At 36.9% G+C, this 205,862-nt stretch overlaps 12 protein-coding genes across 30 annotated transcripts; 7 read left to right on the top strand and 5 right to left on the bottom strand.

Moving 5' to 3' along the window:
* Positions 1–19,228: 19,228 nt before the first annotated feature.
* On the bottom strand, positions 19,229–22,240 carry LOC132112086 (prolactin-releasing peptide receptor-like). Its single transcript, XM_059519676.1, has 2 exons — positions 22,045–22,240; positions 19,229–20,608 (listed from the first exon to the last, which is right to left on the bottom strand). The coding sequence occupies exon 2, from the start codon at positions 20,582–20,584 to the stop codon at positions 19,469–19,471; it is 1,116 nt and encodes a 371-aa protein (XP_059375659.1). The 5' UTR covers positions 20,585–20,608; positions 22,045–22,240; the 3' UTR covers positions 19,229–19,468.
* Positions 22,241–24,123: 1,883 nt separating this feature from the next.
* LOC132112085 (coiled-coil domain-containing protein 32-like) lies at positions 24,124–26,321 on the bottom strand. Its single transcript, XM_059519675.1, has 4 exons — positions 26,164–26,321; positions 25,661–25,884; positions 25,432–25,585; positions 24,124–24,474 (listed from the first exon to the last, which is right to left on the bottom strand). The coding sequence occupies exons 2-4, from the start codon at positions 25,875–25,877 to the stop codon at positions 24,309–24,311; spliced, it is 537 nt and encodes a 178-aa protein (XP_059375658.1). The 5' UTR covers positions 25,878–25,884; positions 26,164–26,321; the 3' UTR covers positions 24,124–24,308.
* Positions 26,322–26,934: 613 nt separating this feature from the next.
* On the top strand, positions 26,935–29,572 carry LOC132111626 (protein-L-isoaspartate(D-aspartate) O-methyltransferase-like). Its single transcript, XM_059519114.1, has 8 exons — positions 26,935–27,246; positions 27,359–27,463; positions 27,595–27,626; positions 27,703–27,807; positions 28,229–28,349; positions 28,498–28,583; positions 28,661–28,830; positions 28,931–29,572. The coding sequence occupies exons 1-8, from the start codon at positions 27,168–27,170 to the stop codon at positions 28,941–28,943; spliced, it is 711 nt and encodes a 236-aa protein (XP_059375097.1). The 5' UTR covers positions 26,935–27,167; the 3' UTR covers positions 28,944–29,572.
* Positions 29,573–29,722: 150 nt separating this feature from the next.
* On the top strand, positions 29,723–33,305 carry LOC132111924 (pseudouridylate synthase RPUSD2-like). Its single transcript, XM_059519540.1, is given in 5 exon segments — positions 29,723–29,753; positions 30,060–30,224; positions 30,227–30,717; positions 30,797–31,093; positions 31,626–33,305. Coding segments are annotated over 5 exon segments (1,806 nt in total). The 3' UTR covers positions 32,448–33,305.
* Positions 32,919–45,674, bottom strand: LOC132111624 (protein dispatched homolog 2-like). 3 transcript variants are annotated; one of them, XM_059519111.1, is made up of 9 exons: positions 45,134–45,674; positions 39,614–39,968; positions 39,484–39,516; positions 39,275–39,398; positions 38,627–38,751; positions 38,389–38,486; positions 38,208–38,305; positions 34,032–37,675; positions 32,919–34,001 (listed from the first exon to the last, which is right to left on the bottom strand). In XM_059519111.1, the coding sequence occupies exons 1-8, from the start codon at positions 45,219–45,221 to the stop codon at positions 34,190–34,192; spliced, it is 4,407 nt and encodes a 1,468-aa protein (XP_059375094.1). In that variant the 5' UTR covers positions 45,222–45,674; the 3' UTR covers positions 32,919–34,001; positions 34,032–34,189. The 3 variants fall into 3 exon arrangements, with proteins under 3 accessions (XP_059375094.1, XP_059375092.1, XP_059375093.1); XM_059519109.1 differs by having other exon boundaries at positions 39,614–40,000; positions 45,134–45,673; XM_059519110.1 differs by having other exon boundaries at positions 39,484–39,513; positions 39,614–40,000; positions 45,134–45,672.
* Positions 45,675–45,805: 131 nt separating this feature from the next.
* On the top strand, positions 45,806–53,421 carry LOC132111625 (extracellular tyrosine-protein kinase PKDCC-like). 2 transcript variants are annotated; one of them, XM_059519113.1, is made up of 8 exons: positions 45,806–45,920; positions 48,433–48,938; positions 49,096–49,212; positions 50,380–50,651; positions 50,893–50,972; positions 51,068–51,175; positions 51,785–51,961; positions 52,753–53,421. In XM_059519113.1, the coding sequence occupies exons 1-8, from the start codon at positions 45,905–45,907 to the stop codon at positions 52,854–52,856; spliced, it is 1,380 nt and encodes a 459-aa protein (XP_059375096.1). In that variant the 5' UTR covers positions 45,806–45,904; the 3' UTR covers positions 52,857–53,421. The 2 variants fall into 2 exon arrangements, with proteins under 2 accessions (XP_059375096.1, XP_059375095.1); XM_059519112.1 differs by lacking the exon at positions 45,806–45,920 and having other exon boundaries at positions 48,223–48,938.
* Positions 53,422–60,392: 6,971 nt separating this feature from the next.
* On the top strand, positions 60,393–113,191 carry LOC132111622 (echinoderm microtubule-associated protein-like 1). 8 transcript variants are annotated; one of them, XM_059519096.1, is made up of 24 exons: positions 60,393–60,525; positions 87,931–88,113; positions 91,259–91,388; positions 92,475–92,516; positions 93,954–94,088; positions 94,211–94,239; positions 95,446–95,472; positions 101,107–101,236; positions 101,796–101,945; positions 103,279–103,348; positions 103,528–103,641; positions 103,861–103,956; positions 104,096–104,230; positions 105,258–105,357; positions 105,687–105,838; positions 105,959–106,084; positions 107,305–107,436; positions 107,632–107,699; positions 107,910–107,998; positions 108,122–108,219; positions 109,664–109,751; positions 110,347–110,442; positions 111,883–112,013; positions 112,118–113,191. In XM_059519096.1, the coding sequence occupies exons 1-24, from the start codon at positions 60,498–60,500 to the stop codon at positions 112,241–112,243; spliced, it is 2,475 nt and encodes an 824-aa protein (XP_059375079.1). In that variant the 5' UTR covers positions 60,393–60,497; the 3' UTR covers positions 112,244–113,191. The 8 variants fall into 8 exon arrangements, with proteins under 8 accessions (XP_059375079.1, XP_059375076.1, XP_059375075.1 ...); XM_059519093.1 differs by lacking the exon at positions 60,393–60,525 and adding an exon at positions 69,950–70,361 and having other exon boundaries at positions 103,531–103,641; XM_059519092.1 differs by lacking the exon at positions 60,393–60,525 and adding an exon at positions 69,950–70,361.
* Positions 113,192–113,622: 431 nt separating this feature from the next.
* Positions 113,623–140,026, top strand: LOC132111623 (ena/VASP-like protein). Of its 7 annotated transcripts, none has more exons than XM_059519104.1 (14): positions 113,623–114,082; positions 127,879–128,047; positions 128,339–128,516; positions 133,781–133,838; positions 134,548–134,603; positions 135,549–136,352; positions 137,421–137,683; positions 137,797–137,900; positions 138,005–138,041; positions 138,126–138,171; positions 138,625–138,685; positions 139,237–139,297; positions 139,406–139,463; positions 139,547–140,026. In XM_059519104.1, exons 1-14 carry the CDS (start codon positions 114,078–114,080, stop codon positions 139,582–139,584), a joined length of 1,938 nt encoding a protein of 645 aa, XP_059375087.1. In that variant the 5' UTR covers positions 113,623–114,077; the 3' UTR covers positions 139,585–140,026. The 7 variants fall into 7 exon arrangements, with proteins under 7 accessions (XP_059375087.1, XP_059375086.1, XP_059375085.1 ...); XM_059519103.1 differs by lacking the exon at positions 113,623–114,082 and adding an exon at positions 116,905–117,164; XM_059519102.1 differs by lacking the exon at positions 113,623–114,082 and adding an exon at positions 120,758–121,122 and having other exon boundaries at positions 137,424–137,683.
* Positions 140,027–142,312: 2,286 nt separating this feature from the next.
* LOC132111621 (sphingolipid delta(4)-desaturase/C4-monooxygenase DES2-like) lies at positions 142,313–148,333 on the bottom strand. Of its 2 annotated transcripts, XM_059519091.1 has the most exons (4): positions 148,012–148,333; positions 143,867–144,609; positions 142,676–142,857; positions 142,313–142,351 (listed from the first exon to the last, which is right to left on the bottom strand). In XM_059519091.1, exons 1-3 carry the CDS (start codon positions 148,091–148,093, stop codon positions 142,714–142,716), a joined length of 969 nt encoding a protein of 322 aa, XP_059375074.1. In that variant the 5' UTR covers positions 148,094–148,333; the 3' UTR covers positions 142,313–142,351; positions 142,676–142,713. The 2 variants fall into 2 exon arrangements, with proteins under 2 accessions (XP_059375074.1, XP_059375073.1); XM_059519090.1 differs by having other exon boundaries at positions 142,319–142,857.
* A 2,056-nt stretch (positions 148,334–150,389) lies between these two features.
* LOC132111620 (transcriptional repressor protein YY1-like) lies at positions 150,390–154,271 on the top strand. The gene is made up of 5 exons (XM_059519089.1): positions 150,390–151,025; positions 152,339–152,501; positions 152,808–152,868; positions 153,049–153,207; positions 153,323–154,271. The coding sequence occupies exons 1-5, from the start codon at positions 150,518–150,520 to the stop codon at positions 153,503–153,505; spliced, it is 1,074 nt and encodes a 357-aa protein (XP_059375072.1). The 5' UTR covers positions 150,390–150,517; the 3' UTR covers positions 153,506–154,271.
* A 569-nt stretch (positions 154,272–154,840) lies between these two features.
* On the bottom strand, positions 154,841–160,428 carry LOC132111619 (tripeptidyl-peptidase 1). Of its 2 annotated transcripts, none has more exons than XM_059519086.1 (13): positions 160,342–160,428; positions 159,977–160,048; positions 159,735–159,874; positions 159,507–159,657; positions 159,299–159,420; positions 158,669–158,847; positions 158,376–158,574; positions 157,940–158,128; positions 157,704–157,776; positions 157,493–157,613; positions 157,153–157,311; positions 156,420–156,545; positions 154,841–156,040 (listed from the first exon to the last, which is right to left on the bottom strand). In XM_059519086.1, exons 1-13 carry the CDS (start codon positions 160,344–160,346, stop codon positions 155,903–155,905), a joined length of 1,674 nt encoding a protein of 557 aa, XP_059375069.1. In that variant the 5' UTR covers positions 160,347–160,428; the 3' UTR covers positions 154,841–155,902. The 2 variants fall into 2 exon arrangements, with proteins under 2 accessions (XP_059375069.1, XP_059375070.1); XM_059519087.1 differs by having other exon boundaries at positions 158,669–158,817.
* Positions 160,429–164,806: 4,378 nt separating this feature from the next.
* On the top strand, positions 164,807–170,045 carry LOC132112084 (growth/differentiation factor 6-A-like). Its single transcript, XM_059519674.1, has 2 exons — positions 164,807–165,123; positions 168,102–170,045. The coding sequence occupies exons 1-2, from the start codon at positions 164,817–164,819 to the stop codon at positions 169,067–169,069; spliced, it is 1,275 nt and encodes a 424-aa protein (XP_059375657.1). The 5' UTR covers positions 164,807–164,816; the 3' UTR covers positions 169,070–170,045.
* Positions 170,046–205,862: the final 35,817 nt, after the last annotated feature.

Below are 205,862 nucleotides of genomic sequence, written 5' to 3'. Positions count from 1 at the left end.
TATCATGCCCAACTTCAGTAGTGTTGACCAAAATGTACAAAAAAGCAGAAGTGAAATAATCTCGTCCTGATCTTCCATTACGTTCTGTTTTTTGTTTTGTTTTTTCTCAGTTATCGCAGTAAATGTCACCTCCTACCATCAGATGTGCCAGTTTAGACGTGTTAATGCCATAGTGGTTTCGCGGAACATTTAAGCAGAGCTCGTTTGGCTTTGGTTGGCGGTGTGGTTGAGTAGACTCCTTAGTGGTTGCTGTTAGTGTGAAAATCATGTATTTTTGAAATGTATACTTCTCTAGCAGAATGTTCTGGATGGCAAATGTGTACCAAAATGAGGAAAGAGGGAGAGGATTGTGTTCATTTCTCTGTATACAAAACTGACCATGAATTCCAGGCTCTTTGCTCCTTTGACGAACGGCTGTTTGTGTGTATGTGGGTGAGCGTGTCTATACAAATATATATATTTCAGTGCAGCATGGAAGTACTGGGCATTCTTTGACATAATAGATCTAGCACAGCGCATTTGTATTATTTAAGATAGAAATGTATATTATAAGAGGAAAATATTTAAAAGGAATAAATAATATATGAGCATCAAGTTCTTTGTCTCGTTTCTTTAGTTCCTTTGCTTTATGATGTTTAACCGTCAATTCAAATGAAGCATAAAGCACATAATTACACATTTAACACTGGTTGTGAGATATTAACAGCTTCTCAAAGCCATCCTGAGGCATTGTCAAAAAGCTTGATAAAAAAATCCATCTTACATAATGAAAGTTGAAGGCTGCGTTTTACTGTAATCTACATTAAATCAATGTTCAATTAATATTATGGTGTGAATTAAAAGACCTAATTACTAATAGTATATTAGACAAATATATATATATATATAATTTTTTTTTTTTTTTATAAATGTATTAAAAAAATGATGAAGAACAGCTCCTTTTCAATTTTTAGTTGACAATGAGTGTCATTTTGGTGTTTTTAGAACACAAGCTGCACTGGAGCGGTGTTACCACAGGGTGTCATGCTGAACCTACCTTGACCCTCTTTTGCCCGACAGCACTAACTCAGTCTTATGAGAGAAATGAGGCAACGATAGCTGAACAGTGAAACATCCACCATTTCCATGTCCTCTTTTAATGCAAATCAACAAAAACTTTTGTTTTTGTCGTATTTAACTGCCATGCATTTTATTTACAATTGATTGGGTGTAGGGTGTATTTACATTTATGCATTTGGCCTTTATCAAGAGTGGTTTGTTTGCAGTACATTCCTGGTTTGCATTTATGTTCTCTTGGAATTTTGGATTCAGGAAAACATCGCTTCACTATAACATCCACTGTTTTAGAGACATCTGTTTTTAAAGTAATAGTTCACCAAAAAAATAATAATAATAGTATTTGATGAAAATGTACACCCACCCAGGCCATCTAAATTGTAAAGGAGTTTGTTTCTTTATCAGAACAGATTTGGAGAAATATAGGATTACATCACTTGCTCACCAGTGAATCCTTTGCAGTTAATGGGTGCCGTCAGAATGAGAGTTCAAACAACAATACACCACAATAATCCACAAATAATCCACATGATTCCAGTTGCTTAATGTCTTCTGAAATGAAAAGCTGCATATTTGTAGGAAACAAATCCTTCAAGACATTTTTAACTAGTCACATCTAGCCAAGTCCATAATCCATAATTAGGAGTGAAAAGGTCCATCCCCTGTTGTCCTCTCACATCAAAATCCACCAACATATTTGTTTAGAGCCTTTTTGGACTAACTGATTCAGAGGGGATGACGTCTTTCTCTGGAAAAAAAGCAATGTTATGAGGACTCGTTTGAAGCTTTTCGCTTCACAAGACATTAATTGATGGACTAGAGTCATTTGGATTTATGTTTCCATCAGCTGTTTGAACACATTCTGACGGCACCCATTCACTGCATAGGATCCATTGATGAGCAAGTGATGTAATACTAAATTTCATAGAATCTTTTCAGATGAAGAAACAAACTGCTCTACATCTTGGATGGCCTGAAGGCGAGTAAATTGACTGAGTTTTTGACTAAGCTATTTCTTCAGAGGTCATCTTAGTAGCTTACTGAAGCTGTCCATTTTATGACTTCTGAAAATGAAGTTTCCTCCTTGACCTGCTCAAACTCTCAGTGCCCTTCAAGCATAACCAATCCCACAACCAAAGTAGGATCCATTTGCGGATTTATTTTGCTACCTGGATACTTCAATCCTCATGGAGACCAGTTTAGGAAGTACTTTCAAGCAGATGGAAAAATCTGCTAGCTGTTTTATATTTCTTTCTTTATTCCGGTTTCAGGCCAGGAAGGCATTTGTTCTCAATGCTTTGTTTTTCAGGTGCATCTTATATGATGCCCAGCACACATTTTACTAAATCAAATTTCCATGAAGCTGACATTACAGAGATATGGATTTGACAAGTCTTATATGGCATTTGATACGCATTTTGTGTACATTTGGTGAATTCTGTATTTTTTTTGTCCATTAATGTACAGTACCTGCATCAGACAGCTTGAATGAAGTTCACACCACGAGCTAAATTAGATTCTTCTGCAGTCTTTTGTTTGCATTATTAATGATCCATGTGAAAAATTATGTGGTGTCTCGGAAGCAATAATGATGTTCTCGGTTTTCAGTTACACTAATGTTGTAAGATAAGCACATTTTGATGTAGCCATGATGCCATCTTTCCAGTGAGCAAGTGCTTTCATTGGTTCTTACAGAAGAATTGCAGTTTGTTTCCCTAAAGCAACAACTGCTCTATATTAATCATTTCATTTTGTCTGTTTACTTTGATCTGAAATCATATAGACATGCTAATTCTATTTGGAGGGAGATGCAGAAAAATGTTTAACACACCTCAGCAATAAAATGTTTTTAGGCATATGAGTAAATCTGGTAAATATACCTGGCCTGACTTACAAATTAATATTTCAAATCTGTTCATTGCAGGAAAACAAATCATTATAAAATGCAAATGTTTGACAGGCAGAACTAGCAAGGATTTATTATTTATTCCCAGTCCAGTGCATAAACAAACCCATGACATATTTACAAACAATTTCAGAGCTGTAATCAAATCATAGGTAATGAAAGAATAAGAAAGGAAGAAAAATCTAATTTTGCAACTCCTTTGAATAGAGATTCAAAATGTTTCCATGGCATTCAAATCTGTAAGTTAATTGAGCAGGAAAGCAGCCTTATAAATATTCACAAGGCATCAGATTTATTTGCATATCAGTTCTTGTATTTCATCTTGCCTATCGCTGTGACGGACTTGAATAATACACCTTTTGCTCAGTCCCCTCAAATAAGATCAGTGAAAAAAAAAAAAAAGAGGCTCTGGATATGAGAAGCGAGAAATATCTCCATTGCTCACATCAGCAGCTTTACAAATGGGTGAGAGAGTAAATGTGTTCCAGTGTTACCTCTGTTCTTCTTTACAGGCTGTTTACGGTGATGCATAAAATACATTTATGTGCATTTCCATCATTGCCTTCTTGATCTTAAAGAAAGAAGGTCAGTTAAAGTAATATATTACACAAAATAATTCCGAGACAACAACAGATGCTTTAGGGCAAAAGTGCTTTTTCTTTTTGTGTGCTTATTCCTCTAAACAAAATGCATTTTAGCTGTAATTCTATTAACTGTAATATATTCTATCTACAATGTAATTTATTCTATTAATATATATTAAAATATATTTTAAATAATGAAAAACAGTTTTTATGTAACGGTTCAATAAACAGGAAGTTAATACTAAGTAAATCATGTTTTACACTCACTACAATATTTTGTCTATTTTTGCTCTGTCAACAGTCAAAAAAGAATCAAGCATTTTGTCTCCTAGCGACTCACAGTATGGCGTTTGGTTCTGGCTGAAGTGGTGTTTGGAGTGAATCAGCTGAACATGTTCAGTCGTTCAAAAACAAATACAGACCAGCACCAAGAGACACCAACTGGGTTAACACACTTACCTGACAACCTGACGAACATGTCTTTGTCTGCATTTGTCAGTGCAGTGTGTAGTTCTGTTTTATTTCTGAATGAATAAGTGTTTTTGAATGAATGATTCAAGGACTCACTCATAAAGAAAAGCACTTGTCACAACCCGTTTGTTAAAAATGTAACCTGCAGGAAGACAAAACCATCCTGATAGGTTGGGTAGAATGTGCGAATATGGTCAATAAGACATTCTTCCTGCCCACGTTTTGTCTTTTGAAATACAGTTGTGTAACCCAAGAGATACGATTTCTAATGTTGAAGTTTCTTCACTTCCCTCTTTTTACACAGTTTTTTGGACATCTGTCCTGCAACGTGCCAAATCACCAAAAATAATGTTTTCAAATTCTGTTTAATGCAAAATGTCCAATGTCATTGGTATAATAATAGTGTATGGTTTTATAGTAACTAGCCACATATATGCAACAGGAAAAATTAGGTTTTAATTTCGCCATATAGAAGTACTAAATCTTTCATTGCTCATTAATGTTCAGAAAGCGGGGAAGAACACTAAGTGGGCAAAATCAGTATGCTTCTGATAGCTTGAGAGCTTGAGATTGAACGTTATGATGGATGTTGCCAGGGAGGAAATGACTTGCAGCTGTTTAACTCTGGATATACTGCACCTGTCTTAGTTTTAAAGCGTGATGCATGAAAGCCATACTAATGACTAATAGTGAGATAAAACTGGAAGTGGCCCACTATTCATCTGAACACATAAAATATGATGTACTGTAAATATGTATATAATTACTAGATATACACCCACATACACTGTAAAAAAAATTTTTTTGAAACATTTTGGAAACTGACAATTAAATATTGGCTCAACAAATTGCTTTCAAATAATTATTCCCAAACAAAAAGATGCATTGGGGTAATTTTAGCTTATGGTCTAAAGGTAAAATAAAAAAAAATAGATTCACTGAACATATTAAATTGTGTTCAGCCAATTCATCAAGTAAAAGTGAAATATCTGTGTTGGCCGAACATTGCGGAGAAAAAAAAACGCATGCGCATGCCAGACAGGCGCATGCACCTGAGAGAAACCGTTGTAGTGGATTCAAATGTATCTGCGCGGGAGAGTGAGGAGTCGATGCTGAAGTACGACGACAGAAGTTCAGACATCATTTCCAAACAGATTTTCTTCATTGAAGTTATGGTGAGTACTGAAATATGTATTTATTAATCTTGTTTACGTTAAACCGAGTGCAGGTCTCAATGGTTCAGCATAAAACCGTAAAAAAATGGGCATTCAGAGGATGGGTTACACACTACCGCGGCCATTACACTAGCATTGGGTAAGGTTAAACGAATTAACGACTCTCCGAATGTTTTACTTGAGGACATAGTATATTGTAATGTCTGAAAAGGCAGAAAAGGGAAGCTCTATTTCCGAACTTTTAATCGTAACGAAGACACTGTCCCCTTATATTAATAAGGTGTGAGGCTTTATTAACATGTACACCTACCCCAACCCTAAACCTACCCTTACAGTATGATAAATACAGTGTTGGTAGCATAATCTGATAGGTAGCATTATTTGTCAGAACACCGGCCCTCCGAACTATGCTCTGAGCTTACTTTGTTAACCCCATCACTGCCGGTTTAAAACAAACAGCAATTTCACAACTATGAAGAGTCTGTGCGCTACAATATTTTCCATAGCCTACATAACATTGTATTTTGCAGAATAACAGTGAATTCACGTCTTGGTTTCATGATAGCCTTTTATAAACTAATTTAGCCCGATACTAATATCTCATTTACTATTTATTGAACTAAATAATTTTGTCAAACTATATTGTGATTATGTTAAATGTATAACACACTAGGTATTAGTTATATGTTTCTGTTATAACTTTTTTTTTCTCTCAATGTAGCCAAACGGTCAAATACACACAAAATTGTCTAAACGCCTGTATTGGTGAGTGGTCAGTTAAGCAGTCAGTTTTGGAATGTAAATGGTTGTGAAAGATAATGCATGTTGTGTAACTGTATATTGGATCCGTGCATAAGCTCTTAAAGAGACAGCAGTCTAATAAGCCCGCTGCTGTCTGTCATGTTAATCAAAGAGCAAAAGACAAAATAAAAAAATCAAATCACTCTACTCTTGACTGAATAAATTTTGTAAGTGTAAGCATTCATCTGTATTTAATTTTTACAATGAAGGCTAACATGTGTTATTTTACATCAGATTACTTTGATTTAAGTAGTATTTTTTTCTTATTACTGACTTTTTTTTATGAAAATGAAATTTTGCAATTTATTTTTTGTACATTCTGTCAATTATATTTCTTAGAAGTCTGTATCAGCCAGTCACAATATATATTTTAAAGTGGGAACTTTTCAATATTTTATTAAATAGCGAGAATATGGGGAATGAAGATGTTCTGTATTGTTCTGGATTTATTCACTATCAGTATTAATATTGCTATTTTATACTTTTTACAGAGTTCAGAGGCATTGGAGCATCACAAAGTTGGAATGAAAATGGGAATTCTTGAAGTGGTGAGCAGCAACAGTTCCACTTCAAGATCCCTCTCCAATGTGGTAAATGTTGCAATTGTCCTTGAAGAGGAAGTTGTCCTGGAAAACATGGGAGACTTTGTGAGTGCGTTCATTGTCCTCTTTGGCATGCTCTACGCACTTAACTTGGAGTACAACAAGGACTTAAGATATACTTTTGAATTCATTCAGAAGGTCTTTTTGAACATGGAAACTGAGTGCAGCAAAAAAGTGCAAACTCTGATGAGCAAATTATTGGAAAACGAAGTGAAATTTCACTTAACCCCTACGGGAGAAGTACCCTTAAGCTGAGAATGTTTTTTGCTGCTTTCTATATATCTGTAAATGTGATTACATGCTTTATATTTGATGATTAAGATGCAGTTTCATGAGCTCATATTAAGATGAAATTACACTGAACACAACCCTGAAGTAATTTCAGACTTTTGCAGCATTTCAAATAGTTGTAAATGTTTTACAAAAATTCAAGTAAATTTACACTGAATATTTAAAGTAACCCTCTCCTGTTACTTGCATTTTATGTTGTGTTGACTTTTTTGCACTTTAGCAAATATTAGTACCTAAATACCAAAATGTCAGTGAAATTTCTCTAAACACTGATAATACATGTTTTTAAAATAATTGTGGTTTTGTTAATGTAAGATCTAAGGTCTAATGAGTTTTGTGTATCTTGGAATCATGAATTGAAATGCATGATTTTTATCTACTAAGGTCTACTGTGCAGAAATGTTCAATGTAATTTTACTATTTAAGGTATTTTCACAATACTGTTGTAGATTTAATAAAATGTATTAAATAAAATGTGGCAGTATGGCTTGAGTGTTTAATATATATATTTTTTTCTTTTGGGGCAACAGGGAATAAACAATACAGTGAAGTTGCTTTACTAATATAAATTTACCAAAATATATTTTTAGTTTAGGTAAAACTAAAAAGGAATGCTAATTTAAAATGTATAATTGGGCCAATAACATGAGTTGGTAAACTAATTTCTTTCCAATTGTTTTAATGAATTATTTCTCATTGAGCCAATGTTAACAGACTATTGCTACAATTGATAAAATTACATTTACAGAATTTCACTTGGGCTAATTGAAAATTTTAGATGTGACCAGTCACTAGAAAATTTTGAGTTGGGAAGATTATACATTTTTTACAGTGTACTTAGACTTACAGGGGGGAGAAGAGCACCCAGGAGCAGTTCTTGAGTTTCAAATGATAGTTTTTCTCTGTGAAAAATAAGTTTGAAGCCTTTCTCCCAGCTGGCTGCCTCTTAACTCATCCAATGCAGCTGAGAGTGACCAGAGTGTTTGTAAACCAGACACTGTTTTCTGGTGCTGCATGGAAATGAGATCTCCATCTATAGCAACTCTAGCTTGAATATGAGCTTCTAGCACTGGAGGTCACTGAACTCTTATGCATCACACATTTGCATAGTAATGAAATACTAACAGGCCTTTTTTATTTCATTTTACTTTACCCCGCTGTTGATCAGAGAGAGGGGACAATACCTTATCCATCAATGCTCTCAATGCTACTTAACCACTGCTGTGTCATAGATGCTCGGTTGAGCTCCATTTGTGCATTTAGATTAAAATTTCTGTTAATGCTTGTATAATAGTCTCCATCATTCTCTGATTTCATGGTTCAGTGTTTTAAACACTGCCATATTTTAGTCAAGGTTTTAATTTTTTTTTCTGAAATGACATATGATTAGACTATTCCATTGTGACTTATATGCAACTTAAATCACATAATACACGTTTGGATTCTTGCTGAATGAGAGAGCTTTGTCAGCCCAAGTTTATTTGTATAGCACACAAGTCCTTCTGGCAAGTTTATATTTGACTTGGAAAGTCATAATGATTTTTGAGTCATTTGGTTAAAACGGGATGGTGATGTATTTTTTCTATGAAAAAAAATTAATGCTTCTACAAAATGATGAATAAAGAGTGTTTTTGCTTAAAGTGAATCATATATGTTCTATCGCACTTGTACAATACTGTATTTTGTACGTGCAACTTAAGTATTTTACCATCAACACAATTGCATTCAACATATTTTCTCGTTGACGTGCCCCAATCATGCAGGAAAGACTGTATACAACTTGAACACACATAAACAAAACGAGTGGGAAACTCTGAACTTTCTTTATGCCCTAAGTGTCAGTATGAAAACATGTTGAATGCACTGGATGCAGCGTCTGTATTGATGGTGAATTTGCTGAAATTTAATTAATTTAGATTTATTTACTGTAGAACTATCCAAGGTTTATGTACAATATGGTGATGGTGGTGGTGATGACGTGTAGCCAAGGATGGGGTCTCTTGCTCTAAATTGTGCTCTGAATTTCACTCATCCAAGTGCACATACACCGCAGTGAGCACTGAACACACACACCGTAAACACACACCCAGAGCAGTGAGCAGCTGTTGCTGCTGTGCCCGGGGAGCAGTTGGAGTTTGTCATCTTGCTCAAGGGCAACCCAGTAATGAGGGTGGAAGTGTGTTCTGTACCAAGAATCGAACCCACAACCTTCAGGTCCAACTCTTTAACTATTATGCCACAACTGCCCATATATAATATAGGAACAGTTCAATTTATAGCACCACCTTTAACTGAATAAAAACATTTAAAAAAGTTTAAAAACCTTTCTAATTTTTATTTATTTATTTTTTAATAGAAAAGGTATATTGCAATCTTGCTCTGACCAGAGTGACTCGAATGCACATGATATTGTAATTACAACTTCCCAAATTGTAAATACAAACTTCCCAGAATGCACTTAAACTTGAACACACCATTAAAGGGAGTTTAGAGTTTTTACTCTCGTAATCATGACTTTGTGGTGGTGGTCATGTTTAACTCATAAATATGATCTTTCCAAAAATGAATTGAACACACCATAAAATACGTTTATAGTTTTTCAAATGTTTGTGAACATCTTGAATGTAATAATAAAAAGTGACTTATCGATCCAGCTTTTTTTCTCTCTCAACAATTACATGGTGGAGCTCGTGGCATTGCATGCTTTTAAGTATCACCTCTGACATTCTGCTAGTGACTAATTTAAATAAGTGTTGATTGTCACCTTCTCGTTCTCTCAGCCAACTCTAGGCTAGTCATTAGAGCAGCCTCCAGCCATCTGCGATAACAAGTCGGAATAAATGGGTTAGCCACTGAAGCTCGGCCACTCATTGCTTTTCCTAGAGATCAGGTCTTAATCTGAAGCCATTATGGAGACATTTTCTTGAATCGGAGGGACTGACTGCCAAGCAGAATCATTGTAATTGGTATGAGAAGTGATTCATCAAGACTAAAGCCTGTCTAGCAGAAACGAAACATGTTAATAAAAGCTGCTTGACACTGCAGACAAAACAGGGCTGGTCAGAAATGGAGGTTGAAATGACTTTCTGAAGTGCACTGATGGCTTCATTTGCATATGGGAATTTTCAGGGAGTGGCCTCTGTCTCTCAAGTGGACAAAAAAGAAAGACAGTAATGCATTTTGTCTAGCAGAGTGTAACATTTATCTGACGTGAGAATGGATTGAATCTGTTAGATTCAGTGCTCTAAGAGCTCAAGGGTCATTATGTAGCCACCTACTTTTTGAACTTAAAAAATGCATATGTTTATGTTTGTAAAGAGGATTTCTTTAAAAGGGTATAACAGGCTTAAAAAATATATTCTCCGGTCAAACTCAGGCATGCAAACTTTGTGATTAAAATTAATGTGTATTTGAAGTGATTTTATTTTACAAAAGATACTTTAACTTTGCCCCCATTTTTGCCCCAGCTGAACTCAAAGACTTTTTCAATGTACACAAAAGGCCTATTTCTCTCAAATATTGTTCACAAATCTGTATTATGAGCACTACTCCTTTGCCGAGATAATCCATCCACCTCACAGGTGTGGCATATCAAGATGCTGATTAGACAGCATGATTATTGCAAAGGTGTGCCTTAGGCTGGCCACAATAAAAAGCTACTCTAAAATGTGCAATTTTACTGTATTGTATTGTGGGGTGGGGGGTCTAAAAACCAGTCAGTATCTGGTGTGACCACCATTTGCCTCATGCTCTGCAACACATCTCCTTCACATATGATCAGGTTGCTGATTGTGGCCTGTGGAAAGTTGTTCCACTCCTCTTCAATGACTGTGTGAAGCTGCTGGATATTGGCTGGAACTGGAACACGCTGTCGTATACGCTGATCCAGAGCATCCCAAACGTGGTCAGTGGGTGACATGTCCGGTGAGTACTCTTAACCAGAGATAGGGAAACAGCTGAACTGAGTTAGTTCAATCCACTCGGAGTAGGTAGTAGATTTTTCGCAGCAAGCCTCCTTCTCAACAGGATTCAGTATAAAAGGACATGCCGTTTTTGTCATGTTCACAGTGTCTATATGATGAAAATATGTGCAATGAATGAATGTACCAGCACTGCAAAAAAATTTATATTCTTCGTATTTTTGTCTTGTTGGTTTCAGACAAAATATCTAAAGATTCTTAAATCAAGATGTATTTTCTGCATAAGAAAAATTATATAAGGTTTTTAGTCTTTTAAGCGTATAGTTATTTGCCAATGGGGTAAAAAAAAAAATATTGTTTACATTTGCATTTTTTTCTTGTTTTAAGTAAAATGCACAATTTACATTCCAAAATAATCAGTAAGAAAAGCATTTTTGCCGCGTGAATGAATTAATATGCTATTTAAACATTGCTTACTCTTTTTAAAAGGGGCAGGAGACCAAAAGAAACTCTGGGTTTAACAAAGAAAACCTTCTCCCAACCAGGTTAGGTTCACAGGGTAAGTTACCATGGTGTCTGACTAAGCTTGACTGCTTTGTGTTTGACATACAGTACCTCCCATTCTGAAACGGAAAAACCCAGAGTTTCCCTCATTTCAGGGTCAACATACTAAGTGTTTTCACCAACGTTCTGAAATGGGCCTCCATTCTACTTGCAGCGCGTTTCTGTGTTTGCTTGTGTTGTGAGTATTTGCATTGCATGTGTTGGTCAAATGATGTTATCTTAATTTGCTGGTGCTTTTTCTATTTGCATGTGTTTTCTTGAGCTCTCTCGACCACCACACATCCAGCCATTGAGTGACCACATTCTGCTATGTGTCTTGTCAGGGAGGAGAGCATATTACGGTGTCTGACACCATACTTGCAATTTCACATCTCTTTAATGTTGTTGTTGTTGTTATTACTGATCTCTGACTGGCAAAGGTGAACATCATTAGTGCTTACGTGAATAACAATCTTGCTGAAATTACGTTTTGCATTAGCCAGCACTTTTAAATTTGCCATGATGTCCGGTGCTCTGGCTCTTGGTAAACAGTGGACTATGGTGGCTGGTCTCTGTTTTCATGTTCTGTACAATAGAATGGCCAATAACTAGGGCTCTTTCATCATAGGAGAACTTATTTAATGTTTTGATCGGAACAGAGAAGCGGTGTTTTGACCATCAACTATGCTGAGGGTCACACTACAAGTGACATGCATTGACAAAGTGTTATGATCCCATTCATTTAATTGGTGAGCTGGCAGTTTCTGGCGACGCAAGCAACCATTGGTGACTGGATGGGGCATGTCCAGCGCTGCAACAAAGTTTAGAATCCTTCAACTTAATGCAAATGAAGAGCAACTTTCGGGAGCAACAGCCAATAGGAAAGAAGACGGTAGTGCTCATGTGATCATGCTCCGGTAGTGACTGAATGTGTGTTTGTCATAGATAAATATACGAAAAAGACGGGCTCTGTTTATCATTCATTTTTGTTTTTATGTATGGATTCAATTTACATTATATATTGCCTCCAATATGTTTGAAGGCCTATTTAACAGCAAGAAAACTGATTCGCCAACAACGATGTTACACTGAGCTTCAGTTGCAAACCCTCTAAAATTAATAAACCATAGCAGTAGTTTAATGTTTTTATTTTATTTGATCTTTTTATTTATTTATTTATTTATTTTTTGCATGAACAAACAAGCAAATAGCTGTTTTAGCTTGCACTGATTAAGGCAAAGTTGGCATCCATGAATCTTTGATTGCTTGAATGTACTACAATTACTATTTATCCAATTATCTAAATTTTACTCAGTTCTGTCAAATCCAGGGCATTGAAAATATACTTCAAGTCCATGATTCAGAAGTTCAGAGAAGGAATATAAAAAGATTTGGAGTTCAGCCCTTTTGCACTTTCAACTATTGTTAAAATAAAACCTGTGCAGATCGCTATATAGTCACAATGTTGACACTAGCAATGTAGCATGGCTTATGCTGCAAAAGACCTAGTATTAGTATGTGTAGGACAAGCTCCTGATTCACGTTGCAGCAGATCAAGAGAGAGGAAACTTGGAGGTGAAGAGAGGGAGCACTTTAGATGGACCATAGTTGATGCCCTTTGGTGGTGAGCATCTGTGTTGAGAGCCTTGTTCTTCACTTTGTCAGATGCCAATTTACTTTTCATCTTTTAAACCCGCCAGGCTCCACAAAAAGCCCACAAGGACCTCCTCTGTTTTCTTGTAATTAGCTTTGAATTTTTTTTTTCTCCGCACTCAATATTCAGCCCACACTACCTTTTGAATATTCATCCATAAACGTGCTATTCTATAAGAAGTTCTATTCTATAAGTTCGGTTTGCATTTCTTCAGAAGCGTACACAGGAGATTTTTGGGTGATTATTTACTCACCCTCATGTCTTTTTTGTGAAACATTGAAGATGTTCATACTGCTCTCTTCACTGCTCTTATTTAATGGTGACCAGCTGCCAGGATCCAAGAATGACTAAAAGCACCATGATAGATGGATGGACAGACGGACGGATAGACAGATATACGATAGGTAGATAGACGTACGATAGATGGAGAGAAAGAGAGGGACAGACAGACAGACAGATGAGTGTTTTTTTTATGGATGATTAAAGTTCACTGAGATTGAAACAACAATGTGGGTGAGTAAACTCCATTTTAAGGCAACTTTCAGTCAAGTGAAAAAACACCGTGTTGCTCGCTAGTTGGACAGCATGACTAGGAACTCTGGGCAAACGGTCAATGAAATGGAACTGAAATCAATAAGTCTTAAACATCCTTTATCATAATTACAAATCTATTTCTATACCTTAAAACAAGAGACATTATCAAATCCCAGAGTTAATTTTTATAAGGAAAATATTTAATAGCTTGGTGTCCATGAGTGATTTCTTCATCTGTGGCTGTTTTTGCACCTGCTTGTCAAATTAATGTTGTGTGCTTCCATTTTTATGATTTATTTTTTTATATTTTTCATCAATGAACTTGGCATTAATAGAGCATAAATCTTTGTACAGTATGTACTTTTATGTTCAACTCAATTAAAGCAACTTTACAGAAAATTAAGTTTCTACAATAATTACTAGTAGCTTATCAGTAGTGACTCAGTTTATGTACATATGGTATGTACATATGGAAAAATCAATTAAAGACGTAATCAAACAGACGACGAACACTATTAACAGCAATTATTATAGCAAACTAATAGCAAAATGTGGTAGTTCTGTATGCTGTTTCAGGGTTGGCATCATCTGAGGTCTGTGGCATCAGGTGTTCTGGATCCAGACTGAAGCTTGTGTACATCCTTACGCAAAACAGAGAAACAAAATAGAGACATAATTATAGTTGCTGCTGTTCAAACCAAATGAAATTAATTTGTTTAACCCAAGCTAAAGAATAATAATGTGCATATGATCAGATATAACTGCAGTACAAGATTATGAGGTGAATTATTTGAATGCTTGGCCAAAGAGATGTTTTTAATCTAGATTTAAAGAGAGAGTGTGTGAGTTTGGGAGCCAAATGCGAAAAACTCTACCTCCTTTAGTGGACTTTGCTATCCTAGGTAGTACCAAAAGTCCAGTATTTTGTGTATTTTGTATCTGATATAGAACTTAATAGGTAGCCAGTGCAGAGACTGTAAAATAGGGGTAATATGATCATATTTAATTGTCCTGGTTAGGACCCTATCTGCTGGATTTTGGACTACCTGTAGCTTGTTTATTGAAGATGCTGGACACCTACCAGTGCATTATAATAGTCCAGTCTAGAGATCATGAATGCATGAACTAGCTTTTCTGCATCAGAAACAGGTAACAGGTTACGTAGCTTGCAATGTTTCTAAGATATGTAATGTTGAGTGCTTTACAATGCATTTTTAAACGTTGAGGGATTGAGAGTTGTTTAAGATAAATGCAAATATTGAGACCATGTACTTTTGTGTTATTAGAGAATGAATGCAATGAATATGTTATGAAACACCTGTCTAACAGTGATTTAATTATCTCTTGATTGCTGTCTGATTTGGCAAAGCTGAAGTATGTACTTGGCAGAAGGAATCTGAATGATCTCTCATCTTGTTAATGTGTGGCATTTATTAGTCCTTAGACTCCTGTAGTTTGCTTGACCCAGTACAAAGAAAAAAAATCATTCATAGGATTCTGAATAAGAAAGCAATCAGAAAGTTTGAGAAAAGTCTAAAGTGTAAATGCACTTTTAAGACTTGAATGTATAAAATGAATGTGTGATTAAGATTTCAGACTTCAAATGCTTATTGTACAGGATTGTTCAAATCCATTATTATTGTTGTTATACATCCATTATAATCCATTATTTATATATTGTTATAATCCATTATTTATCTGACTGTTGCAGTAACAGGATTTACCTCCTATACTGTAAACACAAATGAAACCATTCACAGTATTTTACTGCTGTTTTTGGTTGCAAAATGAATACATTTATGAGGGCACAGTTAAACCGACTACTGAAAGGAAAATTAAAATAAAACCACTAGATACTAGAAAACCCATCAGTAGTCTAACACTTATGCTTCATCTGTTTTCTTATGGATAACTATATGAAAGCAGCCAAGTGACTAAAACAAAAAAAATGAACAGAAGGTGCAGCAGATGAAAGCACTTTCATAATACAGTAATAGAGAGTCCGTGGCCTTTTATGCGGCCTGACAGTGTTTTGTGCTTTTCCTTTGAAGCTGGTGAGTAATAATGTCTAAAAACTCTGCAGTGTACAAAGCGCAAAATACACTCACATTCACTAGACTACTTGTGTAACTCCATGCTCAATAAATCTAAGGTGAGTTACAATATTATATGTTTACTCTTGCTTTTGGTTTAAGTTTAAGAAGTTAAATTGCATTCATTAGAATTTACCGTAATCTAAGTGGTTTATGCGAGCTCATGAAGTCTGGTGTATGATTTGTGCTTTTAAATTTAACTGTTTGTTACAGTAATGTGCCCCATGATCCTTTTAAGTTCAGGATGTTTATTGGGTAATTTGTATTTGGCTCATTTACCATCTGCAGACCCAAAGCCAAATGAAGATACAACAGAAGAAAATGAAGAAGAAAAAAAAAGGGTAACCTGAATTTTTTAATAAATTATATGAGGAGATTAAATATACAAAAATCTCTATATATTTAAATATATTTTAAATACATTTAATGCAGTCTCATACAAGCATGTCTGTTATTGGCTGGTGTGTCTTAGATGGCCACCAGAGTTCACAGTGACTTTTTGTTGAGCACATGGCTTATTGTTTGTTGTTGCCATGTGCTCTCCTGTCTGTTGTCTGACCCCACCCTTCTTGTTAATCTGTTACTCCACCTGTATCTCCCTCGTTACCCTCCTAGTTTGTCTCCCTATTTATTATTTTACTAAGCCCATTCATCCTGCATTTGAGTTCTCGCCTCATTTCTCTTCCAGTCTCTTGACAGTGTGCAGCCTGATATTCGTGAAAAGTGTTAGCCATTTTATACTACATCTCAATAAAGAAAAAGATCATTTTGAGCAAACTTATATTTTAGGCATTTTTGCCAGTTTTGTTATTTTTGTCTGTTTTGCTCTACCAATGCAAATAGTTCCACAGAGTCACCACAGAGCCTTGAAAGCAACACAATGGTGTTTCATTTCTGAAATGGTTTATTTGAATAAATCGTTGAATAAATACATAACTTCTCACAATTAATGTAACCTGCAGAAATAATAACTGAAAATACCACACTACTAATACAAAGACAGAGACCTTGCCTATAAAAAATTGTTTTTTTTTTTAGAATTATTATATGCAATGTTTTGGTAGCTCTTTAAAATAAGGTCCCATTAGTTAACACTATTATTTTAGATTTAGTCCGAGAGCTTTCTGTCCCTCCATTGAAAATCTATGTACGGTATACTGTCCATGTCCAGAAAGGTAAAAAAAAAAAACATCATCAACGTAGTACATGTGACATCAGAGGGTCAGTTAGAATTTTTTGAAGCATCGAAAATACATTTTGGTCCAAAAATAGCAAAAACTACGACTTTATTCAGCATTGTCTTCTCTTCCGGGTCTGTTGTGAGCGCGTTCACAGCACTAAAGTTTAGTGATATCCGGTTCGCGAACAAATCATTCGATTTAACCGGTTCTTCTTGAACCAGTTCACCAAATCGAACTGAATCGTTTTAAACGGTTCGCGTCTCCAATACGCATTTATCCACAAATGACTTAAGCTGTTAACTTTTTTAATGTGGCTGACATTCCCTCTGAGTTCAAACAAACCAATATCCCGGAGTAATTCATTTACTCAAACAGTACACTGACTGAACTGCTGTGAAGAGAGAACTGAAGATGAACACCGAGCCGAGCCAGATAACGAACAAAAGATTGACTCATTCTCGAGTCAAGATCCAGTTGCATCGGTTGTCGGATCACCAGTAGTGATGGGAAGTTCGGTTCTTCCGGACAGTTCGATTCAATATACTGGTTGAAGAAAACGGTTCACCGGTTCTTTTGCGCTCGACGTAATGGCGTCATTGGCGATGACTGCAAGCCTTCGGTTTACCTGGGCTCATAACATTAGCACAGAATCAGTTCAGAATCAATCACCAAAAGAATCAGTTCGGTTCAGACGCTCTGTGTGTCGGTTTGCTTCACGCTGAATCACACATGCGCAGTATCATCAGCTCCTCGGTTCTCATATCGGACGCGTCTGACAGAAACGCTTCTTGACTCGTGAACGAGTCATTATCTGGCTCTGCTCGGTGTTCATCTTCAGTTCTCTCTTCACAGCAGTTCAGTCAGTGTACTGTTTGAGTAAATGAATTACTCCGGGATATTGGTTTGTTTGAACTCAGAGGGAGTGTCAGCCACATTAAAAAAGTTAACATCTTAAGGCATTTGTGGATTAATGCGTATTGGAGATGCGAACCGTTTCAAACGATTCAGTTCGATTTGGTGAACTGAATGATTCATTCGCGAACCGGATATGACAAACTGCTTTGTTTTGAACTGTCTTAGAACAAACACGGAAGAGAAGACAATGCTGAATAAAGTCGTAGTTTTTGCTAATTTTGGACCAAAATGTATTTTCGATGCTTCAACAAATTCTAACTGACCCTCTGATGTCACATGGACTACTTTGATGATGTTTTTCTTACCTTTCTGGACATGGACAGTAGACCGTACACACAGTTTCAATGGAGGCACAGAACGCTCTCGGACTAAATCTAAAATATCTTAAACTGTGTTCCGAAGATTTATGTCATTTTAGCCCCGCTACATTAAATAACAACAGCAACTTTTGATTTTGTAATGTATTTGTAAATGTTGAAATTAACATTAATTAAGATTTAATAAATGCTTTAGAAGTATTTTTTATGTTAGTTTATATTAACTAATGCAATGAACTAATGTTAACAAATGGAACCTTACTGTAAAGTGTTAACAGTATTTATATTTAATATTTAAACACTGAGCATTCTCAAATAGGATACTTTAGAATGTATACTGTGCTTGCTACACCTTTATTGTGATTAATTTATTATGTGATGTATTACATTGTATAACAGAGTGTTTTATGTTTTAAGTAAACCTCTAATGGACACTTGAGTGCAGTATTTATCATCAAACAGATGGACATACATAATACATTTTCTTAATGCTGCTAAATGAATAAATTAACAAAATGAGTGAAAAATAGCTTTTTTTCATTTATACCACCCGTGTGTATTCAAAGCTAGAATAAAACCTTATACAATCACTTTAGACATAACATCATTTTCACAGTGAGAAAAACAGGCAAACACATTAAGGACCAATTCTCACTATTAACTTGTTGCTTATTAGCAAGCATTTTACTAGAATATTGGCTGTTATTACCTTGCTGAAAAAAAACAACATGTTTTGAAGCATGGCAGCTGGTTTGATCTGGACCTTACTTGTTCCTGAGCTGGTTATAAGCTGGTGCGCTGGTTTAAGCTGGTCCTAAGCAACTAGCTCCTGCTCAGGACCAACTCAAAATAGCTGCTATGCTTCAAAACATACCTAACCAGCATATGCTGTTTTTTTTCAACAGGGTAGTACTTACAAAGCACATATTAATGTCTTATTCAGCATTACCATATTTTAGATTCCTTAATCCACCACATGCCTAAACTTAACAACTACCTTACTATCTATTAATAAGGAGCGAATTAGGAGTTTTAGGCAACAGTGATAGTTAATTGATAGCGAGAATTGGTCCCTAGACTAAAGTGTGACCAACAAGATTTTTGAACAATTTTGAACATGCTTAATTTACACAAAAAAAATACTGTCAAACAAGTTTGTGCAAACAAATTTGACAAAGAGCATGGCAAAATGGATGAGGCTATATTTTTGCAACACTTTGGAATATTCCGGCAAAACGTTTACATATCGACACAAGCATGACCTGAGGGTACATGAGTAGTTTTGGCACAGCGCATTCAGTGAAGTACATATAGCTTTAAGAACAGAGTCATTGGTTTCACAAATCAGTGTTGATTATGGTACAGAATTTGTTGGTTCAGTTCTACAACATAAAAAAGCAATATTTGTGTGCTTTGTGAAATGATTCAGTCTTGTGAAATCTTGCTAATGGCCATGGGAATGTCAGCTAGAGTGCTAGAAGTATTCAAACTGAGCATTCGGCTGGAGGTTGTGAGGCTACTCTGAATATGATGAGGTTTTCTTCTTTGAAATATGTTCTGGCATAGATATGACAGGAACTTGTTGTGAAGAGAAGCATAAATGAAGGGGTTGTAGCAAGCTGAGCTCATGGCTAACAAGTGGCACGACACCTGGATCACATTGACGTGATTCTTGGTCAGTATGGCAAAGTCGGTGTCCAAGTCACGTATGAGGTTGACCACCTGCAAGGGGAGCCAGGTGAATGCGAATGACAGGACAGACACCAGTAGGAGGCGAAATGTCTTGGACCTCTTGCGCCCCCACTTTTCCTGGTTGGAAGGTGTAGCGGCCATGAGCCGAGGCGTAGCTCTGTGTTGCAGGTGACATGAGATTGCACAGTAGGATATGGAAACAGCTGCTAGAGGAAAAAAATAAGAAAGGAGCAAGAAGAAACATGAATATATTAGACGACTGAGCTCCTGCCCATGCCAGAACTCCTCACAAACCACCATTTCATGACCTGTTGCACTAAGATCCAGGTAGACTGTGTGCAGAGCAGTTGGGGTGGACATTGCTAATGCACAGAGCCATATGCTGACCACCAACCACATGCAGAAAGAACGACCTCCGCGACGCCGAATTGGGTATGCGACCACCACGTATCGGTCCACCGCAATGGCGGTTAATGACAGAACTGCAGCAAACACAGTCGCGGTCTGCATCAGAGTAACAAAATGACACATGAACGGGCCAAAAACCCATCCGCGCTCATCAAAGGCATAAAATACAGTCAGGGGAACACAGAACAAGCACATAACCAAGTCAACCAGGGCCAGGTTTCCAATGAGGAAGTTTGTAGTGCTGTGAAGTTTCTTGTTCAGTCCGATGAAGATGAGGAGGAGGAGATTTCCAGAACACGCTACCAGGACGAGCATGGCATACAAAGGGATGAAGAGTGGCTTCAGGTCAATCAGGAGATGCAGGCCACTGAATGAAGAGGCAGATGCATCTAAAGTCATGTTTTTCCATGATTCGTTATGGAGATAGTACATGTCCATCATGGTATGAAGATAAAACACTGACACCTGTTTGTAAAAAAGGGACATGTAAATAGAAGAAACAATTATATTGTACTGTTCAAAAATTATGAATATTAATTTTGTATATTAGTTGTATATTTGTATATTGGCAATATGATTAGAAATATATAGGAAATTTAACAAAATAGTAATATAAAAATGTCAATGGTTGTTGGTTGCTATTAGTAGCTAAAAAATGAAAAAAAATGATATGTATTGCTGGAACATTTTTGCCTGAAACAAATTCAGCACTTTGTTGGCTCTAAATGACCTCGGTGATATCAGCACAGATCTACACCGGCCCAGATTGGATGTCCAATCGCATTATTTTTGTGTGATTTAAAGTGGAGAGGTCTTGTACTTTTTGTCCATGGATCAAAAAGGCCATTCCTAATCTATATAAAGGAAAGACTTAAAATAAAGAGCAAAGTAATCTACACCTGGTATACAAACTGATTAAATGGACATACTACAAGATAACATAGCAAATCTGTGTTCTCTGCTCTCACATAAGAGAAGAGATGTACAAATGACCTCTTAAAATGATTCTTAGTCAGGACTACAGTATGATAAATGCAAGATTACAAGCAATAGCAAAACACTCTTTCTTCAGTTTCTGAAAGCTACAGTGCTTTAATGTACAGTAGTTCAGTGTTCACTGTAAAAGATGAATGGAATAAGGAAAAGTATAACAAAAAATATATATTTTTTAGCAATTTGCATGAAAAGCAATTGTGATTTAATGTCAGTTTCAGTTGTGACAACATGCCCCTTACTGGGAATATTAATATAAAGCATAGGACAGTTCTAATAAAACATCTGAATAAACAAACACAAGTGAAGTGTGGCCAAGTATGGTGATCCATACTCCAAATTTGTGCTCTGCATTTAACCCATCCAAGTGCACACACACCGTTAACAGCCATATTGCTCCTGCATCTGATAAGCAGTCAGACAATGGACAAAAGATAAATGGCCTGTGCTGATTAGTTCACCTAATGCATTCATACTACTTATGTAAGTGTATTTCCATTATTAATGGACAGTTATGGCCACTCTGGACATGCAGAGAACACTGTGAGACTGAAAATCCTGTTTGTTACTTTCTGTCAAACAGCCTACAATATGATCTTTTCTGAACAAGATGCTACTGCTTCCCACCAGACCGTATGAACAGCAGCTCAAGTCTAAATGAAGAAGACCGCAGTTACATTACTCAGATCATTCTCTCCTTAGCTCTAGAGAGGTCATTTAACAGTTGTTATGGGGGAGCCAGTCCCCACAAACCTAAAAGATGGATTTGGTTCAATAATGAGAGCTTATCCTGAGTCTGACTTAGCATCTTCTGGTAATAAATGAGGAGTTTAGATGAAAAAAAAAACTCTTGATGATGTTTTTGATATATATATATATAAATAATAAATAAAAGAACCTTTTCTCACCTTAGTCCTTTGATCACTTCTTCAGTGGATGCTGCATGATCCAAGAGCACTTATTTTAAAGATACAGGTAAGACCTCTTCCCAGACTGGGTATTAAATACAACCCACGTAAATGTCCTCCTCAAAACGTTCGCAAGTCGTGTATATTGAGCGCTCAGATCGCTCAGATGACTGGAGATTTCCCTCGACACGTCAATGCGCACAGTGTGAGGACCCTTAACGACCAGCCTACTTGCATTGTTCCAACATTTCACAGACCTTCCCTTCGGCTAAATGGATAATGCAATCAGATAATTAAAACGAATTAAATGTAATTAAATAAATAAAAACAATCCAATTCAATAAAAAACTAACAAAACAAAAAATTATTTAATTATAAAAACAAACGCATTAATTTAAGAACAATGTCAAATAAAAATCGAGCACTGCATCATTCTTTCCGATTAGTCATATTTCTTGTATTATTTAAATATTATTTCTATTAGTAATGAACCACTCTTACAAAATAAATGAGACACCTAATAAACGAGACATTACCTTTTTTTCTGGTTCAGTATACTATGCTTAATTAATTATTATAGCTTAATATGTATCACGGGCTGAAAGGAAAACTACTGAACTTGATCAATATATATTGTACACAACAACTTAGGATGTTGAGGAAGAACCTGGAAACTGAATACTAAAACGTCAAAGTAAATAAAGCACTCATGTTATAATAAAATAAAAAATGTACTCGAATAATATGAATCATTTGATATATAATAAACATATTGACCTGTAGAATAAAGCAATGATGCTTTAACAGTGTAATGACGGGAATACCCTGGAGTGCTGCTTCATTCATATTTAACAATAGTGACATCTGTTGGTTAGTGCTGGGCAAAAATATCAGCGTGCATCACTACAAAGGTCACACAAGAATCTCATTATGGCTCCTTCATAGCTTTTATTGTCTTTTCAGAATAAAGTGTAGTTACTAACATGTTTAGAGACAATAGGCACATTACACTTAACATTCTCTACTAATGTTTAATTTAGTGGTAATCTTTTCCACTGCACTGACCTACATGTTTGAATTCAGAGGAATGTTCACATATATGACATATGTTTTAATTAGTGTATGACAATAGTACAGGAAAGTAGCAAAAAAAATATTAATTTAAATTCAATAGTAAATAATTAAATTCATTTGAAAATACATGTTGAATTATCCATGATAACATGTAGTCAAGTTTGGACTGGGTTTAGATTATGCTTGTACTTCTCTTAACAAATCAGATTTCTGCTTTTGCAGAGCATGCTACTTGGCAAGTAAAATTCCTTTCTTTTTTTTTTATTCACATTTCTTTCAGTTATGAAAATATGAGGATACAAAAATGAATCAAGAGTTGAAACCAGATTGAGAGGCATACCAAACACAACCAAAGAAACCTTGATTTAAATGTGTATCAAATGTTCCCATTAAAGGATTACTTCACTTCCAGAATAAATAAAAAAAACCTGATAATTTACTCACCGCCATGTCATCGAAGATGTCCGTTTCTTCACTCACAAAGAAATAAAGGCTTTTGAGGAAAACATTCCAGTATTTTTTTCCATAAAATGTACTTCAATGGAGGCCGACGGGCTTAAGGTCTAAATTGCAGTCTCAAACAGCTCTACACGATCCCAGCTGAGGAATAAGGGTCTTATCATTTTCTCCTCCAACTTCGAAGTCATAAGACATTGTTGTTTTACCTTTTTTTTTGTAAAGAGCATTTGACTTTTTTTGCATGTTTGCTTTGTAAACACTGGGTTGGTACAACCACCTACGACACACGTAACTTTTCCAGTGTGACTACATAATGCGTGAAGTCAAGCAAGTGCAAAGTATAAATTATTACTTTGTTAATTTTCTTAATCTTTTTGCTAGATAATAGCCCTATTCCTTGGCTGGGATCATGTAGAGCCCTTTGAAGCTGCACTGAAACTGCAATTTAGATCTTCAGCCCGTCGGCCACCATTGAAGTCCATTTTATGGAGAAAAATCCTGGAATGTTTTCCTCAAAAACTTTAATTTCTTTGTGACTAAACCAGAAAGAAATAAACATCTTGGATGACATGGGAGGGGAGTAAATTATCAGGAATTTTTTATACTGGAAGTGAACTAATCCTTTTAATAGATCAAAATATTTAGTTGCGGTCCACAACAAGACCCCATATACTCTTAATTCCCCTAGCACTGCTGGTCAGCACAGCAAACAGGTTATTGCTGTGATAAGGTTATTTCTCTGGGTTTGGGCACTCATGCTCCTCACTTGGCTTGTCAGTTTGGGTTGAGCTGGCAGGAGCCTCGCTGTTCTGTGTGCGTAAGAGAAGGTACTCCAGCTCTTCTGCATTGATGGCCACCCTTGCAGGAGACAGCCAGCGCTTGAACTGCTCCAGAGCACTGCAGGATACACAAGACTGAATAATTACACGCAAACCCAAGAGCTAAATGACCATAGAAATGAATGTTTTTTTTTTTTATTTCATCAGCAAAGAGAAAAAATAATCTTCTGAAATCATCTGGATTTCTGAATAATAGCCTAATCAAGGTCATTCATGGAAAAAATATCTTTACGATAATAATATTTCTAATTAAAATTTTGCATCTTCAGAGGACCTCAGGACCAATTACAGCTGTATCATCACCATTCCCTACCTGCACCAGAGTGGGCTTCTTATCTAGGTAAGAAGGTGTTAGCATACTTGCCATGGGTGATGTTGGCAGAAGCAATCCAAGAGTAAGACAACAACAGCGTGGTCCAAGAAGAATAAATTAAGTATTTTAGATTGGCCAAATTCAGAGTCCTGACCTTCCTCTGACATGTTATTGTGTAATCTGAAGTAGATCATTCTAGTGAGAAATTGTAGAAAATATATATGCTAAGACAGTCTGGTGTGTGGGCAGAATGGTCCTAAAAAAAGTGTCAGCATTTTCAGAGTAGAAAGATTCATATTCATATTCATATTCACATTCACATTTTGAAATATTATTACAATTTACAGTAACAGTTTACTATTTGAGTATATTTAAAAATGTAATTTATTGCTGTGATGGCAAAGCTGAATTTTCAGCCATTACTTCGGTCTTGAGTGTCACATGATCATTTAGAAAGCATCCTTAAATGCTGATTTGCTGCTCAAGAAACATTTATTATTATCAATGTGGAAAACCATTGTGCTGCTTAATATTTTATGGAAGTAGTTATAATTTTTTTTCAGGATTCTTGGATGAATAGAAAGTTCAAAAGAACAGCATTTATTAAAAGTTGAAGTGTTATAATATGTGTAGACATTCATCCCATCTGCAAAAGTAATTGTTCAAGATGCCTGAGAGCAACAGAGCTCCTCCGTACAGTACCTCTGATCGAAGCTCCCTTCCTGGAACAGTTCTGAGGTTTGGGCATCATGAAGGAATCTATCCCAGCATTCCTTTTTAGCCTGTGACAAGGAACGGAGCATTTCCCTTGATGTTATGTCATTCGACTGTCCCTTGATCCTCTTTAATCGATTTTCTGTAGCAAAATAATATGCTCTTAGAAACCAGATCAACAGGCCGAATTAAATAAATGGAATTTCCTGTAATTTACCTAAACTGGCAATGTAAACCTCAGAGTCAGCCATTGGTTCCCATGGGCTGAAAGAAGCTCTGGGAGAGTTTGTCTGAGGGTTTCCTGGAGAGGAAGGCTCAAATGAGTCTGTAAATAGTCCCACATCCTGTTCCTGAGGCTCTGGCAGACTGGAGCAGATCTCAGTCCACAGATCTCCACTAGATCGGACCGCATGGGTTTCGAAGTCGTCAATCATCACGTTTCTAGCGATTAAAGCACATTTGAATGAAGTATCAGTTATAAACAATCTGCAGCGACATGCGTGTTGTAAACACAATGGATATCAACATTAATGGTTTAAAAATTAAAAGACATGCCTGTCAGTTTTCGATAAAGGAAAAATGACTAAGTATGAACAGCGACCGTTGTTTACATAACAATGTATCAAAAGATTGTTGACATTACGTTACTAGGTCTCAAGCAAACCCATATAATGGAGCATAGAAAATTATCAGTCATAAAATTAACAAAGTGGTGCTTACCTTAAAGTACAATGGTCTCAATGCACCTCAGACCTAAAAAGATATATTTAAAGGAGAAAAACATGCAAGCATTAGCATTTAAGAACCATCCTTATCTCTTGCTTTGCCTTCGCTGCTGCTGTGCTGAGCAGCAAGTAACTGAAGGATTTACCCGCCGATTTTGATTGGCCGTTACACCTGTCCGTCAATAACTCCGTGAATGTGATTGGTCGTAAAGATGTGTTTGGAAACGCTACTTCCGCTTACCTCTTCAACACGTTGACATCGGGTAGAAATTAACGAGTAAGACTTTTGTTTTGTTTTGATAGTTATGTACTTGTCATTTATATACACCTATTTAGTCTCTGTTACCATTTTAAAACAATCGTAAGCTAACATGTAATGGAGACGCTATAGCTCAGTGATAGTTTTGGTAGTCCGTTAAACTGCGTACAACATTTTTAAAGCCCAGTTTTGTTGCGAATATAATAATACTTTTAGTTTTTTATTGTGTACTTGATGTCCGGCGTACGAAATTAAGGTCAGGTCAGATTTTCACGCTTGTTGACCTGCAATCAAGGACGCATTTTGGATGCATCAGTGCTCTGAGGTCCAAAGACAGACAGGTAACGTTAGATCCATATCAAAGCTATTAAAATTAATGAACAAACGATATTGCATGCATCACAAATTCACTTACTTTTTTTTTTGGTTTTGATTAGTCTACACAAAATTAAATGCATATACGTTTTTACATCTGTTGGGGGGAAGAAACATCTTAAACCAGCTTAGGTTTGCTGCTTTTAGTTAGTCTCCCAGCTTGTTAAGGCTAGTTGGATTTGAAGGGGTTTTAGGAACTTTGAAGACCAGCTTGACTTGACAAAGTGTAAGTGGTTTAAGTTGGTAATCTTTTTCAGCAGGATAAGTCTCTGTACGTCAGAGTGAGTTTACAGACTGTCCGAACTTGGGAGTTGTTGAAATCCAAACATCATTTGCTGCAGACAGTGCTTGTTAAGCAATGCCCTATGGGTTTGCTGCTTTCCAGAACCATGGCATGGATCTCTAGTGGCAAAACACATATAGAACTCATCACTCACTTAAGAGGTTAGTAAAGAGATAATGATATAAAAACAAAGATTAGATGTTATTGTACATCTCAATACACAAATGTTATTTAATGGACAGTAAATAGCTTAATGTTTTCCTTCTGTGACAGATCATGAAGTTATTCGCAGTGACAGAGTGTTTAATGCCATGCTTGCCACTGATAGAGGGATTTATTCCAGAGACCACCCTTATGCTGACTCTCCACAGTCCATAGGTGACTTTTATAAATCAGCAGGCATATTATATTGGTTTGAATTTGTGAAGCAAGCTAGAAAGAAAAATGCAGTGCCGGTTTTCACTCACACTGGTTTATTTATTTTTTTTTGTTTTTTTTTTTTTACAAAGGATACAAGGCTACAATCAGTGCCCCTCATATGGTAGGTCTGGCAAACACTTCTAAAATAGTTGTTACTGTTATATTTAATATGCAATAATGAATGACATGAAATGTAGCATGCACATGCTCTGGAGGTCCTCAGTGACAAGTTAACAGAAGGAGCTTCAGCCTTGGATGTGGGTTCAGGAAGTGGATATCTCACTGCATGCTTTGCCAGAATGGTGAGTGCTATTTTTTTCAGGATGTCATGCAAGTTTTTAATATATAATATTTTTGTGTTTGAATGTTTTTTTTTTCTTGACATTTTTTCATTAAGAAATATAATGCCTGGCACACCCAATTCATCAGTGCTTGGGATGAAAGTACAAGATAAACTAAAAAAAAAACTTGCATTATATTTTCTTCTAATTATTTGCAATATGAATATATATGTCATGTTGAAAATAATTATAAGAAAATAAAATTCTACACCAACATGAACAATCATTACACAAATCTATATAACAAAATTATATACTATAAATTCTGAAACATCTTTTATCATATTTTTTGCATTTTTTAAATTATTTTACATAATTATTTGATTGAATTAGATATAAAGATTGCTGTTTTACATTATATTTTGCTATGTTTATTATACAGGTAAGACCCTCTGGAAAAGTAGTGGGAATTGACCACATAGATGAGCTGGTGCAAGCCTCTGTGAGAAATGTCCAGGCGGATGATCCAAAATTGCTTGCCTCTGGACTAATTAAATTAGTGGGTGAGGGATTCAAATAATATGCTTTCTTGTATGTTGAAGCACAAACATTCTCAATGGTCGTGTTTATGTCATTGCTAGTGACATTTCAAGAATGCTTTAAAAAAACTTGTTTTGGTAAAATGCTTTTATTTATTTTTTTGCCTCATAGTGGGTGATGGACGGTTGGGTTATCCTGATGAAGCCCCCTATGATGCTATTCATGTTGGAGCAGCTTCTCCTACACTCCCTAAAGCTGTATGCACATAATGAATTAGACTTAATTGTTGTTCACGTAGCCTGCAGTAGTCTTATTTAAACATATGCATCAACAGCTCCTGGAACAGTTGAAACCAGGTGGGAGACTTATTATGCCTGTGGGCCCAGAGGGTGGAAACCAAGTTCTGGAGCAGTATGACCGTCAAAGCGATAGTACTTTCCTCAGGAAAGCACTGATGGGTGTGATTTACGTCCCACTGACAGACAAACACCACCAGTGGCCAAGGTATGCATCCAGTCCTTATAAGATGAAGCAGAATAGAGTGATTTATATTGTACTGTAGCTCATCACATCTGTGTGGCTGTTGATTTGTTTCTCTTCCCAGTGATGGGCTGTGATTGCAGTATAGATGCCCCTGCAGGAGATGGCGCTGGTGCTGTGGTTCAGAAAGCCCTTAGGGCTGAGGGACTGCGCTCATCCCATCTCCATCTGCTGCCTAGCAACATACTCTTCTAGATCATTCTGATTCTTGACTTAAAACTGAAGTTCAAATGAAGTAACTGTTAGAGGACTGAGGTGTCTCTTCACTTAAACTGTGTAAGCAAGAACTTCCATATCTAAGGCTTGTAAACTCTGAATGCTTCATAAGAGGGCGTGCTATGCTTTAACATACTATACAGCAAGAAGCAACCACAATAGAGTACAGTTATATGTGGAAATGTAACTGCTACCATGCTAACTTTTGATGAATTATATTGATGTGACATTACTAAGCTAATGCCAAGGCTTAAATAAATTGGAAACAAAAATACTTTTAGCGGTTGAAATTAAAAATGAGTTAAAATAAAAGCTTATTCTCTTTCTTTTGTAATCTGTGCAATATAAAAATAAGTTGCTGTTGTCTAATCAATTGTGTGATTTTAAATTTGATTTTAATGAATCTACTTGTTAAATGTACACAATTAAATGTAAACATAATATAACGCCTTGTTTTTTTCTCAGATTAATAAAGTTCAGTATACTATGATTTATGAACTACCATCAACTATTTTTTATCTTTGCCAAGAAGTGTAAGAATACATAGAACTGCATTAAAAGAAGAAGAAAACATAAAAGTAAATGAACATATACCTTGTGAAGAGATATGAGATTAATGGCCAGTGTCATTAGGAAAAATATGACCACCTTTTGCCCCCCAAAAAAGGAAGGTAAAGATTAATTCACTTGTGTAAAGTTTATATATGTCTTAAACAATAGCTGTTAATTGATTTACATATATTTAAAAAAATCGTAAAATGTGCTCATGAAAATAATAATAAAAACAAAATAAGAGTTCATACAAAAAAAGGAAGAAACAAAAATATGTATAAATACAAATATTTATATAATACTTTTTTAGGCCTACGAAAGAGTAGATTTAAAGTAGATACAAATTTTTACACCACAAATAATTCGTAAACAAATGACGTCACATGATGTCATCAAACCAAGACGGAAATAATTCTGTCTTTGAGTCGCTGGATGGCATGCTCACGTGTGCGAAAGGGAAGGTAACTTAGCAGGTTTAAATGCATTACTTTGCTTTGGAAAAAAAATAGAAAACAATAATAATCTGAGACACTTGTATCGGAATAAAAACGTGAGTGTTAAAACTCTGGGAACGCTACGGACAGCGCTAAATCAAGTCTTGACTTTGCAAAACATCAGTTCTATACTAAAGTACACGTTATGGAGAATAAAGAAGCCACCGCTGAAGAAGACAGCTGTGATACGGACAGCACTGATAGAACAAATCGCGGTAAACGTAAAAACGAGGAGACGGATGAGGCATCAAAACAAGGCAGCCGTAAGAAGCAGAAGAGGAGCGGGAAACAGCTGCGTGCCGGTGAGCGGTACGTGCCTCCGCCGCAGAAACGCAACCCTGGCGTGAGTTTCAGCCAAGAACATTTTGCCGAAACCTCCTACTATTTTGATAGCGGTCTTCGCAAAGTGTATCCTTATTATTTTGATTTTACGACTTACTGTAAGGGACGCTGGATTGGTAAAACATTACTAGAGGTTTTTAATAGTGAATTCCGGGCGGAGTCTCTGGATTACTACAGAAAGGCTGTCAAAGAGGGGCGTATTAAATTGAATGAAACACCTGTGGATGACCTGAATATAATACTGAAGGTAAGAGATCACGTGGCAACATGTCTCTTTATATGTGCAGGTTTTTTTTAATTGTTTTGTACCTCTTTTGTTTCTCTAGAATAATGACTTTATGAGGAACACAGTGCACCGTCATGAGCCCCCTGTGAGTGGGGAGCCCTTGGAGGTTCTGGTGGATGATGGGGAGGTTGTGGTGGTGGATAAACCCGCCTCACTTCCTGTGCATCCCTGTGGCCGCTACCGTCACAACACTGTCATTTTCATTCTGGGAAAGGAGAAGGGCCTTAGTGGCCTCCACACAGTACATCGACTGGACCGCCTCACTTCAGGTGTGCTGCTGTTTGCTCGTACACTTGAGGTCTCCAAAAAACTGGGTGCGATGGTTCGTGAGAGACAGGTAGGACAACATTTCTGAATGGCATATTTGGTATTAGGTCTTAAAAATTTTGCATTCTGTCAGTCACAGTTGGTTGAAATTGTAGATATTGAATATTTGAATATTAGTTGTTAATGTGTTTTGTTACAATTGTATATCATTCTTTACATGAATAAAAATTTTATCTGTGTGTATATTTGAAAAGTTAATAATTAATGTATTATTTTGATGTTACATGAAACTACATTTTTAAACTTGAATGAAATAAATGGAAGAAAAATTGGATATTGTCACCACAAATTAAGAATCTGCTCCCAAAACATAATTTATGGCCATGTTTTGTTAAACCTTTTTTATTAATATTAATAAAAACAATTCTTGCATGTCGTATGCAGGTCTCCTTACTAAAATATTAGTTAGTAATTAGTTTATGCAATCTCTAAAAGTCTGGAATTGTCAGGCAAAGGTCTATAACATGCATTTATAAAAATAGATGAGGTGAATTTTCATTTCATGCAGATTTAAACTATACTTCCTTTTCTTTTTTTCACAGTTAGAGAAGGAGTATGTGTGTCGTGTGGAAGGGGAGTTTCCAGAGATTGAGGTGGTGTGTGAAGAACCCATCCTGGTAGTGTCCTTCCGCGTGGGCTTCTGTAGGGTGGATCCGAAAGGCAAAGAATCCCGCACAGTTTTCCAGAGACTGAGCTATAATGGGCACTCTAGTGTGGTCCGCTGTCTGCCTCTCACAGGACGTACTCACCAAATTCGTGTTCATCTTCAGTTTCTTGGCTTTCCCATCCTCAACGATCCCATCTATGGGTCTTCTGCATGGGGTCCAAACAGAGCCAAAGGAGGGCTAGTGGGTATGAGTAATGAAGAGCTTCTAGAAGCTCTTATAAAAGACCATAGTTCAAAGGAGAGTCTGCACTTGTTGGATTTGCCTGATGAAGAAGTCATAGGAAAGCAAGGGCCGGAGACAGAATGTAGTGATGGTGCTCAAGAACACAATGATCAAATAATTGCACCTGCATCCAGTGGTGTTGTGTGTGATGACAGTTCATGTAAACTAACAGAGGAGGAAGGAAAGGCAGAAGGTAGTCAAGAATTTCACAAGAGCCAATCTGAAGCCGAGACTGCGGACAAGATGGATAGTGCTCATAGAGAAAAGGATTCAGTATCAGATGAAGCCTTCAGAACTGCAAAATCAAATGCTTTTGTGAGAGATCATTTATGTGGTGAGTGTAAAATAGTGCGACCTGACCCAACGAAGAAGGATTTGATTATGTACCTACATGCATTACGATACAAAGGACCTGACTTTGAATACACTACACAAATGCCTGAATGGGCCAAAGAAGACTGGCTTCAGGACTAAAATAAAATCAGATGTATTCATGCATCTTTTGTTACCTTATATATCAGCGTGTTTACAAAGATTGTTTTTTTTTTAATCCCTTTGATTACTGAATATATTCTGACTCAATTCAAAACTACTTTTTACATTTCATTTAGGATTCGTGGATTTATTAGTCAGTTACATTTCCATTTCATCAATTTATTTATATTTAAGAAGGACAACATCCCATCTGACATGAGCGTACAGCGATAAGAGCTTTTCTTTTTTCTTTTTGTGGGAATGAAAATAAAGCATGTTATTTAATATAATTTTCTTCTGCCCCTTCAGTAATAGCAGGTGAGAGTAATTTTAATTAAAACATGTAATGCAAAATATCGTGTTATGCATAGAATTGAAGCTGAGATTTTTTTATTTTCTTATGTTGTCCAGTTTCAACCTGCCTTTGAACTCAAAACCACCAAAGAAAGTCATGGCAGTGTAATCTCAATTAAAAATATTTTTATTTTTAATGAACTACGATCATAGTTTATCTTCAGACAACTTCAAATCTGACTTTACGCAGAGGCTATCAACAACAGTAGTTCCACACCAGCAGGTTTTATAATACAGCTGCATAATTTCAGGAAAAACAAAAAAAAAACTTTTGGCACAAATCATTATTACATTTTGGCACTTTGTATTTTAAGATGCTTTGACAATGTCGAGAACACATCTGCTGGCCTTAATGAAGTAATGTTAAATTAATCTGGGTATAAAAAGAAGGACGTTCTTTCTAGAAATACATCATTTTGCAGTATAACTAACATTTGCTAAGATTCCAGTTTCATAAAGGATTGACATCTTTGTTCACAAAAAACACTACTTTTCACATACAAACTTTTGCATTCTAAACTATGTGTATCTTTCAAATACATACTGAACATTGATTTAACACTCAAAGTCTTGTGTAGGGTTCAAATATATTGCAGTTTTTCATAAATCAGGGATATTAGTGAAACATGTCCACACACTGAAGCATTCTGACTAAAGAACGTTGTAATTGGCCTATATTCTGATGGGCAGTCATTGTCTTTTTTAAAAGAGGTACTTCTATGGCTCTGGCAATAACAAAATGTTTTTCTTACAGCTTTTATGAAAAGTTCAGGTTTAAAAATGTATTATATCATAACAGGCAATAAAATGTATTCATGAATAAAACGGTTATAGCAACAGTAGCAAGCACATCTATGCCAAGTGTTCCTGGCATAAGGTAAGTGTAAAATTGCTGTAGTGGGTTATTTCAGTGCTTTTCTAGTGTATAATAATTGAAAAGAATTTGGAGGGGAAAAAAAACAGTAAATTTATATTGATTGTGATCTTTGCAAAATTAATGTAAAAACAATTAAAATTATGGAGTTTAAAAAGCTCATGGATCGGTTGTTTAAAAGATCAGGCACAATTGTTCTTTAAGTGTTGGTAAGTTTGCAGTTCAAGGCCCCTGAAGAAAAGCTTTTTCAAAGGCTATTGTGAGTGCACATTCAGTGTACATTTACATGACATGCAAGGAATCATGCTAAAAAAAAAATCTGTCCTCTTAAAAAAATGTATAAGCACTGTGTGTACTTCCAAAAAATTAACTAGTCTTTGTTATCTGGTATGCATTTTCAGACAGATTGAAAAACGTAATAATATGCGGCTGAGTACAAAAGTTAAGCCCACCATATAAAGTACTGGCCATGCTGCGGTTGTTTAGATTTGCTCAGTGTTGTCGTCAATATTGATTAGCTGCCACCTTCAGCTTTTCCCTCCCTTTTTATCCAAACATCGGGCATATCAGGTTTGCTGTTGGGCAGTATCACTGGCACCTCACTTTGGGTTGTCCTTACCCTACTGGACGCCGGGGAAGCAAGGTCATATACAGTCTCCATCAAGGACAGATGTAAAGTGTCCCTCTTGCCATTAAGGTGGCCAGGTTGTAACTCTTCCTCAAACTTTACAGCTTCAGAGACTAAGATAGCAGGTTCTACCTCACTTAAGCAGGTCTCATTGGAGTCTACAAGTCCCTCCATGGAGCTATGAGACTGACAAGACAAAAGCCGTTTGTGTAGATGACAGCTAGTGGCTTCATCCACTGAGAGTGACCTTTCATTGACAGTATCTGTAGTCTGGGTGATCATGATTTCTTCCATGCTAGAGGAAGACGATAAAGACACATTCCAAAGTTTGAGCCCACCGCTCGAATGGCCGCGGCATTTCTTGCACAAAACCTTCTCTTTAGATCCATCTTGTGGAGGAGCAACCACAGGATGCAACATGTTCTCTTTGTATGGGGATGAGGTCTGGAGCGCTGGAGGTGGGTTGCAACCCTTAAGGTGCCTGCTACGCATTTCTGCGCTTTCATCCTCAATGCTGACTCGATCATAGTCTTGCCTTGGACTAAGGCCACAAAACTGAATGTCATCAGAAAGGACAGAAGGCCTGTTGGACAGCTTGCTGGTGCAAGTGCTATTCTCGAAGCTGTCGCTCAACTGGCAAGCAAGTGGCTGCAGTTCGTACTGTTCCAGCTCCCTTCCACCGACTGCTTGCCGCCTTTTATGGTGTTGCTGATTGGGACAAAGAAAGCCTTCGCTTTCTTTATTAAAAGCTTTTCGAACCAGAGAACCTGTGCCACAGCTGAATGCCCCATTAGCTGCGGGATTGGTGGTCCCGGGTTCTGTAGCCGAACAGGACGACAGTATATTTTCAGTGGCTTGCTTTGTAACACAGGGTAGGGTTATTCTCCCACAGTTCTTCTGGGGTCCAAAGAAGCAGCACAACGACTGGAAGAAGAAAGTAGCGAAACCACATGCAAGACACTTCACAATTAGGAGGAAGATCCCAAGTTTTCTGAAAAGCAATGCAGTTGCAGGTAACATAATAATGCCCACACAGAAATATGCCCCAGCACCTATAGCTACAGGGCAACCCATTCTCTTCAGGGAATGTGCAACCCTGCCCAGTCTGTCATTGTGTGGGGCCAGGCTGTATGAAATGCAATAATTGGCCACAAAGTCAACAGAGAGACCTGCAGCTACTGAAATTAAGAGTGCTTCCACACCATTTAACTGCCATTCTAAAAGCACAAGGAGGCCAACAGTAGCAAACACACTTCCTCCCACTGCAAGGGACACAAATACACTTAATGGAATATTCCATGTTGTTAGTAAGAGCAGTGCAAATGTAAGTGCTACTGAAAAGCCTGCCACCTCCAATGTCTCTGAGCTCAAGCAATGCTGGAGGTCATATAAGCCTAGTTGGCTTACAAACCATCCTTTCTGCAGTCCTACTGGAGCCTTGGACATTTCCCCATTAAACCATGATAAGATCTCTTGGTAGAACAGAGACATTCTGCTGAAGTCGAAGCTGTAAAGTTGTACAGTCTTGAATATTACAATAAGGGCAGTGATTCGACCGTCCAAATCAAACCTCAGGCCTCCGGCACTGGGTGGGTGTCCCTCTGCATGCTGCTCTGCTACCATCATGCTAAGGCACTGCTCGAAAACACTTGGTGGGTAAGGAAAGGGAATATTATTGCAGCAGAAGCTAAACGCATCCTCCGTTTCAGAACAGCGACGTATAGAAACCCAGTGAATCAATTGTTCCACAAAACACACATTGTCTTCTGCTGTTTCTTGGTCAGCTGATAATGGAGAATAGAAGGTCTGGTTTTGAATTTTTCCACACAGATCCCGCAACCACAGTTGGGCTTGGGGACTGCTTATATTGAACCCTGGATCAAGATCTAAAGATCCATTACTTTTTGGATCGAAGTGGTCACCGTCATCTGATGGAATTACGCCCCAAATTAGAGTTAGTGTCATGGGTTCATCTTCACCCTGTTTCATTCGCTCAAACATGAACTGGTGGCGATATTCAGCATCGTACCTCTCAAAGGGATGGCTGGAGCGGAATAGCTGAGTTGTTCTGCTGTCTGAAGTTGGCAGTTTCATGCCAGGGTCTACGCATGATATGTACGTTCCACCGACGGCAAGGACTGCAAACCAACCGATCCATATGTATCGGAATTTCACAACTCCACAAGGCAGGATCTTTAAAAAAAGCAGGTTTGATGTGTCCGAAAACCCTCGCCCTAATGTCCGAAGCTTCTGTCTCAAAGTAAACAGACAGCGCTTTCTTGAACTTGTCTCCCAGAATCCACCCGTATTTTTGGAGCAGCAAGGCTTCCAAGCTACCTTCACGACAGGGTTTGAAGACAGCACAGCATAGCGTTCTTGCAAAATGAGGGTGCACGGAAGCCAAACAAGAGCAAATAATGTGTTGATTAATGAGGCACTGCCAAGATATACAGCATAACATCTCACAGCGGTGATGCTGCTTATGTAGCCTGAGTAAAATGTAATGCTAGACGTCAGACCTGACACTAATATCAAGTATCCTATTTCCTGTAAAACCCGGTTCATTCTCTTCTCAGGGACAGCTGGAGGGTTGTGGCTTAGCTGTAGTTTCCAGAAATCAACAAAAGTCAGGGCTTGATTTAGACAGCTTCCCAAAAGCACAAGGACTGATGCAAGATTGAGGAGTGGAAAAAATGTCAAGCGAAATGCAACTTTGTAGAAAAAATATGAGGTGGAAATTGATAATATGACAGCAACCAGTGACATTGCTGCAATAAATAGTGATTTGAGATATAGTCCCATTGTGAACAAAAGTGCAAGAGATGCAAGAATGGGATAGACAGAGTCCCGTGCCAAATAATACTTGAAAAGTTTTTGTTTAATTCCCAAATCCATTCCTGTTATGGTGGTGTTATTGTATGTAAGGTCGTGACCCTCTAAATAGTCCAAATAAATTTTCATAAGTGGATCTCCTTTTTCTACTGGAAGAAATACAGTGCTATATTTTAGGGATGGGACCTTGTATTCAACAGTCTGTGGCCCCAGAAAGTCTTTGTCCACAAGGTAATGGAGAATCTGGAAGATGCTTGACAGTTTACAGCGTTCTGGAACGGATGCACAGCGACCAAATTTACTCCTCTCAGAACATGATGCAACCAGTCTTCCATCATGATAGTAAGGGGCACAGAATCTGAGCAGACCAAGGCTTTCGGAAACCTGCTGTGCTGTCAGACTAAAGCAGGAGGAAACGTTGTTAAGAACAGCCAAGTAATTCCCCAAAGACCAACTTGGGCAGCACTCATTCTTCACCATGGAGCTGGATAACTCTGATCTGACCTGGCAAAGTTGAGCAAACTGGGTCCCGGAATGGATCTAAAATGAATAATAATAAATTACTTTAATTTCTCAGCAAAAATATCACAAATGTAAAAAGGTGTATTGCTTTAAGTTATCATGCTTTTTCATCTCATTAGTATTCATACATTCAGTTTGCATGTAGTTGCTGAAAAGTACTGACTGCATCTAAAATCTACAGGACCAATAAAAAAATAAACTTTACAAATCTTTTATATTTATATTAGAATTTTTTTTTATAGATTATTTATGTACGTCTCAAAGTTGTTCTTACGCAAAATGCTTTTAGAGGTGTTTTAGATGCTGTCAGTGCATTAATGATGTTCTAGTGTGTTTTTCAATGCAGACAAATAGTATGTGTGCCAAACCAAACTTTATGTGCAGATAACTACAGTATGCTTACTAATGAGATCACACTGAATTCTCTAATATCTGAATCTGATTATTAACACACAATGAATAGATTCATCATATCATATATCCACCACACTGCATTTAACAACTTCTTAAGAATATTATGCCCTTTTAGGAAAATATATCCTTGGTTTACCTGTGCCTGTTCCATTTCACACATGGAGTAAATTGCCTTTAGACTCCAGAGACTGGCAGAGTTTCCAGAGCGGAAGACCAGCTGAGCATAGCGCTCTCCTGCAGAACCACAGATTGGGTGATAGAAAACATTACTGATTTATTAGATTTGGAAATACCTGATAACGGGAGTAAAATCTCACCTGGTGCGTTACAAAAAAAGTTGTGCTCAGTGTAATCTCTGTGTAACATTCTCCGTGAACGTTCTCTAGATTGGGGTTCAGATCGAAATGTCTTCTCTCTGTAAGACAAACATGATTTTTTCAATACAAACATAGCATACAATCCTTTAGTAATAAAAGCAACAGTCTGAATTAGATAAATGGTCAGTGGTAAATTATATTAAAAGTATTTTAGTATCATATGATGACGAAGAAATACCCTGAGATTCTCTCTGTGAGTTGCCATGGAAAGGGGGACAGTGATTTTCCAGGTCCAGTGTTTTGCTGTAACCTCATCCACGTTGCTAGCCGGATACTTATGTCTGTTCCACGAGGTTCAAATCCCTGGGAGGTCAAAGACATGTGAATGGAAAGTAGAAACACTTTGAAGTCATTATAAATATGAATATAAGTCATTTGAGAGGCAAATGTATAATTCTAATGATGAAAGGACACTGATGGTAAGTTTATCTTCAGAAATGTATTTATAGACACAAGCCAATTTCTGCCTCAGAGAAAAAAAACCTCACAATTTTAGCTTTAGTTTGTGTAAAAAAATCTTAGGAGCAACTTCAGGAAAAAAGTGTCTGCCACAAAAAAGAAAGAAAAAACTCTTTTTCTCAGAACTGAGTTTACACCTCACAATTCTGATTTTCACACAACTGTAACTTTTTTTATCTCACGTGGCTCCATCTTTTTTTTTACTTTATCTCCTTAATCATACAATTACTTTTTTTTCCACTTATTTTTTGTCACTTTTAGTATGTGATCCATTTACTTTTGTTTGAATTTACTAATGTACTTGCATTACCATGAATCAGTAAAAATCATTATTACTTCCATATGTTACAGAGGTGCAGATACTCACCAGCAAAGGGTCTGAGAAGTCTGGCAGAGGACCAATCAAAACCCCAGCGAGGGAACAGGCAAACAAAACCAACGTACATGAAATGAGCACAGTCATCGGGTACTCCACTATGACCTGGGAATAGCTGTAAAAATCAAACTTAATCTTAATCATGTGATGTTATTATAAACATACATCTTTTATCATAATTTGCTACAAAAGTATCCCACCTCCTTGGTATCCTATGCAAGCCATCATTCCTACTGAGCAGACAGACATAGTGATTAACAGATTTAAATGTTTACAATCAACTAGATGTACGTCCATTGCAATGACATTATAGTAGAAAAGAGTCCGGACCTCACTGTCACCATGTGACGCTGTGCAGGCTTGTGGTCACTGCCTTCATGAGATTCATGAAGCCAATGGCACTGCGATTTATTTTGACATGAAGGCAGGCTTGATGGACTGCGGCCATGGACAGTCTTAACAGGACTCGCTGAAAAGTCTGCTTGACCTGGACAGACATTGCTTTGATTCGACTGCTGGTGGCCACAGCAGGGGCATCTTTTGCATTTTGGTGAATGATAGCCAGAGCCCTGCGATACTTGATGGTGGAGCTGAGTAGAGGAGTGTGACCTGAAAGGACTGTTGCTGTCGGCTTGGTTCTCCACAATTTTGACCGGACACGTCTGAGATTCAATGCGGTCACTGTCTGGAAGACACAGCGAAACCTCAGGGATCTCACTGCAAATAAAAGAATCGCATGACATCAATCATAAAATGTTCTGTTGCAGCTTTCACACTACTACATTTTAGAAAAAAGCAAGTGATATTAATTGTTATGTTGAAGTAAAGAAATCAAGACCGGTCAATGAACCAGTGGAACCGTTTCAAGAATTGCCTTGAATAATTGAACTATTGTAATGGGCTCCTCACCGGCCTTCCCAAAAAGACCATTAGACAGCTGTAGCTCATCCAGAACGCTGCTGCCAGGATTCTGACTAGAACCAGAAAATCTGAGCATATCACACCAGTCCTCAGGTCCTTTCACTGGCTTCCAGTTACATTTAGGATTGATTTTAAAGTACTTTTACTCGTATATAAGTCACTAAATGACCTAGGACCGAAATATATTGCAGATATGCTCACTGAATATAAACCTAACAGAGCACTCAGATCATTAGGATCGAGTCAGTTAGAAATACCAAGGGTTCACACAAAACAAGGGGAGTCCTTCTTTAGTTACTATGCGGCCCAGAGTTGGAATCAGCTTCCAGAAGAGATCAGATGTGCGAAAACATTAGTCACATTTAAATCTAGACTTAAAACTCATCTGTTTAGCTGTGCATTTATTGAATGAGCACTGTGTAATGTCCGAACTGATTGCAATATATATTTTGACTGTTTTTTTTTTTATTTAATTTTATGTAAAATCATTTTTTAACTATTTTAAATTCATTTTAAATAAGTACAGTTTTAATAATTTTAAAAGTTTTAAAATTGCTTGTTTTATTCTTGTTATTATTTTTCTTCATTACTATTTTACTTTCTTTTATGTAAAGCACTTTGAATTACCATTGTGTACGAAATGTGCTATATAAATAAACTTGCCTTGCCTTGCCTTGAATAAAACATAATTTGGACTGATCCAATTGCAATCATTGATTCAACGATCTGGTTGAGTCACTTTGGGGATTAATTATTTTCACTTCTCCGAATATCAGTGCATAACTTGTTTGAACTGGCTTACAAATGAACTGACAGATGACAGAATTAGTCATTACTGGTTTAAATTATCAAAGAATATAAGATTTATGATCCTTAGAGCTTGAGTGTGTGGAGAATTTGACTGTTAAGGCGAAAAGTTACTATAATTCATATTTTGGTATAGTACATTTTACATGGAAATCATATTTAGGTTATGATTGACTGCAAGTTGTTCATGTGTTAACTGCTAAACATGTAAAAGGGTTGTTTTTTTTAATTGCTCATTGTGTCTACGCGTATAGTCACACAGACGCAGTTAATTTGCTGTTGATTTCACTTGTTTGCACACACACATAACTAATCTTTTAGATCTTTTAATCTTTTCTCGTCATGCAGTGATTGTCTAAATCTTACTGGATCATACTGACCGACAAATAAAAATTGTTTTATTTTTTTGTAATATAAAATAATCTTGAAAGTTCCATTTTGAAATGCTTCTGCACAACAATATGGTTGTTTTGTTTTGTCTGAACAATATGACTCTAAAACATATAGCTTATTTCTGTCAGGAAATTGCCTATAGAGAATGTATGAGTGCACATCTGAGTTGCTGGCAACATACTGTATATTAGATTAGCAATGATGTCTAAAAAATGTATCAGTGAACTGCTTGAATGCCCAATTACGCCAAGAGGGAGGGACTCCATCAGTTTACTCCGTCAACCTCATAAAAAGCCTTTTCAGATGAGAGAAAAAAGCTCACTGCTCAGGAAGTAAATATGAGAGTGTGGCTCTGCTTAAAATGTACTGCTGAATAATGAAGATCACCTTGAAGAACCACCAGTGATTATCCACAATACTAAACAGAACCGCTCTTCATAAGATACCTTTTTTTAGATCTTACTCTGCTGAATTGTTGGTAACAGTATGGTATTAGCTTATTATACTTTTTCATAAACTACTTTTCTGTTTACCACACTTCAACTATAAATTTGTCAGATTTGGTGTAAGAGAACATTTCAACTTTAACAGTCCTTAATAAGAACGAAACTTTAAGCATTTAACTGGCTTGTTTTTACACTGACTCTTTACCAAGGTGACAAGCTATGCAAACACTGGAACACGTGACTGCTGGTCAAGTGTGTAAATGTGTAAGAAACAAATAAGCTCACTTTTTAGATTCTTTAGATACGCAAAGTAAATTGGGCAGATAACAGTATGCAAGACTGATCCCATTTAGCTGTTGATGACATAAACTACTGGGATAAATAATCTGCAAGGAAATTAAAAGAGCTATTTCAGCAGGATTAAACAAACCACTTGCTCCTAACCCTCAGACATTTTATCTCGCATTACTGAGCTTCTTGGTTGGCTTAAATGCTTAAAATGATTCTTGATTCTTGAGAGTTGTGGGCTTGCTCCCATTACAAGGCTTTCTGAAGAATTTCTACAAAATTGTGTTCAATTTCTAGCACTATGTGCTATCAAAAGGCTCAGGAAAACAGGCATTTTTTTCAAACAATGACCCTTCAGCATCTGATGGAGCTCATGGGTTTCGGTTGTGTGCATGCTGCAGAAGTTTTGATGGTTATCAAAAGGAACAAAGGCTCAATTTGATTTGTTGCCATTGCCAGAACTCAGAGGTGATTGTTGTGGCCTGTCAGACTGTAAGGGTGAAATCAGTTTATCTTTTCAGCATCACACAAGGAAAAACACCACTTTTTCTGACGAGACCTCATCCTGAACCCAGCAATGACCCGAATACTGGGAAACCTGAGCTTAATGTACATGATGACTGTAATTCCCAAAGCGGATTTGCTCATAAAATACCCTATTTAACAACAGTGAGCTTAAATATTACTAGAGCAAGCATAAATATTTACTAAATACTTCCCTTTACTTCATTCACATCAATTTGTATGTGCATATAAAAAATATTCTGCAGTAACATCCCTCAGTTTGTATTCACATATCCCCTAAGCTTTATACTCAGTGGATCTTGTATGGTAGGAATCATGATCTGGAATAAATGCCTGAAATGTAACAGAAACTGAATTGATTGAATAGATGCCCTCACAGCATTTTTAGTGGATTTCAGCCATGTTGGCTGGAAAAACACTGACTAACATCATGTAGTATAATGGAAACTTACACTGCATGAGGTTTACTTCAGGCCACTGATACCAATGGTGACTCAGTCTAGATTCACAAGGGTGAATCAAGTGACACTGCTCATAGGCACATCTTATTGCACCAAATTGCAATTATATTATTAATTATAACATTTTAAAATCAACTATATTTTTCATAAATTATACATACATAGTTTTTTTTTTACCTGATTTATCCCCATAATTTTTTTGGTTGATTAAGTGATGCTAAATACTTTATAATATTTTTATTTTAATAAAATCAGTTAATTTATATATTTTAGGTTACCATTTGTTTCAGTGCATGAACACATGCAGACTGAATGTAACTTGATTTGAGTAACATGTCATTCATACATAAATAATGAATTGCCATCTCAATAGTGTAACTCTTAACCAAAAGATTTAGAATAAAATCATTGCATTGCCACCAGACTATAACATTTCCCAGGCTTGTTTGTGATAGTTTTGGGAGATGAAGCTCTTGCTTTTGTGTGTAGGATATGTGCAGCCATTTTAAGTAACATAAACAACAGATAATAACAAGGAACAAAACCTTTGATTAACAAATCAAAGGCTGGTAAGAGGTGCCCACGTGTGAGCATCGCACTGGAATATAAAGACAAGGCTTCTCCTGAGAGGGTCATATACTCAAATATGAGTCACTGCAGCTTCAGCTGGATCTTCTCCTCCAGAGAAGGCATCTCACCATCTGCTCAGCATTACTTTGATATAGACAGATTTCGTCATTAGAGATAATTATTGTCGATACAGAACAGGGAATCTGCACGTAGTTATGCTGAAGCAAAATGTCTCAGTCAGAGTAACAGATGAGCCCTGTGATTAACATTCAGAGTCAATCATCTAACACCTCCATTAAGAGTCCTACATCCCTGTGTAGTTCATTATTAGAATAACTGATTTGGCATTCAGTAAAAGAACTAGAATATTTCTCATGTGTCAGTTTTGCCCTAAAAATGTAATCACTGATATTAATAATAATAAATATTGATTTGAAAATATTTATTTAACTGCATCCAAAAACATCAAGATTATCTTCGGATCAGAGGTCACATTAGTTTACACATAAAAAGCAATGAAAAAAAAAATAGTATAGTAATATCTCACTTTAAAACATTCCATTCTGTTGGATACAATTAAAGATATTGATATGATACCGTGAAATTTATTTACAAAAATAATAATAATAATTACCTTCAAGTTGACATCATGTCAGTCCCAAACTAAGCAACTTCGGCTTATCATTACCATCTTTTTAAGCATACTGTAAATGTTCTCTCAATTATTATAATAATAAAGCTATGAAGTTAAGATGACCAGAGCATATTTATTGGTGTACCCTTTTATAAAAACTTAATTTTACTACAAACATTCATTTTTATCAAATTACAGAGCTCAAAATGTACTGCATAACAGGAATTATTTATCTTATTATATTATAATGTGTAACAAAATAAAGAATCCCTCAAGTAAAGTGCTTCTTATATTTTTACGTTTTTAATGTCCATAGGGCAGCATGTGCTGCAGAATAATATTTTGTCGGTATTTAGAGGATATTTTCCATGTGTCCTTTTGAGTGTCAGGTGTGTAATATCAATTAACATGGAGTGTGCCTTAAAAATGAACTCATAGTGGCTTTCGTGACCAAAAAACATAAACTGTATCATCACAGATCAGCGGTCATGGATAACATAAGGGCAAACCCGACAAATGATTGAATTCAGTAGTAGCCTATTTACTTACTCGTGATCTCCTTGTACTTTAAACATAGCCTACAGTTCGGTTGTTATTGTAACCCTCGGAGAATAGTATTTTTCGTTTGTAAACAAAAGCCAAGTCGGTCTGTTAGAGAGACACCTTAAAAAGCGACACGTTCGTTATTTCTGCATATTCACACAAACCACCACTTAAATGACTTGCGTTCGTTCACAAACACACTTGCCTCCAACAATTAGCCTTATAAGCCCCGCTATATCCACATACAGTCGCAGATTTGTACCTTTGAGGTGCTTCCTGAGAAGGTCCCTCTGTCGTGGATGAATCTGTGATTTCAGCATCATCGCGGTCTCTAGAAATGGACACGGCATCCATGCTTTAATGTCTGTGATATCCGACTGTCAATTTCAGATGTGTAATTCTGTGCAGAATGCAATCGAAGCAGGTTGTGGTCGCGCTGTGGAAGGCAAAGCCTGCGTTAGTGAGTGTACGGAGGCTGCTTCGTCGTGGCGCTGTGATCTGAGGTGTTGACAGATCGAGGGTGGTGCTGGAGAACAAAACCGCTTCGCTTTAACCCTGCAAGGGTGTGTAGCCAAAGCATAGCATAGCAAATTGGAAATTATATTATACTATTTTCCACAGGCGTACGTCCTGCTCATTCAAACCTAGGGTGCACGTGCCCCCTCAGATTTTCTAGCCAAGTAGATTTGGAATGCAGCTTCCAAAAGACAAAAATATACGAAAAATATTTTTGATACTTGATACAACCACACGGGTGTGATGTGCAGCACATCACTTAACGTTAGCTGCTAAATAAAAAATCTGCGTTCACGCTTTGGCTGGTGATGAGCCGAAGACAGACGCGTTTTTACAGCGCTGCGCATTATAACCAATGACACATTATTCTGTTGAGTTTATGAATGCAATAAGCCAATCAGAGGCGTTCAGATGAGTTATCGCTGAAACACCGGAGTTTTGTTCACTGCGCGCGTCGTTGACTGAATTCTGCTCACTGGAGAATTAACTCTCTCATCAGAAACAACGAAGTGCAGATATGCGTACGATTTACTGTAAGTGAGGTATACTTTTCACTGTATAAACAGCTTGATTAGTGATTATAATAGGTGTTCTCAAAATTAATAAGTGCATAACGCCCCTGTTCTTTTCCATAGTCAAATGACTAAGAAGTTGCAATGATTTGCTACATACAATGCAATACCATCGTGACAGGTCTTATTTGGTTATTTTAACTGGCTAAGGCAGAGGTCTCCAGCCCTGCTCCTTGGAGACTTACCGTCCTGCAGATTTCAGCTCCAACCCCAATCAAACACACCTGAGCTAATCAAGGTGTTCAGGGCTAATTGATAATTACAGAAGTGTGTTAGAGCAGGGTTGGATCTGAAGTCTGCAGGATGGTATAGCTCTCCAGGAGCAGGGAGATATGACAGATAACTGACTGGGACTAGTTGTAACATGCATGGGCTTAATTTCATTAACTCTTGAGTTATAGATCAATCACACAAATTTACATCTTGGAGAAGCCTACTTATGTTTTTTTCTTTTCTTTTTTAATGATCTATGTCGGTTTCCATATATACATATATATATCCAAAGTTGACATCATGTATGTATATATATATATATATATATATATATATATATATTTATATATATATATATATATATATATATATATATATATATATATTGGGAAACACATTATAGCATACATTCGACAAGAATAATAAAGTTAGATTTCCTGAAAGCTGTTCTCAGGAGAAGGGCTTTTTTACTTTTTTACAAATGACCTTGTTTGCAAAGAGTGATTGGGCCAGCAGATCCAGATAAATAACAGATACAGATATGTCATCCAACTGTGAGAAAAACATTATTTACAGTTATGTGCTTTATGTTTGAAAGTAGTTGGGTAGTAGAGGAGGACATTCATACAAATGAGCTGTGATATGACTATAATGAAATTCATATTTATTAATTATCATTATGAATCACTATTCGCTACAGACAGTGTACCAGAAAAATATGTCTTAACTCAAAGAACTTTTACATGATATTATGTGTAAAGCATAGTGCAGTTGTCTCTGTAATTCATTTGAGCATGTTTACTTCAGATCATGGGTGTTTCTGTATTGCCACTTTCTAGTTTTTTTTAGAATGAAAAAACTTTTTTCTCATGATGAACAACAATTAATCAACCAATCACTTCTGAAAGTATAACCTAAGAAGTATGGTAACTGAGGTGTAAAACAGTCTAATGATATATATTTGCTCATATGAAGTGCATTTTCACCATTTATGGTATAATTAAAATAACAAACAGCATCATAATATTGTATTTTATAATCAACATTCCCGTAAGCTATACAAAACTTAATAAATAGTAATATTTGGGATTTATGTTAAATATAAAAAGAAGGTTTACATGGTAGGCCTACATATGCTTTGCTAAGCGGTGAGCTCATCTTGCAGATTTAATTAAACTGAACACATTAACCCTCTGTTCCAACATTATCTCTGTGTAAAAGATAATTTCCTTCATTTTGCAAGAACTTTCACATTTGTTAGTACAAATATTTTAAAACCTTTACAGGCAAATAAATTATGTTTATTTCACAAGGAATTGCTTAACTATGTTGTCACTTTAAAACATGTTTTTATTTGGATTTCAAATTTTTTGGGGTTTGAGATTTTGAGAATTTATTTGGCATTATCTATTATTAAAGTATTTACATACTTTTCAGTATTAACATTTTATTTAGGTAAGGTTATTATATTATGCTATCACGTAGCATGTATAATTTAGTGTGAACTTGCTAATTGTAGACCTATATGTCTGGGTTATATATATATATATGCAGTATATATATATATATATATATATAACTTCCATTGCCTCCATACAACATAAAAAATAGGTCCTTACTAAAAAAAATTTCTTAAGTTACACGACGCTATTTAATAATTACGGTAGCTAATTCTTAATAGCCTACTTACGAGGGTTACGTGTGATCCTTTTTCTAGCAAGATATAGCTCTTTGGCGCCGTCTTGCGACTGTAATAAAACTACCCTGGAAAGACATTGTTTATTTTAACTTACACGTGGTTAAAGAAAGAAAAACAAAATATCGCTCAGAACAACGAACCGGTAATAGGCATAAGATGATAGAGAGAACCAAAAACAGAAGTTTATAGTCGTTAATTAAATTAGAAAGTCACAGTAAACATTAGTACAAAACAAACAACAAACAAAAGTACATTTTTCAAGAGTTAAATGATTTGATAAAATCACATTGAGCCTCTTTTGTTGAAGTTGCATTGTGTGGGAGGTGATTATTTGGCCATGAGGATTAAGACACGCCCAAGGGGCGTTAGTAAAGCTCACACTTACTACACTAAATTACAGTGCGCACGTTCTGTGCGTGTCAGAGGAGTACGACGGAAGAGAACGTGTCGGAGTTTGACAGTAAAAACACATAAAGGACCTGCTTGGGCACACCATGATTTTCTCAAGGAATCCCTTTTGCGCTTTTTTATTTTTTGCTTTGTTGTTTTTGTTTTTAACAGTTATTTTAAAAAAATGGCACTTTGGTCTCCAGGAGAACAAACCTTTTGGTGATGCTGCCCGTCCAGATGGTTTAACTCCAGAGAGTGACATATTGCTCCAACAACTTCAGGAAAGACAACAAGAACTTGAGCTCCTGCACATCACATTTAATAACATACAAAGCTTTGTGGATCCAAATTTATCCACCAATGACAGTGCAAACTATATCAATGGGAAATTAAGTTTGGACAACCCAGTAACTGCTAAAACCGATATTGGCTGTGAAGAACTTAGTGGCATCAAAGCTGTTGACTTTCTTGGTTCAGGTTACACTAAAACAGTGTTAAAAGCAGCGTTGCCGCAAGGATTATTTGTGGCATTAAAATCTGTAAACCATCAAGGTACTGACATGAGATTGTGCATGGAGGATTTTCAAGATTCCCAAGGCTGTCTTGAGCTTGTATCTTTCAAACTGAGGAAGGAGATTGTATTACTGCAGACACTGCAGCACCCCAATATTGTAGAGGTAAGAAAAACACCCTTATGCAATAACTTTTACTCACTCTCCAGATTGTGCCATTGTTATGTAATTTATTAGATATGCAAAGGTTTAAAGGATGAATAAGTGCCATGCATTGCATTTTGCACCAGTTTATCCACTAAACTTTTTGTGTTCATTCCAGCTGAAAGGTCAGTGTCAGGACAGGACTCTGGTTGGTGGCATCACAGCAGTCCTGGAGCAGGGGATGCCTCTTCAGATGATACAGCTCTTGCAGAGCCCCTGGGAAGAGCGCTTTCGGGTAAGAGCACCACCCCCAGGCCTCCTGTGGAGTGTTAATCAGAGATTCCCCACCCACAATCCCCCCACAGGGCATACCTGAGGTGGGGGGTTAACTGGAGCTCCATCTCCATACCAGCTGAGCCTGATCAAATAGTACAGAGGGACAGATGTCTGTCTCAGATGTCCATGCTTTTACTTTTTTTACCCTGATAATTTCTCGGCACCGTTTGAGGGAGCCTGCGATACCTTGTTTAACGAGATGAGAGTATTTTCTTTCACATTCTCTTTTGTGTACAAGAAGCAGGTGCTGACACCCTTTGATTTTTAATAGGTTCTGATGATGACAAATGCGTTTAAGCTAAAGGGCTGTAATCGAGTGACTCGTCTCGTTGACATTCTTGCCTTCCCTGATACACGTGGTCGAGAGTTATTCAAAAGGTGTTTGGTTTCATCCACCTGTTTTTGAAGAGCTGTGGCTATGCTGTCTTCAGGGTTTTATTCGAAGCTGACTTAATACCATTGCTGTGCTCTCTAGTGTTACAGTATTATATACAAAAGTTAGAAAAAACAATACATTTGAACTAGTTAGTAGACTAGATTTTACATTTACAAATGTACATAATTTAGGTTGTGCATATAAGAATCAGCTTACTTTATTGATGCTGGAGGGGACAATTTGGGTGTAAACCAATGCATCAAATGTAAGCGTATGAGATAAATACTATTTACTCCAAGTATAAAATAGTTACAAACCATTGAAAAATTCTGCCAGTGCAGTGAGACAAAATGCATTATATATTGTGTCGTTTCACAAGTAAATTTATTTTGTTTTGAGGGATTTTAGATATTTTTAATGGTAAACATGTCAGAAAGTCAGCAGAATGATTATATAAAAAATAAAATGAATAATATATAATTAAATAATATAAATATATAATTAAATATTTATATTATGTCATATTAGTATAGTATATAATTGAATAAATTAGAATAAACAGATACATATACTGTATTAAAAGTGAAGTAACATTGAAATACATTTTAATTGTTTTATTAATAAATAAAATTGGTAACACTGGAATGGATCGGCATTCACAAATTAATATATATATATTTTTTTTTTTACAATTTGTGCTTTTGCTAGTGTTATGGTTTGCTAGTAACTATTGACCGTGTTTGTGCACAGGTCTGTCTTGGTTTAGTGAGGCTTCTTCATTATCTGTCTCACTCATCGCTGGGTTCGGTGGCTCTGCTGGATTTCCAGCCTCGACAGTTTGTTATGGTGTCAGGAGAACTCAAGTTAACAGACTTGGATGATGCAAGTATTCAAGAACCGGCCTGTCAAGAGGACTCAGACTGCCAGCTGCAGTTTCCCCTTCGCAGTTTCACCCTCCTATGCTCCCCCTCTAGAATCTGCGAAGGCTTGAACGAGATGAGGAACCTCTACAATGCCTACAGGTGAGCACTTCCCACATTCCATCCTTTATCGTCTGAGCCAGATAATAAAAAAGTCTGGCATGGTGTGTGTGGGAGTTTCATGACAGCTTCTCCCCTCCTGTGCCTGTTATGATTAATTATCCACCCCACTGAGTGTCAGGGCATCATTTGTTGCATATTGATCTCACAGCGTGAATCGCCTCTCTGCTATTCTTGGCTGAGTTTCGAATGAATTATATGAGTTCGTTATTTTCTTCCCCAGGTATTTTTTCACCTACCTACTGCCTCATCAAGCTCCCCCACTGCTGAAACCTCTTATTCACCAAATAATGAACTCCACAGGTGAGTTTTACTGCGAAATTCATCTTGATGAAGAGCCTGGCTATCACAACAAAAGTGGCTCTATAATGGAAACTTAATTTATGTGCTTGTCACAGGAGATTTGAAGCAAAGCATTAATGAAACCCTGGTCGCCTTCGAAGAGGTTTTGCATATGTACAAATCTGGGCTGCACCTGGAGAATTTGCCACCATCAGTCACCAGAGGTAATGCGTTGATTTTAATGACAAATTATACTTCTCAACAGTTTTCAGTTCCCATTACATACATATTCAATCATAACTCCGGCGAAAAGCATTCTAGATGTATGCAGTGCTCTCAGCATGATGTGTCTCCGACTGCTCCGTTAAGTAGATGTACTTCAGTCATAAAACCTGTGTAACTCAATCCATCTTCCAGGGCAAGTTTTGTAGCCCATAAGACTCTCTCTCTCCCTCCCTTTGAGCTTTGACGTCAATAAATCAATCACACGGCCACAATAAAGCTGCACAGAGGCATTAAAACAGCCAAGCATTGTCAAAGAATATCCAGAATGTCCAAACGTGTTCACAACAACTCTCGTAAAAAGTTTCCACACATTCCCCTATGTTTTTAGATTCTGGCAGAGCCACCACTGCAGTATGCATGTCTTTTGTTGTACTCAGATGTTCGCACATACATTTAGTAACATAAGATTCTGCCACCTCTACTGTGAGGGTCTCTTTTCTCTTAAAGTCTTTGAAAATGGTAATATTTTACAGATGGGTGTTACAACAGTGTTGACTGGATCCTGGAATGATTTTGATGCATTTTTTTCATCTTTTTCATCTGTGCAGATTATGCTGTCTTGAAAGGAATGAGGAGTGTTGCAAATATGGAATACATCTGCTGGCCGTCGTACAAGCAGCAGGGCTGCGTGCTGTCTGTGCACAGTGCCAGAGAGGCCGCGCTCATCTGCAGTTCTCATCCACAGTGCACGAGCTTCTCTCTCAACAGTGAAAAAACATGGACAGGTCAGTGTTTTCTTTAGACTGACTGATCGTACTTACATCATTAGCTGTTGTAAACAGCTTTGACAGACTAACCAAGTTTTATTCTTTGGTGTAAAAAAGTGACACAAAAAACGTATAAGTCTTTTTTTCTATGATTTTAAAGGTAAATTACAGCTATATGTAAAACCAACTCAAAACAGATCCAAACCATGGAAGAAAAATAAATCACTATTGTATTTTGATCTTGTCTTTCAGTAAAATATCCCAAAATACTTAAAACAAGATATATATTTTGTGAACCATTTTTGCGAGTTTGTGTATAATGTTTTAATTGTTTCATATTTTGCATATTTTCCTTAGCCTTTTGGGAATTTTCTTTTTGTTCTATGAATAAATTTCATTAAATGTTTAAAGCAATGTGTTTAAGTTTTTTTTTTAACAATTAAAAAAAAAAATAGAGAAATAATACTTAAAAAAATGTTAAAGCATGATTCTTACCAATTTTGTTAGATTTATGCCTAAACAACACAACACAATCTAAATAAGAAAACTGACCAGTTTCATTTAAACATATATTCTGAAAGCAATTCTTAATGTCTTTTCAATATTCTTTTTAAGTAAACCCAAAAATACAGACTAAAGTAATGATTTCCATGGTGGATTATTTGAGAAAGAATGTGTTTTATATGGAAAATGAATAATAAAGTGGCTACTACCTCTGTTCAACATTATAAATCATCTGAACACACGACTGTTGTGTCTGTTTGTCTGTGTCTAACGCAATGGCTCTCTTTGCCTTTACTTGTCTGCAGGTCGACTTCTTGCCTCTTTCAGAAGTGGCTTCAGCCATCTGGTTCCAGATGTGAACTCAGCAGTGTACATGAGGAGGGTTAAAGCCTCGGGAGCAGTGCTTTGAGAAAAAGAACTGTGGGGGAAGGGGAACATTTTGAGACAAATGAATGTGTTATATTTATAGGCATCTTACTCAATGGCTGTTTGATCTTCGTGCCAATCCTACACGCTGCCAAGGAGTGTTTAAAAGGATTTTCCTTCAGGTATAATTAACCTGAAGAAAAAAAAGCAGTAAGAAAAATAGGGCTTTCTAACTTTTCCTCCTGTATTACGTTCACATGGGCACGGTCCACAGCTCTTTCACAGATTTACTTTGATGTTAATGAGGCCTGAAGTTTGCAGCCTTTTGCTGGATGCCAGTGTTTGTCGAGAACTGTGTCAATAGGTGGAAAATTGCTGAAACCACAAAAGCGCAGGAATGTTTGGTGGGCGCCATTGTCCTTCCTGCATAAACTGATATTTATCTAGATTTATCAAAAGTTCGTCATACTTCATCCTGTGGGTGTATCTGATTTCTTGTTCTTTCAGAGAAAGAGATATTATTATTATTTGTGTGCATATGCTCATTCTGTATTTTGTTTCAATGCGTTTTTTAATACAAACTAAGTAATAAAATAATTTTTTTCACAGTTTGTATTTGTGTTTCATTACTAAGGACAGTTTATTTAGCACTTCAGTGTGTTTCTGATCACATTAACGGAAATCTTTTTGCATTAACTACATTGAATTACCATTTGAATGTTATCAGGGCTTTCTGTTAATTCACTTTTCAGGTGTGAAATCAACTGTCAGACTTTCAATTCTCATTTGCTTGCAATTTTCTTTAACTATTTCTGAGAAGAGATCCAAGCACAAAGTTAACACAAAACCTTTCCACCGCATGCCGATAAATCACTTGCAGGGTCATTATAGTTTAATTGTTACATGTAAATGCAGCTTGCCTGAGGGCCCTTTCTCATGGAGGAGCTCAAAAACAAAGGGGCATTAAGAACAATTAAAGTAAATCTGCTGTTAGCACATGAATGGGGCTTCCATCTGCACTAGTTAGGGCTTTCCATTCAGGACTACATAGATATGCACAGATAAGCTATGGTTTCGGGGGCAGGGAATGTTTAGGTGGGAGTCATTTTCAATCTTGCATTGCCCTGGAGCTCCTGGGATTGACCACTGATACAATCTAATGCAATTATTTTACATTTTATCTGAAACATTTGACATGAGAATGACTTAATGTAGAGTAAATCAGCGGTGATGAAATTATCCAAAAATTATTACTCACCACGCAAACTGTTGGTGGAAAAATGTTTTTAATTAGCACATTAAAATTAATTTTGGGGGACATAAAAATGTCACGGTGATGCATTCCTGGTGTCATAAAGTAGATAAAAAAAGAGTCATTAAATTACCGAATTAATAATAATAATAAAAAAGTAATTTGACATTATCTTTTATAATTTTAATTAGTTAATTAAAGATGTGGTGTGACCAATGTACAAAAAAACATAAAACATGAAATGATATCATAGACAGGACCCTGGAGACCTTCGTCACTGTTTGTCAAGGTCAATAAATCTTGGATAATTAAAAATTTTGACCTTTTTATGACAAGTCATGGTAATTTAGTGTGTAAACGCACACACACACACACACACACACACACACACACACACACACACACACACACACACACACACACACACACACACACACACACACACACACACACACACATATACTTAATATATATATATATATACTTAAATTGATTAAGATACACTCAGATGTATAAACATGCTTTTTCAGTTCATCACAAAACAGCCACTGAATGTAAACCTTATATAAAAAATCATGAACAAAAGGAGAACATTTCTTAAAACTAGACACGTGTTTTAAACTAGATTTTTTGACACTTACAATGGTGCTGCTACACCCATTTTATGGCTTCCAGTGTGTTTTTAAAGTACAATAAAAATAAATAAATAAATACAACGATCATCAAATGGGGTTTGCAACCGTTCATCCCACGATTAAATTTCTGGATTCTGCTGGGTTTTTCTTGGCTTGTATGTTGGCACAGTAATGGCAGACATGACTTGTAGCTGTTTTTGGCCAAACTCACAAAACCATGCATCACAGCACACAGATGAAAACACTACAGTCTTTAAAACACACTCTAGGCTTTTTGAAAAGCTTTATATATGCTTTACAATGTCAAGAATGAAAGAACATTTTCATTCTTTTTTCATTTTCTCTTTTTTCCCTCTCTGTTTGTGTTGTCTCTTGAAACCGCAGTCTGAATCACAGTTGCATCGTCCACACTGCAGCATAAGTTAGAGAACTTAAAGTACATTTCTGCTGTTTGTTTTAAGGGTAAGGATGCATAAAGATTCATGTCGTCCTTACCTCCCAGTGTCTCATATTGGGGCTCTGTGTTTCTGAAGTTTTAACTGACAGCCAGACAGCCTGCCATTTTGTTCCTTTCGTTTCCAGTTTCACTCAACTTATTTCTATCACTCTTATTCATGACCTCCATCTGGAAATGATATGTAGCCCAAAAGCAAGCCAGAGCTTGTGGTTTAGAAATATGTTGCATTTGTATTTGTAAAGCCGTGAGGAACTTCAAGCGATTTCTGTGAAGGATTCAGTTCTCTCCTCTGACTTGAGTGTAGATTGACTCTGCTAATACAGGATGAGCTTCACGAGTCCCAGTTTTGAGAGCAAAATCCAAGTCCTTTTAAAGCAGTCAACTCTACCATTTTGGCTTAGCCTCTGGGAAGCTATTTTCTAGGTAATAGGTGTACAAGCACAGCTCCTGTCTACATGAATGAGGAAAGTCTGAATGGTCAATATCATGTTTTAATAACATTTGAATCTGAAGTAAACAATAAAATCTGACATCAATGATATAACCTACCCTTGTCAAAATTAAGCGTACTTGAATGTGTTCTTGTAGTGTACTTCCAATCTTAAAAGAAGCCCTATATATTTTTTTTAAGGATAATGTAGTATTACTGTAATACAATTAAAGGCAAAGTGGTTAGAATCCTTAAAATATTTAAGACCCCTTTTAAAAAATATATTTTGCTGTTCTTGTACACTTATTTTGATGTGTTGACTAACATACTAAAGCACATGTGTCCTCCCCACAGGAAAGGTTCTCAGAACTTTGGCTGACTTTATTTATACATTGCTCTTGGAACATTTAATTGGATGTTCTTATCGTATTGGACTTTTCTTTTTAAATCCCACTACTTTTTTCAAAAAAAAGAAAGAAAAAAAAAGAGAGAACATTTAAAATGATTGTTTCCGTAATGTTTGCAAGTGACAAAATGGAATATTCCCTTAATGCTTTTATAAATAAAAAAAATTGTTGAACTTTCAAGGAACATTAAGAAATAATGTTTTATTTGTTTTGGAACATTATTATCAGAACATATTTTATTAGCAGTGATAGTAATTCTAACTGTAGTGTGCTTTTTTGAAATATCATTTCAATTAAGTTTAGAAATGACATTAAATTAGTTTACCATAGATGCTTGTCAGTGCATTCGGCAGTACACTTCAAACATATGCAACTAAAGACAATAGAATTATGAAGTTAAACATAAAAATGGACTTAATTCCCATTTAAGTGAAGTTCAGCTAATTGCATTAAGTATTCATTTTAACTATAATACATTTTAATTTAATTGGAAATAACATGCAATGTTCATATACACTGTTAGAAGGTTACCCCTCTCTCATTCAAGTTTAAGATTTATGCTTTTCACATTCAGAAACATGGCAAAATCTTGAGATATCTGTTTGTACTCCCACATGAACTCCTTAATGTGCTTTGTGTTTGAAGCTAACTCCCCCTCCTCCCCCTTCTCTCTGTCCTCCTGAAATGCCTTTGAGTCACAGTTAAGGGTCACTCTTCTTTCCACTGTTGTGGACTGACACAGCTTGTGTAAATCGTTCTCGGTCTGCCTGGCCTGAGCGCTCGTGGCTGGAGGCTCTGCTTCTGGTGCTGGTCCAGCTGGTGGAGAAATCAAAACTTGTAAGCCTTTTGTTTCTGAGGGCCTTCTAACCTCATGCCTGTTTTACAGTTTCTCAGGGGACTTAGAACCTGTTTACTTGATGTCTTTGACATCTACAGTGATTTATTGTAGATAAATAAAACTGTATATCTGAGAAAACTACTACATTACATTTTATTATTCATATTTATTATTGATTATGGTTTGTTAATACTGGCTCTTGTTTAGTTTCTTTAGTCTTAAATGTAAATTTTGAAGTTCAATAGCAGTTATTGTGAATAAAGATTCATTTTTAATAAAGCATTTTAATAAAGGTTTTATCTGAATCAAAAAGGTCAGTAGGAGACAAAATAAAGATCTTCAAATAAAATATTTTAATAAAGATTAATAAGATTTTACCCAAATCAAATAGTTCAGTAGCAGCTATGACAAAATGCATATTTATTCTTAAAATAAAGAATAAAGTGAATTGAACTTAAAATTCAGTGGCAGCCATGACAAAATAAATGTTTTTTTTTTAATTAAATATTTTTAAAGATTAAGTTTTAACCAAATAAAGTACAGTATAAGAAAAAATATGACTTTTTAATACATATCATGTTTTAACCAAAACAGGAAGTTCAGTAGCAACCATGACAAAATAAAGAATTTAAAAAAAAATAAAGATTAATAAAGTTTTACCCAAATAACTCAATATCAGCCATGAAAAAAAGATTCATTCTTAAAAAAAAAAATCAGTAAAGATGAATAAAGTTGTGATTCAGATAGCACCATGAACAAAATGAAGATGAAAAAAAAGCTTTAAAATAAAGGTGAACACAATTTCATCAGAATCAAAAAGTTGATCAGCCATGACAATTATATATATATGATTTAATATTTACATTTATTTATAAATTACATTCCAGCTCTACGTAATCAAACTGTAACTGATTTACATCTAGCTATCAAATCAAATACAAGAGTTGTTGTTTATTTACTTTGACTATGAGTAACAGAGTTCCCATGCAGTTTATTCAATAATCTTATTATCACAATTATTATCAGACTTTCAGATGTTGATACAATGTGTTAAGTCTCTATTGTAATTAGCAGATTGCCCCAATATCCATAAAACAGTTAAGGACTCAGTCAGGAGACCGTTATATCTGGCATCATTAGGAGTTCATTAGTCAACATCATTACAATAAAGCCAGTACATGTCTTTCAGGAATATTAATTAAATGCAAATCACAGCCAAATGGACTAATGAGTCACGAAGCTGGCTTTCTGTCATTCCTGTTAGAGAGGTTCTGGCAGTGGCTGCCCATACGACGCCCTCCAATTTAAAGCTCGGCTGAGGTGAAATGTCCTTCTTTTTAAACGACACTTCATCTGTAAAGACATTAGTCTTTTGGTGTTGTAAAATCTGTCATGTGTACAAGGGCATCTTTAAACACAATTTAGCATGACTCGCAGACTTTTTATGATCAATTTGTGATAATGGGAACCAATTTTGTGTCTTTCGGGAGTACATTAGGGCAGTAAAAGTAATTTTCAGCGATTACTGAGAAAACAAGCAGGACTGATCCAAACTCTGTGTGGCTGGATGGGATGCTGTTGGAGGTGGGGGTTGAGGTTGAGGTTATGTGTGGAGGTTGATTTTGACATGGGGGGGTGAAGTTACGTTCGGAAAGAGTGAGCCATGTGGAGGTCTCAAAGGGTCTACAGAAGTCAAGCAGAGAGCCAAAGACAGTTGATTCAGAGCCAAGTGAATGACTTTTCTACAGGTTCCTGACAGTATCCACAGCCTAAACAATACAGAAAGAACTGAAATCTGGCAACTCTGAAAAAGCCCAGATGAAAACTTACCAAGGTGCTGCTTGGGGACCAAAGATTGACCTTCAGTGTTTTCAGAGGGCCTACCCCAAACAAACATATTTTTGAAAGTCAAATAATTGACATAATGTAACCTACCATGGACTTTCTAAAATTTAAACTACATGATGAGTTAGAGGCAAATCTAAAAATATCAAAACACCTATTAAAAAATTCCAAATTGTAAATTCAACATTGCATTATGTCAATTAATTCGGTCTAAACAGAGGTCCACATGCACCAGGGGGGACTAAAGCAGGTTCCAAGAAATACTTGGAAAGATTTAGCTTTTGCTTTGTTAATTATAATTTTTTTCAAACATGCAATGGGTGCAAGTTTTATAAATGTGCATTGTGAATCAGTTTTTCACTCACAGTGTTATATTTTAATTGACATGCTAAGTGATGTCAAGAAAGGAACACATCTCAGTTTGTGTCAATGAAGGAGTATGTTGATGAAGTTGTGGTGGTACTACATTAGGCGAAAATGGCTGGGAAATACAAAATTAATTAACTTTTTGCACTTAATGTTAGTTAAAACATATAGAAAAGCCTATTACTCCGTTCTATTAAAAAACAAACAAACAAAAAAAAACATATATATATATAAATCAAGAGAGATCAAATTTAACTTTGCTACAACACTGTCATCTTGTGGTGTGCTTGCAAACTGTCCCAGTACACCCACTGTATAAAGTGGGGTATCATAATTTGTCTTATGCAAACCACCAAAATCTGTCAAATAAAATTTTTCTTTTTTTCTTTCTTAAATTATAAAGGGGTTTAAGGGACCCATGAAAATATGAAGTTTGAAGTTAATGGCTACTGTCAACTGTTTGTTTACCAACATTACTCAAAATACTTTTTGTGTGTGTGTGCTTAACAGAAGAAAGAAATGTTTCCATTTTGGAACAACTTGAGGGTAAGTGAGTGATCAGAAATGAGAGAATTTTCATTTTTGATTGAACCATTTCTTTAAGATTATTTTTAAATTCAGTACTTAATGATACGTACCTGACAGTGATGAGTACCACAACTGACAACAACTTTATAAATAATCTGCTCCATCATGAAACTCTTTCTGAAAAACACACAATAATGGAAACAATAATAATTATAATAATGGATATTAATATTATTATTATTATATAAAATAATAATAATACAAAACAACAATGATGACGATGATGATGATGATGATGATGATGATGATGATGATGCTAGTTGTGGTGATGATGATTATGACGATGATAACGGCTTAAATTGTATAATTTAAACAACATTTAAACTATAACACTTAAATAGTGAAATATCCCTATATGATTTAAGATATAGATTTTCAGAATTTATCAATTCTGAACTTGATACACATGTGACATTGATACATTGATACAACAATACAGGCATTACATTAACAATTCTCTTTTTCTTTGTTTCTTTTCTGATTTTGAACAAGCAATTAAATTTCAAAGTTGTGTCACTCATTTGTAGCCACTGGTAAATTTAGGGTTGGATGGGTTCATCTGGCTTCAAAATAGCTCGAGTGACAGCATTTGTATCTGGTAATGGAGCCTCTCGGTGTAGCAGATTTAACAGATTGCCTCCAGAGGAAAGAGGGAGGGTGTAAACATATTTATCATCCAATAGTGGCCAATAGGGCCATGAGTGCTTGATATGCATTCTTTGCATCCCATGGTTCTCAGCTGGCCAGCGAGGGCAGAAGCAGGGAGGTCAGATGGTGTACGCAATCTCAAAGAGCTGTTTGTTTCATCGTCAGAGTTTTGTTTTGGACACTATCCATTCAGACAGCGTTTTCCACTTTATTCCATAATGTCAGACTGTGAGGGGCTTCCTATGGGTGAGTATCTAGTGTCAGGGAATTTTAGATTTATCCTATTTTTGGCCTGACTCCATGCTGACATCTCATCCTGCAAATATGTTCTCTTATTCTTTTTGATGAGAGTGCAAAGGTTTCAGCCATATATGGCTGCTCTCAGACGGACCATCTTTCTCATAGAACATCTAAAGAGAGAGAGAGAGAGAGAGAGAGAGAGACATTATTTTACAAATGCGCTTCAGTTCTATGTGTGTATCTGTTTCAAAGTATGTGTTATAGCTTCCACAAATAATTTATCTGAATCATACATCACAGCTGAACTCCGCTGCTGCATTAACAGTGCCGTGTTGATATGCACTTCTCGCATGGGTGTCTTCATGGCAGTAAATTTATAACATATAAACATAAGAAATGCTTGAAGGGATCATTTCCCTCACATAGAGCAGAGTCTAGGAAAGTCTGAATGTTGGCTGGCTGTCTGCACAGTGAAAACAATCAGATATAAATAGACCTTCTCCCTCCTGGTGTGAAGAGCAATACTGTTTACCAGGCATTTTACCTGCTCAAGCATAATACCAACCCAGGTAACACTGCAGTCTAAAGATGGCTGAAAAAAATGGCTGTGTTCTGTCCTGTTATATAGTAAGCTCATATTTAAAAAGCATAGTAATACTATATTGCCAGTAAATTGCAATGAAGTGGTTTGCGACCTTCTGATGTTCCACAAATGCCTCCAGGTATGAAGATTATCATGTCAGAATGTTTAATATTTGAAGGTTTTTTATGAGAATGAAGTCAATGCATTTTCTTCCAAATTTATATGGGTGTTATCAGTTGTCCCATGTAATAATGTTGCTGTTATGTGTTTGCCAAGGCCAATTCTATCTGTTGTTATCTGTTTAATCTGGCATGCATATTTGGATGCAGAGTTTGAAATCATAGGTTTAGAGTGTCTAAACACCATCCGGTCAGTGTGCTGCTAGATTGTTAAATTAGTAATCTACTACAGAATGCTAGAAAAAAACTATATATATATATATATATATATATATATATATATATATATATATATATATATATATATATATAAAATTTAAAAAAAAAGGATCTGTGATTTAAAGTCTGCACTTATTTATAGTCTCAGTAAAGCTGTTTCTGAACCATTTAAATTATTTGCATCTTCACATGCATGCTACCTTGTTCAGAAAATTAAGATGAGTGAGTTAAAAAAATATAATAACAATAATGTCACAATAAGGTAGGTTGTATTTCTCAGTTTTGTTAATTACTAGTCATGAGACACCACACAAACAAATAAATTTGAGCTGCTTACAGAACTAATTAATTAGGCTGCACTTCGAATCCCTTTTATAATTCTGAAGAATGTCTTTGTTTAATGAAGCTCTGAGTTTAATGAACCCACTTTGTATTATTATTGGGCTTCTGTGTAACAGGAGGCCAATTGTTTTCCACTGACTGAATCTTAAAATGTCCCATATTAACTGCAGGCCTTGCACTAAATAAATAATGTGATTTGGACACACACACACACACACACATTGGGTTTTTACGTCATTGGGTTTTTACGCCATTTCTAAAATTTTTTTTTTTTTTTTTACCTAATTACCAAATTTTTCCCCATTGAAAGTGTCACAGAAAGGCATGCCTCGGATAAAAGATATCTTATATATAAAACAGGGCATGTGTGTAAATAAAAATAGAACAATTAAGGGAAATATTTATTTTATTTTATTATGTTTCATTTCCATTCAAGGAGCAATTATGTTTAATTAAACTCCAATAATATTTGTAATGCTATATACAACATTTTTTAATGCGGTATGCCAATTATTTCGGAGAAATACAATGATAGCAAGTTGACTAGCAAGGCATAGCTTTGTTTTAGCGAATGTCATTTCCACCACAGGATGCTGTCAAACATATAACGAGGTGGATGTGTTGATGGTGTATGAAAAATTACAGAATTCCTCCGTTTATAGGTACCGTATATTAATTGTTGATCATTTTAGTAGGCTACACAGACATAGCGACAGTGTGTGTTTTAAGAAAGATGGTTTGTCGTTTACAAGGACAAAGGTGCCCATAGTTAAAGTAACACAGATGATTTGTTTATTTACAACAGTATAGTTTATCTCAAACAAATAATGGTTGGACTAAGTGTAAATTAAACCACAAGGTGTCACTGTACAGCCATTTAAAATAGCGATAGTACACACAGTACGTTCACCCGCTGAAAGGTCAGATCATTCACAAAAATGGAGATTTGTATTGTGGCAGAATGACATTTAGTCGTGTTTAGATTAACTGCGTGTCGTAGCTACTGATGCATGACATATAGGTACTTTCTGTGAAGGACACGACCATGGTCTCTGGTCATCTGATCTCATTGCAAAAGCAAGGCTTAGGCCTTAAGAGCACATTTACACTATTAGTGATGTATAATATCCTTTATGAGTGCTGACAGTTGTGGAGGTGTGACAAACAGCCAGTAGGCTTCATTTATTTGTATTTTTGCAAGTGAGTGAAGAGGCATCTTCCATTGTTTTACTGCCCCAACCTGGTTTCTCTTGTCATAAGGGTTGAGAAAAAAACCCCATCTCAGACATGGACAGTTCCCTAGTAGTGTCATAATTTACACTGCAAACATCTGTCATGGTATCCTCCGTGTTTGTCTTGTTGAAATGTTGAAAAGCATGCTGTATTTTCCATTGCAAGGGTATTTTTATATAATGACTCCACTCATCTGGTCCGGTCTTTGGAGGAGCATCTCTATCAATAATGCAATTTCAGGCTCTTAGCACTGGCGGGCAGAGTTATTTAAGATAGTATATTGATCGACCAGAGTAATCCTGACAATCTGAGGCTGGCAATGTGAAGTCCTAGTAAATGCAAGCGGCAAGTTTACACTGCGGAGAAAATCACTCCTACATTTGGTCTATCCCATTAAGATTCCATTAGAGCAATATGATGTATGAGCCCTGAATTTTGAATGGCCTACTAATTGGTTTGACCAGTGAACTAGTCATGTTATTGGCTTTAGATATTCTGTAACATTATGCTACTAAGGTACATAGTCTATACGACTATATAATTTAGCCTCTTTCCAAAATAGCATGATATATCATATTTTGGCAATGCATGGGTTATCTTTTTTGTTGTTTTTGTTGTTGTTGTTGAAATCAGCCAGTTTGTAGTAGATATTTATTAGTACATACACATTGTACATATAAATTACCTTTGCAATCATCTAATGCTGAGTGAGTTACATTTTAAAACAACTGATTTTAGTGTTTTATTATTAACTTACAATGAGAGCATCTTGTATGTCCTTCCTTATATAGTAACTGGGGGATGGGGGAGCAATTCCATGTATCCAGCAGCAGAAGTCAGATATGATTAATGTTTTCCCTGCTTCACAGGATACAGAGGTGTGTAAGCAGGAGAACATTCTCTTATATAATCATCACAGATGAAAGAACATTTGAATGTGTCATACAACCCACATAGATTGAATGCTTTTTCAGTAAGAACATCCACTATTCATTTATATGTGTAGCTCACTTCTGGATATTTAAGACATGGCTGTCTGGAATATATGATTTTGTTTGGTCATATAATTCAGCATAAAATATTTAATATTTAGGGATTGCATCTTATTTAGTGCGTTTTAAACATGCTAGCTGGATGCTTGAGTAAGTTTATGAGCGCTGATGTAATGGGAACAGTAGGGGGTGTCAGACACACTCACATTGTTCAGAGCCCCTGCTCCCAAGGGCCATGGAAGCATGGCTTGGACCAGGTGGTGGTCTGAGGTTTGTGGAAGAATAATGCCTCAGGGGAAGCCGTATGGCTGGCTGCCCTGGTCCACATCCAGACTAGCTGTGTCAAGGGTCCGTACGGCCCAGAAGTGGATGGAAAGCTTGTGGAAATGCAGATCACGCAACTGAATGTTGATCATCTGACCTTGTGCTGGTTTGTTGCGAGTATGTGGATTTGTGAAAGTATTTATACTGAAAATGTATTAAATGTATAAAATGTTCAAAAGTTATGGGGAAAAAATTTTGGCTTCGCTTTTAATGGTACTGGGAAGCTGATTTTATTTGGCTAAACAAAACTTTCCTTTTTGCTAATTCTGCTGATCTTTTTCTTTCCACTAATCTGGTACTCTTTCATTGGTCAAATTAACCACAGTTTTGTATGATGTAATTTTAATGATGTCACCGTGGTGGCTTGACCAACATTGTTTGACTCATGATGTTAACTGATTAGCTTTAGAGCAGTGGTGAGTTTCACTTATATTGATCACACTGTCTGTCTGCAATCCTGTAATTTGATTAAGTCTGGATTCTCCGTTAACTCTGGATCTGAACTGTTTTCACAACCCAGAGGATCATGAGTGCTATTTCCTAAAACCAGATGATCCCTGTTCAGGGACAGAAACCAGTAGGAATTTAAAGAAACAATGAATATGAGAAAGAGAGAGTCACATAAAAAATTATGAATATGAGAGAGAATTGTCAGGATAATTATGTATTTGATAGGCTGAACAAGAATCACAGATCCATTGAAGTGCTTTGTTGTTGCACAGTAAAAAACACAAAACATAAAAAAACATATATACATATACACACACACACACACACACACACAGACACACACACACACACACACACACACACACACACACACACACACACACACATTTTTTTTTTGCTTACCTATTTCAGTGCCAATCAAGCCATCTAATGGTCTGTTACACATAATGTAAGAAAGTTGGTTAATGAAGTATTAATGCAAGTTATTATAAATCATTATCTAATTTTATTGCATGTGATATAATATTTAAAGAGTAACTAAACCCTAAACCAACTTTATTTAGTTAATGATCTGTAAGAATGGGGCTTTATTAGTGCTGTCAACTTTTTTGACATTTGAGTATAAAGTGTTTTAATTCTACAATATATGGTGTAAAAACGCCTGAGTGCTGCCCTCTTCAGGTTGAACGGTGGCTACTGCAGTTGATTTTTCCTATTGGATGTTGCGGTGGCAGGTGACGTAAGCAGTTTCCAGCTCACCACGCCCCTTGGTACGAGCTACCACGCCCTTGGCAGTATAAAACCATCTTGTTCCATCAAAATCACCGTAGTGAGTCAGGAGTTGGAATTGCTAGTATTGAAAACGACCAGGATAGACTATTATAGCATCTATTTAGCATAGCATTTATATAGTTATTAATAATTATTTTGTGTAGCCTATGTAGTTAATTAGCATAGTTGTTAGTGTAACGTTAGTATTGTTAGATGCATAGTTAGTTAGTAGCATAGTATTGCATCAGTTAGGATAGCTTCAAGTTAGCGTAGATTTATTTACAGTGGTCAGGATGGTACGTAGGTGTAGTGTTGCTGGTTGCGACAGCACTGCTGGACTGCATAGTTTTCCAGCAGACTTTAAAATTAAGCGCCAATGGTTGCATGCACTTGGCCTGGAAGGCCGCGCGTTCCAGCCTAGAGCAGGAGTGTGCAAACTGCATTTTACACAGGATTGCTTCCCCAATGCAATGGAGGTGGAAATAGGCTTCACATCCCCTCTATCTCCGCTGTGCTCTGCCCACTTTTCAGGATTTTTCAAATATTGCCAGTGGGTGGAGTCAGGCTCTGACCAGGGGTGTAGTTACCCTTTAATGTCAGAAGTATGTCTATTTTTGTGTTAAATGTTCAAACTGATGGCTGTGTGAGGGCTGTGGGGTCATAATAATCATGGCTAACCTAACATCAGATTATCCAGTATCTATCCAGAGGTAGCACAGCTCAGGGTTTTGTTTCAAACACTAAGAATAGAGAAATTCAGAAAGCTTCCGCTTCATTAGCCCAATTTTTTTAATTGACCTGTACAGAGATTTCAGTGTCTCTACGGATTATGTCTTCTCTTCATAAAGAGCCATTATTCATTCACAATATGCATGATACTAAGTTGTTATATAATAAGAAGCTTGCACATGTAAGATCTTTTAATGAGCTGGTTGAGTCTGCGCTTCATGTTAATGTTAATTCACTAGGCATTGGAGCAGAGAAAGGTGCAGATGCTATTTTAGTCTAAACCTCACTGGCACTGGCATGGTCTGTTACCCTGAGATTATCAACACAACCTCCTGACATTGCTTATGACATGCAATTGATGCAGTTGTAGCTCTACTGGAGGAGGAAAAATGACAGCTGATTGCAAACATGAATGCCATTTATATTTACTGTAGTCAGATTTTTGTGTACTATTGCATAATTATTTAACAATAGCTAAAAGCCGGTTCCTGCATAAATCTGTAAAGCCATTTAGTTTTGCATATAGGTTACTTGACAAATTATTTTCTAGATTTTAGCATAAAATTTAAACAAAAATGAAATACAAAAATAATACAAAATAGAATAAATGTATTTCATTTTTAATAGCAGGTGGATAGATCACTATTCCTTGGAGTCATAACTCTTTGACTCACTGTCGTTGCTTATAGGCCTTGGTTCCTTAATTATAAAGTACTGTGAATTTAAGCATATGTGGATGTGCAGGAATGTTACTATAGTAGTCTTTGGATTGTACCATATAATTTCCCTTACAAAAGACCAGTGGAATTCTGTCAGGTGCCGACTTAAACTGATCCCCAACAAGCTCCTTTTTTGTGTATGTTGTGTGTCACTTTGTGTTTGTGTAAGTGTGTGCATATGTGTTTGAGTGAGAAATGTGCAGCCAGTATAATTGGAGAACAATGGGAGGGTGTAGCACTGTTTGGCTGCCACCCGAGGGATCCCCAGACTTACGTGGAGATGATGAAGTGCTTCTGCCAGCCTCTCTCCCTTCCCCCAGCTGGTGTCTCTCTCCAGGGGTCTGTGCACTCTCTAATCTCACAGCACCACCACTGGACTATATTTTCTTCTTTTTGCCCTGGTCCTCGATTAACATGCAGACCGTCAATGCCAAAAAATCATCAAAAAGTGCTTGTGCTATTCTATAACAAAATTATATAATTTCACCAGTAAAAATTTAATTGGAAATTTAAATCTCAAATTTGGGAATCATAAAATCTCCATTTGAATAGAGTAGTTCAGTTTCCAATTTTCTTCTATACTGCTAATGTTTTCACTATTCATTTTAAATGTGAGGCATGTCAGTACATAAGTTTCCATTGTATATATTTTTTTTTACCACATCAGTTGTGCTTTGGCATCTGATGATTTGACACTGACAGCTCAGAATATAAATCACTATTGTTATTTTATTTTATTTTATTATTTATACAGTTTTGTACTTGAATAAAAACAGGCTTGCTACATGAAGCAAAGTTTTTAGGTATAAAATAAAATAAATGCAAGTTGGAAATGACTTAAACACACAAAGGTGAATGACAGAAGCTTGAAATTTCTCAAACCAGACCATTAATGTAAACTTAAAAAATTATTGTAGGCTTGCCATCATGATTCAGGACAAGACAAAATAAAAATTTAGCACTTCATATTTTTATGCACTGGCCCAGAAAACCTTCATGAACATGCTAAACATTGCTTGTATTTATTTATGTTATAAAATAACAACTAGGCTAAGTATTAAATTAAATAAAATTGCAAATGGAATATGAAAACAATTAGCTGATAAAAGGTCCCTTTTTTTAAGTTTTCAGAGAAAGAGACATGTAAATAATGCAGGAAATATGGATGGCTGCCCTCTGGGGCTAACCCTCGATTTGATCTTTAGTGGGACAGACAGAAGTGTTATTGTCAGCACTGTTATGGGGCGTAAGAATAAACACTATGATGCCAGATTCAAGAAGCACTGCTGGCCTCGGGTCAAGAGAGAGAAAGAGAGACACCAGTGGGACATGAAAATGTCGCATCATCCACCTCGGATCATTTACTTTTTTTAGGCTTCTGAGGAAAAGCCATGGCCAAATTAGACACAGAACCCCTAGAAATCCAATTTAACACACAGCTTTCTTCCACTTGCCATTATTTGATGTTGGGGGATGGGGTCAAGAGGATGAGCTTTAAAAAGGCTCTTGCCGCTTTTCTGTTCTTTTCTTCTTTTTTTCATTTGACTGTGTTTTGTCTGTTTGAAGACACGTAAATATAGGCCATGTTGTAATCTGTTTGCATATGACACCGAATGTGCCTGCCTCTTGAATATTTTAAAAAGGTTTTCTCTTGTGACGACCCACTGTCAAAACTGAGATACACTCTCGTTCTCTTTCTTCCAACCTTGGTTTCTCTTTGATGGTCTTCCAGACTGCTTTGTCTGTCTGAAGGCAGATAAGGCTTGAACAGTCAGTGTTTAGCTCAGATTTTTACTCCAAAAAGCTTGTTTGGATTATGGAATAAGGGGTGGAAAGTGAGGTCATGTATTCTGTCTCATATGTGGAAAAGTCCCCAAAAGCCTTCCTCCTCATGTGGGAAGCAATGCTTTATTTCTTTACTGTCTGCTATGCTTGGGTAACTAACTACAAGTTTTAAGTAATGTGACAGCAGCTTTCTTAAAGTATTTCAAAAGTTTAGGGTCAGTATGATTTCTTTTATAGTAATACTTTAGACATGTTAAAATATTTTTCTTCAAATAAATTCTTTTCTTTCTATTTATCCTAGTATCCTGAAAAAAAGTATCACAGTTTACACAAAACATTAAGCAGTACACAATTTGTTTTCAACATTTCTAATAATTAGAAATGTTTCTTGAGCTCTAAATCAGCATATTAGAATGATTTCTGAAGGATCACATGACACTGAAGACTGGAGTAATTATGCTGAAAATTCAGCTTTGCCATTTCAGGAATTTTTATTTTTTTATATGTATTCATATAAATAACATACATTTTAAATTGTAATAATATTTTACAGTACTACTATTTTTACTGTATTTTTAATCAAATAAATACAGCCTTGCTGACCATAAGACACTTATTTCAAAAACATTTCATAAAATCTTACTGACCCCAAACTTTTGAATGATATGGTTGGTTTTGTTTATGATTGTTTTGTTTAAAATGTGTTACACAGTACAACGTCTTTCCTGCTTCTGTGAAACGTGGAAGCTTAGATTTAGCCTCACCCACCCACAAACAACAGTCATAATCCTCTTTACTCCAGTTTAAGTACAACATCTCTAAATCAGTGAGTGAAAACAAACACAAATACTCTAAATCAATAATAACCCTTTGCCAACTCTAAATATCGATTCACACCAACTTGTTTCTATTTTAAGACAACTCTAATGCATCAAAGTCATGTTTTCTAGCTTATTTTCTCCAGCAGTGTTTCCTACAGCATCAGAGTGGAGTCAGCTGGAGGGGGAGGGTTTATGTTTTGAGAGAGGCTCCGCCCCTTGTATGCTGATTGGTCCGTTCTTCACTGTAAGATCAGGACTCGCTGACAAGCTCAGCGGAGTGTCCTCGACATCACACAAACACTCGCACACACTCCTCCTCTGAGAGCTCGAGCCCTGTCCTGGCTTATTTCTCTTTTGGAGGTCTCACACAGGAAAACAGCAAAGAAAGAAAAAGTGCACAAGAAGACCTGCATTTTAGAACTTCAGAACTATTTCTTTCTTTTTTTTGGCGTCCTATTCAAGGAGAGCGTCTAAGTTAGCGTGACTTGGTGAATGGGTTGTCATGGTGAATGACACTGGCAGGCTGACCCTTGAAGAAGACTGGATGTTGAATGGACAGAGAGCTGCAGTGGACAGCCAGTGAAAGAAACAGGGAGTTTTCGGAGAAAGGGAAGAAGTGAGGAAGAGAATGGAGGACGGCTTCTCCTGCTACAGCAGTCTCTATGACACCTCCTCACTGCTGCAGTTCTGCAACGGTAAACTCATCATGTTTTCTGTCTTTAGTCTAAGAGCTTGTCCTTCTTATGATCTACATCTCCTCATGTTCAGGTAAACATGTTGCCTCAGCTGGACGATGGCACCTCAGGTGCTGCACTTAACCTCTATGACCTTTTTCAGTCCCTTAACTTTGACAAAGTTTTTAACTCCTCTTGGCTGGGATGGATCAATTTGAAACGAATGATAGTAATTGACAGTTTTCTTACAGGCTTCTCGCTGATATTCTCTCGAAGCAAGTATATCTAGAAGGACATCTCTCACGTTATGTTATTCCGGTTCTTAAAGTGTTTAGGTACCTGACGCATATTTGTCATGTTTTCAGACTGACGTGTTCGTTTTGAACAAAACAATGCAGGGAAAAATCTCTTACACCTTTATTACATCAGACCATTTTTTCACTGAAAATGAAACTCAAGACCTTTCCGACAAGCTAAAGAATGAGGATGTCAGTTTTGATTGGTTGGGTTGTTGTCCTTTTTCAGGGCGTTTTTTGTTGTTTTGCCATCCTGATTGCGATCTGTAGTCATGTGTGTGTATGCTGGCTGGTGCTTCAAGGCTTTTGGGTGAGGGCTGATGATAAAAGAGGAAAAGAAGAGAGGAGGATGAGGTGGTTATCAAGGGATTTCCTTGTTCCAGGATGAATAAATGTGCGTGTCACTGTTCTGTCAAACACCATTAATCTCTTGCATTAAGAAACCTCATATGACGTCTGAAGATCTCCCTGCTCTTTTGTACAATGTGATGCTGTGCTTTTGCATGAGTTTCTACAGTACATGTTTTATTGAACTGTAGTTTAACCCTTTATTAGTGAGGGTTTATTTCAATCTACACTGAAAAAAATGTAGAAAATGTTTTTGTACAGGAATGACTAGTAAATTTCACAATTAATTACAAAGAAGTGACAAGTAACATTAAAATAATGACAACATCTTGTAGTAGAAAGAATGAAATAAATAGTATAGTCTACTCTTCTACTCTAAATCAACATTCTCTCTTTTATAATTATGTTTGTTCTAGACATGCACAGTATATTTGTATTGTATTATAATTTATAATTTAGATTTTATAATTTATCAGTGGATACAATATGCACGTATGAAATTACAAATTTAATTGCATGCTTATATATTTATAATGAATCATTTTATTGTAATGTTTTCATATAACAATAATAATAATAATTATTATTATTGAATATTAATTTTATAGTAATAATGTCATATTTAGCAAATCTTAAAATAATATCCATGTTTCATATTGTAAATCTGTATGTTTTGATGCCTAAATTCACTTTCAAATGCATTTAAAAAGATTGGTTTCAGTCTTTAGTATTTTGTTTTTCACAAAACAGTATTTAATTTGAATGCTGACCATTTATCTGTTATCAGCCAAAACATGAACATAACTATCAGCTTATCAGTATCGGCCAGAGTTTTAATATCGGTCTGTATCCCTAGTTTGTTCACTCATTAATCTCCTTTAATGTTCATATTGCGATTTGAAAATACAACATTAGAGTCATATTTGTTTCTGGGGTCATGTGACATAGCTGTATATCTACCATGTGAGCGCTTGGGTGGCTAATGTGTTCATAAGAGCTTTCTGACTTGTGTTTACACTGAAGTTATGATATCATTGTGCGGTTGTGGCGACACCACAAAACACTGTGTGATCTTCTCTTTCGTCATCTTGGCAGACATGTAGCCTATTCGAAGTCTTCCATTCAGCATTTAAGAGCCCTTTAATCTGCTTAAGGCCTCATTCATCAGTTACACTTCTAAACATCTTGTTTTACAAGTTCTTAAATGTAAAAAGACAATCTCTTTTCTTTTCTGCATTCACTCTGTTCGGCTGAGTGAGTATGAGAGCTGCTGTGATGGCTGGCCTGTATTCTGGCTTGTTAGGCCAGCATAGGACTGTGGGTAATTGAATGAGGATGTGCTGGAGAGCGCTGTGGTGAGGTCATCTGGCAGTACAGTGCTCAGCCAAAGCTCTGGATCTGCTATGAAGTCATTTTTTTCTTAAATGCTTCACGAGTTACTGATCAGCCAATCACACTAAGGTAGGGATACTGGGTCAGCAAACCAATTTCCTAGGCAGATTCAATAGGCCTTATACCTTCATTTAAAGTATTGCCAACCTCAGACTCATCTGCTTGTAGTTTTCTTAAGAAAAGATAGACTCTTAAAGGGATAGTTCAGCCAAAAATTAATATTATAAAGGCCTGAGGTTATTATTGCCTCCAGAAAACGATGATGGTAATGTTTTGCTGAATGAAAAGAGTCATTTAAAGGTCGATCTTAAAGGCTTAGTTCACTCAAAAAATGAAAGTTCATATTCTGTTCACTATGGCATTCCATAAAAGATATTTAAAAAAAATCTTTATTAGTCAGTGCGGGTTCTATATTGTTTTCAGTCCACTTTAGCTTTGTATCAACAAAAACTGTTGAAACATTCAAAATATCTTTGTGCTCCACAAAAGAAATAAAGTCATACAAGTTTGGAACAACATGAAGGTGAATAAATGATGAATTTTTATTTTTGATTGAAGTAATCCTTTAAAACTGACCTTTAAATAATCTCATGCCCTCAGATTAAGACATTTAATCAAACAAACAATAAGAAAAATATAAAATAAAACATAAAAATGTTCATACAATAAAAGCCAGTGGAATCTAATATTGTTTTGGCCCCCTACCTTCATTGTATTGACAAACACTGGAAACATTTAAAATATCTTCTTTTGTGCTCCAGTTTTGGAAAGACATGAGGGTAAGTGACGTGAAGAGATTTCATTTTTGAGTGATTGACTGTTACATGATTGTTTTCATTCAGCCAAAATGTGACCATCATCTTGATAATTTACTGAAGAGAAAATATCCTCATGTCTTTACTCAAATTAAACATTGGCAGTGAGTTCTGGCAAAGGGAGTAATGGGTTATCTGGTGTTGTGGCATCTAAACGTCTACCAGACGTCTCAATCTTTCTGACTGCTGTTGTCTCATGCAGCTGCCAGGGAAGTGTTCTTGGCACGCGGCTCTCACTTCTTATTGGCTGTCCTTTGAGCCACTGATGGATGCATGTGCAACAGGATTAGGATTAAAGACCTGCTCACGTTACTGACTAAACCAGACAAGAAAACTGAAAGTGAGTGAGAATGAAAGTCATGAACAAAAGCTTCCACTTGACTCTAAACTTGACCTCTCCACAACCTTAGCAGCAAAAGGTTGCAATTCATAAGAGCCAATTGGAAGACATCATTTATTCATAATCTTCTCAATGACCGTACAATGCTGTCACTTAAAAATTTGGAGGTAAATATTGATATACAGAATATAACTCTTCCAGGATTTGTTCAAAGCTAGACATCGATTTCATTTAGTATTATGGATCTTGTGCTGTTATTTATTGATCTGGCTCTCATAAAAAAAAATTTGCATACTGAGGGATAAATCTTGTCTACCGTTAAATGGGTGATATTGACATGGATGTTGTTTGTCTGTTATGTGGCAGACCCCAGATGACTTGCATTGGCTCTTTATCAGGCACTCTGTCCCATTACGTTACTGATAACAATTCTGAAACCATCATCTGCACTGGCCTTCTATTTGAGAAGACCAAAGCTATTAGTGCTACATGTTCTCTCTCTCTCTCTCTCTCTCTCTCTCTCTATAACATGATACATTTTTCTACAGTTATTTTGATGAATAGAAAGTTCAGAAGAAGAGCATTTATTTGAAGTGAATTTTGTAACATTGTATAAGGCCTTAAAGGGTTAGTTCGCCCAATTTGCTAAATTATGTCATTAATAACTCACCCTCATGTTGTTCCAAACCCGTAAGACCTCCGTTTATTTTTGGAACACAGTTTAAGATATTTTAGATTTAGTCCAAGAGCTCTTAGTCCCTCCATTGAAACTGTGTGTACGGTCTACTGTCCATGTCTAGAAAGGTAAGAAAAACATCATCACGCGAACCGTTTAAAACGATTCAGTTCGATTTGGTGAACTGGTTCAAAAAGATCCGGTTACATCGAATGATTCGTTCGCGAACCGGATATGACAAACTGCTTTGTTTTGAACTGTCTTACAACAGAAACGGAAGAGAAGACAATGCTGAATAAAGTCGTAGTTTTTGCTATTTTTGGACCAAAATTGATTTTCGATGCTTCAAAAAAATTCTAACTGACCCTCTGATGTCACATGGATTACTTTGATGATGTTTTTCTTACCTTTCTGGACATGGACAGTAGACCGTACACACAGCATCAATGGAGGGACTGAGAGCTCTTGGACTAGATCTAAAATATCTTAAACTGTGTTCCAAAAATAAACAGAGGTCTTACGGGTTTTGAACGACATGAGGGTGAGTTATTAATGACATAATTTTGCAAATTGGGCGAACTAAAGCTTTAATGTCACTTTTGATTGATCTAATGCTCATGTTTTTTGCTAATGCTTTTCATAATAGTTACTTGTAAATTGTGATGATCTTACCACAAAATGTGACTATTTTTAATTTTTATATCACATGCTTCCACAATTTCCAGAATAACAGATTAACACTCATGAAACTTTATTGTGATTTACCAAAAGGTGTTTTTCCTGGACATACTGCATTTTGCCTTTTAGTCATAAGCAGTGCAGCGTTCAAGGTGTCAGTGGCATATCTGAAGCACACGTCCTGCTGAAGGCATAGTATTGTGCTATTTTAGTACATTATGGAGGTTTTTGGAATATTCCACTCGCTCATTCACTCTCAAGGGCTTCCAAAACAAAGAGGCTTTTGTGGTGGTGTCAAGCAGACAGGATTATTCAAATTTTGCTTCAAAATATGCTAATGCTTTGCAATGGTAAAACATGGTGCATGTCTTTGATATGTGTTGTGTGGACCAGAATAAGTCCAACCAAAAGGCTTTCTGGGATTTTATATTTGAATTTTTCAGTATTGTTTGAGCATCCATTATCCAATGGAAATTTTTTTTGTACCACTGTGAAATCACAAGTGAGAGTCATGGCAAGCCTTTCCCCATGTTCTTTTGTTCAGAACCGATTATGCATGGAGGCAGAAGCATGTAAATACTCACAATGGAGAGTTATTATAGTATTTTTATATACTATTATAGTATTTATAAGCGCTTTTATTTTTTTATATTCTGTTTGTTTTAGTAATTTTAGCCTATGTGTTTGTCATTTTTATTACTTTTTGTTTTTTTATATTTCTATTTAGCTTTATTTTATTTCAGTATGTCAGCTTTTATTTTGTATTGTATTTTGGGTATTTTTTCATCTAAAAACTATGTTTTATTTCAATTCAAGTAAGGAAACAAACTATTACAGTGTATATAGTATAGTAAATTTGATATACTGTTATAGTATTTATTAATATTTTGAAGTAGCTTTTATTTTTATCTTTTCAGTTTTTATTTTAGTTTGTTTTATTAATTTAGTTTTTTTTTAAATATATAGAAAGCTTTTTTTTATTTAGTTTTTAGAAATATTAGTACGTTTTTCATTAAGTTGCTAAGGCAACATTTCTAGTTTTTAATTTATCATCTAAAATATATTGTTTCAATTAAGGAAATAGATTTAATAGTTGAGTTTAGTAAGAGTTTTAGTTGACAATAGCAACACTGACACGCTTGCTCTTTTCCATCAGCTCAGTTGTGCTGCACAGTGGCTTGACATATGATTTTCCGTATGTAACATCCAGTGTCGTTACCGCACAGCATCGGCAAACCCACCCAAAGAACAACACTTCAGTTTATTTAAACCACCCACCCACCCACTGTTCTGGGCCATTTGTTTAGTGTACACAATGCCCTGGGTTCTGAAGGAGAAGAAAGCCCAGGCTTTCACACACGCTGAAAAGAGCATTGTGTCAGGAGCAGGAAAGCAGAGCCAGCCATGAGTTAATGTTGCCCTACTTTTTTCCTGCTCTGTGAGTCAGACCCTCTGCGACTCCTTCAAAATCCTCAGTCTCCACTCCTCCTTCCCTGCCTCGTTTGCCACCAGAGCTCCACGCCGCTTGTGCCATTTCTCAGGAGAGCATGAGTCAGCACAACCCGCAGTTTCTGCTGTACTCCAGCGTGCCTTTTCCAGGTCGGTTTTGTCTTCTCATCTCTATGGTGACTGTGCTGGACTGAGAGGGTCTGCCATAAAGGGTGGGTCCCATGAACAGAGGCCCTGGCTGATTAAACATGGAGATAAGTGTTTTGTTGTTTAGAGAGTTGTGTGTGCCGTTTTTCACTGTGGTTGACCTGTGACTGAACGAGTGAGCTTTTTTGATTAGTCTGTCGAAGTGGAGTTCGAGGAGCATGTGGGTGGGGTGAGTAGCATGACATGATGTGTAGCTTCACTTTTGCAGCACTGAGTCCTTTAGAGCGTTCTTTAAATTGTCTATAAGTGCGTTTTGTTGTCTGGAAAGGTGCCATTAGCAGCAAGGCTCTCTTGACATGCTAAAATGCACAATATTAGTTTAAAGCACTTTTGAAATGACAATTTGTGTTTTTAAAAGAATAATTTACCCTATCTCTTTAATCATTTTTTTTGTTTACTTTACAGTTATCTCTTTTAAATTATTAAAAGGAAATTGTTTAATTAATATTATTTACTCATCCTTGTCATTCCAAACTTTTATGATTATTTTATTTTTGCTTCTGTAAAACATAAATGGAGACATTTCCAAGAATGCTCCTGCTGCTCTTGAAAGTGAGTAGTGACCAAGGGATGCTAAGCTCAAAAATGACAAAAATAAAATTAAAGCAATCCATATGATTTATACACTATATTCCAAGTCTTCTGAAGCCATACAGTAAATGTCAGTGAATTGAGGGAGAACTGTCCTTTTAATAAAAAGTTACAATATAGCTCAATACTTCAGCACGGATGCACTAAGTTGATCAAAAGTGACAGTAAACAGAACTTTTATGATACAAAAAGATTTCTATTTCATATAAATGCTGTTCTTTTGAACTTTTTATTAATTAAAGAATCCTGAAAAAAATTATCAAAGTTTATATCATATAACACGGAAGATGGGAGTAATGGCTGCTTTGACATCACAGGAATAAATTAGATTTTAAAATATATTCAAATAGAAAATACTTATTTTGAATTGTAACACAATTTTTACAATATTATTATATTACTGTATTGTTGCTCAAATAAATGCAGCCTTGTTGAGCAGAAGGCACCCTCCTCCAAAAACACCTAACGTTTGAACAGTTTTATATATTAGACTGTGAAAATAATCAGTTCATTCATGAAATTTAAATAGAAATAATTCATTCTTAAAAATATCTCTATTTGGCCAAGATCTCATTTGGTCAAGAAAGATCCTACTGACAACTTTGCTTAGTGACTTTTTACATTTATATATATATATATATATATATATATATTAGTTATTTCTGCTTGTTTTGCTCATATTTCTTGAATAATACATTTAAACCTTTATAATATTATTGCTAGCAAACAATTAAAACATTGAACTGCTAAACAACATCTCTGGCCAGCAACTCATTTGTAGGACAAAAACATTTGCCAGTTTTGATCCCAAAACAACACAACAGGCTCTGTTTTCAGTAGTCTCATGAGCCCATATATCAGAGCGTGTTAGGCCTGTGCACTTTCTCCCAGAGCACAGGGGATAACTGCTGATCTGGATCGGCTCAGTTTCCCTTTAATCCTCTCTTAGCCCGACCACTTCCTGTATCCTAACAGCGAGGCTTGGGGCTAGAGCACTGTTGTCCCTAAAATACCCCTCTTGTTGTTTTCTTGCCAGTGAGCAGGGTGGTGGGGGTGGAAAACACCCTCCTCTGCGGTTCATATAAAGTTGTTTTCTCTGCCTCCCTGGCTGCCTGGAGGAGATTAACAGGGAACAACGGGCATCTCCGCATCACTTGTCACTGACTGGTGTCTCTCTGTGGGGATGGAGGCTGGTGTGATTAATGAACACACACGTAAACACACATATAGCTTCTGCTGCCTGTCTTACACATGCAGCATGCTAACAACTTTTTTATAGTAAGGAGTGCATGAGAGGGAAGGAGAAAGATAAGATGTACACTAATATCCCATCAAGCAGTTTGGCAAACCCTCTCCTCTATGTCCTCATTTTATAATTCCATCGTCCTTTCATTAGTGGTGCTTGCTAAGGGGCTGTTCGCACAGGATATGTTCTTTGATCTGTCTTTGATCTGTCTGTCTTTTTAAATTCACAATGTGATGGAAGTAGCGACAGAAGGAAAGTTTGTGATGTGCATCCAAGTGAATTGGATTATCAGGAAAGAAAGAAAAATATGTAGGGCTGGATTTGAAAGTCCATCAGTTGTTGATTGAAAGGAGGAAGGTCTCATTATGAACTTGCAGTCATATATATATAGTACAAAATTATAAATTATTATTATTATTTTAGTAAATTGTTAATAAATTCTTCAGTTCTTGATCTTCAGTTTCTTCAATTTAAACAATATCAATTAAAAAAGAAACATGCATTGTTGAATCATTCACTATAAATTCAACAAATTTAATTTAGAAAATGGTTTGAATTTTCATTTGATGCCTTTAAATATGCATTAGATGGTGATCTTCAACCATTGTGATGTGTCTCTATTTTTTAACATCTTGCGCCATGAGTAACGCTTTTTTAAAGCTTGACTTTCAATACAACTGGAGCCTGTTTTGTTTTTCTGTGCTGTGTCTAGCTGTTTCTGAATGCAAGAACCAGAATGACTAAGCAACCACATAACAACATGTAAAAAACACTTATACCAGTAACTGCATAGCAACATACTCAGAACATCCTACCAACCACATAGCAACACACTAACAACATCCTAGCAACGGCATAGCAACAAGTTCAAAACATTCAGAACACCGTAGCAACACCATGGCAATTGCATAACACACTCATAATACCCTAGCAACCGCATGGCAACATAGTAACAACTGCAACACTATAAACATTAAGAACATCTTAGCAGCTGCATATTAAGACTTTAAAAAGCACTCAAAATCCTAGAAACTGCCTAGCAAAGCTCTAAAACACTCTCTAGAACACTGTAGCAACTACACAGCAGCACAAAAGAAACACTCAGAATACCCTAGCAACACACTAACAACGTACTAGCAACTGCATATCAACACTCTTTAAACATTAACAACATTGTAGCAGCTGCATATTAACATAAAAAACACTCTAGCAACCATATAGCAACACATTAAAAACACTTAAGGTGATGATACACAGGGAAACTTTTTTAACAATGTTGCCATCAACAGGCAACCAGAGCCCACCACTGACCTAAAGTATCCAGACCGGTGTATCATCACCTGTATCTTAACAACAGTATGCTAAAAACACTCACAAAACTTTACGAACCACATAGCTTCTAGCTGGCAGCCACCCACAACACCCTAGATTTGTTGTGATAAGGCTAAGTGACTAAACTCCACCGGCATTTACTATTCAGAAAATGTAAAAATCAAGTCAATATTGTTAACTTGTAAAGATTAAGCCTCAATTATAAAACACAGGATTTTAAATCAGAATTGTAGAAGACATCTGCTTTAATAGGTTGATTACAGCTTGACCTGAAGGTAGATTTTGCTGATGTAAGTTGGATTGAAATTCTGGCTCTCTCATTGGGACAGTTTGGCACTGCTCATCACCTCTTCCCTGCTTTCTCTCTTTCTCCTGCTCTTTTCATGCCAGAGGTCACAGGTGAGGTCTTTGGGATGATCTCATGCGTCTATTTTTACCTCCTAAGTCCTGTTTGCTAAAGGCCATCTTTTTTCCTTATTATATACTTGTAATATTGCAAATAGCTTGGCATCATACTGTTCTCTTGCTTCATTCGGGGCTCTGCTGGATTTTATAACAGTCCAGCCACTTTCTCTGAATCACTTACACCGTGAGACAGAGCACCGTTTTACTATTGCCGGAGTTTCCAGATGGGTGCTCAACGAACTGACCTTGGATCTGTGAACTCAGGTGGTTGGGAAAAACAAAGTGGTTGGGAAAACAGGCGGTTGTAATCCTCTTAAAGAACAAACTCTCTTTCTCTCAAAGATCCTCCCTGTGTCTCTCAGCATGAACTCTTTATGTAAGAGGCCAGTCTCAGTGGCCAGTTTGCCGATGAGTATCGTTTGTGAAAAGCTCTAGGAGGATTCACTTTGAGGAATTTTCACTAGAAGGATGCATTTTGTTTACACAATAGCACTGTCACAAAAACTGGTGAGCTGCCCCACATGGCAAAAATATACAGGTCCTTCTCAAAAAATTTGCATATTGTGATAAAGTTCATTATTTTCCATAATGTAATGATAAAAATTAAACTTTCATATATTTTAGATTCATTGCACACCAACTGAAATATTTCAGGTCTTTTATTGTTTTAATACTGATGATTTTGGCATACAGCTCATGAAAGCCCAAAATGCCTGTCTCAAAAAATTAGCATATTTCATCCGACCAATAAAAGAAAAGTGTTTTTAATACAAAAAAAGTCAACCTTCAAATAATTATGTTCAGTTATGCACTCAATACTTGGTCGGGAATCCTTTTGCAGAAATGACTGCTTCAATGCGGCGTGGCATGGAGGCAATCAGCCTGTGGCACTGCTGAGGTGTTATGGAGGCCCAGGATGCTTCGATAGCGGCCTTAAGCTCATCCAGAGTGTTGGGTCTTGCGTCTCTCAACTTTCTCTTCACAATATCCCACAGATTCTCTATGGGGTTCAGGTCAGGAGAGTTGGCAGGCCAATTGAGCACAGTAATACCATGGTCAGTAAACCATTTACCAGTGGTTTTGGCACTGTGAGCAGGTGCCAGGTCGTGCTGAAAAATGAAATCTTCATCTCCATAAAGCTTTTCAGCAGATGGAAGCATGAAGTGCTCCAAAATCTCCTGATAGCTAGCTGCATTGACCCTGCCCTTGATAAAACACAGTGGACCAACACCAGCAGCTGACATGGCACCCCAGACCATCACTGACTTTGGGTACTTGACACTGGACTTCAGGTATTTTGGCATTTCCTTCTCCCCAGTCTTCCTCCAGACTCTGGCACCTTGATTCCCGAATGACATGCAAAATTTGTCCAAAAGTCCAGTGCTGCTTCTCTGTAGCCCAGGTCAGGTGCTTCTGCCGCTGTTTCTGGTTCAAAAGTGGCTTGACCTGGGGAATGCGGCACCTGTAGCCCATTTCCTGCACACGCCTGTGCACGGTGGCTCTGGATGTTTCTACTCCAGACTCAGTCCACTGCTTCTGCAGGTCCCCCAAGGTCTGGAATCGGTCCTTCTCCACAATCTTCCTCAGGGTCCGGTCACCTCTTCTCGTTGTGCAGCGTTTTTTGCCACACTTTTTCCTTCCCACAGACTTCCCACTGAGGTGCCTTGATACAGCACTCTGGGAACAGCCTGTTCGTTCAGAAATTTCTTTCTGTGTCTTACCCTCTCGCTTGAGGGTGTCAATGATGGCCTTCTGGACAGCAGTCAGGTCGGCAGTCTTACCCATGATTGCGGTTTTGAGTAATGAACCAGGCTGGGAGTTTTTAAAAGCCTCAGGAATCTTTTGCAGGTGTTTAGAGTTAATTAGTTGATTCAGATGATTAGGTTAATAGCTCGTTTAGAGAACCTTTTCATGATATGCTAATTTTTTGAGATAGGAATTTTGGGTTTTATGAGCTGTATGCCAAAATCATCAGTATTAAAACAATAAAAGACCTGAAATATTTCAGTTGGTGTGCAATGAATCTAAAATATATGAAAGTTTAATTTTATCATTACATTATGGAAAATAATGAACTTTATCACAATATGCTAATTTTTTGAGAAGGACCTGTATATATTTTAATATTTCAATATATTTCCAAAAACACAATATGCAGTGTTGTTTATATTTTATTTACGTCATATTTTGCATTAGCAAATTTTGGAAGACAAAAAAAGTCCACTGTCAATAGTGTAATAATGCATGAAGCATTGCTAAAAGAAGTCACTTTCAAACTATGCAGCTTTCTGTTGGTGAACACAGTGAATTTGTGTGACCAACTTGAATCCGTTGTGAAATCAGCATGGTAAAATCTTTCTACCTCATGTGAAATTCCAGTTGTTAAGATTCCTATGGAAATGACTTAGGCCACAGAAAAAATTGTGTAACAACAGAAAATGTACCCGAACCTTTAGAAATGTGCAATGTAATTTGCATTGTACAGCAGCTCTATTAAGCATGAAATGGGATAGTTTAAATTTGCCTTCATTTTATGGGTAGACAAGCCTCCAAAGTGAAGGAACATGATCACATTTACTGTTAGCGTAATGATAATCCTTACAAACCTTAGCACCCTGCTCCTGTTGAGACTCATTTATGGGGCAGATACAGGGTTTGAGTGAATCAGCTAGTAGGTTCAGACTCCGAGAGAGACCAGAGATGCATTATTAATCAGCCTCAGTGCTTTGAGGGAGATATTAAAGAGAGTCTGTAACGATACAACCTTTCATATTCATCCGGAAGAAGGAGGCGGGAACCGGCGGACAATCAAATAACATTTAATTATTCAAAATAAACACAAAACAGCGCACCAGCCCCTCACGGACGACTGGTGCGCACAAAATAAAACCAAAACACAACTAAAAGCCCAGGCCTGGTCCTCTCTCGTCCTTCACTGTCGTCGCTCCAGTTTTATATCCTTCCATCTCCTCCGTGGGCCTCGAGACCGGTGGGTCGAACAGGTGTAGCTCATCTCCAATCACTCCACCGGCCTCGCTCCCATGTCCCTCGGCCCCGCCCCACTCGCCACAGAGTCCATTTTACTTTGATAATCCATCCACTGACACTTTCTACCCTGCCCTGCCTTTATGTAGTTTTTATCATTATTCAAGGATTTAAACTATTATTAGTATAATTTTTTGAATATCTGATAATATATTGATGAGTACCATTACAGTTAGTAGACTAAATTGTAAATGTATATTTTTAGGTTGTAATTCAGTTTTTATTTTAGGAACTATTATTATTTTTAATCAAAGTGTTGTTAACATTAATGAATTTTTTTTTGACCTGTTAAATGTATGTTTTTTTTTTTTAACACATTTGCTTAATTTCTAATTTAATAATTTAATACAACTGTTTCATTCTTTTATGTTTAATTTCATGAAGACCAATAAATAGCTGGTGAGGTGAACATTATAAACATTATTTTTAGTAAGCATTAAACATTTTTTTGATAATACACCTGATATGTTTATATTTATTCAATACGAAGCATTTAGAGTTTGTGTAACACTGGTTGTTTCTAAGATTTACATATCTTGCAGATAAGTTTGCACTTCCAGGACTTTCTCTGAGTAGCATGGATTCAACATTGAAATTCTTTGCAGTGGTTTTAAAACAGCGAATTAATGTCTGTGCTTCGTCAGGCCAGTAGGTCAGGAATTGGACTTCAGTTTCAATCTTATTTTGTGTGCAGTCTGTCTTTTGGTGGACAAGTCTGTCTGTGTGAGATCAGTTCTGTCACTCTTTCTTGGGAGGATGGGGAAAAAAATTCAGTGTTATTAAGATGGACAGATATTACATTTAACTTCAATTCATGCACCAAACTGTCTTAAGCAAAATGGGATTGAGCCTCTCCTAGAGACGGTTATCTGAAACAAATAAACTCTGGTTTGTAAAACTGTTCAACTGTTTTACTCTGCTGGGGTGGGGGGTGTAGATTTTCAGTGCACTGTTCAGTTTTTGGTTCAATCTTCTGTCTAATCACCAGATAATAGTTATGAAAGAGCTGTTCAGTGTTGGGAAGTTAACTAACAGAAGCTAGAAAAAGATTAGTTAGGATTGCGATGTGCTATCTAACAAACAGTAATTTCCTTTACTACATGAAAGCTAGAGATGGGCTGACGTCCAATTCAATCACAGTGAAACTGAACGAGATTGAATTCAGAGGGAAATGGCAGAAAGGCAGAGATAGAGAGAGACAATGGCAAGGGAAGTGCATCCTTGGTCTGAGCGGTTGATTTCTGAAACATATTAGATTAGAAGATATGGACGGCTGCCAATGCGTCTGTTTTAACATAGCGAACAGCAACAAGAATTGCAAGTTGTATCAGTTCATGCTGCACTGATATATTCCCAATAATGTTTTTAATGTGGTTGAAGTGCCCGCTCCCTGATACTCACCTGCAGTCATGTGTAGCTGAGAAGTTCAATGGTGCAATGTCCAGGCACTCGGCCCAAGGAAGGGATCCGCCGCTGGATGAAGGTTTCCTGCGTGTTCTGTCTTTCAGCACGTAGAGTTATTTAATTTAGGTTAAACTCAAATCTGACTCCATTTTAGTATGACCTCGAATTTAGGTTGAAAGGCAAATTGGTTGTTTGCCGGTGTCTAATTATTATTGTTATTCTTCTGACATTTGATTATTCTAATTTAACTCTTTATTTTACTCGTTCATTAGGAATCTATGTCGCTCAGGGTGCCCCACGACGGCCGTTCTTCTACGTGTGCCCCACGATCACAAACTCGCCAGTCTAAACAGTAGACAGAGGTTATGACTAGGAGTCCCCCTCAGTTACCCATGTACAACTTAATTAAAGCTGAGGCAATAACCAGCGGTTATGACCAGTAGTTTGACTAGCCCCCCATAGTTAATGCAACTGAGTACAACTTAACTAAAGTCAAGCGGTTAGTCAGAAATCTAAAATCTCACCTGATGTGCCCTATGCTCCATCTAGCCTGAGTTTTAGTATGCACTTAACCCTGGACGCAGACATAGCCTTCACTTAATCTACTTGAGAAAATAATTTCAGAGTAAGTCAGAGTAAATCAAATGTAACAATTTATTATCAGTCAGGTAAAGATTATGCCAATTACATAGCCAATTCATAGATATCAAATCAATACAAGACATCAAATTCTCAAAGATGAATCTAAGAGTAAAAGATGCATACCAGACTTTTAGAAAAATAATGCATTGACATTTTCATGTTATAATTTTGAGCTGATTGAGTTGAAGGAAGCATGGGTGAAGGGATTTAAAATGAAACAAATGGCCAGAAGGGAAGGAGGTCTCCTGCACCTCCACTCTGTGGGGTGTCTCGAAGATGCCCGTGCATGTTTGTATTGTCTGTTTCTCATGAGATCAAAGTATCTCAGGTTCTTTCATCCTTACAATGGAGAGCATTAGCGTTTTAGAAGGAATATAATTAAATATGTGTTTAAGCGTGTGTTTACATGCTCTATCACATGCACTTTTGTAGAGTGCGGTTTCATTTTGTGCATTTGCCAAATGAGCGGGAAGCACTTTTAGGCTATTGAGCAAATGTAGTCATTTATTGTGCTGGTTATTAGCATTACGCCACCAGCGGCTTCAGAATGGTTGAAAACTATGTTTGTGCTTGGAGAAAAGAGAATAATCTCCCCATGGAGCTTTTGAAAAGATGAATCCGTGGGACGGCCTCAATCAATGATTAATATCATCTATCAAAGAGGCAATTTCTATGCAAACAGCATGATTTGCGGCTCTAATTATTAGTAGTCATTTTTTATTAGGTTTTGTCTTTTGTTGAAGTGCGTGCGTGTATGTAGGGATTCACAGTGTATGTTCCTTTGTTCATAATGCACTCATGAAAAGCCTTAGCGTAGCGTAGTCAAAACCTTCAGTGATCCAGTAGCAGAAACCTTTATCAATGCTGGGATATCTGGATGGTTTTTCCCAATACAGAGGGCTGAAGTGTGCCGGTCCGTGCAGGTAAATATATATCTAAGGGTTATCTGAATATCTTGACCGAGTGAAATAGTGTTGCATTAAGAGGCTTATCTTCAAGAGGCGATTAATCACCGCTGAACATTAAAGATTATGATCGTTTTTGCAGGGCAAGCAAATTAATTTTAAGTGGAATGGCTGGAGGCCCATTAAATGTGCTGAGCTGATGTGTGTGTGTGTGTGTGTCTAATTATACAGCTCAGCAGAGGTATGGAAACATTGAATGATTGAATGTTTGCAGTGGAAGGTACTTATCTAAATTTCACTTTCAAAACTATCCATTTTTTATTTTGCCTGAAGCTTCCCATCTGCCAATTATTCAAGCTGATGGGACTCATAGTTGGCATTATTCTAATTCAGGTCACACTCGCTATGAATTCATATTTTAAATGGTATTACTGAATGTCAGTTAACTGAGACTTATTATTGTTAGTTCATGATATCTAATGACAAATATTAATGAAATTAACCTTATTGTAAAGTGTTTAAATATATGATACCAGTCTGACCTTAAACAATATAAAAAAAATAATCTGCAATGAATAAGATCTCATAGAGTCATGACACACCCAGCTAACTGAATGACTTCCTTATAAATCTTTAACAGTTTTTTTATTATTATTGCTTTAATTACCAGCTGCTTCCTCTCAGTGTATAATTAATGAAGACGTTATTCTCAGAGAAGGGTTGAAAGCATTAGTTTCATTAATGTTTCATATCACTCATTTAACAAAGCAGTCTAATCACCTAGCAAACAGTTAACTGTTCTTTTATATGTGTGTTGGTTGTGTGTTTGAGTGCGAGAGAGGGTAAAAGGGTTTCTCAGGGTCAGCAGCTGTTAGGGAAGGGTGCCGCAAAAACCATCAGCATGTTTATATGAAACGAAGAAGGACATGTTAGGCCGCCCCTCTCTGATTTTCAAACGCACCCTGCTGGACGAGACTTTTGGCTTAAATTCGATGGTCACTGAAAAGTAAATGTTTCGATAGTAAAAAATTTTTTACAACATATATGCAATATTTCATTAACAGATGAATTAACATAAAGATAATGTTAATACACCAACTGAAGTACTAAAATCTTTTTTTCTGCCATAATATTCTGCTTTGTGCCTTTATAATATATAAGCCACATGTAATCAAAGCTCATCACAAGTAGCTGTGGTTAATACTAATATATGGAAAGAGAACACAAGATGACTTGTTCTTTTTCACATCCAAAAACATTATTTTGACATTATTGTTGGCATAAATGTAGCATTATTTTACTGTATAATTACTTGAAATGCCACATTAGATTTATTATTTTCACAAAGTAAGCTTACTGTAAACTATTTAACAAGTTGACTGTATCGTTTTTAGTCTTTTATCATTAAAATTATTATTTTGAAAAAAAAAAAGTTTTACAGGTAAATCAGGAGAATTATTACAATTCTTTTATTTTATTGACAGACATAGTTTTATGGTATCTAAAATGAATTTAAGTGGTGAGTTACATTCAAAATAGAATGTAACAGTAAGTAAATATTTTCCACATTCAGACACATCTGTAATATTTTATGAACCATTATTAATATATTAATACATTTACTCATAATTTAGTAATGGTTCTTTAAGGCACTTATGGAGAACCCTATTTTAAACAGTGGTACTTACTAACAACTGTTATGAATTTAGTGAAAAAGATACTGTTATATAATGGATAAAATCTTGAGTTCTAAAATTTTGCAGCATTATTTCAGCATTAGTTTTCCATATACTTGAGTTTTTTTGTGTGTGTGTTATAGATGACAGTGCCTCGGTGGCGAGCAGTATGGAGGTGACAGACCGGATCGCCTCTCTGGAGCAGCGGGTTCAGATGCAGGAGGATGAGATTCAGCTGCTCAAGTCGGCCCTGGCTGATGTGGTGAGGAGACTGAACATCTCAGAGGAGCAGCAGGCCATGCTCAGCAGGAAAGGACCAACCAAAGGTACCACACAGTCCCTCGGTCACCTCATTTGGTTTCCAGATCACGTTATTTAAATCAGCATTGCATTCTATCTCAGCTGCTTTACTGCATCATGTTCAGTGATTTTTTTTTTCTTTGAGCCTCACTGAAATTTCTACAGAACCACCTGTGTGCCATTTCTTACTTTTACATCTTCTTCCCATCCATGCTCCAGCAGCAGTTTTCTCTCCTATTGCTATTCATTTCCTTTCTTCTCTACTCTCCCATCCTCCTATTCCCTTCCCTCAACTGTTTTCTCATACTGTGAGTATGTTTAGAAGCAGCAGTGAGGAGAGACTCACTTGTCAAGAGCTACACACTAATATAAAGAGCACAGTTTAGTCACGTCACTGGATCTGACATCAGAAATGCATGGACACTGAGGACTGAGTTTTATGAGTTATATTTCACTTAGTGATGCACTGATATGGAAATGGTTGCTGATATGTATAATCCACGATCAGTGGATTCCATTTTAAATGTTAATCAGATTTGGTATTTGCTTGATATACTGATTGTTTATTAATATGCAAAATGGATATGGTAATTTTCAACCCTATGTTTATTTACATGATGTTATATACTTGTAGGTGTTTTAGGGACTCCGTTTGTTATTAAAAGTTCAATATCTCTTGCAGAAATCATGAGTTATGTATCAGAAGTTCGTAGAAAGGTTAATGCTTAATCTACTGGGTTTAATTGAGAGATTATGAATTAATCTGACTTTTATTTCTCATGCTTAATCTTATTCTAAATTCTTAATTCATTTACCCTCATGTTGTTTCAAAACTTCAATGTCTTTCTGCTGTGGAACATTAAAGAATATTTTTTATATAGAATGTTGTTAAAACTAACAGATTTGATTCCCATTGACTTCACTGAATGGACAAAAAAATACTATAAAATGCAGTGGGAACTGACTGTTGGTTATCATCATTCTTCAGAATATCTTCTTTTTTGTTTCGCAGAAAAGTTAGACAGGCTTGTAACAACATGAGGGTGAGTAAATTTGAGTAAATGAATTAACTTTCACACGATTGAAATCATTAATAAAATCATCAAAATGTACATAAAGAAAAATTATTATATATATATATATATATATATATATATATATATATATATATATATAATTTGTTTTTACTTAGCTGAGGAAAAGAGTGGAACTTAATTATTTCAATGTCAACCTAATCAGACACATAATAAATTTAAAAAACACACACGCACACAAATATTGGCTGATACTCTTATGATCATTTATGTGTTGTGCATCTCTAATTTCACCCCAGTATGTGTGACGTATAGTCCTGTCTCACATATGTCTAGTTATTTTGAGATTGGTGAGATTAACATTATAAGATGCTTGTTAGTGTGCTTAACAAACACTCTGGTCCTAATTACACTTAAAGCTAGACTGACAAACTAGCACAAAAAACAAGAGACATTGGAAAAACCTCAAGAATGATGATAATTTTGGTCTAACAGACATGGCAAGTGGCATGTCACCTAAAATATCTATATTTTTTGGTAATTGTTTAACAAAGCTTTACTAAATCCACATAATCATTTGAACTGTAGGATAAAGTGGATAATTAGAGTCACATTTCTTTACCGTCTCAAAGGTTTGAAACACACTTGCTGCTTTGATGTCAGACACTAATTAGCCAGACTGGATGAATGTGTGCTACCAAATGTCAACCTGGTGTCCAAGACTCCTCAAACCAATAAAGAAATGTTTATTTTTGGTGTACTTTGGTTGCTCATGTTCACTTCATCCATTCCCCCGTCTGTTTGAAGTGTGTGCAAGATGAGTCATGCTTTCCTTTTTCATAATCCTTGACGCTCTGTGAAGGCGAATCTCTTTGAAACAAGAGAAAACTCCTTATGCACTTTTGCCTTATTCTTTCTTTTAAATTTTTCTACTGTATTTTTGTCCCACTGCTTACACATTCATAACACAGTCAAGCAGCTCTGCTGTGATGAATATTTAATAATGCAAATGCATAGGGTAATGTAAATAAAGGCTCTCAAAAATCTTTGGCATCAGCAGTTAGACTGCAGGTGTGGATGCACTATTTAGTACTTGAATTGCACAAAGGCATATTATTCACCAACCTAGACTTTTGTGAACCACAATTGTATTTTAATGTAGTCAATTCGTGGCTCAACCTATTGCAGGACAGTCTGAGGAAGCAAGAATAACATATATTCTGGAATTCTGTGGTCACTGCTCTGTTCCATTTCTTTGCATTTGGAAATGTTTACTGTATGATGCATTAAGTATATACACCACTGTTAGAGTTTGGGGGTCACTGAGGTTTATTTTATTTGTTTGAAAGAAGTTAATAGTTTTATTCATTATGGATGCATTCAACTGATCAAAAGTAACAGTAAATTAATGTATTATATTACAAAATATTTCTATTTCAAACAAATGCCGTTCTTTTAAACTTTCTAATCATCAAAGAATCCTAAAAAATGTTTCCTGGTTCAACAAATATATTAAGCAGCACAACAATATAATAATAAGAAATGTTTCTTCTCTGAGTCAAAAAAAATTACAAAAATGACTAACCCCAAACTTTTGAATGATAGTGTATATAAAATTAAAATGAGAGTTTTGTGGCTTTTGTCCATGTGTGTTAGCTTTGAGTTCATATGTTAATATACCATAAAGAAAATTAACTTTTATGTGTATTTAAAATTCAGTATGTTTCTCTTTTTGGACAATGATTCAAGAATATTGATGACTCAACCTGCACTTCACAGATTTTTGTCCAGTCAGATGATCTCTAGAATTACAGTATTACTCCCCTAAAACCACATTCAACTAACTATAAGTATCAAATGATTGTTCATAGGTATGGCATAACAAACCATTTAGAACAAAAGGCATGAGTCCCTTCTATATGTACCATTCAAACTTCATTTTCAATAGGAATTAAATGAAATCAGGAAAAAAAGCTGTGCTTGTCAAATGATTTCATAGGGCCTTTGAGAATGTAAAGTTAACTGTTAAAAGTTTGACGTAGTTGATCTAGTTTACAAAAAGAATGGAAATCATAGATAATAAATGCCTGACTGCAGTGCTGTGTGTAATTCTGCCCTTGTTCCTTCCATATTTCAGCTAGACCAATGATTGCAGCTTTGCCCTTGAGATCCACAGTCAACAACGGTACTGTCCTGCCTAAGAAGGGTGGCACACTGCCATCCCCCTCTGGCTCCAAGAAGGACAACAACTCACCAGCAACCAAAAGGTAAGAGAAATTGAGTAATGTATGATGGGCACAGGCAACAATTATTTTAGCTTCAGACTTCGAAAACAAATATTTGGAGCTGATTTTACAATATAAATGTTTGCATTTGTCACGTGTCTCTTAGCAACAAGGTTTATATTTTTGTGTAAGTTTGATGTATACGAAAAATTTCACAACTTGAAAGTGTGTTAGTGTGAGACCCTCCTTCCTTTAATGTATGATGCCTAGTGTAAAAATCAATTCAGATTTTAAAGGTCGTCTTGTATTCCTAAATCCATAATTGACTGAAATCTTAGTACTTTTCATTTTATAAATAAAGATGAAATTGTTCAAACCATTCTCTATAATAGATATCCATCCAGCGCATGTACGCAAGATAAACAGTGTAAGGTTTTGTCTCATAAAGGTCAGCTCAGGTTTTTATTGGTTCATGATAAGAAATGCTAAACCTAAAAGTCACAGGTTCAAGTGAGTCAACTATGAGACAGGAAGCAATGCAGTACAGTACACAAAGGTTTTAGATGACAGAGAACATGCCTTTTGCATTAGGTTGCAGATAAACTTTATATTTCTTAATTACTTAATTACTTGTAATAACTTAATTTCTCACAATTGGCATTTTATTCCTCATTATTGCATCTTTACACACTACAGTTTAAAGGTTTGGGGTCATTAAGATTTTAATGTCTTTGTTAAAAAAGAAAATCTTACTGACCCAAAACTTTTGAAGGGTGTATCTCACAATCTGACTTTATGTGTCACATTCTGACTATATACCATATTATTCAGAAACAACATTCTTTTTTCTTCAGTGTAATGTTTTAGAATGACACCAGGAAGCTATGAATAATAATGAGAAAAAACTGCACAGCACCAATGTGTCTTTGTTTAATAAATGGCCAGATCATGCAGACGAATTAATGAATAAACAGAGCTTTATGATTATAAGACACAAACCAAGCTGAAGACCCCTGCTTTCCCCCTAAGTGTCTTTGTTTGTGAGTGTCAACTGTCTGTCACATGTATTTGTCATCCTGTGAGACCTCTCTGTCCCCTTCCCTTCTTCCTATCCGTTACATGTTCTAGTCTGTCCCATCTGCCCAGGTTTCTTCAAAGGCCACCTTACAGGTGAGAGTTTTTCTACATGCAGGATCTGCAATCTTCTAAAAAAAGATGTGTGCTACTGATATTTTTTAATAAAAAAATATTTAAGGGTTTGTTTTTAAACCATTATTTAAGAACTGCTTAAAACCTTAGCAAACAGTTTACAGTTCGACCATATTCGGTGGAGGCTGTTTAGGGATCCCACAGGAAGTACCTCTGCAATGGGAGATAAGCTTTGCTTTGATTCGTGTGAAACTGGGCACTCTTTGGTTTGGAATTATTTTTTTCTTTTATTTAGCTTTTCTTCAGGCACTCTTACATTGCAGCCTGTAAGGCTTATTTTCCCATCATGCCTTGAAGTGAGAGCCCTGTGCAGTCTATAGACTAACTCTATACCCGCTTGCTTGGATGCCTGAAGTGCCATTATTGGCAAAAAGCCTCACAAAGCATGGAGATCCTGCAGCCTATTTAACATGGGATAACACCATCCGCCGGTGGCTGGGCCAAATGAGCTTCAGCTCTACAGTCTGGATTAGACTTGAGCCTGGCAACCAGTAGACTGCTGATGGGGTCTTTTCTTTTGTTGACAAGTTTTAAAGGGCACCCAGTCTCAATTCTCCCCTTTCTAGTGCACAAAGGCACAGCAAATCATGAACATGTCTCGGAGAAAAAAAAAACACATAAAACACATTTTCTGGAATATGTAATGGTTGTTTGCCATGTATGTGTTTCCTGTGTCTCTTTGGGGAAGGCCGATGCTGAGTGTCTATTTTAATTGGCTGTCACCAGTATTATCTCTACATTGCCATTTCCTTTTTTCTGTGCGAATGTTTACATTTATGCTTCCTGTTTGAGGACTATAGTAGGAAAATTAATGAAAGTTAACTTGGAACTTATTTGGAGACAGATACATTATTGCAAGCGAACACAAATATGCAAACATTTTGTCACTCAATTCTGTTAAACTATATACATGTACATACGTACATAATGCAGTTTTAAGGTTTTTTTTTTAAAGGAAATTAATAATTTCATTCCAAAACACATTACATTTGTTTAAAAGTGACAGTAAAGGCATTTATAATGTTACACATTCTATTTTAAATTTGTTTTTTATTTTGGAAAAAAAAAGTATGGTTTCCACGAACATATTAAGCACCATAACTGATTTCAATATTGATAATAAGAAGAAATATATCTTGATCATGAAAATCTGCATATTAGAATGATATCTAAAGAATCATGTGACACTGAAGACTGTTCTTCACTGAAGAAAATTTTAGTAATTCAAGCAGTATATTTTATTCATCTAATATTGTGCGTATCATATTCAAAAAGCAAATGTCATATTTTCTCATTTGCTGTGTTTTGACAAGGAATGTTTTATCGTTGAGGAGTAGCTGTCTTGTTGTGCCTTTTGATATGAAATTATATTAAAATCTTGCCTTTTATCATTCATAGCAATGTGAAGAGAACAAGTTCATCTGAGCAAGTTGGCCCTAACAACAGGAAAGACAGTGGTGTGGACTCCAGAAGCAATCGCACACGCGCTGGTTCCACAGGGAGCAACTCCAGTGGCAAGAAAGCCACAGAAAAGTATGTAAATCAATATGCATATATGCTTTTACGCCCATGCGATTGACTGAATAAGAGCAACTCGTACACTCACGTTACAGAAGCTCATTTGGATGACTTTCTTCCTTTCTCACCCCCTTCAGCAAACAAAGGGAGCCTGTTTTCAGCGCAGGTAAGAGTCCGGTGTCCTGTACCCATGTGATAGAGTATGTGTCTCTGAACCAAGACTGGATCAGTCACAAGCAATGGTTATACTGTCATTGCTCTTTTTGACCGGAATTCCCAGAAATGATAAACTCTGCTTACTCTCGCCAGATACATGTCCTCAAAATAAATGGCTGACCACCCACATGTCCTTTTGATTAGCAACAGTGCAGATCAATTAGAAGGTGGACAGATGTTACAATGGGACTGTGATGAATTAAGGGAAACTCATTTAAGAAAAGAAAGATTTTAAAGATTTCTGCTTGTGTCTCCAGTCATGGCTCATGGAGGTCACTGTCACTGTATTGGTGTACTGTATATTGTACTGTACAATCTTTGTTTCAGTTCATCTCACCATTCAATTACCAGCTATTCTTTTGTCAGTAACACATAATCTCTTACCAAAAATGTTTCCTCTTTTCATTTGTGAGTTTATTTTATTTGACTTATTTTCTCTTTAAATTTAGATTTTTTTATGCATTTGGTCACAAAGCAGATAAATTCCGGTAGTAGAAAATAATGAGAATTAATATTTACTATTATATAAGTATAGTTATTATGCATAGAAATGGCAGAATTATGCTAATAACCTTCTCAGTGCAGAGAACAAGGTCTTTCAAAGAAAAGAAAAAAAAGCTTTAAATTTGAAAGCTTGACAAAAAAAGTTCAATAGGCATTTGTAGTCATTGTGTTTATCTATTATGCATCAGTTCTGGTCAGAAGCTCTGAAGCTTTTTTTTTTTAAAGAGATAGAAAGGAATTCAGGAGCAGTTCTTGGGAATGTCAGAACAAATTTGATTTGCTGTCAGTGTAATAGCAGAGTGTTCAGTGTGTGCAGCCGCATGAGGTGGAATAAAACAAGCTGTTCTGCCTGAAGGCGACATTTGCATGTTCCTTACTGTATATGTGACCCAGTTACTATATTTAACTGTGTTGAAAACTCAGATTAATTGAGGTCATTAAGACAGCAATTCCAGATGTTAAATATACAGTACACAAAATTAAGCAGTGGAGATTTGTTAAATAGAGCACTTGGCGAATGAAAGGACTATCCCGGAGGAGCTTGTAGGGTAATTACCCAGACATGGCGAGCTGGGATCGAAGAAACGGGGATCTGTCTTTCCATGAGCTGTTTTCTGCCATCTTACGTGATTGTCTCTGTACGTTCACTAAGGGATGCCAAGTGTGACGCACTGCAAAGGTAGGCACTGTTTGTTAACCTCCCCATGCATGAGCAGCTCTGTGGACACAGCTTGATTCCTACAGCCAGAGGGAAGTGAACATTTACAGATTAAGGGCAATTGTGACCCCTTGCTAAAAAATGCAACTGGTAGCTTTGAGAATCATTATTTGTGAACTGTCAGATATTGTGTGAAGCCACTTTTCTTAAGACCCCATGAAGTCGATTTTTTTATTATTATTTTTATTTTTTACATATTTTTGTATTTGGGGCATATTTGATATAACAGGAAATTACATCATAGAGGGGACCCCTGTAGAATCTCATGACTGTAAGTCAAGATTAATAAATTCCTTAAAATATCAGATCATTTGACCTTTATATGACAAGGCAAGGTTAGCTCGATGTTATTGTCATGTTGTGTGACTCTATAAAAAAATATATAATATTTAAACTTGAAAATAATAAAGATTTTTACACCAGGGTTAGTATAGTTAAACATTTTCATAGTTAAACATACACATTTTCATTTATTTTAACTTATTAAAACAAATAAAATGTGCAAAAAAAAATATTATTATTACTACAGAAATGTAATATATATTAAATTAAATTACAATTAAAATTAAATTTATGCATTTAGCAGTTGCTTTTATCCAAAGCGACTTACAGTGCATTCAGGCCATACATTTTTACCTATCATGTGTTCCCAGGGAATCGAACTCCCAACCTTGAGCTTGATAGAGCAATGCTCTACCAATTGAGCTACAGGATATATATATATATACATACAACAAAATAAAGTTACAACTAAAATGAAAATTAAAACAGAAACTTCTCAAAAAAACTAATTCATAAAAGCTATAATAGTATGTCATATACTAAAATAATGCTGGTATACACACACATATACAGTGTAAGGAAAATATTGATTTTATTTAATTTGATTTATTACTGTTAATATTTTAAACTTGATGTTTTAGAGTCATTAAATGTAAACATTTGTTTTTTTTAAATGATATAGATATTTTTTTTAACCATGTGCAACTATTATGAATAGAGTGCATTTCTAAGAATTTTTGCCACCAAACTTTGATATTATTGGGTCTTAAGAGATTTCTTATTCCATTTCATTTTGGTTCTTTTAATTGTGATGATTTTGGCTCACATTTAACAAAAACCCACTAATATCTCAACAAATTAGAATACTTCATTAGACCAATAAAAAAAAATATTTTTAGTGAATTGTTGGCCTTCTGGAAAGTATGTTCATTTACTGTACATGTACTCAATACTTGGTAGGGGCTCTTTTTGCTTTAAGTACTGCCTTAATTCGGCATGGCATGGAGGTGATCAGTTTGTGGCACTGCTGAGGTGGTATGGAAGTCCAGGTTTCTTTGACAGTGGCCTTCAGCTCATATGCATTTTTCGGTCTCTTGTTTCTCATTTTACTCTTGACAATCCCCTATAGATTCTCTATGGGGTTCAGGTCTGGTGAGTTTGCTGGCCAGTCGAGCACACCAAAAATTGGTGCTTTTGGCGGTGTGGGCAGGTGCCAAATCCTGCTGGAAAATGAAATCAGCATCTTCAAAAAGCTGGTCAGCAGAAGGAAGCAAAGAGTGCTCCAAAATTTATTGGTAAACGGGTGCAGTGACTTTAGTTTTCAAAAAACACAATGGACCAACACCAGCAGATGACAATACACCCCAAATCATCACAGACTGTGAAAACTTAACACTGGACTTCAAGCAACTTGGGCTATGAGTTTCTTTACCCTTCCTCCAGACTCCAGGACCTTGGTTTCCAAATGAAATGCAAAACTTGCTCTTTGGACCACTGGGCAACAGTCCAGTTCTTCTTCTCCTTAGCCCAGGTAAGACGCCTCTGATGTTGTCTTTGGTTCAGGAGTGGCTTAACAAGAGGAATACTACAACTGTTGCCAAATTCCTTGACATGTCTGTGTGTGTGTGTGGCTCTTGATGCCTTGACCCCAGCCTCAGTCCATTCCTTGTGAAGTTCACTCAAATTCTTGAATCGATTTTGCTTGCCAATCCTCATAAGGCTGTGGTTCTCTCGGTTGGTTGTGCATCTTTTTCTTCCACACTTTTTCCTTCCACTCAACATTCTGTTAACATGCTTGGATACAGCACTCTGTGAACAGCCAGCTTCTCTGGCAATGAATGTTTGTGGCTGACCCTCCTTGTGAAGGGTGTCAATGATTGTCTGGACAACTGTCAGATCAGCAGTCTTCCCCATGATTGTGCAGCCTAGTGAACCAAACTAAGAGACCATTTTGAAGGCTCAGGAAACCTTTGCAGGTGTTTTGAGTTGATTAGCTGATTGGCATGTCACCATATTCTTATTTGTTGAGATAGTGAATTGGTGGGTTTTTGTGAGCCAAACTCATCACAATTAAAAGAACCAAAGACTTCAACTACTTCAGTCTGTGTGCATTGAATTTATTTAATACACAAGTTTCACAATGTCAGTTGAATTACTGAAATAAATGAACTTTTTGATGACATTCTAATTTATTAAGATGCACCTGTTCAGTTTGAACAGCTATTCTAGTAATTCCAGATAGGACAGTAATCTAGCAGACTTCATATTATGGCAGAATCAGCATACACAGAGCTGTCTTGCGTAAGGGTTTGGGTTGATTAGACAATTGCGTCTGTGATAGAAGTACCCACTCTTCCTCCAGATATGCCACCCTTCCCAGTAAACTATTGAGCACTCTCTGTAACACCCTTCTGAGTGATGCAGTGGTGCTAAAACACAAGCTGTTAATTCTTGAGAGATGCTGCTCTGACAGCTCCTGGGTGTTTTGCTCACTGCTCATGGCACTTGTTTTTCAAACGCACCATGGGAACCCAACACTCTCCTGCAGTCACACAGCAGCACACTGAAAAGCTTTTATTCCAATAGTTTATAGCTGCTTTTTGCCCCATGTGTTTGTTCTTTCAGTCCCGTGAAGGGCATTTATCATCTTGCGTCAACCAGCATTTCAGTTTTTTCTCTGGAACTGGAATTTGGTGTTTATTCATAAATCTGAAGATAAGTGTCGCGCTGGTTTGTGTATGGTTAGTAAAAGTTATTTTTCCCAAACTGTAGTCTTTAATGTTGATGCAACAGTCGATGAATTACTCACTATGCCCACTGCATTTTATAGTCACAAAATACTTGTAAGGCAAATAAATTAAAAAACCAAACATCACTTAGGAGGTTGGAGTAATGTTTCTTTAGAATACATTTTATCAGTTTATTTCAAGTATTCCTCATTTTCCTCGGTCAGGATAACATTCAGATTCCCATGTGCCTCCCCTGCTCATCAGCACTGCACAAATCTTATTCTTAAGCAGCATTTTTGGCTTTTTGGCAGAAAAAAAAATTTAATCTATTTAAAAAATGAATTAATAAAAATGAACAATTAGGGCCCTATCATACACCCTGCGCATTCCAAATATAAAAATTAAAGGATTGCAAAGCATAATAATTTTTTGTAGGCTAATTAAATATATATATATATATATATATATATAGCGTGTAAATAGCAAATCCGTCATTGCACGAGCGCAACTGGCTCTTAAAGGGAATGGAACATGAGATTCTGATTACGCACACTACGCCCAAAAAACACCCATTACTCATTAAGGGAATAGGGACAACCTGTTTAGACCATGCGCCTGGGCGCGCCGTTTTTCTGTCGTTAAAATAGCAAAAGTGGATTTGGACACGCACTGAGTGCACCTGCGCCGTGCGCTTTACACTTTGCGTTTAGATTGTTAAAACAGGGCCCTTAATGTCTTCTTTTTTTGGGCAAGATATTTAATTTTATATATATATATATATATATTACTTTTAGTGTATTTTTGTAAATTCATTTTTTTCCTCATTATTTTTTGCATAAATGTCTCCTAAATCATTTTAATTATTTTTGCTTAAAACTAGAAGGAGAGAAAAAAAATCTATTTGCCAGAATAGTAAGAAACTTTATTTCCAGATATATTTTTAGAAAATGTTCCTACGTGTATTTTCTTCTCAAGTAAATTGTTGTTGCTTTAATGATATGTTAATGCAAAACAAGAAAAATACTAATTGAGAAAAAGATTATGTGCAGTGCAGTTTCTTAGCCTTGTGGACGCCTTGTTTTCTTGTTATTATGGTGGTATCAAAAGCTATTGGACTATGTCTGATCATTATTATACTTCATCCCGCCTCTCCACCCTGTCCTGCATCTGCCCCATCCAATTTGACCACTTTACCTAGTTACCGTGCAGATCTACCTGCACCGACCGTCAAAAAGAACTGGATCCTCTGAGCCCCCCAAATCCACATCAGCCGTGCCCTTTCAGTCCACCAACACCCCATCAGAGGCCAAGGTTTTGTCTGACAGAGTGGTCCGGCTCGGAAGCCAAAAGGTCGCCCCATTTACCCTTCCTCTGAGGAAGTGTTCTTCTCAGTTAGTCCACTCGCTCCTAGAAGTGCCCTCTTACAGAAGTCCAATCAAATCTCCCAGACAGTATTTTCAAATCTGTTACTAATCAAAAGAGCTGTAATATTTAACGTAGTCAGGTGGTTTCTTTGAGTCTTTTGTTCTGTTTTGTTCTTTTTGTTTTGACTGTGTCTCTTTGACCTAGTGTCATTTCTTGTGTATATGTTACACTGCATGTTCACACTTTTGTCTTTTTGCTTTTAAATAGGTTTTTTTTTTTTTCAAGTGTGCATTTTATAAACTGTACATTTACTTTTCCATTGTGTTTGCATGCATGCCTACCTGTGATTTTATTTTGTGTCTGTTACTAATTTACCAACCCATGAAACTGATAAATTCACATGCTTCTGCATTTGATTTTGCTTTCCTTCACTTTTAAAATGAATGTATTTCAAATACTGTACGGAATAAAATTTATCAAAGCATTTCCTTTAAATCTCACTGACCCACTGAATTATTTACAAACCATAATATATATTCTTCTAAACACTGTTGAAATTCCTTCTTATCCTCCTTTCGGATTAAATCATTTCATTTTGTCTTGGATTAACATTTAATTAAATTTTAAAATAAACTAATATTAAAAAATTGGGGGTCAGTAATTAAGTCTCTTATGTTTACCAAGGCTGCATTTATTTAAATTTGAATTTAAATGATTTAAAATACGGTGAGAATATTATTACTGTGAAATATTATCACAATATAAATTAACTATTCTGATATATTTTAAAATGTCATGTATTCATGTGATTGCATAGCAATAAAAAGAGTTTTCAGCATCATTACTCCAGTCTTCAGTGTCAGATGATCCTTCAGAAATCATTCTAATCTGCTGATTTGCTGCTTAGAAAACATTTTTACTTATTGTCTGTGCTGTTAACAGTTGCACTAAATATGTTTGTCTTTGATAAATAGCCAGTTCAGAAGTACAGCATTTATTTGAAATAGATTTTTGTCATTTTTTTTATCAGTTTAATAAATCCTCGCTGAATAAAATAATTGATTTCACAAACAGGTAAAACAAGTAAAGATTGTACTGACCAGATAAATTTGATCTGTCTTCATCATTGTTTTAATCAAAATCGGATAACATTAACCCAAGCAATCCTTCTCAGACCCATGCATTTTCTTGCTCTAAAAATCTGTGTTGCTTTTTCTAGATGAAGGGTATGTCAAAATGTATTTGAAGGGAAGACTCATCACCATGTACATGCCCAGAGACCTGGTGGACACATACTGCCTGGAAGCAAAGGCTGACTTGCCTCCTAAAAAACTGAAGCTAGACTGGGTGTATCCTTTGTAAAATCAAAATGGAGTTGCATTTGGATTGATTCTTGTATTCAACGCTCATTGCTGTACGATTGAATTAACTTTTTATTTATTATTACACAGAAAATGAGCATGTAAAAATGTCATGAGCTAAATGATGGGTATGGTATATAGGTCAGAGTTAATATTATTTTGCATAATGTACAAATTCTGAAACCTGGACTTCAAAAATGATTATTCATTGTAATGCCCTAGTTCCATATTAGCATTCCAAGTTGCTGAATTTTGAAGCATGAAGGATGTCTAATCATATACCCTGGTGTTCTCTCTGGTTCTGCTGAGCACTGCAGTCTGTCAGAGTGGGATATTTTCTGCATGTCTTACCCATAATGTATTTGGTACATTACATGAAAAGAACTTTGTAGACAGGCAATATCTAAAGCCAAACAAAACAAAATATTAGCTGGTCAAATAGCACTTTTCCAGAAATAAAAATGTAAAGATGTTCCTCTTTCACAGAAAAAGCCCTGTTACAAGTTTAGTTTATCAGCAGTAGTTTTTGCTCTTGACTATGACCCAGCTATGGTTACCGGGGCCGTGACTGTCGATCCAACCTGTACCTGCTCCCGACGGGGGAAACGGTTTACTTCATCGCATCTGTGGTTGTGCTCTATAATGTGGACGAGCAACTACAAAGACACTACACTGGACATACTGATGATATCAAGTGGTAAGACTTCTATTTCTGTTCACCTGATATCATTGTCTGTCTGTCATCACCTGCAGTATTTTATTAAACTGCCATATCTAAAGAAGATACTACAGCTTAAATCATTATTCAGATACTCTGCAGCATCATTTTTCAAAACTATGCTGAATAAACGATTACTGAGCAGTGTTTCATTTTTTTGCTTTGATGTGCAATTTTACAGAACATTTATCATTAGTCGTGTCACTGAAGTTCATTATTCATTCCAGTGTCATCCCTCAGTCTGTATTTTGCCTCTGTGTTACACTACATTGCTCTTTTTGGGGTATAAGAGTTTAGAATTATAATGAATGCATTATCTTTTATGCATAAAATGTTATTAAATTGATGTTATGCTTTACCTTGAAGTGTCAGATTTATATTTATGAGTTTTCCTGTTTGAATATCTGATTACCTTTCTCTTAATAACACTATTTAATCTCCATGAAAAATGTTACATTTTTTAAAGTAATACTTTTATTCAGTAAGGGTGCATTAAAATTGTTCAGAAGAGATAATAAAGACATTATATTACAAAAGATTTATATTTCAAGTAAATACTGTTCTTTTAAGATATCCATTCATCAAAGAATCCTGAAAAATATCACAAATGCACAACCGTTTTCAACATTGCTAATAATAAGAAATGGATTTTGAGCAGTGTGTTTCTGAAGGATCATGTGACACTGAAGACTGGAGTTATGGCTCCAGAAAAGTCAGCTTTGCCATCACAGGAATAAATTACGTTTTGAAATTTATTGAAATAGAAAACAGTTCTTTACAATTGAAATCCTATTTACCAATATTACTTATTTGAAAGTATTTTAGGTTAAATGAATGCAGCCTTGGTGAGCATAAGAGGCATCTTTCAAACACATTTTTATAAATCCAATGACCACAAACTTTTGAGTTGTAGTTATATCAATGGCCCCTTAACTTAAAAAAGTCAAGCCATCAGAATATAGACAAAGTAAAAGGATCTAGACTGGATCTGATCTTCAGTCTCCAGTTAAGACAGGTACAGCACAAATCATCATGTATGGCTGTGTTCTAATGGAGTAAAATCTAATATTTCTTCGTCTGTATAGAAATTTGCTAAATGTCAAAGCTGTTCATTGTAAGTCAAAGGCCTTGAGCAAGAAAACCAATAGCCTGTGATTAAGACTTTCATGATCAGTTTCCTGTGTTTATGATCAGTCCTGTGACTCATGACGCTCAAGGTCCTAAATGTGCCATGTCCTCTCACTGCTGTGTCATCGGCTCTTCAACAGTCCCAGCTGCCCACATCTTTCACCTCTTTTCTCTTCCCATACAGCCTCACTGTCCATCCTGATAAAATCACCATAGCAACCGGACAAGTGGCTGGCACATCCTCAGATGGAAAAGTAAGATCACTTATTCAGTTCAGATATTTAAACTGGTATCAATCATAGACATTAATAGCTTATTACTACTGTAATAGGCTTGATCCAGCCAAAATAAATCTAATTATTACATGTGCCTCAAGAGTCTGTCATAACTAATGTGGAGGATCAAGATCTAGAAATAGTCTGTCTGTGTCTAGCAGCAGTTGGCTCCTCACGTGCGAGTGTGGGACTCTGTGAGTTTGAACACGTTGCACATCCTTGGAACAAGTTTCTTTGATCGAGCTCTGGTTTGCCTCTCCTTCTCAAAGTCGGTAAGAGCAAGTCACTCCAACACAAACACAAACACAAACATTCTCACGTGAAACCGCCAAATATAGCTTATAGTTCTTTGAATAATCAAACAAAACTTTCTTTATTGTGAAATAAAAAGTACTGGTTTCTATTTTTTTGTAACCTGGTCAGCTTAAAGGGATAGCTCACCCAAAAATGAACATTTTGTCATCATTAACTCTGTATTTTGAAACATTCAGAACGGAGGAAGCTGGTTGTGTGTTGTGGACGACTCCAGTGACCACGTTCTCTCTGTGTGGGACTGGCAGAGGGAGGAAAGACTTGCTGAAGTCAAGGTGAGTGACAGTCAGGATTAATATAGCCCGATAGCAATGTATGCTTTTGTGATAGTGTACCTTATATGTCAAAAAGAGAAAAAGAAAACCGATTCCTTTTTTGTGCATCTTTATGACTTTTCTTTCTCTGCCCTCACAGTGCTCCAATGAGTCAGTGTTTGCTGCTGATTTCCACCCGACAGATGCTAATATAATTGTTACCTGTGGGAAGTCACACTTTTATTTCTGGTCATTAGAAAAGGGATCTCTTGTGAAAAAACAGGGACTTTTTGAGGTAATCTCTCTTAAGCCTTTGTGGTCATATTCAGTGAAGTTTTCACTTTTTATTCAACCAAATTCCATTTTTTGATAGATGATAGTATGTCGCATGTTCAGATATGGTCAAACTTGCGCATGCACATCATGTACACAAGCAGTCGAAGGTTTAGACACATCTACTCATTCTTTATTATTACCGTGTTATACTTTTAATAATAATAGAAAAGTCATCAAAACTACAAAATAACAAACGGAAGTATGTGAATTATATTATGTAGTAAAAAAAAATACAATTCAAAAGGATTTAGTTTCTTCTGGTGCATTATGGGATTAATTTAAAAATGAACAAGAATGCTACTTTTGTATAGAAATGTATAAATTGTGATTTTATGTTTTTGAAAGAAGTCTCTTATGCTCAACAAAGCTGCATTTATTTGATTACAAATTATAGTAAAAACTGAGAACAATGTGAGATATTATTGAAATTTAAAATAGCAGTTTTTTATTTGAATATACTTTCACATATTTTATGATATTAATGATTTAAAATATTAATATCAAAATGAAATGTATTCACGTGATGGCAAAGCTCAATTTTCAGGAGCCATTACTCTAGTCTTCAGTCTCATGATATTTCTTATTATTATAAATGTAGAACACAGTTGTACTGCTTAATATTTCTGTGAAAACCTTGATGCATTTTTCAGGATTAAAGTTTTAAAGAACAGCATTTATTTAAAGTAGAAATGATTTGTAACATTATAAATGTCTGCACTATAATGTATTACTTTTAGTCAATTGAGTGCTTCCATGCTAAAGTATTCATTTCTTTCTAAATAAGTTTATATGTGTCTACAAAACTCATTTCCAAATCCAAAGGCTCTCAAGATCCCAGGAAACCTAAGTTCTGTTAGATGTGTCTAAACATTTTACTGCTAGTGTAGTTGTAGACTTTATGAAAAACATGTCATCTCTGTATTTTGTGTGATAACATCTATTGCATTTCTGTTTTAAAAATAAAGTCATATTTATATTTCTTGCAGAAACAAGAGAAGCCCAAGTTTGTATTGTCTGTGACTTTTTCAGAAAATGGCGACACCATCACTGGAGACTCGAGTGGAAATATACTTGTGTGGGGCAAAGGTAAAAGATTAAAACGTTTATTATTATTGAGTTATTTATTGATGTATTTGAATGTTTTGCAAAAAACCTGTGTAAAATATCTGCATGTAATACAATTATGAATGCTGTACAGCATGACAGATGTGTGTTATCTAAGGGTGACCCTGCTGCCAACAAAAGATTCTTTATTAGTGTTAATAAAAGAGAGACTGTGCTCCTTTTTACACAAATCAATAAGACTCTTTTCATGTAGGCTGTGAACAGCTTTGATTTTCTGATGTACTGAGGATTGTTTCCAGTTTTGCAACAGTTGGTTTATGTAATGCTTGTTTTCTGGTCATGGTTCACAGGATCTAATCGTATTAGCTTGGCTATTCAGGGAGCACATGAGGCAAGCGTCTTTGCACTTTGCATGTTGAGAAATGGTACGCTGCTCTCAGGTGGGAAAGACCGTAAACTCATCTCCTGGGATGAAAATTATCAAAAGATTCAAACGGTGGAGGTAAGTCGTCTACATAAGTATCATTTTGCAGTATGCATTTGTATTTGTATGCTTGATTTTTTGTACTGATCAAACAGATGGCCATAATTTCCCAGCATGTTTTTTTTATGTTGCTCTCAGATTTCTGAGTTATATGGCCCTATACGTACTGTGGCTGAAGGACGGGGAGAAACGGTTCTTATTGGCACTACCAAAAACTATGTCCTGCAAGGCAGTCTGGATGGGGAGTTCATACCCATCACCCAGGTAAGTTAACCAGTACACACAATACACATGAGTTACCAGTGTCGTCTGTTGAGAAGTATTTAATATACATGTTAACAATCTAGAATTATCTTTAACTTAATAAATTATAGCATGATTATTTACTACTTCCTAATGTCAGTAAATAATTTCTCTGTTCTGGTTGATATTGTGTATATATATATATATATATATATATATATATATATATTGGATATTGATTATACTCATTTCTAATTATTTTTACACTTAGATGAGACCTTTCTTATCATCTAATGCTCAGAGTTAGTCTTTATAATATTAGATTTATAATAGAACAATAATAATGATAATTATTTTATAATTGTGTTTTTTATCATTTAAAATAAAAATAATAATTTAAATATTTTAGTATATAATATTTAGTAAATAATGAATATTTAAGATAAAATATGTAATAATATAATATAATATATATACATTATTAAATCAATAATATTTTAATTATTAATATATTTAAATAAATAATTTGAAACACTGTTACATTTTTGAATCTTTTGGATATTTTAAAATGAATGTCCATTTTTTATACTTAACATTTTAATGTAGTGATTCATTTATTTTCCAGCATTTTTAATTAAATATATATTTTTTAAGTTTTAATTTTATTATTTAGAAAGTAATTATTGATCTGTATTAGTCAATATTTGATATATTAGATATTTATTATGATCCTTTCTCTTTAATCTAAATGAAGCTTTAAAAACTAAAATAATTGAAATAATTTATATTAAACATTATAAATAAATAATAATAATGTTAAACACCTACTTTGCAAACCTTGTGATGCCTAAATTTAAAACTTCATCATTAAAACATAAATTTTAGGTTTTATTTTTAAAATATTTAGACAAAGTATACGATAAAATACAGATGAAATAATTAATATGAAATAAATAATTGCGTTAATATTAGTGCATCACTAGTAGTGTTGGTTAATATTTTTGATGAAAGGTTCATGTGTTGCCAAGAAAAACACAGAGTGGGGGCCCACTAAACACTGAAAAAATGTCTGTTGTAGAACAAGGTTTATTCTCTTCTGTGTTGAAACAAAATCCATCTTTTTAGGGTAAAAGTGTAATTCAGTTTGTGGTTCTAAAACAGAATATAGTTGATGTTTTAGACTTCAATTGAACCCAGATTGATGCCTCCCAAACTGATGTTTAATTCTATTTGACTGTCAGGGCCACACAGATGAGTTATGGGGCCTGACTGTACATCCGCTGAAGCATCAGTTTCTCACCTGTGGCCATGACAAGCATGTCTGCATGTGGGACTCTGCCTCTCATCAGCCCATCTGGACCAAAACACTGGAGGTGAGCAGCCCACCTCGGTAGGTCTCCCTAGTGTCACCTCAAAGCTCGCACATCAGTTTCTTGTTATTGAAACTCTTGTCACTACTGCATCTGTAATGAAATGAGCACCGCTGTTCCTTAGCCTGAGACGTAACCGTATTTGTGTTGACAGGATGTTTGATTGAGCATGTATGTGTGTGTTTTCCTCACGGACAGGACGCCGCTCAGTCGGCCGGCTTCCACCCTTCTGGGACAACGGTTGCTTTAGGAACGCAGACGGGCAGGTGAGGCCATTTCATTTCATCAGTGGGGTCCCTGACACATCATTACAATTCAGAAAAGGGTTCTAATAGTGTGTTACATTTATCCTAAGAATACTTATAATGGCTTTGGATGAAGATCTCGTCTAAGAGTCTAAAATTTGTTATGTTACAGGTTTTTTTTTAGACCTGTGTGTTTAACATTGTCCTTTCACTCATTATCAATCTGTGCAGATGGCTTGTGCTCGATACCGAATCGAAGGATCTGGTCACGGTGCACACGGACGGAAACGAACAGCTGTCGGTTATGCGCTTTTCTCCAGGTTAGAGTTCATTCTCCCAGCACTTTTTTTCACTGCTTGCTGGGAGAACACTAGGATGACAGCTAGCAATCATTAAAGTCTCTGTAACTGTTTAAGTTGAAAACCTTTGGTTATTCATTCCAGACGGTCATTTCCTAGCAATCGGGTCACATGACAACTACATCTACATTTATGCTGTGGCAGAAAATGGCAAGAAATACAGTAGAGTTGGAAAGTGCTCAGTAAGTACAGTATGTGAAAAATATGACTTATTTGGTATAATAAACATGTTTAATAGATTATCATAGCCCACACGAGATTATAGACCAGCTGATTCTAACACAGTGTTATTTAAGTATTTATATGTATTAGGGATGTCCCGATCAGGTTTTTTTGTCCTCGAGTCCGAGTCATTTGATTTTGAGTATCTGCCGATACCGAGTCCCGATCCGATACTTCTATAATACATAAAAAAAGAATAAAGAAGAGCGAAAAAACAGATCCAGGATCTTCAATAAATTACATTTTGAAATATATTCAAATATAAAACAGCTATTTTAAATAGGCTAGTAAAAATATTTCAAAATCTTACTGTTTTGCTGTACTTTGGATCAAATAAATGCAGGCTTGGTGAATAGAAGGGACTTCTTAAAAAAAAAAAAAAAAAAAAAAAACCTTAACAAGCTTACTGTTCAAAAACTTCTGACTGGTAGTATAGGCAACTTTATTTTTTCTCTAATTTCTAGCTTTTATTGGCTTAGAAATCTATAAATGCTGGACAATAACAAATAATAATGATTTGTTTATATACTACAAACACTGTTTATCACATAATAATGCAGAATAGTTTCTATACTGTAATAAATACTATGTCAATCAGCACTGCATTGTTCATACTTTATTTATCACCTGCTGGAGATGACTTGAATAATAATTTATTGTCGTGATCGTATATTAATGTCTTCGTGTTTGCACAAGTTTCTGTTTTCCTGTGCGCACCACAGCATAGCTGGACGCTTTTGTCCATATTAGGAATATCCTGATATCAGCGCGAGAGCGCGCTCCGGCTTCGAGTATGAATGAAACACACACTGCATGAGAGTTTAGCGCTCTGTGATGTTCATCTCGCTTTATCCTGGGTCCGAATGAAATATCAGGTCATGCGCAAACTATCATGTCTCTTTGAGTTTGAGTCTATATTTATTCACACCAGCTCTTGAAAACAAAGTGATGTCATGCCGCACGCGTTGCTGTTTCTGTGTGGAGTCAAAAGGGTCTCTCTGTGCCACCGCATAACAAATGATGTGTTAAAAATTAATGAGAATATATATATATATCCGAGTCCTGATCGGGAGGTAACGTACGATTCCGATCGAGTCTGAAACCACGCGATCGGGCCCGATTTCCGATCACGTGATCGGATCTGGACATCCCTAAAATGTATATACTAATATGGTATTTATTAATATCTTGAATTTGCTTTCGTTTTTATATTTACAGTTTTACTTTTAATTTGTAGTTTTTTTGTCTTTTAAAAATATTTTTTATTTATATTTCAGCTTTATTTGGATTATTTACAATGATTTTCTGTCGTTTTAGTTAACAACAATATACACAAACACACACCTGCCTCCTCAAATGATGTTGTTTTTTATGTTTGTATCCACTGTCTGTTATTGCTCACAGGGTCATTCTAGTTTCATTACCCATCTGGATTGGTCTGTGGATTCTCAGTACTTAGTATCCAACTCAGGGGACTATGAGATCCTTTACTGTGAGTATCTAGAAGTATCTTAATTAAATTCTCTCCCCATTGTGCAATACTACTTACCGTATATTTATTGGATACCACCCATCTAAGTCCATCCCTACATCTTATTCCATCTATAGCACACCTGTACTTCAAATTTTTGTCCATCCTTCAGGGATCACGATGAAAAAATAATTACTTTCCATTTCTAAGCTTCAAAAAATTTTAGTTTATAAAAATGTGTACTTGTTATGTAAATATTTGTTATGAAATATATAAAACGATGTATAAAAGTGTTATAAAAATGTGTATGCCATTTTAAGATTTTATTACATATTTTCCTAGGTCTAGAAACTGAACTTTTAAAGTCAGGCTTTCTTATACATCCATGTTTTCCAAGACTGTGGGAACCCTGAAAAAAAAAAAAACACTGGTGTTGAGGGGCGTGAATTTAAATAAGTAATATCATTAGCCTTAGCTTATTTTAATGATTTTTTATTTTTTCAGGTCATCTTGAGGCTAGGGGGAGTGGACCCAGCCTCCTGTCTGAGAACCACTGAGTTAAATCCATTCGTTCATACTATAAATTCAGGAACTGATACACATTATTGTCTTTCAGGGATCCCTTCTGTGTGCAAGCAAGTGGTGAGTGTGGAGACCACCCGGGATATTGAATGGGCCACTTTCACCTGTATTCTGGGCTTCCATGTTTTTGGTAAGGTTAATGTTTTATGACATAGATAGCAGTGTGAAATACTAATAAATAATACTAAATAATTCTTTAAAACCAGCCTTATGTTTAAAGATAGTAATAAATATAGCTACACTGAACAAATCACAGTCTTCCCCATATATCCATAACTTGGGTATCTTTTACCTTAAAATATATTTTATAAATGTAAGTGTCCAGCCATAAATCCATATGGAAGTGACATATATATATATACAGGTCAATTTAAAAAAAAAATAGCATATTGTGATAAAGTTCATTATTTTCCATAATGTAATGAAACAAAAATTAAACTTTCATATATTTTAGATTCATTGCACACCAACTGAAATATTTCAGGTCTTTTATTGTTTTAATACTGATGATTTTGGCATACAGCTCATGAAAACCCAAAATTCCTATCTCAAAAAATTAGCATATCATGAAAAGGTTCTCTAAACGAGCTATTAACCTAATCATCTGAATCAACTAATTAACTCTAAACACTTGCAAAAGATTCCTGAGGCTTTTAAAAACTCCCAGCCTGGTTCATTACTCAAAACCGCAATCATGGGTAAGACTGCCGACCTGACTGCTGTCCAGAAAGCCATCATTGACACCCTCAAGCAAGAGGGTAAGACACAGAAAGAAATTTCTGAACGAACAGGCTGTTCCCAGAGTGCTGTATCAAGGCACCTCAGTGGGAAGTCTGTGGGAAGGAAAAAGTGTGGCAAAAAACGCTGCACAACGAGAAGAGGTGACCGGACCCTGAGGAAGATTGTGGAGAAGGACCGATTCCAGACCTTGGGGGACCTGCGGAAGCAGTGGACTGAGTCTGGAGTAGAAACATCCAGAGCCACCGTGCACAGGCGTGTGCAGGAAATGGGCTACAGAGAAGCAGCACTGGACTGTTGCTCAGTGGACCAAAGTACTTTTTTCGGATGAAAGCAAAGTTTACTGACCATGGTATTACTGTGCTCAATTGGCCTGCCAACTCTCCTGACCTGAACCCCATAGAGAATCTGTGGGATATTGTGAAGAGAAAGTTGAGAGACGCAAGACCCAACACTCTGGATGAGCTTAAGGCCGCTATCGAAGCATCCTGGGCCTCCATAACACCTCAGCAGTGCCACAGGCTGATTGCCTCCATGCCACGCCGCATTGAAGCAGTCATTTCTGCAAAAGGATTCCCGACCAAGTATTGAGTGCATAACTGAACATAATTATTTGAAGGTTGACTTTTTTTGTATTAAAAACACTTTTCTTTTATTGGTCGGATGAAATATGCTAATTTTTTGAGACAGGCATTTTGGGTTTTCATGAGCTGTATGCCAAAATCATCAGTATTAAAACAATAAAAGACCTGAAATATTTCAGTTGGTGTGCAATGAATATGCTAATTTTTTGAGAAGGACCTGTATATATGCTGTCTGTGTTCCTCTCCAGGACTGTGGCCGGATGGCTCAGATGGTACTGACATCAATGCTGGGTGCAGTTCAAACGCAAAGAAACTGCTTGCAACCGGAGACGACTTTGGCAAACTTCACCTCTTCTCATTCCCTTGCTCTCAGTCCAGAGTAAGAAACAGCACTAAATATGAAATATCTGAGAGATCTAGTTTTCATTTTAGTACTGAATAATGCTAATATATGGTATTATTTCTCTCTATCTACCCCTGCAGGCTCCTAGTCACATTTACGGTGGACACAGCAGCCACGTGACCAATGTTGATTTCTTAAATGACGACAGCCAGTTAATCTCTACAGGAGGGAAGGACATGAGCATAATGCAGTGGCGTGTGGTGTAAAACAACCACTGTCACGCCGAACTTCCTTATTTTTCTAGTATCAAGTGGCTGTGGAAACCAAAAGTGGGGCCATCGGCTACAGAGTAAAGTGGAGTCTCAATTTTATTTGCCTTTAAATTTGATCTCAGGACACCAATATTTGAAGCGTCTCTGTTTTGACTGTCTCACATGTTCCCTAGACTATGAAAGAGATGTTTCGTGATGGAAACCCATCTCTTTAGCTTTGAATAACAAACTAAAGGATCTGCTCTACAGGACAAAGTTAAATGTGATGCCAAAGCACATGGGGAATCATCCTAACACTTAAATCCTAACACTTTCCTAACGTCTGAGGTGTCATTTAGAGTCTTAAAAATGTTATACTCTATCACACTAGACTGTTTTGATAAATTGCGCGTAAACCATAATTTTATACAAAAATTTGCCTCCATAATTATTTTTTAACTTTTGCTGCCACCTTATGGTACGTTGCGGTATTGCAGCCACCTTCCCACCGCTGAATTAATTTCCTCATCTGCTGTAGTCAACTATTTTTTTTTTTTAAATATTCAATTAGCCATCAAATTCATCTCAAAGATAAAAAAAAACATGATTTTGAGAAACAAAGTGACTGTACAGCAAAATGATTAAGGCCTTCAATGACTTTCACTTGCTAAATCACTACAGCCATCAATCGCTGATTTAGTTAAATCCTCAGTCTGACATCAAATCTGTTTTGTGCATCAGCTATCTCAACTAAACTTCATCATGTAGTGCACATTTACATTAGAGCTCCATTTTCATAACCTCCGCTTGAGAAACAAGATTAAACGGTTACAGTCAAATGCCTGTTGTATTAATAATAAAACTAAGCATGCCCAAGCTTGTTTGTAACTGTCTAACCTATTTGACCATATCCATTGTCAGGTATATGCCATACCCATGAAAATAAAGGAAAACATGTTAGTACGTCTGTGAAATATGACAAAGCTTTGTTTTTGACCAAATAGGTTTTTTGGATCAAGATTGGAGTGATAATTTGAAGGATAATGTCAGCAACCGCATGACAATATTACATTATATGAATGTATAATAAAATGGGGAAAATCAGTTGTTTCACCTTAAAAAAAAAAAAAAAAAAAAAAGTTTGTAATAAAGTCTTCCAAACAGCAACACAATTTCAGAAACATTATGAATATGAAAACACATCTGCTGGTTTCTCCACCCTTTTACACTCAACACTGTGATGCCCTGATATATTCATAAACATAGTTTATCATCAAACAAAAGTAATTTGTTTATGCCTGTTTATACAACAGAACCAAATGAGCATGAATAACAGGAAGAGGAGGAATAAAAGTAATCCAATGAGGCCAAGCAGGCAGGGCTCAGAGGACGTTGCAATGCGGCATATTGGCCACCAGGGGTCTCTGTTCTGCGTGTTTGTTTTTACACTCTCCCGATTAGCTCCTTTCTCATTGTCATAACACGGTGGAGGAAAATGGCAACTCCAGTGCACGTTTGCAGTCCGCAATACAGATCGATGTTGTAGGCGCGACCATGAGCTAAACATGGGATATGTTTTATTCCGCTGTGGTGACAGAGAGCGATATGCTGTAGATCTTTCGAGACATCTGCATTGCTTTTGATCCGAGGACTGACTGTGCATCGCTGGATGGGCAAATACATTCAAGCTGACCATTGTTTTATGGAATAATACACGTGCTGTATTTATACTCATTAAAATACATATTTATGCGCCGATAGCTTTACATACATAGGCTTGGCTAAGTTTCTTTTTTCACCTTTTAAATTATTTATTGCATCCATATATTCGTTGGGATATCATCAGAAAATGAGGTAAGCAGCCCAATGTGTTGACACAGCATGTATTCATTTATACATCAAAATGCATTGGTTATATATATATATATATATATATATATATATATGTGTGTGTGTGTGTGTGTGTGTGTGTGTGTGTGTGTGTGTGTGTGTGTGTGTGTGTGTGTGTGTATTTTATAGCACTTGACACTGTTAATCACAGACATTGGGTGTGTTTCAAACCTTGCGAGCTCCCTACCTTGACAGCATTTTGGGTGGCCACTTTGCGATGGGGATTTTGATTCTTTTCAGTGACTTGAATCTTTTGAATCAGTTCATTGAAAAGATTCATTCACTCATTCGTTCAGTGACTCTTTGTGGAAGTTTCACCGTTACGCCAGTAGGCGGCGACAAGCGAATGACCTTTTAATGTGAATCATGAAATTATTCACTTAACATGTCTTGTTAGCCTTCAATACAATTTACAAATCTAACAATTAAAACTCCAGAAATAGTGTTCACATAATGAAGGAAAACTATAACGGTACATATATTAGCATCCACACTAATAAGGCAAACTAAATTCTCACACTCTTTGAAGGCGGTTGGAAAAATCGTTCTGAAAGTAATTCCAACTATATCGTTTTTCGTTATGGTTATAGATGTTGTGATGAGTTATACAGCTATCGTTATTGTTTTTGTTGTATACGTGGATTAATTGTGGTAAGTGTTCTCTTTACAAATGAAAGCAGATCGATCCGATGGCCGATCCTACAAACTTTAGTCTAGGTTAGATCCAAATAGTGAATGATTTAATGAAAAATTAGCTAGGAAAAATAAAACTAGAAAAATATTCATATTCCTTAAGAAAGCCCAAACAAAAAAGCTTATTTACAGTCTGCACTAAATGCGTTGTGCCTTGGCCTATTTGTATTTGAAAATATGAATCCGTTAATGGATGAGAACTGGAAAGATTCATCAACTTAAAAGATTCATGTGAATCATTTATTCATTCACACGTTCGTTAGGACACGCCTAGAAACGGATCCTCTGGAAAGCTCGAGCTGAGGTCTTTAATGAGTGAGCAGATTCTTCAGCGGTTTTGTGTTGACGCCAGCGGATAGAGACGTGTTTGGGGTGTGTAACGCTTGTGAGCTGAGATGCAGTGCTTTGAAGTCGATGTACGTGACAACTTTAACTAAACTGTCCTCGGAAGTCAACGTGTCCACACACAGTATTTTGTTCTAAAGTGAATGGAGCAGAACACGCGCAAGTCTCCACCGTGCAGTATTTTCACTGGGTGTGTTCAGACTCCGAGTCAGTCTGGTAATGACTGTTCTTGGTTTGGCAACAAATACATCTACTGTATCTCAAATGCAAATCACAGTAACAGTGAACACGACATTAATCACTTCAAAATGAAGAAAATTTATATATAAAAAAGGTTTATGTTTATAGTTTTAGTTATCAATGAAATGCATTGTGCTAATTGTTGATTGGCTTATGAAAATCATCAAAACAGTTTCTTTATTTCTTTTAATTAGAGAGTATTATCAATTGCACTCAAGTGCAATTCCTCAGTTGATTTTAATCCCTTATTATGGATTTTTGAAATCACTATCTTGTGTACATAAAGGCTATTAAACACTTTGAGCTCCATGTAAGAGACTATATCAACATCAATATATACATAGGTTTGTGTATTAATTCCAGCCTCTCTGAAGTCTTCTGCATGTGTCTGCTTTTGCTTTTCTTTATTCTCTCTCTGTCTGGACTAGAAAAGTCTGCACTTTAAAGTCTTAAAGTGTGCTGGACCGGGTTGCATTCTTGCCAGCAGGAAACTGAGCAACTGGTTCAGTGGAATGATTTATTCAACCCTTGATTCCCTATGCAAAAGTCTTTACTTCACAATGTAGGCTATTTTTAGCAGTAATGCTTCAATATGGTAAGGTTAAAGCATTCACTCCCATGTTGGAAGGAAACAGTGAGTATATGAAATGATAGGTATGAGAACAGTTGATTAATCGTATTGTGTATGAGTTCATTTGTCAACAGAATATAAAAGATACTGTTTTTGTGTAAACATCTGAATGCTACACACAGCATTAGTCTCTTCAGGTGGAAACACTTCAGTCAGACTTAGTTGTCAGTTTAGCTTGATTTATCTGTGAGGATGTTTTGTCATTTTTTGACTTGTCGAGCTAAAGCAAATGTATTTTCTTGTAGTGTTTCCTCTTGCGTAATTTATCTGAGACCCCGAAGATGTATCAAATCCAGCTGTCACGATTCATTCCCTCGTTTTCCATGAACAAAGAGCCTCATCTGCCAGCACAAACACATTTCTACTACAGCATGGCACTACATTTCATTGAGCCAAAGTATATATATGTAGTATGTATGTGTGTGGGGTGGGGGGATATTATAAAATGGCCATGATTTATATAAATAAAGGAACAAATTAATTAATTAATCAAACATCACTGCACAATTTAACCAAAACTTGGGAACTGATTACCGGTAATAAAAAATAAATCTCATAGAGTTTTAGTCTGAATCGTTTTAATGAATCATTGCCACAGCAAGTCTGACTCAATCACTCTGAATGCAGCCTTCTTGTTTCTTCTGGAAAGCTGCATGAATGAGAGAGTGTGTGTGTGTGTGTGTGTGTGTGTGTGTGTGTGTGTGTGTGTGTGTGTGTGTAAGGATCATGTGGCTGTGTCTCCGCTGTATTTCTGTTGTGGAGAGAGACTCCTTTAAGGCACAGACCGCCTTCCAATCCTTTGAGTGGATAAGAATGGATGTGAGCAGGACAAGGTGACTGGTCCATATCTGTCACATGCTTCCCTTGCTCTCTCTCTCATTCTCTCGACTTCTTTTCCTTCCCTCCTTCACCCTCTTTTCTCTCTCACACACTCCCTGTTCTTGCATTATTATATCTCAGAAATGAGTGTGCTCTGTTATTTACCTAGCTGAGAGGATGAGGGATGATGTAGGCACAGTCTTTTTTCCCCCCTATTCCCTGTTTTCTTTTTGTTTCATCCGGCTGTAAGGAATTTTCTTTCTCCTTGGTGTCTACGGAGCTTCACCTTCCCGATATGTATTCTTTTGATGACTATGGGTAAGAAGCTGTCCTGTGTTTGTTATTACCCTGTTTTCCGAGTTCCTCTGAGGATTACCGGATATTTCACTTTGAATAATAAAGCCTGTGTTTGCTTAATCATGGTTTCAAACAATACGAGTGGCTTTTAGTGTGTTAACTTTGCCATTTTTTCCCCCACCAGCTGTTCCCTCAGTGGAATGAGTTTATTAATCTACAAAAACATGCTTGGGTTCAATAACTACATAGCAGGAGTCCCAGACCCACTCCATGTTTTACTGTTGAGTCATTCAGCATTTTGAAAAAAACATGGGTTTGAATAAGAAACCAGGACACTGGGTTGGAGTTTTCAGTCTGCATTTATAGCACTGTTTCCTGCAGACAGTTTTAGGGCAAGATGATGTTTTACCAGTGTACAGTGCTCAATTTTTGTAGGAGTAAATTTGGATATTGTGGATGTGCATGGAGAAGAGATGTTTGTTGAAACGTGAGCCGGAATATTTTGAGATTTCTTGGCTTAACCAATAATTCAAACCAGAAAAGAAATAGGTTAGGCAAGATAGTTAAAAGGAAATAAGAATGTGATGTTCCAGAACTGGGGAGCGCTGCAGGCAGTCGACACCAGCTGGAGCAGTGTGCCATGTAGGGAAAAAAGTGTGGTTGAGCCTGAATTTGGGATGTCTTGCATTTGATTCAAAGCAGAGCCAAACTTGTGGTACAACTCTTTCATTAAAGCTCTTTATTTTGAGACAAGTTGAAAAGTATTTACAGTGACAACAAGTCACTCGTGGTGTTAGATGCTGTAAACATGGTAACCTATTAGGAACCGGTGACGGCAAAGCAATCCTTAAATATTTGTTGTAACCAGACTGACTACACAGGTCTTTCTTCTTTCTTTCTGCCTCTGGTTGTTTTCTTTCTATATTTGTCTCGAGGTTTAACCTAGTACAGGCCTATTTTGGCTACCGATTTCTGGCGCGCTGCTGCTAATTCAAAGTATATTCCTTTAAGGATAAGGATTAGTTAAGAGTGTCCAGCACCTGGTGTAAAGTGACCAGGATGTAGGGGAAGGGTTCAGGCCGTTTGTCCACTCATCATCACCAAAGAAACTGCTTTCTAGCTCAAAATTCAGATCTAATGTCTAGGCTTATTCTACTGAACTGCACGTCTCTCTATTGCGTAAGATGTTTCGCCTGCTCTTAGAAGTTGTCAGTTGTAATAAAAGCCTGGGGCTGTATTCACCAAAATCTTAAGGCTAATCTTAAGTTGCTCCTAACATGGAAATTTAGCAGCAGCTCTTAAAATTTACTAGTGTGTTCCTCCTAATTTCAGGACTTGTCATTTTTTTTTTATTTATTTAAGAGTAATTCATCAAACTTTTTAACAATAAAAGTAGCTCTAATTTAGCATTTATCAATTATAAAATAAAAAAAAATCAATAGATTCCAATGTCTACAACTTTGAAATGATATTTTGATTGAGTATAACATAAGGTGTGTAAATTTGTTTTATGTTCCATAGTGTTTGGATCGTTCACAGTTACCAGTCCATAATTTATCTTTCCATTATGGCCGTTTCCATTTTTTCTTCTGGGTTAATAGAATACAGCACTTTCCATATCTTATATATCTCATATTTCTGTATCTCATATGATCTCAGATGATTTGTGTCCTCCATTTAAAGTGAACGAGTTTCTAGTGCTGAACCCTCTCATTTTATCAGTTCTTTGAAAGCCATGCTTGAGTGAAGAATTGCTGACCTATGGGTAGTGTGTGCTCAGGTTTCTCTTTAAATGTGTGTCTGTCACAGCCTTGCTGACCGTCCTTTTTCTGACCTGCCACATACATTTCTAATAAGAAGTAAATGTAAAGCTGTCATTCCTATCTCTTCAGATTCTTTTGCTGTGTGTGAACTTTCTGGGCAGCTTTTATTAATGATTTACGTAATACATTTAAAAAAAAAAAAAATATATATATATATACAGTACAGACCAAAAGTTTGGAAACATTAATATTTTTAATGTTTTTGAGAGAAGTTTCTTCTGCTCATCAAGCCTGCATTTATTTGATCAAAAATACAGAAAAAATGTAATATTGTGATATATTACTACAATTTAAAATAATTGTTTTTAAATTTATTATACTTTAAATTATAATATATTTCTGTGATGCAAAGCTGAATTTTTAGGATCATTATCACATGATCCTTTAGAAATCATTCTAATATGATGATTCATTATCAAAGTTGGAAACAGTTCTGCTGCTTAATATTTTTTCAGAACGTGATACTTTTTTAGGATACTTTGATGAATAAAAAGTAAAAAAAATAAAATAAAATAAGCTATGTTTTTAAAATATAAATAATTTGTAATAACAATATACACTACTGGTCAGTAATTTGGGGTCAGGAATTTTTTTTTTTTTTTAAATAAAATCAATACTTTTATTCAGCAAGGATGTGTTAAATTGATAAAAAGTGATAGTAAAGAAAATATATTATTAGAATATATATTATAAGAATTTTTTTTTTTTTAATAAATGCAGTTCTTTTTAACCTTTTATTCATCAAATATATTAGACAGCAGAACTGTTTCCAACACTCATAATAAATCAGAATATTAGAATGACTTCTAAATGATCATGTGATAGACTGGATGTTACATGTGACACTGAAGGCTGGAGTAATGATGCTGAAAATTCAGCTTTGCATCACAGGAATAAATTATTTTTTTTAAAGTATATTCAAATAGAAAACTATTATTTTAAGTTGAAATAATATTTCACAATATTACTGTTTTTTCTGTATTTTTGATCAAATAAATGCAGGCTTGATGAGCAGAAGAAACTTCTTTCAAAAACATTAAAAATAGTAATGTTTCCAAACTTTTGGTCTGTACTGTATATTACGATATATACGGTATATATATACGGTATATATATATACGGTATATATATATATATATATATATATATACATACATTTTTTTTACTGAAAGCTAATTTTGTTTTCATTTAGTTTAAGATGATTTAATAATCAATTAACTAATTAAATTAATTTAATAATCAACACTCAAATAAGTCATATAACTATAATAGTCTGCAATAGTCTTATAAACACAAAAGAAGATATTTTGAAAAATGTAGATAACCAAACAGTTGACCATAACCATTGACTTCCATAGTATTTTTTCTCCATATATTATAGAAGCCAACTGCTACTGTTTGGTTTGCTAAATTATTTTGTTTTCAACAGAAGAAAGAAACTCACACAGGTTTGGAACAAAAAGAAAAAAAAAAGTCATAGTTTCAGTCAGTGATTTCGACCCTCAAAAAAATGATCCAAAATATTTTGGTCAATCATTTTGGCCACATGAGTGTTTAAATGTATGCCGTCTTTGCTACAAAATAGTAAATGAAATGTGTGTGTGTGTGTGTGTGTTTGGAAGCAATGTCTTGTTTTCAATTCCTCTGTCACAGCAGGGTTGGGGGGTTGGGTGTCATAAAGTAATCCCCCTCAAGGTAAGACAAAAAAACACACATCCACAGTCAGGCCGTCCCGTTACGTCCCATTGTGAGACCCAGGTTGGGGCCCTATGTTGACCACTCACTCACTATTGAACCTGTTTCTGTTCCTTGCTTTTACTTTCTCTTCACTTTTTAACAACAGTAGAGATTATCACTTGTGGTTTTTTGAGGATATGATGGGATTATTGAAAATGCTTATTTAATCTTGGAACAGCTCCCAGATGATTTAAAGCTTGTTTGAATGAAAGTCCACATCTGTTGTGCTGTACTCCATCAGGTCTATTTTACGTACTTGTTTGAGATGAATTAAAGCAGGTTTGGTTAGAGATCCAGTAGTGTAGCAGCATAGATCTGTTTTGTGGACGTGTTGGAGAGATGGATGCTCATTCTGTCCCGTTCTGCCTACCACAGAGCCACAGTGACTCTGGGCTTCATATGACTGGATGCAAAATCAGGTCAGTGTGATATTCTGTTCACATCAGCAACCTAATGCAAGGTTTAAATGCATTTAATGTTTGAAGAACATGTCTGAAGACGTTTCTTTTGGCGTGAATCTCATCATTTGGATACTGCTTGCTTATGTTTAGATGCTAGCATGAATCTGGAATGAACTGAATGAAACTGTTGTATATACAGACTATGCTTATGCCACATACAGTATCTAGACCAGTGGATCTGAACTGGTTTTGCTTCAGGACATTAAGTGGTGAACCAAAACAGTATCAAAATTTTATCACACTGAAGTACAAAAATAAGTCCTTAAGACCAGACATTAAATTGATTAATATTAAATATCATATCATATAATATTCAGTTGGCCTAATGTTAATCTCCATTAAATAATCATATTGTAGTCGGCACAAATTGTGTATATCCTTGTATCCATATTTAATGTAGTCTGTCATATTTTATTTTATCTTGTGTCGTTTTGTTTGTTTTTCAAGTTTAATTTGACTAGCTTAAACTAAATAACAGATGAATTCACAAAATACTGTTGTGTTTGATTGGACGCATGTCAACAGAACAGATATGGGATGCATTTTCTTCCACCTTTTAAAAGTTGATAATCCTATTTATTTTCCTGTCATAAATATACACTTAATTGTCTGAAATAGTTGTCTAAATTTATTTGACTTTATATACATATTTGAAATTTCTATCATATTATTATTTATTAGTGTTTAGAATTTATAAACTTATTTTAGAACAAACCTGCAATTAATTTTGGGTTGCCTGCCATCAGTCTGGAAAAAGTGTGAACTTTCAAGTGATTGCAGAACTAGTGATGCACACTGATAAATTATTATGAATGGTTGGCTTATATTGAAACTCTGTGAAGATGTTGAGGGCCCATTTTTAATTTATGTTGTTATTAAAGAAAGAGATGCTTTAGGGGACATGTTCGCTCTCGGTCCAGTGGTTCTCTTGAAACGATGTGGTGAGTGTTTCTGTAGTACCTTTATCAGTAAAACACAAGACATGCATCTGCTCTCAGCCTATAGCCTTATACAGCTTTATTGAGAACATTCAAAACCTCAAAAACTATATGTGAAATTAGCAAGATTTAACCGATTATATCCCTTTGAGAATGGCTCAGTGTGAGCATTTAAAAAAAATGTGCAGCATAGAGAATGACAGATAGACAGTCAACGTTTAGGATAAATTAAAGTGATGTGACTAGTGGTCGACCGCTATATCGGCCGATATTATTCAATACATTTTTCAGATATCGCCATCGGCCAATAAGTTTTTCTGCTAAGCTGATGTGTTTGAGGCAGGACTTTTATTTTGACAGCGCACACAGTGCTCACACTCTCTCTCTTGTTCGGCGTCATTGTTAACAGTTCTGTCTAACACGTATAGAAGTCTGTCTAATAAACAGATAGAATGGTTAAACAAAGAAATTAATGTATACAGAAAGTATTATAACGATTAATACAGATACATATATGATAGCAGATATTATAACAGATACAAGTCTGACTCTCTAACCATTGGACCACGACTGCCACTGCAGTATAAACCTAGCAGCCCTGACTGAAAAATTTAGCAGAGCACTCAAGCACATTAATTCATAGGCAAAAATAAAGACCATTAGGCCTTCAGCACTGCTTTCTATTGTATCTGTAGCGGAGGATGTGTGTGTATGGATGTGGATTTTGGGGGATGGTAAATTCGCCATACAATATTGAAGTTAAGTGATGTGCTTTAGGAGCTGACGCACATTTGTATTGGTAGTGTGTGGACACCAAGCCAATGCTGCCATTATTTTGCATTATGTCACTGAATAAATCACATTCAAAGTCTTACTTGCATTTAACAGTATTATCATTATGGACCAGCAGCAGTTTTTATACTAGGATAATCATCATAATTTATTATGATAATCAGTTCTATATTTATTCATATTTTTATAATAATGTTTAATATTGTGAAAAAAACACTGAACAATACACAAAGAATTACTACATTAAGATAATATTTACATTAGCATAAATTGTGGCATTAATTGCTTATTCTAGTAAGAGTAGATTGGTATGCTATTATGGAACCTCATCTTGAAATATACAAAACTTGGTACGATGCATTCTTGGATTGCTGCATTCAGCAGCATTGATTATAATAAGAAATGTTACTTGAGCACCGAATCAGCATAATACTTTGCTCAGTTTTGCCATCAGAGGATTACATTTTAAAACATTTTCATGTAGTGTAATTTGGGTCTCTTATTGTTATCATTAATGTATGCCAGTACATGTCAGGACATGAATTAATTTGATTATGCAGAGGCCAATTTTGCTCCTGGCTAAATTCTCCTCAGTGCTCTGTGACAATCACTTCCTCGATGTTGAGATTACGGTGTTGCAGGCGACGCTAAATCCTTGGTAATTTAGATTGTGGCCTTGAAGGAAGTCTTTCTGGAAGTCAGCCTGTAGTCCAGCTTCTTAGGCCTCAGAAGCTCCCTGTGAGTGGGAAGTGTCTCTCATAGGCAGAGATTTAGTTTGTTTCCTACCCTTCCTAAAATGTTTACTGGGTTACAAGCTAAAAAAAAATGCCTCCCCACTTCCTTACAAACTCTCTTTCAATTCAGCTCAATCCTCCCACACTTTAATAACAGGGGACTTCCATATTTTACTTGCTTTAGAAACATTTACAGGGCTCACTTTGTGTAGCATTTTAGCTATAAGCTAAAAATAACCCCAACTATAATTTTTAAGTTTGTGCTGCTGTTGAGTCTCAGGGTTTCATTCCCTTTAAGATGTCTCACAGTAAATAGTTTTGAATCCAATATTTGCTATCCAGGTGCTACGTGTGCTGAAAGTAGTGCAAACGTCTTGAGTATTCAAATTAATCATTGTCATCTGTGTAAAATTCAACTTATTTCTATGTAAAGGGCTTATTATAGATTGTGCCAAACATAATTTGCTTTGCAATGCTGCTGTTACCACTTTAAAAGAAAGGTTTATGTACATCTATTACTAATCATGGCAACAGTTTGTCAACAAATTATGATCAAATGATGGTGAAGAGTGTTACAACCAGGCATATATCCAGATGCAGTAGACTCTGTCAGCTTAGAGCCAATTATTTCCACTGAAATCAGGCCAAAGAGGCAGTGAAGATCTTGTGATCAGACATAAGCAGAGTTAGACCTTGTGTTTGGCCTTGAGCTTAGACTAAATGTTTTTTAATATGAGATTAAAGGAGCCTAACCCTTTCAATCTCTCTCGCTCTCTCTCTTTTTATCTCTCAGTTATTGAGACAGAGTTTGGGTGAGTGGAGACCAAGTTCACTGAGGTAGTGAAGCCAAATGGGAAATGCCAGGCTTTTCACAGCTTTTATTAATTATGGCGGCTTATCAACTGGGAGTCTCTGGCCGATAACTGCTTTCCTTGCCCTTCTCTTTTACCATCTTGAAAGAACTCAAAGGATCCTGGCTTGCTATTTTCAACATTTACTAGTTGATGAGTTTCCTGAATTCTAGTAGACTGATGATTGATCTTAAAGGAATAGTTCACCCAAAAATGAAAAATCATCCATCCATCCTTCTATTTATATGTTAAATTTGTATTTTACTGTATTCTAAAATAAAACAAACAAACAGATAAAAAAAGTTAATTAATAAAAACATGTATAGTAAATTTGATTTAATAGGAAAAAAAAATCTAGTTAAATTAGTTGACCTCTTATAGTCCAGCGATTCTGTGAGGTTTCACTTCAGCGGAATTATTCGTTTTTGCAGTTTTCTGTTAAAATATTTGATTAAAATATGTAGATTGAATAACCAACATGTGTGTATGTGTATGTATATTTACATAAAAAAACATTGCCCATTTGTTACTCTCATATTTTTCACATATAATTAAAAGTGCTTAGATTTGCACAGGTGTGCAGAACAGTTTAGAGCTCAACAAACAATTTCATTATAAAAGGCAAATAATACTCATTATTCAACAAAGTGCTGTGCGATGGACAAATGGTGTAGAATGGCCTGTTCCAGCACGTTCAGCAGAATGGATCACACCAATCTGCCAGGCAACAATAGCTTTGACCATGCCATCGCTTAGCAACACTCATCTCTGCCAAACTCTGCGAGCCATCAGAAAACATTCTTACATTATATTGTGCCTGCGACGTGTGAGAACTACGTATGCATTCAACAGGAATTCCCATACCAATCATGTATTGTCCTTACGAGATCAGGTGCATTTGGCCCACTCCATCACACATACGCTGAAAAATATACATGTTTACTCACTCCCATTCACATTAGAGAGCATTCGGCTAATGGGGTCATAGCTGGAAGGCCCAGGAGATTCCTGTCCCATAGTGGTGCTTTATGGAGTAAAAGCATTAGATCTGTGGAGCATTCAGACTCTCAGCGTGTCCTCCTTTCAGCCACTTGCCCGTCAGGCACTGTAGCAGATTTACTCAAAGTGCAAAATGTAAAGTTTAGTGACGTTTTGAAGCAAAACTGTTCAAACTATGTTGAAATATCTATCCTTTTGGCTAGGTTTTTGTTGTGTCTAATGAAGTAAGACACTTTGTTAGAGTGAAGCAAAGCAGCACTAGACAGGGAAGAAGCTGCCGTGCCACCCTTTAACCCCAGATGGATGCCAGAAATAGGCACTGTTGTAAGGCAAGCATGAAAGACCAGCGAATGAAGAACTGAGTGACAAATACATTTTTAATTTGTATGTTTTGTAAATATTTCATGCAGTTAATACAAGCTCATTAAAAAGTGCTTGAATCATGCAAAATGCAGTTTAAATGGAGAATGTACCGGTATATTCCAGAAGTACTTCATGTCATTTATCCACTGAGTAAAATATATTTAAATACATTTACATACATTTTACATATACACAATATACATTTTAAAAATCAGCCATGTGCAGATATAAAAGCATATATATATTTGAGCGGAGTTGTAACTCACTTCTCATAAAAGGTTGTTGCTTTATGATGATTTTTTTTTTCTTCGGTATTCCAGCCCCCACTAAACTAAACCACTTTTCATATGGTCCATTTATGCATCGTTTTTCGCTGAGTTCAGAGTGTGAAGTTTCTGTTTTGGCATAATGTCACAGAGCCGTTGAGTCTTATTCATTCATTCAGGTGTATTGTTTCAAATGGCCTTATCTTATGAATTGTTTTTTTGTTTTATGTCGAGTTAGGTCATGTACTGCTGCTCTTCCAGTTATACAGGCGGGTGTAAGGAGTGTATGTGGCTGGATTTGGGTGTTTCTGTGGGAGTTGAGTGTGGTGGTGGTGGTCAGAGTGGAAATCTGCCTAGCTTAAGTTAGCACACCAACAGGAAACCAAATCTTCTTTGTGTGAACCAGTCAGTGCTCGAGTCTTTTACTTCATCTCAGTGAACATCTGCAAACTCTTGAGATGTTTGGAGTGTGTGAAAGGCTTGAATATAAGTTGAGTCGTACTGATCACGATGCTTCAGTCCAGTGTGCACAAAATGCAAAAAAATAAATTAAATAAAGACAGTCACAAGTTTGAACTAGTCTATTGGATCCTTCACTGAATGAACTGACTGAATCAGTCTGAAATGATCAGTCTTAATCTGACTCACAGAGTAAACCACAAGTCTTTACTTAAAATTAAACAAGAACTGATTTTGTGTACTTAGGATTTGTGAAACTTCAGAATCAGAAAAATACTTTAATGACAATTATTTATAAAACAATACAGTGTTGTTAAAAATATGCAATACTTTCAGATTAATAAAAACATAAAAAAGCATTAAACAACTATTTAACTATACAAATAATTAAATCTTTAAATATATAAATATAATTATTTTTATATGAATAGGCTTGTTATATATGGGATAATGGTAACACTTTACAATAGTCTCATTTATTAAGTTAACTAACAGTGAACAATATGTTTTAACAGCATTTATTAGCCTTCGTTATTGTTAGTTAATAAATATATTTATGTTAGTTCACAGTGTATTTAGTAATCTTAAAAGATACAACTTTTGATTTTAAACAATAACTTAACAAAACAAATCTATATATAACAAATATACATTATATTAATAAACAATTATACATTATGCAAAATTATTTAATACACCTGTTTTAATCTATTTAATTAGAAACATAAAGGAACAAAAGCTAGCAAGCTATGTTAATGCTGATCATACAGGACACAATTTCTGCTCTCGTTTTATGTTAATTGTTCCTCCTGACAACAGAAGTTTTTTTTATTTAAAAAGCAGAGAACCTCATGTCTTTAATTAAACCATGGCCTCATATCAAACAGTTCCTGTCTCACTCTTAGCTGCCTATCACACTATTAGTACAGATGACAAACCCGCACCTTGCTAAGTGTCTTCAAACAAATACAGCGCAGCTATTACTGTGCCGTAATACCACAGTAATGGCCAAAGGCGTTATTGGAGAGTTGGCTGTTTTAGTCTTCTTGGAATAAACAATGGTAACTAACTGACAGGAGTCGTAACTAATGTCACCGACCATTTAAGAGCATCTTTCACCGTATATGCACAGCTAAATATTACTCTCAAATACACACGTGCACAGAAAATGTTGCAGAATCAAGTTGCAGCATTATTTTTGTTGGTAAGAGTGTGACATCTGTTTTTCATTGTCCTATGTCGTAATTTATCGTCGTGGTTTTTGTTGTTGAACAGTGAATCTTTAACTAGCATTCCTGTTTCTTCCTCATAGTGAACAGAGCATATGTCAAGCCCGAGCCTCTGTGATGATCTATGATGACGCTAGCAAAAAATGGGTTCCAGTCAAACCGGGCCAGCAGGGCTTCAGCCGCATCAACATCTACCACAACACTGTCAACAACAGCTTCCGTGTGGTGGGAGTCAAACTACAGGACCAGCAGGTGAGATACTAACATGGTACAACAAAACAGAGAAGACACTGTGTGATATGATCTTACTGTACACAGTGTGTGCCTCAGTTGCACAGTCCCATCCACATTTACATATGTACATTTTGTGTTATTGTATTTCTTAAAATCTGAAATGGGTTCTGTTTCATGGTTTTCAAAGATGCCATTTATGTATAATTGGCCTGAGAAAGGTTTTCCCTTGAAGAGCATTTGAAATGGTTTGATTACAGGGAAAAAATGTCACAGATGCAGGTCCATAACCACATGTCGCCACTCTTCTAGGTCGTTATAAACTACTCTATTGTGAAAGGTCTGAAATATAACCAGGCCACGCCAACTTTCCACCAATGGCGTGATGCGCGGCAAGTTTACGGGCTGAACTTTGCCAGCAAAGAGGAGGCCACCACCTTCTCCACTGCCATGCTGTTTGCGCTCAATGTCCTGAGCTCTCAGGATGCAGGTAATTTACAAAACCTTGTATTTTTGACCTCTGTGCCGCCCCACTATGAAGTGTTTGGTTAGGTGTTACTTGGAATATTTCTGTAATTTATTAGCATTTTTAGAACTTTGTTTAATGTAAGAAGTTATATTTCAAATTTATTACACTGTGACCATAGGTTTGGAAGGCATTCGAAGTAAGAATTTTGGAATAATTAATTGTGATGACAGTTTGTATGAATCTACTTCTGTTTTACCCATGGTTTCATGGGTAAAGCACTGCCAGGGTTTTAGTTTTCTTTTTTCTTTTTTATGTTTAAAAAAAAAACTAAATACATTTATAATGTTTATCTATCAAGTAAATGCTGTTCTTTTGAACTCTTCATCAAAGAAGCCTGAAAGAAATTAAATGTATCACGATTTTCACAAACATATTAAGCAGCACAACTCTTTTCAATATTGATAACAATAATAAATGTTTCTTAAGCACAAATCAGTATATTAAAATGATCTCTGGGAGAAAAAAAACTGGAGTTATGATGCTGCAAATTCAGCTTTGCATCACAGCAATAAATTACATTAAAAATATATTAAAATAGAAAGTTTTTTTATATTGTAATAACATTTCACAAATTGTTGTTTTGCTGTATTTTTGATTAAATAAATGCAGCCTCGGTGAGCATAGGATAGTGTAGGACTTACCAATAAATAAAGAATAAAAAGAAAAATAACTTTCATGTAAGGGATGCCAACTAGTAGTCAGGAATATTGTTGTTTGGGTCTTATACATTGGACAGTTAAGTGTAGTGTAACTCTTATTTAAGAACAGCACACAGGCCTCTCTGGTTTCAGGCTGCTGCTACTTATAAGATGTTTGGGGGCGGGGGGGCTTCTACCATTGGTGCTCAGCCCTGGTTAAAATATCCACGGAGCCAAACAGTCTCAGGCCATGGGTGTTGCATGTTACTTGCTTTTTGGGGTGGTTAAATTAGAGAGGTTGTTAGAAGTGCTGCTCGCACCTCAGTATGCAGAAAAGAGAGAAGCTGCTGTGTACCTGCCTGAACTCACCTGTACGGAGTCCTGCCTGTTATTACCGGTTCCCACCTGGTAGTGGAGCTCAAACTGCACCATTATAAATATCTGTAAAGGCACCTGAGAGGGCCGTGGAGCCATGCTTGGACCAGAGTTTTCCCCAGGGCCAATCCGCCGGATCAGCTCCACAGTAATACAACTCAGCTGTAAGTAGTGTTGAGGGCTGGGGATTCAGTCGCATGTTTTAATAATGTGATGTGATGCCTCGGATGGGCCGTTGTGGTGTCTTTGATGGAGGATGTGGTTGTGGAAGCTACTGTCAGAAGCTGGTGATGAGGCGTGTGCAGGTCTTAAGGTGGAAATACTTGCCACATTGTCTCGCTTCACCAGTGGAGCAAATAGCATTTATGCATTACCCAGAATGCTCAGCAGGGTTTGGATTAATGGTTTATGGTCTTCAAATTGACATTTCAAAAAATGATGGTGAGTTCTATTGAATTTCTATTGGAATTTTTTTTCCCTTGCTATTTTTAGCCCGATCATAAGAATACAAAGTTCTTATTGAACTGATAGCCTCTCATGCTTTAAGACCACACATATCTGTTTTTATTCTAAGGAAGGTTGATCTTGCGATTTTTATGCTGTTGGTCTGTTAACCGTGGTCCTGTGTTGACTGATTTATCTATATGTGTAGTATGAAATCTATGTGATGTTTCTTTTAGATATTTCAAGAGTTTTAGCAGTATGGTGTCTGTTATAATAGGGACAGATGATATGGGACCATTTGCTGCAGACAGGACCTCAGGTGGATTGCATGTTTGCGACACTGTGAGAAATGCTGCTTTTACGTGACGTATGAACATGTTCCCATTCCTGTTGCTTGAGGGACTTGATATTCAGCCCTGCTGAAGATTGTTTTTGTGCCAATGACAATCTGTTTTCACACTTAGATGTTGAAATAGAATGAGTGCGTACTGTAAAAAGTACTTGTACTTGTAAATAGGCCTAGTCATTAACAGTATTTTAGGATGTGACGCTGCACACTGGCATTAAATTCAGTGAGACTGCCACTCCCATAATCAACTTGAGGACACGGATCATTTAATCATTAAATGTGGAAGCAGAGTTCCACCTGTCATCTGCTTTATTTGCATCTTGTGTCATTTTTCATGCTTTTTTTTCTCAATCTGCAATAACTGTTTAAAGAAACCACATACAACCCGAATTCCGGAAAAGTTGGGACGTTTTTTAAATTTTAATAAAATGAAAACTAAAGGAATTTCAAATCACATGAGCCAATATTTTATTCACAATAGAACATAGATAACATAGCAAATGTTTAAACTGAGAAATTTTACACTTTTATGCACTTAATTAGCTCATTTAAAATTTAATGCCTGCTACAGGTCTCAAAAAAGTTGGCACGGGGGCAACAAATGGCTAAAAAAGCAAGCAGTTTTGAAAAGATTCAGCTGGGAGAACATCTAGTGATTAATTAAGTTAATTGATATCAGGTCTGTAACATGATTAGCTATAAAAGCTTTGTCTTAGAGAAGCAGAGTCTCTCAGAAGTAAAGATGGGCAGAGGCTCTCCAATCTGTGAAAGACTGCATAAAAAAATTGTGGAAAACTTTAAAAACAATGTTCCTCAACGTCAAATTGCAAAGGCTTTGCAAATCTCATCTCATCTACAGTGCATAACATCATCAAAAGATTCAGAGAAACTGGAGAAATCTCTGTGCGTAAGGGACAAGGCCGGAGACCTTTATTGGATGCCCGTGGTCTTCGGGCTCTCAGACGACACTGCATCACTCATCGGCATGATTGTGTCAATGACATTACTAAATGGGCCCAGGAATACTTTCAGAAACCACTGTCGGTAAACACAATGCGCCGTGCCATCAGCAGATGCCAACTAAAGCTCTATCATGCAAAAAGGAAGCCATATGTGAACATGGTCCAGAAGCGCCATCGTGTCCTGTGGGCCAAGGCTCATTTAAAATGGACTATTTCAAAGTGGAATAGTGTTTTATGGTCAGACGAGTCCAAATTTGACATTCTTGTTGGAAATCACGGACGCCGTGTCCTCCGGGCTAAAGAGGAGGGAGACCTTCCAGCATGTTATCAGCGTTCAGTTCAAAAGCCAGCATCTCTGATGGTATGGGGGTGCATAAGTGCATACGGTATGGGCAGCTTGCATGTTTTGGAAGGCTCTGTGAATGCTGAAAGGTATATAAAGGTTTTAGAGCAACATATGCTTCCCTCCAAACAACGTCTATTTCAGGGAAGGCCTTGTGTATTTCAGCAGGACAATGCAAAACCACATACTGCAGCTATAACAACAGCATGGCTTCGTCGTAGAAGAGTCCGGGTGCTAACCTGGCCTGCCTGCAGTCCAGATCTTTCACCTATAGAGAACATTTGGCGCATCATTAAACGAAAAATACGTCAAAGACGACCACGAACTCTTCAGCAGCTGGAAATCTATATAAGGCAAGAATGGGACCAAATTCCAACAGCAAAACTCCAGCAACTCATAGCCTCAATGCCCAGACGTCTTCAAACTGTTTTGAAAAGAAAAGGAGATGCTACACCATGGTAAACATGCCCCGTCCCAACTATTTTGAGACATGTAGCAGAAATCAAAATTGAAATGAGCTCATTTTGTGCATAAAATTGTAAACTTTCTCAGTTTAAACATTTGCTATGTTATCTATGTTCTATTGTGAATAAAATATTGGCTCATGTGATTTGAAAGTCTTTTAGTTTTCATTTTATTAAAATTTAAAAAACGTCCCAACTTTTCCGGAATTCGGGTTGTACATTACTTCCTCAATTATTAATAAACAGAACTTTATTTAATACTTATAATATAATAATAACTTACAATGTTTAGTAGTTTGTGCTGTTTATGATACTCTGTCTGCAGCGCTGCCTGAGGTTTCCTGTTTAAATGACTTTCTTCTTTTAAAGTCTCATCAGGTCCAGTATAAAAAATTTAAAGTGCCACTATGATCAGTGTGTTTTGTGTTATTTCAGGACATCCGCTGCTGCTGTTTGCTTTGTCTCAGCCAGCAGATGATCGACCTTCAACATTGAAATGTGGTCGAAATAGTGTCCGTTGTTGTTTCAGTGATGCAGTAACATTGAGATAGCATGTCTAATGCTAAATGGTTCTAAAACGGTTAACAAAATACTTAGAAATCAGTGTTGAGATTTTAAGATCTTTACAAAAATGAAGACACTAGGACAACGTTGCGATATCGTTGTGGATTCAGTCTGCAAAAATGAAACTTGAGTATTTTCTGAGAAGCATAATTAAGAAATGCATAACATTATTGTGGCAAAAGTAGTCACTGAATTGATAAACTTTCAAAAAGTGGCTTTAAGGGCTATCCACACGCTTTCAGAGCTCAGGCTCTTTAAAGGTTGATTCTGATTGGCTGTCAGTATAATTTTGAAAGTTGATGATGGTTATTACAACTATAACTATAAACATTTTATGGTTTTAGTCATTGTCCTTGGTTTTAGTCACACTTTTTACAGTGTTTAGATTTTGCTGGGCTAAACTCAATTATGTTTGATGGTACCTATCAACCAAAGATTATCAAGCACATTAGATATGTCCACACTAAGGGTCGTTCTCTGAACAGAAGGGCCTTCCTTCCTCCCTTGAGCTATCATGCCCCATTCCGAGTCCCTGAATGTCATATGACGTAAATAGTCATCATCTTTGTAACCTGAGAGGCGTTTACATTATTAGCAGAGCTCCTTCACACCCTATAACAAGTTCAACAGAAAGGTGATGATGGCTTGCGAATGACTGTGTTAAGTCTAAAAGTAATGAGGTGTCGGAGATTGTGAATTTACAATATTGGCAAAATATGTTTGGACTATAATATGCTAATATGTTGTTGTTTTCAAAGATCATATGTCTAACTAAACCAATTCGCCTGTCAATTTAGTAGTCAGATTGGACAGATGAACAGGTTTTTGTGGCCTGATTTGTGAAAATCACAAGCAAATTTCTGTGAGGTAAAAGAAAAGCATGAACCATACTGTATTAAATATAGATTCAGTATTAAATGATACTATATAACAAAGAAGAGTACAACAAATGTCACATGACATAAACAAGTCTGCCTTGAGGTGCCAGAAAATATTAAAGCAATCACACACACATTTTACCATTCCAGAGGGACAATTTAATTAAATATTTAAATTATGAGGTGCAATTATTTTCTTTTTCTTCAGGGCCAGGAGCACATCGTCAGAATGGATCGGTGACAGATGATGCCGAGGCTCAGAGAAGGTGCGGGCCGTCTCTAATGACACTTACTTTTTCTGAGACATCTGTCAGATGTTAATCAAGCTTTTAAACATTGGACACATTGGCCTGAATTATACCATATGCTCTCGTTTTAAAGTGAAGTGTGTGATGATTTTTTTTTCTTCTGATTCCCCTGAAAGGTGTTAACACTTTTTCTCTATGGTACCTTCAGAATAGTCCTGTTTAAGCATCCCACAGCAAGAGTGACTCAATCAAAGGCCTATCTGTTTGCTCAACCAATAGCAGATGGTGTTTGGGAAACCAATTCAAAAACGAAATTTCACCAGTAGAGACACACTTAATTTTTAACATTACCGGTCTGAAAGTGTAGAGTTCAGTCAATTACCATTGTGGAAAATTACTAATTAGATAATAATAATAATAAATAAAAATTCTCACTATTTTTTAGTCACTTCAAATATTTGTTGTCAGGAGGATTGAGACTACTTCTTAACTGCTGTTTAGATTGGATTCTGCCCTCCGGTGGACAGATGAAAAGCTGCACTCTGTTGATGCACTTTGCAGCCTAGCATTTATAAAACCTACCGAGCTGAACTGAACAATGTATGAACACACATGATTGTTTACTCTCTAATGGAGCTTGTCTTTGTGTCAGTTTCATACAGTGGATTGAGAGTGTTTAGATGTCTCTTAGCCCAACATCATTAAGTGACTTAACATTTGTTCCTAGGCAAATGATGGACCAGATACAGATGGAAAGGGAACGACGAACATCTGGCTCTGCAGGTAGACTAAAGATGCCACACCTCTATGGAATATGATATGAGACTGCACTGTGCAATTAAAAGATACACAAACACACACTCATTAAACCACCCACAGAGTAACCCTTCAGTCTGCTTGGAGAAGAGTTAATGCTAAGGAATATCAAATTCCCTGGCCACAGAACAGATCCACAGTCCAAACAGCACATTCTGTCCATCCTCTGTCATACACTCACTTTCTCTTTCTGTTTCCGCCCCTGCTTCAGCATCAGTTCAGCCAAGACAGTCACCTTTCATAACGCCATTAACAGCATTTGTGAGTTCTGTTTTGGTGAATCTCATGAAACATGTCAAGAACATGTTGAAATCTCATTTCATCCCAAACTAAAATAAAGAAAAAAGAAAAAATGTTTTACTGAAAATCAATAGATAAATAAATTAAATAATCAGGTTTTAAGGACAATTATCATATATCTATACGTGACAACTAACTAAAATGTATTGATTACATTTTGTTTATTTATTTAGAAATGCATATCATGCATTTGTTCTATTAACATTTATATTTAAAAAATGATTTCTGAATACTTTTATCACTTTTAGTCATTTTTGTAATGAGAATCACCATTGAGAACAAGCAACATTGTTTTAAAACATCTCAAAAGTAAAACATCTGGATACATTATCATAAGAGAATTTGGGAGGGCGTTGTTTTATTGTCAATTAAAATAGTGTTACTATGAAACAAAATGTTGGTCATCAACTGTAATTTTTCGGAAATCTGATCTACATGCTTTTGTGAGATTCACCTGTTTGCAAGGCATACAGAATCCTTTCAACATCGTATATTTTGCTCACATTTCATCTTTTTAATTTTTTTTTGTACAGTTTGATGCTTGATTTTCATCACTGTCATATTTCTCTCTTTTCGTTTGTCATTTGTGTTGTCTTTTTCTCTGTTTCTCAGTCTCCACCCTTCAGTTTAAAGTATCAGCATCCGCCTCTCAGTCCGAAAACACTCTGCATGACCTCAGACAGTATCGGGCTAACACTCTTCCCCCTTCCTATGCTCACTTTAACCCCACGCAACCTTCCTTCCACACCTCCTCTTCATCCCAGGAACGAGAGAGTGGCTACCGTACAGTGGACTCCCCTAGAAAAAAGGCACAGCAGCTTTGCCAGCTTTCCACCTCTCTGGCTTCTGCTTTCTCCCCCGTGCAGCCAGGTATCACCCCTCCACCTCGCAATGTCAAGCAAATCCCTCTTTCCCCTCCAATGACCCACCAGGACCCCAAACATGCCACATGGTCCTCCACCCACATGTACACTCCATTACCCACAGCATCGCCACCTGTTATAATGGCAGTGCCAGCCAAACAACCTGCTCTGCCTGTTGCTCTCCCCTTGCCACCCCTAAACAACGGCCCATCCTGTGGCTCCAAAGCTCCTGCTAACACATCCCACTTGGAGCCTGTAACACACCACCAACAGTCTTCCAGTGGCCCGGCAGAGGAGTACTGCCCGTATCAAAACCCTCCTTTGCTGGCCACCTCTGGAGCTCTGTCGCACCCACACTATCCCATACTAGAATCGCCCCCCCTGCCCCCTCTCATTGGCCAGCCTGTCCAAGGCCCTGCCCTCCACCAGCAGCAGCTATACCAGGCCACACCCCCATTCAACACCACAGCCACCTCTCACACTACTCTGTGCGAGGGGGCAACACCCAAGATGTCTCCCTCTCCTGTTTATCACAACGCCACAGCGTCCAGCAGTAAGTATTTCAGACCCCCATCAGCTACCCCTTCTGTAGTTTATTGCCCACCACCAAAAGTCTTCCCACACTTGTTCCGGGGGAGCTGGGCTGTTGACGTGTTGATCTCAAAAACTGTCTCAAAAAGTGAACAGTATGTTTTTTTTTTTTTTTTTTACTGAAACCATATGCAAATTCTGGCCCACCAGTATTAAGGATGGTCTGCTGACCCAGGGCTAGTGTGAGAGTGTTTGGGCCACTTGACAGACCAGTGTCACTTGTCCTTTTCGTTGCTCCACTGAACGTGCATTGAACTTGTACATATACGTTGCAAATTTAAACATTTGGTTTTCTATGATGTATTATGCAAATTCTGCTGATTTGTCTCCAAGATAATATTATCTAGCTGGCTGACATGGATGAGGTTTTGTCAAATTTGCAAATACACCTCGGAGGCTGCATTAATTTAATCAAACACAGTTCTGCTGCATTTTAGTGGAAACTGTAATACTTTTTTTTCAGGATTCTTTGATCAATAGAAAGTTCAGCATTTATTTTAAGTCTTTTGTAGATTAAAAAATGTCTTTACAATGACTTCTCAATTTAATGCGTCCCCTCAGAATAAAAGTATTACTGAGCCCTCACTTTTGAATTTGTTTTTCATTTTCCCCATTTGCAATTCTGCTTTCTACAATTTAGCTAGTGATGCACAACAAACACAACACAAATGCATTGAAGCTTGTTTCTACTACAGAACAAAAAAAAATAAAATAAAAACATTTTATCTATTTTTTTTTCTTATTAAGTTATAAAATCAGAATTGCAGAAAATTATACTTGCAAGGTATATCACAGAATTCTGAGGGGGAAAAAAAGAATTGCAAGATTGTAAAATGGCAATTGTGGGAAAAAAAATTAAGAATTGTGAGATTGTAAACTTAATTCAGAATTCTGAGATGAGTCACAAATACCTTTTTTCTTTTTTATTCAGTGGTGGAAACAAGCTTCCATACAAATATTCCCCATTGCAGTGTATTTGTAATTAGGCACTCAGTGTAGAATACAACAGTGATACTTTCCTTTCTTCCAGCAGGTCCTCCTGTTCCACCGGGTCATCCTTCCATGCTCTCATCCACCCCTCCTACTCACCCCCCTACCTCAGCATCCATGGCGGGTCCACCAGCCCCTCCGCCCCCTCCTGGGCCTCCCCCACCTGGGCCGCCTCCACCCGGGCCTCCACCACCCTCCATAGGGCCCCCTCCTGCCCCTCCTCCACTGCCGGCTGGTGGAGGTTTTGCTCCGTCAGGTCTGGCTGCAGCTATAGCTGGTGCCAAGCTGCGAAAAGTTCAGCGGGTGAGCACTTATCTTTCTCAAACCTCAACATGTTTCACATATTTAATTTTTTATGCAAAAAGTTTAATAATAGTATCTTGCTGCCTAATTATTTCATGTTTAATCTTTTGTAGACAGAGGAAAGCAGTAACAAGAACGATGCCAATCGCTCCAGTGGAGGCAGTGGAGGAGGTGGAGAGGGTCTCATGCAGGAGATGAATGCCCTTTTAGCACGGAGGTCAGAACGCCTCCATTTATATGTCCTATTTTTTTCCCCCATAACTAATGATACATGACTTGTGGCAGTACACATATTGATTGTTAAATATGGTCATTCTGCAGGAGGAAGGCCTCAGAGAAACCAGAAGACAGTCAAAATGTATGACTTTTGTACACTATTTGTCTAAACGCACACTGATTGTGTTCTGTTCAATTCCATTCATTGTATATTTTCTAACATCAGGAGGAGTCTAATGGATCGCCTTCATCTTCTCGTGGACAAAATTCAGGTTGTGTTTTTAAATTAATAATTATATATTTTTTTGTTAATTTAGCAATTTATACTGTATATACAGTACCACTCAAAAATTTGAGGTTGGTAATTGTTTTTATATTTCTAAAATAAGTCTCTAATGCTAATCAATGCTACATTTCTGATCAAATATACAGTAAAAACTAACCTTGTGAAATAATATTAAAATAATTGTTTATAATTGATTTTTCAGCAGCCATCACTCCAGTGTTCAGTGTCACGTGTTCCTTCAGAAATCATTATATTATGCTGATCTGATCAAGATACATTTATTATTTTTGAGAACAAGTGTATTTTTGTGGAAACGAATTATATAGGATATTCAGAAAGCTAAAAACCTTTTGGTAAAAATATATATTTTTTTGGTAAATTATGAGCTGTATTTGGGTTTGGTGAGCAAAAACAAAATGTTTTTGAATATTTTTCTCAGATCCTGTGAAGAAGCCATGGGAACGAGCCAACTCTGCAGACAAGTCTTCTGCTGTGTCAAGGTATTTTTTAACAGATTTACTGTTAAGTAAACATTTCATTTCTCACTCTGTTCTGTGAGTTCTTTGTCTCTTGACTTCTTGTTATTTTAAAACATTTGGTTCCTTTAAAATTGATATTGGCTGAGGCATTCCACGCTGGATTGCACCAGAGCAGTGAAATGAATGATTTTATCAAGCTTAGAGTTTGCATGTGTGAGTAAATGTCTGTTGCTCGGTTGCCAGTACAAATGGTCATGTTAAGGAAGTAAAGCTCTGGGCAACACGAGTCTGGAATGACCTAAATGCAAACAAAGCCGGTTCTGCTTGCTTTCTGACAACCACAAAATGTAGGTTTTTTTGTTTCGTGTAAGCTTGCATTGATTGTTTGTGTAAACACATGGAAAATGACCTCTTTGAACTCTGAAAATGAACCGGTTATAAAAACTGAGACTGCAACAAAAAGCAATATTAATATTTAACATATCTACACTTTTTTTTCAGCAAACATGACTTGCAGGTAATTTTTTGATCGTTCAAATTGCATTTAAATATTTATGATGAACATTGTACAGGGCAAAACCAATCGGAAGCACCAGTGATGCTGAGTCATTCGACTTTGACAGAATGAAACAGGTTAGTTCAGAATATTTTTCAAAAAGGCATCTTATTGTGATGTGTATTGTGCAAAAAATGAGGATAGACTGGCCTGCTAACAATGATCCAATCTGTTGTGTTCAAAAGGAGATCTTGGAGGAGGTTGTGCGGGAATTGCAGAAAGTAAAAGAAGAAATCATTGATGGTAAGTTTTAGGATGCATTGTTTTAATTATATGAATCTTTTCAGTTCTTGAGAATGATATACATTTTTCTCTTTTTCGTTTAGCCATTAGAAGGGAACTGCTGAGGATTGGCTCCACGTAGTCTTAAGAAATGTCAATGACTACGACAAACAACAACTGAAGGTTCGGGGAAGTACAGGAAAGCGCACATGAAAATGTTTTCTCGCAGCATATCTGCAATGCTATGGAAAATTCAGTTGTAGAAATGTTGTGCAGATACAAAAAGGACAAGGGAAAGCTGAGGAACAGAAGGAATTGGAGCGAGTGATTGTGTGTAGGGATGAGTGCATGAACGAGCAAATGGAAATATAGACCTTCACACTGAATTTTCTATTTCCTCCAGTATGAACGTTGAGACAGTCCACTGTGCAGCTTGCTGCTCTCGCTCTTTCAAGTCTTAAAGTCAACTCATTGGAAATTGATGAAGATATTTTTGTTTTCTAAGTTTTTATCGTTTCATTGGTCATTGTTATTATTGTTAAGAATTGTATTATATTAAATGAGAGAGATACAAAGTTGGACAACAGCCTTTTATATTTTATATTAATGCTCTTAATCTTTGGTTTTAAGTACAAACTGCACACATTTGTGCTAAACTGTCAGCAAACTACCATAGTTGAAACGGTTTAAGACATTTTGTTTGTTTTTTGGCCAATGCAGAAGTTCAGTAGAACTTTGTTTTAACTGATTTTTAGGTATGAGGTTAAACATGGATGCTCTTTCAATGAGCTCAAGAGATGGACATATATATGTGTGTGTGTGTGTCTGTGTGTGTATATATATATATATATATATATATATATACAGTCATGTCCATAAATTATGACACCCTTGGTAAATATGATCAAAGAGGGCTGTGAAAATTCATCTGCATTGTTAATCCTTTTGATCTTTTATTTAAAAAAATTCACAGAAATGTATCCTTTTATTGGATAATAAGAATTTTAAATGGGGGGGAACTTTCATTATGAAATAAATGTTTTTCTCAAATACTCATTGGCCACAATTAACAGCACCCTTTTTGTCAATACTTTTTGAAACCTCTATTTGTCAACAGGTCTAAATTTTCTCCTATAATGCCTGATTAGGTTAGAGAACACCTGACAAGAGATCAGAGACCATTCCTTCATCCAGAATCACTTCAGACCCTTTAGATTCCCAGCTCCATGTTGGTGCTTCTTCTCTTCAGTTCACTCCTCTCATGTTCTATAGGGTTCAGGTCAGGGAACTGGAATGGCTATAGCAGAAGCTTGGTTTTCTGCTCCGTGACCAATTTCTGTGTTGTTTTTGAGGTCGTTTGTATTTGTATTATTGTATGGTTGGAAGATCCAAATATGTCCCATTATAAGATTTCTAACAGAGTCAGTTACTTACTGATTTTTTATCTGTTGGTATTTGATAGAATCCATGATGACATGTGTCTAAACAAGACATATAGGACCACAAAATGAAAAATACAGCAGTATATCTCATTGTACACATGGGGTACTTTTTATCTTTGTGTTCACCAAACCCATCTTGAGTGTTTGCTGCTAAACAGCTCATTTTTTTGTTTAATCTCACCATAGAAGCCAGTGTCATTTGAAGTTCCAGTCATGTCTGATAACTGAATATGCTGGAGTTTTGTTTTTGGATGAGCTAGGAGAATTTTTCTTGAAACCCTCCCAAACAACATGTGGTGATGTAGGTTCTGTTTAACAATTATTTTTAAGGTTTGAACCTGAGACTCAACTATTTTCTGCAGTTCTCCAGCTGTGATCCTTGGAGAGTCTTTAGCAACTCAAACTGACCTCCTCACCGTGCATTAGGACGATATAGACACACGTCCTCTTTCAGGCAGATCCGTAACATTTTATGTTGATTGGAAATTCTTATTGCCCTGATAGTGGAAATGGGGATTGTCACTGCTCTAGCTCTTTTCTTAAAAGAGCTAGATTTCACTAATTTGTGAAGATCAATTATATTTTGCTGCACATCAGAAATATATTCTTTTGTTTTTCCCATTTTTATGGATGATTAAGGGAATTTGGGCTTTGTTTTCCCTCCTCTTTATATTTCTGTGAAACAGGAAGCCATGACTCGATAATTTCATGTTTATAATCACGCTGGATTGCTCAAAATTGTGAATATGAATGGGAATATACTTCAGAGATATTTTACTCGTAAGAATTTCTAGGGGTGCCAATAATTGTCCAACGAGTATTTGAGAAAAACCTTTATTTCATAAGGATATTTGCGCCCATTTTAAATTCTTATCCAGTGAAAGGATAATTTTTTTTTTTTAATAAAAGTTCGAAAAGATTAACAATGCAGATTAATTTTCACAGCCTTATTTGATCATATTTACCAAGGGTGTCAAAATATTAAATATTAGGTGAATTGTTTGAATGTACAAGGTATTCTGGTTTAATTAGGTTGATCCTGATTTTAAAAGTTGATATTGAACAGACATTACAGTTAAATTAAACATGTTGAGAGTGAGATTGATGGAATTAAAATAATTTTAAAAGCTTTTCTTCCTTTTAAACAGTCTTGCCTCATGCTTCCGTTTAAAACAAATGTCTCATTCTCATTGAACATTAAAAAAAGAACCCCTTACAAAATCTCTTTGGCATTATTCAGATTCATCATGCAAGAAGGAAATTTATTGAAATACATTGGGCTGAACAAATCTATTCCACAACAATATGGTGTTCATAGTTATACAGTCAAATCGCAAACAACAGAATGTATTAAACAAAATATTTAAAGACTTCTAGTTACACAACATTGCATAAAATATTAAATATTCCGTCTTCAAAAAAGCCTCCGAGGTACATATTAGCTGGCATCTCAGTAGTTGGATTTAGCTGAGAAGGTGTAAAAAGGTGATAACTGCACTGATATCAAACATGAATACCATAAGAACAACATCTAAACTAAATTTCATGTTTTAATTAGGAATGAGTATATGGAAAGAATTTGAGAAGATTAGCTGGGCTTTGATACACCCAAACAGTAAACCACAAATCATAACCGTTATTGTGCAAACATTGGATACAGATGGATCTATATGATGAAATTCTGTGACAGAATGAAAAGGGTATGCAGGTTCACACGTGAAAGGGTTTGTTCCTTTTTAACTGAACGCCTGCAAGTGCCTCACAGATTTGTATAGAACTTTGTGTAAATACCTTGTATGTTTGGTTAGATCAGTAGTCTAATACACAATTCATTCCTTTTTATCAAGTTTGTATTGTCTCTTGATTCTGGCGTAGGGGCCGATGGCATCATCAAATACAAAGTCCCAGAGCACTCTCATCCAGGAAGTGTGTTGAGGGAGTGAGTCATAGTACTCTGCTGCAATTCTCTTGACCTGCAAAACGGGAAAGATCCATAAATAATCAAACGTTTCAGTTTATATACTTTGAGATACAGTATGTGAACCAAAGAATGCGAACAAAATACTATGCAGCTACACCATGGGTGAAGCGATGGTCAGTTTTCTGTCAATAATTATACTTTACGGTTTAAATATTCAGATACAATGCACTGCATGAGTATTTAATCAGTTTATAGACATGCCTGGGAGATCTTTCGCACTGAATGTGTGATGTCTGTAAGCTATAAATGCAATTAAAATTGCCTTATGGACATTGATGAAATATGAAAGTTTAGCAAATATTAGTCTTTCTAGTTAGTCTCACACATTCTTCCTCTTAATCAGTAACCGTGTCAAAATCAATAGAGGGTTTTACATTCCCATGACACTTCCACTTGAGCGCTAGCCTGAAAAGTACAAAACTTCTGGGGCCAGATTCACTAAATAAAATCATCTTAAAGAAGTTATTTAGTTTCTTAAGAAAAAAAATGTTTGAGAAATCCAATGTTTTTGATTTGAACTTATGAACTTCTTGGAATTTATCTTAATAATAAAAGTACAGGCTTTGGGGTTAGCTGATTGTTTGGCAACTTTAAACTTACTTTTTATTAAAAGAAAAGAAACTGCAACAGAGATGTACAATATATCAGTTATTAGTCAATAATCATGATTATTTAATTGTATTAGTCAGTATTGGATTTTTTGGATATATGTATTCCTGCATGCTCATTTCATTTAATTTTACATTTAGATTACCTTTGCGGTCATCAAACCTTCATTTCGAAAACATGTTCACTGAATATTCATTTTCATACTATATAATATATTATGATGCCTAAATTCACTTGCAATGGGTAAAAGCAAATTATTTCATTTGAGTTTTATTTCGTTTTAACAAAAAGAGTATAATTTTAATATCTGCCACAATCACGGTTTTATTGTTTTGGCCAGAATTTTAAAACCGTATATTCCTAAAAACACAAAAATATAGCCCAACTCATACCTCGGGTAATTTGCTGCCAGGAATGCTGGGGAAGTCATGGTGCTCCATATGGTATCCCACATTGAAGGTTATTAAGTTGAGAGGGCCGTAATAAGAGTAGGTTTCATGACCTTTCATAAACATGTAGTGCTCAGCGATGAAGTGTCCAGAGATTGGATGCAGGCCCATACACAGTATAGAGCCAGAGATGAGGTAGACTATGGGCTTGAGACCCCAAAAATAGTAGATGATAATGTCTACCACAAACTGCACGACTGCATTCAGCATCTCTAACCTGGTCACGGGCTTGGGGTTTACCACCAACGGACGGAGCGCATAGAACAAAGGCTGGAGAAAGAGCCAGACCACCTTTCTGGCTGGGGTACAGAAGAACCAGCCCTCAAGGTCAGTAGGAATGTCTACGTCCAATCCATCACCTCCAAGATAACGATGGTGGTCGATGTGGTACTTCTTGAAGGATGCTGAATAAGGCAAGCCAATTGGGAGATTGGCGAACATGGCGAACCAGCGGTTCCAGAGTGCCCTTTTGGTGCCGAAGGCCACATTGTGTGAAATGTCATGGATGGCTAGGGTCAAAGAGTGGTTGATGCAGCCACCGAACGCATACGCCCAAAACAACACCCACTTCCAGGAGAGCTCATGGACCATGTAACATGCCAGGAGCTGCGTGAGAACCATCCCTGACACGACCCACTTCAGCTGGGGATCATGACCCATTAGAGACTTGATTTCAGGATACTTTGCTGAAGAGAGAGAACAATGTTAAGAACATAAGATGATATCTTTAAATATTAATAACATTTAAAAATATACATGTATATACACATAGAGGCTTTAAGATTTTAATGCTTTTGAAAATAGTATCTTATGCTCACCAAAACATTTGTCATACTTCCGTTAAAGACAGACTGTACTTGAAATTAAGCCTTCACATCCCATTTAAAATTACAAATATTTATTGAGATTACTACTTTATTTCTGTTATTAGTGGTAACCTATTAAACATGCTAAGGCACTATTGTGTAGGTAGTCAACCACTTACTAATTCTCCAGAAGGGACAGACACACCCTATGATGGTGTGCCTTTTAATTAGCAGAAATGTTTGCACAGCTAATGTTCTGTTTATGCACCATTCACTGCTGCAGAATCCCTTTATACAAGTTCCACAAAAGTTCTCTCTCAAAGTGCTCACCTTCACCTGTACAATTACAGGTGACCTGCATGCAAACATCTGCCATGAGACTTTTTCATGCAATTTGCATAATGTCTGTATGCAAACTGTTTATATTGCCACATTTTCTACTGGTTTATGTTTAAGTGTATGGTTACATGTGTATCATATATGGCCTTTTGCCATCTGGCCGGCGCCTCAGAGCCGCAAATACAAGAACAGCAAGGCACAAGAATAGTTTCTTCCCCCAGGCAATCTACCTCATGAACAGTTAAATGTTTCCCACTTAAACTTATGCTTATGCAAAAATGTGCAATATCCTTATATTTATTTGTTACCCCTCCATCCTAGAACATTCCTGCATCTCACTCAATCCTATTCCATTATCATTTATAGCACAATTGTTTATACACTTATTTATTTGCCAATTTGTAATTCTCCCGTAAATTTTTTTTTTTTTTTTTTTTTTTTTTTCTGTGTGTTGTTGTGTGTCTGTTTACTGGAAGCTTATGTCACTAAAACAAATTCCTTGTATGCGCAAGCATACTTGGCAATAAAGCTCTTTCTGATTCTGATTCTGATATATATATATATATATATACAGTACAGACCAAAAGTTTGGACACACCTTCTCATTCAAAGAGTTTTCTTTATTTTCATGACTATGAAAATTGTAGAGTCACACTGAAGGCATCAAGGGCTATTTGACCAAGAAGGAGAGTGATGGGGTGCTGCGCCAGATGACCTGGCCTCCACAGTCACCGGACCTAAACCCAATCGAGATGGTTTAGGGGTGAGCTGGACCGCAGACAGAAGGCAAAAGGGCAAACAAGTGCTAAGCATCTCTTGGGGAACTCCTTCAAGACTGTTGGAAGACCATTTCAGGTGACTACCTCTTGAAGCTCATCAAGAGAATGCCAAGAGTGTGCAAAGCAGTAATCAAAGCAAAAGGTGGCTACTCTGAAGAACCTAGAATATGACATATTTTCAGTTGTTTCACACTTTTTGTTATGTATAGAATTCCAAATGTGTTAATTCATAGTTTTGATGCCTTCAGTGTGAATCTACAATTTTCACAGTCATGAAAATAAAGAAAACTCTTTGAATGAGAAGGTGTGTCCAAACTGTTGGTCTGTACTTTGGCACCTCAGTCATCATTGAGCAGGGAAATGCTCCTGGTTCAGTTCCATATGTTAAATGATCTGTGTATTTGTTTGACCTTTACATTCTACATATCGGTCAAACAAATAGCCCTCACAAAACAAGCACAGCGGTGGCTGCCGGCAATACTAAAGGGCTTCAAATGATGAAGAATGACAAGTAATGTTCTTGTACACATGTAGGTATTCTTGGATTCTTGGATGCGCCTTTTCCTGCCCCTTGAACCTCCTCTTCTCTGAACAAGATCACACCTGTCATAGGCTTAATGTCACGGAAACACACAAACAGGTTTATTTTGAACAAAGTGTTTGTGTTTAAGCTTCTGGAAGTCACATTTAAGCCTAAAATAATACAACATGCATGCAGTGTTTCTGAACATTGACAAGTTCACCCGTTTAATGAGTAACAAAATGTCCTAAATTGTGTAAATAAAATTACCACAAACTCCCAGAATCCACTCAGATGGCAGTACAACCTAAAGTAATGCTTGGGGTTGTACTAAATACACACACACAAAACAATCCTATATTGGTCTATGATAAGACCATTATTTTTTGGGGGAATGCAATGACACCATTCAATTTAACACCAGGTTTTCTGCATTACTTATAAATGATTTATGCAATATATTTAGTAGGTTTTGTATATAATATTATACAAAATATATATTTTATATACATTTTACTTATGATTTTCTCATATCAACTTTAAATATTGGCCTACAACAGTTTGTAAATAATAATGGTGCCCTAATCCTTTCTGCAATAGTCTGAAGATGATAGAAGTACACATTATTAATATTTAAAAAGCTTGAGATGTAAAACTACCCATGCAACTTCACAATATCATATCAATATTAAAATGTGTTTTAAGGGTCTGTTGATGTATAATTACTGTAAAGGGGCAGTTCTTATAGTTCAATGTGATCTGTCAAAAGAGTGTAAGCTTTTTAATTCCTTTTTTCTGTACACAAAAGAAGAAGAAGGGAAAAAAATGACCTTCCATCTTGTGATATGCTGAAATCTCCAAGTTGCTCTTAAAATGTGTTTTATGAGTAGGCTAATTGAACTCGTGACATGATATCTTTACAGTTATGGCCGTAATACTAGAATGTTGTTGCCAAGCAAGACCCACTGCTATTGTGCCAATAACGCATGGAATCAGTTTACACAATTATCATCCCCTGCAGCCATTGTCTGATAGATGTGAGTCAAAACACATCTATGTTTCATCTGTATACACTCGTTAACTATATTAGGCTAACCTATGGAAAAGTACGTTTGATTTCAATTACAAGCAGGATGAGATGAGTTAATGTTTAGTATGTATAACACACGACTACAGAGTAGGCTAGGTGTAATTAATAAAAAAAAAAACTTGTGCACACGCCCTCTTCACATATACAAGCATACGTACGCAGGCACGCGCACACTCTTCCAGAGAAAGTTGTCAGTAGAACTAATAATCTATAGTGAATAACCTTTTTGAATTTTAAATTAGTTCGGTAAGATATGCACTATGAATAAATGTCATCTTAACTGTTCGAATACCTTTATTATCAGAGATAGGCTATGCCGTGACATCAAGCACTGGTAATTAGATAAAGTGCTTCTTGCACACACCTGAGTTATATAGGCTATATATATTTTTTTATCAACACAAAATAAACAACCAGAAAACAAAATCTAACACGCTCCTAAATGCTTAAATTGATATTTAAATTCAATTCAAGTCGAAAATCATACCACGTCTTAAGTTTTAGCGAATTCTGCTGACGTTCAAGTGTCTTTCTGTTACTTCATTTAAACTTACCTAATATTTCTTTTCTTCTCCATGTGTGCGGCTGCTCGTTATAGACCCACTCAAAGTCCCAGCGTCCGACAGCTTTGCCCATTTTGACACCTGTGTGCTGCTGGTGTGATGAGCTCAGGTGATCCCTCGCTTACTAGACTCGTTTCGGACACGCCCTCTTAGATAAGAACAGCAGAAGGTGTGCCTGAGTGTGAGTCTATACCTGTTTTTATACAGTCTATGGTCTATACCAACGGTAACTAACTTCAGCCGAAACCCTAACGAAGTAACGAGATCAAGTTGGTCAGAGAGAAGCCCAGCCCTCGTCCCGCTAAGGAAACGGCACCTTGCCTCGGATAACCGTTGACTGTGAAACGTTTGCTAATTATATTTGAATTTTACACCCGGCAGTAGACTATACAGTAAAGACTGATTTAATTTAATTTATTTATTTTTTCCAATAATTTACTTTTTGTGCAATTTTCTGTCATATTCCTGTATTTCTGGTCTATACAGGTTTGCTTCGCCTTACCGCGAGAGGGCGTTTTTTGTTGTTATTGTAGGCCTACAGTTATGTTGTGTGATTCACGACACACGACTCACCCAGGAATAGACTTCTGTCTTCTGTAGAGGACATTTTATTTTAGTGAATTTCTCTGAGACCACACATGCCACTGTTTTAAGTCTGAATGTCCTGTACAGGGCACAATCAGGGCTTTTTAGAGATATCAAATGTGGAGGTTTGATCATAAACACTCCCTCTCCTTGGTCTTTAAATATGACTGATATTGACAGGGTGATCACATTTTACCACTCTTAGGGAAATATGATAGTGTTTTGTTATTCTAATTTAAATATGGCTAATTTTCAAATTCTTCGTGGAAAAAACTAAATAAATAAATACCTCCGAAAAAATGTAATCGGAATATGACTGTTTGTTACCAAACGGGGCATCATTTTTATGTCTTCTGTAGAGGACACCAGGACAAACATCATGTTGATCAGGCATTTTGGGGAGACACAAGTCAAAAGGAAAATAATTTACAGATAAAGGTTCCTACGAAATATTGCCAAGTTATTACTCCCAATATTACACTTTTTATTATGGTTTGCCCCAAGAACACCTTAATATGCATTAAATGCCCGTATAGATACATTGTATAGAAGGGGAATAATTTATGCACCAAAGATAGTCCAGCCAGGACTGAAAAGTTTGCTTTTTTTTGTATGTGTGTGCAGTCAATTTTCTGTTCATGCACTTTAGATTTTGTTGTAAATCTTCAGGAATAAACAACTATTCCAATGACCTTTAACTTTGCTCTTTGTTTGGTGTGTGAATTTTTTTTGCCTTGGATTTTTGTATTTTCCTCCAATTCCAATTTTTATACATTTAAGTACAGTAGTATATCAAAATATTGTGTTATAGCTTGGTTGTAAATCATCTTTGTACAAAGTTTGGCAAAAACAATAGTATGAAACCTAAAAACCTAAAACCAAAAATTTTTATATATAACAATTATATATATATATATATAATTTGTTTTTATTTGAATAACTTAGTCCTCACATCCTCTATTTGGAAATAGAATAAAATATGTATCAAATATTTTTTTTTTTCAAAATAGTTTTTCTCAATTTGTTTCTTCAGCTCCATCAAATGTAATGACATAAAAAAATAAAAATAAAAAAATAGATTTTTTCTTCTGGTTTTCAGGAGGATATCATGCCTATTGAGATAAATGAATATAAAAAAGCAAAAAAGAGATACACACATATATAATAATTAAAAATGAATAACTGGTTAAGTAATTTAAGCAAAAATAGACATAAAATCATTATGCCACAAATGCCAGAGTATAAAACAAACATTCTGAAAAATTCTGCCATTTTATTTATTAATGTATTCATTTATTTATTAGTAGCTACATAACCTAATAACATCACGTTCTAATCACATTTTCTGAGTTTACATTGCACATTCAAAACATTACAGCATTGTTTAAAGATAAGAGAAAATACTTTGAAGTATATTCAACAGACCTAAGGAACTTATACAGTATCACTTCCCCAGTTGTAAATCTATCTAGTGTCCTCTAAAAGACCAGATGGTGGATCAGCACCGAGAGACAACCATGTCAGCAGAGACCATGTCAACTAGATACGACCTAAAGACAGATCCCCTGCGAAGACCTCGTCACCTCGCGACCATCAGGACAAGACAAGTCCTCTGCACAATCTGACCTGTGTTACAGTCTGGAATTAAACCACACGTCTGGCTAGAGGAGAACTGCCCCCCTCGTTGGTGGATCATTTGCAAAAGTTTAATGGTGAGAATGAGGTCAAACGTAGACCAAGATCTCGCGAGATTTCGCATGTCTGATGCTCAGGCAGAGTCCGTGAACGGAGTCAGTCAATGTGGGACGGAGTTTTGCCTGTTTGTTAGTGGAGTAGGAGGCGGAGAACGAGAACGAGCCGTTGACTTGACACGGGTTGCTTGAAATAATTTCGGAGCGCAAGAAAGCCAAGAATGGCGTCGGGTGAGACACTGTACATTGAAACCGACGGCTCGGAGATGCCGACAGAGATCGTTGAGCTGCACGAAATCGAAGTTGAGACCATCGAGACGACCGTGGTCGGCGGAGACGACGACGAGCACCAGCAGATGATCGCGCTCCAGCCACTGGTCACAGACGACCCGAACCACGTCAACCATCAGGAGGTGATTCTGGTCCAAACTCGCGAGGAGGTCGTGGGCTGCGATGATTCAGACCTCCACGCAGACGACAGCTTCGAGGACCAGATCCTCATCCCCGTGCCTGTCCCCGTGGCAGAGGAGGAATACATCGAGCAGACTTTAGTGACCGTGTCTGGCAAGAACCCGTCGGGAAGGATGAAGAAAGGGGGAGGCAGCGGGAAAAGAGTGGTCAAAAAGAGCTTCCTAAACTCCGCAGAGGCGAGCGGACGCAAATGGGAGCAGAAGCAAGTGCAGATCAAAACACTGGAGGGGGAGTTTTCCGTCACTATGTGGGCATCGGGTAAGTTTTGACATCGCATCAAGTGCTTTGTTCTCGCGCAGGCCTCGCGTGGGCCTTCTTCCTCTCGAGCACGTTATAAAGCTGCCGGATATCGCAGTGTCAGAAACGATTATCGGACCCGAAAAGCCACTTAGGAGGATAGCTCCGGTCTAAATGTTTTTGTTTTGATGGGAAGCCATGTTTTAAGTGTGGATGGGCGCCGCCATATTCCTCCAGACCAGTATGGCGGCAGCCCCGAAACATGGCGGTTGTGTGAGCGGGGAAAGATGGCGGCGCGAGCGGAGAGAGGCGCAGTGAGTCCGCGCGCTGCTGCAGGCCGCGATGGCGCAGCTCCGTTTGGAGAAGGGGAGGGACCTAGACACACGAGCTGCTGCTTGTCTGCTAACCGTCGATCTCACGACGCTCCAAACACTCGCTATACAAATGTTACCGCGCATTTAAATCTCGTAACAGAGGAATTGAGATACATTTAGAAGATTCCTGTGCCGCAGGGCGATTTTTCTCAGTTTAGTTAGGCGTGTTTACCGTTTGTACAGTGACCAGACAAACGCATTTTACGCAGGGATTCTATTAATGCTTAACATAATACGTGTTTTTATATCAATACATATGCAGATGTTTATATTGGAAGGCGGTCTTTGGTAAAATATAGAAATGTTTATTAACGTTATAGCCTTTGCGGTCTTGAAATGTCGGTGTGAAAAGATGTCAATCACTTCGAACCGGGAATTTTACAGTCAAAATACAGTTTGGAATTGTCCACGTCTTTTTAGGTAAATATTAACTTACAAGGTGGATGAATGTTTTAAACGCTGAACCGTAACGTTATACAGATGTTTAAACTACGCCATCGTCCAGAGCTCTGCTAGATGATGTATTATACATGATATTAATTATATTTGTAGTTATTGTGCATTAGCAAAATATTTTGTAACTATCCACTTTTATTTAAGAGCCTGGCTTGTAACGACCAAAATGTTTACCATTTCTTGAATATTAAAATTCACGTGAACGCGGAGGCCGTTTTAAATTCTCCGTAAAGCCCCACAGACTGCGCATGCGTGTCAGAGGCGTTCACGTTTTTTTTTATTACTAATTGCTTATGCATTGCTTGTTTGAGACAATAGATATAATTGTTTTATTCTGAAGATGAATCACTCATCACTGTGTTGCTTCATCAGTCATCAGTTCATTTAGTTTTTGTTTGCTTTATTTGCCCTTAAAACGTTTAGCTCTTTGTGAATACTGTGAGTGAGTGAGTGTGTGATTTGATTAAGTACTCCGTTAAACATTTAATCTTGTGTTTTGTACAGATGACAAGAAAGATGTTGATCATGACACTGAGGTGGAGGAGCAGATTATTGGGGAAAACTCTCCTCCTGACTATTCTGAGTATATGACAGGCAAGAAACTGCCTCCTGGTGGCATTCCTGGCATTGACCTGTCAGACCCCAAACAGCTGGCGGAGTTTGCAAGGCGAGTATTTGTCCAAAAAGCTTGAAACTTACAGCATTTATTGATTTCTCTGGGGTAGAGTTTTATAGTAGGCCCTAAGCATGAGATTTTCTGATTTTATTAGAATCACAGATCGTTTGAAATATTTTAAATGTCAAACTAATGGAGTCACATGTATATAGATGGTTTACAAGTCAAAGTCATTTAGCATTTTTCAGTATTCAAAAGCAATGCATTCGATTTGCTTCATGTATTTTATTCATTACCAAACTCCTAGAATAAGCAGCATGCACACACCTCTTATCCTGATCGTTTTTCACAATACAGAATGAAGCCCAGAAAAATAAAGGAAGATGACTCTCCAAGGACGATAGCATGTCCTCACAAAGTGAGTGACTGTTTTTTTTTTTTTTTATCGTGCATGATAATTATGTAAAATGTCTGTATTTAAAGTGCTTATTTATGATATTGTTCGTCTTCAAAAAATTAATTACAAATTAATCCAGTCATCTAAATTTTTTTATGAATTTATCAGGATTTTTAACATTTTAGTTGTGTGTTATCATAGGGTTGCACAAAAATGTTTCGGGACAACTCTGCTATGAGAAAGCACTTGCACACCCATGGGCCGCGGGTTCATGTCTGCGCTGAATGTGGGAAAGCGTTTGTGGAAAGTTCCAAGCTGAAACGGCATCAGTTGGTTCATACTGGTGAAAAACCTTTCCAGGTAATTTTTTTTTTGTTTCTTTGTATTAATGTTATCATTCAAATGTTATATTATTATAAAACTAGAATATGTTAAATATAAATGATATATGTGCTTTTTTTACCTTTTCCTCCAGTGTACATTTGAGGGATGTGGAAAGCGCTTTTCTTTGGACTTTAACTTGCGCACACACGTGCGGATTCACACTGGAGACAGACCGTACGTTTGCCCATTCGATGGCTGCAACAAGAAATTTGCTCAGTCCACCAACCTGAAGTCTCACATTTTAACACACGCAAAAGCTAAAAACAATCAGTGAGATCGCTCGCTGAGGAAAGTTCCCTTAAAGACTCCGCTTCCTGCTCCAAAACCCACTTTGTATGTCGTTTCTAGAACCATTCTTTTCTAAGAGAATCTCAGCGCACATTTTCATGGGAATTGAAATATGAATGAGGACCTGACACCAAACTATCCCAACAACCTTCTCATGGTATAGACCTGAGTTCAATAACTTCCCGAGTTATGAGAGTTTCTTCTTTTGAAGATATGATTGATTTTGTGGACCCTCATTCACATACAGGATGCTCATTATCCTGAGCCCAAAGAAGCAAATTGCCCATTGGTGTGTCTGTACCAGTTTGTAAAGACAAAGACTGCTTTTTAGATGTCTTCAAAGTGTGCATATTGTACACTTAGAGCATAGAGCTGTCATAATATGTGTGAGTGTGTGTGTTGTCCCTGAGACTTAAAACCTGTGAATGCTTTTCTTCAAGGAGAATGAGATGCTGTTCAGCTTTTTTTCAATGTAAATATAGCCTTTCTTTGTGAGGTATCCTGTGCAGGTATCCCATTTTGTATACCTGTCCTGTACAAATGTTTTGAAATCATGTAGATAATAGAGATGTTGATTAGATTGTTTAACCAAATTAAAACAGTTTTATCCAGCTTCAGGAAGTACCGCTACATACACATGCCTTCTTTTGTAACACAATAACAATCTACTCAGTATGTGAAAGAGACACTTTTCCTTCAAATTCTCTAATTTATTTAATGATATGGAATAAAGCTAAACTCCCCTGTGCAGATCCCAAGAGCCTGAAGTTCATCATTCTGTTCAGTAAGCTGAATGTCCTACAGCGATTGATTTTAAAAGCAAGGATTCGTTGAACTTGAAACCATATGATATGGGTCTGGATAAAGGTAAAATTGTCACATAAAGAGTCATATTTCCTGTAGTAGACCACATTAACAAACAGCAGTGAGCATAAAACTCTCTAGTTTAATCAAACGTATAACTTACTGTAACATTATATAAAGGTTTAAAATGGCAAGTGTTGCAATAAGATAATTTAGTTACAGTTTCACATGCTATTTTAAAAATTACACTGACATTGCATTAATTGCAGCTAATATTGTTAACAGAATCCTAACTGCATATGCACAATATTCAGTTATAAATTGTAAATTACATTGTTCATGCTGTTTAAAGATATTTATATATTAAAAGTTCCTATTAGAGCTTGCTCTTTCTGACGCCTCATGTATTGAGACTTGAACTATATTAGCTTTCATATCATGTACATCCTATAACTGACTTTCGTTTGAATTTAAATGTAAAGAAACAAAACTTATTTGAATTTCAAATTTTTTTCCCCCCATTCATGTTTTGTGAGCCTCTTTAAACTGATCTGATCCATGCACCAATATCACATCCTTGTTTGCTATTGTAAATATGTTCTGCCACCTCCAAATGACCGTTCAACAAATTGCAATTCCTTCTCAAAAATGTATACGTTTTGTATGTTTCTGGATAGTATTAAAAATTGAATTAAATCCAACACTGTAAGCTCACAAAGGCATTTATTTCAATATAAAAACTTTAATTTGTATTTTTCAAGCAAAGAAATTAAACACCAGTCATCAAAATATTAATGAACCTTTCAGAGAGAATACTGAAGGCTTTGCAGCTTTCAAAAAAAACAAAAAACAAGTTGGACCTGTTGCTCAAATAACATTCAGTGCACCAGACATCTAATAGAAAAAAAAAAACAATTCTCAATCTTACCACCAACCTAGTAGTTCCAGGCCAACAAATCCATGCATTATTTAATTCCCTGAGGACCTCTTCACAAAGTCCGTCAAATCAACCAAGTTAAAAATGTCAAAAACAGGCCATTGGTTTATACAGCTCTCAAGTATGTTTAATAATTAGTCTGGGTTCAGCACATGTTTCATCTAAACCTTGGAACATCCTAACATTTATGATAAAAGGATCTAGTTTAATTGCCTATTTAAAAAGGAACTGAAATTTATCATTAGGGAATATTGCACTTTATTGAACTTGGTCTCCTAAAAATATATATATATATATACGTGTGTGTGAAGTAGATCAAATTCATAGATATTTTCTGTCACATCAAAGACACTTGTAAAACCCTGATCCTTTACATTGGGACAAATCACCCTTATCTACAGTTGCACAACCTGTTAAGCGGGGAGAACTGTGGGTGGGTTAAGCAGCTAGTCAAAGGTTCATTTTACACTGAAAGAACATTCTTTTGTGAAAATAATTCTTAAATGATTGGCAACATGATATCTTGATATGATTATACAATGAGTCAGCAAAATTTTTTAAAAACTATATCTTTCAGAGTAAAAAAAAAAAAGTGCAAAAGGGTGGGCCTTTCTTTTGCAATCTGACTAAACAAGCAGCAGCTCAGTTCATAAGAGCTTTAAGAAGAGCAGGATAATTGGGTGTTCCCCATCCTGTTACTGGATCCCATGAAGGGGAGGCACAGAAACCCTTCCCTTCAACTTTATCATCCAGACAACTCAGGTGACATCCCTCTGTTACCTAAGGGTATGAGGAGAAAGCAAATTGATTTAACAGTGTTAAGAGTATATGGTTACTTGAACAGGTTTTAACTGTCACTCTTAAGCTTCTAGTTACACAAGCACGATTTCACACATATCTGCGTTCTGAGATGTGTGTGTGTGTGTGTGTGTGTGTGTGTGCGCACTGCATGTAGTTGCCACAAGGGACACTACAGCAAGTATTTACATATACTGCCTTTTATGATAATTTTATACATGCAATTCTTTTAGGACAGCATTACAATTTAGAACGTCCTGAAATTTTAAATATAGATTTTGTAGATGTTTAATAGTTCTAAACACAGGGAAAATGACAAAAGAGTAGCTAAATGTTAAAAAAGAATTTTTTAAACGCTTACATCAAAAAGACCTTTGCCTTGCAGTTTGTAAAGGCGAGGGTTGATGAATCCTAATGAGGGAAGTCCTTTCAGGAACCGCTGGTCGTTTATGAGGGAGAGAATCCCGCCCACTACTGGAGTTGATGCCTTGGAAAAAAACATTCAGATTACGAAATAACAGACATTATTGGGTAATGTATTGTAACCTAACCTGTATGCAATATTGTACATTGTTATTGCATTTTCTAGTGCACAGAACAGTTCAAAAGTTTGGGGTCAATCTTTTGTAAAAAATGTAAATCTTCTGCTTACGAAGATTTACATTTATTTGATCAAAAATACTATAAAAACAGTAATATTGTGAAATATTACAATTTCATCGGAAATCATTTATTAATAATGTTGAAAACCGTTTTGCTACTTATTTTTGTGGAAACCGTGATACATTTTTCAGAATTCTTCAATGAATATGAAGTTATAAAAATAGATAGTATTTGTAAATTTTAGTCATTTTTGATCAATTTAATATATCCTGAATAAAAGTTATTTAAAAAAAAAAATAAAAACCTAAACTTGACTTTTTATTATCAGAAAATCTTAGTATTACACACCTGCAGTGTACACGTTTCTTCTATTTTGCATTTCTACATCAATTCTAGTATATTCTATCACGTACACAATTATGAATACGATCAACCTGTAATACAAGTTTACTAGAAAACAAAAACCTATTCTTTTTGTATTATTTACTAACCGATGTTCCAGAGACCCATGGTACAGGTATCCGGTTGGAAACGACCCAGTAGTTGTCAGAAAGCGCAGCTAGATCTGGATAGGCTCTTCCAGTGATGTTGAAATATGTCTGAGGAGGTAGAGGCTGAACACTCTTCATATACGCGTCAACAGCACCAGCCTACAGAAAACAACACACAACAGCCTTGTTTGTCAGAGTCTTCAGAAATGAGACACTATAATTGAAAACCTGACTTCAGCTACTTTAATAGAAGTGGAGGGACATTCAGCAGTTTTCATTAAGCGGTAAGATAGCATTTCATTCAAAACACAGCAAAGGATTCAGACTCCTGGAGCTTTACCTGATAACCTGGCCTTGCAAACACGTTACTGAAGCCACCTCCACTGATGTAATCGGTGACCTCATAGGTAAGTTTGAAGGGGTTCTTGAAAGAAGTCCCCCCCACAGTGGTCACATAGGGACTAGAAAGAGAAGAGATCCATTTTACAGATTAACTGTTTTTCAGTACAGAAGGTATCCGTGTTACAAAGAATATTTAGAGAAGTGTCTACCTGGATGCAGGAAAACTCGGTCTAAAAGTATTTCTTTCCTTGGTCAAGTGTCTACAACCTGCTCCACTATCACCTGCATAAAAAAAAAAAAAAAAGTGCGGCTTTCTTTGAGATCTTAGACCAAAAGAGGTAAAAATAAAGACCAGGTATATGCAACACGCAGTTAATGGATTTTCTAAATAAAATGCACCAAATAAAAAGCTTTTGTTCCTGCAACATGACTTTCATCATCTTACCAGAAGCAAAGAGCATGGAAATCCCTCTGAGGCCAGCTTTCATGAACTCGGTGTTGATGCGGTTCATATAGGCATCAGAAAGACTGTCCTCATCATCTCCATAGCTGACAGTGTGGACCCAAGGCACTGCAGACATGTTGCTGAGCAGCAGCATCCACTGAAGGAACGGCTCCTGAGACTCATGACGACCTGTAACCAAGACCAAGGAAAAACTTCACAATGCTTTCACAAATCACAAATCTTTACAATGCATGAAAAAAAAGAACCTATTCGGAAACAGACCCAACTGATGCACTAAAATTTCAAAGCTCATTTGAAAGGAAAATAAAATAAAAATGAAAACAAAATTACTAAAACTTAACAGAACTTAAAAATAAAAATTCAAAATAATAAAATCTATTAGTATACTAAAATACTGCTGCCATGGAGCACATACCTGGATTTGTGAAGACCCAAGTAGAAATGTTTGCTCCACTGCTCATGATGTACTCCACATCCAGACTGGCCTCAATGCCGGCTTTCCCACCACCCTGAGTGCCCACGACCCGCTCTACAGCTGACATGTGTGTGAATCTTCCAGCAAACAGACTCATAAACTCAGACAAGTCAGCGGGGTGGTAGTACTGCTCCAAGAACTAGGTAGTGGAGATATTTGGCACAACCATGAATTACACTTCAGAAATCTCTTCATATGAATAAATCAATGCACAGTAAATATGAGAGGTTTACCTGTGCCACTGCCTGACTGTTGTTAGTGGCAGTGCCCACATCTTTTGCTGTGAGGTTGTAGCGACTCCTAAGGACTGAGGGGGTGACGCCCAGGTGAAAGCCTAATGCAGATTGTCTTGCTCCTTCCCAGCCTTTACTGATACCCTTTCCTTTTGGTGGAAAACGGTGAACACCACCCACTAAAAAGATTTTTTTTAAAAGACTTCGTCATATTAAGTTTTGTATCATTAGGGTTTTAAGGCCCATATAGTAAGAATATGAACTTCGTACTCTAGGAAAAAAAGCCTCAGTTTAAGGCCAGTAAAGTGGAGCAAAACATGCAAAAATTCTGATAGCCCATACTGTAAACTTTGTAACTGTATAACAGAATGCTTCCATAAATTACATATACATATCAGTGGTCCAATAATATAGACAACCTTCCAACAATATGTTTTAGTAAGATGACATTTAAATGCTTAGTATTATGATCAAAGCTCTACAGTTTTATGCTCAAGTTTTTGGAGGGCAAATCAAATAATGCAATGCAATGCAATGCAACACAATGATGACTAAGTGAGATTTAGAAATGTATATTAAATATGACACCATAGGCTTATAAGACAGAAGCTGATGGTGTCAACTGCTCACCAAAGTCTAGATGCTGATGCACATCTTCATGAACGGAGTACAGAGATGTTGATCTCAACAGAGTGTGTGAATCTCTCCTGTAACGGTGAAATTTTGTGCCAGGGAGCAATTTTTCAGCCACCCTAAAAAGAACAGATTGAAGATGAGAAACTGATCTAATTTTTGTGGTCTACTGATACTATAAAATTCCCTCAAAAACTGTCCTTACTGCACAGTCATGACACATTGAAGGAAGTCCTGTGTAACAACCGTGTGACAGTTTTTGACCCCATGACTCTGGAGCCAATTCTGCACTACTTTCTCGGTCAGCTGAGATGGCCGAACAAGAGCAGCGACTTCTTCCAAACTCAGATACTTCCCTAAAACATAAATGAGAAAAGAAGAACTAATTTCTTTATTTGATCATTTGGATGACCACAAATGAGTGTCTCAATACCATATTGATGTGAATCCGGGTCTGACACTAGTTTCAGTAACTCCTCCATCTGGTTAACATTCTGCTGCTTCAATGCAAATGTAAGTTCCACTTCCTCCGAAGATCCCACACGTCCCACCAGAATCCAGTCCTCAGGCACACTAAAACATTGAGAATAACATTGTTCAAGGGCTGATTCTACTGTAGTGTAAATTAAATCAGAAGTGAGCAATATAGTTCATAATTTGGGCTCTTGGTCTTACGAAGCATCTTGATCAGCCTCAAGCAGCTCCCCACTGACAATCCAAATAAAGCTCAGAACAAAAACAGCAATCCTGTAAAGATAAACAGTGTCACTTTAAGGGCCCACTTTAATGCAAATTGAATTATTTTTATGGTCAACGCAAAAAAACACTTTTGTCATTTGAACTAAAAAAAAAATCGACTTAAATAGTTAACATGCTAGAACAATACACAAGGGAACAGGTTTATGTGAACTTTGTCCTGATCATCTGACCTCGAGGTGAACCGCTGTCTCGGAGACTTACAAACAGTTCTTTAACAGCAAACTTGATCTTTAAACTATGATTAGCGTAAGATAACTCTGTGCAAACAACAACATACTCACCTCATTGTTTTCGCGTTCGTTTAGCCTGATCTAATACACAACACCGATGCCTGTGTCCTAATATACTGATCATGTGATAGTCACGTGACCATCAGCTGATCTTTTAACGTGCATGTGTCTGCGAATTAAAACTTGCAAGAAAAGCAGAGAAAGTCGTAGTTTTCATAACGGTCTTATAAAACAGGTAACATAGTGCACATAAATTATTATCATCATTCGCATTTTTTAAGGCATTCATTCAACAGAAATATACATATAAAGGCTGAGATTACACTCAATTTTCATATCATATACTACATACCACATAATACATAATACATTTAAGATATAAAATAAATATATTGGAGAGAGAGAGAGAGGGAGAGAGAGAGAGAGAGAGAGAGAGAGAAAACATACCCTAAAAAAGAAAGAGTAGGGGAGAAGGAGGCTATAAATCCGAAATCCTCTAATAAAAAATACAAATAGCCTACCTTGCTTTGGGACATTTCACCCCTCTTAATGTATCCAAATATTCTACAACCACTAATCATTGAGGAATTTTGAAAAATGTACATTTATGAATGTGTTATGTTATATGTTATATGTTATACCGTACTTTCATAGAGGGTCAAATGAGTAAATTTAATAATAATTTAAATTAATATCTTTAATGGGTAACACAGAGATTTGTGGCACATAACGTATGTATATTTACATTTGTGTGACACACACACACACACACACACACACACACACACACACACACACACACACACACACGCACACGCACACACATACACACGTAGCCAATGTACAGGTGCTGGTCATATAATTAAATATCATCAAAAAGTTGATTTATTACACTAATGTGAATTAGTGAAATAATGTGAATTTTGAATTATTCCATTGAAAAAGTGAAACTTGTATATTATATTCATTCATTACACACAGACTGATATATTTCAAATGTTTATTTCTTTTAATTTTGATGTTTATAACTGACAACTAAGGAAAATCCCAAATTCAGTATCTCAGAAAATTAGAATATTGTGAAAAGGTTCAATATTGAAGACACCTGGTGCCACACTCCAATCAGATAATTAACTCAAAACACCTGCAAAGCCTTTAAATGGTCTCTCATTCTAGTTCTGTAGGCTACACAATCATGGGGAAGACTGCTGACTTGACAGTTGTACAAAAGACGAGCATTGACACCTTGCACAAGGAGGGCAAGACACAAAGGTCATTGCAAAAGAGGCTGGCTGTTCACAGAACTCTGTGTCCAAGCACATTAATAGAGAGGCGAAGAGAAGGAAAAGATGTGGTAGAAAAAAATTGTACAAGCAATAGGGATAACCGCATCCTGGAGAGGATTGTGAAACAAAACCCATTCAAAAATGTGGGGGAGATTTACAAAGAGTGGACTGCAGCTGGAGTCAGTGCTTCAAGATCCGCTACACACAGACGAATGCAAGACATGGGTTTCAGCTGTCACATTCCTTGTGTCAAGCCACTCTTGAACAACAGACAGCGTCAGAAGCGTCTCACTTCAAAAAGGACTGGACTGCTGCTGAGTAGTCCAAAGTTATTTTTTCTGATGAAAGTAAATTTTGCATTTCCTTTGGAAATCAGGGTCCCAGAGTCTGGAGGAAGAGAGGAGAGACACACAATCCACGTTGCTTGAGGTCCAGTGTAAAGTTTCCACAGTCAGTGATGGTTTGCGGTCCCATGTTATCTGCTGGTGTTGGTCCACTGTGTTTTCTGATACTATAAAATTCCCTCAAAAACTGTCCTTACTGCACAGTCATGACACATTGAAGGAAGTCCTGTGTTACAACCGTGTGACAGTTTTTGACCCCATGACTCTGGAGCCAATTCTGCACTACTTTCTCGGTCAGCTGAGATGGCCGAACAAGAGCAGCGACTTCTTCCAAACTCAGATACTTCCCTAAAACATAAATGAGAAAAGAACTCATTTCTTTATTTGATCATTTGGATGACCACAAATGAGTTTCTCAATACCATATTGATGTGAATCCGGGTCTGACACTAGTTTCAGTAACTCCTCCATCTGGTTAACATTCTGCTGCTTCAATGCAAATGTAAGTTCCACTTCCTCCGAAGATCCCACACGTCCCACCAGAATCCAGTCCTCAGGCACACTAAAACATTGAGAATAACATTGTTCAAGGGCTGATTCTGCTGTAGTGTAAATTAAATCAGAAGTGAGCAATATAGTTCATAATTTGGTCTCTTGGTCTTACGAAGCATCTTGATCAGCCTCAAGCACTGTGTTTTCTGAGGTCCAAGGTCAACGCAGCCGTATACCAGGAAGTTTTAGAGCACTTCATGCTTCCTGCTGCTGACCAACTTTATGGAGATGCAGATTTCATTTTCCAACAGGACTTGGCACCTGCACACAGTGCCAAAGCTTTCAGTACCTGGTTTAAGGACCATGGTATCCCTGTTCTTAATTGAACAGCAAACTCGCCTGACCTTAACCCCATAGAAAATCTATGGGGTATTGTGAAGAGGAAGATGCGATTTGTCAGACCCAACAATGCAGAAGAGCTGAAGGCCACTATCAGAGCAACCTGGGCTCTCATAACACCTGAGCAGTGCCACAGACTTATCGACTCCACGCCACGCCGCACTGCTGCAGTAATTCAGGCAAAAGGAGCCCCAACTAAGTATTGAGTGCTGCAGATGCTCATACTTTTCATTTTCATACTTTTTAGTTGGCCAAGATTTCTAAAAATCATTTCTTTGTATTGGTCTTAAGTTATATTCTAATTTTCTGAGATACTGAATTTAAGATTTTCCTTAGTTGTCAGTTATAATCATCAAAATTAAAAGAAATAAACTTTTGAAATTCATCAGTCTGTGTGTAATGTATGAATATTATATACAAGTTTAACATTTCGAATGGAATTAGTGAAATAAATCAACTTTTTCATGATATTCTAATTATATGACCAACACCTGTATACTGAGCAGGAATTATAATACTGGTAGTTTTTGATCTTGTGGGGACATTTATTTTTTAGTCAACATGAGTAAAACAGCTTATAAATCATACTACATTATGAGGGGAAGTTTGTGAAATCATTAACTATATGGAATTTCCCCATAAAACATAGAAACCCAACATCTGTGTGTGCGTGTGGTCAGGAGATGAGGTCAGGAGAGGAAGCAAAAGAATTGTACTTCCTGGCCTCCAGAGTTTAACCTGATACCCCATATATATTACAGCAAAGTGTTGTTTAATCCAGACAGCAAATCAACACACAATCAGCTGCAGGTTGACATGGATGAGCTACAGTATTTTAGGCCCAGTACAGTAGTGTAACATTATATAAATTAAGTGTGCAGGTAGTAACATTGAAAATATGCTTTACTTCAACACTGTGATCCAAGGTTAAATCTCTGTGGTACCATATTTTCAGCTGGACATTTTCAGCTTTAGAACTTGAGCATAGCTGTAATGAAATAATGGATTGCTATGCTCCTTCTTTGATTCCAGTAAGTGACAAGTGAAAAGAAGCATATTTTTACATGATTATGCTTATGACAGTCTTTATTTTTTTGTTACTTGACAAGATGTAAATTAGTAAAAAAAAAATGGATAGCATGAAGAAAGAATCAGATCTAAATCCCTGCCATTCATCTATGAATGCCTTTACTAATGGCTTGCAAAACAGAGGGAATATCATATAACATAGTGAATGCCTTTAGTAGCTTTATAGTCATTTTTTCGTATGTTGTATTTTTAGCCACACCATTGATTTGATGTTTATACAGAAACTGACTTTCCAAAAGAAAACTACACTGAGAAATATTAACTGGAGTAAGAAGTGTAACAAATTATGCCCCCTTTAAAGCACATGTATAAGAAAGGCAGTATTTGTATCTAAAAGCATGGACTAGCTACTATTACTTCATTAAAAACGGATTTTACTGTAAGCGTTTTTGTAATTCAACTGACATAATATTTGCATGTGTATTAAGTGTTGTCAACGGTAGATGGCAGTGTGCGCACAGTAAACGGGGGACGATTGCGCAAACGTTGGTAGAGCATGAAAAGCAACATTTCCGAATCAAAATATTGACTTCCAATACGCTTATTTCCATTATTAGATTTTTTTTTAAGAAAAATGTTTGTCAGTGTCTCATAAAAAAACAGTACAGTTGTACTAAGAAAATTCCCAGTAAAGCAGAATAAGTCATTTCATTCTTTATTTTAAGTTCATTCTGTTTAGCATAATTTTATTTATTCTTAAAGTGAAATAATTGGCAATAATATCAATCCTCTCTAAGAATTCGGATTTAAACCGCTTCAAACATATTTCCAATTGGGGGCGCTCTTTGAATACTGAGCACCAGGCATTCAGTGTTACTCACGTTCAAGATATTAACACTATCTAAAGAGCAAAGGGGAGTTTCCAAAGTCATCAAGTCCATCCAACTTTGCCATTTTCGGCCAGAGACCACTGAAAATGACTCCCAAGAAGACTGCCGCTCCCTTCCTATGGTTCTCTTTTTGCTTTGGGAATGTTCTTGAGGCAGTGGTGCTGGGATCGGTTCAGTACCCCGATAACGGGCTCCATTCACATCTGGATGCGCGCGGTCCTGCAGAAGCCAGCGCGAGCTCACGGAACGACTCCACATCTGTTCATGTTCCATCTTACATGATCTCTCTGTACAGGACTCTATCGGAACTGGACCGACGCGCAAGCAACGGCAGCCAGACGCGCTCCAGGAGATATGCCAATACAGTGACCAGCTTCATGGACCTGGGACCAGGTGAGTGAGACAGGCAGAGAGATAGATGGGCTGTAAGATGATCTCCTCCTTGAGGCCATCGCTGCAGATTTCATACCTTCAGATTGAGCCTGATCTTATTATAATACTTGGCACATCAAATCATCAGTTGTAATGAATGGCATAAGGTAAACGCTGCAGTAATAAATCACTTCAAAACATGCTTGTATTATGTCAGCTGACACTGAAACATGATCGATATCGGTGTGACAGATATAATATGATTTAAAATGTATATACATGACGACAGTAGGGTATATTTCATCCATTATATATAGAAATGTTCTGATGCCTAGATATTATTATTATAATCGAATAATATCATTTGTTGCAGACGACAACAAAACTGTTATTAATATAAAAAATATATCCAGAAGAAAATGGCAATACAATGTTGGTTTGTACATAAATGAGAGAATTGCGTGGTCCTGCTTGAATTAGAATTACGCGAATATTTCCTTTCCCCATTCAACTTGTAAAGAACCATAATAATTAATAATTAGGCTACTCTGCCTCAGCGATTCTGTATGAGTTGGATTGCTGTAATATAAATGCGTGATGTGTTTATGAACATGCATAGCTCAGGGATAATTTTGTTTAGGATTATCTACTTCTCAATAATATTTTCGAAATAGGATACGTACAATTCCAAAAAAGAAATATGAAGTCAAATGTCTCAAATTTCCAACATCTGTGACAAATAATCTTCAGCAGCACCTTGAGCTAAAATATCTAAAACGAAGCACGCGTTCTCCCCTCCAGGTGTTGCTCATAAAGACAGAGAAACATTTAATTTAAAACTTATGTTAAAATAAAGATTGTCACGTAAACAGAATTGTGAAATGAATGTCAACTTTCCTCCCGACCAAATATATGGAGATATGCGTGGAAAACACTTTTTTTTTTTTGTATGAAATCAGAGACTCTTCTGTTCTTCAATGTTCGATAGATTGAAAGGACATTCATATATTGACAGGCCTGCTATAACATTTGAGGGCACAGCCTTGAATAATAAAAAGTGCACAATGCCACATTTGTTTAAGCGTACTAAGGGTAATAATTCCCGGCATTATATTTCCACTCATATTTTCCCAGATTTTGTTAAGAGTGAAGAGTCATGCATTTTGATTCGAGATGATCTCTATTAGCCTAGTTCTTGTGAAGTAAATATAAAACCATTGGCATCACAATGGGAAATAAATAAATAAAATAAACAAATACTACTAATAAAACAATAATAAAATTGGCCACAGTATGACGTCAAGATATGGCGAATGCATAGTTCATGAATATTAATTGAGCAATGTATAAAAGCCATTTTAATCAACAATTTCAATAGCATTTTTTTAAAACTAAGTTAGACAATTATATGAGGTAGCAATCATTCTTGCTGACCAGTTCAAGTGCTAAAATGACTTGACACATTTAAATATTTAAGTGTACACCTTCATCTTATGCTTTGGGTCTAGAATTTTGTTGTTGTGTAAAGACCAGTTCTAATCATTAATCATAATTTGTTGATTTAGTAGTAATGTGTTTGCTTTAAATATAAGGTGTTTCTGGTTCAAATCTGGCCTGGAAATGCAGCATGCCTTTGTGTGAAGATTGTCCCACCTGTCCCCATCATATATTATGCCAATGTAAAAAAAAAAAAAAAAAACCAACCCTAAAACTAAACAACACACATACCATAGTTTGGTGACCACACTGACTGTGAATTGTCTGAAGACAAAAAAAGAGCAAAAACTATGACACTATGTAGGCCCATGGTACAAGAACCTGAGTCCCTGACTGCCTCGGCTCATTTTCAAGGTTATGTCATTGTTTAGTCTGGCAAGCGGATATTAGCTTAGAGGAGGATGTTTTACTCTACACCTCTTCCAACTGTTCACCTTTCATTTTTATAGCATTCCTTTGTCTCAGAAAGGAGATAAATATATGGTGCTTTTCTTTCAAAACCCCACTTTCGGATGCTCTTTCTCATGTATTACTGTAGGACAGGTACAGCATTTGTGACCAAACCCCAAGAATCTGGTAGCTTCAAACAGTTTGCAATTACTATTATTCTCAAGGTTCTCTCTCTCATAATGTAACGTCAATATGTGTCCGGATCTGGCCTTGGGTTTTTGTGCAGCCAGCTCATATTGGAAAAATCCTCTTCATGTTTAACCCATGAAACTGTGGTCTCTGTATCAGGTTGCATAGTACTCTGGGTTCCAGTTTTTGAACTGGATGTCAAGATGTCAACATCGAAGCTTGTTTTACTCTGAGCGCAAAGTCTGGTCTCTCTTAGCAAAGGTTGGTTCTGCATCATCTCAGTCACGGATGAGACTGAGTATTGGATGTGTTCTTTTAGCCAATTTCTTTCTCCAGACAAAGAAAGGAGAGGACAACATCTTGCAGACAGAGATTTTGTACCCCGCAGTGATTTCAAGTTAGCTGTGCAAATAATGAAAGACCAGTTCAAAGTCCAGTTCATGGTGGCCACAGAAAACTGAGGTCCACCTCAGCTTGAAATGTTACCTAACATTTAATTACACCCTTAAGCCACCCACCTTTCAAATTTACTGTATCCTCCTGAGGACATATAGGGGAAGGAGGAGAGCTTCTCGGAGAGCTGAGCATTTCCAATGTCCTGCCAAACCTTCTTCTCACTCAGTCAGTGTAATTAGGAGATGCTGCCAAAGGCCGACACAGTCTGACAGGTCAGCCAAATGCTCTCCACCTGGTCTCCGTGAGCATGCTGCACCTCGTGTTTGGAGAAATCATTCAGGCCCTTGAATGTTATTCTCATTGAGTAGAAGGACTGACAATTTGTGTATGCCATTTTCATAAAAGCCATATGTAAGACTGTTCAGAAACGCATTAGTGTCTGCTTCGTGTAAGCTTGCTGCATTAATTCTTAAAATTCTTATGTTTCTTATTTCAATGCTAATCCATCCTTTTTCTTATACCTTCAGAGGAGCCTTCCCTAAAGTTCCACCAGCAGTACACATTCGACGTGTCTGGTCTCTCACGACTAGATCAACTGATGGAGGTGGAGCTGCGGGTTCTGAGGAGGCCATCACCTGATGTTTTCAGTTTACTCTCCAGCGGTGGAAACCTGTACCGAATACTCCTTCACACCTGCTCCCTCCCGGGATCCTCTAACCAACCTCTGCTCCTCACCTCCAGGACCATTGATCTTCTAGATACTGCTTCAGCCACTTGGGATGTGTTTGATGTTGGTGCAAGCGTGAAGACCCACCTCAAGTTCTTCAGGACAATGGAAGGCAGCAGGCCGTTGTGCTTCAGTATATCAGCCATTTCTGATTCAAATAATGAGGTTGTGCATCCCGGCATGCTGGGTCTGAGCCACGAGGATCAGCAGACCCATGAAAGAGCTTTACTGGTGACCTTTACTCAAGCTCGGAGGAAGGAGAACCTCTTTAGGGAGATCCGTGAGAAGATAAAGGCCATTAAAAGTCATACATTTCCTAATCCTGCTCCGGAGCATGGTATTAAAGGTCATCCAAGACATCGGCGGAGGAGGCGGACTGCACTAGCAGGTCGTTCTGGTTTAGGACCCGTTACAGGGGGTGCCGGTGGAGGAAAGGGTGGTGGCAGGCGGAGAACACGTTGCAGCCGGAAGCCGCTTCATGTGAACTTTAAAGAACTGGGTTGGGACGACTGGATTATTGCACCGCTAGATTACGAAGCTTATCACTGTGAGGGTTTGTGTGACTTCCCTTTACGGTCACACCTGGAACCAACCAACCATGCCATCATCCAGACTCTCATGAACTCCATGGACCCAGAGTCCACCCCTCCCAGTTGTTGCGTTCCTACTAAGCTCAGTCCCATAAGCATCCTGTACATTGACTCTGGGAATAACGTGGTTTATAAACAGTACGAGGACATGGTGGTGGAGAGTTGTGGGTGCAGGTAGCAATGTGAGTGAGGGGTGACCTACCCCTGGACATTATTCGAAAGCTGCTGCTGCTGCCTCACACGCAGAGGACAAGTTCAGCATTGTGGGCAAGATGAAGTAGTCAGAGCTGGTGAGATGGACAGTGTGTAAATGTGTGACAGTGAGCATGTGTGTATGTTCAAACGGAGATAAGACATTGAGTTGTGTTTAAGAAGTGAGTGGAGGACATGTGTGCCGAACACTCCAAATTCCCTTACAAAACCAAATAAACAACTCCTCAACAGAAAAAGAGTGAAAACTTAGGCTTTCCAGAAATTATTTTACATCCATTTATAATATAAACTTAATGATAGAGTGTTGAAGTATCCTTGCAGCAGTGGTAGAAATGTTGGCCCCGTTAAGACTCTGTCAGAGTCTGAGAATCTGTCAGCGGTAGCACGCAACTATAACGTGTATAACAGCTAAAGGTGCTTTGCATGACAGTCAGCTTATATTCAAGATGAAATAGCTCTGAAGAATTTGATAGTGCCTCTGAAAATGTTTCTCTGTGGAGTCTGGTGGCCTTAATTAAATATGACATTGACTGAGTGAAAGTTAACATTTACTGAGTGAAAGTTTGACTCCTTTCTAAATCGAAGGGGTCAAAGTTCAGCTGGTTAGCATGGCCTCATTAGCTCATTAGATGTTGTAACTACACCGCGTGGTTGCAAAAACATCTTTATCAACTGACACCCATTCAAGAGAGCTGTATTATATCTAAACCACATCTTTAGGTGTTTTACAAGTACACAAAGCTTTCTTAAACATATCAAAATTGACATTTTTACCCTATATTTTGTCAGGATACTCAGGGAACTCAGGATATTCACTTTTAAAGGGTTGGGGGCTGTGCATGTGCGGTGTCATCAGCCAATCAGCATTGTCATGACATCATTTTCCTTCAGATTTAGAGTAATTAGTCATATGCCATTTATGGCTCAAGTGATTGGCTTGAAAAAAGAAGCTGCATAGCTGAGTTTTCATGACCAAAATTGAATTGCATACTTCCGAGAGTCCTGTGTCATACTAACTGATAGCTTAATATAAGAGCCTGATGAAAAATTCAGACGGCTTTTGCATCTGGACATCTCAATAAATATATATGACAGTTCTGATTTTTATATCAAGGTAACCCAGCATTTGATGGTCAAAAGTTGAAATCAGGTTTCTTTTTTTCTCAGCACTAGCTCGCATAAAAAAAGAATAAACCATAAAATTGTTTATTTATATCATTCCATCATCTTAAAATAACACACTCAATGCTAAACCTAAAATTAAGCTGTTTAATGAGAAGGATTTGGCTTCGGTCGGACGATAGAGCTGCAGTATAGTACATGATGTGTGCAATATGTGCAAGATAAATGACTTCATTGCATTGAGCGACCTCAGACCTCAGAGCCAAAATTAAAAATGATTGTTTTGTTTTATTCTGACACCAGATTTGGCTGTTTGAAGTCTTAAGTGTTCACCCACATTTACTGAAAGAGATTGTTTACTTGAGCTGATAATTAGATTAGATTACATTCATTTTATGCTTTAATGCCATGCCTTATTATGGATTTTTCATACAAATCAACAGTGTTTATTTCTAGTTTATTTCTGAATGACAGCCACAAGGTAAAACAGTGCCTTACAAAAACAAAAAGGGACCTAATTTATGCCCAGTTTTAAGGCTTTAGGGTTAGTTCACCCTTACAAAAGGAAAATATATTTACCAATATATTTTTTAAAATATATTGTGATATATTGTAATATATTATTTTCCCTTTTTATTTTCTAATATATTATATATTTGAATACATTTAATAATATATTGATGATACATATATTACATAATATATTGCAAAATATACAAATGATTGCCGCTTTCAATATATTGCAATATATTGGAAAAAATAAATATATATAAGAATATATGCCTAATATATTACATGATATTTTCCAATATACTGCAATATATTTTTGTTTCATAAGGGCACCCAAAATTTTAAATTCATGTCATTCCAGAACTGTGTTTTTTTTTTCTGTGGAGCATAAAAGATGTTTTGAGGAATGTTGCATGGACAAAAAACACAGTTTTTGAAAGTTTGGTGAATTATCTCCTTAAATTCGTGTTAGTTTGTGTGAAAGTTTTACATAGAACTTCTTCTGAATGGCATCAAGCCATAAGAACCAAATGAAAATAAGCTTCTAGCGTTCATTAATCTCAGTGTCGGGCAGAAATATTTGCCTGCTTACTGTTTATATAACATCAACTGTTTCCACTATGAAGAAATACAAAGCAGATTTTTCAGCAATAACAGCAATTGTTTTTCTTTTTTTGTGACATTTCTCCATGGTAATTCCCCTTAATTTATGTTGGTCTCATTGTATGGGAATGATAATCACTCACATTGTCCACGGTGGCAGTATGAAAGTTACATTCCTAAATCAACAAACCAAAGAAAAATTAGTGAGAGCATCTGTGCAGTTCAGAATAATATAATGGCACGAAATCTGTGCGACACTTAAGAAAATTTCCTGTGTGGTTTTACGGTACATTATTGTCATGACTGTTAGTTACAAGCTTGATGTTTTGATTGTTTGTATGTACTTTTGCAGAAGAAAATTCAATTTACCATTTACAATCAAGACGAAAGCAGTTGCATCTCTCGCAGTATTTCTCTAGTTCCCTGTTCAAACTGTGCAGATCTGGTAAAATCTTGTTCTGCAGACTGCAGGACTGAACCAGACTGAAAATATAATGCAAAAAGGAGATCTTTGACATCTATTTCAAATCTATGAAAACAAATTAATTTCATTTGGCCAGTCAAGAATAGTTCAAGCAATATCCCTCTCTCGAGGTCTCTATCTCCTCTTGTTGTAAACAATTCCAATCGTATGTGCTTGCTCCTTAATCTAATTCCTCTCAAGGCAGTTTCTCCAAACAGTCTGATTCTTTTTATAAGCAGCCTTTCTTTCAATATTGACACGATCGCAATACCACACCTAGCATTAGGGGACGCCATCTTTGGTTGAAGTAGATAAAGAGGCACAAAGAGTGCCGTTGCCGTTGTCTGTTGTTCAGAGGTCTGGAGGTTATCAGCTTAAGCGCTGCATGGGTTACCTCAGTTGTGCCTTGCTATTTGACTAAAGTGAAAAGCCTCAGGAGACATTTAGTAGAGAAGGAGTTTTAATTTACTAAGCCAAGTGCTCTCAGAGAAATTAATGCAAAGCCTGCAGGATTGTCATGGTGCAGTTAAGGGGTTTGGCACCCCTCGAACGTTCATGCTGATCAGTGCTAAGCCATGTTAACGGCATCTGTTTTACTTTACTGAACATAAGCTGGTAAAATATATGTGTTATGTGTTTAGAGTTATGTATTTATCTGGCTGCACAAATGATCATTTTATAACACAAAGCAAGAATGTCTTAAAATGGGAGATTGTCTTTTTTTGTTTTTGACTTTTTATTGTAAATGCACTGTGTATGTGAGAGTATGCATACTGTTAAATAATGAAGTGTACATAATCCATTGTAAATTATCTGCAGTATATTGTTTTCTTGATATATTGTTTATTAGTGTATGTATGAAATATATATGTATGTATATATAAATATATATATATATATATATATATAAAATACAAATTTAAAAACAAAAAGTAAACACTTATCATCTTTTCACACGTATTATTCATATTTTTTTGTACAGATGATTTTATTTATAAAAAAAAAAAACTGTATTGATGGAAAGTAAAAAAAGCACTCCCGCAGCAAATCTTCTTTCCCAGACATCCACATGAAAGTGAACCCTCTGTGACTGTCTGACTCACCCACGGTTCCGGACTCATTATTGGGTTTATATTTTGTCTCAGTTTTTGCCAGCAATAGTCAAGAAGTTTCCAGGTGATTCTAAAATCCATACAACACCGGGTGAAGAGTTATTTTCCGGCGCTGTTAGGGGAGCTGTGTGGCATTGTGTGCTGAGCTCCAGGAAACGCTAATGTGAGTGGAGGGTCCACGTGTTTTTTTTTTTTTTAATGAATGACTTTGTGCCCTGCCATTGAGCACATGTCCAGAGAAGGTTATGATGCAAGAGCAACTGGAGGAGACGGCTCATCAGTCACTTTTATTAAAATAATTTCAATATTTAAAAAGGAGTAACAGAGATAACTTATTTAAAGACATTTATGCTGTCTGTTAATCTTTTTTTGATGGATAACATAACTAATCTGAATGAAGGTCGCTAATATTTCCTTTGTTGAGTCTACAGATACTGCAATAATACACTATATCAAATAATTAGGGACAAAATAGGTGGAACCTCACCAAGTCCATTTCTCAGATGAGCACTGACCCCCAAATATTTGAACAACTGCCTAAAGTCCATGACAAGAGGGGATACAGCTTTTCTTTAAGAGAGGAAAGATCTTTTTAAACACACTTGTTTCTTTTTTTATTGAATCATGTCACAGTCACAACTGAGACCAAAAACAGCACTGCAGTGTCCAGACTTTTCCTGAGAGCCACTTTTGTCATATAAATTCTCATTCAGGTCAAAAAGTTGATAGACATTTTGAGATGGAGGAAATGATGAGGCTCTCATCCAAATGTTTTCTTGGCGTTCGGGACAAATATTCTGTAGTACTACGGGGCTGAATCTTTAATTTAGAAACAAAGGGTTAATACTTGAGAGTGGGAATTAATGCTACTTTTAAACATATCACATTTGATAGACATTTCCTAAAATATTTTTGTCAGATGTGTTTTTTTAATATATATAAAAAATAAAATATATATGAAACATTATAAAAACATAATAAAATATACTAAATCTATTATAATAAAATAATTATACATCAATTAATATATATAATAATAAATATATATATATATATATATATATATATATATATATATATATATATTTAAAAACAACAGGGTGAACAGTAGAATAACATGTATTCTTAAAAAGGATTCTAATAGGATACATTTTAGTTTGCACTTGAACTAGAACTGCATAATTAGATACTTGTTGTTTCTGAAACATTTTGCCATTTACTATTTTACAAAGCTTTTCCAGAACAGCAAATCAGCTTGCCAAAGTTTTCACACCTGTTTCACATGTCCCTTCTGAATGTGTGATATGCAGTATGCAGCATTACATCGAACTTAATTATGAAACTAGGACCTGGAAAATATGAAAGACTCATAAAGTAGTAACTGAAGCGTTCTGGTTGATTGCACTTGTTTATCAGCTCTTTAATGCAGCTGAATGCAAAGGCAGGCCATTGCATCAAACTCAGGGTTGGCTGGCGTGTCTTAGTGTGTTTTTCCCATTAAGATTTTCATACATATCTGCTCATTGTATTTCATTTTGCTGCTTCTTTTAGCACATGATTCCACTCTGATATTACACTCTGATGTGAATGTAAATACGGTGTTTAAACTGATCTAATTCACTTAAACCAAATCAATAGAAATGATGAGCCATCTTGGGGGACAATTCTGGCTCTCTGTTAGTTACACAACCTGAAAAACATTGTCAATACGCCTGTGAGAGCAGGCTTGTGGATGGGATGCACTATTTGCTTTTCCTACACTCACGGTTTGTGTCATTGTATGAGAATGTGGGACCTGGATTATATATGCACTGGAAATAGCCACAGTATCAGTGCTGCTATAATAAAAAAATACTTTTTTGGAAGACAAATCTAGCAATAACAGCAAACACAGTAGGCTTACATATAGTAGATCGATTTCAATTTTATCCCTGGATCAGAGCGTCTCAGATGATAAGTTGGTACAAAAATTGAGAAAGAGGGGAACAAAGAGCAACTATTGCCAGGTCAAAACAAAACATAACAAAGACCAGGGGAAAAGAAAATGATCTATTGCAGATGATATTTGGCAGGAAAATACCAGAATATCTCTGGAATGATTCTTCATCACCACAAGAGAACCCAAACCACTCTGGAGATGTAAAACAGTAAAGCTTGTTTGCTTTGCCACAATTCAATCCACCCAGCAGGATTACTCCATTTCCTTCTATGAACTAGCCCTGCCTCCTGGTTTAAATCAAGGATAAGCAAATTAAGGGGCTTTGTCATTCTTTTTGAGAAGCCTGGAAACGAAGATTAAAGAGACCTTGGCTTACACGGAGAGTCCCGACTCTCAGAAAGAAGGGGAAACAGATCAGCTGGAAATATTTATTCTCTGTTTGCTGAGACGCTTGGCAACAAGATGCGCCAATCACTGCTGGAGCAGACCACCTATAGGACGTCCTGGTACTGAAGACAGATTTCCAATCAGCAGAACAATCGGTGTGGAAGGGAAAGGTACCTATGCTTGCTGAGGATCTGTGTGGTGTTGTACCAAAGCCTGTCTCTTATTTCTAAAGGCAAAGCTCACCCAAAAATGAAAACTATCATCATTTAGTGATCTTCAAGAAAAATTCTGAAAACTATCCTTGCTACTAGCTTGTGGCAAGCACTTGGAACTTGTGATGTTAAGCTCCATAATGAAAATTTTCACACACTGAAAAACAAAAAATGAGTGAAAATCCTGCCTTTTTTCCAATCACCAGTGCTGCGCCTCTGCAGATGGATCCTATATTTAAATGCAAAAATGCGTCTCTGTAAACAGACCCTAAAAGTATCGCAAAAGGGGTTCAGATGACTCATGCACCATATTATAAATCTTTTTAAGCAGACTGAAATTTTGTTATTGACTCAATGTCCAAAATCAATGAGTCAAAATCACTGCCCTTCAGTGGGCTGTTAATCATTTCAACAAGGCTGAGACAGTGAGTTGAACATGAAAAACAGAGGATCTGATTTGCAAATAAATCATTCAGACTGGTTTTGAATGATTTGACACATACTATTTTTATGATACTTTTATGGTGCTTTTTTGTCATTTCAGAGCTTGACAGTCCCAGTTCCCATTCATTTTCATTATATGGTAAAATTTGGACATGAGACCAGGATATGTGCCCCAAAGATAAAGAAAGTCATACCAGTTTGGAACAGTGAGTAAATGGTGAAAGAATATTCATAATTGGGTGGACTATTCCTTTAAGTTCAGGAATATCAGATCAAGTCACTTTGAGCATCAGAGTAAAATAGTTTTGATGTTTTAATACATTGACAGAGGTGGTTAGAGGACTGAATTATATTACTGGTCCCCAGACTTTTTGAGGTAATATTTCACTTGGTAACCCCCAGGAAACCATGCAAGCAGAGAACAAACCTACAGCGGGGTTTTCTCCCGCTTTGGCTCCTCCATTCACCATAAAGCAAACTCCCGGGAGGTGTCAGGAGCCAAATTGGGGCCTAAAGAATCCAAATAGTTCTCAAACTAAAAGAATAGCAGCTTTACAGGAAAAACACTATTCCAGAGTGCTGCTTATACTGACTGGAAAATAAAAATGATCCATGTTGAGGTCCATTCATATGAAGAAAGCTCAAATACGCATTATTTTCCCACCTTAAATAAGGGTTAGCCTGGGCTTCATAAAAATTCATAATTTAGTGGGTTTATAAGGTTCCAGTTAATTGCTGACAGGATTGTATTTGAAACATGATAGTACAGGCATTTCCTGCCATCATAATACAATCTCTCTTCAGACAGAAATCAAATAACATGTTCTGAGTGTAAAACATTTCACTGAAAAACCAAAAAGAAACGTTTTAAGAGATCAAATAGTTATATGCAATGCTAAAACAATATTAAGCAAAAATTTACTCCTTGAAGTATTTTTTATAAGTATATTTTATGACAATTAACATTGTAATTTTTCATTTTATTAAATTAAATTAATATAGCAGTAGACAACAGTACAAATGTAAGTTCAAATGTTGAAATTGGACAAATCTCTTAAGTAACCTTTATTGATTTGATTGCAAATGTTTTTATTAACAATATGAACTTCTATGGACAGAATACAGTCTTAATCTTTTGTTCAAATCTTTAAATTATAATTAAATACATAATTAAATATTGTCCCCATCAAGAGGACAATATCTTTATGCCAGGTATATAGGAGATTTGTTCTTATGTGAACTCTCTGTCATGAGCCGGGCTAGGACTCGGATCTCTGGTGTGGTGGTTGAGAGATCTGCCACTAGGCCACAGAGGCTGAGATGTTGGACCCAATTGAAATACTCAAGGCAGTACTTTACAGGAAAAACACTATTCCAGAGTGCTGCTGATACTGACTGGAAAATAAAAATAAAAATAAGCGCTGCTAACTGCGCTTACATTGCTAATACTCTATTCACACACATTACCACTGCTGTACTCACTGTTACTTGCTTTAATGGCGGATGAATGTCTACCTTTGATTGCAGACGAGGACACGTTCGAGCTGCATTCGGAGACTCCATTGTCCAACACGTCCATGCTACGTTAGCCGAAGGTAAAGTGCACACTCATTGTTTCCCTGGTGCTCGTGTTCTCGATGTTTCTGCGCAGATACCTGCGATCCTGAAGTCCGACGAGAGCCCCAGAGCGGTCGTGCTTCACACCGGGGTTAACGACACCACGCTGCGGCAGACGGAGACGCTGAAGAGGGACTTCAGGAGCCTGATCGAGATGGTTCGCAGCACGACGCTCGCGGCGACGATCATCGTGTCAGGACCACTGCCCACGTATCGACGATGACAGGACGTATAGACTTTTTGCTTTAAATGAATGGTTGTTGTCATGGTGTAAAGAACAGAAACTGCTATTTGTTAATAACTGGAATCTTTTCTGGGAGCGTCCTAGGCTGTTTCGCGCTGATGGCTTGCACCCCAGCAGAGTCGGAGCGGAGCTGCTCTCTGACAACATCTCCAGGACACTTCGCTCCATGTGACTAGTAAGACAATTCTCAAATAACTATTATGATGACTTTTGTTCCACCCGCTTACATGATAAAAGTACTTGCGCTGTACAATCTATTAAGACTGTGTCTGTTCCCCGAATAGTGAGGTCAAAATATAAATTTAATGTAGGATCTAGAAAAAATCTTATCGTGATTAAACCAGAAACATGTAAAGTAAATGAACAAAAACAATCTTTAAAGTTTGGGCTCATAAATATTAGATCACTCACACCCAAAGCAGTTATTGTAAATGAAATGATCACAGATAATAGTTTTGATGTACTCTGCTTGACTGAAACCTGGCTAAAACCAAATGATTATTTTGGTCTAAATGAGTCGACTCCACCAAATTACTGTTATAAGCATGAGCCCCGTCAGACTGGTCGTGGCGGAGGTGTTGCAACAATATATAGTGAAATTCTCAATGTTACCCAGAAAATGGGATACAGGTTTAACTCATTCGAAATACTTCTGCTTAATGTTACACTGTCAGACATGCAAAAGAAATCTAATGTATCTCTTGCTCAGGCTACTGTGTATAGACCACCAGGGCCGTATACAAAATTCCTAAAAGAATTTGCAGATTTCCTCTCAGACCTATTACAGACCATTTCCTTGTATCGTGCATGCTGCATATCACTGATATTAACTATATGTCTCAGCGTTACCGTCTGGGCAGAACTATTGTTCCAGTCACCAAAGACAGATTCGCAAATAACCTGCCTGATCTATCTCAACTGCTATTTGTACCCAAAAATACACATGAATTAGACGAAATGACTGACAACATGGGCACTATTTTCTGTAATACATTAGAAGCTGTTGCCCCCATCAAATTGAAAAAGGTTAGAGAAAAACGTACTGTGCCATGGTATAACAGTAATACTCACTCTCTCAAGAAAGTAACTCGTAGTCTTGAACGCAAATGGAGAAAAACTAACTTGGAAGTTTTTAGAATTGCATGGACACACAGTATGTCCAGCTATAGACAGGCACTAAAAACTGCTAGGGCAGAGCATATCCACAAACTCATAGAAAATAACCAAAACAATCCAAGGTTTTTATTTAGCACAGTGGCTAAATTAACAAATTACCAGACGCCACCTGAATCAAATATTCCACCAACGTTAAATAGTAATGACTTTATGAATTTCTTCACTGATAAAATAGATAACATTAGAAATATAATAGCGAATGTATATTAAACAGCGTCTAACACTTCAGTTTCATCCATCGCACCCAAAGATAAACTGCTGTGCTTTACAAATATAGGACAGGAAATAAACTTATCACTGTATCTAAACCAACAACATGTTTAATAGATCCTGTACCTACTAAATTACTGAAAGAGTTGTTACCTGTAGCCGAAGAACCGATTCTCAATATTATTAACTTGTCGTTATCTTTAGGTCACGTCCCAAAACCATTCAAGCTGGCGGTTATTAAGCCTCTTATTAAGAAACCAAAACTAGATCCTAGTGAACTGGCAAATTATAGGCCTATTTCAAATCTTCCATTTATGTCTAAAATTTTAGAAAAAGTTGTGTCTGCTCAATTGAGCACCTTCCTGCACAAAAATGATCTGTATGAAGAATTTCAGTCAGGTTTCAGGCCCCACCATAGCACAGAAACTGCACTTGTTAAAATTACAAATGACCTGGTTCTTGCGTCAGATCAAGGCTGCATCTCATTTCTAGTTTTACTTGATCTTAGTGCTGCGTTCGACACCATAGATCATGACATACTCATAGATCGATTACAAAACTATACAGGTATTCAAGGGGCAGGCTCTAAGATGGTTTAGATCCTACCTGTCCGATCGCTACCATTTTGTTTACTTAAATGGGGAGTCATCTCATTTATCATCAGTAAAATATGGAGTGCCACAAGGATCCTTCCTAGGTCCCCTTCTATTTTCAATATACATGTTGCCCCTTGGTAATATTATTAGAAAATACGGAATTAGCTTCTACTGTTATGCTGATGATACTCAGCTATATATCTCAACGAGACCAGATGAAACCTCTAAATTATCTAAGCTAACAGAGTGTGTTAAAAATGTAAAAGATTGTATGACCAATAATTTTCTCCAATTAAATTCAGATAAGACAGAGATATTAATTATTGGACCAAAAAACACTACACAGAATCTTGTAGATTACAATCTGCAACAAGATGGATGTACTGTTACTTTTTCTACAGTTAAAAATCTGGGTGTTATATTAGACAGCAACTTGTCTTTTGAAAATCATATTTCCCATGTTACAAAAACTGCATTCTTCCATCTTAGAAACATTGCCAAGCTACAAAACATGTCTGTTTCTGATGCAGAAAAGCTAGTTCATGCATTCATGACCCCTAGAATGGACTATTGTAATGCACTTCTAGGTGGTTGTCCTGCTTCTTCAATAAACAAGCTACAGGTAGTCCAAAATGCAGCGGCTAGAGTCCTTACCAGGTAAAGAAAATATGATCATATTACCCCAATTTTACAGTCTCTGCACTGGCTACCTATTAAGTTCCGTATCAGTTACAAATTATCATTACTTACCTATAAGGCCCTAAATGGTTTAGCTCCTGCATACCTAACTAGCCTTCTACCACGCTACAATCCATCACGCTCCCTAAGGTCACAAAACGCTGGACTTTTTGTAGTTCCTAGGATAGCAAAGTCCACTAAAGGAGGTAGAGCTTTTTCACATTTGGCTCCCAAACTCTGGAATAGCCTTCCTGATAATGTTCGGGGTTCAGACACACTCTCTCTGTTTAAATCTAGATTAAAAACGCATCTCTTTCGCCAAGCATTTGAATAATGTATCTTAAATTGTGAGTATAGTTGTATCTGATCAAATCTGCATTCTTATTCTTTAGCTTGGGTTAAACGAATTAATTTTACTTTGTTGGAACAGCAGCTATGCTAATGATGTCTCTATTTGTTTCTATGTTTTGCCACGGGATGTAACTAGGATTTACACAAGCTCCAGTCTGGATCCAGAACACCTGAGAAGAGATGATGCTGACCCTCAGAGGACCCCAGATGATGCTAACCCTGAATCAACAACAGAACTAACAAATATGGCTACAAGTGTGACTGCATCATATAATAATTATTAATTATTAATAATATTAATAATGTTCATCATCTGGCTGACTACGACTTGTATAAATTTTTCCAAAAAACATGTCATACATGCACAAACTGATAGTCACCACTTATAAGCTATTACTAAATATTGTAGAAAAATAATTTTCTGTAAAGTTGCTTTGTAACGATTTGTATTGTAAAAAGTGCTATACAAATAAACTTGAATTGAAAAAGTACTCCAGGCAATGTTGGTTTATTAGAAAAAAGGACTTTGCAAGCCAAAAAAGTTCTTCTCAGACAGAGGAATTAATAACAAGAGAGATAATGGGAAAACAAAACCACAAGGGAAAATAAAAACTCCACGAGGGGAGAAAACAAAACTAGAGCATGTGAACAATCAAATAACTAGGAACACCTTACTTGAGGTAGCATGGAAAGACTTGGAAGGACTTGTAAATACAGAGCTGGTAGCATGCAGCCTGGACTCAAAAACCAAGTGTCAAACAAAGGGAAAGACTCAGCTAAAATACTCTAAGAGAAACAAGGCACAGGTGACCTGGATAACGCTAACAAGAGTAGACAAAGAAGAACTAAGACAGAAGGGAACACAGGGGACCTCTCGAGGCACGGAGACAAACTACAGGAGGTAAAATGCTGACAGGACCCCCTCCTCTAGGAATGGCTCCTGACGTTCCTTCCAGAACACCCCGGCCTCCGGGTGTGAAACTCCCGGATCAAACTTGGGTCCAGGATGTCTTTGGCTGGAACCCAGGAGCGCTCCTCTGGCCCGTAGCCCTCCCAGTTCACCAGATATTGTAGTGAGTTCTGGACCCTCTGGGAGTCCAGTATCCGGCGCACTGTGTAGGCTGGCTGGCCGTTGATGATCCTGGGAGGTGGAGGGGGCCTGTGTGGGGGAGCAAACGGAGAAGACAAGACAGGTTTTAGTAATGAGACATGAAACGTGGGGTTAATTCTAAGGGAACGAGGGAGAAATAAACGATAAGAAACAGGGTTAACTTTCCTTGCTATGCGAAAAGGGCCGATGTATTTCTGGAAGAGTTTCTTGGATTCGACCCGGAGGGGCAGGTGCTTTGTAGATAGCCATACTCTTTGACCAGCTCGAAAGTTGGGGGCTGTCCGACGGCAACGATTAGCCTGAACTTGGTATCTCTTGTAAGTCCGAAGGAGGGTACGTCTGGCCTTCCTTCCTCAGGGGAATGAACCGGGCCACTTTGGAGAACCGGTCTACAACCACCAGGATGAGTGTATTGCCCTTGGATGGTGGAAGCCCGGGAACAAAGTCCAGAGAGAGATGTGACCATGGCCTGCGGGGAATAGGTAAGGGACGGAGAAGTCCCTGAGTTCGCTGATGTGCAGACTTTCCTTGTTTGCATACAGGGTAGGCCTCCACATGTCAAGTCAAGGGAGACTCATGAGCCCACTGCAAGACCCGAGATCGGGCAGCTTGAGGAACGAACAGGCGTCCAGGGGGACCACCACCTGGATCAGGCTCATGGGCAAGGGCCTCTCGCACCACTCTTTCCAGTTCCCACTGAAGGGGAGCGACGATACTAGACCTCAGATTTATTGGTGTCAAAGGCGTCTCTTGTGTCTCAGGAGAGTAGGCTCGAGACAGGGCATCTGGGTTGACGTTCTTGGTGCCGGGTCTGTAAGATAGGAGAAACTGGAATCAATTAAAAAACAGGGACCATCTAGCTTGCCGAGGATTCAACCGCTTAGCCTCCAAGGCCAATTTTACTGCGAGCAACTCACGACCACCACAAAAGGTCTGTCTGGGTCAGGGATCAGAAGAATAGGAGCGGAAGTGAAGCGGCGCTTGAGATCTTCGAAGGCCCCCGCTGCCTCCGGACCCCACTGAACCTTGGTTCCTCCTCCCTTAGTAAGCGCTGTCAAGGGGGCCACAACAGAGCTGAAATTCTTAATGAACTTCCTATAGAACTTTGCGAAGCCAATGAAACGTTGTACCTCCTTGACATTAGTAGGTATGGGCCAGTTGTGGATCGCCTCTACCTTCTTAGGGTCCATCTCCAGGTGGCCAGGAGTGACAATGAATCCAAGAAACTGAGCCTGGGTAACATGAAATTCACACTTCTCTGGCTTTACATAGAGGTGATTGTCAAGGAGTCTCTGGAGAACCCTGCTAACATGCCCCTCATGCTCCTCCAGTGACTTTGAGAAAATGAGAATATCGTCAACGTATACAAAGACGAATTGATTAAGAAGGTCCCGGAGGACATCATTAATTAGTGCTTGGAATACTGCGGGGGCATTGGTGAGTCCGAACGGCATTACGAGATACTCATAGTGGCCTGTGGGGTTGTTGAAGGCAGTCTTCCATTCGTCTCCCTGCCGGATCCGCACAAGATGGTAAGCATTGCGGAGATCCAGTTTAGTGAAAACAGAGGCTCCTTGAAGCAGTTCAAAGGCTGTGGCCATAAGAGGTAGGGGGTATCGATTCCGAACCGTGATCTTGTTGAGGCCCCGGTAATCAATACAAGGCCTAAGACCCCCGTCTTTCTTCTGAACAAAGAAGAAACCTGCCCCAGCTGGGGAGGTTGAGGCACAGATGATACCGGCTGCCAAGGACTCCTTAATGTAGAGATCCATAGCTGAGCACTCTGGGGGAGACAAGGAGAAAATCCGAGCCCTGGGAGGGCAGGAGCCAGGGAGTAATTCAATAGCACAGTCGTAAGCATGATGAGGTGGCAAGGAGATGGCCCGGGACTTGCTGAACACTGCCTTAAACTTATGATAAACTCTGGGGACTCGAGACAGGTCAAGAGACTCTTGAAACTCAGAACAAGGGGCTGAGGAACTCTGAAGTTGGCAGGAGAGTTGGCAAGTAGAACCCCAGCTTAGGATAGTGCCAATGGGCCAGTCGATATGGGGATTATGTCTGTGCAGCCAAGGGAGTCAATAAGATAGAGGGTCTCCTCCTGCTGGTGTTGAAAGATGGTAAGTCGCAGGGATTGAGTGGCCTCTGTTACTTTGCCCGGTTCCAGAGGTCTGCCATCCAAAGCAGTAACTGCCTGGGGGTGAGGAAGAAGTTGGGTAGGGATATTAAGTTTCTTAGCCAAGGTTAGGTCTAGAAAGTCGCCTGCGGCCCCAGAATCAATCATAGCCTGGCTGGTGGCCCTCCCAGGACAGCGTAACTGGAACTGCTAGGACGGCGTTAGCAGGAGGAGCTCTAATTTGGACTCAAAAACCAAGTAAACAAAGGGAAAGACTCAGCTAAAATACTCTAAGAGAAACAAGGCACAGGTGACCTGGATAACGCTAACAAGAGTAGACAAAGAAGAACTAAGACAGAAGGGAACACAGGGGACGGAGCACCTCTAGAGGCACGGAGACAAACTACAGGAGGTCAAATGCTGACACTCTCTGGTTAAGTAATTTACAATTTACATATAATTTACTTGTGTCCTGCTTCACACTCCATGGCACATTTGTGTGTTTAGAAATTATTCACATAAAAAACACAATTATACACTGTTACATTGTCAATTAAAGAATCTTTTTAGTTAGCTGAAGCAAAAATACAGTTACTTACACATATTTGAGAATCAAAATATCAGATATTTTACAATCATTTAACAAGTTTATGAATATTTGAAAAATTAAATGCCACCAATACATCAGTCATACATCAATATTGTGACTGTTAAGATTTTTGCGACAAGCTTGATGCTTTGCCATGGAAATAGGTAATACGCCCTAAAATATTGGTAGCATTACAATATTCGGCGGCTAAGTGGAACAAAATGTTAATCTGGTATTCAGAGCGTCAAGTCATCAAAGATCCACTACATCATAAGGATTTTCTTTGTTTTCTGACAGCCATTTTAACAAGAGCTAGTACCTGTATGTCACTGCTTGATACGAACCTCATCTTTAATTTTAAAGGCACAATATGTGACTTTAGAATAACAAAAGTAGCAGCCCACCCATTTGATTTACATAGGAACTTAGACCACCACTGGAGTGTGAAGTATCTTGCTCTTTCATATTCCTCAGCACACTTCAAGATGTCAGAAGTAACTAGAAGTAACTGTCACATAATATTCTGAAGCCCTAAAACTCTTTTTTTTCTTCTTCATTGTGAAAAAGAATTTAAACTTGAGCTGTCAATTAAAAGATTAAATCAAATGAATCACATTATACACTGATTGCAAATAACTGCATAAATCAATTTACTGACAAAAGCCCTAGCATAAAACAATTTGTTAAATTGTTTGTTTTAAAAAATAAAAAATACAAAGAAAAATAAAATGTAATACAGTAAAAACTCTCTTAAACAGAAATAAAAGCTTGAGATCATTAATTATACTAATTAATGCGATTAACTGACAGCTCTAGTCAAAACCTTAGTCAAGACATGATCAGTCATATCCTTTGGCAGATAAAATTTGTCATGTGTCGTAAATCTATAGAGCAGAATAACTTAATAAATCACAAAGTCTTTAACAAAGGCAAGGCATACCGAGAACTTCACAGAGGCTCCAAATGGGAAAACAATCAAGATTGTGTTTCAATAATACTAAATTTAAGAAAGATTGACATTAAATTCACTATGTCCACCACGTCCCTTCAGACACCAGTGTGGACACTTGAAGGGTATTTCCTTCAGTTAGGCTGTCATGACCTCGGCTGAACAGTGCCAATAACATCAATGCGAAAGGAAAAACCTCCCGTGCAGATTTCTAAAGGCTATTTATTGGTGAGACCTCGAGAGCCATACACAATAGAAAGATCAAATTCTCTTGTCAACTGCTTTGCATGATTTCTCTGACAAACTGCATAATGCTTGGCCTTTGCCGACTGTACCAGTTATTCGTGATGGGTTCTACATCTGTCGGCCTGATCGATTTCATCACAGCCCATAAATCTAATAGAGGACTCAGATGCATGTGGTTTAAGGCTGAGAGGGGTTTAAACATATGACCTCCTGTCTTCACCTTCAGCTTTTTCGGAAAAAAATTATTCTAGAATCACTACTGGCAAGCAAGATGGACTGTGAAGCCGATACCAAAGAACGCCACATACTCTGACACCCATACAGACAAACAGACAGAGACATGGATGAAAAAGATGAGCTTCCTTCCTCCGTGGAATCATGGGTGGGATGCACAGATAAGACTGGGAAAAATTTCCAGGCTCAAGGGATTTTCTGAAGAATAGACAAGGAATTTCTTCAAGTCGAGGTGCTATGTGTAACAAAAGATGCAGGTCTTGAGTATGTGACTCTCAAGAGCAGTGAAGATATCACATATTTAACTGACGACAGATATAGACCATCAGCAGCCCCATCCTCCTCCTTCTGCATGTGTATGCAGTCTCTGCTTTACATCACACCACGGTATTAAAAGATACACATGGTTCTTCCGCGCTTACATCCATTGAGAAAACGGAAGGGTGGGTTGAAGCAACGTGCTTTGAGATCTAATATTGTTTGAATGGTTATCAGCTCTCTGTGGGTGAGTCAGCGTGGATTCCATCTGCATCTAACATGTTTACAGGATTCCAGAATCTCTTTGATCAGTGCCCATACTATGTAAGAAATTAAGGAAAGCGGTGACATCTCATTGTTTCAGTAAAAACAAATACCCATGCATCGGGAAATGTTGGCAAGTTACTTCTGTGATTTGTTGAATTTATCACAGTCATCTACTAGTGATGCATCTACATTTTGGCCACAGAAATATGAACAAAAACAGAACTTTTTGACTATTACAGTTAATGATATATATAATTTTAGGGATGCATACTTTTCTTCCAGCATACTGATTATAAGTCATTATTAGATTAAATAAGACTTTTGGTGATATTTTAGTCTATAATCCATAGTTACTGTAACTGTACATTCCCCTATTTTTACATTTAGATTACCATTTATATATTAATCTAATGTAACATCATGTAACACTCAAAGTTAATCTTTATAAACAATAATAGTTTAACCCTGTTAAATTGAATCTTTAGCAAATCTCAAAATACATTTCAATTTTCATATTGTTGTCACAAGTCGGTCAGGCTCATCACAACTCACTCCCTCACCTGAATATTAATCACCAACACCTGTTCACCATCCAATTACCAATCTTCCCCAGCACTATAAAGGCACACACCTCGGATCCTCAGTTGTCCGATCTCGTGACTATTCAGCGGAAACATTCCCCTGCTAGTTACTTGAGTTGACTCCTAATACTTCCCTATTTTGTTTACCTTCTCTCTCAGCAATCTGCCTTCTCCATCCCATGGTTCCAGTTACTCTCCAGTGTTATCTCCATCAGTACCTCTACTACTCCCCATCGCCGAGGTGTGTGCTCATCATCCTCCACTCTGGTCACCTTTCTCGACTACCCTGGTCACCCCATCCGGCAAGTGCATACCCGTTGGCAAGGATCCTCCTTCAACCTCCATTTACTACTCACCCACTATTATATTCTGCCTCCATCAATAAATACCAGTTTCCAATAATCCTCTGTCACAGTCCGTTTCTTACAATTGTATGTTATGATGTTTAAATTCACTTGTAGCATTTGAAACGATTGTTTTTAGTCTTTTAATTTGTATTTATTCAGACAAAATACTATAAAATAGTATTACTGGCTATTTATTAGCTACAGAATATTTGAATTTTTAGATCAGTCTTAATATCAGTGAATCCCTACATAATTCTAATATTTATTTGTATTAAATATAATGGATATTTCTAAAAGTGACTTAAACTGATTAATATAAAGACCACACTTATTTCCCTTATGCACTGAGACAGTGATAAACTAACACAACATCTCATGTAATGCACTGTAAGATACAGATGTTCTTATATTAGACACAAATCAGTTCAAGACTATAATTTTATTCAAACAACATCTTAAATATTGACCCTTCCTTCCTATGTGATGAAAACAGTGAAATCACTTAAAAGATATCTTTGTAATATTTATATTATTGATAGTTATTCCAAACAATGGCTAATTTAAAATTAGTGTTTTTATTTGCTACATCACTCATATCTAATGTTCAAATGTAGTGTGAACTTTACCTTAAAGGTCCCATGACATGGATTATTTCCTTTTCTTTAAATGCTTTTTAATGTTTCCTTAGGTGTACTTATATTGTTAGTATGATTTTTACATTTAAAATTTAGAAATAAAAAGCATTTTTTATATCCTGATATTAGCCCTCTGGCTTGAATGCTCTGTTTGAAGGGGCGTGTCTGCTGTGAGACTCCGAGGAAACGACAACTGTTGTGATTGGCTGACATCTTTGCATTTGAAATGCATATTACATGTGGACCCCTCTCAAATATATATATATATTATATATGAGATATATATATATATATATCTCACAAAATGCTTTCACCACAACTAACAGCAAACACATGAATACAGTAAGAGCTTTGTTGTGCAGCATAACAGCGTCATTCAATGTAATGGCAGTTTGGGCAAGAGTGCAGATATACTCGCGATGTGTGAGAGCTCCTAAAAAAAAGGGAGCATTCTTTGATCGCTCTCTGTAGTTAAATCACAAATTAAATAACACATTTGTTTCATGCTACTAAGAGAAACAACGTGAAGTTGATCGTTTAGTCACTGGCTTGATTCACTGATGCATAAACAGTATTAAATGATTTAGAAAGAAAGTCTGTGTGAACTTGAATGATTAACTACACATCAGAAATCACTGATCACAGATCAGGCATTAATAAACACTGTTACTCACTGTTTGTGCCAGTGCTGTCGAATCCATATCATAAAAGTCTGTTTGAAACGCCTGTGCTGACATTGCGACTGAATTATATGTAAATATTTGGGCGGGCAAAGCAGAGAAAGGGGAGGTAACATTTCTCTTTACAACGTCACAAAGAGGAGATTCCAGATCAGCCCGTTTGAGCTTCCATTTTTTCAAAGGCAGAGAAAGATAGTAAAATCTCGATTTACACCGATTAACATTTTTAGAAACTTGGGGACCACATACATGCTAGGGGAAGTCATATTAATGTTAAAAAACCTCAGAAAGTGAAATTTTCATGTCATGGGACCTTTAATGGAGTTAATGAAGTTAACTAAAGTTCGGGAACAAGGCCACGCCTCAAACAATCAGCCCGTCCCTGTCAGCTATTTATGCTAGACCAACCTTCTCTGAACTGTTGACTCAGTTTCTCGTTGGTCCCACTCGCCATGGATCCCGAACTGCAGATCATCCCCTCCGACTCAGAGGCCTCAGCTGTTCCGGTATCCTCACGGAATTCCTCTGTCGTCACTCTTGACGTCACCACGCAGCCTCGTGAACGACCTCAAGCCGCAGCTGCGCCACCTAGCTGCGACCAAGGGGAAACTGCATCCTCTCGGAGTTTCTCCGCTGTCACTCGTGACGTCACCACTCAGTCTCGTTAGCGACCTCAGCAAGCAGCATCGGCGCCACCTAGCGGCGGCCAAATGCAACTGCCACTCAGATAATTACATAATTTCTCTCATCTTTGGGTTCACAAACTGCCTCAAATCCTAACACTCATTCATCCTCTCATTCCATCATCCATTCCTCTACCCATTCTTCAGCCGCCACGGCCTCTGTTACTTCTGGTTCCAGATTCATTCCCACCAGTGGACCTTTTCAACCTCCCTCGGTACCTTCTCCTTTTCCAACTAACCTATCCTATTTCACCTCCCTCACCTACCCTTACTCATCCCTCACTTGCTCTAGCCCCTCCCCTTCCATATACCCTCATATCGTGCCATCTAACAGCAGTATATATACCCTGGCCACAGCAGTACCTCCTCCTCGGCCACCTTCATCAGTTATTCGGCCTTCCCCCATCTCCCAAGCCTTACGTCTTCAGATTCTATCCGGTAACTACACTGATCTAGCCCACCTTCTCCAGCCGTCGCTCATAAATTTTAGCCAGCCCAGAGAGCTTCAAACCAGCCAAGGGATCATGCAGCTTAGCCATACCTTAAGTCTTAGTTCAAAAGATCTTACCCCTACTGAATTCGCTTTAGCTTTCTCGATCTTCAGAGACATAATTTGTTCCGTTTACCCAGACCGAAGGTCCAAGCCAGACGATTATCTATCTAAAATTCTAGATATGGCCGTCCGCTTTGGAGGGACAGGCTTCTATAACTACCATATTTTATTTGCTGCCCAAGCAGCAGGTCCTTTACAGCAGTTTAACCAAGGAACATACTGGGGCACTCTCGATGCGGAGCTTTACTGCCGCATCTTTGCAGCCTGCTCTTCACTTTCCTGCGAGCTTTTGCGGGGCCCCGTCACATCCCGCCTCCAGGTGCACAGTTATAACCCCCTTTAAGTCACAGCTGCCATCCTCACGCAGAACACCCATATTCAACAGACTGTCTCCAGCTGCTCCACCTCCTCCTTTAATTCCAAAGCCCCTCGACGTACGTCCCACAGTCAACGTCCCAATTCCCAAAAGTATAGATAAAAGGGGACGGCCGGTTCTATACCAAGGAGGCAGATCTATCTGCAATCATTTCAACAACCTCGGCTGTTCGCTCTCCAGCTGCAGACTCCTTCACGTCTGCTCCTTCTGTGGCGGTGCTCAACCCAGGAATTCCTGCCCCCACACCCCAACCGCCTTACCTCAATGACTACTAAAGTACCTCAGCACTCCGATTAAGGTTAAAGCCCTAACCTCTGCTTTATTAAACCAGCCTGATAAAGAGTTTGTAGATTTTCTTACCAATGGCTTGCAAAATGGTTTCCATCCAGGTTTAGATATTATGCCAGACACTTCTCATATCTCCAACAACCTTCAGTCCGCTCTCTCCGAGCCAGACACTGTAGATGCACTAATAGTGAAGGAAGTTCAAGAAGGATTTATGATTGGTCCGTTCAAAGAACCTCCTTTCTCTCCTTTTAGAATCAGTCCTGTAGGAATCGCCACCAGGAAATACTCTGGGAAAAAGAGATTAATCATCGACCTTTCTTCCCTCACGGCTCATTTATTCCTAGCATTATTAGCATCATCCCTGCCCCAGATTTCTCCATGAAATACGCTACCATCGAACAAGCTATCGCTCTCATCCGCCAGGCAGGCCACAGCTTGTGGCTCTCAAAAGCAGATATCACCAACGCTTTTAAAGTCATGCCCATTAATCCAGAATTCTGGCACTTCTTTGGTGTATCCTGGAAAGGAGCGTATTATTTTGCTGTACGCCTAACCTTTGGCTGCAAAAGCCATTGGGCCATGCACTTCCATTGAGTTTTTAGGCATCACACTAGACTCCATGTCCTTCCAAGCATCTCTGCCCCCAGAGAAAGTACAAAGTATTTCCCTTCTGCTATCAAATTACCTTCTAGTAGATAGGTGCACGAAGCAGCAGCTTTTGGTCCTCCTCGGTCACCTCATCTACGCCATCAGAATAATTCCCCAACGGAAACCTTTTCTCTCCTACCTTCTATCAAAAACAGCTTCAATTCCTTCCCTCCATGACAAAGTCAATCTGGATGAAGGCTGTAAGATGGAGATGCACCTCTGGCAGAAATTCTTGTCTTCTTGGAATGGTATATCCTTCTTCTATAATGACTACATCACTCAGCCTGAAGACATCCAGCTGTATACCGATGCAGCACCTTCCACTGGATTTGGCGGGTACTCTGGCGGTCGTTGGTTCACTTCCGAATGGCCTCCCGAGTTTAGCCATCTCGTTCAGCAATCAGTCTCGCCCTCATCCACTCTTCATGAAATATATCCAGTCATTATTGCAGCCATCCTTTGGGGGCATGAATGGTCTAAACACACTATACTTATCTACTCTGACAACTCCGCAGTAGTCGAAATCATTAATAAAAGCAGATCTCGTTTCCCAGCCATCATGCAATTCGTCCGCAGACTGACTCTAATATCTGCTCAACACCAGTTCGTAATAAGAGCCGCCCACATTCTGGGCTACCGCAATAACATAGCTGATTCTTTGTCTCGTCTTTCTTTTCAGAAGTTCAGAATCTTGGCCCCAGAGTCAGACATCCATCCCACGCCAGTCCCACCGTTTTCAGCTACGATCTTCAACTAAATCCACACCTGTAAGACCTTTCACGTGCTTCGCGAGAAGCTATCCTCAATGGTCTCGCCCATAGGACTCTCTCCACCTACCTAACCAGATGGAACTGCTTTAAGGCTTACCACTCCTACTACCAACTTCCATTTCCTCTAATAGACGCTTGGTCAATCTGCAACTTTGTCTCGCATGCTCATTTAAATAAAAAAATCTGAACCTCCACCATCAAGTCTTACTTATCAGGAATCAACTTCATGCACAAACTTGCGACCGGTGAGCAATGCCACTCAATTTCCCATTCCCACGTTTCCATGTTAATTAAAGGGCTACAGAAACAAGAACCAGCCACCAAAGCTAATCGCTTGCCATTAACCATCGATCTTCGTCGATGTATCCTCACATTACGCTCCGGCTACTCGAGTCCTTCAATAGACTGAACATTAGAGTGCATGTTTCTTCTCTGATTTTTTGGCTTCTTGAGGTGCTCAGAAATTGCCCCTTCGACTTCTGCTTTCAATCCAGTCATTCATCCCAGCCTCTCCGACATCTCAGCTCACACTCCAGAGTCTCTCATATTCACTCTGAAGAAAAGCAAAACCGACCAATTCGGAGAGTCATTTCCCATCTACATATTTCACTTCAACTCCTTCATCAGCTCTTTTGAGCCACTTTCGGAGTATGTTGCTTCCAGATATGCCAATAATTTGTCTCCTCAAGAACCTCTCTTTCTCAATGAAAAGGGGAAAATGGCCACAAGATCTTGGTTTAACAAGCACTTTCAAAAGGTTCTCAGCGCCTCAAGCATATCTCCCAAACCCTACTCAATACACTCCTTTCGGATCGGAGCAGCCACAACGGCTGCCAGCACAGGCATCTCGGATGAAACCATAAGAATCATGGGCCGCTGGTCATCGGAAGCATATCGTCTTTACATCCGCAACAGTCTCAACGATCTCTATCAAGCCCAAGCCCACATCAGTTCATTCAAACCTTTGGGGGTCTTCTAGTAACCTATCGCATTATCTACAGAGACGAAGCCCCCACTCTGAGTCTCCCTAACAAGACACCCTGGTCAGCCAGTTCAGAAGGATCATAACACCCTTTCTCATCCTATTTCCTCTAACCCTGACTTGATCCTAATAAAGTTTTATATGCATAGTTGTGGTGTGGCCTGTTGTTAGTGAAATGGAGTTAATGAAGTTAACTAAAGTTCGGGAACAAGGCCACGCCTCAACCAATCAGCCCGTCCCCCATCAGCTATTTATGCTAGACCAACCTTCTCTGAACTGTTGACTCAGTTTCTCGCGCCCCCCACCTTCCCCTTCTAACACATCCATTCATCCCTCTTCAACCCCCCCCCCCCCCCATATCCTTACATCCCGCACAGCATTACCCGGCTGCATCCAGGGGGTCTTCTAGTAACCTATCGCATTATTTACAGAGACGAAGCCCCCACTCTGAGTCTCCCTAACAAGACACCCTGGTCAGCCAGTTCAGAAGGATCATAACACCCTTTCTCATCCTATTTCCTCTAACCCTGACTTGATCCTTATAAAGTTTTATCTGCATAGTTGGGGTGTGGCCTGTTGTTAGTGAACTGAGGTGTTGACGTATGGTTACATTGTCTCTTTCTGTAACCAGTCTCATTTCTTGGCTGTAGAGACAGAAGGACAGCATTAGAGACAGATAAACGTGGATTAGCATGTTACAAAATTGTAACACATCAGGCAGTGCAAACATAACTTAGTAAACATTTGCATAACACATCAGCCTCTGTGGGTTTTCTAAACATGAAGAGTATCAAAATTAAACACACATCCATAAACACTGCCACAACCTCAAAAGGCCAGCGCTCATACAAACACGGAAACAGCAACCAGATCATGAGGACTGCATCTGTTCCCGTTCACATTTACTGGATGTACACTCCTACTAACAGTTTAATGGGACACAATGATGTCATTGTTTCGGGTTTAGATTCTGTGTGCTGAAATGGTTTGTGTAGTTTGTGAATATTTCATACAGTGTGTCCCCAGTTTATTAAAACATTAGTTGCAGGATACACATTATTTATCTCAGTAGGAATTAAGGAAAGTAGATAGACATTTTAGCTTATATATAATAGAATAAAACTGTTCAAGTTTCTGTCACTCTAACCTAGATTCATTCATTCAAAACTTCAAAATATAATACACACACACACACACACACACATGCTTTCTTCATGTACCCACACGGACTTCCTCCACAGTCTGAGGGTGAACAATTGTAACTGTGAGGAATGTCCTGATAAGAAAGGATATTAACACATCTCTTGGCCAAACGTTTTGTCTGCACGAGATAAGGATCAGTCTCTCTGAATAGCTGCCAGTGTCATCAAGGTCAAGCAGCTTGCTCATGAATCTTAAGATTTTGTGTAGTTATATGTGTGTGAAAATCTCAAATGTTCAGACTGCTGAGTGGGGAGTTAGGACCAGTTTTATTTAACTCACTAAAATTAGCAATGCCTACTATTTAAAAACTTTCTACTATTTAAAAACTTTCTTTTTAGCAGCATGACAGTAGATCTGCTGATTAAAAAAAAAAAAGTAGGATCTGTCAAATGCAGCAATGAGAAATTCAGATTTATTTGAAAAAATTGGTTTGATTGCATTGTACAGGTAAATGTGGTTTAAAAGCAAATGATTGACTGGTACAAGCAGGTTACATAGCAAAATAAATAATGCATAATGTACAGTTTGACAGTAACCCTGTAAACCTGTAAAGACTGTGGTTAGACAATACAGGACCATGGCTACAGATATAAATATTTGACCTCTGAATGTCACTGTATGTGTGTGTGTGTGTGTGTGTGTGTGTGTGTGTGTGTGTGTGTGTGTGTGTGTGTGACATATCAGGACACAACATTGTGTAATGACATGGGTATGTCACAGGTATTACAAGGAAAGGGTGACTTATGAGGACATAACCCATGTCCCCATTTTTCAAAACACTTATAAATCATACAGAATTAGTTTTTTGGAGAAAGTAAAAATGCACAAAGTTTCCTGTGAGGGTTACGTTTAGGTGTAGGGTTCGAGTAGGGCCATAGAATATACAGTTTGTACAGTACAAAAACCATTACGCCTATGGGATGTCCCCACTTTTCACAAAAACAAACGTGTGTGTGTGTAAAGGGAAAACTCCTCAAATGACTTGCTTCCACTGAGTGAAGAGGAAGTGTGGGTATGATCACACATCCGCACGGCTCTAACGCTATAATATTAATCAGGGACTTGTGTACTACATAATCCAGCACTGTTAACACATTTCACAAGACTGAGAACCACCTACTAAAAAGGGAAAAAAGGCAAGTGATCAGTTTAATCTCTTTCTCAAAGCAGACAAGCATTGAAAAAAAATTGCTAATTTAATGTTACACCATATTTCATTAGTAAGTTAATTTGCTCCTTCAGACTGGTGAGTTTAATTCAGCACTTTATTTTACAGAGGAAATGATTTTTGGAAATTGGGAAAACTGAATGAAAGCCTTCTGTGCTTCTGTGCACAGTTCTTGGTCAGAATATGCCTATTTCTATGGAAATCCGTTTCCGCCACTGAATTAAAAAAAAAAAAAAAAGGTAATAGTGTATGGAGTCAATATAACGCCTTATATATATATACGCAAAAAAATTCAGTTTTGCAATTATTTGCATTTATTTGCAATGCTGCTTTTATTTTGCGTGTCAGTCTAGTTTGAGCTTGCGATACCATTTTCCCTTTGCGCTTCATTTTTCTGCACGTCTCTCTTTGTGGCACTGTTTTGACGTGGAGGCGGAGTCAAGGGACGGGGGCGTGTACAACATGCCTCCCTGGAAGTGACGTCATCGCCCCGAGACGCATCTCACTGATCCAGGTCCTGTCATGATGAGCAGAGGCTTGCGATTGGATCGTTTCCTTTTATTCAATAGCATTAAAACATGCATGTTTTCATTTGATTAACTTTATTAACAAATGTATATGTGTATTAGTAGCGTTGGCTCAAGTTAAAGAAGTTGTTAACATGAACATCTGCTGTTTATTTCTCTCGATGTGCACACTTTTATAGCATTAAAATGTGTATTGTTTCATTTGGTTAACTGCAAGTGTTTGTTTAAAATCTCTTAACTTGTGGGAGGACGCCAGCACACAGAACCGTTCTTTGCTCACATTAGTTCAGAGGAAAACGCAGCCCTGAAGAGTTTTGTAAATAATAGCCTATACTGTAAATGCTCGACATGCCAATAAAGCTTTGATTATGCTATGTGACAGGAATTTTTACTGGAAGTGCACTTAAGAGGATGAATTTAACAATAACTATATAAATACCCTAAACCTATAATAATAAATACTAGAATTATAAATTAAGAATTTGCTAGTTTCATGTGTAAATGAAAACACTCAATTATCACAGAACGTTAAGTAAGCAATACACGAATTGAAAGAAGAAATAAGCATAACAATAAATATAAAAACATAGCCCTAGTTAATATAATATTAATATAAATTATTATATATGGTTAGCCTATATGAATGAATGAATAAATTAATGATGTATTTATACGTATAGCACTTTATTGTGTATTGTTGTCCACCCAAAGCGCTGTACAAAATGTGGGGGTCTCTCCTCAACCACCAGCAGTGTGCAGCATCTACTTGGATATATTATATATAATGATAAAAATAATAATAGCCTTATATGAACATATATTACATAAAAAGACACAATCAACGAACTGTGGGGTGGATAAAAAATATTTTATCAATCTCTGATAATCTCAGGTTGCTCTGGTCACGCGGGTTTGTTTATTCATTAAACTCGTTGCCCCGACATTATCACGTTCCCAAGAATTAATATCTCGTGGCCACGACAAAACTAAACCAAAAAGACTCAAGCTTTATTTTCTTTTATCTAACAATGACAGTCATTTACTAATTTATGCCAGTTGTTATGATAATGAAAAACGAATTCGCGATCGATATGAAACTTGCCTCGTAGACCTCTTTAATGATGTAGGTTATATTTTATGAAGTGAATTGCATTATTTTACATTAAAACTAGCAGTAACTCTGAACTAATGTGAGCAAAGAACGCTTCTGTGTGCTGGCCTCCTCCCACAAGTTAAGAGATTTTAAACAAACACTTGCAGTTAACCAAATGAAACAATACACATTTTAATGCTATAGAAGTGTGCACATCGAGAGAAATAAACAGCAGATGTTCACGTTAACAACTTCTTTAACTTGAGCCAACGCTGCTAATACACATATACATTTGTTAATAAAGTTAATAAAATGAAAACATGAATGTTTTAATGCTATTGAATAAAAGGAAACGATCCACTCGCAAGCCTTTGCTCATCATGACAGGACCTAGATCAGTGAGCTGCGTCTCGGGCCGATGATGTCACTCCAGGGAGGCATGTTGTACTCGCCCCCATCCCTTGACTCCGCCCCCACGTCAAAACAGTGCCACAAAGATAGACGTGCAGAAAAGTGAAGCGCATAGGGAAAATGGTATCGCAAGCTCAAACTAGACTGACACGCAAAATAAAAGCAGCATTGCAAATAAATTAATAGATATGACCATGGAAAATATGTATTGCAAAATCGCGCTGTTTCTTTTATGTTTTGCAATTCTTGTTTGCAAAAAGCTAATTAATTTTCCTAAAAACTTTAGTTTTCGTTTGCAAAACTTTATTTTCTCTTGCAAAACTTTATTTTTTTGCGTATGTATAAGGCGTTATATTGACTCCATAATAGTGACTTTTTATCAGAGGTGGGTAGAGTACCCAAAAACTGTACTCAAGTAAAAGTAAAAGTACTTCTAGAAATATTTACTCAAGTAAAAGTAAAAGTACTAGTCTTGAATAGTTACTTGAGTAAGAGTAAAAGAGTATCGGATAAAAAAATCTACTCAAGTAGTTAGTTATTAGTTACTTTGGGTCATATATACTGAGCCTATTTTTATTTAGATATATAGATAAAATGTATGTAATGTATGTGTGTGTGTATAAATGTATATATTTCATCATCCTTTACTCCAATTTATGTAATTTATTATAAAAGCTTGTCTGTTTACTTAAGTAACAGATATAGGTGTCATGCCATAACATATTTTTAATACGACTGACTTTATATTAAATGTGAATTTAACATTGAAAGTTAATGTGATTTAAATATTGCTACCAATCTTTCATTGTTCAGAAAGAGAGCAAATAACATTTACATTATTAAAGATAATTTTCACTGACAGTCTAGATTTCAATCACTCTCTGAAAAATCACTGAAACTGTTAACACTGTGAAATCAATATCTTATTTATAGATTCGTACACACATCTGCACTTTGTTGTTTCTGACGAGAGAATTCGCCAGAAAGAGGTATTCAGTCAGTGAGCGAGTGAAGGAAGCACCGGCATTTTAGCGATGACTCATCTGAACGCCTCTGATTGGCCAATGCTTTAATAAGCCCAAAAGAATAATGTGTGATTGGTTATAATGCGCAGCGCGGTATAAACGCATCTATCTCTGGCTCAGCGCCAGCAAGCGATCACAGATCTGAATTTAGCAGCTGACTTGCACCAGTGTGATTGTATTAAAATTAATAAAATCTTAATCGGCTATTTTTTGTCTTTTGGAAGCTGCATTCAACTTGACTCACCTCTGTTATAAGCCACACACGTACAACAAACTAATGTCACAGTGGTATCGTGTACTGTAATCGAGTGTAGCCCAAGTTATTACCTGTTGAACAGTAGACAGCACACGCGGTGTTCATCTAATAAGGATCTCCATCGCTAGCAAATAATATCCTTTGCAGATTTCAATTCAGTGCAGTTCCAGCCACGTTTTCAACGCTCTTTATGTTCTTAAACGTTACAACTCCGAGTGAACCACTTCAGATGCTCAGCGCGTGCGGCAGGGAACTGAACGACTCATTCAAACTGATTCATGAACCAATTCACTCGTTTGCCAATTGGTTTGATCAAGCCTTTGAACAGTATTGACTCAAAAGAATGAATCATTCGCGAATGGGCATCGCTCATTGCCCAGAGAAAAGTAGACGGCGCGTTTGGAACAAACTGAAGCATTTATAACATTTATTGCATTAAGATAAAGTAACGAGAGGAGCGTCGTCCACAGTAACGAAGTAAAAGTACAGATTTCCCCCCCAAAATTTACTCAAGTAAGAGTATAAAGTACCCATCTTTAAATATACTCCGAAAAGTATTCGTTACCCCCAAAAATTACTGAAGTAAATGTAACGAAGTAAATGTAACTCGTTACTACCCACCTCTGCTTTTTATTTCACATTTCTGACTTTTTTCCACATAACTGCAAGTTTTCATCTTGCAGTTCTGACTCTTTTCTCATAATTGCATGATATAAACTCACAATTGTGAGTTATAAAGTCAGAATCGCACGATATAAGCTTGCAATTCTGAGAAATTATCAGTCCTTTCCCCCCAGTGAGTTTATATCTCACAATTCTGAGACAAATCACAATCACAAGAAAAAAAAGTCAGAATTGTGTGATAAAAAGTCGCAATTACCTTTATTATTATTATTTTTTTTTTATTCAGTTCATATATTTCCCTACTATATATTATGCAAAAAAACAGTGCTAAGTCAAAATCCAAAGTATTCATAAAAGAATTAAGGTACCCAGACCACGTACTGCTTCTGCCAAGATTTACTGTCCCACGAGGCCATGAAAAAATACACGTCACATACAAGAACATACTTTACTAATGATCAAGAGGTTAAAGTTAAAAAAAGCAGAGTGTACACTGTATAGAGATGATACCGAATGAGGTGAGCTACTACTATTACTTCATTATCTACATTATTAACAATTTTCCACCTGGTGGACAATAAAACGAGTGAGAAAAATCCCTTAGATAGAGGCAGTGAGCCATATCTAAAGACTAAAAATCAAAGCTTGGAGGCGAAACAGAGTGTGCCAGTCTGATTTCAAAGAACTGAGCAAGAGAGACTCATGGCAGAATGTCTCCTTTATTTTCGGCATCAGAGAGGTTTCAGAGTCACTTAAGTGTTTGGTTTGGCTGCTATTTGCTTCTAAATAAATGTTAAAGTTACATGTAAGCTTTCCTTTGCATTTTGATGTGTGCTAAAGGAAGACATAAGTCATTTGAGATGAGGTGCAAACAAATATTTACCATAGAACACAATGAGCACATTGAAGACTCAATAAGGTATCTAATTTTATTACACTAAACACAACACAAACAACATCCCCACCCACTGATGAAAACTGGATCAGAGGATGTTTAAACAAGAGGGTTTAACAGAAGAGTAAAGTAAACTGCATTTCCACTACCGTTACCCCTGAAATCAAATAAGAATCTTTTTATTCAATTATTGCATATTATTATTCTTGTTTCTGATAAATACTGTACATACATAAACAAACATGACTCTTTATATTATTAATATTTGGATGTGAGTAGGTTACAAAAAACAATGAAGTGTGAATGGAGAGTATTTTTATTTAATATTTAAAATACTATATTCATATTTTTCAACCTTGCAAAAATAAAGTGTTTTGTAAATTTAAGCCCATTTTCAAATGACAACCTTAATGCAGGTAATGCAGAAGGTAGGATAACAGATCAGAGGAAAATCCCATTAATGAGGAGAAGGTATAGGGAAAAAAAAGGGAGACAGGTCTGGTGAGGGAGACGGGTGTGCCAGTCTTGGGCAGGGATCTGTGAGACATCTCACTTATCTCCAGGGGGGTATCGGGGTGGGGGGTTTGGCAGGGCACAGCATTCCAGTCAATTTTACACATCCTCACACATGCACCTAGTTAACAACTGACTGGAGAGTTACAGTAGAACGAGGGATATGTGTGCTAAAGAAACGCAGACACAGACATACAAAGACGCAAACAGATAAACACGTGGCGAAATTTCAGTGTCTACTGTGAACGCTCTGGGTGCTTCCATGTGGCAAGGCACAAAAAGGTGGATAGTTGAAACATAAAATGTTCAGTGTGAACTTCAATATTTCAGTCAATATTAGGCTGCTGTTTTACATGTAAATGTACATGTTGAAATTGTCATTTCAACTACCCATATGTACTGAGAAAATGATCGTGCTGATTACAATTCATAATTGAGCAAAATACTCAACTATTAATCAAGGTATCTAATCTTTTATAAAAGTTTTATAAAAGAAAATCAACTGTAAAAGACTACGTATAGTTATTCAAGGAGCAGAAGGAGCCTCACAAACAAACCTCTAAATGTTCCATCTTGTTCAGTTCAAGATGGGGAACAAAAAGTTTTCTTCTTCCACTGTGCCTAATGTGCCTCTTTTACTCCTTGCATTTGCTTTAAATTGTCCCGTTTATATTTCTTTTAAATGACACACTGCTTTATTGATTCTAAAACCATTTATTTACTTCATTTCTCCAGTCACTTTGCATTAGTTACACTAACAAGACAATGTCAAGTTCATGACGGCACAGTTGTTTGAAGTCAACATACACAAAGTACAGCATTTCATCTAGTTTCTCAGCCGTTTGCACAGACCACAGAATCACAATGTGCTTCTCTTCATTCCATTTGCCTTTAAATGAGCTAAGCGAATGTGACAATTATATTCTCTCCAATTCAATAAAACATTTCGTAATAGAAACCCACATCAACCGAAATAGGATACAGGTTTCTTTTTCCATTACATTAACAAGAGCACAAGGTGGGGGGCCGTGATCCATTGCAACTCAAGAAAAGTCACAGAGCAGAAATTTTGGGGAGTTACATTAATAAACAAACCTTGCATTATCATCTGTCATCACTTTTTCATTCATACGCCTAATGAACAGGATATTCCTATTCGACCCTTTGGGATGGCTTGTGTTTTCTTTTTTTCTTGACAGATCACACCTGATGACCAGGTTGTGGAATTAACTATAACTACTATAGGACCTACTGCGTAAACTAATTCTAGAGAAACTACAATTATTATGGAAGGTCAACCAACCGTACAGCCATATATCAAAAACCACAACGAGAAAATTACTGTTGTTACGTACAGGATGAGGGGAAGAAACCCACATTTTTAGGGGATTTTTACTGCCCTCTGGGCTAACACAAGAGATGCAGATGTGGTTCTTGAATCTCAAGTAAAATAAGAATATAAAAAATATATAAATAACTAGGCCAATAGACACAATGTCATAAAACGACAAACCTTTAATATCAGGCAGCACAGCACTCTAAGAAGTGTGGAAAATCAGGAATCAAAATAGATGACATGTAGTCCGTAATAAAAAATCTCAGAATAGTCAAAAATAACTTAATACATTGCAGTTTAACCTTAGCACTGAAAACAGATATCACAAGCTTGCATAAGTGTAAATAAAACTTTTGATATTTAAATCCGAATTTGTTCCAAGAGGTCTTATCAGGTTGTGAGGAGCAGCTTACTTTAAGATTAAAATATGATCTTGAATTTTTTTTTTTTTTTGCATAACTGATTACAGTGAGTATCTCAAAGATGCTCCTCTTTATGCACCACATTGATCGCTGCATCTTTCTATTGTGTCCTGCTCCATCTAATGGTGATGTGCAGGCAAATACTAAAACAGCTTCCATGGACATGGTGACTACATTTTTTTACACTACTTCTTGGTAAAGTTGCCGGATGATGTACATTTTTTTTTTGTCTGTTAATGTAAAATGGTCCTTATGAATGTTTCTCAAGTTTATAAAAAAGAAACATCTGCAAGACTGATTACTGTAAAACATGGTAGAGCATTATGGCCTTATAAATATCTTATGGCTACTGCCAAGATGCTTACAGGGATAGTACATCCAGTAATACAAATTCTGTCATTTACTCACCTTCGTATCATTCTAAATCTGTATGATATTTTTATTCTACAAAACACAAAAGAGGATGTTTTAAAGAATGTTGGCAAACATACATTGAATTCTACTGTATTGACAGTAAAAAAAAAAGATGAATTTCTCAAAAGAAAGAAAGTCATACAGGTTTGGAACAACATGAGGGTGAGTAAATGATGACGGGATTTTCAGTTTTGAGTGAATAAACAATTTAAGATTTGGAGACACACCACAAAAAAAGAAACATTCAACTACACGTTCCCATTGTGTTTTGACCATCAATGGGGAACAAGAACCACAGGAAGAAACAACAATTGATCAACAGCCAAGTAATTTTGTGTTTTGTTCAGTTATTAGTCTACAAATGTAAAGGTGTTCCACATATTGGCCGACTTTCCAAGCAGAAACAGGTGGCCGGAGGAGGAAGTGAATATGACTCAAAAGTAAGGTGGCAGATAAGAAGTTCATGAGTTTAGCCTCTAGGTTCCAAACACAGGTCGATGTTAACTTTGTTCTGCTCTAACAGGAAAAGAAGCCACTTCCTGCTACGCTCTGTTTTCCCGCTTTCCCAGGTGAGTCAAATTATGATCGGAACAGCAAAAAGAACTAAAGACAGTTTAATCTGCATCTCCAAAAATGGTGGGTCAAATCTCTCGCCTCTCAAAAATAAGGCCAACAAAAGCCTGGCTAGAAAAGCGCAAAAGTGTTCAATCATTAAAAAATAAAAATAAAACATATCATCAGAACTAGAATTAGAGGTTAGGTGAGTGAAAACAGAAGCTGTGTGAAGTGTTGCAGTCAACTGAAAGGATGAGGCATATTAGAGACTGTTACATAGCCACTTTCCCTGCGGATTTGCAAGCAGGCATGCCTCACTGATGTTTATGCTCCTAGATGCAGACCCTTGATGTCTGCATGACAGACATTGTGTGCATGCTCCACATGCAGTTAACATCAAAATATCAACATTCTCAGTTTCAAGGAAAGGGATTTCTGAGCAAATAAATCCTTAAATGTGCCCAGGAAGTTCCAGCTAATAGCAACATGCTTTCTTAATTAAGTCTGTCAACTCGCCATTAATTACAGATGTAATACAAGACAGAGAGTAAGAGCAGCTTTTCGTATGCAGTCATGGGCCAGCACTCAAGTGTACAAAACGCACGCATGCACATGTGTACATACAAGACCACCTGGCCTTTTCAATGAATAACAAGAGCTTAAACTTCCTTGCAGCAAAGTGTTTCAACATTTGTTGGTATTTAATAAGGAAAGGGGAAGAAAGTTGCACTTGAACGTTTTATTCAGATGAAAAAAGAAACGAAATCCATTCCAATTGACACTACATGAGAAGTGCTAATGATTAAAAGCATGCTTACAAGCGCTGTCAGGAGTGAACATCCAACTCACTGCACAACATAGGGAGAGAAAAAAAAGAAAAGAACCCAAAGGTAGAACTGACAGCTAAAAACAGACAAAAAAGAGAAAAGAAGGGCGAGCGAGCGAGAGAACAGGTTCTTCTGAGCGACTAGAGAGTGGAGCTCACACTAATGCCTCTGGGCTCTACTGAGGCCTCTTTGGCAGAGACTCTCTGGCCATCACAACATCAATCACTCTCCTCCCAGGACAGACATGGAAAACACTCTAGACTACGTTAGCTGACCGTTCACTCGCTGGAGAGCCCTCTTAATTACTCCTACTCGCAACACTTCATCTTCACCATTAGTTCATGTACCAAAAGCCCTGGAGATTAAATATGAGTTATGATAAATAAAACTTTATCGAATCATCTTTGAAGTGGTGATATACTGTACTTCTTACCATTAGATATGAAGAGAGAGCAATGCATCTGAGCAGTCGGGGTCTGGAAGGATGCCAGCATGTGAACTTTTGAAAGGTTTCAGCACCTCATTGAAACGAGGATTAGATCTTTGGATCAGAGAAATGGAGAAGTGAGGGGACATCACTGAGGTGAACAAAAAGGTTGCGTGGTAGTAACACTTCAGCAGTGTCTATTAATGCTTGGAATATTAAAGATGCTGCACTAGATTATCACATGTGAGATGCATCCTGACAACAACAAAACATCACCACAGCCAGTTGATATTCTGGGCCAAAAAAAAAAAAACACATATAATGATTAGTCATTATATTTTACACTTATATCAAAAGAGACAATACACTTATTACAGTATCTTGTGTATTTTTTAAAAATTTTCTTTTTAGAAAATGGATTAAAGTGATAAAATAAACGTGTGTGATAATGAGAAATGAAAGAAACAAAATGTTTCAAAAAACAAAGCAAAATGTGTTAAAAATGAGCTAAGAGTACTACACTGTTGTGCAGCTGAATAATTAATGAATTCATTTAATAAACAAACACACAAGGACCGGAAGAACCAGGACAATAAAACAACCAATATTTGGTTATGAATTGTATCAATCAATGATTTCTCTAACCAGTTAGATAAAATGTATCTGTTTTAACCATTTTAAGTACAAACATTTACCAGTATTTTGTTTCTATTCTCGCAATATTTAATTTTGAAAAGCAACTCTGAGTAAAGATTGAGTAAAATAACTACACAACCTACACAAAATTGCTGAATTCAAATAAGTCATATATTGCTGGGCAACAATTAATCCAAAATAATAATTTTAGTTTACATAGTATATGTGTGTATACTGTGAATAGTTATTATTTATATATAAATACACACATATGCATGTATACATTTAAAATTATTATGTTTATATATTAAATGCATTTAAAAATAAACACTGTATGTTTGTGTATTAAATTTACATAATATGACAAATATATATAACAAATAAACACAGCACACAGACATATAATATGTAAACAAAAACTTTTAATTTGGATGCGATTAATTGGCCAG

Source organism: Carassius carassius, chromosome 31 (assembly GCF_963082965.1).
Source record: "Carassius carassius chromosome 31, fCarCar2.1, whole genome shotgun sequence".
In the NCBI taxonomy this organism is placed as follows: domain Eukaryota; kingdom Metazoa; phylum Chordata; class Actinopteri; order Cypriniformes; family Cyprinidae; genus Carassius; species Carassius carassius.
Note: the sequence above shows the minus strand (reverse complement) of the source record. Positions and strands in the feature narration are given on the sequence as shown.

Coding starts and splice junctions, on each gene's coding strand:
- LOC132111622 (XM_059519092.1), top strand. CDS start 70,295: ATGGAGGACGGCTTCTCCTGCTACAGCAGTCTCTATGACACCTCCTCA. Junction 101,946..103,278: donor CATACTGATGATATCAAGTG/GTAAGACTTCTA, acceptor CTTCCCATACAG/CCTCACTGTCCATCCTGATA. Junction 103,957..104,095: donor AAAGACTTGCTGAAGTCAAG/GTGAGTGACAGT, acceptor CTGCCCTCACAG/TGCTCCAATGAGTCAGTGTT.
- LOC132112086 (XM_059519676.1), bottom strand. CDS start 20,584: ATGATGGACATGTACTATCTCCATAACGAATCATGGAAAAACATGACT.
- LOC132111624 (XM_059519109.1), bottom strand. CDS start 45,225: ATGGATGCCGTGTCCATTTCTAGAGACCGCGATGATGCTGAAATCACA. Junction 39,517..39,613: donor CGTCACATGGTGACAGTGAG/GTCCGGACTCTT, acceptor CTGTCTGCTCAG/TAGGAATGATGGCTTGCATA. Junction 37,676..38,207: donor GTGAAATGGAACAGGCACAG/GTAAACCAAGGA, acceptor TATTCATTTTAG/ATCCATTCCGGGACCCAGTT.
- LOC132111626 (XM_059519114.1), top strand. CDS start 27,168: ATGGGTTTGCTGCTTTCCAGAACCATGGCATGGATCTCTAGTGGCAAA. Junction 28,350..28,497: donor TGGACTAATTAAATTAGTGG/GTGAGGGATTCA, acceptor TTTGCCTCATAG/TGGGTGATGGACGGTTGGGT. Junction 28,584..28,660: donor CTCCTACACTCCCTAAAGCT/GTATGCACATAA, acceptor ATGCATCAACAG/CTCCTGGAACAGTTGAAACC.
- LOC132111623 (XM_059519101.1), top strand. CDS start 121,043: ATGGATGCTCATTCTGTCCCGTTCTGCCTACCACAGAGCCACAGTGAC. Junction 139,298..139,405: donor ACTTTGACAGAATGAAACAG/GTTAGTTCAGAA, acceptor TGTGTTCAAAAG/GAGATCTTGGAGGAGGTTGT. Junction 139,464..139,546: donor AAAAGAAGAAATCATTGATG/GTAAGTTTTAGG, acceptor TTTTTCGTTTAG/CCATTAGAAGGGAACTGCTG.
- LOC132112085 (XM_059519675.1), bottom strand. CDS start 25,877: ATGATTGACGACTTCGAAACCCATGCGGTCCGATCTAGTGGAGATCTG. Junction 25,586..25,660: donor GGTTTACATTGCCAGTTTAG/GTAAATTACAGG, acceptor ATTTTGCTACAG/AAAATCGATTAAAGAGGATC. Junction 24,475..25,431: donor GAAGGGAGCTTCGATCAGAG/GTACTGTACGGA, acceptor TGTATCCTGCAG/TGCTCTGGAGCAGTTCAAGC.
- LOC132111620 (XM_059519089.1), top strand. CDS start 150,518: ATGGCGTCGGGTGAGACACTGTACATTGAAACCGACGGCTCGGAGATG. Junction 151,026..152,338: donor CGTCACTATGTGGGCATCGG/GTAAGTTTTGAC, acceptor TGTTTTGTACAG/ATGACAAGAAAGATGTTGAT. Junction 152,502..152,807: donor CAGCTGGCGGAGTTTGCAAG/GCGAGTATTTGT, acceptor TTCACAATACAG/AATGAAGCCCAGAAAAATAA.
- LOC132112084 (XM_059519674.1), top strand. CDS start 164,817: ATGACTCCCAAGAAGACTGCCGCTCCCTTCCTATGGTTCTCTTTTTGC. Junction 165,124..168,101: donor CTTCATGGACCTGGGACCAG/GTGAGTGAGACA, acceptor TTATACCTTCAG/AGGAGCCTTCCCTAAAGTTC.
- LOC132111619 (XM_059519086.1), bottom strand. Junction 159,421..159,506: donor CAATGTGTCATGACTGTGCA/GTAAGGACAGTT, acceptor TGTTCTTTTTAG/GGTGGCTGAAAAATTGCTCC. Junction 158,129..158,375: donor TTGGGTCTTCACAAATCCAG/GTATGTGCTCCA, acceptor TCTTGGTTACAG/GTCGTCATGAGTCTCAGGAG.
- LOC132111625 (XM_059519112.1), top strand. CDS start 48,366: ATGATTTTCTCAAGGAATCCCTTTTGCGCTTTTTTATTTTTTGCTTTG. Junction 50,652..50,892: donor AACCTCTACAATGCCTACAG/GTGAGCACTTCC, acceptor TTTCTTCCCCAG/GTATTTTTTCACCTACCTAC. Junction 51,962..52,752: donor CAGTGAAAAAACATGGACAG/GTCAGTGTTTTC, acceptor ACTTGTCTGCAG/GTCGACTTCTTGCCTCTTTC.
- LOC132111621 (XM_059519091.1), bottom strand. CDS start 148,093: ATGGGCAAAGCTGTCGGACGCTGGGACTTTGAGTGGGTCTATAACGAG. Junction 144,610..148,011: donor GAGAAGAAAAGAAATATTAG/GTAAGTTTAAAT, acceptor CTCTCTCTTCAG/CAAAGTATCCTGAAATCAAG. Junction 142,858..143,866: donor CTGGCAGCAAATTACCCGAG/GTATGAGTTGGG, acceptor CCCGTTTTGCAG/GTCAAGAGAATTGCAGCAGA.